The following is a 263410-nucleotide window of genomic DNA, read 5'->3' as shown; positions in this document are numbered from 1 at the left end:
AGCGCATTCAGGTGCCGACTTATGAATGCTGACAAGGTGCAGGTACCTCAACTTTTTTCATTTCAGTGTTTTTTACTTTTGTTTTCTTTTTTTTTTTCTCTTTATATTCCTAGTTTTTTGTTTTCTGGACAGGATTGCCTGAGGCAAAACCAACCAACACATCAACCGACCATTCACCATGTTGGATAATACAACAATGCTGCAAAACCTGAGAGGAACATTTATGACTGTTACACACAATTAACCTTCCTCAAGGGGTTTTTAGTTCTGTCTTAGGTCCCCCCCCCCTTTTTTTTTCCTTTTCATTTTCCTCTCTCTGTGTGCTATTCAAAATTATGGAAAACGTGTCTTTTACGGAACTAACGGGTGTCTCTAGAACACAACAAAAGGTGGAAGACAACTGGACTTTTATTTTTGATTCTTTTTTTCTTCTCATTTGCTTTTGTGGTGTTGAAGTTGGAGACTGTGAAGAGGGGTTGGTACAGAATAGTATTGTGTGGAAATGAGAATTTTGAGATCTAGATGCTAGAAATTGGCTTGCGTTTAGAGCTAGTGGCGGCGAGTTTTGGAGAACGCGTTTTGTTTGGTATGGAATTATTTCTCAGGTAACCAGTTCTGGCGGGGGTTAGGGGCCGGGGTGGGGAGTGGGGGGGGTGGGCGGGTGGTGAACTGCCATTTATCCCGAGCAATTGTTGGAAAGAGAAACGTCAAAGGGTGCCCTAATGAATTTTAACACTACAGTACATGCAAGAGCAGGATGAGTGTGTGTGTGAGGGTGAGGTAAAGTGAGAAAATGAGTCAGCGTGAGACAGTAAGAAAGTGGTGTGTGTGTGTGTGTGTGTGTGTGTGTGTGTGTGAGCTTGCTTTGCATGCTGAAATACACGGTGAGGAAGGTTCGGCCCAAGTGGCTCTCAAAATAAGTGTTTTTTTTTTTATTATTATTGTTATTTCCCTTTTTTTATTTTATTTTTTACTCTTTATTTCATGCAAGTTCTTTTCTACGTCCATGCACATACTAGTTATCTGAATTTAAGGACCTAGACTAAAACAGCAGAGACTAGACTCCCCTTCATTTCGAAAGCCTGCGCCCACGCGACGGTAGGAAGGATTTCAATGTGTGCATTTCAGCCATTTTTCCCCCCATATGACCTGTGGCTCAGAGGGACCAACTTTGAGATCGGACCTCATGGGTCCTCTCACGTGACAGGTGAATCTTCAATTAAGAGTGGCTGGAGTGCGTTTGGTTGGTAGGGAGAAAAGAAGAAACGGACATGGATTTTTTTTTTTCTTTTTAATTTTTTTTTTTTAAACCGTGGCAGGTTATGAATCTCATATTTTCCTGTATGCCACAATGTAACAGTGAATGTCCACAATGCTGCTGTTTCAACTCAAAGATGTATTTTCTGTCGTTTTTTTGTTTTTTTTCCCGTTTCTTCTGTGCATTACACATGCAAATTCTCAGTAGGACTCATTCAGAAATGCATTTCGAAACACTATGTCAAGAAAAAAAAACCTACAAGGCTTCCGAGGTGAACGAGAGCAACTCTAAACAATAAATTTAGTAGTGAGAGGAGAAAAACACAAAGGTTTAAAGAAGAAGAAGAAAAAAAAAGATTATTCATTAACCACAGACCACCTCAAACCAGAAATACCTCAGATTTTTCTATGTGTATGACTTCTGTTATATATTCTGTTAGTTGTGTTGACTTGTAGTAAGTATATTTTGATGTAAGTTGGCTTTTAAGATTAGGGAGTTTTTGGAGAAAAAAAAAAAAGTCCAAAATCTTGTAAGAAGTGCTACCAAGTTCTGTTGTATAAATAGAAGAAACATGTAAATAGCTGTAAACAGTTGTAGAATTCTGCCTATCTACAAAACCAGGGCATTATTCCTTTATTTTTTTCGTGCTGGCTATTTTTCCTTCGACTTCTCCTGTCCTCTCTGTTGCTTAAAGGGACACTAAACCTTTAGTGTTTGGATATTTATCTGCGATCTGAAGGGCAGCTTCCCCTCTTCTATACTTGCTGCCTTTATCAGTCGTGGCAAAATTGCTTTTGTGCTTTACTCTCAAAGTAAAAGTACTGCAGCTACTGTGCAGCTAAGTGCTGTTTCACTCTTAAAAGTGACTCTTGAAGTGGTTCTTATTTTGAGCCAGAGGATCCACATATGGAAGCATGATTGTAGAAAAAATATGCGTGGAGTGGAGAACCTAAAAAAAAAAAACCCTTCATATTCTCACATCTTTATTACATACAATAACATACTCCTTTATGGAACCGAAAGTGGCTCTTCTGTTATGGCATCACTCAAAAGAACCGTTTGAACGGCCTTTTATTTTTAAGAGTGTATGTTCTATATAACTGTCCTGCCAGGCGCTTCACCCAAAGCGACCATCAGATCGCTTCCTTCCAGTGTGAACATTTCAGGCTGATTCCAGTTCACATTCATGCTCATAGTGTAGGAATATGCTAGACATTTTACTGAAAGTTGTGCTGAGTTTGGTTTTGTTTCAATGACTGAAATAAAGGTTTAGTGTCCCTTCCTTCTGTGCAATTTTCTGACCTGTCCTCTCGCTCATACCCATGCTCCTGTGCAGCGGTTGCTTCTACTTCCTCTCCCAGATCAGAGCTTTAAGTTAAATTTTCTTTTTTTTTTTTTTTTTTTTTTTTGGTTGGTTGATTTGTTTCTTTCATGGTGCCATAGACTATCTCCGGGATATTCACCTCACCACATTTTGCCGTGCTAGACGACATGGCTATAATTGTGTGCTGAAGCTGCAGCCCATGATTGGAGAAAATGTTGAGAATGTGTAGAGGCCATCTTTGCACTCATGGACTTTATGCTTTATTGTGTGCCCCCCCCCCCTTCCCTGTCTTACAAGAGGTCGAACACTGAACCAGTGCAGTGTATCTCTAGCTTTGTTGTTTTAGGTGTTTGAGGGATCGTTTGGGACCACCTTTTGCGCCAATCCAAAATGTTGATTGCCAAACCAGAGATGGAAGCAGGAGGTGTGCGACTGGCCTCGTCCAGAGCAGCACCTGCATGCCCCCTCCTGCTGCGTTTAGAAAAAGCCAAGCCAAGCTGGTGGGCATGCGTGCGTAGAACTTCAGATGCTGGGAATTATTTACTCGCAGTCTGTCGGTCACAGGTGCCAACGCGTTCAGGAGCTTCATCTTTCTTCAGGTTCCTCACTAACCGCAGTGGAGGCGTGTTTGAATAGGCTCGAATAGACAGTGTAGCAAGCAATATCCACAGCAATAGCGTAGGGTCCTCTCTGAGGGGTTAGACCTTCTGGGCATTGTTCCTGATCCCCAAGCAACTTACCAAATCTTCGTCCTCGTGATCTACTGTGGGCTGCTGTTGTCCGACACCGTTTGGTGAAGATGTTCGTGGCCATTCCCAGCCCTCAGTTAACTGACCTATTTTTGTGTTTGTTTGTTTGTTTGTTTGTTTGTTTTCCCCCATATAATAATATGTAGCCAAATTCCTTGCATTTTGAATCTGCAAGAGGGTAACCAAAGTTTTGTTGTTTTACGTAATTACTGCCCACCCTCTTACCTGGATGTTAAGAGCATTTAACGATTAATTAAGTCCAATCTGTTTGGGTTATGCTTCCGTGATGTCCACTACTGACAGAATTTTGCTAAAATATGGAACCAGGTTTCCACCTCCAGGCCTTTTAGCACAGAGAACCGTGCGCAATGAATCATTTGTTCGTTTAAAAGGAGCTTTTAATTAGACTGACTAGGGTTTTTAGTTCAGCCCGACTGACTAGTGAAGCCTGGGTCGGTTGGTGTGATCAGGAAGAATATCATATATATGCAATACCACGAGTAGATTTCGAGATTTCGCAGACGCTAAGGGAATAGCAAGTGTTTCCTACGTGTTTCATCATCAAATGTGCCAAAACATGAATGAGAGAGATTTTCTCCTCCAGAATCTTTCAGCTGAATGAATTAGTGCTCCACATGAATTTCTTTAAATGTGTCTTTATCGCTTCAGAACGTCCACTGTAGGTGCTTACTGGTTCATGTCAACAAAGATGGCCTCGCAGAAAGCCCAGTGATTTCTAATATCAGGAACGTTGCAAACCTCTTGTGTTTTCAGAGGTGTTCTGATGTGCCTGTGTATTCTTGTGCTTGCTGAAGCAACCGCTGTCTCTCCCCCCCCCCCCCCCCTCTCTCTCTCTGCTTCTGTTGTGCTACTTTTTCAGAAAACTCTATATATATCTATATATAATATAAGATCTCTAAAACGTGACCAGCTGTAACTCTGGATGCAGTCTTAGATCCAGGTTTTCAGGAACCGATTACCTCAGAGCTCATGTGAATCAGTGTTGCTAGCTGGATTTAGTCGTCGACACTACAGAGAAAATGTACACTATCATAACACAAACAGGAGAACCTCTTTTGTACTGGTGTGACATGTATGAAGCTCCCCTTGACAACTCAAAAGCCTCTTTCGTCTCGAGCCTCGTGCCACTCGCTGAAAAGCAAATAAATGGTACTATACAGGGAAACTCTTGAGTGCTTCCTACATCTCCCATCCCATCTCCCTTCTGACCAGCTGTTTGAAAACCAGGTGTTGATGCGTTGGTGATTGATCACTGTTGGGTTATTTTAGGTTTTAGTCATTACTATCATTTACTGTTCAACTGCGCTTAAGGCAGGGCGGATCTGAGAGCTGGTTTTGGTGCGTTTTGTTACCTCATATTTTCCCAGATAAATGTTCAGGTCAAAGTGTAGCAGAGTTTGAAAGCCAGGATGTTGGAAAACACACTCAAGTATTTAAATCTTTCCGTCAGGGGAACGATTTTATTATTTTGTTTATGGATTAAATACATTTTTGGTTTTAGTTGCCTGCTTTATCCACAATGCAGATGAAATCTCACTCCCCTCAATAGTGCCTTTTTTTTTGGCTCAACAGACTGAGGTGGTATCGATTGACTTGACTTTTTTTTTTTATTATTATTATTTTTTTTTTTTTTGCCCAAGAGTTTGCCAGAGGCACAGCGTAGCGTCAGTTCATAAAAAAAAATAATAAGCTTGGTCCACGGTTACTGACCAGTAGTGGCTCTGTTACGCCCTTTATATCTCCAAGGCCGAAGAATTGAAGTTCAGAGTTGGCACATGGGAGATGAAAGCAGGCGTTCTCACTTGTCTTGTCAAGGGGTCATCCTTTAAGTGCTGTTTCTATATCAGAATATGTGAAATGTACATGTTGTAGGTTATGTTTCACTATTGTAGCTAAAAGTGTAGAACAGAGATGGCTTGTACTACTGATTTTAACAAATATACTAAAAATCTGTATAAGACGAAATGTATACAGAGAGTTGAGCTTGTTGCTGTAACCCCTCTTCTTGGATTGAAAAGTATGTTAAAAGTTTTATATATATTAAATGCCCTGGGAAAGTCAGATATCCATTGTATTGCCGTAATGAACTGAGGATCTTTTTTTGTTTTCTTATTTTTCTTATTTTTTTTTTTTTTTCTTTTTTTTTTTTGAATGATCATTGTAACATAGTTCTTTAATTTGCAGTGGATCATTGTTCCTTTTTACTGTGGTAATTTTAGAACTCCGTATCCAGAGTTTGGACTAGATCTGCCTAGAGGTTGGGATGTGGCTGTTTCTGCTTTTCATTGGTGCCAGAATAAACCAGTATGAATGTAGTATTTGCCCAGTGTGAAACAACTACACCCTGACTGTTAGAGAAAAAAAAAGTACTAGAAAGGATTATTTCAATTTTATCTTTTTGTATATGAAAGTAAACAATAAAATACTGACAAAACCTGCTTTGTCTGCTGATTTGTGACCCGTGGTTGTGTCTGCTTTGCTGTGCAGGGGGTGTAGGGCTTGAGTGAGAAATGGCACGCTTTGGCTTCTGCCAATTCTTTTCAACCATTTGAGCAATCTGACTAATCATGTGTTTTTAACACTGGGGTGAGGAACTGAGGGCCAGGGTTCTGCGCAGTGTGCTGCTTTCTCTGCTGACACAACGACCGAACCTAGTATTTAACTGCAGAGTTGAATCTCAGGTGTGTTCAAGCAAGGAATCCGGCCCTCCTGGACTGGAGTCCCCCACTCTAATCTCTGATTTAAATGAGTGTATCCAACATTGATCCTTAGTGAACAGTTCAGCTCTTTAAGAAAGGACTGAAGGACTGATCTGGTGGAAGATGAAAGTTTCTGCTTGTAAAAAGAAGCTGAGGCTGAGCTTTATGTAAAATGAGAAATTGTACATAGGGCAGCAGCATGCATAGTACTCTCAGCTGCAGAAGCGATGTATATCTGTAAAACATTGTTGTGTACTTTGCAGATTGCATTTCCATCATCAACTCATTTTGTAATGAGACAAAAAAACAACACATTTACATACAGTGCCATAGAAGTCATCAGATATGTCTGGATTATAAATGACACACACACAGATCGTTCCAGTCGCTGGTTTTATTGCAAATCAATATGCTCTTAACGTACATTTACAAATCGTACAAAGCACAAATTCATCATTTGTCAGCAGAAGAAATTATAATCCATTCAGACTAGTGCTGCAATACCAGCTTTACATCAGTTGGGGTGAGCCTCCACCAGCACTGCTCACTGTTCGGAAGCTTCATCCTCTCTTCTTGGCTGATTTACTCCACATTGTTCAGGGTGGTTGGATTTTTTTGTGGCCTGCAATTTTCAAACAGTGCCACCAATTCGGAGATCTGGACTTGGACATGACCTTGCCATTCACCATCCTTTACCATTCTTCTGCCATTTCTTGCTTTAGTTGATTCTGAGTATCTCCCTGTAGTTTGCACCACCAAGCCTCCTTCAATGTTAACAAGATGCCCAGTTATTAAGGAAAAACGTCCCCAAAAATATGACCATCCCTGTACTTCCTGTTGGGATGGAGTGGGTAGCGTTAGGTTTGTTCCACACACAGCATTCTGAATGTTGGCCAACAAGCTCGGTTTCTGTCTCCTTGGACTAGCAAACGTGCTGGTTTATAATATATATATATAAATACAGTCCTGGCCTCTGTCTCGCTTCCTCGCTGCTGTATGTAGAGGACTTGATATCACTGACTGGTGAACCTTTAACTCTAGTCACAGTCACTGAACTCCTGTGGCTCCTTCACAATAGTTGTTGGCCTCTTTGTGGCCTTCCTCACGAGTCCCTCTCTTGCTCTGATGCCAGGAGATGTCAGAAATGGCCTCGTTTGTCTAGGCAGGGCTAGTGATCCAGCAGTGCTCAGCAGGATATCCACACATTTCTATATCATTTTGTAGTTTTTTTTGTAGCTGTCTGGTGAATGTCTATGTCCATGCCTCTTATTTGGTATCCTGCTCTTTGATCTTTATTTTCATAGTTTTCCCTCTGAATCACAGTGTGACCAATGCACTTTAAATTAAGGGGATATATAAATAAAATAAGATTTATTTTTTATTTTTATAATTTTTAAAATATTTATAAAAATTTATAATTTTTAAAATAATTTTTATTTTTTTAAATATATTATATGATTATATATTATTTTATCATATATATATATATATATATATTTGTGTGTGTATATAATATATATATTAATTAATTTCACCCCCCCCCCCCCCAAAAAAAAAACGTACTGCTGAAATATGACTGTTTTCATGAATGACCAGCAGAGGGCGCTGAGCGGGGTTTCAGACTCATTCAGTCCCTCTTTACTGCGCTTGGATCTGTTCCTTCAGCCGGCGGCACCTCCTCCTCCTCCTGGGTCTCATGGAGGAACAGAGCTCGGAGCTGTAGAGCTGCTCTGTGGCGAGAACATGGCTTCTTCTCCTCGTCTGAAGTTGGTGAGGTTTGTGGGCGGGTTTGTGTGCGGAGTGGCTGTGAGCACTGGAGCCTGTATCGCTGCACTCCAGCTCTACCTGCCCGAGCAAGACCAGCAAGACCCCCAGACAGGTAGCTCTCTCCCCCAAACACTCACACTCACTCACACAGTCGTTAAGTTCGTGTACTCTAAACTCGTGTATCCCGTTAGTCGAGGGGCTTTGGGTTAATAATGAACCTCAGTATCCAGTAGACTGTTTATCTGCCTGTGTTTTAGCAGCTCTGCCATGTGCTCACCTCCACCCACCCGTACCTCGGCAGCTTATCAGTCTTACCGCTGACAGCCAACTAGTCCGGCAACGAGGACCGAGTTCAGCTATGAAGGAGCCTTAGGCTCAGAGCCTAGTGTAGTAGACAGCTGTTAGGAGAACCGCGTGCTGTCTCGTCTCTTCTTGTGTTATAACAGTTTAATAACACTTGAGACAACTCGAGTTTCCCCCCAGAAGAGCTCATGGTGGGCTGCCTTGCAGCTAACTTAACTTACTTCGTGGATATTTAAGGGTACTCAACAGTTACACTTCCGCCTGTACTACATACTTCATAGTCAAAACCTAGTTAGGGGTAGTCATTAGGACGCAGGTTGGGACGCAGCCGCACTGTGAGCTCTGTGCGTTTGGACTCTGCAGGAGCTGCAGCCGCTCATCTGATGGCTTTTCATGCTTTCAGAATAAAAGCTCCTATTTAATTCGTCTTGGGTCTTTAAACTGCAGATGTAGCTCAGAAACAGTGTATTCAAACAAACACCTGTCAGTTCAGACATTAAGCAAGTCCCTATGGCCCTTTTGAGGTTTTTCCAATAGTAGCTAGTGGTGCTGGGTGATATGACCTCAGATCAAAATCACGATTCATTGAACATTTTACATCGACTTGATGAGATTGATGAAAGATTTTTATAACCCATGTCGCAGACTGGACGGGACGTAGCGGGACTGCACATAGCAAAATAATCGAGATAATTAACACGGGCAAGATTAGATGATTCAAATGATCCAGAATGATGAACAGAGTCATCGTTGTGCTAAGATGCTTTCAGGAAAGCCATCCCTGTTAATAAACTAGCTCTGCCTGAGTTGAAGAGGGTGTGTCACAGATAGGGATCACCATAATGTACCGCACAAGAGGTGCTCAAAGATTGGGAACCTGACCTGTAGGTGATTTAAATGACCAGTCGATCTCCATAACATCAGCAATTAGTATAGTGGTGTAGAAGTTATTACATAATGTCATATATGACATATATATGAATATCTGATATACATGAAGTAGTTTTTCATTTGTAAATCCACAAAAATATGAAATATTGATTAAAACATAAAATAAAATGTTACTGAATGTAAATTATGATTATAACTGAATGACTACTTATTCCAACTGCAGAGTAAATGTGTGTGTGTCTGTCTTTGTGTCTTGAGAGAGTGCAGTGCTGAGCCTCATCAAGCGCTATGGCCTTCCTCTGACTGGAGCAGAGACCAGAAGCTACACCAACCATATTCTGTCCTATGATCAGAGCCGGAGAATTCCTAGATGGGTGGCAGAGCATCTGTCTAATGAAAAACTTGTTGGTAAAAACCTTTTGTTTGTTTGTTTTTTACCCAATACCTACATTTGCATTGTAGCCGTTGTCACTGGTTACACACACACACACAGCTTAATGTACAAATCCTTCTGTTAACCTCGCCAGGAAGAGCAGACCGAAAGCACTGCAAGTTCAGGCCCGATCCCAATATTCCACAGTTCTTTACTGCGCACAACGAAGACTACCTTGGCAGTGGCTGGTCTCGAGGACACATGGCACCAGCTGCGGACAATAAATTTTCAGAGGCAAGGCAACATTCGTTCTTATAAATGGTGTTAATCTTAATATTGGCCAGCAGAGACCTTTTATTTATTTATATGGACAAATGCTTTGAGGAGAGTAAAAACATAGGTAGACTTGTAGATGCGGTTGTTGACCATTTTTGGTGTGAAATATAAAAACATTTTTTAAAAGGTTCTATAAAGAACCATCTGCAAAACTTTTAGCGCCAACTTTTTTATCCATTTTAGCATCAGAATAGATCTTTGAGTTGGAGTAATTCAGCAGAACCTTTACCACTACTAAAGAACCCTTTTTTTAAAGAGTGTAGAGGAGTAATGCAGTATTATTATTAAACATTTCAGAATGCACAGTCTTATAAAAGTAGTGACTATTACTTAACATCTGTCTAACCTGTACACTTTTCAACAGCAATCAATGGCAGAAACCTTCTATCTGTCGAATATTGTCCCACAGAATTATGAAAACAATGCCGGCTTCTGGAACAGGTGAATAAATAAGACCATTAAAATGTGAATATTGCACTCTTAAAATAATGCCATAGAAGAACCACATTTGGATCCATACAAAACCATGTATGCATGGATGAGATGAGAGGTCATCAGACCTTTAACAGATCTCAGGTTCTTCTGTGGCATCGCTCAGACCATTTGACGCACCTTCATTTTGAAGAGTGTGTTTGTGCAGTCTTCTTATTACTTGCTGCCTCTTTTTTAAGACTGGAGATGTACTGCAGAGAGCTGACCGAGAAGTTCAGTGATGTGTGGGTAATCTCAGGACCGCTTACTCTGCCACACGTAGGCGAAGATGGGAAGAAAACAGTCTCATATCAGGTATGTGAACGTAGTGCACTCTTTATCATCCCTTGTTTCGTTTCTATGGTTTAAAACTCTCTACATGGGCCTTGAAAGTTAAGCTAATGAGAAAAGTAGCAGTTTAGTTTTTTTATTTCCTTCCTTTCAGTGTGTTTCATTAAGCAGCCAAACTATTCCCCAGTTTTCCCAGTATTCCCAGTCCAAAGTGTATTTGTGGTTTTCAGTCCTTATCTGTTTTATTACTTAAAAAAATACCACTCAGTTTACTATACTGCACAGTTCATCTTTGAGTATTGCACTCCAATTCCAGCAAATGGCCACTAGATGGCAGTGTTGCACTTCTTTCTGAGTAAGAGTTGCCGTACATAGCCACTCTGGATATTACTGTGTTATCATTTTCCTGTGGCAAGTTTTGTTTTACACTCATTTAACATGTAGCTGGGTGTTTATAACGAGGCCTAGGGCTCGACACGACCCTAACATAGATTCTGCACGAAGTGGATGAACCCGGATGCGGTGAACATCTTTGGCTCTTTTCTGCTAAAAACAACATACAAAGCTAAAACCATAACTTTCATATCAACCGACACCTCTTCATGTTGAAATAACACCGTCCCTGGGCTGCAGACTCTCCTGCGAGCCCTGTTGTGTGCGTAGCCAGAGCGGAGCTCCAGCTGGCCTTGCAGGGAAAGAGTTGGTTTTCCGTTAGCTCTAAATCGACACAGACAGCCGCCCCCAGGGCTAGTATGTATCACAAATTGGCAGCGACAGGAGCCATGTTACCTCGATCTGTACACACTCTAGCCCTAGGAGAGACTGTAGCTTAGATACCCCTCTCTTTGTGCATCTATGGAATGAGGTGCTTATGCCGTTGTGGCGCCTCCAGGGCATTAGGGTTCTGATGGCTTCCTCAGAATGCTGTTGATGTTTACTGTATTTGGACAGTGAACAGAGCTTCCTCTCCTTTCTGTGGCGAATGATAAACTGCACTTTTCCTTTTCAACCTCAGACATAAAAGGATCGTTTGTGACTCCACAAGTCCAGAATGTCTTTTACAGAAACTCGAGTACACAGTTTATTTTATTGGATTTCACTTTTTAAAAATCTGTCGCACTGTCAGCAGTTTACAAAATACAGAATGCACATCATCAATAAAGAAAATGACATTAAAGAGGTTATTTTGGGACGTTTCTAAACTTTGGACAATGTAAAGAACAACCTGCCTCACTTAAATTCTTTAAATTATTAAGTCCAAAACTGTTAAAATGGAGATACAAGATTTTTGTGTGACAGCTGGAAATGCCTTAATCTAAAGTGGCAAGATGGCTTCTGTCAGACTTACAATTGTCAGAAGGATTGATTTAATAATGCATACTGACTCTGAAAGTTGGTCGGGATGCAAATACTCAATTTTCACAGTATTGATGCTGTCCATAAGATGTATTAGCGATTTCTACTAGTTCTGTTAAGGTATTTGTTACTTTTTATTACAAAATATAGAGAATATACTAAAATAAGTCAGTGAAACACTGTTTTTGATAAATGTGACAAATATGCTTGTGTTTTCTAATAAGAATGTCTGTAGCCTGTATTTATTGCTAACTAGGCTAACTTTAATAGCTAGCTTAGCTATAGTACTGTACTATAGTTAGCAGTGTTGGCAGCATGTTTTGATAGGCGATATCTTTTAACAGCAATGACACCAGCGAAAGTAGTGTGTAATGTGCCATGTGCCTGGGATTGAGGAGCAGCTTTTGGTATCATATCTAATTATTTTAGCCAATATTATGCTTCAGTATATTTTTTACCAACTATATATAAGTTTCTCACCTTTAGCTTAGAATATTCCCTTTTTATTTTATATATTCCTGTTAATTCTCATGGTAAACTTCCCAACTTTAAAAATTTACGGAATTTTGCAACCCTAAACAGTACACAGAGGTCACAGTTTGGTTCACAGCATGGTTGAACCTCACGGTTGGGTACAATTTTAAAATTTGTATAGTGTAAAAATAACTAAATAATGTTCTTAAACCCCTAAAAAGTAAATAAATGAAAACTCCTCTAGCTTCTGTGTGTCATTTGCACTCGTCATGGTCAGTCACCAATAAGCCTGAGCTATACTTTCTTGCTGATGGATTACATCTTAAGGTTTCCGGGTAGAACTTCATTCAGCGTTCATCAGTTTTACCACAAAGGCTACGGTGTAATCTCTGTACTACTGCATACAACTAGCTGTAACGTCCATACCACAATGATTTGAGATGAATATACGGTACGGCTCCAAACCTATTCCTCATGGTTAATCCTCGTCTGCTCTTACACGCTTGAGGATGCTCGAATATTCTCAGCATTACTTATCACTATATAAATCCAGTGCACATGTTTAGAATTTGATAACTGCACTTGGCTCTAATTTAAACAGTCGAAAAAAATGTTTGTGTTGATAAGCCAACAGGCGTTTCTGATGCCCTGAAGTCATCGCATGAGTGTCATCTAATCTGACTGACATTGACAACAGTACCTCAGAGGAAGCGGTTGAAATCACTGGTGTGTTCTCAGCAGATGTTCAGTTTACCAGGTGCATGATCAAATAACGCTGCGAATCACCCACCTGTTTGCTGTGAGGAGACTTTATTGAACAGAGTGTTTTGTGTCTGTGAGGCTGAGACCTGCTCTGTGAAACTGGCACACATTCATGACTGAATTGTTTTCTTGCTCTTCTTTTATCGTCCATATGTGGTTCAATCAGCTGATTGGGAAGGACGATGTCGCCGTTCCCACTCATCTCTACAAAGTCATTCTTGTACGGAAAGATCCTTCATCCGAGTCGCTGGCTCTGGGTGCCTTTGTGGTTCCTAATGCCCCTATTGGCTTTGGGCACAACCTGAGGGAGTACCAGGTGAGCCTGCCTGAGCTGGAGAGAATGTCAGGCCTGACGTTCTTCCCCAAACTTAATCAAACTCAGGACCTGAAGAACCTCTGCTTGGAGGACTCCTGCGAGCTAATGGACTTCAAGCGCTTCACACTGTACATCACCGGTCGCAAGGTAGGCAGCGCCAAGACCGTGACGAAGCTGGAGAAGATAATGACGGAGCTAAAAGAAGCAGGAATCACACCGGATGATTACTTGGCTAAACTTTACATGGAGAAGAAACAGGAACTGTTGCAAAAGGAGCGACCAGAGAGCAAGTCAGGGTAGCTTCAAGCTGGACAGCTGTCTGTCTGTTTTACGATCTGAGGTCAACTGGTGTTTTTTATGTGGCTTTCTGTGTCCTGTTTAAAAGTAACATCAACAATCATGGTTTCACATCCAAATCACAACCAAAATAATGAAACTTGAAAAATACTGCTCTTAACTGGGATATGTTTATATGTTTTATGTGATAAATGTTTTTGAAAATCATTGGTCTGTATCAGTTCAGACTGGCTAATGACTTATTTTTCAGGATTGGTATGTTGGTCAGTTGTTTTCCCGGAACAAGAGATCAGAAACTGGCCACAACGGGTGTATTAAAACGGGCATTAGAGTCATTTATTACTTACTACACCCTTTTGCCTTATAGGGAAGGGCTAGCTAGGTAAGATGACCCTGTGGGTAAATTAACTGCATGGATTTTGCTATGTACTTATATTCATGAATGAAGTGTTCCTCATTTTTATCAGGCTGTGATGAAAAGAAAAAAAACATGCGGAAAGTATTAAAAAAAAATCGAAACAACAAAAATAACTTTTTAACTTATTTAAAAAAATAAATTAAAAGTTAAATCGTGGCTCTGAGTGGCTGAGCAGTCTGATGCGCTACCTTTATGGCCCATGGGTCGGAAGTTCTAAGCCTGAGCTATGCCACTTTGCCATTACACGCCGGATTCGGAGAGAGCACAATTGGCCATGCTCTCTCTGGGTGGGTAGATGGCGCTCTTTCTCCTTATCACTCTTAAAGCAATGCTGGCTGGCACAGGTGTCTGTTATCTGGTGTGGCATAGCTGGGGACCTGGTACTTTCCTCTTCGTGTCTGACTTTGCATGCATCAGAGAAGACAAGTGTTAAGTCCTTACCCTCCAAGTGTTGGGAGCATTGCCGAATGTTGGGGGGGAGTTCTAAGCGGGTGGGTTGATTAGCAATACCAAATTGGGAGAAAAATGTGACAAAATATTAAAAGGAAAAAAGTCACAGCCAGTACATCCAAGTTTTTTAAAGGGCTTTAGCGTTTTTATTATTATTTTAGCTTTGTATTTGCTGCAATTTCCTACACATTTGTAATTGCAAATGTATAAAAACGTGTTATTTATAGGCAAAGATTAGGCCTGAATTGTTGCTCTTGGTAATTTTTGCTTAAATGGGTGGGTATTGGGTGAAACGAGCCACATGTTCTGAGGTTCTTTGAGCCAGTAGTTTACCCCTTCCTGATGCACTGAATCGTGCTGCACTAGACAAACTGTCCTGAGAGAAAGTCTCTCTGGTGCTCAACACCACTTGAGAGTGATGACATGGCCTAATGGCGTGCCACAAGAATTCAGACTAAGGTAAGGCATATTCATGTAAGATTACTCAACATTCCTTCCATCAAAGGAAAAATAAGAAGTAAGGAAGAAATGTTTGTTTTTCTTACAAAGAATTTGAAATATTTGTGTTTGTCCTAATAATCAACAACATGATTATACAGTATATTTAGATGTGAGGTTAGAGATGTCATCGGTCAGCAGAAAACGCTTGATGTCAAAACTGAATTGAATAAATCTGCAAAATTCTAAAAAAAAAAAAAAAAAACACTCTAGGAAGAAATATGCTGCGTGTTTCTTTAGAGTTTGAGTAGTTTGAGCATGATGGTAAAGTAAAAACTTTAAATTTAAAGATTAGTAGAAATATCAGTATTGGCCAATACCAAAAAATAAGTATGTTATTAAATATATAAGTAAAAAAAATGAAATTGATGAGAAAGACTATTTATGAATCTTATTGATTGAATTATTTTCACAAAAAAATGATTACAAAGGAGAAATTCTCAGTTTATCCATCTATTATAGGCCTAAGCCAAGTCAGACGTTTATTTATTTATGCGTTTAGAGATCATATTTTCATATGATAGAAGACATCTTACCCCACTCTGCCCTACTGCAGGGCTAAAATGTGGCCTGTGTCACTTTTGTGTTTGACGGATTGGATTTCAGCTTAAAATCAATGGGGTCCGAGCACACAGTTGTCTTGTCTGATGAAGGGCTGTATGTAATTCAATCTCCTTATCACAGGCTTTTTACAGCAGATGAGTACACCGGTCTGACCCTAACCACAATGTACTTCCTGACAGAATGCAAATGTAATTGCATCTGATGTTTAGCTTACTCTATAGGAAATGATGGAATCCATTCAGCTTGTCAGATCACCACATGTCTCCGCTGTGTGCTTTATTGGCCGTGTTGCTTTGGTACAATGAAGTTCTCGTCCTCCTGGCAGAAATCCGTAGGTCATGGATATGCACTTGAAATCAGGTTATTGATTTTTAATCTCAAATGAGGTGCGAAGGGATGTGGGTTTGCTGCAGGTTCGGATGACCCTTTGCTCTCATCACTGTCATTGTGCCCTTCAGCAAAGCACATATTGTCTCCCTTGGCCCTTGACCTTTCCATAACGGCCTAGACTATTCAATGGCCCTGCTGTGCTCAAATAAACATTTAAATGGCCCACATGATATAAAACTAATTTCCTGACTTTTTAAAATCTGTTGGTGTAACGGAGTGGGTAACAGCATTACCTTCCCTGTGACTGACTAAGGTTCAATTCCAAGGTCAGGCCAGCCCACCACACTACCAGTACGGTTGATAAGAATCCCTGGGCAAGACTCTCAACACTACATTTGCCAACCTGTGTAACATGATTTAGATAAATGTTTGTGGACACCCCTTCTAATGAATGCATTCAGCTACTTTAAGCTGCACTATGAGGATTTTTTTGCATATAGGTCAGGAAGTTGGATGATCACTACCCTACCATATCCCAAACGTATTGGATGGAGCACCATCATTGCAGAAAACACAGTTCCACTGCTCCACAGCTCAGTGACAAGGGGCTTTTTACCACTCTTGCCCACACCTGGCATAGGATAAGGGAACCGATAGGTTCGTGTTCCTCTGCTCCAGAAAGTCTTATTGACAATTCTTCTCTACAGGCAGTTGACAAGCTGTGTGTGCATTTGCACATCGGTGTCAGCAGTGGGTGCAACATAAATGAGCTGAATGCCTTTAAGGCATGTCCACAAAGCTGATCATTGAGTGCTGTCTTTTGTATTGTACATGCTTTTGAAGAAAATAAATGTGGTGCCTGAAAGAGCAGTAATTGATTAAATATCAAAGCTTAATTATTGTAATGTGTGGTCATATCAGTCATCAGCACAAAGCTAAAACATTTACATGTAAACCTACACATTTAGCTCACAGCAGGCTAGTCCCACACATTTACACAGACGCTATAAGGAGTGTTTCAGCCTGGAGTACTTTTTGAATTAGACTAAAATACAAGACACCCAATCAAGAACAGAGCTTGTCTACATATATATTAGTCTTGCAGAAATGAATTCAGACTCTTGTTAATAGATGAACTTAAACTAATCAAATGCAGACTGTATAATCATTAACAAATAAGACGCAAACTGCCTGGAATACACTGTATTTAGAGAAGTCTGTGTCTTATACATACTGCTGGATCTTTGTTCTAGTTTGTTCATCTTCTTTCTTACCTGAAAGCACGTCTTCATTAAAAGTGTGCTCATTTTAATGCAAACAGCCTCTGGTCTGTCCAGCTTAGAAATATTTGACCTTATTTCTGAGTATGTGTGAATGTAATATGATTAGATAAAAACAACAGTGACCAGGATACATTCAATAAATTTATCAATCCTCTTAACATTTACCCCGAGCTGGAGATTGAAGCTGACATTATGACCTTTAGTCATAAACAGAATAGTATAATGGCATGCTGGAAGAAGGTGGGGGGAGTTTGAAGGGAGGTTGGCGGTGGCAGTAGTCAACATGAAGGAAATTAAACTTACCCTTCTCGTATGTCCTTTTGTTGTCTTGTTTGTGCTGGAGCTGGTTCCCTTCATTTTTATTTATTTTATTATTTTTTTGAAATAGTATAGAGGCAAATAAAGATATACAGTATTACACTGATTAAAGGGAGGACAGGATAATCTCCAGCTTTTCTCAAAGCTGTCAGAGAAAGAGGGAGCAAGAGAGAAATGCAGTTGCCATGATTACGGTGTACTATTTTCACGGTGCGCTCCCGTGACTTCTCCACTGGCTGTGCTGCCTCAGCATGTTTTACCTCTGAGACAGTGATCAAGCACTGAGCATTTTTTTTGCAAGCGAGTCACATTCAAAAGTTTTGTTTGCCACCATTGCAATTTCTGCAAGATTCTTTCTCCTATAAAAATCTTTTTAAAGACGGGATTTTTCTCTAGGACACCTATCTGTACTAAAGCAAGCCAAGGTTGAAGGAACAAAGGTAGGTCAGCATGCTAAAGGTGAAGATAGTGGTTTGTAGACACTCATTCCACATGCTGTAAATCTTATTTTATTTGATTTTATAGTTTATTATTTGATTTTCAGTAGATTAAAAGAAAAATCCAACTGTTAAACACAGCTGTACATTGTGAAATATGACTAATGAGGCCTGACCCAAAGTCCACGCTTGTGGTTTGTAGTTTTTATACAGTTTATACTAATATGATTAATTCACTTTTCATTTTTCAACAGTACGTAAATGTTCATTAAGTCCATAAGTATGTGGACATGGGTCATATTTTTGTTGACGTTCTCCTGATGTTAATGTTCTTCGTCAATATTTATTTCGTATATACACAACTGTGCTGTATTCAGTCAAAGTTACTTAAGTGTGCTTTTGTACACTGTAATACACACTACACACTAGTACACAAAGAAACAGTGTGAGCTTTGGGACTATCTGATAAACGTACATGATATTGCAGAACTGAAAGGGCGACTGCTTTTTTGGTTTGTTTGTCAGTTTTCTCCTTAGAAAAAACGTATTTGCGTTATTATGCTATTCTTTTGTATTCAGGCACACAGTATATCAGGTAATGGACACTTACATTGGAACGACAGCTTTTCAAGTGCAGAATAAAGTCCCGGACCAGCGATGTTTGCATAACTGTGACCAGGACTAGCAGGGATAGAGCAAGGTCCTGCTCTGTCCACCTGTATACATATGCTGATGCAGAACAGGTGCATGCCCAAACCCTAGCTGCAATTAGCAGCCTCTGTCTGCTGCCACCATGTCCTTGCACATTCTCAAAGCTCAAAACAACAAGCTAGGCAACCAGCCAAGGGCAACCCAATTAGGCAGTTACCTTCCACTGCTTTGGAAGTTCTGTTGTAGTCCAGTGTGTGTATATATATATATATATATATATATATATATATATATATATATATATATATATATATGCATGCTGGAGCTGCTCTGAACACTATGTAAATAATTCTGGGTGAATAGACCAATAGAAATACTCTAAACATCTTGGAATAATCTCTTATTTGACATTGACTTCCATTCAAAGGTAAGAACATTTTTGCCCTATCCTGTAAAGTCACCATTTTGGATGATGGAGATTCATGTTGTTCATTTGACATATACACACACACACACACACACACACACACACACAATAGGTATAAAAGTGAAGTGAAGAGACTTTCAGCTTAAAGTTAGAGGGTTTAACTAAAACATTGTTTTAAGTTTTAAGAAATTACAAAGATTTTAGATATCACAATCCACCATTTTTAGAGGCACACAAGTAAGTGGACAACTGATTAATAAACAGTTGTATGGCCAGATGTGATCTGTTCCCTCATTATTTCACATTCTTTCATGACAAATTAAGGAGATAAAATGTCATGAGTTGATTCCAAGTGCTGAATTTGCATTTGGTAGCATGTGTATATATATATATATCCTCTGCCAAACATGGTAAAGGTACTGTTTTGCCATGGACATGTATTACTGCCAGTGTAACTGGGTCACTAGTGTTTATTAATGAGGTGACTGCTGACAGAAGTAGCAGGATGAAGAGCTATACTTTCTGCTCAGATTCAGTCAAATGCTGCAAAACTAATAGAACAGTCCAACGACATCTAATTTCAGCCTTACACCAAACGACCTTTAGCACTTTAACTATCACAGACAAATTTCCAAAGTTGGAATGAAATCACGCGAGTTGCAGTGCGCACCCATCATCACGATGGTTTGATGTAGAGTGGTCAGAATAGCTTAACTCATTCTTTTTCTCATTTTGATATTCTAATAAAATCAACAGTGTTTATCATTACAACTCTTTAGTCTTGGCTTTTGCAAATTGTAACATCGACAGTGTGGACAAAGCAGCAAAGCAGGGTTGTGTCCACATTCTCGTTTCCCCTACTACTACTACTACTGCACACACAGGGCAGCTGTGGCCAACATCTGCTTCTGTTTCTGCTCCATTGTTCAACAGTTTCTCTTTTAAATGTGTGCCAGGAGGATGATGGGAAATCATCTCAAAAGGAATCTAGTGGTATCTAGTCTTGTAGTGTATGGTTAGCAATACTCAAATACTTATGGACCTCATTGTATATATGTGTATGTGTATTTTATACATATTTATATAAAATGCACAGTTATACAAATACCTTTGGTGTAAATAAAGCATATTACTCTTATTTAAATCAGGTGTGTTTAAGTCCAGCTTTTACTGCCAGACCACAATTCTTCTCTCAAGAATTGTGTAATTCTGTGTAACCCAAGTCACATTTATGTAAAATCCTGTACTACTAATCAGTCCATGTGTGTCTTTCACTTTCAGTGATGGTTCTGTATCTCTCAGCTTGTCCAGAAATGCATGTGTAAAATGTCCTTTTAGGGTGTCTGAAAGCTCACAGGGGAAGTCAGGAGCAAGAAATACCAGTTGTCGCATAATGCTTCCACTCTTTAACACATCTTTTCCAAGCCTAGTGACTGAATGACTGACCATTAAAGTAAAAAACTTTAATGTAAAGGTAATAGATGTGTTTTTTCTCTCATTCTCACAGAAGAAATTGTGAAACCAGTCTTACACCTTTAGATCACCACATTATTAATCCCAGAAGCCTGAGATGCTACGACTACCGTAGTAACTCAGTGTATCTACTTAAATACACTAAGATCAGTTCGGGCCTGGAATTGACATGACTCTTTATCATAGAGCTTTGTTTTGTGTGAGGTATGTAACTGGATTAATGCCGCAATTGAAGATGCAGGTTGACATTGAAATCTTGCTATTCGTTATGAAGGATGCAGTGCAGTCACACTGTCCATGGTAAGAGACTGAAGCAGTCTGAAGAGTCTGCACGTGCGACTGGAGGAACTCGACTCTAAGGTAGACATTAAGTTGCAATGTCAGACTCATCTGGTCTCTGTGGTAAAACAGGCTGACGTATTTCTGGAAGGGCTCCAGCTTTTGGTGGCTAGTTTAATGTTGGCTTGTCCGATCCTGTTGACGTGGAACAAAATCCTGTTGGCTAAAACAAAAGCCATATGAAGCGTTTTTGAACTGTGATCACCTACAATCCTTCGCTGTGACCTTTCCGAGTCTTGTCGGATGCCCTTGTTTCAAGTAAGTCCTCTGTCCGGTGCAATTTGCTCTTGCAGTAAGACATGTTAGTAAAATGCATTGGTCATGATGTTCTGCCTGTGATTGACTCTCTGTGTGCAGGCCGCTCAGGGGGGCAGTGAGAATCCCTGAGTTGTCTTCTCATGAGCTGCCTCGTTGAATTAGTCTGACTTTGCCACCCTGCAAGAAGAGATGGGGGGTGCTGAGTTTGGGCGTCTTCCGAGACAACCGTACATCCTCGAAGGACTCTGCCCTACTGTGAGTGAGAAAGAGGAAGCGCTTGTCTGATTGGCTCTTGTTGGTTGTTGTTGCTCTTGCTAAGCCTCCTCTGAGAGACTGGTGCTGCATCATTGCTTTGGATTTTGTTCAGGTCAGCGTCAGTCACGTGAGAAGGATTTACTGACAGTCGACTGTGATTCAAAACACTAGTGCGAACCTTTGTAACAAGCAACTCATGTGAATGTTGTACGATTGATTTCACAGTGTTAGTTTTTGATTGGTTGTGGGTTTCTATGTTAATGAGGTTGACAGTGTTTGTTTTTGATTGGTTGTTGATCTATGTTAATGAGGTTGACAGTGTTTGTTTTTGAATGATTGTTGATCTATGTTAATGAGGTTGACAGTGTTTGTTTTTGATTGGTTGTTGACCTCTATATTAAAGAGGTTGACAGTGTTTGTTTTTGATTGGTTGTTGACCTCTATATTAAAGAGGTTGACAGTGTTTGTTTTTGATTGGTTGTTGACCTCTATATTAAAGAGGTTGACAGTGTTTGTCTTTGATTGGTTGCTGGTGTCTAAGTTAATGAGGTTAACAGTGTTTGATTTTAAATGGTTGTTGATCTTTGTTAATAAAGTTGACAGTGTTTGTTTTTGATTGGTAACTGATATCTGATGACATGTACTGTAGTCCAGTAGTAATTTAATAATTTATTTATTGTACTGCATATGTAATCATTCCGAAATAAACGTTATAAATCTCTATAACGCCAGATGGCTATAATCTCAATTTCTGAATTATATAAATGGTTATGTAACTACAATAGAAGATGATATACATGAAAAGTTTAGATATTTGCATCAGCCAGGAATTTCTTTGTTGATGAATGTTAACTAGGTCAGCAATATTTGTTTGACTGATTGGTGGGGTCTGCATGTTAATATGATAGATTGGGCTTTTGATTGGTTGCTGGTCTTCATATGTTAATGAGGCTGGCAGTGTTTGAGGATTGGTTGCCGACTTCTCTGTGTTAATGTAGGTCAACTTATAGAGACCATTGGCTGAGATTTTAATGAATTTTGCATGTAAATATGTGAGACCCTTTTCAATGCTTCTGCAGTCACTTCTACTCTAAATTATCTAGCAAGGTTATGAGTCCAGAAAGATTAGTTTGCTTAAAAACACAGTATTTATTGAATGGTACTTGAAAAGTAACCGGATTCTGTACAACATTCGTAGCGTGAACACTGGACACTGTCCAGTCTCGTGTTTCCAGCGTTAGTGGGTGTATAGCTTCTGGGGCAGTTAATTAAATTTAGGATCATAAATGGAGCTGTTTTAAAGCTGTTTATTTGTCATATTAATTGCACGCATTGTATTTGTGGTGTAAATGTAAGTGTTCAGTTAGGGGTAGTTAAGGGTTATGTAGGAAAATCTACCATCTACCTTAGAGTTTTTTGCAACAGTTTGATGGCATTTCACAAGCCAGTGATAATATATGAAGTGAAACTGATAACTCTGAATTTTAAGGCCTTGCAGGATATTTGTCACCAAAGGTTTTGAGGTCGTAGCTCGGCGGTGGAGTTCCACACTTACAGACTGATATGAGCTGGTGAATGTTTAACACCTCAGGTTCAGTGAAGCTTTTTGCACAATGTGGTTACTTTAAGATAGACCTGGTTTTCTTGGAATATTTGTTTCTGGATCTGCTTGTCCTGGTTGCACCCACAAAGCTGTGTGATACGAATGCTACAGCAATATATTCTAAGTTTCAAGCCATTTGTATAATGGAGTTATACTGGGACTAGGCATGGTCCAGCTGCGTTTTCTTGCTACGCAAATCGTAGCATCTTGAAATAGTAGATTATACATAAAATTGATGAACTGTCACAATTTCCAGCAACAATTCTACTTTGTAAGGACATTGTGGGGAACATAGCACCTGAAAAAAAAGGTAATTGTCATAGTCATTTTTTTCATAGTTGTGTATATGCGCTTTGCTATGTAGGTTATTAAATGAAAAGGGGGGGTTGCCTCTGTGGGGAAAATTGCCGTCCCCTGCAGACTTTTCGTTTTGCTGTGTGCACAATATTTTCACAACAATTAAATTGATATATGAAGTTGTTCGCTCTGCCTGCGTAATTTGTGATGTCATGGGCATTCTCCATCTATAAAAAATGTGTGTGTGTCTGTGTGTGTGTGTTGGAGCTTCCTCTGGTTTGGCTGAATTCTGGTGAGATGTAAATGTTAAAGGGATTCCAATGTATTCATTACATGACAAACGAAACCCTCCAGCAGCAGTTTGTATTTGTCTTGGTCCTCTGTGTATGTGTGTGTGTGTTGCATGAGAAACAGACATGTATGTGTGTCTTCTTTGTGTGTAGTCTGGTGGGTCTGTGTGTATGATGGATGTGTGTGTGTGCGTGTAGGCACACAGGCGGAGAGAAACAGTAGGATTAGCCTCTAGAGAGCGGGGTCACTGCTCCCCACTGGGAGAACACACTCATCCTCTAGCACCGTCCAGGGACCTCATCAGGACTTTGCTGTCATGGCAACCCCATACAGCAAACAACACACTCCTGGGTCCACACTTATCCGTCTGCTTATGAAGAGCCAGAGAATGAGCGAGAGAGAGAGAGAGAGAGAGAGAAGGGGAGGAGGGATGAACTGAGGCAGAGAGATGGAGAGGTTAGAAAGTGGGAAAGGAGGAGGGAAGATGGTGGTAAATGAGGAGAAGATGCACTGTTTGTTTATTCCTGGTTTGGAATGGATGGACACTGGGTGGTACTGTTATTTACACTGTGCTCCACTGTAACTCTTGCTGTTTTTGAGTACCCAGTGCCCAAAGCCATTCCTGGCCATGCTTATTTATTTGCCGTTGTGTGGTCCAGTAAAATGACTTTCAGAAGTTCCTGGATCTGACCTTGAGGAGAGAGGCCTTGTATGAAGTTCCTTAGAGCAAGAATTCATGCTATTGCTTCCAGAATTCCCAGCTAACATTACAATGGAGTTGAGCGGTAGTTCACTGCAATAAACAACCTCTGGCAACGCCCTCGATGCATAACGTGCTCCCTCCGAGACTTCTTCTGAATCCGTTTCCACTAAATGGCCTCCTAGGTCCAGCACTCAAGGGAAGGGCATTGGGAACTATCCGGGCCAAAACCACATGCACACTGTTTTGAGATAAGCATCTCTGCATCTGCTTTAAGCCAGATCTTTATCTCTGAGCAGGAGCGGCATGACGCAGTGCTGATCGCTTTGTAATCTTGCCAGATCGCAACCACCGTCTGTTCTTTATGTCTCTGTAGCACACTGGTCCAACACTGCTGCTCCTGAATGTAAAGGTCAAGATCGACGGCTGATTAAACTTTGGCCTGCTGAAGTATTTGTGTCACAATTGTCATAGGCATGTTGTCCCAAGCATGTATGTGATGTTACTGGCACTGGCATAGTGAGCCTCACCAGTCTTTCTTTGTTGAGCTTTGTTAAACGTTTCTATAGCAAGTCATGTAATATTCTAGATCAGTGCCCTTAGGTGCAGCTTTTGGACACAGTCCCGATTTTGTGGACTGACTCAATTACATCTCAGCAGACAGCACACACTGTAATTGTAATTAACCGAAATTAAGTAATCCAGTAATTAAAGGTGAGTAAGAATGGATAACTGCATTTATCTTCACATAGTTGAATAATGTGAGTTTGGTACATGGAAGTGGCAAAAACTTGTATAACAGTCTTGAGTTGTTTTCTTCATGCCCCACAATTTGCATACACCCAGCCTACTAGCAAAAGTCCTGCTAGCCCTAGCTAAAGCTAGTGAAGTGGTAAAATGTGTCTGTGACTGTGAAGGGATGGTATATTTGTAGTTAGTTTTCTGAGCCATGTTGCAATGTGAACCCAGCCTCGTGACCGTTGCTTTCCTAGAAATCACAGCCTAGAAAATAGAAAATCAAGCTCAGCGAGCCAGGAACCTAAAGCCGGGTAAGGTGCAGGTAACCCTAGCTCGGGGAAAGCTTCCCTTGGAGGATTGTTCCTTGGGGAAGTACCACTTGGGGAATCGCCACTCAGGGAAATGCTGTGGGTATCCGTGCTAGGCTACATGCTAACTGGCTTTGGTATACAGTATCTTCATCTATCACCACACAGACAGAATAGCATCATAACTAATAAGAGATGAGAATAATTGCAAAAAAGGATTATAATTGTCACAGTGCTGAAAACTAAGCTATGCAATGCAAAATGGCTTCTTTGTGAGCATCTGGGGTGATGTAAGTTCATCAAATTATTCCCCAGCCCATCCTAAGAGGAAAATCAGCAATGTTTTATTATGAGGCGACATAACAGCGTTGTAAATGGGCTTGTCGATCCGAAACCCAAAGTACAAAAACACTATTAATAAATAAGATTACGAAAATTCACTAAATACCGAAAATACTCAATATATAAATAAATGCATTGTATGGCACCTTTAAACCCTTTTCACACTTACAAACAGGACAGTACAGAGACTATGCTTAAGGCTATGCGTCATTCACACATGCAGCCCATAAGTGGTATTTTATCTGGATGTACGTGTTCATACTTGCCATAAACTTCCTGGTAAACAGGCTGTGACGTCCTCGGCATTAACTGCAAGCAGATGCATCATTTCTGTTCACACATGAATCCTCCTGGTAGTTTCCTGGGTATTGTACCAGCATTTTTTCACCTTTTCCTATTTATTTACCAGGAAACGCGCTGCTAATAGCGCATGTGGGAAAGCCGTTTCTTATTTTCTTCAAATGCCAATACATAATTACGTATTTATTAAGTATTTCAATCTTCAGAGAGACAATGCTGGCCCTCAGAATGCTGTTAAATTGCTAAAATGTCTGAAAGCTCAGAAATGTGTGACCCATACAGTACAGCAGCTGATTCCGCCCGACGCCTCCTCTTGCACGTTAGCAGGATGCTTAATCACAAATCTCTGGAGGCTCCAACTGACCTGGCAAACTTACCAAGCTTCTCTAAGGAGTCAAATGAGTGCAGTGTTGACACACTCGGGCAGGAGTGTGTGTGTGTCTCGGTACAAATGCCACGCATGTATGCACACGGCTCTTCTGGGTGACTTCCTTGAGGAGACAAGTTGCGGCATCTGAGCCAGTCGTCACAGATTTACTTGTCGTTGGTCCAGAGTTTATCTGCGGTGCGACGCCATTTTCATCATATGTTACGAGCCAGACTGGTTTTGTGATTTTACCAGTTTGGGAAAGCAATGCAAATGTGACTGACGTTGCAGTGTGGAAGTGCTTTACTCTCTATAGGCTGGGTGGGCATTGTGGGCTGCACAGCATTGTTAATCATTGTTACTGTGTGCTCTGTGTTGACCAGTCACAGCTACAGGTGAATCATAACTACTAACTAAGGGAATCTTTTCAGTCGTTTTGAGGTGGTAAGTCACTCTGAGCATGTACCTATGTTATGGATGAATTGGTATATTTTTCACCTCTTTTTCCACAGAACTGCCAGCTTTTCCAGACTTGAACAGACTCCTATAGCTTAAGAAGAAATCAGCCAGTTTGCATCGTTTTCTGCATAATTGTAAAACAAGAATCTGAATGTTGCAACAAAAACATTAAGATTAAGCAATGAATTTATTCCATGTATTAACGGTACATTACCGTCGCAAAATGTCGGGTGATTCTTCATTTAGGGGACCTTTTATGTCACCAGGTAATAAATCCATGCTATGCTAAGCTATTTGGCTTCTGTGTAAGCCCAGAGGGTGATGTGAATCATCCAATCAGAGCAGAGCTCATCAGATTATTCCTGAGCTCACCATAAAAGGAAAATCAGCATGTTTTGTTATGAGGCCAAATAACAGGGTTGTAAATGGGCTTGTTAAACTGTATCTGGGCCTTTTATTTACCCCATCCAAAGCCACACACTTACCATTAATACACAGAAAACTCAGTAAATGTATATCACCAGTTATAAATTCATGTTTATAACAAATTTAACAAACTTTACAAAATAAATAGCTTAGGCATTAATTATATTATTTATTGCACCATCACAAATTCTGCACTAAAATCAGTATGATTTCCATTTTGGGTCAATGTCTAATACTTTGGCCTCATCCCCAAACTCTGCTCCAATAAAATGATTCAAAAGTAATAAATGAATAAAAAAAAAATCACAATGTGTGTTTTATTAAATGTGGGTCTTTAATGTTTTATTAATGTTTTTATTAAAGACCCAGTGTATTATTTATGTTTTTAGCTATCCAGTTGCATATTTTTAAACAATATATTACCATTCCCAACATTTCTGTCATTATCGCAACAGCCTGTGATTTCTATAAGAAACTTTTTTTTTTTTTTTAAAGGTAACACTTGTTTTTGTCATAACCATGGAGGCAAATACTGACGGGGGAGCATGCCAACCATTAGAGAAGAGTGGCATTGTATTGCCTGGAACAGAGTAAGAAATTCAATGTATTGACCATGATCAAGGAGTTGACTTATTCAGCGTTGTGACCATTTATACCATTATTGCAGTGTTTTACAGAAAAAAGGTAAATATTTTACATATTATTTATATGAACAGTATTTCAAGTGCCCTTTATAGTAGCCATTGAGTCATTTTAGGAAAAGCATGATCTAGGATCTTTTTTCTGAAAACGTGAAAACTCCCTACTGCATCATGTCATTACCAACACAAACATGGCTGTGATGGTAATGACAGGTTTTAAGTTTCAGTATCTTTTTAACAGTCTAGAAATGAAATGCAAACTAAACTTCCTAAAACAATTTTTTACTGTTTGTCTGACATATTGGTCTGCCATATTGGCTATTGAGAGCTCAAGCAAGGGAAAGGATACAAAAGTAAGTGACCATTTGGAATGACCTGGATTTCCACACTAAACCACTTTACAAATACAATATACAATATTTGAATTCTATATAAGGCTTTGCTTTAAGCATGCTAACATTATCGTGACATAATCCAAAAAATGGGCAAATTTGTAATGATTGTTAGGTTAAGATGGTAAAAAGAGCTCCAGTTAAAGAATCACTTGTATGTCAGTTAAAATCGCAATGCTAGTATTTTGTCCATATCAAGCAGTTGTATTGCTCTGAGTATTTGGCACATAAACACTAATCCATAGACTCAGTAGGTTTTAATCTATCATCATAGAGCAGCTTTTGTAACACCAGGGCCATGAGCTGGTTTGCCTTTGGGATATGTGCTCATTATTAAGCAAAGGTCTTAATTGGGGATTGTCATGTAGATTGCTCACCTTGTGCCCTTCCCAATGTTCTCTCTCTCCAATGTCATTCACTCCCAACGCACACACAATTATTTTTTAAGAGGACCAAGCCCTTTCTGTTAACCTCTCCTGCCATGAGAGATTAGACTCATAAGTTAGCTGTGTGTGTCTCTGTCCATTTCCTAATTAAAATGATAGCCATTTGACATAGAGTGAGCTGACAGGCACAGGGTGCGTCGCGAGCATTTGCGTTTAGCCTTATGTAGCTAAAGTTATGCAACACGGTGAAACAGCTTATAGCACCCTTATGGTTGCCTGGAGGTGTGCAGAACTGCACAATAGCTGTTAATTACAATTACAGTGTGCGCTGTATGCTAAGACGTAATTAATTCAGTCCACAAAACGGCGGCATCCAGTGTTTGCAGAAAAACGTGTCAAAGTGTTTCCAAAGCCTAAAGCTGTTTGTAATTGTAACGTTATCTTAAAATCTCCAAGTAAATGTTGCATTTTTAGCAAACAATTGTGTCCATTTGCGCAAAATATATGTATTTGATTTGTGATGTGTGTGCATCCCTCAGTTTGACTTACCACCAAATTGTTTTGTCTATGAATGATGTATTGTTTCTCATTTTTCATCATTTTGCTTTTTTATGTTAAATGGGATCCATCAAGCTTAATCCAACCACACAGTGAAGCAAAATGCACTATTAATGCATAATATGCATAGTAATTAATTATACTATTAATGCAATAAAAATGATTTTAAAAAGGATTGGCACACATGCTAAGTCTGAAACTTGCCCGCAGGGAGAGCTGCAGGAATGTTAGGAAAAAATGTACCATCTGATCGTATGCCACCCCATCACATTTATTGTGAATATGGCATATGTGTATATAAAAATGATATCAGTAAGAATGTTATGCCTGAGGATGAACATATCTTTGGTGTTTTTTGGTGTAGTTTAAAAAAAGTCTTTGCTCTTGATGAAAAGCTTACAAATTGCAACCTGGACATGGTTACAAATACAGCTTTAGAACATAGAATGGAAGAGCAAGAGCTGGTTAACAGTTAAACAGTTAACCTCCAGTCCTTGTTCAGTACAGTGTCATCATGCAGTCGAAACGCAGCAATAATGGAATGATATTCATGTCAAAATGATGTAAAACAATTAAACTAAATGAGTGGAGAAACATAATGAGTGTAGATGCTTCCGGACAGGTGTACTGCATGATGCAATTAAGCAATTCATAAGCTACCATGTTCTGTGGCATGTATGAAAATGCTGAGCAAGGACAGTTAACCTCCATTTAGGATCAGGAGAAAATGAACTAAGTGACTTTGATGGTTTATTGTTAGGGCATCGTTGGCAGGAGGTAAGAGTAGGACGGTCAACTTGGCTACAAAATGAAATGAATTGTTCTTCTTATTTGTTTGTCCAATTTTCAAATATATTCATATTGACAATACCTGCAGTAACTGCTATTTATACAATAGTGTGTCCATTACTGCGCACTCATATTAAACCAGCTGGTCTTAGACTGGAGGCATGAGATGGTTGTCTAAAAATATATCAGTCCTGCAAAAGCCTGTTTTACTTTAAATTGGAGTCATTTTATTGAGTCATATTTTGGTCCATTTATCATTAATTGACACAAAAAAAACCTGCTAGATTCATGCCAAAAAATAAAATAATATAACATATTATAAATATTAGCATATTTCTTTATTACCGACCCAGGCCACTGAGATTGTTCTCCTGGCCAGCACATTTGAGACTTTTAGATTTTATGAATTCAATAAAAAAGTACAGATGCAGTCTGTTGCAATGCAAAGCCAAACAGCTAGGCAGAATGCTTTCGGTGTCTCGCAAAAGCTTGTATCTGCATTTATGGTGTTTTTTTTTTATTATTATTTTTATATTTCATGAATATTTCATGATGAATAGAATAGAAATGCTCCAAAATGACTTGAAATACTTCAATGTATTTTACATTGATTTCTTTTGACAGTTACAAAGGTTTTTGTTTTATAGATACAAGGTTTTGTTTGGACAGTGAGGTTATACTTATACTTTAACTGGCAGCTTATATGTTTATAAGCATTGTCATAATTAGCATTCTGCTCTTAGTGCTCGTCTATGTTGAGTATTGGGTTGTTAGAAAAAGTCTCCCATCTGTAGCAAAGAGTAAAGCAAAGAACATGAGCCATTAAATGCATTCTTGTACATTTCCATACTTTACTAAAGCAGACAAGGGTTGTTGCTCATTTGCATTTAGAGTCAGCAGTAACTTGCTCCTCCGTGTGTTTGGTAGCCATTGTGTTTGACTAACTGGCCTGCATGTAGCTTTAAACACATTCTACATGGACATTTTCCACGTGCATTTGCTTTTAATTTTGACAGCCTTAAAAATGACGACTGCAAAGTGACACCTGCTTATTAGATGCCTCATTACAAAGACGAGTGTTCATTTGAGAGCATGTGCATGCATGGCATGCACAGAGAGAACAGTACAGGCTTGAATTTGATCCCGACACTGACTGGCTCCGTTGGCTCTGCGATGCTATGGGGGGCATTTTTCTGGCATGGTTTGGGTTCACTTTTGCCCTTAAAGAACAGGGTCACTGCAAATCAGTACACAGTTGTTCTGACTGATCACCTTCACCCTAAACATTCCTGTCCTGATGGGAGGTCTCTTCCAAGATGACAGTGCCTCCATCCACAGGGCCTGAGGGGTCACTGAAATGGTTTGATGGGTATAAAAATGGTCTTCACCATCACCAGATCTCAATCCAACTAAACAAGACTTGTTTAATCTATGCCAGGCTGCACTGAAGCTTTTCTAGCAGCTTATGGTGGCCCAACACCCAAATAAGTTATGATTAAATTTGAATGAACATGATTTTATCTATGTTGTTGTGCAACCTACTGATTCTGCTGATTTGGGTTGAGTGCACTGTTTGGTGTTAAATGAGAAATGGTGTTATAAAAGTTAAAAAGTGGTAACTTTTTACAAGCCTAGAGCCACTCCTCCCTGGTCCTATAAATACCATCTCTACCTTGTTCACGTGTCTATGACAAGTCTGCGTGATCTTCCATCACCCCGCCACCTCCTTTTTAACCCTGTCATCAATCATTCTTGGCTCCACATATTAGAGGGGGAACTGGCTTCCTACCACAAAGCAGAAGCCAGCCAAGAAATCATCCCCCCTCTTTTATGGTCTGCTCCCAAATCATCATAACCAAAAAGGCATGGTCTGAACTAGCAAAAATTATTAACTATTAAATTTGAATCACAAAAGTAATGGTACACTGACAAATACTACCCCACAATATGATGAACATTTGCTTTTTTTCATTTAGAAAATGTGTGTAATTTGACCAGGAGTGCCCAAACCTTTGCACAGGACTGTAATTAATAGAATGCAGCTGATGTGGCTCCGCTCCACTGTGAGCATTGTTACAATTTTGCATTGTGATGTATTGCCACAACGTATTCTCACACCCCTAATTACTAACATACCTTGTGTGAACTAGCTGTGCAGTGGCATTTGTACTGGAGTTAAAACCATAAATCTATGAGCAGTAATATTAGTGATATAATAAGTGATGTTCTTGCAGGTTTAAGTATTATTCTGTATGCTGTTGCTGGATCCCTCACTGTATCGCTAGATGTCGCCTAGAATCTCTTCCTTGAACACCTGAATATCAAATTCAGCTATGTGCCTAAACTACAAGGGCTCATAATTCACTCTTAGAACATCAGTCACATGCTTGTAGTATGAACTGTGAGCAGGCTGTATGTAGGTAATCATCTTGCACTCTGTGAGTAGACCTTCTGCATAGCTACCCAGATAGCATGTCTATGTGGGGCCTGTATGGGAAGGCCAGCTAGAAATTCTTGTCCATAGATTCCATGTTGGCTCCACATATGGATGTTCGCCTGGGTCCCACTAGGGTCAGCGATGGGGCTAGGAGGGGTTATACATGGGCCCCATCTGGGTTGTACACTGCACATGGGGCATAGATGGGACTCGTGTGAATTTAAGGTGAGCTGTAATGATGGGGCCCATTTGGGAAGCTCAACTGAATCCCAGTAAAACCACATGTACTGTATTTGACATAATACAGCTCCATACACAACACCTTTCATTTCAGCCAAGCAGCTGCATGATAAACAAGTCAATGATGGGCAGAATAATTCAAATGAGACGTGCTCAGAAAGACAATGAATCCTATTGTTTATTTTTACTATAGATATACATGTTCTAATTGGCAACAGTGCTTTTTTCCAAAAAACTTTTTTCCCCCCACACCTTGAACCTCTTTAGTCAGGTGTTAACGTGTCCTGATTATGAGGACTACAGCTGACAATCTCCTTTGCATTTCTTTTTTTTTTGTGTGTGTTTTTATTTCAAACTAACAATCAAAAAAGGGAGGTCACACAGTTGAGATTTACAAATGTGAAACCTGCTTGGACAAAAAAGAACATATAACTTGTCATATTGCAGCATGCACATCCTAACAGTGTAAAAAATAAATAAGTAAATAAATAAACAGGCACAAAATGATTTGAGGGTCAAAATGTCTCATCATTCTCTGGCCTCAAGGACACTCTAAAAACATCTATACAGAACTCCAAATGCTGACTCAGGCCTTGTTTTGGTCATCTCTATTGGCTAGTGGATAACATTTTTTTAAAATTTATTTTGGAAGCTTGATCGTAGATCAGTTCTTCAGTATTTCACCAGACAAACATTTTTGCACCCTTAACCATTAGCAGAAGTCTCCTAGAATTTGCTCATTGATTTTTCATAGAAAAAAAAGAAAGAAAAAAAAGCAATATAGCAAATTCTACCATTTATAAAATACACCTGCTTGAGATAACTGATATTTGTACATTTATATATATATATATATATATATATATATATATATATATATATATATATATATATATATATATATATTTATTTATTTATTTATATATGCAAAGCATACACAAAAATATGCCTTTTAGTTCCTGTTTCTGCTCTTGTATTGCACAAACTGGTATCTTTTGAAAACATACAGTAGATAGAAAAGTGTCCCTGTGCTTAATTTGCGGATGATAGAATACATATTGTGTGAAACCCCTGTCAATCAGTATTTTGGGGATCAAGGCAAACGTCTAGAATGTGGACAGAGTCGTTTGGTACATTCTATGTACATGTGCTGAGGGGGTTGTTGCAAATTCTGGTCAACATTCAAATACCACAAATACCAAATAGCCAGATACAACAGGTCCTTGTAAGCAACATGATGAAAGCCTTAAATGCCATCTGACTTCATACTGTAGACGTCAGTGTGCACACTCTTATAATTGCTGTTGGACACTGAATGCCCAGCAGATTGTGTGCCAGTGTGGATGCGAACAGAATGTCTAGGGACTTCCATACAACAAAAACAATCCCACAATTTCATTCGGGTGATTTGTTTGTGTTTAGGCTGTATTAGTGCTTAGGAAACAAAGGGTGTATAATCCAGCTGCGCTGCTGTAATTACACTGTAGGTCTTCATGCCTTTTTATTAAACGCATTACCTTGTCCAAATACTAAGGAACGGGTGTATTTGCCCTTTCTCTCCTCATCTTTCTAAAGTAATTGGACTAGACTCTTTGGTTTTGTAAGCAGGTCGAGAGAGAGATGCTAAGCGCTCAACAGAAGGGGGCCTTAGATCCCCTCTCTGAACGTCAAACCAAATCTGCTCTGCTTCCACCACATAGAACCCATCTGTAGTTATTAGATCAAGCAACTAACAGCAACGGCCTCTGCCTCATCCCCCCGACGTAGAAGCAGCACTGTATGGCATGTTGAAGAATGTACACACATACTCGCACACACACACACACGCACAAACAGACTGAGAGACTACCTTACAGGCACTCAGCAGATTGACATGCACACTTTACAGGCAAACACACAACTTTGTTTTTTTACTGTGTAATATATGGCTCCTCTCCTGTGCAAAAGTAATTTCACCAAAGGCAGCTCATCACAAGAATTCCAGTTGCTATGGTTGTTTTCCTCCTTTTAGGTTTGTGTGTGTGTTCAGATTTGAGCTGAACAAAGTGGTGGACAAATATCCAGCTATTCTGGTTGTAGTGTACAGCTCGGAGCACAGAATGTGCCTAAATCAATACCCACATTAACCCACTACAGTTTCCACCCCACAAACTTATTCTGAAGGATAGACGTGTTTCAGAGTTGTTCAGTCCAGGGTGTTTGTTGTGTCACAAATATTTATCGTAGTAGATTATAGATTTAGCGCTTATAGATTTCATTTTATTTTTTCAGGACCTTGTAGAAATGTAATGCAAGCAATCCCCAAAGGTATCTCTTTAAATTCTCAAACTGAGAGCGCTAATTTCTCTCTATGGTATCTACGGAGCTCCGCTGGTGATATCTCGCAAAAAATAAAACTGTGGCCATGACATAGTAAAAGTAGGGGTCACCGCCTAATTATCCCATTCCTATGACTTATGTGGGATGTCACCAGCTGGGCTCTGCCATGCTTGTAAAACATCTCTGGTGTTCAATGATAGGGTTAATCCAGTGTGTTCAGAATGACTCCAGATTAGGGCTGCAAGATATTGGAAACAACTGACATTGCGATATTGTATTTCATATATATATTGCGATACACAGGAATTTTCACCAGATTTCTTCAGTGATCCTGTCATTATGTTAATAATGCACTCTGTATCGAAGACTAGGGTAAAAAAGATACTGGGCAGATCTCTGGTTGATACGTCATAGAATCTGGAAAATGGGAACAGTGCAGATTTTCCTGTTGCATCAAGCAAGTTGTGCAGCCCTACTCCAGATGTCATTGGTATTTTCTCTCTATGAACATGCCGAGCTCTAGTAGTCCTCTTCAGATTCACAAGCAATTGTCCTCCTCTGATGGAACATCTCAGTACATTGTAGAAATCAGGCAATGTTGTGTTGAAATGTGTGGTACTTGCTCATAACCTTTCAACAATGAGGTTTGCTTGTATTACACATTTGAATTGGTGGAAGTGATCCAAGTTCAGACCAAAGGGACTAAAAAATATTATTGTCCACCACAATAAAAAGTGACCGCTATAAATGCTAAAATACACTATTAAAATCATCATCAAGCCTTAAACAGGTTTACTGTGCCTTTTCAACAATGAGGAATCAGTTGCAGTGGTGAAGGGAGGAAGGGGGGCGGCGGGTAAACAGGATTGAAGTTCTACCAGGCACAGTTGGGGTCTATTGCTACAAAAACAGCCCTTCAACAAACCTGCTCACCTGACCTGAAAGACATACTCGAGTGGATTCATCTCTTAATGAGTCTGAGATACAAAACAGATGTGCTGCAATGCTTTGTAGAAAGTAGAAGCTAGGGAGACAGCAAGAGGTTCCCCTTACGAGGAGAGGCAGACGTAACAGAAATGGTGTTTTCCGTTTTTCAAGACACATCTAAGTCAATATTCTGATTTTACCTAAAATTGTACCAAATTATTGCTGAACTCAGTAGGTGCAAAATAAGATCTCGCTTTTCAGCCATACAAAGAAAGTGGTCATCTCTAAACGATGCAGATTCAACATGCAAAAGAAATCAATTCACCAACTGAAAGAAATCTGCTAAACGTTGAAATGTGTGTAGCATGTGGAAAACATCGAAAACAAGCATGCACAGTCTTTTGGTAGCCGTTGATAAAGACAGATGTTGTACAGAAGACTGTTGCTGAGGCATGTCTGATTGTCTTTTACTAGTCTTGATTACACCATCCTGTAACCAGACCAGGCTATTAATAAAAGATCGCTTGTAGAATGGGAACAGAAAAAAAACAAACAAAATAAATCACAGCTACACAACTGAAATCAAATCAAATCAGTGTCAAATATTCCCCACCCATCCTCTTACTCCCCTTCTCATCGCTAGTGACACAACCTGGACAGAGGTAATTTTCATACTTAACCGTATCAAAAAAGTGTTTAAAAATATGAATATGACTAATAACATGAACAAGGCTATATACCACTATTGTCATACTCTTCTGCCTCTTCTACCTAATGCGAACGCTATGGTCAGAAGGAAATCACACCAATTTAAGTAAGACCTTTAATGAACTCAGACGGTCAGGCATACTTTGTAAATGTTGATAAAGTGTATTTCTTTCAGTCTAACATATGGTTATTACATCTGTGATATAACTGCAGGGACTGCTGCAGAATCTCGCTCATGCATATAAACTGTGAAGCAAAGTCGATGTGAGCTGTCTACGTGATTTACACTTCCCCCTTGTATATTCAAACAAAACGTGAACCACAAGAGAATTAAAAACATCAACTTGTCCTACAAAAACCTTGCAGTCCTGATGTCACGTGGGTCACTTGTGCACCAAGACTGAGTTTTGTGTGTTTGAGCTATGTTACATTCTGTAAACAAAAGAAAAAAAGAAAAGAAAAGAAAAGAAAGTCTAAAACAAAGTCTGAGAGCATTTCTTCCTTAACGTTACAGAAATGTCTCACGGTCTCTGTCAGGTTCTGGATACGTTTTGCTCAGGTCACTAATCCTGGACTCTGGAATTAGAGCTTGGAAAAGTTCACTAGTGGCTCTTGTCACACTGTCGTAAGACGGCGGCGAGGAGGTGGAGGACAGATCCTCTTCCTCAGGTCCATAATTCTCCTTCATCAGGGAGGCTATGAGTCCTTCTTTCTCTGGAGGACTTTCGTCCTCTTTGGCAGCTCCCTCCGAGTTGATCTGTCGATATATAAACGACGCGTGCTTCAACTGCCTCCGTACTAGATGCCGTCTGTAGGCCCTCTGTATAACGACAGCCGATACCTCCTCCTGCTTCCGTCGCAGCGTCGTGGTGATGGGCTCATAGGAGATTTTGGATGGATTAGCCATCATGAACTTCTCCTCCATCTGCTGCTTGAGAGCGTCCATTTCTCCTGACTCACCCAGCACACGCTTGGTGAAGGCAAACAAGATGTCCAGGCAGTGAATCTTGTCACCGCTCACCATGGGCAGGTCCATGGAAATCAGCTTGATTTTGTTGGGCTTGGCGATCCGCAGAGGCTCGGACAGCGTATCGGCGAAATCCGAGAGCTTGGCGTACTCAATGAACTGCGTGGCCTCGGGGTCAAACTTCTCCCAGACCTCATAGAACATTTCGAAATCGTCCTCGCTCAGTGGCTCAGTGCTCTCCTCTGTGGCCACGCTGAAGTTCTCCAGGATGATGGCGATGTACATATTCACCACAATGAGAAAGGAAATGATGATGTAAGTAACAAAGAAGGTGATGCCCACTGAAGGGTTCCCACAGTTGCCTCGAGCATTTGTGCCAGTGTGTGGGATGTTGGGGTCGCACTCCTCAGGAGAGTTGTTCAGAATGGGACTGAGCAGACTGTCCCAGCCAGCTGACGTCGTAATCTGGAACAGGCAAATCATGCTGTTGCCAAAGGTCTCAAAGTTGAACATGTCATCGATTCCGCTTTGTTTCTTCACATAGGCAAAGTTTGCCATGCCAAAAATGGCGTAAATGAACATGACCAGGAACAGCAGGAGACCTATATTGAACAGTGCCGGTAATGACATCATTAAGGCAAAGAGTAACGTTCTGATTCCTTTCGCTCCCCGAATGAGGCGAAGGATGCGTCCTATTCGGGCTAGTCGGATCACTCGGAAAAGTGTGGGTGACACAAAGTATTTCTCAATGATATCTGCGAGGACAATACCTGCGGAAAAAGAATGAAAGTAATCAGTATTTAAAAAAAGAATGTAATGCATGAAATATATAGACTTGTATTCACATTAACCGAAAGGCTTTTTAAATGTGTATCTATCTACAGTTATCTCTGTGGGCTGTCACTTCCCAAACATATTGCAACCAACTCAAACTGTCCAACTGTAGCCAAACACACAATCGCCTCTGTCCAGCAAGTGATGATTTACGAGGCGCTAACACAGTTAACCATCCCCGCACTGTTAAACTGTGCCTTTGCTGATTTGTGATCCTCTCTCCATAGACTAAACGTGGGTGGGGGTGTTTAGTTTGACCCACACTATTGGCCACTTGAAATATGGACAAGGAAAGCACTGGGCTACACAACCATACGTCAGCCTTCCGGTTTCCTGAGCTAACAACCGTCGGATGGCTCCAACCTCAATCACTGCCCAATCACCTGAGCTGACAGGCTTGATTGCTGCAATTACCTTCACCTTAACTGAGGCACCCCTTTTTCAGGGATGGTCACTCCATCTGCTGCTAACCCTTTGGCTTTGTTCATTCCCTCATCAGGGACATGTGGAGCATCCACTCTCGAAGCTGGCCAGGGCTTATTACTTAAGCATGGTCTGCCCCTTTCTTGTTAGATATAGTGCTGCACAATTGCATTGAAGGTAGACCTTGATAAGTCAAGCCAAGGGTATGTTGGCTTCACTGTAAATCTTCTCAGTGTGGCTAATGAAGAGGTTTTCCATCCTCCTAGGGGATTCCTTAATTCTGCAGACATTATTATTATTAATAATCAGTATGACCGAGCAACAATAATTACACTGAGGACTGTATCTTTACGTAGCTACAAGGTATCAGAATATTTTATATATTCTCATGGTGTGTTTTTTTTTTCTTTTTCCAATCTGCAATATGAAGTTGTTCATGGCAAGGTGTTGGTACGTCTGTGAGATGTAAGTAATAGCTGTAAGAACCCTGATGACCAACATCTAAATCTGGTATATTACATATTTGATAATTTGATGATTCCACCAGCTTTGGGTACACACAAAACAGGTGCAGGAAACCATCTCTTGGTTATTATAATATGGAATTTGGGGCAACTGAGTTGTTTATGCATATTTAAAGGCACAGGGACTTCAGATTAACAGCTTATTGTCTGCAACACAATAACCTTTATGTGCTCTGTTACAGTGTCCTTTATTTATTTATAATTGTCCCACCAAAATGTGCATTTCCCTGACCTGAGATTTTCTTCTAGTTTGGAGTCCAGCCTCTTTAAACAAAATAGTAAAGTGTAAGACCACCTTCATATTTATATCTTACACTCCATACCTTTTATATTTACATAAATATTTACATGTTGGTCTTTTGGTTTATTGTTCCGTTCAGTCCTCTGGCATGAGAAGTGTTTGGCACCGCCATTTTTATGGTCACTGTATGAGAGGAGTAATATGATAGGCAGGAGACATTACCAATTTATCACCCCACTCACCTATACATCCTTTTACCCTTTTGCCTTTCACATGCATGCGTGTGTCTGCATGAAAACTGAGTGTGCTCATGACTCCCGTGACATGCAGCAGCGATTGACATAGATTGTCTAATTATAATCGGGTCCTAAAGTTAGACTTGCTGTAATCAATTCAATGATATAATAGGGAATGCACTTATTTGGGAACAGTATGTTACAATTACTATATTCTTAAATACTGATCATATTTAGGCAGATGCTTAGTGTGGTGTCCAAAGTGCTGAATTAACATCCTCACACCTTTTGGTAGCATTTTTAAAAGGTGCCTTCACTGACACTTTTTGTCTATTCCAGCTTATCAGATAAATAAGGTCACAAATGTAGTAAAATAAATAAAATGCTGATGCATTAGTGCAGCAGCCATGTGCCACCTAAACATGCTTCTCTTCCAGAAAATCCTGGATTAAATATGTCCCCAAATTTCTTTCTGATGCCTCTTTAAAGTGGATATATAAGTATTAGCTGAGACCGATAATGCTATCACTGCATATTACTAAAAATATCATTCGCTCTTTTAGTTTATTTGTCTGTTTTATTTTCAGACATGAAAACACACTCAGACAATTGATTTCAGACAATGCCTACTCTTAGATTAAATCAATTCTCTATTAAAATCCTTTTTTTCTAGTATATCCCACGCCCTTGAAGGCTAGAACGGGGAGGTGAATTTAGATTGGCGTTCCAGGTAGCTACATTAAGCCGACCCCCCTAATGATAGAGTTGAGTAAGAATGAGGGTCTGCACAGGACTGAGTGGGAGTTATGTCCTAACTCCACTTAGTCTAACCTGGAATCTGTCCCAAAACATTTATATAGATTCTTAGCTGTCAGGTTGAATCATTACCAGTACATTAGTCAGTATGCTACTCCTGGGCTGACTTTCATGGAGTCTGTCATCTAGTCTTGCCTTTACAGTTGACTTACCCACAATGGAAAGAATGACCACCACAAAGTCAAAGATGTTCCAGCTGACAGTGAAGAAATAGCAGCGGAGGGCAATAAGCTTGATGATGCACTCAGTGGTGAAGATGACAATGAAGGCCAGGTTGATGTTGTGCAGGATCAACTCCATGCGAGGGGACTGTTCATCCGTCTCCACCATCATGGTGACCATGTTGAGGAGGATAAGCAGCATTATCATGATGTCGAAGGCCTGTTTTGACACTAAGTCAAAGAAGAATCCTTGCACTGGGTTCTGGATGGGAGAAAGGTTTCATCAGTGTTACAGTTCAGTCTAAAGAAAGTCGCCACATTTGCATGAACACGTGCAGATGGTCTATTGTCAATGCCTCTCGGACCGCATCTGCTAACTGATCTCGGATATTAGTATCATTCTGAAAAGGTTGCAGTAGGCTGATACTGGTACATAGACCAAAGCTGTGCACTGACAAACTGTAGCATCTGTAATACAAGTGAACACATGTTCAGCATGTCTGAATTCCTGCATAAAATGAACACAGAGGGAACAAAAACCCAACAATGTGACAGACATTTGATGTAGCTATTAAGTAATAATATTCAACATCCAATCCCACTGAGTGAAAAAGCGATTGGCCGGTTTACTTTCAATAGCTGGTTACACCCGCCCTCCCCTTAGCAGTAAGAACTGCTTATAGTTATGAGTTATGTGGTGGCTGCTCCTCCCCTGATCACAGACAGCTGCAGCTTGTTTGGGTGCCTGCAGCGTCAAGACTGGCTCTCTCTGGCGTGGGGGAGAGAGGGAAAGAATACTGGCCTCTCAGCCAAAGCATGCACAGAAGAGAGAGACTGTAAGGGAGACAAAAAAACATCCCTCATACAGTTTAGGTCCATGGTTGCATTTATGTGTGAATAACGCAATTTGCTCAGTTGCGCTGATGTTTGTTTGTGTCTCTGTGTCTCTGAACCCTCATTAGGCTTTCCTGTCAGCATGGCACGGCCCTTCCCCTGGGTGCATGACCCAACTGTGCTTCAGCTCAAGGACAGATGACCTGATATTCTCTTGAGGGGATCTCTGATACAGAGCAGAATTCAGAGTTCCCTCAATGGAAGCAAGGCATCCAGGTCCTGCAGCAGCAAACCCTCACACTACCACCACAACCATGCTTCACAGTTGGTATGAAGTTCTTTGAAAAGTAGTGTTAGGTTTTGGCCACATGTCTCTGCTCAACTTTAGATTTGTCTGCTCGGTGTTTTTCTGATGGTTGAGGCACAAAATCTGACCCTAGGCAAGAGAGGCCTGCTGTTTAGATGTTGTTCTTGAGTCCTTTGTCTTTTCCTGGAAATGTTATGCCTTGCTTTTGGAGATATTTTGGTGTTGAATAATTGATACACTGACTGTATGTGTGTCAATTTTCTTTCAGACTCTATATATCTATATATTACTACAATCCACAATACAATCAGACTAAATGTAAAACAAATGTGCAGAAATTCAGACAGGAGCAACACACTCACAGCAGTGTATTCATGATCTTTATATTCTGATCCTATGTAACTGATCAGTGCTTTAAATGGTAATACTTTAATATTGTTAATACACATAAATATATAAAATAAGTACTTTTAGGCACGTTCAGATGTATTTGTCAGGGTAAGTGTCAGGGTAACTCACCAAAGGCCTGGGAATGGGCTTCTGAGGTTTTTTTGATCCAAGCTTCTTCATGGCATTATAATACTTTTTTTGTTCTTCAGTCATGAAGATGTCCTGCCCACCTAAGTGCACAAGAACTCAACTGTTATTATTAAATTCTAGTGTTAAATCAAATGCTAGGCCAAAACGCAATCTTACAACCTTTCAACAGAACTGAAAAACACAAGGTGTTTTATACTTATCTTTCGTTTCTGTTGGTTGAAGTTGTCAATGATCACACCAATGAACAGGTTCAGGGTGAAGAATGATCCAAAGATGATGAAGATAACAAAATACAGGTACATGTACAGGTTGACCTCCTTAATTGGCTGCTCTTCCACCTGTTGCATCAGACAGTGAGTAAAAGTGTTATTTCAACTACAGATTACCTAACATTTTTATTCTACAAAACTATCATATTTGAAATAATAATAATAATAATAATAATAATAAAATTATTATATTAATAAAAAATAAATCGATGCCTCGTTGATGCTCATCTGACATTCAACCAACATTCAACTGAATATTTATTAAATGCAACTGAACTCTTAGTTTAATGTAAATTAATATCACTAATTTAATTATGATAAATTATGATCACTGAGACATAATTTATGATTGAAATTATTTGATTAATTGGAATAAAATACATTTGAATGGAAATCTAAATACTTTATGGATTGTTCAGAATTGTGAGTTCATGTGTCTACACATAACAGCAAGTTTTTCGAAGTGTAAAATTAATTTGTAGTTATCTTACTTATCCTTCTCTAGTAAAATAAAATGCTATTGCTAGCATTAGATTGCACTTTTTTGCTGATTCACAAGCAGGCTCAGACAGATTATAAATGTATTAGTTATAAATAGAAAGTTCAGAAAATAATGACACACTTACAGCTCTTGAATCCACTGCTGCATACATGATTTCCATCCAGCCTTTAAAAGTAGCCTTGGTGGAGAAACAAACACATATTTATTTTTTTGACACTTTTGACATGTACAAGTAACATAACACTTTTACCTATCACTACATACTTGTGATAGTGACAGATGGTATCGCCATATCTGTTTCCTTTTCCATTTCAAGATTCAGTAGTTTATTGCCATGTGCACAGCAGAAACAAGCAGTTACACTGTACAATGCAATTCCTCCATTACCGACAATCTTATAAATATCAGTATAAAAAGAGAGAAACAGAATAGATATAATATATATATATATATATATATATATATATATATATATATATATATATATATATATATATATATATATATATATAAGTAAAGCTAAATAAAAGAAAACACAGTAGAGCTGCATGTGCATTTGCATGTGCATCTGTATTAAGATCAAGCTTATACTGAAGAACTTCCCCACAGGATCATCCTTGCTTTCAGTGCTTCACAACTGTAAAGCTGAAATCTCTACTCTGTCTTCACTCATCTCTCAATAATGAACAGCTTAATGTCCACTGCTCAACAAATCACATGCTGACTGTTTAGCATGATAAATATGCTCCACCAGCTTCTGTGAATGGGGAGGCGAGGGGCAAATATAGACTTTATTCTAATTGATGTATTTGTTAAATTCAGGGAAAAGGAGGAAAAAATAAAATAAGGGAAGTCCTCTTTTAAAGCAAGCGAGTGCTTATCATCAAAAAAATCACTACAGATGGTCTTTTTTTGCCTTGGTTATCAGTAATTACAGGCCTTTTGTGAATGGCCCAGGACCGACTATTTCTAGATGCAAATGGAAGGTTTGTATTGAGTGAAGTCAGAAGAAGGTGATGGAAAGGAGCTAAGTGACTTGTTGCTAGGCTACCGCACCAACTAAGTTAAAATGAAGAACGAAGTGCATGCACTCTCGCTGAGAACAAAATTCTGTATAATGGCCCCAGCGGCAGCTAAAAATAAAGTTCCGCTGACTTGTTGATTGATTCGTACTCATGGACAGACAGAGGTGGGCAGCGAGAAAGTAGGAAACGGAAAGAAAGAAGAAAAAAAGAAGTTTCATACTGAGTGGTGTGTGTGTGTGTGTGGTGAGGGGAGTAAGAATGGAGCAAAAAAAAAGAAATAAATAAAGCCACACTCACCACTTGAAGCAGTGCAAGGTAGCCTGCGCCCACATTGTCGAAGTTGACTTTTACTTTGGACCAGTAGTACTGCGTGTCGTTCATAGCCAGGCACTCCGTCTTGTTGTTGATGTGTGAGTCGTTGTAGATGAAGCCCGTGCGGTTGATGCAGCGGCCGAATTTGCCAGCAAACAGGTTCACTCCCATGATGCTGAAGATGAGCCAGAAGATGAGACAGACCAGCAGGACGTTCATGATGGAGGGGATGGCCCCGATCAGAGCGTTCACCACCACCTGGTTCCCATGGATACAAACACCTATCAGAGACTTGTGACATTCACTCTGCCCATCTATCCTGGACTAGCTGTGAATTATCTCTGCTCTTTAAAATGTATATAAGCACTGTTTTTGTGCAAATCCTCACCAAAGATAACAAAATCTTGTTGTTGTTGTTATTGTTTTTTTACTGCTATTATTTATATAGTGTATATAGTGTAATTTATCTACGTTTTTGCATCTGAGTGTCTTGCTATCCCTTTTCTGCTGTGACACTGAGAATTTCCCCACTGTGGGACTAATAAAAGATTATCTTATGTTATCATATCTTAAAATCTGTCTCATTTCAATGCAAATAACCATTTCTCGCAAGTACACTCTGAAAAATATAGGTGCTACAATGGGTCTTTTGGTTCCAGAAAGAACTTTGGGCCTCATTTACCAGCAGTTCTTAAGAAGAAAGTTCTTCTTACATATACAAGTATCTTCTTACACATATGCTGTTTTTTTCAGAGATTCAGACATTCAGCAGTATTTCCTGAGCTTGTATTTACAACAACAGTGCTTCTTCAGTGTCATAGCTTAAAGAACCTTTATTTTTCAGAGTGTACTTTAAAGAAGCAATGAAAGATGAACAATAACATTTGAATGGTGATATGCACCACTAATGACTGGAGAGTGATACACTGAACAACCCATAAATAAGAATAGTTCATCACAGTGGTTCGTACAGTGGAAGATCTGAGTCATTCTGTTCTTATTTAAAGCCTTTGTGAATGAATATATAGGAGCATCTTAATAGCACTATGGGTAATACTGGCTGTTAGGTAGGTGGCATTATGGAATAACAACAGGAGACCGACAGAGCATCACCGCACAAAGTGAGCAAAGAAATCTGGCAAATATAGACCCATTTATTAGTGTCTGACAGCAACAGCGCTGGAGGCCATTCCTAGAAGAGCACTTTAATTTGCGAGGCTCGAGACATCAGACCTGTTTATATAATCACCAAAGCCTAATTTCAAATGAAGGAAACAATGAAAGCTGCTAAAAAGGCTGAGGTTGGCTTTTGAGGGCCTGATTTTAAGAGTGTCAGCGATACAAGTTTGGGCAAATTGTCAGATGAAGAAAAATGCCACAAAGGGATCTGCCACCCAGAGAATGAGACTGCACTTTCTTTACCCATGTAAAGAAAGCAGTGTGCCTCTGGCAGCAGCTGTTAAAGCACTGTGACGTCTAATCGTATTTGCCAGATTTACAGCGATGGAGGGGGAATTCCGCGCGCCGCAGCATCACTGTTACACAGCATGCAAATCTAATGCACTAGGATTCAATTTTCTCTTCGGTCTGTGGGCTGTCACAGATACACATTTCATATTGCTGATTATCAGTGATTTAAGGCTGAACACACAGAAGCTCTTGTAACTGTTGTAAATAGGTGAGAAAAATGGACAAAAAGCTAATACTGAGTACATGACTGATGCAGGAAAGAAAGAAAAGGAAGGACTCTAATATACTAAATATACTACTTTTTAAACTCACATCATATATGAACTACATATAGGCAACCATTTGCCATATTTACCATTCCTTTATATCCTGTTTAATGTCCTAATCCCAGGTTATGTTATTAAAGGATTGCCAAAACAATATTGAAAGGACAATATTAAAATGTAATACTGTGAGGAAATGAAAAGTACTTAACATTATTGCCGTATTAAAAAGCTACTAATGAAATATCTTTAAAAAGTCTGTAACACAGAGCTGATATCATTATCCCGCATATGAGAGACATCTTCATGAGCAGTGGACAATATGGAATTAAGCAATAATATAGTGACACCATAATGCAGCAATAATGAAATGTAATACTGCCAAGATGTTTCAGTTCCATCTGGAGAACTCCCTTTAATATGTGAAATTGGTAATAGTGACATTAGTCAGACAGGGGATTAAATAGATCAGGCATGGTTAGAACCTAAAAGAACAGTCAGAATTGCAGGAAAAACACATGGGCTCTCAAATGAGATTGCTGATTGTTTTGCAGTTCTGTCCGAAAGAGAATTTGTGAAATGTGTTAGTTATATCAACAGTATTAATGTGGTGAAGGAAAAATGGGATTTTAATGTAACTCTGGCAGGTATGGCTTTATCTAGGCTTAATAAAGTGAAAGCAAATTATGGGCCTTTAAAGGACTTACAAAAATAATATTACAAAAAGGAGTTTCTCTGGTTTTTCTACAAAGAAAATGCACTGAACTCTTGCCCTTCACTGAAAGTGAGAAAATAGCTTCAGATGATGAAGAAGAGGCAGATGGATACAGACAGACAGACAGACAGAGAGAGAAGAAGAGAGAGAGAGAGAGAGAGAGAGAGAGAGACTCTTACCCTCATGCCTTCAAATCTGGATAGAGCTCTTAGTGGCCTGAGAGCCCTGAGGGTCCTAAGTGATTTGATGGCAGCGAAGTCAGAGTAGCCTAGTGTGTTGGCTACGAGGCTTACTAAAGACACCTAAAAGGGGGACAGAGAGTGGAGGAGACAGAAAAGATAGAGACGCGGTGTTAGCAAGCTGACAAAACCTGCCAGGCAAAGGGCTTGAGCACTTCCTGTGAAAGTAAAAGAAGAGGCCTCCCTCGCTCAGGCCTCAATCTCGCTGTATAAGGAAAACAGGCTGGTTAAAAAACGGAAGCGGTTAAGTAATTGAATTTCATTGGGAGTGCATTATATTTGCCGTCTCCTTGTCCCATGTGTAATCGGCCCTGCAGAAAGAGTCTCAAGTGTTGAGAAGCCACAGAGACACCAAGTAGGTGTGTTTCCTCAAAAGGCCCTGGGTGAACCTGGTGGATGAAGATCTTTATTCAGTGGACTAACAATCACTTATCAGCGAAAGCCATGACTAACAGTGTGCTCAATTGGCCAGCAGTGGCATGTCTCGGTCAGAGCGGTCCTTACCCTCATGCCAGCAAAGCGAGAAACGGCCCGTAGTGGCCTCAGTGCCCGGAGGGTCCTTAGGACTCGCACGGTGCCAATTTGGTCAAAACTGAGGGCACGCGCCAACAGGCCAATCAGTGAAATCTGTGTGAATTGAATTATAGTTTATTCAGTTAATTTCAAGATGGCTGATTCTCTCTCAAACTGTATTATTCTGATAGCTAGACATTCTACTGAAAGTGTCTCTCATCCTCGTCACTATATGCAGTATATTGAGTTTTCTAAATGTACCATACAGGGAACCTCTGTTTTCACCTTCCAAGATTAAACCAAGCCATAAATATAAGGAGAGCGCTTGTGGTTTGTTGCATTGTGTTAATGAATTTTATTAAGATAAGGGCAGAGGGGCTTTGAGCCCTTAGGGAACAATCACTAAAACTGCTTAGATTACATTCATTATGATTTACGAACAGTACAGGCAGCCTGCATTGGGACTGAGGGAGTAAAACTTGGGGTTATCTCTTCACCATGGAGAGTTACTACACTGGAGAAGCATTTGGGCTCATGCATAATATTTGTGCAGACATTAAAACAGTGTTGAGAGCTATCAAACATACACGTTCTGTTCCTATATCTCAAACAGTGGTTTCAGGCTTGTAAGTACTATAGTTATATATTTGTATCTACACTTAAATTATGTATCCACGTAAGATCTACACGTTATATACATATTAATAGATACAAATAAACACAAAAACAAAAACACTGGATTTGGATCTGGTTATTTTTTATCTCTAAATGTATAAAAACATGAAATACAACACTAGCGCTTATTTTTTTAAAGATACATTTTATGAACTTCATAATTGCAAATAACTGATAACTGAAGTTCATCTTGAGATCAACATGAGGTCAACATGAATCAAAAAGCATAACACATTTGTTTTGATTCCAAGTGAAACACAGTATCAGGGAGGGTCTCTGAGCTAGAGCAGTGTTTTCCTTAATGATAAGTAGTGGAAATGGGAGATTACGTATTATACACTAGGTGGACAAAAGTATTGGGACACATGCTCATTTATTGTTTTTTCTGAAATCAAAAGGTATTACAAAATAGTTTATCTTGCTCAACTGTCCTTCCCTGTGCACCTCATTCCCAACTCCCCATCCAAAAAGTATTGGATGAAGGACCATCCTTCCCAAGAGCACAGTTCCACTGCTTCACAGCTCAATGCTGGGGGCTTTATATGCCTATAGCCCAAGCTTGCCATTAGGCATGGTGCCAATAGGATCGTGTTTATCTGCTACAGAAAGTCCTATTCTATTGGCAGTACTTCACTACAGGGACTAGACAATCTGTGTGTGCATTTGCACTTCTGTGTCAGCAATGGGTGCAACTCAGAGTAGCTGAATACATTCATTAGAAGGGATGTCCACAAATATTTGGACATATAGTGTATTACTGGTAAAGACTATTTGTCCATTATTTGAGGCGAGCAAAAGTCAGTACACTTTGACTGGAGATTATGGAAAATTAATTTATTACAAAACAAGTGTTTCAACCTTTACATTAACTAACATATTAAAAAACATCCATTTTGATTTTGGTTGTCAACATATGAACAACATGGATTAACCAGTGGTCTCCAAATCTGCTCCTGGAAAGCTGCAGACTTTGTAACCAACTACTTACTACCTTCAGAAGTCCTTGATTGTCTGAATGGGGGTTAATTATACTTGGGTCAGAGCTGAAACCTGCAAGAAGGTAGCTCTACAGGAGGAGGGTTGGAGACCACTGGTCTTAAACTGTGCTTCCTCATTGAGGGAAAGGAATTTTACTTACATCAACGATTAGAAAGTCTAGCCAGCACCAGTAGTTGGTGAAGTACTTCTTAAAGCCATAAGCGATCCATTTCAGTGTCATCTCCAAGATGAAGATGTAGGTGAAAATCTTGTCGGCGTACTCAAGCACAATTTTGACCACTTTCCTCTGTTCGATGTAAATGTCTTCAAATGCCTGTCAATAGAGGAGACGGGACAGAGGTCAGGAAGTCACTTTGTCTGCTGTATTTGAAGTGATTCTAGCATATTTGCAGTGAGGTTTCAATTTCACAAGCTAATCCTAACCTGTTTGACCGTATCACTGGCTAATATGACTGCCTCTGAAAGCTAAATATGCATGCCTGATGTCTCATGACCCTGTGTTCTTGCTAGAACTGCTCAGCAGCCCAATGTGTTCCGCGTTGATGGTCACAGACAGAGAGGCGAGGAGGAGCACACAGCTGAGCCTCCAACTCCTTCCACACACCCAAGGCTCTGCACCAACCCCCCTTGCTATTTATCATCAGTGTGGTGAAGGCTTGATCAACCATTGGCCTGGCTCTTCTCATTCCTAACGCAGGGCTGCCCACTATGAGGTTTAACATTTAAGGCATCCTTATGCTACAGTATGGTTCGGTGCCGCTAATGTGAAATCTCGTATGCACTAATGCACGGTACAGTTTATATAGGGAGTCATTAGGAAAGCCAGCACTAAGCATCTGTGGCCATTTGCCTCTCCATTGGTTTCAGCCGACTTAGCGCTTTTTGCTCTTTTTGTTTTTTTTTTTGCTTACTTTCACTTTTCACGTGTGATCATTCAACTCCAAGTCTGAAAGAGCAGCTGTTTGCTGAGGAGGTGTTGGTAAATGCCACCAAAATACCAGCCAGTCTAGTTCACACCTGGCATCCGGGCCTGCAGACAGACCAGTGACATTAGCCTCTCTTTGTGAGTCACTCAACAACAAAAGGCTCTCCTGTGCTGTTAAGAAGGTTCCATACAGTAAGAAAGTTAAAGGTTTTGAAACATTACACAGTAGCTGTGAACTTTTTCGCTCTGACATTTCTTGACTCCTTCGCCCAAGCACTCCTTAAAAGGGCCACAGTTGGTAGTGAAATGCTGAATGTCCGTGGGTTGTATAGATCAGTCGGCTCCTGGCAGCGCTCTCAACCCTCAAGCCTTTGTTTCACTCCGGAATCCACTCTCTTCCACCGTTTCCAGAATTCCTCAAATCTCCTGTGGCAAATCGATCACTTGTGGCAATGTAGAGGAAAAAGTCAGTTTGCAGCGAGGGATAAGTCAGGAGGAGATTATTCTGTAGCATCTCTGGTGGCCTGTGGCATCTGTTTAAACTGATTAATGTCAGCTGAAAGCTGTGCTTTTGTTGCCCTGCCACGGTTCTCCCATGGAGACGCCTGGTCCTGGAAGTTGACCAGCCAGCAGGCAGTCTGACACCCCTAGCCAGCTAAACACAGAGCTTGCTGAATATGCCCTTGTAAACTGTTCCAGGGTCAGCCTGATTATGCAGTTTATAGGCACTGAGATTGGGGCAATTCAGAAGGGAATAGCTTTCATTGGGCCAGCGGGAGTGCAGGATAGACCTCCCTATTTCTGCTCTCCCCTACAGACATACCAACTATGTGGCTCCAAATGTGAAGAATTATACAGTCAACAGTTTTTTCCCTGACTACTATTTGGCTGTAAACATTACAGCAGTTGAGAGATCGTATGAGGTTCAGATGCAAGGCTGAGAATAACCCTCAGAAGCTGCAGGAATAGCAGTCCATAACAAACATGGGTTCATCTTTTAGCATCGTTCATAGATCCATATAACAAAAAGACATTAATTACTACACATATAAGGCCGGTTTCCTGGACATGGATTAAGCCTCATCCTAGACTTTATTTTCCTATCAATGGAGAATCAGGATAAGCCTCAATCTCTGTCTATGCATAAGGGTTATACTTAGGTTGTGAGATTAAGGTTAATATCTGGTGCTGGGTTTCTTGTGTTGGTGGAGTTTTGTGTTGACAATGCTCACCAAAGCACCACTGCTTAGCAGGATCATGAAGATGATGAAGGTTTCAAACCAGCTGTGCTCCACTATCTGATAGCAGGTCTTCCTTAGCCGCCACCACACCCTGCCCAGCCCCTCATTAGTGTTGATATTGCAGCACTGGAAATGACGGACACACACTACCAAAAAGGAGAAAACAGCAAAGATTAGCAACCTTAAAACAATGAACACTTTGTTCAGATTGTAAAATTATGAATGTTTGATTCTAAAGAGAATTTGTATCCAGCTGCTCGGAAGATGCTTTCAGGCTCATGAAAAGGTGCACGTCTTCAGTAATTACACACTCTGACTCCGCCACTGAGACATGACTGTTACATGACATGATCCCAAGTAGCATCAATGACTTTTTAAAAGCCTTCCATCTATAACAATAGGTCGCTGCCATGAAATCACATTTGAGCCTCCCATGGGCGTCAAAGCATCTCCATTACCGGTATTCGAGCTTCTCCAAATTAACTTATTGCCTGTAAACTCAATAACGGGATTATGGTAGCAGGGTCCTCTCAACTCAATTTGTACCGACGCTCCAGTCCTTATTAGGAAGCCTTAGACATTTTAGCACCCTGGCATCATCATTTGTCAAGCAATTAACAGCAATCGAAGCAAAATTAAGAAGTCATTATAATTACAGCACAGCCTGAGAGTTGTCAAGAAGTCTGTATTTCCCAAAAAATAACATGAACATACCAAGAACACAGGCTACCCTAAGAGCATGTCTCAGCACTTATGCAACACTATTTATAAATGTCACAGACTGAGCAAAAACATTGTTTTTTCTGTTCAGACCCAAGAACTGGAGACTTGGAGAAATGCACCCATATTTTCAACATGGAGCAGACCAGTAAAGGAGCCCAATGTGGCTGTGACATTTTTGAAGTCCCTTAAACACAATGGTTTCAGTCTTCCCTTCCTCATACTACTGACTACATAACATGCATACTGCCACGGTCACTTAAACACTAGGATAAGAAATCTCCAAAATGGCATCTTTAAAGGAGGAAGAGAAAACCTTACTTTTCACTTTAAAAAATTAATCCAAGGCATTTTAAGGCATTTCTATTGGTCCATTCGTACAATTGAGTACAATGTCAATGTTGAAATGCCAATAATGCACACAGGCTTGCTCTGAATACACTCTCTCCCTCCATGTTTTGGTCGTAGTGGAGGTCATAAAAATGTTAATACATCTCTGGCCTGATATTTGTTATTTTCATGTGTGAGCTGCTTTACATGACAAATGACATGTATGATTCAGGGTGTGCTGTTAATATCAGATTTACAATTATTTCAGTAAAGTTGAAGCAGCAGAAGCAGTCGACCTCCATAACACTGCTCAGTCAATATCAGCAGATTTCATTCTCTGTTTAAAGTATCTCTCAGACAGATGCTTTAATATTCTCATTTTAATCATTATTGCTGGTAGAGAAGATCCATATTGTCTTTAGAGAACTGCAAAGCAAAGTACATGGCAGCATACTTAAATGGTCTGACTCACTCCCTCCTGATGAGATCTTCTGGGAGCTCACTCTTTCTCCCTTGCTGCCAGATGTTGGGCATTGCTCTTGCTCTTTAGTATTCAGATACAACAAAGTTTTCTCCTGAGAAAGAGTTATACGTTTGTTTGCAATGTATGTCTAAAATGTTTGTCCTAACGAATGCATTCAACTATCTTGCTGACACAGATGTGCGAATACACTCACACAGCTTGTGTAGTCCTTGCACAGTAGTGCTACCAATAGAAAAGGTCTCTCCAGAGAACATAAACATTGCTTTTTGTTTGGCTGTGTTCTCTGGAAGGATGGTGCTCCATACAGTACTTGGAATGAGTTGGGGAATTGTCAATATTGTCAAATCCTCACAGCAATGTTCCAAAATCTAGTAAAAAAAACCCAGACAGTAGAGACTCCAACAAAAGGTATCCTCGATTTCAGAAGAAACAATGAATAAGCAGGTGTCCCAATACTGTTGTCCATATAGTGTATTTTAATATATGATATTTAATTTACTTATGCAACACTATTTATAAATGTCACAGACTGAGCAAAAACATTGTTTTTTCTGTTCAGACCCAAGAACTGGAGACTTGGAGAAATGCACCCATATTTTCAACATGGAGCAGACCAGTAAAGGAGCCCAATGTGGCTGTGACATTTTTGAAGTCCCTTAAACACAATGGTTTCAGTCTTCCCTTCCTCATACTACTGACTACATAACATGCATACTGCCACGGTCACTTAAACACTAGGATAAGAAATCTCCAAAATGGCATCTTTAAAGGAGGAAGAGAAAACCTTACTTTTCACTTTAAAAAATTAATCCAAGGCATTTTAAGGCATTTCTATTGGTCCATTCATACAATTGAGTACAATGTCAATGTTGAAATGCCAATAATGCACACAGGCTTGCTCTGAATACACTCTCTTCCTCCATGTTTTGGTCGTAGTGGAGGTCGTAAAAATGTATGTTTAATATATGTTTAATTAATATATGATATTTAATTTGTCTAAAGGGAAATGATTGACATTGAACTAAAAACCATTCCAGACTATTCCAGTGTGACTTTTGTTGAAAGTGTAAAAAGCTTCAGTTACATTATACTTCTCAAAATTGCATACGCATAGTCTGCTTTATTATTATTAATACTATTAATATTACTTTTTTGTTGTTGTTTTTGACATGACAAAGATTACATGACTTAAGGTTAAAAAGTTGAATAACCAGATAAGCCCTGTTCCACTGCATTCTGCTCCCCATTGGTTTACACCACTAAAACATCCCAGTCGTTAGTGGTCTTAAAGGAAGACTATGACTGCTGATTTGCTGATTACTCAGCATGTTTGAACACACTGGATTTGATTGCTGGATCAATGGATTCTACCACACTGAATATGGACCATCAGTCATCATCAGATTAGAGGCTTGTTTTATTCCTGACAGGCATTTTCAGATCTTTGCTGACACAGGGCACTCAATTTACTGCCTCACTGCTCGTTTAAATGCCAGTTAATTGTTTAATGTTTTATATTAAAAAGGCTTTACTCAGAGATGATTGTAAACAGCATGAGGAGAAGTGTGCCACAGCCATGTCTGTGCTGATCTTTAACAACTGCTGTCTCTAGTCAGGTTTCCATTCAAATTCCAGTTTTATAATTCATGAAAATGGGTGGATGGAAAACTCACTACTGCCAGTAATGGTTCCTTCCAACTTATACAGACGTATGCAAAGGTTTGGCCACCTCTGGTCAAATTTTGTGTTGTTGCACAAAAGATGTTAGTGATTGGCAAAAAGGAGTGGTTGCATTTGGGCGTGCCAAAGGCCATAATTTGATGAATTTGCAGATGTATCGAAGCATACGGTCTTATGGTCTACCAGCAGTGGCTCAAATCCCAGTCTACCTCATAATTCTCATAATTCTTGGCCTATTGCTTGCCACTCAGCTCTATGTGTTCATGGTATGCAGTTCCCTCAAGGACTTGCTTTGATGTCTAAAAGCAGTTCTTGCCTGGAAGTGAAGCAATGTTCATTCATAAGCTGTGAAACCTGCAGGTCACTGTCCGTGAGTTTCGTTTTTCACAATTCTGGCCAGAATGTCCTGTAGACTAGGATTTGGGGCACTGCTGGTAGACTTGTATACACCTTTGACTTACATTTGACACACCTGAAAACTAAGCTACTTACACTATGGCCTTTGGCACACCCAAGTGCAATCACTGCTTTTTGCCATTCATTAGCTGTATCTGCTTTGCGACCCCATTTTCCTCACATCCAACGAGTGTCTCATTGCACTGTCCTACCTCTTCTCAATCTATAAATCCCATAAAACACCCCACAGGTATTTATAGCCCAATCATTCTAGTGCGACGCCATCTGCAGGAGTCTGAAGTTACTACCACCTGAACACGCAAGGTGATTTAACCTTAAGTTAGGGTTTTTTTTTTGTTGTTTTTTTTACAACAATTCAAATGTTTAGAACATAAATAGAACTAAAACGTGTATAGAATATTACTTTATTATTTTAATATCTCAAAATATATTTAGGTTTGTATAAATAAGTCATATGATCAGGGCTATCCAAATTATGGCATAAGAATGGCATCCTGTCCAGGGGTATTCCTGCATCCAACCCATTGATTCTGGGTTGGCTAAGGACCTAATGCAACCCTGACCAGGAAGAAGAAGATAAGGTAGATGGATGGATGGATGATTATACCCAGAATAGTTCATTTGCAGTTCATTGCACTTTTATTTGAACCAAGACAATATCTAACTATCAGCTCTGCTGGTACAAGCACTGTAAAGTCACTGCGTACTGTGTGAAGTTATCATTTTTGAGATGCTAGGTTTTGTTTAAACTGGCAATGTAACAAATAATCCAGGATGAGTCACATGTTGTTTCTAAGTCTTCAAATTTACCACTTAACATCAAAACAAACATTGTCAACCAGTGTTTCCTGCACTGTAAAAAATACTTACCATCTGGGAAGCAATTGTCTGGGTCCATGTCCTCCTCGGCCATCTCAGAGTATTCATCTTCCTCCTCCCCAGGCTTCCTCAGGTCAACTGTGCTGCCCTCTGATAGGCTGATGTCATCACTCTGAAACCCAACAGAACCAGTCAGTCCACTGACTGCTTCCGTAGCACTTCTAATAACAGCCCTTACATGACACATTTGCTGAGAGGCCAAAATACAGCAATGATGTGTAACAAGCTCTGGGTTTATTCTCTGTATTTTCTGTGGGCCAAGAAAAGAGTTGAATGGTTCAGTCTGTTCTTTGCGAAGAGTTTTGCTAATATGGGAAAATCAGATTTTATCAGTCTAGAGTACGCTTCCTAAAAACACTTTTTTATTTTTATTGCTGCACAGCCATAATTATGGCTTAAAATGGCCTATGCCTGACCTTCTGACTACAGGGCCTTTTGTTAGTACATTTCTCTGGAAACATTTGCCCCTTATTTGATACTCTGCACCAAGGTTTTGTGCTTTCTATCATTTGTTTGATGATTACATGTCCCATCATCAAAAGTTAAACAGTTAATTAACCCCATGTTGTTGTAATATTTCAGTAAACAGAAATCAGCCTTGCCTATCATAAATGCAATTATTTAAAGAGTTTCTCCAAATGTCATGATGACATTTCTAAACTAAGAATTATTGATGCCTTTAAGTGTTGATGTGGAGCATCCTTGCATTCAAGAAAGACACTATATAAACTGAATCTATTATTATTATTGTTATTATTATTATTATTATTACTATTTATAATTAATCAGCAAAGGTGTGTTTGTCAAACAATAAACAACATTTATGAAAAGAACAACACTGGCAATACTGCAATGGATTTAAAAATAAAATAAAATTGTGTAATAAAAGACTTGTACAGTAATTGTACATTAAGATTAGCAGAACATATTGTGTTTTTTCCAAGGGTTGCCCAATTGCACAAACTTTCACATACAAAAAAATAACTAATAAAACTAATATAGTGACATAAAAAAAAAAAACATATCGGCACCCCAAGATATTTGAGCTCTCAGATACCTTTTGCTAGGGTCACGGACCTTAATTAGAGTGTTATGACTACGGCTTGTTCACAGTCATCGTAAGGAGAGACCATGTGATGCAAATTTCAAGACTGCTCAAACCTTGTCCCATCAATCAGCACCCATGGGCTCCTCTAAGCAGCTGTCTAGCACTCTGAAAAGTAAAACAATGAATGCCCACAAAGCCGGAGAAGGCAATAATAGGACAGCAAAGCTTTTTCAGAGAGCTGTTTTCTTTTTCTCAGTTTGTAATATAATTAGGACATGGCAGTTAACAGAAATGGTGGTGGTCAAGTTGAGGTCTGGAAGACCTGGATATCTAAACAAGCATGATGCATTTTGAAAACAAGTACCATGGATTGATTATGTTAAAAAAGACCCCTTTGGCTACAATGAGCAAAGGTATACAAAAAGCATTCACAAGCTTTGATTCCAGCTGTTTGGAACATTATTAAGAAGAAGGAGAAAACTGCTGAGCTTAGTAATTATACAGGGAATAGCCTCCACATCTGATGACAGAAGAATTCTATCCATAGTTAAGAAAAATTTCCCATACACCTGTTCGATTAATCAGTCCTTCATTGACTGCTGTCCTTCATGAACCACAATACAGAGGCTACACTGCAAACTGCAAATGAACAATCTCTCTCTATGAACAATGTACCAACATAGCCATTGATTGATTCTGCTGAAGCTGGCTTGGTTTCAGGAAGCATGGGGAACTAAATTTGCCACATATTAAAAGACTTTGTAAGCACAACAGCTGCCTTATTTAGAAGCGCATACAGTGTTGTCATTTACACACTGCCTAGAGGCAGCACTTGTGCCTGATATTTATTTGGAATGGGGGCCGGCACGTGTTCAGGTGTGCTTTTGGGACTTGTGTGGGCCCTAATCAAGCATCAATTCTGCCCCATCGTCATACCTGTGCCTGCCTGAATGGTTGGTATTTGCATGCTAAGTGGGAACGAAAGCTGTTCAGGCTGTTGTGTGGCAGTGTGGGACTGCTGACGTGAATGTCTGATGAAATATAACACACCCCTTGCCCTCCCTCGTTTGAGAGACCCTGTGGGTGACGGTTCTGCCCCCTGGCCTCCCTGGCATAACAAAAAGCTGACACCACAACAACATGACTAGCCAGTGCTGTGCTACACACACAGGGTTTATAATAGGGATTGAATACAATCAGTACATATAATCTCATTACATGAACTAGCATTAATGGGTCATTTTCCAGACTCAGACTGTGAATAGTCTACACCACAAAAGGCTCAAAAGGTGGTGGGATAGCATTGACATTGGCTTGATCCATGAGTTAAGAACATCATGTCTTTCCTTGTCCTGAAATCTCACCATGTTGGCACAACGTTTCAGTAAAATGCATGTTAAAATTACATATTGAGCAAGAAGAACATGACATATTGAAGAACAAATCAATTTTGCCACAAATTTAGCTCATCTGTAAAGGGCTCAGTACCTCACAAGGCAGTAGCTGATGAGAGAGGATGGCATAGATTTGGGGAGAGAACAGAAAGAGAAGGAACAAAGAGAGGAGGGGACTTGGCAGTTGTGGAAATGATGTGCATCACTCCTGACATGAGGCTGCTGTGTCTCGGCTTCGCATTAAAGCAGAGGGAAATGTGGCGTGGCAGTGCCTCGGCACTGTGGAGGAGGTGAGAATAGGCCTGAATCCGCACCGACTGAGCGGGGCCGGAAATGAGGCAGGGTCACGGCAGTGCAAAATCAGAAGAATAATCCAGACCTTGTTAAATTTCAGCTCTATTATGTCTGCGGAAAACATCCATATAAACGGAGCAGAGAGCTGAGCAATATATCATTTGTTAATCTGCCATTACTGGCCTTTGCAGTTTTGATTGCAATATGTAAAGAAGCAAATCGCTGATCCCAGATGAGTTATTGTGGCTAATAAATCAATGTATTCAGTTTATGCAACCTGGCAAGACCTTTGCCAGTCTTTACCTGTGTCTGGTTAGAATTGGGTTTTAATACGATCTTAACATTGTTCTAATTTGGCTTTAGCAGTGTTGCTGTCACAAGCCTGTAACTTTTTTTTAAGTGTGTTTCATGATGAATGAGATAATATAAATTAATCTTTGATACATAATTTAACTAATCTTTGTATCATTTAGCTGTAACAGGGTTGGGGAACTGAGGTTTGTAGTCCATCACAGTATAAATCACCTAAACCTATAAAAGCTAAAGCAATTAGGTTTTGAATATAAATCAGGTGTGTTTGAGCAGGAACATCACCGAACTGTGCAGAAATCCGGCAATCCAGAACTGTATTTCCCCACCCCTGTTCTATTGTAACCATTCTAAAGATTTTGCTACCTGTGACAACAGTAAATTGTACACAATTGCAAACAGTATGATACGTGACCCACAGCATGCAGCCTTCATTTAATGCAATATGCATGCAAATGTTTCTTAGAATAACCTTGTATTTAAAAGCGCTCACCAAAGAAAATGGTCCTAACCATTAGGTCTGGCCTGAAAATAATCAATATGAGTTTTCGTTCATTACATTGTTGTTGTTCTGGATATAGTGGATTGGCATACTATAGAAGCACAATAGGTTATATGAATCACATATCACATATCTCCAATGTGCTACTATAGTGTTCTTTATCTGAAAAAACACTTACTTGTGCATACCTACACATTATGTGTATTAGCGAAGCATGTTTAATATGTTCACGGCTCATTGCAGTTCATTTGCACCATCACCAGCGCACACTATTAACAAGTGACCTACTGGATATATTTATTAAATGTACAATGTGCATATTTACTAGACATATATACCCACACACACACAAAGTATGATCAGTATGTACAGTATATTCTGTATGAATTAATATATGAATGTATATGGTAGTATATGGAAATATTTTAAGAAGACTGTATGCTCAGTATTACTGTATACACAGTAATCAGGCAATGAAGTAACCATCTCTGATCTGTGCTATCTTCATTTCTCCATTCTTCACCTTTTTGGACAAACTCCACTTTCCTGTGTAACTTTGATCAGGAATTACAAAGCTGCTTCACACCATCTCGTGATGCACTCACCTGTCCACTCAGGCCACAGGCATACTCCTCTAACAATAAACAGGGCCAACCAAGCCAACCTTTACTCCAATTACATACACACATACTGGAGGCTTTTGGGATCAGGTTTTCAAACTGGCTCACTAGACGCAGAGAGACAAATGAAAACTCTCCCATTGTGTGATTTAATGTGATTGAATTGTAATAGAACACGGTTTCAGAGTGCACTCAATAGAGTAGGAATAATACAGTGCAGAGCACATGATGATATCATTGTCCTTCGTACATAAGGGCTTTCAGGCAGTCCTTAGAGTAGGTCAGCACGGGGAAGAAGTCAATGATGCAAAGCTATCCTCATCCTTATGTGAGGGCTGTGACAGCCTGTTAGCATATAGCCTGGCCTGTACACACGTCCAAGAGCAAGCTCCAGTTTATGGTCCATTCTCTTTGGCAGGACATGCATGCGTGGAATCCCAATGCTGAGCATGGTAGAGTTGCACATTCCAACACCACTGACTACCTCAAAAGCCCTATAAATATCTTCCCAGAGGGGCTAGGGCCTGCAATGTGGCATTCGCCACTGGAACCCAGTGAAACAGGACCTTCAGACAATTGGCCAGGCTCTCTGCCATGTTGGATCAGGGCTTATAAACGCAGTATTCGGGGGGCACCCTCAGAGAGGTTTACTTCTGGGCTGCCAGGAATGGCTGAAGACAACAGAGAACAAAACATCAACCAGCGAAAAAGCCCAACACGAAATCCATCTGCTTAACTCTGATCTACCTTGACCTGGAAGAACTTTGTCAGAGAATTACTCTAGGGCCTACTCTAGGCTCATTTTCGAAGACTTCGAAAGGACTGGATGGAGCTGGGTGGCCAAGCTAAATACGTCATCGGGGCGACGGACAGACTGCAAAGTACTAAAAACATCGATAATGCAATCAAATCAAATGGTACCATCAGGTTATTTGAAACTAAAGCCCATCTTAAGAGTATCTAAACATTGCGGGCAGAATTACAGTCAGCAAATGCTGTATAGGACATATCCATTGGGCTTGTTTATGGAACATACCTCTGATCTAATTTGCTGAGACTTCTACTCATGGCGCCATGGTGCATCTAGCACAATACCACTTTACAGACTACCATGGTGGCTAATGTGGCTTCCATACTTTCATATGATTATTGCATAAGTCATAATGCAACTCAAAAGATTTGGACTTTAGTAGCATCTCCTATTGCTATGCTGGTATCACATATGTTTTTTCTTTACACAAACGTATCCCTGTTCTAATGCGTCAAAAAAATAAATAAATAAGGATGCACCAATATGGCAGATGTGAGCCAAAACCAATATTATATTATTGGTTAATATAATATAATATATCTGCCGATTCTGATGACCTTACAGAAATGTTAATAAAATATGGACATTAAGACTAAATCTATGTGCATTAGCATTGCAGAAATATAAAAAAGTTACTTGTAGTGGATTCTAAATGCAGTAAGATGAGCAAAACACAGACCTTTTAAGCACTGTAGCCCAGCAGAATCTAAATAATCTGCTTTTCTGGAGTACTAAAATTAAGATTTCTATCATAGCCAGCATCTTTTTCAGCAATGTGAGCTACAGTAGCTCTTCTCTGAGACTGGACCAAACTGGCTAGCCATCGCTTCCCATGCGCATCAGTGAGCCTTGGGCACCCATGACCCTGTCCCTAGTTCACCGGTTGTCCTTTCTTGGAGCACTTTTGTTAGGTACTGACCACTGCATACCATACCAGTAACTGCTTGATGTTTTGAAGACGTCCTTGTCAGAGTGCCTCAGATCTTTATATCTGTCCATTTGTCCTACTTCCAACACATCAACACCCCTTGTCAGGTGCCACTGTAACTAGATAATCAATACTATTCACTCCACCTGTCAGTGGTTTTAATGTTATGGCTGACTGGAGTATATTTGTCAAAATAACTTTATCCTCAAAAGTCTAAAAAGGTAACTAAACCTTGCCCAAGCCAAATAATGCTTGTCTGAGCAGAACAACAACAAAAAAATCGGATTCTAATTAAAGGTCACCCGGATATGAATTGCATGTTTTTTGTTTTTTTCTAGGAATGTTCCCTGTTATTCTTGGAAGAATTACCAGACCAAGTACACAATGTGGGCACAGACAAAAAAAAAAAAACGATGCTCAGTGTCTCAGCTGCTTTTTATGACTATGCAGACAAACAGAATCTCCAGGGCAGACTCAAACATGTTGCCATATGCTTTTCGGTCTTTTGCCTGCCCTTCTGACAACATGAGCTACAATTAGGCTCCTCTGACTCTGGGCTGAGAAGAAAGCTTGTAAAAACTGTCCGACTACATCACTCAGGTTGTACGTTACGGAGTCAAAGCAGGGACGTTGCGAGCTAGAGGCGGCCGAGGGGTAAGCGAGGGTTCAGTTAACCAGTACTATCCGGTATCACCGAAACCTCTGCTAATTGGGAAAGGAAAACTGGAAGCGCCTTTATTCATCTCTGTGTGTTGAGGGAATTCATTTGTTCTTTGTAATATTTGAGTGAGGTCTTGTAAGAAGCTTGACTGAGCAAATACTGTGGGGCATGCCTGTTTGTAAGATGTAGATGTGTCCTGACTCAGACTGTCATGATCTCTCTCTCTCACTCTCTCTCTCATCTGAGGATGTAGTAGTAACGTAGTTCAGGTGTATGAGCTCTGTCTGGCTGTCATGCTCTGACATTACAACGAGACAGTGTTTTCCCTGCCTGAGCAGTCTGAACACTAAGCCCTGTCTGCCACCTACAAAAAAAACCCTACAATGTAGGGTTGTGTTTAGTCATACTTTTCAGATTTCACTGCTATTTGGTCTGGATTTTTAGGGTAAACTTTAAAGAATTATTCTTAAAAAAATATACAAACATGATCAGAGGAATTACTGACACACTAGTGGAGACAATGCAGACAATAGCAGTTGGTGGGTGGGGTGTGTGGTTTGGGAGTTCTGTTTAAATGTAGAAAAGCACCTCATTTTATTCTTTACTGAATATTATTAGAATGTGTTCTGTAGCTGGAGCTGAATCACCACTTTCAGGTCAGTGCATTTAGATTGCACTGTAATCAGCACTGTTCTACTTGGAAACAATCGGCATTTCGGCTGCTTTTCTCAACATATGCCTTTAGTGGAGTTATTACATATCATAACTACATTTAGGGAGAAGTGCCATGTCCTGAACTCCTCCTACTCAACCCTATATATACCCTCCACTCGCACCCACCTCAACCCCGTCTCCTCCCTTCTTCTCCACGTCCACCTCAGCCACAGAGTGGACTTAGCTTCATGCCTACAAGCCTTCGGAGTTCGCCTCCCTGTTTTAGCGCTCTCGGGCATGGTCCATACTAGCGAATAGACATTTAAACAGATCAAGTGCCTGAAATGGTACAAAGTCCAGTGACCACAAATGGTACAAAGGTAAGCGGTAAACTGCTGGCTTTTAAGGGAAAATAACATTGGTTTACAACGTACAGCTAGTCTGTAGCAATGGAAGCAAATTAAACTTTAAAAATCTACAGTTTACAAACCTTTTCTCTGCATGAAAGCAGTGTTGGAACAGACTGCACTCTCTACCGCAGTATTTACACAACACTGCACGTTCAGATTGCTCTCATAATGGCTAGGAAGAGACACTTATTAAAGAAACACAGATATAATTATAACTCTTAAATGTGTATTTTTTTCCTTTATAGATATATTATATATAAAGCCAGAGTACAGTGAGTACAGTTTCCCACAACATCTAAAGCCTCTTTGAAACTGGAGAAAACCGAAGCGGTCAGGTACAGGAAGATGTCTGACGCATTCTAATACTGAGGGTCAACGGCTTGCGTGATAGGCGGCTCACATGACAACACCTTATAGCAAAGCTTCCCCCTGGACCAGGTCTCAGTTCCAAATGTGAATAGAAGACAAGGAGCTGTAGGACTGTAGAAGTGCAGTAAGCCATTGCCAATATGGCAAAACAAAAAACGCAGGCCTGGTCCTTCCAGCATTACAGTGAACTATTATCAAACAAACTGGAGGTGTCCTTAAACTTTTGACCAACACTGTACTCATAAGTATAGGTTAACAAGATTTGTTTGCAGTCTGCAAATAGCTGAGTATGAACTACAGCGTGTGTGTTTGTGTGTGCATGCATAAATGCACGCATGCTCATGTGTGTGACCTAAGTCTGCAGCACTTTCCATTCTGTCATTCCTGTCCCTAGTGAGAAGAAAGAGAGAGCGAGAGAGAGAGGGAGAGAGAGAGAGAGCTCTTGCATTGGCAGATGGATCATAGTACACATTCTGTACTGTTCTGTATGCTTGTTCCCAAAACTGCCGCAGTCTCTTTGCAGTTCGGGGATACCCAAATAACCTAAACCAGGAAGACAGAGGCACAGCAGCTTAAAGTACACAGAGTGAAAAGAAAAAAGGGCAGACAGGAAAACACAAGCAGTTAAGCATGCGTGGAGCTGGTGGTGGAGGGAGGGGGTGTGGAGGGTACAGGTGCAGTAAAAGATAAAAGAGAAGGAGGGGGGTGGAGGACAGGTAAACGAAAAGATAAAAGATGTAGAGGCAGACAGAATGAGGCAGAACAGGTGTAGAAAAAGATTAAAGTGAGAGAACAAATATCAGCTGGCTCGAAAACCTGTCTAGTCACAGGTGTGCAGGAGGAGCGCAGTCACGTGCTCCAGCTGTGGAGGTGAGCTGTGGAGGATGGCCTAGATTGGGCTCCCTGTCTCACTAAGAGTGCCTTTTCAAAAGATGAGGAAAATGCACTGCTGTTACTGCGCTTTCTTGGTAGTGTCTCTCAGTTTTGTAGCTATTTTATAAAATGGTAACTTTAGAGAGAAGGGAAGTTTATTGCCACTGTCGCACGGTAAAAAACGGCAACTTTAGAACCCTCAATGAATATAAAAAGCTTTTATTCCAGGTCATTTTGGAGCATTCCTATTGCTCCATTCATTATGAAACTGTGACACAATGAATGAACAACTGTCAGAATCAATCAACTTTTGTCAGAAAGTGAATGGAGATACATGTTTTCTTTCCTGACACTGACGATGTGCTTAACTGCAACATACATTAATGTAATAATAGTTTAAAGGCAGTGTTTCCCAACCCTAGTCCTGGAGGACCCTCTACCCCCTGCTGTGCCCCTTTTAGTGGTTTCCTTCCCAAACACATCACCTTTACCTCAAGGGCCGCTTGTTGATTAAGTAATTAGCTGGATCAGGTGTATTGGGAGCAGGGTGGGTAACGCTAAAATGTGCAGGGCAGGGGTTCCTCCAGGACCAGGTTTAGGAACCACTAGTTTCTGAACCAATTCTGAACCCTTTCTATTGATCAATTCCACATGCTCACTGTCACAGTAATGTCTACACCATGTAGTGCTCTACGCATGTGCAGGTACACAGATTTTTATCAGACTGTTGAGTCAAGTGTGCAAATGAATACATCAGTCATAATCTATAATCAATTAAGGATTATAGATTATTAGATTGGTCAGAAAACTTGTAATCACAGCCATTGTCTTTTACACAGCAGAAGATGAAACTGACTGGACTAAAATGCTTCACTACATTTAGCACTCAAAACGGCACAGTGTCAGTCACTCATCGTGTTTTTCCTGACACTGTTTGTATTCTGACATGATTATGGGTTTGCAGTCACTAAATTAAGCTTTCAAAGTAATGGACCACAGAGAAATGTCACTCACTAATGCGATCAGGCCTCAGTATCTAATTAGAGTGGGCTATTAAATAATCAATTCATTAGGCAGTGTGGAGTCCATTTTGCGCCATTATTTAGTTATTCCTCCTGCTTTCGCACCATGCATGTTGGTCATAACGCTGAAGGTGCATGTGAGCGTTCTTTATTTGGCCTGTGTGTGATTTGCATCTGAGTATCCAGTCAACCAGAGATGTATGTGCATGTGTGTGTGTGTGTGAGAGAGAGAGAGAGAGAGATCATAACTGTTAATGTGCCATCATATAAACCTGTTGGTTGGGAAGCACGTACGTACGAGTGCCGAGTTCAGTAGATCAATGATCTGTATGTCTTCATCCTATTTGGACTCCTCAGCGCTGCTCTGTGAGCAACGTGACCATTATGAAAGAGTGCGGCCCTGGCAAGGGCCGTCTGCTTACACAACTGGGTCACATGGGGGGTCTGCATGAGGGAAAACTCCAAACACACCGCCAACACACCGCTGACACCACACACAAGCCAGCACTGACAAGCTGACGTGAGGGCCAGCATGAGCCTGAGGCAGCTAGGGGCCAACGAGCCTCTGACCTGCTGATAGCTATAAGAATGGAGTGTGTACGTTAAGAGAGCTGCGGTGGGCAGCTCTAAACCAACTAGCTCCTGTGCTCAGTATGATGGCTGAGTGATAAGGTGTTGTAACTCGTCCTTGTGGGAATCACGCCATGACAAACTCTAAAATTGCCTCTATATATATATATATATATATATATATATATATATATATATATATATATTGTGTGTGTGTGTGTGTGTGTGTGTGTGCGAATGGGTAATACTTAAAAAGCATGAGTAGGAAATATTAATTGCACCACAAAAGACTCCAACATTTACATACATTTGAACAATATATTGCTGTTCCCAACATTACTGCCATTACCGCAACAGCTTATGACTTCTGTATAGGTTTTAAAAGTAACCTTGGAAGACTGGCAGGAGAGCACAAGTCAACCATGAGAGAACAGTGTAATTTAGTTGCGTATTCCTCTTGATCATCGAGTACATTCATTCAGAGCCATTACCGCACAATTATAGGGCAAAGAAGGCTAATGGTTAAATTTCGGTATGTATTTCATGTGCATCTTAAAGCAGCTGTTGAGTAGTGTTAGGAAATCTATGACCTTGTGGTTTTTTTTAGTCCTGAAAAAAAGACATTATTGTCATTCGCGCAACATAATTTGTTGTGATGATAATGAGAGGTTTTCAGTTTCATGATCATTATCTTTTTAACTGTTTAGAAAATGAGTTAAAAGAACTTGAATGCATTCACGTTAAATGCATTACTGCTTAAATCAAATGTTCACAGTATTTCAGGCATTCTGGCTGTAAGAAATCAGTAGAGAGCTCTAGACGACAGAAAAAAGTAAAGGAAGAAAAGGTCAGTGAACTCTTGGCTCACTTAGAATAGATATTAAACATTTAAAATAAAATGAAAATAAAATGATTGCTATTTGCTCATTGCTATTGCTATTTTTCAAGCGTTAAGGTGGTAAAAAGACCTTAACTGAAGAATCCCCCACATACACATACATCTATGCATAAAGGTAAAAATAATATAAAATATAAAATAAGTTTATACATAATTGCACTATTTAATTGCATTTATTTATTTATTTTGAGGAGTTAGGAGCAGTGCCTACTCGAAGCAAAATGGCTCTGGAGGATGCAAAAACAAAACAGAGGAGAAAATAGCCTTTCTGCGTGGGTGTTCGGAATTGCAATTCATGTGGAGAGAAAGCTCCAGCCTGCCTGATAGCCACTTATTAGCCTCTCTATGCTGGGGCCTCTCTGGCCAGGAGAGGAGAAAGCCCTGCACTGCCCTGGAGGTAGAGAGTGGGAGAGAAAGGGGAAGACAGAGAAAAAGAAAACGACAAGACAAACAGAGCTGGCCTAGGGTGAGATTGTGGTATCTTTGTGAGACTGTATAGCGGCAGAAGGGTGATTGTGGGCCAATCTGGATTCAAGTTTGCACCTCGGTGGTCTCACACGCTTGCCTTTAATGCACTACTAGGCAACTTGGGTGGTTTATAGCTTTCTCACAGCTGTCTGAGAGTGCTAGGAAAGGCCCCTATTGCCCTATATGCATGGATCATTTTAGTAAGGCCCCTGTAACATGAACATGACTGATTAAGAAATCATCATAACTGCAGCACTGATCTTTGAATGGTCAAGTTTTGAAGGCGATGGCACAAAGACAGACATGGGATACCTCTTTTTATTTTATTGAGCCACCTTCCCCAGCTGTCCCTATCCCTCCCCACAGCTCCTAACCAGGCCTGCTGTAATTCTTCCTTTACTGCGTAGCTGTCATTATAGCACATCCATGGAATGCACTCATAAAGTCTAAACTAAAACAAGCCCTATTCTTTCCCTTAAATGAGAATTACATATAAGTAATAGAAATCCAACAGAGATTCAGGGCTTGAATGGTAGACTAGAAAGACCCTGGTATGCAATTCAATCGTAGATTACAGGTAGATTACATGGAAAACACGTGCTCAGCTTTTGTCTTGAACAGATCATCAAGAGAGCTAACAGAGGCAACAATGAGGTCCTATCCTGTTTCATGAGCTGCGTATTGTCCATACAGCAGGTGTCCAAAAGGAAGCGCAGTCAAATCAAAGAAACCTGACCTGTTGATAATGCAGTAGTCAATAGCATGTTAGGCAAGTTGATGTCAGCAGGTCAGACTCTAGAAATGTAATTTAACCATAGAAATTGTGGTTACCGGTAGCAATAACAAAGACAGTGTCATTTAATTTGGATTGTTTATCAAAGTTTAGACTCTTAATTTTCAGTCGATACCACATTTGTGTTTATAAGGAGAACAGGAGCTTTTATTAAGATCTGAACTTGATAAAAAGTTGGTATGGGTTGTCTTGTTTTGCAGATAGAAAAACACTGTCATTTGCCACATTTTAGTTCTTCCTGGACACTGAAACAAATAGAAAATTCAGAAACATGTATAAGTGTAATAGAAAGCGTATTATTAGTGTAATACAGTGACATTGCATGTGAATAGCATTGATTACAATGCAAGATATATTAGACAGTGAGTGAACGGTTGAGTTATTGAAGATGATGTCTTAAAACAGGAGATTGAGGAGTGAACTAGTGAAAGGGCATGAGCGTCCAAGGCTCAATAATGCCTGTGGGGCGCAAAAGCTACTCTGTCTGGTCCGATCCCACAGAAGATCCTACAGATCCTACAGAAGCTACTGTAGACCCAACTGCTGGTACAGTAAAGGCTGGCTATGTCTTGTGGAATCCATGCCTCAACAATGGACCTCATGTTATGGCTGCTTGGTGTATATAATTAATTAAATGTAGTTTTGCTAGTGTGGACCACACCCTATGGAGGACATGGACATTTTGAAACGTATATCAAAATTAAGACTTCCTTGCATTTCAAGGGGTAAAGAGCAATGCAAAACTACTATAAACATAAATACAAATGTACCACAGAGTAGCACCCTTCCTAGTCTGCTGGGACTTTTGTCCAAAAGCTGTGCCCTCGCGGCATAGAGCAGGGATATGATGGAGCGGGTTCCATAATGGCAATCAAACTCAGAGCTGTATAATTAATTAAAAGCTAATGACTCTTCTTAAAATGGGCATCGCACCTCCTGGTGCTTTGCAGGTGTGATGTGGAGCCGCTCTCACCTGTGTGCTGTAGTGGATTCCCGTGTGTCAAGTGCTCTCAGCATGCACACGCCACATGATGAAGAGGTGACTAATGAATGACCCTATTTAAGGTCTGGCATTCGTCCAGCAGAGAGAGCACAAGGGTGAGATGTTTACTAAAATGCTGGGGTTAATACCTCTAGTCGTTTCACTAAGTACTTTGAGTGTCTCATTATACATGGAGTCGGAGGCTCTGATGAAATGACATCTGATAAATGAAAGTCTAGACATCGGAGCATATGTAGTCTCAGTGCCTACAGTAAGAGCAACATGTACTTTTTCCATTAGCAATGGACCAAGAAACCCTAATGTACACTGGACTCCCAAGAGAGTCTCAAACAGGAGACAAGCAAATATGAACGTCAGGTGGGGATGCACAACAAATGCTTACATCCTTTCCATCAGGGAAAAAAACAAACAACAAAAACAAAACACTTAGGCAGTACTACTGTTTAAAAGTTTTGAATCGCCTAATGTACTGTGGTGTGTTTGTGTGTGTGTGTATATATATATATATACATATATATACATAATATATATTTTTTAATATATATTAAAAAACATTATATATATATATATATATATATATATATATATATATATATATATATATGTTTTTTTAATAACGTAATAATGTTTCAAATGTTTATTAATACTTAAAATGACCAAACTTAGAACCTGTAGGTCCTTTAATGACATTTTAGGATTGTTGGACACTTGCGGTCGGCTCTTGGAGTGAACTTGCTAAGTGTTCTCCATCCGCTTTCCACTAAGCCTCCACAATTATTTTTGCGGACAGTGGAACAGCTGGTTTCTGTGTTCTGAGATCTTTTTACATCCCTTTCCCAGACTCATCTGCATCTACCACTGTCTTTCTGCAGGCTTCAGAAAGCTCTTTGAATCATGTCATAGTGCTTCCACTCATTTCAACAATTCATTAGCAAACCAAACCAAATGTCTGAGGTTTAAGTCAGACATGCTCCTCCAAAATCCCCTCGGATGATGTTCTAATTATCTACACCTAATTAGCTGGATATGCATTTCTATTAATTACATTTTACCCATTGTATTGTAAACCTTCATCTCTATATATTGAAAAAAATGAAGACCAAATGATCATGTGTTTAAAATGTTATATAATATTAAGTGATTTTTATTTGTTTGAAGTTTTGCTGATAATTATAACTTATATATGCTATAAGACAAGTATTGTGAAAGGAAATATATGAAATCATCTATTCACTATTCTGAACATCTATGCTATTACTTACTATGTGAGTACTAGCATCCAATTAGAATCATGTTATACATGTTTCTGCAACTTAGTTGGTTTTATATTACTGAAAGCAGTGATTAATTTGGCATGGTATTGTATGCAGTGAGTGCATAGTGGAGCACTGAGTATTCATCTCACCGGCTTAGTTTCAGCTTCCTCCTCCTCATCTGAACTTTCGCTTGCTTCGTCGTCGTCATCTTCCTCCTCTGGGAACTCCACGTCCGACTCGCCAGGTGCTATGGGCACGCTAATGGTCAGATTTGGGTTAGTCATGTAGCTGTCATCAGTGGTGGTGCACTTGTCTCCCGTGCGGGCGATGACCCCGGCTGTGCCGTTGCCCTCTGCGCGCTGGGCCTGCTGACTGAGCCGCTTTAGCTTCAGCATGGCTTTGGCCTCCTTGGCCTTCTGCCGCCGCCGCTTAAAGTTGCCGTTGAAGAAGTCGCAGAGGGCCCGTCGCAGCCAGCCTATGCCTCGATGAATGCGAGCGATGGCAATCTGTAGGTTATTCATCTCACCATCCTCATCTGGCGCAGAGAGATTGTCAGCGCTGAAAGAACTGAGCAGCAGAGCTAAGAAGAGGTTCAGCACCTGAGGAGACACCAGGACAAAGCACATTACACACTGAAACAGCACCAGTACAAAAGGGCTTTTTATGTATGTCTGCATGAACATGGTATACCAACACAGCACCAGTAATGTGAGATGTATAGGGCATGTCTACATAAACTTTACACACAAACACAGCACCAGTAACAATGGCTTTTAATGCACACTTGCATGAACTTTACACACCAACAGTACCACTAATAAGGATCTTTCAATGTATGTCTATATCTGGCGTAACAGATAACACCACTACCTGTCATACACCATGTGGGAGACTGGGGTTCGATTCCTGGGCTGGGTGACTTTGCTGCGCTTTACAAATAAGAGTCCTTGGGCAAGACTCCTACCACTACATTGGCCTAACTCTGTAATACGAGTAACCTTGTTGTAACCTCCTTATTTCTGCCTATAGGTAGGGCTCTAAATCTTTGACCATTTTAGTCAGATTACGATTCTTCAGGAGGAGCAAAATTTCACCATGATTTGACTCAATCATTATCGTTATTTCTACATTTCTGAATGCTTTTGTTGTGTTTTTTGTTTTCCTCCCTGCTGCTGAGTCTCGCTTCCTCCCATGGTTTCTTCCACCTGCTCTTAGGGAGTTTTCCAAGCCACTGTCATGTCTGGCTTCTCACTAGGGGCTGAGATCTGGATCCCTGCAAAGCAGCTTTTTAACAATGTCTGTTGTTAAAATCACTACAAAAATAAACTTGACTCGACTCTCAGCATTGAGTACAAAGCCCAAGCTGTGGATGGACTCAAGATAAAGTCTTTGGTCAGGGGGACTGGGTGTACTATGACAATAGGCATTTCAGGCAGGGCTCTAAGTGGTAGCAGCAGCGCTAGCATTGTTAAACAGCAGGTGGGACGAGGAGCTGGTTTTTAAATGTCACATCCAACTTTGACACTCACAGAAGGGGGTCAAAAAAGCCATGCTGAACAGACAACCATGTGTGCATAGCTGTGCACATGAGCGCGTGTCTGCTCGCATATGGAGGGGGCAGACTTTGATTAGGCAGACACAGCAACCGCATCCTCAATCGTGGAATGCCGTTGCTTTAGTAATCAAACGACAACTATGCATGCTGTTCCAATTTCCTCTGGGTAATTATGCGCAGTTATGAATGAAAGCTACCTACCAGAACCATTAAATCAAACAATGTAAGGCTGGGAATTGTGTGATAGTCCAATTACTGATATGAGAGGCTAATAGCTTGAAGACTACAGAAATCAGTCAAATCCTCAGAGTCTCTGATGTCAGACAATACATTACATCACCAACAAAGATAGAGCCCGTTCTAACATTAATCACAGCATTTATGCTTTTGTTGTTATTTGTTTTGCTCTCCAGTGCCAACCACAGAGGGGCATGGTCCCCCTTTTAGGTCTTGGTCCCTTCCAAGGTTTCTTTAAAAATTATAAGCAACTGGATTTCAATTCTAATAAGGGTAACTTTGAGCTTTGAGTGTTTCTACAAAAACCTCAGGTTTTATCCCCTTAAAGGATCAATTAAATTATAAACAGTACCCGTCTTCCTTTTTTCAAACGCAGCAAGAAACATGCATTCCACATTGCAAAAAGACCTTATTTAGGCAAATCCGCTCCTCTATTAGCAGAATCTTCCCGTGTCTTGAAGCCAGAGGCAGTGCGAAGCCCTGCGTAACAGACCATATGGCCAAACAAGCTTAATTAAAGTTCTCCTCTCGGTAGAAAGTGGGCGCAGGTGCCCTATCGGGTATCTGAGGGCTGCAGCCGTTGCCATGGCAGCGCATTGTTTCGGTCACCTGCACAAAAGGGGCTCTGTGGTCATGTGGTATCACGCAATGCTCTCATTGTCTGGCTCCTTTAGTCGCAGGTTATCGGTGCAGCCAGGGGAATGTGCTGCTGGAGGAAGAACGGCACTCGTTTTCAAACCAACCTGCATTAAAGAACCCTCCAAATCATTATACCCAACTGTCACTCTCTTTCTTCTCCGTTAAGAATAGCTCTGTCATGCTAATTCATACCACATACATGTGTGGGGAAGAAGATACGCTGAGGCGAAATATGGAGTATAATTAGGCCCCTACTGACAAAAAAAAAGAGAAGTAATGCAGTTGAATGTGAATCTGTGATCCACATGTGGACGTTATTACCATGTGAATAAACCTATTGCATTTTTGTCACATTTAACTGTTTCAGATCGTCAAGCTTATGTTGATAAAAGATAAAGAAAACGCAAGTAAACACACAAAGCAGCTTTTTTTAAAGACTACATCAACCAAATACAACCAAATTCAACTGACAATTGGTTTCAGTTTCACTAGCTGAGGCACGATTCCTGCCAGACCTGTTGAATCTAAACATCACATACACAGAACCTGCTCTGGCAATGGAAGACAGGCTAAAAGGTCTGTAAAAGCAGCACATGATGCTGCATTCTAAAGAGATTCAAATACAGAAGCAAAACAAAGTCATTGTAATCTACCAGTTTTCCTAGCTGAAAGTTACAAAGCCATTGCTGAAGCTCTAGAACTCCAGCGAACCACCCTGAGAACTATTGCCCACAAATTGAGAAAACCTGGAACATTACTGAGCATTCCCTGGAGTGGCCAGCTTGCAAACATTTGGCCAAGAGCGCATCATTGACCCATCCAAGAACCCAGATGAACATCAGAAGAACTGCAGGCCTCACTTGCCTTAGTTAAGATCAACACTCACAATTCTATAATAGGTAAAACACTGGGCAAAAATGGCATCCATGGAAGACTTGCGAGGCGCAAACCACTGCTGGACGCAAGACAGAACGTAAAGGCTCATGGACTGATGAGTCAACATGGCATTCCACCATAAGAACGTCATACCAACAGTCAAACATGGTGAGGGTACGTGTGATGGTCTGGGGCTGCTTTGCTTGTGTAGGACCCAGACTGGGTCACTTGAATGCTATTGTGATGCTCTTTGGGTATTCACTTTGGGTAACTGTGCAGTAGTAGTAGTGTGTTACTAATGAATAAGAGCATTTCGAAACATTTTGGTCACCTCCTCCAGTGCTGTCCACTAAGATAACAGCTACAGCAACTCTGCAACTTTTGGACAGTTAGGAAAAGTATCAAAAGGCCAGGAAACCTGAAAATTAAAAAAAAAAAACAGCAACAACAAAAAAAACCCTGGATATTAGCAGGTGTCCAGAGCTGCTGGCTCCTCTCTGTCACCCCCCCGCTCCCCAGAGACCCATCTGTCATGGGGGCTGCACAGTGGCTGGACTCCCCAGCACGTTGGGCCCTCTAGCCGAATGTGTTGCTGTCAGTGACAGAAGTAATTAGGAACCAGCACCCCCTATTTTCTGCCCCACTGATCAGAACTTCCAACACAGATGCTTGAAACTCACAGTGAGTGTCGGTGCTGTTTACCTGGCAGCAGGTCACTAGTGGACACACCTGCCTTCCTGACCATACCACATTTAATATACTGGAAGCAGCAGCAGTGGAAGACACTTCTGCTTTTCTTCTAGTTATTAAAATCAATTGGTGGACAGTTTTAGGAAATCTTTTTTTATTGTTATGGTAATGAATTATGTTACAATATGCTTTTTGGGGGTATCAGTCAGTCTGGTTCCACTTAGTAAGTGGAATTATTAATTAACAATAACTATGTTGTTACATATGAAAAAGCATGAAATAACAATGTAACTACTGGTGATATTACAGTAGTGAAGCTTGTGTATCACCTTCAGTTTTACCTCAATTAAATGCATCTCAATAGCAGTAACAGCGGAATTCATATAAACACAATTACCATGGGTACATGTTTACAATCACATAAAAGTCAAAATTAAAGTTGATGGCCATGTGTATTTCCACATCTGTGTCTCCATCTGTAAAATTGAATATTTCCCCAGCAGTTTAATTGTTATTGCCTGATTTATTAAGGTATAATTTTGCAGTTATTAGAGCCATATAATTTAATTTAAATTAATGTGGGACCCTCGGTACTTCTAAAACATGAAAACAGCAGGTATCAAACATATATGTATGTTACTTGTGTGTAATTTATATTTTTCATTTCTATTGTATGATTGTATGCTTTTTTACATCTGGAACTGCAGTTTTTCTAGTGTATTTTGCCTGTTCCAGCCTGTTCAGAAACATCAGAAACACTGAATATCATGAGGTGAATCATGAAATTATTTTTAAATAATCTGACATTATACATTTCCATAGTCCTTGCCCTTAGCAGGGGGCTTTCTATGAAATATCCGTTGGTCATCTTTATGATTTTACTGGAATCAGGGCTGCCAACTTTTGCAATTTTCTTGTAATTCGATTCAAGCTGGCTCAGCCCTGACTGGGCTGATCAGGGGGGTGGGAGGGTTGAATTAGTAGTGTCCATCTATCATGCGGTTGTCTGGCTGGGCAAGGAGGGGGGTCTCCTGAACTCTTCCACAAGGACACCATTGCCGGTCCAGAGTGTGTTTAATTAGTGAAACCCAGAGCAGCAGCTGTAGTCACCCCAACCAAATTCATCCTGAGGTTGTTTTGGAGTTCAGCGTGGGGTGGTTAAAATGTTTGAGAAATGGCAAGAGTGGTGCTTGAGCGTGAGATTAGAGCCAACCATGGCCAATGCGAGAGAGTTGGCAGCCCTTCTGAAACTATTGGGAAGCCACTGTCTTGACTTCTGGGAGCACAAGTACATAAAGAAATGACCCTTAATGTTTAACGGAAGTGCTTTTCACTTTGGGAATGACCCTAAATATATAATGTAGGTTCTTCCCACTTGAACACATGCAGAGTCTCCATGGGGTAGCCTGCTCTGTCAGTTACACTTCCTTTGCGGAGCACTGTTTCCAGTCCCGTGTTAAGTTCACTTAAGTATGCTGTAAAGAGTAAATTATTTGTAGGCCTCTTGCTGACTCTTCAGTTACTGATGTGCTCTTGACCAGACACCCAGAGGTCACTGTAGTCTGAGGAGGTGACACTAGGTAAAAGGTTCAATCGTAAATGACCTGCCTCACAAGATCCTCTTACTTACAGCAGGATACACAGAACCACCTAGCTGGCTGCCTTTATTTACATCCCAAACCGGTCATGCCTGCACTGGTATTCATTAGGGGTGTGAGAAAATATCAATATATTGAAGTATCATGATATTATGTGTTGTATTTCTGTATTGATTCTCAAAAACATAGTATAGATTTCTTTATGAATAGTTTACAGTGGTTCATTATGTGTTGTGTTTAAACTGGCCGCTAGATAGCACTGTTGTACTCTGTACTCAGATCCCACTGTTCTGATTGGATAAAAAGTCAGATTTTATGCAAATGTTTAGATATTGTTATAGTATTACTATAACTCCCTCTATCGTGATACGTTTTTACAACGCCAGTTTTTTTTGCCAGTACACAGCTCTAGCATTTATTCCATTACTGTCGATTCATTCGTTTTTTTCTCGAAATATTCCTCACTGATGACTTTGCTTGTGAAGCATTCCTTATGTTGCTAAAGCTAATCATTGCTTTCCCTCCTGAGGGTAAAAGTGCACACTCAAAGCAAAGTGAGAGGTGGGCCACACAACTCTGAGCTGGGTTCATATCCAAGCTGCTGTTTGCGCTGTTTGTGCTATTTTCTGTTTGTGACACCGGGTCCCAGAGGTCGCAGTAGACTAACAGTAAAGTGCTGGCAATACCGACAGCACCCTTCAGTGAAAGCCCACATTGCTAAAATGAACTAAGCGTTCTCCACTGAGACAGATGATGTGCTCTGTGCTGGTAGTACTGCGTATGCAACCTATAAAAGCAGTAGCAGAAAAGATGCAATGCCATGATTTGCCAGATGGTAGCGCTGTGCAGTAAGGAAGAAATATAATAATATAACTATTATACATTATTTGGACAAAAGTATTGGGACACCTGCTCATTGTTTTTTCTTAAATCAATGATATTAAAAAGTGTTTGTCCTGCTTTGGTTGAAAGAACTGTCTCTACTCCAGGGAAGGCTTACTTTGAGCCTTTGGGAATGTGGGAACATTGCTGTGAAGATTTGATTGCATTCAGCAGCAAGAGTCTTAGTAAGGTCAGGATGTTGGATGAATACCACCCCACATCATTCCAAACTCCTCAACTCGTCCCAGAAGTATTGGATGGAGCACCATCATTCCAGAAAACCATTGTTCCACTGCTTTACAGCTCAATGTTGGGGGGCTTTATACCCTTCTAGTCCACACCTGGCAATAGACCTGGTGCAAATAACTGCATGTCTATCTGCTCTATAGAGTCTTATTCTATTCTATTCTATTCTATTGGCATTACTTCTCTACAGGGTCTAGACTAGCTGCACATGTGTGTAAGTAATGGGTGCAACTTAATGTAGCTGAATGCATTCTTAAAAAAAACACATTTGGTTTAATTTTAACAGAGGATTTATTAGATTAACTACTGTATTGGATGTAAATACTGGTCAAATGTCCTCAATAGATATCAGAAATGGTTAAGTTTAGGCATGCTGATTGGGCAATATTTAAACAAATATTTAATCAAATATTACCACTGTATACAGCATTCCTGGGGGTGTGGTGGGGTTATATGGTGCTAATACGATCATGTATTATGATTTGATATGATAAAATATTTAAAATGAAACCAAAAGTGGTTCTTCTATGGCATTGCTCAAAGAACCCTTTTTAGCTCCTTTATTTGTAAGAGTATATGTAGGAATGTAGTTTTTTGCTCTCTGTTGTAGATGTAATTTTTTTTATAACAGCTAACAGCTTTTCGAAACAGTAAAAACAAGCCTGAACACTGTGTAACAAATCGTGACTCAAACAAACTAGTTATCCTAAAACGGCTGATTGGCAGTGCTCTCCCCTACATGTCCACAGTAATAACAGCTGATGGCCCAGAGGCTGGGCTGCTCAATAAAGCCACACAGGGAGAGTTCACAGGCAACAGTCACTAGGCTCCTCAGGACACTGGCTGACAGTGCACACTGCTAACACAGCACTATTGCATCACCCCATTACATAAGATAAAGAAAAAATGAAATCTGTGCTATTGGGTCAATAATATATAGCATACAGGATAGTGGTAATTGCAGATATACAAATATCCCCACTCCATCTGGCTACATTTTCCACTACTAAGGAAAAGGCATCCAGGGTCAATCAGATTCAACTGCAGTGTGTGCTTTCTGTTTTTCATGGTTAAAGATCTGGTGTCAGGGAGGTCATGTCCACTTTGAAGAACTGGATGTGTAGGGAATTGCAACCGATAAGCTCGTTTTAATCCGGTTGACCTAGAAGCCTGTTGGTTTCAGGGCGACCCCCCAATCAATCAGTCAGTTTATATCCCCTCTATTGAGACTAGATTGGCAGTCAGTACACAGTCATTTTAAAATGTTTATTAATGAGCAACACTTATTCAGTGTAGCAGCTGTCAAACAACCAAAGTAGATGATTGCAGAATCCTTTCCTTGGTGAAGAAAAAAAACACCTTCTCAACATCTAGACAAATGAAGAACACTTTCAAGGAGAAAGGCAGATCACTGTGAGTCTACAAATCAGGAGGCGCCTTCATGAGTCCAAGGATAACTTGAGTATGAAAAAGAAAATAACGAGTTAATGATCTGACACATACCAAATTATCTGTCAAACATGGTGGAGGCAGGTTTGGCCTGATAGAATTAGCAGGATGAATTCTGAATTCTGCATTCTTTTACCTACTGAAGTACAACTGAAGACAGAAAGACCCACAAACAAGCAGCAACTGAAGGCCTGGCAAAGCAACAAAGGAAACTCAATTGACGATGTCCATAGGTTTCACACTTCAGGTAGTTATTGACTGCAAATGTGTGCATCATGCACCAGGTTGTTCTTATGGAACCAACTGTGTACAATATATATATTATGTGTAGGCAAATTACTAATATTTAGTATTAGGAATTGTCGGCCTAAATATATGTCTGCCCTTACATCCCCTTACTTTACATGTAGTCAATCAACCAAAAGTTCCAGTTTTGTACTGGAGTTACAAGGCTGATGTCCATAGCAAACCATTAATGCTCGCACCTATAAATTAGCATCATGCAAAATGCATGCCTAAATCAACACATTCTTGCCTCAAGCCATTTTCACACTAGTCCTAAATACACAACTTCACACCCAGGGCCTATCCTGGGCTTGTTTAGTCCACAGAATTCCATACAACCCTTGATTGATTGTGCAATTTGGAACATCACTTTTCTATGGGCATTTTTGCAAAAAAGTAGGTCATAGGTTCATCCTTTTTATTGCTTTTTATCATTTTACTGGGATACAAGCACTTGAGCAGCAAAAAACAGTGCTTTCTAAAGTCATTTTACTATGCTGGAACAACTGTTAACAGCCATATGAAAGTACTGGGAGTGGATAGCCTCTACAAGCACAGCACACCAGAGTCCGCTTGAAGCAAACCTCAGACCACCGATTTCAGGAGGACCAGAGATCTCTAGAACGGAAAACAGAAAAAACAGCTTTCACACTTGACCAAACGTACCAAACTCAGATCAAGTACTCCCACGTCCGGGAAAAAATGCTAGTGAAGAAAAAAAAAAACGCCCTTAAAGGACATTTCCTTTTTATCCAAACCATTCTTTTTAAAATCTGGGAATAGTCATTCTCCTCTTCCGACAACAATGAGCTGCGAGGAGTGCCCTATTTCCGGCAAAGCCAAGGCCCTTATGGGGAATAAATCATGGCCTGGCCACCAGAGTGGCATTTCAATATGTGTGATGGTTTCCCTCCTCCCATCACCTTTTTTTATCCACTGGCCTTGGACCCAGCAGCGACGTGAGACAGACATCAGTGGGTTTGCCTTCACTCCTTTGGTTCATCAGGATAAAAAAAGTGTGACATATTTCATTCATTTCAACTGGAAAAAATTGCTCCAATTTGATTCCACCTGAGCCCACCCCATTTACCTGATTGTGCCAGTTAGCTGCTTGATTTAATGCAGCTTTCGCACTCGTTGAGTTACACATAACCTAAAGAGATCTAGGAGGCACACAGTATTACAATGCAGCTCTAGCAATGGTAAAGCGAGCTAGGTAAGGACAGGAATGCACAGCGAATCAGACGGAGAAGAATATCCCCTGTGATTATGGCGTCTATATGTGAATGATAGCCCTAATAGCCTCAGAATAGGGATTAAAGCGGAGTGAAACTGGTGCAGCGCAGCCGCATGTGGTGGGCTGGCTGATTTGAGAGGCGTGTGGAGGCGGGGGTGGAGGCCGAACCGCTGTAGCAGTGGCCAGATGGGAAGGTCACTTGGGGATGGAGAACCAAACAGACAAATTAGGTATGTTCAAAGCGCCGGGGGGGGGCGTGACGAAGCAGAGCGGGCCTGAACAAGTGAGACATTATTTAGCCAGAGTCATTTCCTCAGAGACCCCATCTTTCTCTCTCTCTCTCTCTCTCTCTCTCTCTCTCTCTCTGAGTCTCCTGAGCTGAATCATCTTGTATGAAGTAAACTGGCTCGAACAGGTTTGAACAGGTATGAATGCGGCCTGAATTGATGCGAGTGGCTCCAGAGCATTTTGCACGGTCTATGATCTATTATTTTTATTTATTTATTTATTTTTCTTTTTTAGATTTGGCAGACACAATGTGCGGCATGCAAAGACATGACCAACAACATATACATTAAATCTTTTGTGCAAATTAGAACTGGCATGAATTTTAATTTCAGAACTGCAATCAAATTGATTCATTAAATAAATATATATGGGGAAACCAAATCCAAATGACAGAAGACTAAGCTCACCTCACATTTATCTGTGCTGGGGAACATTTTATGATTAATGTTATAGTGTTTGGAAGCATACCAAGGAGGATCTCTAACAATGTTTGGTGATAGTGGCTATGAAGCTCTGGCTAAAGCCACCATTCTTACTGTTATTCTAGTATGCATGTAAATGCATTGAATGTAACCCCTTAATGTAACAGCCTATGGCGCTTATAGAGTCCTGGAGGGCCTAAAAAATGTTATTACAAACTTCTATTAGCAAAGAATAGCCCCACCAGTTTGCACAGAAGTCCATGTAGTTACTGAGTAATATACCTTAGTGTGTAATAAACCTTTCTGCATTAAGGGGTCGAAGGTACCACAGAATACATGTATTGAGTATTTAAAGTTGTTATCTAATATATAAATATTAAGTGACTTTGGTTAGGGTAGAAAAATGCTCAGATGTGGTTTTACTGATTTCCTTTCACGCTGGACTCTTAGAAGAAAAAAAAAAAAGATGAGCCCTGCTTTTATTATACTTACATCACTGCGATGTCAGTACTAGCCTAGGCTAGTATGTTACAATAATTCTTTGTACTTAACAGATGCAGTCTACTTTGGGGCCTCTTGGTGTGTGTTTAGCTAGCTAAAATTGTAGAATTTGTCTTCTTGCAATGGTCTTCTAGGGTTAGCTTTTAGTCTAGCTCTAACACCTGCTCTCTTTCTCTTTCCATGGCCTGGCTATCACGTGCAGCTCTCTATCTGCAAACCTGGTCAGTTAGGGTTAGCTTTCAACCTTTACAGTTGTGCTTCCTTTATTTTCCTGAAGTAACTGCTACGTTTAGCCTTGACTGGCTTTCAGTAGTAATTTGGGTGCTGGGTGAGAAAAATAAGCCAAGACTGTTGCGTAACAGTTTTGAGGTTTTCGAGCCCACTACAGTTTTACTAACATGTGTTTTGCTTTTGAAAGACAACACAACAGTGTTTGTGGTTGATGGTATGTCACTTCCATATACAGAACTTTCATCATTTTATTCTCTTTGACCGTTCATATTCATATCACATTAAAAGCTAAGCAGAGTTATTGATCTGACCCTTTAGACTTAAAGTAGCTGCAAGTTCACATCCTAGCTGAAGGGAACCTACTTGTGTAGTGGTGGCCTATCATTATTATAATAACTGCTTACGTTTTTTAGCTCCAGGGACAGATTGGGGTGGGGTGATGGTGTAAGTGGAACTGAGATAATGTGTAGCCTTATTTGAAGAGACCTTCTAAGCACATCAGTAACCCTTTCTGTATTCTGGTTCTGAATGATAATATTCTTAACTGACAGAGCTCATGTACAAAAGTCCTGTAGTGTGATGTACAGTATACAGTATAGTATAAACTTATTTTTTATGTTTTATTTACATAATATGCAAGTTTTGCATTTACATAAGTGATTTGATTTGTGTCTTAAAAGTTTCTTTCTTCAAACTATATTCATGGCAATCATATTCCATAATGAACTGACCCTGCAATCTTTTGTATACGACTTCAAAAGTGAGTCACTGAAATAGCGTTTCTTTTCTTCCCAGTGTTAATCTTGAAGTGAATAACCTGCCACCTTCTATATGCCAACAGTTATTAAGAGCAATTCTGAAGAAAGACAGAGTACATAAAAGAAAGACAGTCAGACGCTGATGACGAGGGTGTGTTGTTGCAGGTGTCTTCAGCATGAAATGTGCCATGAAGCTGCCCTGACTGAGTAATTAGCTTTGCATATCGTCACTGTCATACCCAAACTCTCAAACTCCATTTCGTCTTCTTATTATTGTTTTTATACTTATTTTAATGTGTGAACATTTCATAGTGAATGGACCAACAGACTTGATCCAAAATGATTTGGTATGGGGGTTGGCACTAGTGTCACAGTATCACATACTGCACACTAATTTAAATTAAAAGCAACATGATGAAGCAATTTTGCTTAAAACACCAGCTTCAATTCATGATGACAGTACACAGATTTTTAATAGGGAGAATGCCGTCTCTGTCATTGACACTTGGGGCCTGGAAAGCTGCTACTGCACTACGTAACATGCAGCGCTTTACGGGACACGTCACACCCCAACAACTAGTCTTCATCTAGCTATAAGAAGCTAGCTCAGGATTCCCTGTATAGAAAACCATGGCAAAGGTTGTGAAAAGACCAAGGAAGATGATGTTGCAAGTAAAAAAAAGAGAGAGTGATTAAACAAGAGATCGGACAAGAGTCTATTTTGGACACAATCTAACTAAACTAACTTTTATTGGAGAATACTGAGCAGGGGGCATCATGGTTTGGCACTGTTTTGCAGCCTCTGGGACAACTAGCAATAATTAAGGGAACATTGAATTCATAGGTGTATCAAAACATTTACCAGGAGAATGTAAGGGCAGGTGTCTGTGTGGTGTGCAACAAGCATAAGTGAAATGTACTGGAATGGCCTTAACTAGAGATGGAAAAATCAATCAGATATAGCAATCAGCCTATTTTCAGCCAAGGTATGTGATCGGTGATCAGCTAATGTGTCTCAAATTTAGCCAACCAAATCATATTTGTGAGTTAAGGATTGCAGAAGCTCAGCTTGAGGCTCCTTTATCACAGGACGCAGCAGTTACTTGTTCAGCAGCTAGATGGAACTTTGGAGCTTGCAGACGGCTGCAGAAGCCCATTGGAGACAGTGTTGTACTCCGCTCAACTGTCTCCAACTTCCAGACTTCAAGACACCACTAACCGGATACCCCTCTCAAGAGTACATCACTCAACTCAATACAGTGAGAGCTAGCAAACCCCACTAACAACACAACACAGCCAGCAAACAGTGCAGACCACACCTAACCACCACCAAAAGTACAGCAGCAACAGTCGGAATACTAAAGTAATCACATCCAAAGTAATGGAGCTTTTAGCTCTAGATAAGCAGATCTTTTCAGTTGTGTTTCCACTCTGAGCTCCACAGTATAGTTCTGCATGGATATGTACACTCACAGACTCTTTGACAGTGTTTTAAATATGTCTGATTCCAAAAAGTAAAGTACATTTTGTCTTAAGAGACACTGCAAAGGACATTTACAGGGAGGAATCTTCTATAATTTTTCAGGGCTTCAGGGCACATCTACAGGTTGTTCAATTCAAGGATTCACTTACTTTTTCTACCCTGCACTGTGGGGACCATGTTTCAGTGGGAATCCAGGTAATTACAGCAGGTTTACATACTTGTCCTTGCAACTACACATTCTCTTTTAAAGCTAATCAAGCACTAGCCTGTTTATTCCAGTATGAAGCTGATCCTAAATCAGTATGAAAGGCCAGCTCCCACCAACACTCTGTAAACTCGGTACAAGTGCTGGAGCACTGCTTTAGCACTATGTGGCATGCTAAGATGCTAAACCCCCTGCTGTGTGGATGGCTTACCCTTGGGTGAGCAGCACAGTGTAATTATAAGTGATTAACCTGTGGGAGAGGCACCCCGGCATGTTCCACATCTTCCCAGCAGCTGGCCTGCCAAAGCTTTCACATTCAGATCAAACTGGAGAAGAAGAATAACTTTAACCCCACCCGTCACCCTGTACCCAACCACATTCAGGATCCCCAGTGAGCTTGCGGATCAATGGTGTTGCAATTTCAATTATCACATGAAGGTTACCAGCTGATCCTTGCAAGCTCACAACATGATGCTGCAATTGATCTGCACTACATTTTCATCTGTGTAAGCACTACCTCCTTAAAAGGGTTCTGCAAGGGTTCTTAAGGAAAGGCAAAGACTCTATATGGGACCATGTCAACCATGTTTAACCTGCTTAAATGGCTCTTTGCCTGGTTAAAATGTTATTCACATGGAAGAAAAATATCTTTATGATGGTTTCAAAAATGGTTGCACTGTTGTTGCATGTAAAATAACCATTTGACAGCACTATACTGAACCCTTTTTGCTTAGGGTGTAATGTAGCTCTGTGTCAGTGATATTTAATTTACATATTTACCATAATCTTACAAATGAAAAGAGATCCTACGAATTAAAATGAAAAAGGTCTCCGCACAGAGCTTCAGTAAACAGCTTTGGTAAGCTCTAAAGGGGCCATATTTTTGTTTTGCTTAAGGTCCAATTCTAACATTACATTTTCTTACTGTGCGTTTAATCATGTTTATGAATATGTAAAAAACAAACTCTTTCCTGATTGGCTGCTCTCTATTGCCCAAATTTAAAACTTATTTGGGATCTTTAAAGGTAGGTGATTCAATGGCACAGCTCTCCCTGGCTGACAGTCCCAGAGAGCACACCTAGCCTCGCTGTCTCAGGGTGGGTAGGTGTGGGTATGGAGACCCTCCCTCTCTCCCCTCATTGGAGGAGAATTATACTTTGCATGCTCCTTAAAGCATGTTCAGCTGTCCAGTGACACACATTAGGGGCAGTTTGAGAAGATGCAGTGGTTCCCTTCATGTGACTCCCTTCATGCTAGCCTTCACCCTCCTAGCACTGGTAGCTTAATGTGAGAGGGGGAGTCTTAGCTAGTGAGTGGGAATGGGTAATGACTGCGACTGGGGTAGAAATTGGGGTAAAGGGGACTCAAAGACTCCTCATAACGTCAGTGTGAACAGGCAGCGCTAAACTGCTAATAGCTCAATATGGTGGATATAAATTTGAATGTGTTGAACGATCTTTAATAACATCACAAAAACAGTACATTCAAATCTACACTCTTAAAAATAGAGCTGCCACAGAAGAACCACGTTTGGTTCCGTAAAGTACCATATTTGTAATAGACTATGAAGAACCTATAAATTAGAAATAAATGTAATTTCTCTGTAATGTAAATGTTTGCCTCAATTTGTACATTTTATACATGTTTATTTAATTCCCTTACCAGTTCATTACTGTTTTAAATGATTTTTGCAGCTGATTTTGCAGAACTGCATAAAAAGACTGATGAAGGTTCTGTCTTCAAAACTTCAGCAATACTTTCACTTTTCCCGTCAAACTTTTTATTTAATAAAAAAGGCAAAAATGCTATTCTGTGATCTGGGCCCTTTAATGCAAAACAACCATAATGAACTTACAGTGATAACCCTTGCACATATCCACACATTCATTTTTAGGAAATGCTGTAAGGCTTGTGCTCTATTTTGATATTCAGCGTTACATCATTACCCAAATTGGACGATGCTAAATCTACAGCAGTGTAGCCTACGTAAACACTCTCTCCCCCTGGCGTTGATGAGCTTGGTATCGCTCATGCACGTTTATTGCATTAGGCACACTTGTGGCTCCATGCCAACACTTGAGCATGGGATGACTCAGCCAAAATGCCCCAGGCATCTGTGTCCACAGACGGGAAAGAGAGGTATTCAGCCCTGCGTCCCGTACTGATGCGTACTGTGTGTGTGTGTGTGTGTGTATGTGTGTGTTGTAGGGAATAGGCTTCATGCATATCTCTGGGCTGTGTGTACTCCTCCCCAAAATGAGATCTGTCATGCAGGCATTAGTGCATGCACAGCCTTTAGCTTAGCTCTTTCACTGTGAGTGACACTGATGTTAAGGCATGCCTGTTCCGCTTCAGGTTTGTGTACTCATCATGCATTTGCGTCCCAACCCGCCCGCCTCATTTTTAAATCTAATTTATGGAGAGAAAAGTACAGAGATTTGTTTAAACAGCATTAAAGCCAATAAATAAAACATGATTTGCTTTAAGGGGGATAAAACAGTCGCAGGCAGTCTGATTCAGATGCCCTTCTATCACACGATGATGATGTGGAACAAAAATCTGACAAAATGGAAACAATGGGCATCAGTGTGTATGTGTGTTCAAAGGCGCACCTATACAGACATAATTCATATATATTTATATATGTTTATATATAATATATTATATTTTATATATTTAAACATAGAGAAACCTGATCTTCATTTTAACAGAAATAATTGAAGAAAAATGGAGGAAATAATTTGTTAATTTATTACTAATTAAAATGCCCAAAATTCTAAATAGGTGTAGCACATTAGCTGCAGATAATTAGAACATCATTAGATGGGATTTTTGAGGAGCCTGTCTTATTTAAACCTCAGACATTTAGTTTGCGCCTGATTGTTGAAAAGAATGGTATCACCATGGTAAGACCCTCAAAGCCTTCTGAGACCTTCAGAAGGTTGTAGATGCAGATGAGTCTGGGGATTTAAAACGGTTAGAAATCAGCCGATCCACTGTCCGCTAAATAAAAACATCTGCTGACCTGGCCAGATCAGGCCGTTCTAGCAAGCAGAGCCCAAGAGGAGACCATGAAGAAGTCTCCAACAACCCTAAAATGTCATTATGGGACCAGACTGAGACTGCACAAGCTTGATTTTCATGGGAGGCTTGCGAGAGGAAAAAAGTTGCTCCTAGTCTTTGTCTAGGCATCCTCTGGCAAACTTTAGTCTTGCCCTGCTGAACATATGTTTAAATATGTTAAGAAGAACAATGGCTTTCATGGGGTCTTCTGAATTTTTCACAACAGTGCTAATTACAAGTTATGACACAATCTCTCTCTCTCTCTCTCTCTCTCTCTCTCTCTCTCTCTCTCTTACTCTCTCTCTCTTACTCTCTCTCTCTCTCTCTCTCTGGCTTTGTCTCTCTGGTTGCTTCAGATGTAAGCATACTCTATTAAAACTACACCCTGAGCGATGTATTTGCATTAAAAAAACAAGTTGCACAGATGCTTTTTAGAAAATATTCATTGTGCCTTTAAGAAAAACAAAGAACTAACGCATGCTGTTTCTTCGCGAGAGGCTCCTGCCTTGGCTTTGGACGGCTTGGCAGCCCTCCTCGTCTTTAAGCCTTTACATTATCAACACATTTGTGCTTTCACTGACTGAGCAAAATGAATTATGTTTATCAAAGTGGCGATACCCGACAGAGGCTGAGACACTACACAGCCTGCCATCATGGCACTAAGCGCAATAAAACTGGGCACTGAACCATAAAGTCTTCCAGTCCACTTGAGGCCTTTATAATGAAATAATGCACTCCAGAAAACATTAAGTGCCCATGATAGCTAATGATGCCATTTAGCTGGAACACAGGAGGAGACCATTGATAGGAAGGCATGCTCTTGGAGCAGGCCTCCAGACAGGCAGCAGAATTATGGCTGAAGACTCTCAAGCGAACTCTTGCTCAAACACATCACAATGGCGTTTCAGCCTCGGGTTTTGCAAGATTCATATCATATTAAAGAAACAGGCAAGAAAATACTGTTTACATAACCTTCATCACCAATTACAAATATCATAGCTGTCATACATGTACAGCCATTTTTAGCTTTTGAACATAAGGTAAATCTGGGAGTTGTTCTGGACCAATAGAAATGCTCTAATGTGACATGGAATAAAATCTATTTTGGAGATTCAAGTTTTTTGGGACATTTAACAACCAGAAAAATAAAAAAAACTTTCTATAAAAAGCTCTATAAAAACTGGAGCTGTGTCCAATGCACTATCCCCACCATGTAAAATCCACTAATGTAGGGAACAGAATTTGACAATGTGGTTTTCAGACACCACTACAAAAATGGCTGAACCCCAACGTAGTGCACCATACAGTCAATAGGGCAGTCAATAGACACAGCTTAATTCTTAAAAAAGGCTGTGGACTGCTGCCAGCCAGAAAGCGTTATCACAAACTACATACAAAGAATTTACCAAAGAATAACTTCACCAATTTGTACAATCAGTAACTACAGTCCCCTACCTTATTGCCTTTCAGTGTTTAGGGATTAAATGCAGTTCCCTAAAAAAAGTTCTCAAATATTCTCTTAAGAAAGTCGCAGTTATTTTCCTACTTAGACATTTTACTTTACTACATTTTACTTATCGTAAATAACATGAGATACATTAGTGACTCGAGTTGAATAAATGTAGAGAATGGCACAATGGAGACCAAACTTTCCTCCAAGCGCTGGCTACCTGGTAAAACTGCATCAGGGACAGTTCGAAAAAAGACGGTGGAGACGTGCTAGTCCTCACCCTCCTATTGATAGGAGGAGTTCATGTATACATGGAATGGGTAATTGGCTGGCCAAGTGGGTAGTACTTGATACTATTAAAAATAAATAAAAGTCATCATGTTTCTTACATAGAAACTAAGAATACATTAAGAATAGTCTCCACTTTTAATCTGGTTAAATTAGACATTCATTCTAATAATTTAACCGTTAAGATTTTAGAGGCTTGCCTTCTGAATGCTTACAGGCAAAGACAAGTGTGAGGCCATCAAAAGGTTAAAAAAAAAAGACTTTGAAGAAAAACTTATGAAAATTGTTCAAAGTTTTGCAGAATAATTATTTCTCTTAACTTTTATCTCAAGCATGACCTTAAAACACACACACACACATCACAAAAGATCTAGTAGGAATTTATTTATTAAGACCCTTCGTGAATATGCCCCCAGATTTGCATTTGAAAACTCAATTTGCATCTGACTTGTCAGTGAACTGTAGTGTTCAGTTCACTGACGAGACAGTTCAAACCTTAGGCTATGACTTTAGCCAGCCAATCGCTGCACTGGGCCTGAGCTACACTTTGGTGTATGACATGGTAATGCAGTCAGCTGCCATCACTCTGATGCCGTTTTACATTTTGTGTCTCACTGCAGCTCCCTCTCTCTCTCTCTCTCTCTCTCTCTCTTTCTCTTTTTCTAAATAAAATCTCTACAACATGTGTGCACTCACTTAAAGCTCTATAAATAAGCAATCAGAGGGAGCAGTCTGACACTGCCTTGGTGTCAGTTCATTAGAGCTTGGTCTGTAAGGCAGCATGTGGGTGACTTTCCCTTCCACAAATGTAGGGGTGGCCAAAATGACTGTTTATGGCCATATTAACATGATAAAGTGAGGTCATGAAGTCCTTTCCTGAGTACTTTATGGGTATTGTCAGTAGTTCTAAACCACTGGCTAGTGGCATGCTTGAGATTTAGACCAGTATACAACAACCATTGGTGTCCCACTGTGACATTAAATCCTCTTTTAAAACCACATAGCAACAGAGAGCTGATTGGCTGTTAAGCCCACTATCATATCTGTTATGTTTTTTGTTATGTAAGCTGTTTCTGCTGTTTTATTATATTTTAATCTCTGTTTGTTAATTAATGTAAATATTTTAAGACAACATTCATCCATCAGATGACTACAGTAATTGCAATACTATGTTTTTGACAATGGTCTCATTTTTATTCACGATGTTTTTAATTACAAGATTCAATCACATACTTTTTTCCTTTATTAAAAGCTCTACAAATCAATACAGCCATCTATCTTGACCTGCCCTCCCCCGGACACTGTGGCCTCATGTCTCTTTCAGTGCTCTAAACAGCTTTTTCACATCTCGCTCCTCTCCACCTCTGTTTACAAGCATAAGAATCACAAGCATGCTTGACTAACAGTAGCACTTTTCCAGGTCTAAGATTGTAGGCTTTCACTTATGTATAAAAAAAGGAGGCCCGCAGGTAAGTGTCCACCCAGGGGGATGCATTTGAACACAGCCCTTAACCTGTAATGCAGCCCTGTGATCTCATAGTGTAGGTAGCTCCGGTGTTGGCCGTCTCGCATGCCTTCACTGGAGATGAGAGTCTAACACAAACCCAGCAAGCTCCACAGACCACAAGCTATAAATAGAACATTATCTATGCAACACACCATAAGCAGCTGACCGGTGTTATCAGACTGTACCTTTGTGAGACAACAGGTGGTGGATGTGTCAGTCAGCTGGTGAGGGAGGGAGGGGGTATGCGGCCCACAGTGGCTATAGGTATAAACATGAAACTTAATTGTCTAATCCTTAAGGTTAAGCGTAAGTGCTGTTGTTCCGGACAGAATTACAGCACACAGTGAGGTCCAAAAGTCTGAGGTCACATTGAATTATTATTATTATTATTATTTTATTTAAACCTGAAAATAAACAAAGTTGTAGAATATCGAAATGAAACTAGTACTAATAAACGTTGTACTTAGAAAAATGAATACTAGAGAACTACACTTGTATTTACTTAAAATATTACACTAATAACATAATTTATAATAAAAATTGTATTCAACTAAATTGTTGTGATCCCAAAAAAGTACTTCTTATTTGTATTATTATTATTATTATTATTATTATACACTGACCCTTAAAGGAATGAGTATTTTTGTAAAACAAAATATGTACAGTCTTTAAAACATTTATTCTATTTAAAACAATGTATTAATGGAAATATTATTTTTATTATTGATTCATCTGCAGATTATTTTCTCCATGAATTGACTTGATTGTTTGGTATTTAAACTTTGAAAATACAAGAAATTGATGGGATTATTTTTGCATGTTGAAGTTGGTTGGATATACAGCAGGATAATGATCATAAACACCTTAAAACCACAATGAACTTCCTCCAGAGACACAAGCCAAAGATTTTGCCATGGCCCTCACAGTCCAAAACCTGAACATCAATGTGGACAGACCTCAAAAGAGCCGTAGAGAGACTAAGAAGTTTATAGAACTAAAAGCTTTTTGCAAGGAAGAATGGGTAGAAATCCCTCAAATAAGAACTGAAAAAAACAAGCAGCTACAAAAAGCAATTACAAGCTGCAATATTTGCCAAAGCACTGACCATGCAGGGAGCCCAAACCTTTGCTGTAAAACTGTAAAAGATGGAAATAAAAAAAGTAATCTTCCTTAACCATTCACAGTAACACAACCAGGTCTGTCCAAACTTTTGCATGCCACTGCGTATGGCCAATTCTCTGAATGCCTGATCTGTCCAAAGCTCTAGTTAATGTTAACCTGACTGTGTTTGTAGCACTGGTTGACTCCACGGGTTAAACTGCCCACAGCAAGCATGTATAATCTTACCATGAGGGCACACAGACTCCACTGCTGTCCTTTTTTTTTAAATAGTTGTGCCCTGTATGAGAGATCAGTAGTGACCTAGCATGTCCAGGGAGAGAGTCGCAACGTGTGATGCTTAATCCCTAATGGAATGCTAGCTTAACCCCTGACTTGTGACCCTGCAGACAGTCCCACTCTCCCAGAACAAACTGCCGACCACCTGTGGCCTAGACATATGGATGTAACATGTGCTCTTTGAGTGCAGGCTGTATGACCTTTCTTTCTGTCTTCTGACTAGGGAGGGATCTAAAGGAAGTACGTAGCCAATAAACCATGGGCAGCTGTGGTCTAAAACTTCGAGAAGCAGGTTTTGGACAGAAAAGCCTGAGGTGCTGAGGTGGCTGCCCATCACTCCAGGTGTGTGCGCTGGCACAACCCCTGTTCACTGCCATGGATAGGTTCAAAGTGGAGGTTGGATACTATTGTACAGCTGAAAAGGGTTTTTCTAATTCTAAACTTCATGCATTTTTATATGAGTAATGTTGCTGTCCTGCTAAGTTTGCAGTTCTTCACTTTTTGACATGACATGATTTTCTTTTCCTCGTGTCAAATTTCATGAGGAATGGGCAAAATTAAATGCTCCAAAATAATAATAATAACTTGGAAAAAAACCTTTTACACTGCCGTCCATTTAGAGGTTAACCTTTTGGGGTCTATAAGCATTTTTTATATACCTTTTATATTTGCCTTCAAAGGCACTTGCATATGAGATAATCCTCACATGTTTTATATCAAAATGTTCAGAACAGTCTCAGCTCTCTCTGCAATGAGCCCAGCGCGGGCTCTGTTCGAACCATATTTCTGAAACACAAAGAAACATTGAATGACATGCCGGCACGTTCGTAGACTCCAGAGGGTTAAAAAGGTTTTATCCTTCTCCTGTAAAGTTGCCACACCGTTAAAGGTAGAGGTTCCTTGAGGAACTTTTGGAGGTTCTTCAGTTTGAGGAACTTTCACAAAAAGGTTTTTAGAAGAAAAAGGTTCCTTGAACATTCTTAATAGCACTCCTAAAGGCTAGAACCCCTAAAGGTCCCTCAAGGAACTTATACTTTTTACAGTGCAGTGTTGAGAATCAATGTAAACATCTGTAGATGTTTCATCAATACGAGGCTAAAGTGCATTTAAATAAAGTGAGACCCTAGTCATTGCTACAATTACTAATAATAAAAAGCTCAGCCGTTATAAATGGACCTCCCAAATCAATATTACAGCAAGGAAGGAAGCTTTTTATTGGGCCTCATAAAAAAATGTATATTAATGTGGAAAGTGGAAGACACTACAGTTTCTTACTGTAAGAGAGAGCCACAGGACAATTTTAAATATGTATGATCGCCATAAAACTCAGCAGCCAGTCAATGGCAATTCATTAAGAAGCTCAGTTATTATTATTGCTATTATTATTTATTCATTTTTCACTTTCATTTAATCCAGTTTAGTCCAGTAATCATGAGAGTGTTTTTGTTCCTTCAGGAAGGATGACAAACATAAAAAAGGGTTGGCTCTGAGGAAGGGTTAGCTCATGTTCCAGAAGACAAGGTATTGAACATTTAAAGGCTGGAGGAATGAACAATGCTGAGGGATGCCACTTGACAGCGGTAAGGTGTTAACTGCCAGCAGGCCTACTGCGGAATTAGCACTTAGTGGCATACTAAAGAGGCCTCTGCAGCCAGCAACCAATAGCAGTCCATGATTACAGCACAGACACCACACATTCCCTGTAACATACACTCACACACACACAAATACAGACAGCTGAGTCGGGGGTCACATCTCACAGAACCCAAGCATCTGTGACATATGTTATTGGGGAGCGTCTGCGGCACCTGAGACAGGTCAGGGTTCATCAGAGGTTCCAACCTGATGTTCATTGATTGGGGGTGACAGAATGCTGATGTTTCTTAGAAGGATCAAATGGTTTTGAGAGGTCTCAAAAGTTTCATGTATCCTCTTTCTCTTTTCTCTATCTGTGATGTGTTCAAAAACCTTATTACCCCTCATTTTCTGCCCCTGACATTGTTTGGCACGGGTCTGCACGCTTATGGCCTGTGTCTGAAAATGAAGGTAGCGGCCTCAATGCTTAGCTGCAGTGCTATCACATGAATCAGTGAGCCTTAAAAGTCAGTGTAAACAAGAACTCAAATCACACCAAATCACAAAGACAACAATAGATCCTAAAATTGCCAAGGCATTAACAGGTCTAGAAATTGACCACTAGCTGTGTTAGCGTTAGCTGCTAACATTTATTTTGGATTTTTTGGACCTCAATGCTCTGCTGCCATGCTGTCTCAAAAGATAAAGTGTAATGGAAAAGGTCTATGTAACCCCATCGCAAAAGACAACACTAGGTCCTGATACTGACAAGGCGTCAACCACATTAGATACTATTGTTTAGCTGCATTAACGTTAGCATTTTTTCACCCACCAAAATTATTTTAAGATGGCTAGGGTTCTGAACTTCGATTCAGACATGACTGGGTGCCTTCCTGCCTCAGAATACAGTGTAAGTGGGCAGCATTTGTTATATTTTAGACAGCCATGGAGTCTCCACTTCACCCCTAAAAGATTTAATGGGCATCTGGGAAGCCACCCATCTGATAATGGCACTTTCACCTCTCCAGTTACAGAGCCCTGCTTTAAATAATCATGATTATTCACGCAGGTGCATCGACCCAAAGCGTATCCACGCCCATCTGGAGTGATGACTGCAAGCCCACATGCAAACACACAAACACACACATACATGTATGCATAGACACAATCACATGCACCCTTCACATGCATCTGACATGCAGCCCTGTGTGTTGGGATCAGTGGGGTGCTCTGTGGGACACACAGCTATACACTGTGGAACCAGTAGGATTTGTATGCCCACTTAAAAACACACAGTGATATACAGCACATGTATCAGGGGGTTAATACCACTATATGTAAAAACTCACAAGTAAAGAAACACTGCACACAAAATCCAGCTCTGAACAGCCGTGGATATAAAACTCATGTGTGGGCAGCTCAGTGGCTTTAGAAAAGCAACAACAACTGCTGGAAATGCATCTACCCTTCAACTTAGAAAAACAAAATGTTGGCTGTTGCCAGACTGGTTGTTTGGAGCGTCAAGGGGTGACAGTATTTTTTTTAGGATATTGATTTCCATCATAATATAAAAAAATCGAAGTTTTCAGGAAACTGCTCTCTCTCCTCCACTAACGCAGCAGTGGGATATTCGTGGGTGCATGCTTGCATGGTCCTTAATGGATCCTTGTGAGTTAATGTTACTGTTAATGTTAAACACCATTTACAGAGACCCTTAGATGGCATGGTGGTTGTTTTTAATTAAGGTACAAGATAATATACTGGGGCCACAAAATAGGTTTCTAGTAGCCACAAGATAATTTATTGTAGCCACAAGATAATATACTGAGGCCACAAAATAGGTTTCTAATGGCCGATAAGATAATATATTAAGGCCATGAGTTAACATATTATTTTGTTTCCTTAATATATTTTCTCTTATTTAGTGGCCTCAATATATTATTTAGTGGCCTTAATATATTACATTGTTGCCTCAGCATTATCTCATGGCCTCAAAATATACCTTCATTTGCATACTCAATATAATAAGCTTGTGACCTCATTATATTATCTCATGACCACCTATATAGTATCTTGTGGCCCCAATATATTATTTTATGGCCTCAACAATTTTTTATTGTTTTGTATATAAAATGTATTATTTTGTGGTGCTGTAACTATTTCAGTCTTCTTGGTTGCACTACATTGTCTCTAATCATTACCGATATACCAAATAAAAGATTCAGGGCCACATTTGAAGTGAGATTATACAAGAAGAGCAACATTAATGGGTGTGTGGGGTTGTATGTAGCCAGCTGTAAATATTCAAGCAAGCTTAGTGTTCTTAGTGCCTCAGCAAACTAGCGAGCTGCAGAGTTCAGGTGTGTAAGGCGTGCTCTGGGCTCAGGTAACACACCCACTGTGATTAGAGGAGGTGATTAGAAAGTAAGTGGACGCAGGCAGTTGCTTACACCAGGATCAAGTACACCTGAACTACAATGACCCACATGCACTGCTCTCAGGTTACCGTGGCTCACACTAGAAGCCCAGGCCTTAAGCTTTTCGCAGGGTTGCTGGGATGTGGGCGGTGGCGTAATGCCTTTGTGTTTATGTGCGCGCTACACTCCGTGGATTTTGAGGAATGCTAGCCCCTCCGTCGCTCCTCATTCTCTTTCTTCCTCTGCTCCAAGTGGAAACAACGCTCTCGTTTTAGGTATCCGGGGGGCAGTCACACCTGTTATCCACATCATGTGGCAGACAGGCACATGGACTGGAGCCTGTCAGTGTTTATATTACAAAGCCAACAATAAAGAAAATAAATGAATTCATTAATAACTAACCTGATCCTGTATGATCAATGGTTCAATCAACCTTTATTTGCACTCGGAAGTACATTGAGGGTGACCCTCATTTTCAGTGGAGCTATCCATGTAGCAAAAAGAAGTAAATGAGTCGAAGTAAGATTTTAAACAACTGAATAAAATGATCAAATAGAGAAACTAAAATAAACAGAGGCAATATAATAATAATGTGTTGTGACTGCAGGGATGATGCTATAAGTAAATGACATGTAGATGATAAGTGAACAGCTTGTTCGGCTCAGCAGCTTATGGATCAACAGCTACAGCTGAAGACAGTTGGATCTGAAGTTAACGAACACAACCTTACTTTTACATGCTTTTGTAAATGAGAAACTGCTGCTATTATTAACCAGAGCAGGCAGAGCACAGAACACACATTGCAGGCATGCTGCAGACAGCCAGTTCAACTTCCTTCACTTCACTTTAACCTTTGCTTCAGTTCAAGTATGCGACAGATGAAAGCCGTAATTATGATGAACGTTATTTTTTCTGTTCTTGCAGACATGACTGACATATGATGACAACTTTGTGTCAATTCTGCAAATAAGCCACATTTAAAGATGTTACATCTCCCTATGAGTTCACCATAACCAGGCCATGACAGCAGGACAGAAAGAGAGAGAGAGAAAGAGAGAGAGAAACGGGAGGAGGGAAGAAAAGATGCATTAAACAAGTACGTAAGCAAAGGATGCTGTTCACTGGAGGCAGCCCCACTGAGAAAGATAATATTAGCTGATGCATGGGGCTGGGTAATTGGTGCTGGTTGCACTTGCTCAATTAGGCAGCGAAAGACGTAAGCAGATACACCAAGCTTTGCAACAACTCGGCCTAGTGATGGAGAAGATGCATCAAGGGACAGGCAAAGTTAATCAGGAATATAAGTTGATAAAAATTCTGGGTTAAGTTAGTAATTCCAACTGGGCTACCATGGCCTAGATGTAAACCAACATATTAAAGAACATTTTTTTTTAATATGTGCATATGCATTTAAGACACACATATGCATGCCACGTGTGCACCTGTACAAGCAGAATATTGTATCATGCAAAAACCTTATCTCTCCAAAATCAAGTTTACAGGAGGAAAATACCTTCTTAACTCAATCAATGTAAAATATACTATTCCAAGTAATTTTTTAGCATTTCTATTGGTGAATTTATCATGACAATTTGGCTCAATGTTAAAAAGTGAAAAATATCCATTAAACTACCTCTTAAACTGGTCTATTATTCCATTATTAACATCAACACTTATTATTCACTATGTATTCTTTATTCTTTATAGTTATTGAGCAACCACTATGAAACTAGTATGTTAAATATACAAATTAGGAAACCAGAACTTTGCTAGATGCTTATTGTTGGCTAAAAAAAAAGAAAGAAAGAAATGTTGCTAGAGAAATCACTAACACTTGATGGAAAGTATAACGAAGTTAGATACACCTTAACATTTAATAATAAAACAACAATAACAATAAGATTTTTTAACTACCTTAGCTTGAGTATGTAATGGACAAACAGCTGAGATCCAACAAACTTCTTAGATCCCTACAAACATGAATTTGACCATTATCTTAACCTCACTTTATCTTTTAGCTAAGGTCCTTTATCACTGATAAACAAACAAAAAGTATTAGCAAGACCAACAAAATCCATCCATTCATATTCCTATGAATTTCTTCCTAGTCAGGGTCAGGATGGATCCAGAGCCTACCTGGAATCCTTTGGCACAAGGCAAGAATACCTCCTGGACATGGCGCCAGTCCGCACACTAGCTAACAGAATGGAAGCAGTTATTCCATCTATAATTCATCCTGACCAAACTGGATTCATTAAGGGTAGACAGTCATCTAGTAACATGGACAGGCTATTCAACCTAATGCAATACCCGTCCCATCATAAATTAGAAACAGCTATATCATCGTTTGATGAAGTTAAAGCAACACTGTGTAGCTTTTGACCTTCAAATAGCAGCTTCAAAATCATGTTGCCATTGCAACTCTGTGCTTGGTACACCGCTAAGTGGCAGAAAAACACTTGCGAGAACTGTGTAATGCTGCGCAACAATGCTGTTCAAGATTTCTCAACTTGCCCAGAAAATAGTAGCTCAAAAAATGTGAATGACTCTTTCTGACTGTATGGGGAGCCCAGGAGCCAGAAATGGCAATTTCTACTTTAACTGGAAGTTTCTATTTACCATATTACCACAAAAAAGGGATTCAGAAGAAAATGATCAATTAAAATAAGATCCTATAGACATCTACAGCAAAAGTCTGCACTAATAAGTACACATTTAAAATGTCTGCATACTGTTTAGCATACCTAAACACACCTACATGCCTCTTAAACAAGTAGGAACAACAATCCAGCCAGCCAGCCAGCCAGCCAGCCAGCTAGCCAGCGCTTTTAATATATAAAAAATAAAAGCTAGCAGGCACCTAATTGTCAGAAAGCTCTTTAGTAAGAGGCCCCCCGAGAAGGGCTTCTCCACTTGTTTCCATTACAGACCGGGCCTTGCCAAAGTCTTTATCCACTGGACACATGGAAGCAATGTCTGATGAGAAAGAGCGAGAAGGGCGAATGAGTGCATTGGAAGGAGGGAGGACAGGAGGAAGACTGAGAAAAAGCAATAGTGACAGACAGAGAATTAGAACAGTGAAGAACCCCAGAGAGAGAGAGAGAGAGGCAGGGAGAGAGACAGAGCGAGATGGATAGTGAAAATAGGAGCTGTGTGGCAAGAGTAATCTGCTGGAGGGATCCTGCAAGGTTCAAGCTCTTAGCTATGCTTGTTGACAGCGGGGAACACGGGTCGACTGTGTTTGCACGGGCCAAACAGAGCCAAGCTGACCCAAGGGAGACACAATCCATCTACAAGTCTGTCTACAAAATTGCAGCTCTAAAACACTTATCTGAAATGACTGTACCGCTGTCAAACCCTAGCATTACAAAGCTTACGCTTTCAGTGTCCTGAACGTGTGCTGCAGAGATTATCTGATTGGCCACCAAGTCCACCAGTATGCACAATACAGCACAGCGGTAACGGCCATCCACTCAAACATAGCGAAACCTCATTATTGTGATGAAATGTAAAAAATAAATAAATACATAAAAGCCAAGAGACTTACCACCAGATTCCCGATCACCATGACCAGCATGAAGACCAGGATGCAGAGCGGCTGACCAGCCACCTCCATACAATCCCACATGGTCTCGATCCATTCGCCACACAGCACCCGGAACACAATGAGGAAAGAGTGGAAAAAGTCTTTCATGTGCCACCGTGGCAGTATACAATCCTTGGAGATCTTGCACACACACAGCTCATAATTCTTCCCGAACAGCTGCATGCCCACCACAGCGAAGATGAAGACGATGATGGCCAGCACCAGAGTGAGGTTTCCTAAGGCACCTACAGAGTTCCCAATGATCTTTATCAGAGTGTTCAGGGTGGGCCACGACTTGGCCAGCTTGAAGACTCTCAGCTGTGGGAGAAAAAGATGATTTGGGCAAAACTGTAAAAGAACTACTAATTGTACTACTGACACGATATAGTAGGGGTGTCACTATCGATTCAGGCGACTAATCAAGTAATTCTGTTTCTTGCTAAACAAAACAGTGGGCTTATAAGATATACTATATGGACAAAGGTATTGGGACACCAACATATTATACTTACAGGAGCTTTTATGACATCCCATTTTTAAGGCATTTATAGACATTGCTATGGAGTTGGTCCCCCTCTAACTGCACCTCTGGAACTCAGTTATTGAGTCAGCAACAGCAACTTTTAAAACCTCTGCTCTGTAACTTTACTACATGGTCTGTTGAGGTTCATAAACGCTTCCACTGACGTTTCATTAAAGCTAAGATAACCTGTGTAGCCTGTTTGCCTGCTAGTTTACTGCTGACCACAACAAAATCCTGTATTAATTGACATTTTTGCTACTTTTAATAATGTTTTGGTTAAGAACGTTTCGTTCCCTAATTGCTCCTACCAGCACAGTGAGCACATTGAACTAATTTCACATGGTGAAACCTAAACACTTACAGTAGACCCACAAAAAGAAACACACCAATCACTTTTTCTTTTTGAAATTCCTTCCCACAACATGCTGCCCACCTTACATAATTACATAAGACATAAGTCATTACATAACATACTTCCTCAAAAATGAGTCATAGCAATTACCGTGCTTAAAACCATTTGAAGTAACCTAATCATTCGGGTTTTATGGTATAGGTGTGCCAGGTTAATAGAAGGATTTGCCTTTCTGTACTCTGACCATAAAACAAAGCCATTAAAGGAAAGAGCTTACCAATCTGAAAGACCGCAGGACTGACAGGCCTTCGACGTTGGAAAGGCCGAGCTCCATTAAGCTGAGGCAAACAATGAAGCTGTCGAAGATGTTCCAACCTTGCTGGAAGTAATAGTACGGGTCCAGTGCGATGATCTTGAGGACCATCTCTGCTGTGAAGATTCCTGTGAAGACCTGGAGGTGTGGCAGAGAAAGATGCAGGGCTTCCTCAAACTGATTTGACGGGTCTCAAGCTTTACACGTTAGATTTGGGTTTACACTGTACTGTGGCTATTTTTAGAACTAGGTATGGGTTTACATTCACATATTTAATTAAACACCATTCAAACAGCCGACTGCATTACTGCCTTTTTAAGACTTCAAGTGCAGCTCAGCCTGAACCACCATCCTTAGAAGGACTTTTTTCAGTCCTGGCACTGAAGTGGTGGAACGAACTTCCCTTTGGTGTCAAACACCGACTGAAGACCCATCTCTTTCAAGGGTACTTAAATCAGCACTTATCTTGCACTTATTAAGGCTTTTACGATTGTACTCATGTGATTGGTTTGACATTCAGGCATGATGTAGTACGTTGAGTATTGTCCATCTAGGTATCCACACTGACTTTTGTATTTAGCACTATTTAGCTTAAGAAATCTTATGGATTCTAGCTTATACAAACTAGCTGGATAAGAGTGTCTGCTAAATGCCGTAAATGTCGATTTGTCGACTCATCTATGTGCATTTCAGCCAATCTATTAGTTCTACAAATGACTAAATGCTGATGGATACAGTTCCTTTTACAAAAGGCCACAACTGACTAGTCTTTTGTAGCCATGCATGACAGGAACATTGGACACCGCTAGGATGGGCTGGTGCGTTAGTGAAAGGCGCAACGTCTGTGACAGGTCTGCTGTTTGTTTAGCTAGTGTTTTTTTTTTTTTGTTCGAAGAGTGTGTCGTTCTGCTTGTTGTTGCTCAGGGACAAGCTCATGGATGTGACACGGGATACGTGACACAGGCAGTGGGGGAGGCTGGGAGCTTCACAGCTGGAGCTGGGCCTTTTAAAGCTGGTTAGCCCTGTCACTGTCCAGAGCCCTGTGAAGCTTCGCAGGCTTGGATATTATATCATCTCTGTGCATGCTCGGCTGCTTGTTTCTACCGTGCCTCACATCTTGTAATCACCTCTTTAATCTGAACATTAACATGGAGATCTGGCAAAGAAGGGGTCGCTTCCAACTTCTTTGAAGTCAGTGTCTTTTTTTCCCTTCTCAATCCTTACAGCACAAGTTACCATCCTCTCTCGCTCTCTATAATGACTCATTTCACTCTCAGCAAGGACAGGGCGTTAATAGACACCATGGGCACACCATATTCTGGTTTCATCAAGGGCAAGGAGTTCAAACAGATGCCGCATTCATGCAATATTTTTGACAAGATGTTGGTGCAGACCATATTCGCACTATACCATATTACCATGTCTCCACTGGAGCATATCTGCATACCTACCTTCCCATCATCCATGGCACCTATCCTGTTTTGAAAGGCACAAACATCATTGATGCTTACTCCACCTGAAACCTATAGCAGCTCTGTGCTGAAGTAAGCGAGATGCACGAGCACACAGATTTACTGTGACTGGGATTGGAACACTGTCCTCCATCGCCTCGAGTGGACCACTGTCAACACTCACCTTTGAACAAAAAGGAGCTGCAGTCTCATTTCCATCTCCACAGAGTAATTAGCTCAGCATACTGCTCATTAGCCTTGATAGGCTGCTGCCAGATGCTATTATAACACTGCACTGAAAGGAAGGGGACGTCCTGATTATTTGGAGGTTTCTGACTGAATTTTCATCCTACTATAAGACATTCCAGAGGACAGCCTAGCATCTATCATATAAACCTGTGATGTGATGTGATGGACTCACTTTGACAAAGTAAAGCACTAGGCAGGTCCACACTGTATATACGGCAGAGTGAGAGAGAGAGAGAGGAAGCTAGCTGTGCATTATATGTCCAAATGTTTGTGGACACCCCTTCTAATGAAAGCGTTTGGCTAATTTAAGTTGCACCCATTCCTGAGGCAGATGTGCAATTGCACACACACACAGAGCTTGTCTATTCCCCATGGTATAGAAGTACTGCCAATAGAATAGGACTCTCTGGAGAAGATAAACATGAATGTGTTGGCACCATGCCCAATGCCAGCTGTGGACTAGAGGAGTTAAAAGCCCCCGGACATTGAGCTGTGGAGCAGTAAAACTGTGTTCTGTGGATGGATGGTGCTTCATCCAAAACATCTTGAATGAGTTGGAGTGTTGGGAATAAGATGGAAGTGGTGATCATCCAGCATCCTGACCTCCCTAACACTCTCATTGCTGAATGCAATCAAATCCTCAAAGCATCTCTTCAAAATCTAGTAGTAAGTCTTCCCTGGACAGTAGAGACAGTTCCTTCAACAAAAGCAGCATAAATGTTTATAAATGTTTTTTTTTTTTTTTAAGATTATAATGTTTCTGTAAGAAACAATGAATGAGCATGTGTCCCAATACTTTTATCCAAATAGTGTATGTACAACAGTTTAATAAAAGTGCAGCAAAATTAATGGAAAAGATTCTAAAATAATGTAATTTTATTCCATCTAAAAAAATTTGAAGCAATAATTAGACTATGAACACACACTTCTCTCACATCTGACCCTGTGGGCTGAAACAGTGTTATTCTGTTAATAAATACAGTTCTATCAACAAATGTATGAGGCTTGTGCTTCTATCTAACCACTTCATCTGCTGTAGTTGTAATTGCTCTACCAATATGTATGCCTAGTTTTTGAAGGTGGGGGAAAACTGCCAGCTTGCTAGTATGTCCCATGTCCTTGAAGACTTAAATAGGAAGGTGAACCCAGAGAGCTCGGCACACTAACTGCACTATGTAACTTTGGTGAAGAAGGCACGACAACGCTCGCAAAAGCTCACAAGAGCTCACAAGAACTTTTGAAAAATTGCAAAATCCTGTAATATAACTGTACTGTCTCCGCCCACATGCTTCTTTCACTTTAAGTGAGTGTTCTGTATCTGAGTCCAGAAATGTGTGTGTAAAGCCTGTCCTTTAGGGGCAGCTTAAAGCACAGGTGCAAGAAATACCAATTCTTGCTTAATGCTGCTTTAAACATTAGTAAAACGCATGATATATGTATATACGTGTGATAAATGAGCATGTAATAGCTCCACCCAATTTCTGCACCATACTTTCTTAAATGCATTTTTCCACACGACACATAAACTGCTTGTTGAGACCTGTGCACCAGATGCAATAATACAAAAACTTAATATAATGAACAAAATGTAATACAAAATAATATAATTAACCATTTCAGAGTTTAAAATACTAGTTTTTCACTAAACAAAATTAGGCTACGCCCATACATTTTGCAAGACTTGTCCTCAATTCGGGATCTAAATAAATGTTTGATTTCATGTCTGCTTTTATAGATGCCACACATTCTGTTTTGGTGGATTTTTACAGCTTTGAACACGTCTCTAAAAGTCCCACCTCCTCACCACCACAACTGGTCTATGTGTACCTGCATCTACATGCAACCACTAATCAAACTGCCCCTAGAGAGAGAAAGCAGGATATTATTTAACGAAATCAGCACACTGTGATTAGCCGCAGGCTAAAACTGGGCTAAACAGAAGATAAAACCACAAAATCCTCATAATCAAATATCTAATCCAATATTTTATCTTTCTACTCATTTGAGCTTTAAGACATTTTTTTTTTTATGAAATAAAATAAAAAGTGTATTTGTCCATATAGTTAATTAAAGCAACACTGTGGAAAAATGGCATTTCTTGCTCCTGGGCTCCCCCTACAGTCAAGAAGTGTAATTTGTGCTTTGAGTCACAACTAACGAACACATTTTACTGTACAAGCTGACAAATACAGAATCACTAAAAGTGAAAGGTAGAGAAATTACAGAAGGGCTTCCGATGAATTTGACTCGAGTTACGCAGCATTACGCAGTTCTCACCAGCGTTGAGAACCACACCCTAACCACAGCACGGCCTGTGTGTTACAAGTGTTCATTTTTTTAAGAACCAAAATATGGGCAGTCTATTAGATTCAATTACATCTACAAAATCTTCAACCATCCATGACTTGTAAACAAGTATCAGCATGGCGTGTTTTCCATCCCAGTTATAAGTAATCTCTGACTTCAGATCCTGAGACATAACCAAAGGAAGGTTCCTCCGGTCTCAGAGGCTGATAGAACATGAGGGTCTGCTGAAGTGCACACCACAACACACACGATTCATCCTAAGACTGACTCAAGGTTGCCTGCAAGTCTTTTCTTTTCCCAACCCTACTCATTCAAGTGCTTTACGGTACAAGCACACAACAAAGGAGGCCACCTCAGCTATGTTCTGTGCTTCTGAGTCTTCAGAGAAACATAGGTGGGTGTTATGCCTTGCTCTACACACTCAAGTCTGAGTGAGGATGGTCCGAGTGTGGAGGGTTAAGCAGTGGCAGTAGAGGAGAGGAGATGCTCTGTGACATTTTCTCTGTGGGACGCAGTGCACTGCCAACCATGGGGCATCACCACAGCTGTCTACAATAGTCAACATAGTCTACTCGGGCGGGTTAGACATGAGGGTTTTGAGTAGAGTTCAGAATACCCTGCAAATGGGCAAAAGTAGTGTGATGGACAATGCACAGAGGCACCAAACATTTACTCTTGAAAATGTAACATTTTTGAAAATGTCTTGTTCTCTTGAAAATTGTTAAATTATGAGGTAAAAGTGGGTTTTAATCTGTTTAAATTATGAGGAAAAAATTATTACAATTTTATAAAAAATTAGAAAAAAAATATATAAGTGGGTTTTAATCTGTTTAGATTGTGAGCAAAAAGTGGGGTTTAATCTGTTTAAATTATGAGAAAAAATATATAAAAATTTTATTAAAAATTATGAAAAGTTTATAAAAATTAATAAAAGTGGTTTTAATCTGTTTAAATTGTGAGCAAAAAGTGGGTTTTAATCTGTTGGAATTGTGAGAAAAAGTGGGTTTTAATCTGTTTGAATTATGAGAAAAAAGTGGGTTTTAATCTTTTTAAATTATGAGCAAAACGTGGATTTTAATCAGTTCAGATTGTGGGCAAAAAAGTGTCTGAAAGCAGATTTACGCTGTTCAGAAATGCAGACTTGAATCAGTTAAGCAAATACATTTAACAAATTACATAACTAGGCATGTCATTAATTGTAATTAATCATGTAATGCATGCTTGCATTTGAACAGTATTGAAAAATGCCAGTAATAACTTTGTACTTCTAAAAGTGAAATCTTCCTATTGTAGAGCAGCCATCAATCCTGCACACCAGTCGACAGCGTGACACAGCCCGGCATTCAAAGTGTCGTTGCCTGCAGGTAATTGACAGTACTGTGCTTGTACAAAGCAGTCATGGACAGCACTGCCTTTCCACTGGTGCTGAGATGGAGGTGAGACAGAGTCGATAATAGCATCAGTCATGCAAAAACGACAACTACGACCAGTGTGGGAGGAGGCATATATTTTCACGGGCGGGCTCTGTCACCCAATATGTTCCCTCGACCCCACCGCTGAGGCGAGCCGCGCCACATCTACACCTCGATAAACACCAGGCAGCGTGTTCAAATGCCGGGGCTGGCCGAGTGGAGAGAGACATATTGATTTGAGCACCGCTGTCCTGGCATAACTCTCCAAGACATAATACAGGCCGACCACTCGCAACATACACTGGTGTGCAGCCTGAGTGCAATGCTTAGAACATGCTGACACCAATGTATGTTGTTTCCTAGGCATTGCATAATGTGTCATACATGCACGTGTGACCCAACTTAACTCCAACAGCCATTTTTCAACACAAGGTCTTACGTATACACTATGATACTAATGCCACCATCTACTGTAATTGCATTCTGCTGAAGTATATGGGTCACAAGCTATGCAGCAAATTCCGGGCTTAGTGTAAAGACGTAGCTATGCCTGCTGTTATACCGAGTATTTTTCGCCAATAACCTGACCCTTCTTCATTGTTGTCCTAATTATTCTGATTGGTAAGGAGCGTGAGCTAACATCTAAGGAACATTTTTCTCTTGTACATCAATGGGATCCTTCAGATTTGCAAGGTTGCTTTACAGTCGTAATGCTGATATTGCTAGAGCTAATGCTGCTGATGTCAGATGTCAGTGAGCTACACCTAAATAAGGTGGGCTATAGCGGCTTTGTGGTTTGTCATCCTTCTTCAAGGATGACCACAAGAGTATTAAAAGAGGTGAAAACCACTTTCAGTCTGGTGAAGTTGAGCAGTTTGTCAAAGCAAGCTAAGAAGGGAAAGCTCTGTTGTGTTTCAGTGAGTATTAAATGAAGAACCTACATTATGTCCCTGCTGAACAGTTCAACACCAGCTTCTGCTGGTAACTGGTTTCAGATGATCTAAGCTGATCCTGGCTTTCTAGGCCAGGATATATGAAGAGAACCAGTTAGTTTTTCTTATATAGTCATGTAGTACTATATACTATTCTTGTCTCTTATGCCCAGTAAAAGGGCCATCTAGTGTTATTTAAGTAGCTTTAATGCCATTAGCCATTATACATATACACTTGTATAGTACAAGAAGACTATATGAGAATAACTAAATGGTTAACATCATATCTCAGCTTAAAAAGCCATGATCAGCCATGCCAAGACTCTCCCGGAGACAGAAAGAGACTTGCCCAACAGTGGCAATTTAGAGGACATGGGCATCAAACCCAAAACCCTGTAAGCAATAAAGCAGTGCTCTAACCACAGAGTCACCTTTGCCCTAATAGGGAGCAACGGAGTAATGGGTTAATCACTGACAGATCTTAGGTTTTATTACGGTATGAATATGTTTGATCAAAAGTAAGATGTTTGAAAGCCTTTCTGAACTTCTCTCAACTGACCCTTCCTTCTAGATGCTACCCTCTAATAAAAAATGCCTTGCAACATGCTCTTGCAGGCACTTTGTCTTCAGTAATGACCAGCAGACTTCAGAAGTGCTGTTTTTGCATGTTGCGAGCTGGGTGTAATGAGCAAGCTGCTGAAGAAGTGGGAATGCCCCCTTAAAGTGACAAGTGGGGAGACAGGCAGAGGCTGAAAAATATGTTTTTGCGACCAAAGCTTCCAAACTTTTTCTGTCTAACAAAACAGCTTACCAGGATACTGTTCTGACTCACCAAAGAAGGCACGTGATAGTCCCTGTCCCTGCAGTTCATGCTAACGAGCTAACCATCTCCCACTCACCAGGTTGCCCACAGTCAGCATTTTGTTGAACTCGTCTGTCATGGGGTAATGCTCCAGGGCCATGAAGAGCGTGTTGAGCACGATGCAGATGGTAATAGCCAGGTCCAAAAAGGGATCCATCACCATGAACTTGACCCACTCTTTCAGCTTCAGCCAGCTAGGGTTGCACGTCCATACCAAGTACTTGTGGGCAAAGACGTACCAGCAGGGATGACACTTCTGCTGGGCTTCCTCCAACTCTGTGTACATGTGAAAAAAATGGTTTGATGGAATAAAGCATATGTAGTATGTCAGTTCTGTGGAGCATGAGGTAGTAGGTAGTACTTCAGCAACAGGGCTTGTTCCAAAACTGTAAAATACATCAAAGATTTTGGCACAGTTGACACAGAGCTGTGTTCTGTCCTACTTTGCCAACAAATGCCCTCCCTGGGAATGTTTGGCAATAAAGATCAGGGACGTTTAACAGTCATGCAGAACGGAGACTAGACATGACGAGGCTAATTCTTAAAGGAGATCACCTTCAACAATGTTCTAGCATAATTTTACAATACTTCCATCTAAACTAATGTGATATTTAGGTGAAAGGAAAAACTTAGAATTTGGTTTTCTAACCCCAACAAACTGGCACAAAATGTGTGAAGAAGTGAACCGGGATGGGCTATGCTGGGCTGAGGGGGAGGGACTGCGGCAGAAGCATCCGTTTCTAATGAGGAATATGATCAAGACGGACAGCAGGTCCATTTCCTTGACTTGGGAGGACTAATGTGCGAGCTAACTCCTCAGATGTGTTTATGGTAGTGTCACTCTCCACTGGGAGTGCAGCCACCCAGTCAGACCTCATTTCATCCACTCCAAGGGAAATTTACCAACCAACAGACCTCCTGTGAACACAGTGGTCGTCTCAGCTTCACTTGGGACACGAACACATATGAACACATATGACCTGACTTTTCTAAGCGTAGATTAGACTAAGTATATGCTGCAATATACATATTTTATAATGTTTACATTTACATGAAATATTTATATTTACTGCTTAATTTTCTTCCATGTACATACTGTATCTCTGCTGTCCAATGAAAAACATGCCTGTACGTTTTAAGTTTTCTCCATTGTTTAAACCCTGTAGCTGCTCTGTACACTATGGACCAATAGAGAGGCTCTAAATTACTTGTAATAAACTTTTATTTTCAATTTTATATTGACCCCCATTCAAAGCTAATTTAATCTATATTTTAGAGACTTGTTTTTCATTGGACAGCACTAATATACAGTATGTACCTCAGTACATCAGTACTTTATCTTTCACTGCCCATCCTTTTACTTGCAGTTAACTTAGCATGTGGTCAATATTTCTTTATTTATGTGTCCCATTTTATGTTTTATTGGATTTATGATTTTCATGTTTGACTCCAGGGCTTGGCACCAGGGTTTGACAAATAAAGATTCTGATTCTGGTGCAAGAGCAAAGAGAGAAGAGCAGCATAATAACTGGATGATGGATGTAAGAAAGACTTACACAGTAATATAAAATAATTGTCTTAATAATCACATCATCACCATCGTCAATTGGTAATATTGGTCAGGTGACAAACTCAAACCATGTTAATTACCCATAGTACTATACTTGGCTTCATGGGCTCTTGCCATGTCAGCTTTTGTATCTGTGATAATGAGGATTGGCATTTTCTTATGCTAGCAGGTCTAAAATAGGCCCACTCTGTGGTGAAATCCATTTTGTTAGCAACTTTTCCGCTGACCAATTCAAAATTTGAGACCACAGGTTTTATGAAGTAGACATATTCTAAATGATTTCTATACATTTCCAAAATAGAAATAGCTTCTTAAAGTCTTGGATCATGGATTTGGAAATTAAATTCAGCTCCATTATATTTACAGTGCATGCACACTGAGTCTTGACTATAATAACCTTGGCTTTTAAGTGGCTAATTTTAGATGTAAACCATTAACATTGCATTGTTTACCCAAAACAGGGGTAATTACATGATTTCTGTGTGATCTTAGTATAACCTTCAGAATCACACTAAAATCTGTTCTGTTTTGAAAGTGTAGAATCCTCAAAGTGACAGAACATTAGTCATTTAATACCTGTTGTCTAATAATATGAGACAGGGAACGTTCCTCCAGCTCCTCTACATCAGCGGGAAGTAGGTGGACAGGCACTTTCCCTGATGTAAAAGGTTTTTAAAAATACTGTGGCGAGGGGCTGCGTGTGGGTCGCCATTGAGAAGGTAAGCAACGGAAGAAATATAGAGATTGTATGAGTGCTAATTCTCTCTGACCATATAAGCATATCTCAGTTATGTAATCATATTTTATGGAGGGGTGGGGGTTAAAGAGAATAAAAATGAAAGGTGTATAATGTTTCTTCCCTCTATTTTTTCTTAATATGAAAGTGAGTAAATCTATCACATATTTAAAGAAAAAAGGAAACAAAGAGTCTACAAATCCTACAAGTCTACAAGTCCCCGATAACTGGTGTAAGTGTTACTTTCAGTACTGTCTATATCATTTACCCGTGGTGGATTTGACAGATAGTCAATAGTTAGCATAGTCCGCAAAGTGGCATTATTTGCTGGGGAGAAATGGCCCAGAGAATTACTTCTTGTGAGGTCCTGATGATGTTCCAAGCAGACTGTTTCATGATTATCTGGGTTTAAGGAGGATAACACCTCTCTCTTGAAAACAACAGAGAGTGAATGCTCAGGGGACTACCTTAACACAGAGCAGATGGAGATGCCCTTCTGTCCTTACATGCTCTATGCTCAGAAAAGCATGGCACATGAAACTGTGTATAATTAAGATTGCGTTGCAGTGCAAAAATGTCTGCGATCAACATTGTTTCAGTGCTATGTACAGTGTATGTAAAAAATGTGGAGTAAAACAATCTTTGTATGCTAAATAAGTCATTATATAGACTTGACAATGCAGTGCTTTAAAATCTAGAAAGGCAGCCAAAATTATGATGGTGCAGTATTCAGCATTTAAGTAAATTAACTTAATCTTCTTAAACTAAATTCTGACGTAAGGCTGTGTTTGTGAAGTGTGTCCTCATTAGGAAATATTACTGGGGCTAGTTCTGAGGAGTGAACTTTCCACTCAGTGTATCTTACCCTCCATGGCGTCAGTGAGGTAGCTAGCAGCGCTTAGCGCCCTGTCTCGGCCCTCCTGGGGCAGCTGGGGGAGGAGCATGCTGCTCAGTTCGTTCAGCGAGTTAGTTCCCTGTAGAAGGCAAAGGGGATTGTGGTCATGTGAATGGCACAGTACAGAAACAACAAAAAGCTGCCAATGTCACCTGACTGTTCTTTCTTCAACAGCAGTGCATGGATCAATTATCAAGCATCCTTATCACACCATTTAAGTAGATTTGGGCTTTAAAAAATGGATTACGTTACAAACTTACACTCATTTACAGATTTTTCTTTTAAACATACACTACTACATACACTTCTACTACATTTTCCTCTCCATGGCCTGTGCCAGCCAGCATCACACTGAAGTGATGTGGGGAGAGAGAGCCATGTACCCACTCAGAGAAAGCAAGGCCAATTGTGCTCTCTCAGGCTCCGACCGCTGATGGCAGCACCACTCTGAGCCTTTCATTCTTTCATTTTAAGGCAAATAATTTTTAACAGTATAAGACAGAATAACTGATAACAGCATATTAGGAGTGTCAACATGATTTGATTTTCAGTTACTTGATTAAACTATTATTAATCTTCTCAATGATTGTATTTGAGTGCATATTGTAATAATATAGACATGGTATTAAATAGCTAGTATAATGTAATGTTAATATGTAAAGGACAACTTTTAATATTCAGCAACAGAACAAAGAAAACAAACTACATTTAACTAAATGAAGAATGAAAGTTAGAATATGAATTCAATTAAACTCAGAAAATAACTCAGAAAATATGTTTCAGATGTTTCTTAAAAGTGTGCACCAAGCCTGAGTCTTACAAAATATTCCACAGTTTAGAAAAATTCTAACAGCAGAGGTTTGTGTGCTGGAATATAGACAGACTGTACACAAAGCAAACAAGACCTTGTTTCTCTGCTTCTTTCTGAATTTCGCTACCAACACAGCTGCTTAGCCATCAAAGTCTTGCTTTTCAAAAGGGATGAGCATGTGTAACTGCATCAGTACAGCTATGAACATTCTTCCTGATTACATTTTCTATTTTACAAAGAGAATAGAAAAGACTTGTTGGTTTTTCATTAATTCTAGTTGCTCTTTTTCCAATAAATATCTGAAAATCCATACATACTTTAACTCAATGTTGGCCTTTTTTTAAATTCCCTGAATTGTCAAAATAATAGATAGATTACAATGATTCGGGCACCCCTGGTCAGAATTGCTGTTACTGTTATTAGTTCAGTAAGTAGAATGTGATCTGATATCCAAAAGGCAAGTTACAAGAAACATTTGTTCCAACATTTTAGGCAAAATTGATGTATTCATTTTGTTCTGTACAATTTTTAAAGTAGAAAGGAGCACCATTTAAAGGAGCACCACAAGAGATTTGAGATCAACTTGATAGAGCTATGGCTTGTTCACAATCCATGTGGAAATCAGATAACTTTTTACTTGCTTGACTATTCACAGTAACAAACATTTTAACCAAGGGTTTCCAAAATCTCTGCATGCCACTGTCTAAAATTGACAGGAAGAGCCCTACTAGTCAATTGAAGCAGGAAATCCATAAACACTGTCATTGTAAAATGTGTAAAATACCTCTGTATTGTTTTATTTATGGCAGTAGCCCTGCAATAACACAGCCAGGGTATTTTATTGAGTATGAAAACTTTAGTCTCAATTGCACGGGGCCTTGTCTTAAGCGAATAAATATTTTACCCCCCACCACCCCACCCCAGGTAATCAAAGTTATGACGCAAAGTCCCTTTTTTCTCATTATTTATAGCTGTAGCCCTGCAATAACACAGTGGGTGTCTTTCATTGAGAATTAGAGCTTCAGTCTCAATTGCGTGAGGCCTTGTCTTAGGCAACGACCCTCTGATTTTTTAAATAAGCATTTGACCCCCTCAGGTAATCAAAGGTATGACGCAAAGTCACTTTGTCACTGCCCATGAGAACACCCACACACGCTGTTTTGGCAAGAGGGAAACACCAGTGGTCCTTTCTCCTGTGCATGTGTGTGTGTGTGTAAGAGAGAAAAAGACAATGTGTGTGCATGATTGTGTGCGACGAGACGCCACAACTATTCAACTGTTGCTACGTTACCATGGCTGCATTGCCAAGACAACAGTGTGTCCTCCCCTCTTCCCCCTCACTCATTTCTGTCAGATAAGGATGAGGTTGTCAGGTCTCTGGTGAGTGCCTGATTAACCCTTGAGCCTTTTGAGACTTTCTCTTTAGAGCAGGAATAACACCCTGTGTGTTTATGCTTTTGCCTCACTGAGAAGCCTACGGACATGTTAAATTACATATTTAAACATATCCACGCTTATTCTTTCTCTCTGGCACCAGACTGGGCAACATATTAACAATTTTATCCAGCCACCATATATATATCCCCTGATCTGAATGAATAAACATACTTATCATATAACCTCATTCATACAGAGACACATCTTATTATCTCACTCTGTTTACATGATTCACATGTGATGGTTGCATAAACTAATTGCTAATAAGCCATGCATTTGTGTAAGCTGCAAAAGAAATGCGTCTTTGGATATGAATGCACCACTGGGCAATGCATCCAGGGAGACTTTCTAAAGCCTATGATTAAGCTCTGTGTCATTGAGTGCATTGACCAAACTGGTTCACAGAAGAAAGCTCTTGTTTCTTGGGAGGAACCCATCCTGCTCTCTACTCAACCATTTACGCTGAGGGTGTCTCCGAGTTCAGAGTTTGTTTGTTCAATGCATGTAATACTGCTTATTTACACAGATAAAAGCCCCTCCATTAAACCAATAACGGGCTGCTCAGTTCTTTTATCAGAGGGGGGTCTGGTCTACTACTGCAAATGGGAGGACCTAAACCCCAGGCCAAACAGCATTGTCCAAACTCACAAAAGGTATTAGCAGAGTATGCTTGCTTGTGTGCAGAGTATGCTAGGCCACGGTTGCCAGCAAATTTGGGATGCAGAGACAGTACGCACCTAGGCCTACAATACTCAAGTGGGAAAAAATAGATCTACTTACACTTTCTTCTTTGACTTTCTCCATGGTGCACGTGGGTAATGGGAGAGGGCTCAGAGGTCCAGGGCCTGAGATGCCGTTCTGATCCATGGCCACAAACAGCTTGCCATTGATATTGAGGCTGGGGAAGAAGACCTGGGAGCCATGACTGCCTGTGCTTTGCGCACTAGTCCGTCGCCTGTGCCAAGGAAGGACGAGAGAGCCAGCCCGACTATCCGAATCTCCGTAAATGCTAAACTCGTCATCAGCATCCGCCTCCGAATCCTTGTTCCGCGGCCGGAAGTTGAAGATACTGACCTGGCTTCCTCGTCTAGTCCGCGAAGACAGGGTGCGCACCAGCAGAGCATGTGTTTGCTGTGGGGAAAAAAATATCCAGAATGATCTGTGTGTTTATAATTAAGCTGAAAGACAATTATATATTTATGAAGAATTATGCGCATATTTTTGGAATTTAGTTTAGTATTTATTCCTATGAAACTAGCAGAGTATGCTTGCTTTGATTCAGCCACTTAAATCCATCAAACGCATCAGTGTAGATGTATATTAAATATCATATTTCAGCTATACCTTTACTCCCTCTATGGTATCTAGCTTTGGTGTTTTTTCGCCGCCATCGTTCTCTGCCTCCTCTGAAAGAGGCCTCAGGCTTTTCTTCCTGCCCTTGTGCTCTTTGTCGTCTTGCAGAGCCGAGGGAGACAGGTCAGGAACCAACACTGACTCAGTCTCCTGAGCTTTCTGAGCTGCCTGTAGGACACAGGGTGAAAAGAGGTGAATCATTGTCAGTTTGTATCAAAATTTAGAATACAAAGGTGTATGAACACAAACGCAAGAAACCCAATGTGCAGGAGGAGCACAGCACTTGTCTGAATATATGATCTGCACAAAAAAAGCAAAGACTGTGTTTCCAGCCACCTAAGATGAATCCCTGCATATTTTCCCACTCATCAGTAGTAGTAATATGTAATCAGTTTTTACACAATGTGTGCTGTGAGGAAAAATGGAATGGTTGTAGAATCATATTAAGTCCCTCAAACAGGCCTGTTATCAAACATCACCATCCACATCGACAGTTAAACACAAAGCATGAAATGGACACACATACTTGCTGCTCTTTCTTTAGCTGTTCCATAGCAAGCTGGAACTCTTTTTCCTTCTGCCATGCCTCAGCAATGGTGGCCTGGTTCTGCTCTTCATAGGCCATGGCCACAACCGCCAGGATCAGATTCACCAGATAGAAGGAGCCCAGGAAGATCACCACCACGAAGAATACCATGTATGTCTTCCCCGCAGACCGCAGAGTCTGGCAATGCAAAAAAAGCAGTATGTGGAGATGAAAAGGCCAGACCAAGTTTGATAGTAGATGAAAGTCTTAGCCAGACCGCAAACAGTCCGACATCGCATCTAGCTAATTTCTCGAGAGGTGTGGTAGGCATTCTGAACTCAGATCAGAACTGTGAATCAACACTGATATTTCATGCTAAATACATTTCCTAAACTTTTTTTTTTTTTTTACATTAAAACCTTAATAACCTTTTCTATAGCATGTGGCCAGATATGATTACCTAAGTGATAATAAAATAACTACCAACCTTTAGTTATATAACATGCCACATTTTTGGATCTGATGAAAGGTACTAAGAACCCATAAATTCTGTTCTCCCCAAATATCACTTTTCAGAGATTAATCCAATCCAGAATCTTCAATTCCCTACACAGAGTGATGCTAACCTGATGGTAGAGGTTTTCCCAATAGTCCTGCGTCATCAGCCTGAAGAGTGAGAGAAAGGCCCAGCCGAAGGTGTCAAAGCTAGTGTAGCCATAGTTTGGGTTGCGTCCTGTCTTCATGCATTCAAAGCCATCTGGACATTTCCTGAGGAAAAGGAAGACACGAGCATCCATCTTCAAAGCTGAATTTCACTGAGCTGAGTTAACCCTTTTAAGTCATCGTTATCACAGTGATAAAAGTGTGTTATGGTTTAATTATTTCTCACTCGTTGCTCTTCAAACTATGCAGAGAAATTCAGTGAAAACGCAGATTCCAAGCTTTCCATTAATATCACATTTGGGTTGTAAGCAGAAGACGGACTGTTTTATTCGGAATTCATCATGTATTAAATCATGTAATCGTGGAACCTTTTTACAGGGCTCACAAACACAACATCCCTTTCCCCCACCATGCAATACGTAATATGTCCGTAGGGTGCCCTGACATAAAGATCAAAGGTGAACCACCTCTCACACCTCAAGCTGTCACGGGTCACCTGATGAAGCGATGAACTGTCAGCATGGATGGGTTGAGAGGCCAGTGGCGCCTCGCAGGCCTGTGCCCATTCCTGTTCCCAACGCTCAGCTCCCACCTCCCCCATTTCATAGCAGCCTTGCTCTCCTCGTGGCAGTGGCGTCTGGTGCCAGGCCGCAAAGAGTGTGAGGGTGTGTGGCGATGGGCAATATCGCTCGCAGACACCTCTCTGTGGAGGACGTGCTAATGGATGGGCCCCACTTCAGCTCGAGTTGAAAAAGGGGGCCTTGTACCCCACAGCACTGATATCGCCCCTTGTTTCCCCTTCTCGCACAATGGACAAAGCGAGCGTGTGCTATCAGAGCAACACTCCTCTGATTGGGACTATTTACAGTATGACAATCTGCCCTTTATGCAAAAGGCTGATTACTATTACGTCTCTGTACTTTTCACATGTAATTATGTAATTAAATTAGAAATTGTATTTGCATCCTGTAGCATCATGTTTAAGCCTGTGGTTCCCTCCATTCCATTAGTTTTTCTTACTGCAAAATGTCTTTTATTAAAACTCAAATGAAAAAATTGCTCTTCCACACACAAATATGGTGGAACTGAAAGTTTAGAATTTGCACTTCCAATTTCCCTGAGCTTCGGGTGAGAAGAAACAAACACTGAATTTTATCATGGTTTTGTCATCAACACCAATGCTTGTGACTTCTAAGAGCTACATACTATGTTTTTTAATAGTCCCATTAAAATTGTCCTAGGCCTAGCTTATTTTTCCAGGAAATGGGCCAGGACTCATTTTACTAGTGAGTTTGAACTGCAATATAAGAACCTGATGCGCTGGAATATCCCCCCATTCATGCCATGAGATTGTACCAATACCTGGCATACCACCATTGTTTGCATTAGTAGGTTATCGACAGCACTGGCATCAATAATGCACCGGACAAACAGTTATCTCAATCAATGATGTTCTGAGATACAACAGAATGGCATCCTAATGCCATTGTCATTTAGGAGTGATACGAACCCCCACCATGAAGTCACTTGGAGAATCTGTCAAAGAAAGTGCTCTCACTCAGCGGAATGGCAGCTGGGACCATATCACTGAAGCACAAGGCATTCTAGCATAGGCTATTTTGGGAGCCAGTGAGTACCTCTGTCCTGGTAGGGTCCAGAGAATGAGAAGGAGGTAAAGACAGAGCCAGGGTGATGGACTCTGGGAATTTGTGTTCAGTGCGGCTGCATGTAAGCCAATACACTCTCGCTCCCTATTGTTTCCGAATGGCTGCCCTTTTTCAATGCCTTTTATGTCAGAAGTCTGTGTTCATATGTGCCAAGATGTGCTACAGATCACTTCCGATGGATTGTTGCCATAGAGCTCAGGATGCTTTGGGGTGGGATCAAATGACCACGCTGATCGACATGACTGACAGGAGCCTGATTATAATTAGTATGAACCACACTGGCAACTTACAATGGAAAGAGGGTTCAAATTGCAATTAATAGTCACCATTTACTGTCAAAGGACAGATTCTCCAAGTGTCTCCATGCTGGGGTTCATATCACTCCTAAATGACAATGCCATGCTGTGTTTCAAACATCATCAGCAGAGATTATAGACGTGAAAGGACAAAGCAGTTGCTCTAGTGAGGTAGTAAACTAATCAGTGCCATCATGCACTCTGTCTCAAAGTGTATTAGCTATCAAGCAGTGTATCCTTCATTTTTGTATTGCAGGAAGAAACAGTGTCCTGTTAATAACCAGATACACTGGAACCGCCAGAAAATATGAGTCTGCGACACTTAGTGGCTGTAGACTGACATTTTTGGCAGGAGAGGAGGAGCCTTCAAAGACCTGAGGTCCCAATACCCATTACTTCATCCCCCCTCGTCTTTGTACCCCATCTCCTCAACGCTTCATTATTCCACCCCATCTCCTTAATGCCCCATTACTTTACCCCAACTCTTCAACACCCAATTACCCAACCTACTTCCTCAATGCCCCATTACTCCACCCCATCTCCTGACTGCCTCATTACTCCACCCCATTTCCTCAATGCCCCATTACTCTACCCCATCTCCTCAATGCCCCATTACTCTACCCCATCTCCTCAATGCCCCATTACTCTACCCCAACTCTTCAACACCCAGTTACCCACCCCACTCCCTCAATGCCCCATTACTCCACCCCATCTCCTCAATGCCCCATTACTCTACCCCATATCTTCAACACCGCATTACCCCACCTCACTCCTCAATGCCTCATGACCCCATCCCATTTCCTCAATGCCCCATTACAATCTACCCCATCTCTTCAACACTGCATTACACCACCCCATCTCCTCAATGCCCCATCACCCCACCACATCTACTCATTGCCTCATTACTCCACCCCATTTCCTCAATGCCCCATTACTTTACCCCATCTCCTCAAAGCCTCATTACACCACTCCATCTCCTCGATGCCCCATTTCTACACCCTTATCTCTTCAATGTCCCATTACTCCAATCAATCTTCGTCTGTTTGGCTAAACACACATGGAGAAAGCCTCTAAGTTCCCTTTATCACAGTGGGCAAAAAACAGGAATACTGCCGAAAAACTTCAGAAATGTGGTAAACATTGGACACTAAAGGTGATGTTTTGGAATTCCTACTGATGCTTTGTCAGGTGTAGTACACTATGCCCCCCCCCCCAAAAAAAAAGGGACTGTCATTAGTCGGGAATCATATATTTGCCTTCTGAGATGTTTCGGCTTTCTTTCCGATTCAAACCTCAGTAAATACAGTAGCTGGAGCCTAACAGGCAAGGTAGAGAGGTGTCATCTCCCCATAACTGATGAGCTTCCATAGTTGGCAAAAGGCCATGGATAACAGGGAGAACAGAGACTGACCTCGCAGCCGCACTGTTGGGTCAGAGAAAAAGAACATTGGCAGAGCCTACAGCAGCCCTGTCCACCCTAAAACAACAGACGGAGTGAGCCAGGGGGGAACGGGGAGGAACGTGGCAAGCAGGCTTCAAAGCCTGGTGATTGTGCCCCTCTGGCCTGCTAAGCACTGAGCTCAGATTTCCATCAAGGTCCACAAGGTGACCAAACACACGCCACCTTCCCTCACACAGATTAGATCATGCCGAATGGAGGTAGAGCAAGCAAAAATAAAAGAAGTGAAGTGATCTGAGATTGGTGTGTACAGTAATAAATAACAATATCATGCCATCATGATTAAACAAGCTACGTGTTAGAATAACAAGAGCCCCATTTTACTGCTATTTTCAAGGTAATACTTAACACACATACTAGAATTTGCATAGTTGTTTTAGCCTTGGCTAGGAAATGCTTTAACTAATTAACAATTAAACAGTTGGTCTGAGATAAAAAGATGGATAGTTGAGTGCTGCTGAGCTATTTAGAGTCAGATCTGAACTGGCTTACAATCAAAACCTTGATCTGTCCACTTGGGTGACCTATAACTATCACTAGGGTCATATTTAGAGGTTTCAAAATACAACCTAATCACAGTTTATAAATAGACCGGCTTGCTTTAATGAACATACCCTAACACCATGTAATTACTTGTGTACTCCACTTGGACAGATGGGCATATTTTTAAATAGATATGTTTGGCATACAAAGAAAATGACCGTGTTCTTTGGCCAGCATGAGTCAACAACATTGAGTAGAAGACACAAGGGTCAGTTTTATGAAGCTGACATTTTTTGTCCTTGAAAATAAGTGAAATAAGTGTGGTACTGCTTTTACAGGTCCCTCAGGCACATTATTAGAATATATCTGGAGCATGTAATGTAAAAAAAAAAACACCCTGACAACTTGACAGAGGTAATCTGCTGCTAAGCAGTAATTAGAGGACTAAGAAAATAAGAATACTTGGGATTGGTCAGTTGAACTACCTCACATGCTTGGGAAGGATGCAAACAACTCCATGATTTTGACTGATCACAATACAATTATAGCACAACAGGAACAACATTCTCATTTTATTAAGTAGGCCTGTGATCAATAACTAGCCAAAAAACAAAAACAAAAACATAATTAACTGGTAACAAGTAGATCCATTCTGGAACAGTTAAAAAAATATATATTTTCATGTTAGTTTCTAAGAAAATAATGTGCACTTCCATTTTACGTTTTCATTTCGTAAACCATTTTGGAACCGTTTAATATATAAATTCGTTTATATAGAGCATTGCTGAGTTCCACTCTTCTGGACACAGAACTGAGTCAATCTTCTTATCGTTGGCCAAAGCAGATTGATACGTCCTTTGTTTCAGGCGGGCTATGAGCAGATGTTACAATCAACATTTACAGGCCTTGCCTTAATTTACAACAACGGACCATTAGGCAGCAAGGCCGTCAAGGCTGTAACCCAATAACTCAAGGAGAATGTCATGCACTTTCCATTATATGTTCAATTTCTATTCCCATTCCCACTGGCAGGAAAAAAGGGGGAAAAAAATCCTGCTTTGGAATTTGAAATATCACATTATTGATTAGTGGCTGCTTTTAAGATAATGTTTTAACAATTTGCAACTGGGCCAAAAAGTGTGGAAGGCCAGCGCACACACAGTAATAAAAAGCACATACAACAATTACTGTCTACTTCTCATCGAACAGCACTTAAGATCCAGGGGAGCGGACATACTTAGAGCGAAACCCTAGAAGCCTCCGAGAGCTGATGATTCCTTCTATGCCATCAACACAGTATTCTCTCTCCAACACTGTTTTATTCAATTTATTTATTTTATTTTTATTCAACTCCCTGATGGCAATTACATGCACTTGTAAATGTCAGTTGACAGAGGAAAAGAGTGTTCTTGGCCTGCATTAGGATTTTTGCGCTGCTAGATATTTAGCCTCTAATGTATAGCAAAAAAGAGGTAAGGTTAAAGGCTAGAGAGGAAGGTATAAAAATAAGAAATATTCAGGTAATGCTGAGGCAATCTGGAAGTTTGATAGAGGCATTAAAGGCCTGTTCTTCTGGTGAGTGCAACATAGGGGGCGAAGCTGCCAGTACATTATCACACGGCAGTAATACAGGGTCCTAAAAGCATAGTAGCATTAAGATCATCTTAACCATTAGAGAGAGTGTTCAAAGTAATATTTGCTTGTCCATCTTGCGGTGATCTTTGGGTTACAGTGCTTTTGGGAAGTCAAGCCCAGGTCAATGTAGGCTATTAATTGCGTGAACTTTCTTTTGAGCCAGGGCAATAAAAGCTATTAAAATGTAAGTCATAATGGGTTTCTTAAAGGGCAGCAGTCTCAGAGATAAAACACAGGATCAGGCAATCAATTCTAGATTTTTTTTTTCAAATTACTTGCATTAACAACATGAACGACAGCAACAATTATTCTTCTTATTCTTATTATTGTTATTCTTAATGTTGTTATTATTATTATTATTATTATTAGTTTCATAATAATCAGCAACAACATAATAACAACAATAACAAATAACAACAACATTCCATGGATATATTTGGGTTTTAAGAATGTATGGCTAAGCTGCATAAACATGTTTGACTATATCGCTGCTATCCAATTAAAAACATATATGTAAGCAACTATTTTGAAGATACATGTTTTTCATTGGGCAGCAATGATGTGTTGACTGTTAAGTTGGACTACAGCAACGGAAACACTCTCCATAGATGTGAAAGAATTATGTATTTATCCAGGTCCTTAATATTTAAATACATTTTAAAAATATGCAAACTCTATTCCCCATAACAACAAATAATATGAATTCTGAAACAAGTAAATATGAAATTAATGAAAAGTGAAAATTAGTAACAAAACTGGGAATTTCCTGGTATTTTTCTTATGACATTTTTCCTATGAAACCAATCTTACCCACTTAAAATTAAAACATGATTGGTTGATATACATTTTGTTTAAATAGCTGATTACCCAACTCGCTCATTACTACTCTCCCTCCTTTCATGTGTAATGCTCCCAACATTGGCCTCCTCTGATACATGTGTAAACTGCCGGTCACTCAGAGAAAAGCACCAGATAACAGGCTCCGGTGTATCGGCTTGCAGGTGCCCATGCTGGCCAGCATCACACTGAAGTGATGTGGAAAGACAGCGAACCATCCAATCCACCCAACCAATTGTGCTCTTTCAGACTCCGGCTTCTGATGGCAGTGACTGGCTGATTCTTAATTTTGCTGGAGGTTAATTATGCATTATGCCTTCAGTCCAGCTATAGAAGTTTTAACCAATGGAAAAAAAATATTAGGCTTCCTCTGAATGGTTTCTCACCGTTTCCCACTCCTATTCTAAGTTAATGTTGACTTTTAACATAAGACATTACCATATCTTCATGGTAGATTTATATAATGTGGTTTACTTGTGTTTCTATTTATGTATTTGTGTTGTAGTCGACATCTACACAGCCCCATTTCACATTAAACTACTCTGAATGTTTTTCAGCTCAAGAACTTTATTCATAACTCAACCAATGAGTTTGTTCAATTTGGAAAAAATGGTATATAAATGTAGATGACCTTTTTCACTCTGACTGTGATTTTGCTGATTCCCTTTTAAACAAAAATTATCATGATTTTTTGGCACTCATTGTCAAACTATTTTCTTTCACCAGTGCGTGTGCACAAAAACAAATGAAGTAGACCCCAAATAATTCAGAACAGAACTCTGTAGCGGACATTCTGATACTAATGGCAGAGAAGTGAGAAGTGTTATAGTAGCCTACAGTAGACTGAGGATAGGAAAACTGTCAGCTCTGTAATAACGATTTCCAAAGCACACAGACAGAGCAGAGAAAGAGCTTCTGTAGGCTTTAGTTAGGTATCAATACAATGGAACATTTTTGAAACATAGTACAGTATGTCTTTAAATAACTTCTACAGAGCAACAAAGCTAAAATACCATCAGGCTATTCTTTTATATAACTTTTCATGAAGAATCCTTACAGGACGTGGGTAGAACCTTTTGTAGTTCAGTGCCTACACAGTAAACACAATTCAGAAATATATGGTTTGAGGTATATCACACCAGTAAATATTTCTCCACCAAGTTATTAATAAAAACAGGTCTACTGATTTGAAATAAAATATCGGAATCTCCTCAGTGAGTGAGACAATAAAAGAGTATGGCAGTGGCCAGGCCACTTAAACACTTGCACCTGGAGCCAATTTTCTTGTTTCATCAATAAAAACAATGAGAAAAGAAGACCAAACCAAGGGTTGTCAAGTACATCTTATTACTTCTGAAAGAACAACTGGAAAGCCTTATTTAGTGGATGACTGGTTGCTGTTCCAGTGCTGAGGAGAGCTGTTCAAGGCCACTGACTCACGCATACACATGAACTGGTGCTGAGTCAGGCCTTCAAAGCCGCCTAGCTGTGTTTGCTTTAGTCACGCTCTGACAGGAACCCAATCTAGCGCCTTACACTGCCGTCAAGCTAATCTTAGACCCCCACTGGCCTGCTCAACTGCTGTACATTCACAAACCCAATTAGGCCACAGACTAGCAACAGTCAGGTCATCATGTTATCATCTCATTATAGGCATCTTCTTCTGCCTCTTTTATGTCTTAGCATTACCTCTTTTTCCAAATTGTGAATGGAGAAGCTAATATGTATATATAATATATTTGTTTTTAAACATGCATTTTAAATAGTAAGACTCTTTCTTTCCTTCTTTCTTTCTTTTTTTCTTTCCTTCTGTATTGTGATTTCCATGGGATTTCCATGGGAAACACATATTCAGTTAGGGCCTCTGAGATAGTGGAACGGATTGATGATAAGTGGTAAGTTGGTGGTAGTGGGAGGTGAAACAGATTTTTCTGATTAATATATATAATATAATTATTTCCACGTCTACTGTCAGACAGCAATGTAAACAGACGACGGCCAAAGGTCATTTCACTTTAATGGAAAACAAGAATTTTGTTATTTAAATGATATGATATTACATGATGAACTGGGCTTATTAAAACCTTAATAAGGGGGGAAATAATCTTGCAATCATAATTATGACCCAATAGCCCCTCGAAACAACTGCTTATGCAACAGCAAATTCCATTTCACTTACCCAGCATCACTTGAGTTTCCGCATATCAAAGCGTCCTTAGCTCCTTCCACTTTGTAGAAGTTGTCTAGGGGTGAGAGAATGAAGAAACAGGTTACCAACATTGAATCATCTAAAATGTCTTTGAACTAGCAAAATATGATCCCGAATATGATTACTTTTAGACACAGATTTGCGTGATCTGTCTTTTCTTGAGCACTCTTAGTAGCGGCTTTTCCATCTACCAAGTATGGACACATTTTGAAAAGGTGTCAAATAAATAAATAAACAAATAAACAGAAAAGATTAACACAAAAGGATTTTTTATGCTAGGAGGAGGTGGAAAAGTGATGGAAAGGGTTTCTTTTTAATAAATGATGATGTATAAGCCACATGATTTTCTTAGCTGTTGGCTCTGGTGGCCAGTTAATGGAAACAACTGGCCCTACGGATGGTCCAGTCATGACACATTGCTTTTCAAAGGTTGGTTTCGACATTCTGCCATGCAGACTCCAAAGCTTGTCTGAAAAATGGCTCTGCACTCTGCTCTCCTAGAAATGTCTGATGCATTTGCACCTCCAGATGTTTTGTCGACATTGTCTGGGTGGTACAGAGATTTCAGTTTTTGGTAGGTGGGCCACTGTTCGTCCTGCTTGACACAGCCATAATGCTGTACAGCCAATTGCTGTAAAGATGTTTCTGCTAATAGCAAAGACCAAATGTTTCTTCCTATCTTAAATATCGCCCTTTTTGCTTGCTTCAATGCTGCTCCTAATCACGGTAGTCTACGTCATTTAAAGTTGCACAACTGTAGTGGACGGAAGCATTTTTTTTTATTTTTAAATTTCCTAATTATTTACAATAACATTTACAAAATGTAAAATTACTGTCTTTAGCAACTGATGCAGTGATGTAACTCAACCATCATTAAACTGACTCATGGCCATGTCTCTGTCTCTTCTGAAGAGAGTGACTGGGAGATTACATGTATAATGGCCCTGGCATGAGAACCAGTTCCCCTTTTGCCAGGTCCTCCATTTTATCTTTTCCAGGTTTCACACTATCCCCCCTTTCTTCCAGTCTCTCTTTCCACCACTCCAGGCCTGGAGTGCTTTTAGATGATGGAGCCCGGAAGGGGGAACTGCAGATCACGTTTGGCAGGCAACCCCAGCCTCAGCCTCCAGCTGTCAACATTCCTGGTTTCAGCAACATGGCCTTAAATGTGTCTCTTGTGTGGCCTGGACTCACACACAAGCCAACAAGCCACTGTGCGGCGGTGCTTATCAGATTGCACAATGTTCCTGCTGCCTGAGAGCTGCCTGATCAGGTGCTATTGTTTTAGACAATAAGACTGTTAGCCCACATGGGGGAGAAGCCAGGTTTCCAGTGTTTTCACAAATGCAGCACTAAAACTAAAGCAGTGGTATATACGCACGTACACAAGCATACAGAACACAAACACATCTTCAATGGCAGAATAATACCATTACATTTTTGTCATTTTTGACTATACTGGAATGTTGACTGTCACAATATTAGAACATTAAACATACATTGAAAGTCAAGCATGTTTTTTTGCTTCTAGATTTGTGGTGATTTTTGTGGGGGGTTAATGGGGGTTTTGTTTTAATTACATAATTAAACTATGAAAAACAACAAACAACAGGATGTAGATGTCAGTCGAATGACATCCATTATATGAACAGGAAAGAATATAAAGTGGGAAGGTGGGCATTTTACACTACAGGAGCTTCTTCCCTCAAAGTTACCCTATTTATCATTGTTGTCAGGAAAAAGAATACCTTTTATTTTTTTGGCATTATGTGAATCTGGCAGTTGTTTTTACTCTGCATCAAAAAATCATGGACCAATCGAAATGCTCCAAAATGACTTTTTCTTCTTGCTTTATTGTAGATATAAGATTTTTTAAATGACAGTTACAACTTCTACATGTACTTTATAACTTGTAACCTGTACTATGCACTTTGTAACACAATAAATACTTTTCCTTTCAAGTTTTTTGTTTGTTTGTTTGTTTTCTCTTTTCAACCATCATGTGTTTCATTCCTCTTCCTGAGGTACAGGAAAGAAAGAGCTTGAGTGGATCTCATTTTTCTATCGATCAAAACCTGCACAATTAGTGGACTTAAAGAAACCGAGGGTGTGTCTATCAATTTTTCATGCATGATATTTGTCTCCAAGAAGTACCATCTAAATTGCATCGAGAATCATATAGGTTACTGGAAGACACTTTAGTCATTATCATGGCATGACAAGGCACATCAGGAGAAATATCCATCTATTTAAGTCTGTGTCCTACATCTGCGTACTGCAGGTCACGTTATTGAGTGCCAGCACTGCCCTAATTGCTATTCTAATGAAATGAGACCAACCAAAAATAATATTAAATCTTGTCTTAAATAGACGTCTGCTCACCTAACAGCACTGTCATTCCACGACAAAGCGCTGATCAACAGGCCTAATATCTCACTCCTAACTTACAACTCAAAATATGTGTTCATCCTCATAGAATCAGACGCAAAAAGAACGTCCATCTAGGCAAGGTCATGTTTGCACAAAAAGATTCTACTGAAAAAAAAAAAACTTCTTCTCCAAATCCACATCCACTAACGGTGTGGCCACAATGCTAGCCATTTTAACACACTACTCAAACACACTACTGCATCAGGCAGCTGCTTGGATCACTAAATACCAAACTTTATCATGAAGCTGAAGTAGAAGTAGTGTAAGGAGCCTCTTTCCCCAGACGAATAGGAGGACCTATTGTTCTGCCACTGATACACAAATACCTGAAGTGTTTGTTACAGGTTTTTCAGGGGGAAGGGATTTGGACCAGCTGAATTTATCACAATGACTACAGGAAAACAAAATACTATCCCAAACGACACTTTTCCGTCAGAAATTTGGAAGTAGGAATGAGGGACATATTATATATTATTTACATGATACCGAGGTGATTAATGCATCTACATGTTCTATGACGTCCTATCAATGCCTCAGTTGTCACAGGAATAAAACACATATCTTATAGACAAAAGATATGGCAAAAAAAGACTAATTAGAATAATCTAAACTAGATAAGTGACAAGATAATACCCACTTTTGCATTCCTCAGCAGTCTTTAGATCTGTGAATTAAATTCCCATACATGAATTTCCTGGAGTTCTCAAGACACACTGCACATTGAGCGATAAGATATACTCACTTCTCTCTCCTACTATCTCCAACCATAACTGTCTAATAACTATGAACATTTCTACTGTATGATGTTTGATGAATTTACCACCTTTGTCCATTTTCATAATTATTGCACAGTGCTCTGTTTATACAGGGGTATACAGTACATTGTACATCATTTCCTCAGTCCTTTAGTTTCTTAGTCTAAAACTTTTATGTTTTATATCCTTTATGTTTAAATATATGTTTTAAATATTATAACTGAATACTAAGCCTGAGATTTGATAAACACACATGGGTGTTTTTCGTAAGCACGTATAACATTTAATACTCTGAATAATTTCCATCCTTTATTTTAAATAAACTGGAATAGTTTTGTACTGCATTGTTTTGTATTGCACAGAAACACTGTGATTAGGCTTTTAATTTGTATTTAATCTAATAAACATTCGAAGCCTTCCCAGTTTCCTAGACCCAGATGAAGTGACCTTGAGTAAAACGACTTCGAATATTGAATGACCATTACGACTGTGATTTAGTCCAAGACTAGACTTAATCAATGCCAAGGAAACAGGTTCATATATTTAACCAACTGGCAGATGGATGCCAATTGTTTCAGGGTGCTCCCAGGTCTGTGTTACCTTCTGGCTTTCTCCTTTTAGTTAGGCTGTCATAGTCAGCTCTGCTGGACTCGCTGGCCACACTCTCAAAATGTTCACATTCTCTGTACTTCATAAATCCAAACAGAAGTAATTCAATCCCTTTACCTTTTTAGTAAATGACTGCACACCTGTCTGGCCTGACACCAATAGAAGTTTGACTGTTGGTCTCGCCTGTTTCCTGCCACAGACCAGCTTCCCACCCTCCAGCTACTGCTACCTGCCCCAAACTAGTTGCCCAACCCCCATTACTGACTACATTGAAGTTTACATGAACTTACATGATCTTATAGTTCCTACTATTTATATTAATATTACCATTAACAATCATTATTACTTTCATTATTTCTACTATGTACAACTGAGAATGACAACAGTCTTTTTTTTAAATTTACATTTAAGGCATTTAGCAGATGCTCTTATCCAGAGCGACTTACAAAAGTGCTTTGCTATTTACCCAAGAAAAACCTCAGCTAGTTTGAATAGGCTAAGAATTGAAAGATACCTCTAAGTTTAGACACTACAAAACACAAGTCAGTAAGCAGGCCACACGCCCAAGTATTCTCGGAAGAGGAGGGTCTTCAGTCTGCATTTGAAGACAGCGAGCAACTCTGTTCGGACACCCAGGGGAAGCTCCTTCCACCACTTTGGTGCAGGACAGAAAAAAACCTGGACACTTGTCTTCTGTGGATTTTGAGGGATGGCAGGTCAAGCAGAGCCGTACTTAAAGTTCAGAGGGCTCTTGGTGCGGATCAGCTTTTGACCATTGCCATCAAGACAGAACAAATCACGATCATGATTGGAATGGTCGAATTCTCCATCTTAGGTGGTGGTACGGTAACTTTTCGCCTGTAGCTTACTGTAGTTAGTTTCCTGTATAACTGTGTATAATAACCATATTATTATTATAATTATTAAACCAATTTCAGTTGCCTAATAATTACTATGTAGTATTATCTATTATTACTTGTAATTCTCTCCATCAGTCTGGTGTCAACTCAGAACTATAACAAATAATCTCAATTGATATTGTGATAATTCAGCAAATCGCCACCACCACCGCCACCATCATGAGCTGCCATTGACAAGTCAGAACAGCATCTGGGTTTTTATTTGGGAGATATGTCCCGATGAACTACAACCAATACGCAGCTCAACAGTGTCTCAAATGTTCGCAAACACGTAACAAACATGTAACCAACTGGGTCTTGCCCGACAACACTGTGGGTGTTCAACAACACATACCTTCATCCGTGACGAACTCCTGCACTGACAACCAGGTTTTATTATTGCAGTAGAAAGAGCTGTTGCTGTAGATAGAGGGCACGGTGTTGTTGATGCAGTGGGCCGGACTGCGCACGCATTTCTGACGCAGGTTGCCCATAAAGAGCTGCAGGCCGATGAGAGCGAACACACTCAGACAGAACACAGTCAGGATCATGACATCTGCCAGCTTCTTTACCGACTGAATCAGGGCACCCACAATGGTCTTCAGGCCTAAATAAGAAACACAAAACAGTCAAAATGGGAATGTCTAAACCACATGCAATTCATTGTGAGTTTAAAGCAAGTAAGAAATGAGGACTGAAAGGCAGTTACTAAAGGAACTGTAGTAAATACGAATTGTTGATTGTGTTAGCTGTAGTTATAGTATCAATCGATTTTTCAGTATTTTCAGTATGTATTTATACTACAGTTCTGTCCAGTTACTGACACTGTTATATAGCATATACTACATCACAGTGCCTAACTAAAATAGATGCAAATATAACTTTTCTTCATGCCCACCACCTGTGAACTGAATTCCACAACAATGCAAACCACTGGCAAGATACAACAATAACACAAACGCTACTGTCTAACACAAAACAACATATAACACACACCACACACCAAAGAAAGGCTAACACATAATATTTCTGTGTTTACTGACAATTACACAGATTTTAATCATTGACAACAGACGCTAAGGGAAATTCACAGTGGAATCGTCAAACCAAATATTTCGAAGGTTTTCTGGCCTGTCCACATGCTTAAAACTATCCCAAATCAAATTATTGTAATAAATTGTAATTAATGTAGAATGTTTTTACTTATATTTTCTTCGCAATGCAACTGAATGATTGCTTGAAGGGCAGCTTGAAGTTTGACTTCCCTCATTTGCTTGTGTGCGTCTGCTGTCAATGCTTGGGGCTTACCATGCAAGTCACTCTAAAGCTATCCATGCCTGTGTTAGGTGTTAAGCACTAAGGTCTAATGAGACTTTTGGAGTGAGTCAACTGAGCCTGCAAGCTGGAGGCCAAGCTGTAACCTGAAACATCTGCCTTAATCTAATTTCACTTGTCTGTGTTCACTGTGCTGTTCAACATGTTGGCACTTGGAAGTCCTTTGTTTGACACTTTTGTGTCTAATGTCATGTGAAATCTGAAAATGACACATAGCTTTTTTTATGGCTCATCATTCAAAGTTGCCATCTTTCTAGTTGCCTACAGAAATCTTTTGCTGCTAGGATAGTTCCAATTTCTGCTGGGAAACGAGCACTTCATCAGCGCTTGCTCCCAGGCCACCAATCAGGCCACCTACTGAAACTCACCTCCCGTGACATATTGTGCACGCTACTTTGCGTTTTCCAACTCAAAAGTCTCATTGCCTACACACAGCATTCCCGTCTTTCCAAAAGAGTCCCACAAATTGGAAGGAACAGAAATGTCTGGTAGGCTTTAAGGCACTCGGGCAACACGGCAGGCCTTAGTGGTTAACGCCCATCTCACCTGGGATGACCGAGATAGTTTTCAGTGCTCGTAGGACTCTGAACGTCCGTAACGCTGAGACATTGCCCAGGTCCACAAACTCAGTAACATATCTGCAATAAGCGAAAATTGAAGCGCACACAATGACAACAGCACCAACAACAGGCAAACAACACAAGTAGGGGGCAAGGGTGGGGTGGTTGTTGTTGGCATATATATGCATGAGATGTTTGGAGAAGACAATGTTGAGGGTGTTTTGCGCTGGACTACACAATGAACGACACTGAAGCCTGGTGTTTTTATTTTTTTGTTCCCTAGAACGCAGGAACAGTGACCCCTTACCTGGAATTACGGAAATAGTTTTCAAAGCTCGGAGGACTCTGAACGTTCGAAGTGCTTGCAGATTGCCTACTTTAATAAATTCGGTTAGAAACCTGGAGGATCAAATTACAATTATTTGAAAAAGGGAAAAAGAGGAAGATGAACAAACCACCTGAGAAAGAAACAAGAGTTAAATGGGTGGTGAGAAAGAAAATAAAACACTGTCAATTTCTGTATTTAATCTGATCATCACCAAAGGTTACGAATGCGAGCGACATCACCGGGCCGCTTTGATTTCGGAGGCAGGATCAAGTCATCTGGACCCGGCTGCTTCAGTCCCATATCAAGTTGCATTTCTTCTGACCATTACACTGATTGAATTACTGTAAGAGGGGGGTCAGCTGGGGGTGGCGGGGCTGGCGGGGAGGTGGGGGCTAGATGGAGCCACTGGTAATATCACATGTGGAGCCAACAGATGAGACAGTGACAAGGCCTGGGTGGTGTTAGAATATGATTATGTGTGCACGTATCAGCAGTCAAGCACACGAGGGCGGCTATTCTGTTTCCATAGGAACCTGGATTGGCGAGGGGTAGCATCTATCGTTTATCACTGCTCGTATCTGTTTCGCAGTCATCAGTCTGGATTTAATAAAGCCAGGAATGGCGGCCAGCGGTCCTGTCAACGTCCCGACACCACCGTGACTTATTGGCTACAGTAGGTCCTGAGAATCTATCTGGTGCTGCAGAGGCATCCAGTTCAAGGACAACTGCCCCGTTCAGGGAAGAGAAATAAAGCTGTAAAGGCCAACGAGAAATAAGCACTTCATCACTGGCCACACCCAGGCCACAAGCGGGCCACAGTCAGACAGCCTTAATGCCTGTATGGGTTGATGATCATGTAATACAGAGATGAAGACACTGCTCGAGTGTTTCCAATGTTGGTTTTACTGGGATGCTCCAGGATCGCTCCTCGCCTGAGCTGCATACAAGTGTAAAAAGAAACTGTTCTTGGCTTGTATGATGTATGTTATTAGGAAATAACTCATGTCAATGTTGCATTGTATGGATGTTTATACAAAAAAAACTAAATTTAAATATTTATTTATTTGTTTACAACAAAAAGTGGTTCTTCAACAGCTGTGCTTTGGGAGTGCACATGTTCTGAATTTCCCATTTGTGAGGTGCAGTTTTCCATTAACTCTTTCTTAATCAGTGGCTTTTTAGTACTTTATTATACAGATTGTTTAAAGTATAAATTTAGGAAATGGAAATGCAAGTAGCACTTGATATTATAATAATTTCCCATTTATCTAATTACACCCAGAAATGTAATAAAATTGCACAATTGTTCCAAAATTATTATTGAGAATTATTGAGAAAAATGACAATATAAAGTGTTAACATGCACCTTATTACAGCGTTTGTCTCTCTGTAGTGGGATTGTTTACTTTTTCTATAAAAGTTTAATATATTGGTTCACGTGTGCTGATTCACACAGCTGCTGATGTATTAGAAAAAAAAAACTAATGTCTACAAGTGAATGAATAGAATTAAACAAAACAAAGCATTTCCCAAACAAAGCCACTTAAAAATTAATCCAAACTAGGGCTGTGCATTATATATTGTCTCAGGTTCACCATCGCAATGTGCACATGTGCAATAGTTACATTGCAGGACATGCAACGTCAGGTTCAGTACAATTAACTCAAACACGTTGCACTACAACTTTTTAATGGCTTGATCCAAAAGCGAAATCCGCACTGGATTATTTTCCATGATATAGCTAGCAGAGGCAGATGATACCTGCCCAATATCATTTATTTTCCAATGCATTATCCAATTAATTTTAACCATTTTAATATCACTTTTAATATTTATGTATATTGCAGAACAAAGTTTAAACTGTAATGTCATTTTTCCAATATCGTGCAGATCTGATCCAAATAGAGGATTAAAGGATATGTGAACAATGTCTTGAGCTCAGAAGTAATATTTTTTTGTGTTTATTTCTGTTTACATTTTGCAAATTGTAACTACAGGTAATGTGAGTTCACTAGTTGTTTCAATCTCAGCCACATCCTGCACATACACTTGAAATGGAATAAACGTCAGAAATGCAGACAAAATACAGAGGAACATGGCACTGAAACGAAGACAACGGCCATTAACTTGGCTGGAAATGGAGATGAAGGTTGTCAAAACACATTTAAATCTACTAGGATCATGGCAGCTACGTGTGTGTAAGGTGTCAGGGTTATGCACAGGATGAATGATAATCATTTCAATTTAGAAAACATTTTTATAACAACACATACTGTACGTAAATATATTTGCTGAATCCTCACGTGTCCCAATTAGTTCATTTAATCATATCTAATAGAAAATACGGAACTCCACTATACCTATTGTTATTTCTGATGTTTCATTTAACCAATGCAACCAATTCCAGTGACTTGCACTAATGCTATGAGTGGGTATAGTTTTAGCAATTAATCCAGGGAGGAGGGGTGGTGGATGGATAAAAGGGGTCACAAAGGTCGCCTGAAACAATCAAGGGTTAGGGGTAGATGTACTTACGCCATAACAATCACACTGAAATCCAGCCAGTTCCATGGATCCCTCAGGAAGGTGAATGGTCCGATGCAGAATCCCCTTGCCAGAATTTTTATCAATGACTCAAAAGTGTAAATCCCAGTGAAGGTATACCTGGGCAGAGGGGGTGGGGCAGAGAAAGGGGTGGACAAATAAACCCAGACAATTCAGAATTACTGTCTCAGAAACGGCAGAGAGGTCAGACCTCCGCTGTTTTTAAAACATGGACTGACACACTGTTCAAGAACAGAGTGTAAAAGGAGAGGAAGAAATGGACATAAGGCAGACATGGAGCTGTGCTGGGGGGTCTGGAGGTTAGTGTGTGTGTGTTTCTTCAAAAAAGCCAGTTTAGGTCATTTTTAACTTTTGCTGGGTTTTGTTTAACATTAGCTATACACCGAGCAGCCATAACATTAGTACCTAATATTGAGTAGGTCCCACAAAACTCCACAAAACCTTTGAAAGCATCCTGTGGATCCAGCACCAAGACATTAGCAGCAGATCCTTTGAGGCCTTCATAGATCGCATCAAGGAGCTTGTCACCGGTGGTCCTTTCTTGGTGCACTTCTGGTATGCACTGACCAATACATACCAGAAAGACCCACAAGACCTGCCTGATGTTTTGGAGATTGGGTTCTAACCCAGTCATCTAGCCATCATGACCAGGCCCTTGTCAGAGTGGTTCAGATTTTTATGCTTGGCCATTTTTCAGCATTTTTAACACATCACCTTCAAGAACTGGCTGTTCACTTGCTGCCGGATATATCACTTGACAGATGCCACTAGAGATGAGGATAATCAATGTGTTTCACTGCACCTGTTTATAGCTGATTGGTGTATATTATTTTCCCTTTCTAACAGAATATCTAACACATACTGCTCAGTAATGACAAACTATTCAATTCAAATGAAATCTTTATTATTGTTTATGCTTCTTCTCAGATTGCTGTAGATATTCTGGCATCTTAGTTACAGCCTGTAAAGAGAAGAGTAATAAAGTTAGAACACAGACATTTACAGACTTAAATCTTATCCAAAGTAACATAACAAACACCAGTAATGATATAAAGTCTAGTCTCACCAAGTTTGTTTGGTTGGCAAAGTTAGCTAAGTTACGCTGGTAGGCTAATGTTAGCCACTTAATACTTAATTATCAGCTATAGGTCGACAAATATCATAAAATGGGCTACAACTATCACTGACCCTTCGGTAAAACAGTGGAAATAAAAATTATGATTTCATAGCAAGCTACCATAAGCTAATCACATCAGGCACACAGCTCAGAAAAATACAGATTATAATACTGTTTAACTTGAAAAATTAAATAAAAACATACGTAGTAAAAGATCTATATTTTATGGAAGTCTACTTACCAAGTCCTGTCAGTCTTGTCTCAGAGCTGCTGCCTGAAGAAAAGCTGTCTGACTGATTCTGTTCTAGTCAGCTTCCTCCGGTGCTGTTAATTATGCTAGCTGATTCCTACCTTTTGGCTTGGTTGTTACTGTGATTGTTAATCCATTCTTAAAAAATGTTTTACTTTTATATTTAACTTTTTTATAGTGGAGAATTTCATATTTAAACCGAAAGGGTTACTGAGGCTTTTTGGTTACTGAGGCTTTTTGGTTACTGAGGCTAACGATAGAATTAGGTTTAGGCAGTTTAAAAAATCTTATTTCATTTAGATACATATATATCATTTCAGTCAGGCAAAAGAAACTGTATCTCCATTTTTGCAGATTTTCACTTTTTGACATAATTTGAATCTGGTAGTTGTCTTTTGCATTGTGTAAAATATAATATAAATATTGACAATGATTTAAGGATTGGACCAATAGAAATGCTCCAAAATGATCTTGAATAAAATAATTTGAATCTGTATTATATAAATAATTTGAATTTGAATCTGTAAAGTTCACACTGACTGCCATTGAAAATTAAGAACGTTTTTTTCTTCTCCTGTAAAGTTGACATTTTGGAGATACAAGGGTTTTGCGTGGCAGTAACGAAATACAGTTGTGCTAGAGTGCTCCCATACAGTCAACACAAACAAGAATGTCATTGCAATATTTGCATTTCAATGATTTCTTTAAACTGTTCTTCTTCTGGAGCAGAATCAGTGTACATAGATTTTCACATAGAAGTAAAAAAACAAGAATGTGGTGCACACGTTTGAATTCTTTAAGAGTTTTCTGAAATCAACACAGGGTCAAATGCATATATCCAGGGCTGCTCCTGACTATTAAAGCCAATGTGACAAAGTGACAAAGTGGCAACATCTCCCAACAACCTGTACTTATGTAAATCTGATGATCTTGGAATCTGAAATTGTTCAGAAAAGTCTACGGGAGGTAGGCTAAACGTCGTAGTGTAAATGTACAATCATCCTTCTCAGTGTAGATTTGACTGTCCTATTGTACTGTGTTAATTGTTATAATGAGTGCTGTCCAACAAACCATTTTTTATGTGTGCACATAGAATCTACCAGCTGTAGCCAATCATGATCACTAACAGGAAGTGAAGAGGCCCTGGCCTCAGGAAGTTAAAAGACACTTTGAAACTTTCAGCACCACTGAATTAGTAATGTAAGTGGGTGTATGTAAACTTTTGACCCTGTATTTAATTCTAACCCAGTGCTGATTTTAGAAAATCTTGTGCTCCAATTTTTTGTATATTTCTATTAAAATGTGTTGTAACCCATACTGTACCAGAAAAAGAGCTGTTCAAAGAAAGCCCTATATTGCCATGACATTCACATCAATGATGAGTGTATGTAAACAAGTGTGTGTGTGTGTGTGTGAGTGTGTGTGTGAGCCAACAAGACATGGGAAGCACATGTACAGTGCAGTGGCAGCCCCTGAGGCATGAATGGCAAGCTCTTCTGACAGTTGCTGCTTGATGAGTTGGCAATCATCAAGACGAGAATGGGCATTAAAATCCAGCACATCACTTTGACCATCAAAAAAAGAGACAATTTAACGGAGTGGATGGTGACGGAGATGAAGGATGCGGCATTCTGAAGAGTAGCAGTCATATTTCTGGCCCTCTCTCTCTCTCTCTCTCTCTCTCTCTCTCTCTCTCTCTGTCTGCCTTACTCTCTTTCTCTGTCTCTGCCTTGCTTTCTGTCTCTGTGTCACTGTTCTCTCTCTCTTTCTCTCTCTCTCTCTCTCTCTCTCTCTCTCTCTCTCTCTCTCTCTCATCTTTTTGTCGTGAAATCTGCTCCGTTAACATCATACCTCTCAACACACTGAAGTTTAAATAATGATACAAGTCTAAGACATCTGTTAGAAAAGTCCAGCCGGTTCCTATTTTCACATCATTAGTGTCAAAATAATTATCAGCAAATATTCTCTTTTAATGATAATTCCCTTCCTCATCACCCAAAATGATTCATGTTTACTTGACGATCCAAAATCCAGGACCACTTGGATTTATTGGTCTGGTTTACAACATTATGCTACTATGACTGACTGATCTTCTGCCTAGTGTTTCAAGGTGCTGAGAGGTACAACCTTTAACTCGGGTAACACAAGTGTAGCCATTGTCAGGGTTTCATTGCATGCTACATGCTAATGAACACCTATTCATAGAGGCAATCTAAAGCCTGATCTGGAAATGCTGGGTGACGGTGCACAAAGTCCATATAAGGCCAGTGCAGTGGTCTTCATTAAAGGTGAATGGTTTGGCACAAGCCTCGCTTCCCCGTAACTTGCAGAGCAGGGCAGGTCTCAGAATACAGAAAACTACATCGGCTACATGGTGGATAAACATGGGATAAATCCACTCTATCTGTTCTGATGCATGTACACCATGTGCTGACTGCTGGTGGCGAACTAGGGCCTTACTGATGCTGGAAATGATGGACAGACATACTGAGAGACAGACAGGCAGAGCCATAGACAGGCTGACAGAGCAATGACTGTGGCAGCAACACTTAGACAAGGAGACAGATGGACAGGCAAACAGACTGACATTGAGGCAGGTAGATAGAATGATAAAGACTAGCACAAAGAAATAGAACCAATCATAAAACTAGATAGATAGATAGATAGATAGATAGATAGATAGATAGATAGATAGATATACAAACAGAAAGATAGATAGATATACAAACAGAAAGATAGATAGATAGATAGATAGATAGATAGATAGATAGATAGACAAACAGACAGATAGATCGATCGAGCGATAGATCGATAGATAGATAGATAGACAAACATACAGATAGATAGATAGATAGATAGATATACAAACAGAAAGATAGATAGATATACAAACAGAAAGATAGATAGATAGATAGATAGATAGATAGATAGATATACAAACAGACAGACAGACAGATAGATAGATAGATAGATAGATAGATAGATAGATAGATAGATAGATAGATAGATAGATAGATATACAAACAGAAAGATAGATAGATATACAAACAGAAAGATAGATAGATAGATAGATAGATAGATAGATAGATAGATAGATATACAAACAGACAGACAGACAGACAGATAGATAGATAGATAGATAGATAGATAGATAGATAGATAGATAGACAAACAGACAGATAGATTGATCGAGCGATAGATCGATAGATAGATAGATAGACAAACATACAGATAGATAGATAGATAGATAGATAGATACAGATAGATAGATAGATAGATAGATAGATAGATAGATATAGATAGATAGATAGATAGATAGATAGATAGATAGATAGGATTTAACCCATGTTCTTCTGAAAAAGTTGTTTAAGCCAAATTCAGCTGAAGTCTGACATTTCACTGGGCTTTCTTTTTTTCCCAAGAATTAACCCCTTTAATGAAAATTTAGAAAGGAAGAACGGTATATGACAACCATACCATGATTTCATTCCGATGTAGCATAGCAGAGGTGCAATTAGCAAAGTCATGGGCTTGACACAGTCATATTATTAACTTACTTGCTAATTGAGGTTGGCAAGGCAACAAACACCTGGCAAAGCTTTACATCAGGACAAACAGGGCACAGTTCAGAGGTCAATACAGTCAAAGAGGGTTATGAGAAAGAAAAGAAAGAGGTACAGAGGAATTGACAGAGCCCCTTGTTGTCCACAGAGGCTTGGATGCACGAACAGAAGAAAAGTAGATACTTACTCGACATACTTGGCCCACTGCGCTGGTTCAGACATGGCCATGAAGCAACAGTTGGTCAAAATAGTGCACATTATGAACAGACTGAATAATGTATCATAGTTAAGGAAAATGTGTGTACACTGGAATACTAATACATGCAATATAAGTCCATGAGTAACTGAACAGTAACAGTTAACACTGGAACACTGGAAGTAAAACAACAGTTATACAGTATGAAAAGAAAGCTTTCAAGGGAGGGCATTTACATCTAGATTGGGTGAACCATATGGGAACCACAGAACCATATATAATCACACTGTTAGGATGCAAAAGTGCATGAGTGAATTTAGCAATAACAACCTTAAATGACCTGGTAGACCACAGCAGTGAATGATGAAAGAATAATTTCAATTACAAAGAGAAACTGCTGAACCCTATTCAGGATGTAGGCATAGACGTGTCAAAAACTGCATAAAGAGAAGAATAGACTGACACGACCTCAGAGAGTTTGCCATGAGAAGCAAACAACTATTAAGCCTCAAGCCTTACAGTTTGCTAAAAATATGTGCATAAAAAGGCTGTAGAGTTCTGGGACAAGGTCTTATGGGTGGAACAGAGAAAGATTAACCTGTAAAAAAGTGGTGGAAAGATGAAAGTGTGGGGGGAAAAAATGACTACTGATTATTTAAAGCATACCGCCTTAACTGTAAGACATGGTAGCACTGGCGTATTTATTACCTGATAATATTATCAGACTACATGCCTCAAAATCAACATACATTTGATAATATTATAATAGATTGGTTTGGTTACACCGGCCCTAAACATTACAAGGCCTAGAAAAGTGAGCCCTGTTGAGTGGCGCAGTCATATAAACATCAAGAAATCGACAGTTCAATCCTCAATGGTGCCACAGCCATCTGTGGCCAGGAGTTCCAGAGAGCACACTTGGACTCACTCTCTCTGGGTGGCTAGGATGACCCTCCTTCTCCACCATCACTCAACTTGACGCTAGCCAGTGCAAGTGTCTGTTGGATGAGGTAATAGAACTGGCAGTTAGTGTTCGGCTGTTCAATCAGCAGCGGTCTGGAAAGATGTTGTTGGCTGGTTTCATGAGGAACTACATGCTAGCCTTCCCTCTTCTGGTGGCATCATTTGATAGGGGTCCGAATCATTGGGTGGGACCTGGAAATTGGGATAACATGCCTAGCTTTGATCACTGACAGGGAGTTCTATAAAAGACCCCTGAGGGGTGCAAGGGGCAGGTTAGTGATCTTCTTTTCTTTTTTTAAATTGTGGTGGAACGGACTGTTGCTAAAAAGCCCTCTAAAAATGATCCCCTTAAATGGAAATTCAATGAAAAAGGGATGCAACATTCTTAAGTTCAGGCTCAGGCTCACTTCAATTCAAATTCGATATGCTGGACTGCACAGCTACAAAAACAAACTACAATATACTGTGCATTTTTGTGTGTATCTCATCATACTTAGTTATTTCTCAAATCCTAACAAATGTTACAGTAAGCAACCCAAAATGTGTTTCTCAGATTCTACATAAGACTAATTCAGGTGGTAGACAATTCCCTGACAGGCTTTGATTACAGGTTTATGGGTCTTGTAATGTGGGGGTCTAAAAATCAAATTGTTCACAGCAACCAGTTGACAGTAATTGACATCTGCTCGTTCTGCTAAATGACGCTGAAAATTATAATTCAGCCACTGGGGCGTGGGCCTATCCTGCGCCTGTAAATACAGTCTTAGCATGTGGTCCTCCTACATTGTTTTATTTTCATCATTTTCTTTTGGACGGGGCAATTTGAAAGCTCTGCTTATGAGTGTAATCTAGGGCTCATTATGTGTCTGCTCAATCCGTGACAACAGGGAATTTTCAAGGCGTTTTCTTCCAACCTCTCACCAGCGCACTGAAAAAATGTATACTTAAATGATGAATAAATTATTATTTTAAGCACAATTTAATATGATCACCATCCAAATGTCTTTCTCTCTTTATCCTGTAGGCATAATCTCAGAGTAAAACATTCAGCTATGCAGAAAAGCATGGGAATTTGTTGACATTGTTGAAATGCCTACATTGACAGTATTGACACTCACTGCCAGTTTAACTACAAGAAAGCTTTGTGTGCTATCTTGTATGCAGTCAGTTCTCTATGACAGAGAAACATTAGTGATTGTGAAGGTTGCGATGTCAGCACCCTCACCCTGAGTTCTCACTGAGGCCTGTGCCTGCTCTCATGTTACGCCAGCCTCTACCCTGCACTCCTCACCGTGAATCATAACCATGAGAACAGCGGAGCGGCTAGACAAAGGCACCCTAAGCATCTGCTCGAATTCGTAATGGGAAAAGTACATTTCAGCCTCACAGCCAAATAAAAGCTGCCAAAATGCTGTTAAGGCTCCATTTTGAAGAGTCAGCTTAGTCAATTACCCCCTAAATCTGCTTCAGGGCAAAACGTCCAGTGCTTCCAAATGCACTGTAACGTTAACGGCCCGAGCCCTTTGAATTTTCCAGAATGGCCTGTCAAGTCTCGGACATGCTGGAGAGCATGTGTTGTCAGCAGCTTGTCTTAAGGTTATTTCTCCCCTCTGATAGGCTGCTTATGTTGCCTGGCGCAGACACGCGAATCGCATTTCTCACATTTTTCTAATGAGTGCAATCACTTCAGTGCGGAGCGGCGGAGCTGCGTTCTGCCTTCTCCGCGAGGCTGCACGTTATGAATGTGCTCTTGTGGTACTGGCTAATCAAACATGTTTCCTGGCGCCCACTCCCCCGGGTAATCTGCTATTAGCGCAGGCGTGTGGCGTCTGTGCCGTCGCCTGGAAGTGAGTGCTTTTCACCACTCAGCTGCCACACACACTCATGTAGTCTTGCCCTTCTCTTTTGTATCATACCTCTGAAATCTGAGATACAGTTGAAATCCCGCATCTGCGTAACAGTGGGCGTCACTACGGGCCGCGCAGCTCGCCCCGTTGCCCTAAAAGGGAATTTGATGACAGGGTCGGGTGGGTGCACGGACGCGACGCCTCCAGAGAGACTGTTTTCACCTGCTTATCGGCCCGACAAGAGCAAAGTGTCCACAAGCCTAATATTTCACAACACCCTGAACCATGGCTAACTGCACTCGCTGATATTTTTAGCAGCCGCTGGCAAAAGAAGGGTGTGGGGATGGCATTGAGGGCCTTTGGAGGTTTGATTGCTCCATAGCTGGGAATCAAGCCATCCAAACTTGGCATTGTTCACACAAAGGAGCACCCATACATAGCATAAGTCCTTGAATGTCAGAGTCTGAGTCGTCTGGTGAGAATGCAAGAGCAAGCTCACTCGCCCCTAGACTTATGGACTTCCTGTTGAGTGATGACCAAGCCCATGTTACCTTCCTATTTTTGGAATTATATCTGAACCTGTCCCGGGTGCATCGGTAATTAATACATTCTCTACATTCTCTGCAGATTCTGATTGGAGCGTTCGCCATAAAAAACTGAAATGTCTTAATGAAGGGATTGTGGGATTGTTAATGTTGACAAATATTGCTTTGGTTAATCTGAACCCTTATTTTACACAGCTTCAATACGAAACTAAATATTACAACATCGCTGTCATGGTAAAACCTTGTATCTCCATTTTTGCCATTTTATCCCTTTTTGAATAAATTGAATCTTGCAGTAGTTCTTTAAATTGTGTGAAACATTCAGAATAAATGGAAATGGTCCAAAGAAATGCTATATAATAGAAATAGAATAGAAATGCTCAAAAATGATCAAAATCATTTTATGCTGGCTTCCATTGAAAGTTAAGCAGGGATTTTCCAGCTCCTGTAAAGTTGCTGTTTTGAAGATACAAGGTTTTGCATGTACAAAACATCATCAGGTACCGTATTACAACATCGACCTATGCAGTTAGCCAGAGTGGCTCACACATTAACTTTAGAAGCTTATCTTTAGGTAACACTTACACAGTACAGATTCTGTAAATTGCAGCAGAAGTGTCTCAAGCAATCAATACAGTTTAACCCCCCCCCCTCGCCCTTTGGTGGGACAGCAGAAAGGATATGAGTGTACTAAAATCTTTATCGATGCTCTTCTAATAGGATGAAAAGGGCTAAAAATATAGAGTGCAGATGTGGCACTAAATCGGAAGATGGCCTTCCCTTTGTTTAGTACTATAAAAGTCTGTTGGAGAGAAAGGAGAGAGGGAGGACAAGCAACAGGTTAGAACAAGGGTGGCAAAACACAAGCTTTACATTTCACAAGACAGTCAAACTGTAAATGCAGGGTTTCACATATAGTCACATTTTCTGTAAAGCACAGTAAAGCAAACCACAAACACACACATAACCCTGTTCTAATATATCTAATGTGAAGTTTACATAATAATTATGTTATATTGCAATTGAATCCAGTGTAATATGAGCCAAAGTGCTTTAAATCCGTACCTTCATAACTGAAAGGCACTGCTATTTGACCTGTATGTACATTTTCTATGACAGGCATGACAGGTACAGTATATCCTTCAGAGTTCATTCAAGTTCTCATGAAACCATGATAATAAATCCGTAATCACCCTAAATCTTTTGGGGTTGTAGGCCCACCGTTCGGCTTACCTACTAGAACTACATAGCTGTCCCAGAGTAGAGACCACATTCATTTATATTTAGTCTTAATTTGAAAAGCTGAATTTGAAGTCTATTGAAACGACAATACAAGGCCCCCGAAATACACAATGCACACTCAAGCCTCTGTCTGAAAAGAAGCCTTTTCCTCCAGTCCAATCTGTCCAATTTCAAAAGATGACAAAGAGCAAAACAAAAGAGGTAAAAAAAGACCTCACAAATGAATTACTGCAGGGCTCAATGGGAGGATATGTGCTATCAAGGGACGCTGTTTGTCACCATGGGTGACAGGACCAGGGAGGCTCTCTATCCTCACGCTACGCAAACAGCCCTGCTCGGTTGCTGAGGATTCATGGCTTCCTTACCAGGCTGGATTTATACCATCTCACAGTCGCATAAATAATGCGAGTAGTCAACACATGAAGAATAATTGCGACCAGGCAACATCAGGGTCAGCGAATTTTCCTGCTGCAGCGGTGGCAAGATGTAGCGACAGATCTCTCTTTTTCTCTCTCACTCTCCCTCTCGCTCCCTTTTTTTTTTTTTTTTTTTTGGTTCCCAAGCAATGTCTTTGTTAGGCAGCATGTTTGTTGCCTTTCTCAGCATTCTGGCCCCATGCCCTTTGTAACCTTTGTAAACACAGTGATTTGTGGCTCACATTGCATATCTTTATGTAACATTTGGGTCACGCCTGCTCCTGTTTATTCTCTACCTCCCTCAGATATCCTGTGGGAGATCATCTGCAACTCAAGCAGAGTGTGTGCATCTGAGCAGATTTGGGGGAATAACAAAGGGAAGAGGGCAAAAAGATAAAGTAGACCCTAGCTGTGTGGAGTTAGGCCATTTGTGTTGGTGCATGAGGTTTTCTTTTACAAATGATCTAGCACCAGATTCTGCAACTTCTATATGAGCAACCACCATCAGTGCCATCCTGTAGGGGTGGGCAATATGAGAATACTGATTGACTGTCATAACAACTTTTAATCGTGTGAAAAAACGAGGACACCCCATTAAACATATTTTTAAAAATGTAAACATCTGGACATTCGATCTTCATTTGAACAACACTGAAAGGATTGGAGGATATATACAACTTATAATCTGTAAAATGAAATGAATAGAAATGTGATTTTATTGTGAGGATAAAGTTGTGACACCCCCACATCTACTACTACCTAAAATCACTACAGTTTGAATCAGCTGCAGATGAATTTTGGGGGAGCCTTAGTTATTTAAACTGCATTTAAATTTAATGAAGGTTTTGGCAGACAGTGAAACTCTTCCCAGACTCATCTGCATCTACAAACTTTCTTTCTGATGGTCTCAGAAAGCTCTTTGGATCTGACCATTGTAATAACACCCACTTTACCAATCAACAACAAACCAAACTACATGTCTGAGCTTCAAATAAGACAGGCTCCTCCAAACTCCCCTCTAATGACGTTCTAATCCTCTGCAGCTCATGTGGTACACCTCATTCTAATTTTAGATATCTGGAGTAGTAATAAATGTTGGGGTGTCCCAATCTTACAAAAAATGTGAAAAGACATTTCCTCAGTTGTTTGTGTTGAATTACAATACCACCATCTCTTAATATTGACATTAAAATGAAGATCAAATATGTTGAAATATGTTTTAATGGGATATCCTCATTTTTCCGCATGACAACACGTTAGTAGTATGTCTCATAAGAAGACTTAGATTTAAAGCCTGTAAACAAGCAGTGTACGACTACGACTGACTGCAAAGATGTCACTGTAACAAATGGCTGATTAACCCCTTAACACTCCAAGGCTTATTACACACTCAGTAACTACAAGGCCATCTGTACACTGGAATTCTTTGGTAATAACACTTTTGGCCTGCCGACAGGCCATAGGCTCTTTAAGGGTGTTAAATGCCAGAAAATTGTCTTATTTCTGTATTTATTGTATATGTATTGTTTCATTTTTCCCCTAGATCCTTCTTAAACAGCTTAATTTTTGCAAATGCTGAATTGCTGAAAATATCTTGATTCATACTGGGTATTAGGAATCATCTTCAATACTGTGATATTAAGTTTTAGCATATTACCCACTCTTACTGTCCTGTTGGATGAATAAAGGACTGTGCCGCCTTTCATCTGCTATAGCTAACCTTTCTCCTGGTCTCAGTCTCAGATAACTGATTTAATCCCCCATACCGTGGCCTTGTCAGTGTCAACAAGAACACTTATTAAACTGACAAATGTGACTTGTGCCGGCGCGTGGACTTTACGCGTGCAGGGCACGTGGGAAACAGCGTCTGTTGATAACACCATGAAGAGGTCTATTACGGGCAAAGTCACTGACACATTCAACAAACACTGCAGTCGTACACAACAGCACGGCATCTTTTTAAGAGGTAGCTGTTAGACTTAAAAAAAAAAGCTAAATATTTCACATATGAATTATAATCTGAAAACGACAAGGTGAATCAGAAGGATAGGGTAGGAGAAGGAGAGGCTTTCTGAGTACAGGATTTTACCTTAGGGTCTATTCAGTGGTCTGCACCTTTAGCTTTAGCCCTTACAGCAGCTCAGCATGACTGTAAATACGGCACATTTTCCCAACATTCAAGAAATACATTGAAAAAAAGTTATCCTCACAGCAAAAAAAATTAGCTGAAATCCATGAAAATGGAGATTTGCAGGGTTGGCCTGGGAGGAAGTGTGTATGAGACACCAGCAAGCACAGCAGTGGTAGCATTAGTGCCCATCATCAGCTCAGTGACTCATCCCTTTCACCAGTTATTTCCTATTTTCCAGTCTTCTCTGAATCAGCTCGAATAAATCAACTACACCCTGAATGCTGGACAACTTCAAAGTGTGGGCTGACAGTTACCTCTCATTAAATAATATTTGTGTTTGTTGTGGATGTTTTTCGTTTAATTGCTGCTAATGAATACACAGCTGGGTCAATGGTCTAAACCAATTTGTGCTTCCAATAAAGTTCCTGGAAAAATTAATTAGGCCTGAAAGCATACAGCAAAACACAGGTTTTACATACGTGTACCTATATACCAACACTCGCTGAGCACTTTATTAGGAACCTACTCATCCAATTAACTGATCAGCCAATCCTCTGTAAGTAGTGCAATGCATACCATCATGCAGATACAGGCCAGCAGCCTTAGATATCGTTTACATCAACCATTAGAATGGGGGAAAATGTAATCTCAATGATTTTGAGCATGGCATGACTGCTGGTGACAAACAAGCTGGTTCGAATATTTCCAGAACTGCTGAGATTTTCAGCATAACAGTCTCTACATTTTGTGTAGAATGGTGGAATAAAGAAAACACATCCATTGAGAGGCCTTGTTGATGAGAGAGGTCAATGAAAACTATCCCTTATGGTTTGGGGCCAAGAACAGACAGCTGAGGCTACAGTGGGCACAGGACGGCCAAAACTGGACAGTTAAAGACTGATGAATCTCAATTTCTGCTGAGGCACACAGATGGTTGGGTCAGGATTCGGCACCAACACCATGAATCCATGGACTCAACGTGCCTTGTGTCAATAGTCCAGGCTGGTTGAGGTGGCGTAATGGTGTGTGGAATGTATTCTTGGCTCACTTTGGGCTTGTTAATACCAATCAGTCATCACTTGAATACCACAGCCTATTTAAGTAGTGTTGCTGACCATGTTTATCCTTTCATGACCATGGTTTGCTCATGTTTTAATGGCTTGAACATGACAGTGGCCTTCGGTGGCCTTCCTAGTCACCGGATCTGAATCTAAAACATCAGGAGATTGACAGCAAGAAAGTGCCCAGAATCTCCAAGGGATGTTTCCAACATCTTGTGGATTTAAATCATTTAAGAGAGCAAAAGGAGGTCTTATCAAATGTGTTTATAGTGTTTCTAATAAAGTGCTCAGTAAGTTCAAATGCAGCCCCTTGCAAAATGATTGAACCCCCTTAACTCTTTTTTTTTAATGTAATAAGAAACGTGTGATTTGTTAAGTGTTTAGTGAAGAAAGTGTCAAAAGCACCTTTTGGTGGCACACTGTAAGTGTGTATGGAATGAAAGCACCCACCCTCTGGTTTTGGAAATAGAATGGGTCGATATCCTCCAGTGGCACCCCCACCAGTCCTGATGGAATGTCTCCGAAAATGCGGGGCAGCTGCTTGCCTGCCTCCAGGTCAGCGCGGGACTTGGGCAGCTCCACGTCGCCCAGGTCCTCCTGGTACTCCCTTGCATTCCGGGCCTGCTCTTCGGCGATCCGCTGCTCGATGCCAGCCAGAGATTCACGAGTGAACCGGTGGAAGCTGTCGGGACCCGGTGGAAACAGCATGGCTGCCATCTTTTCATCCTGAGCCTCCTGTCTTAATGTTTACTTCACAGCTGAGGAAGAAAGGGGAGAAACATAGTCAAAATCAAGAAGAGCTACCTTCTCTGTTACTGGAAGAGATGTTCTGATAAATTGCGTAAATTTGAGAAGTGTTTTTAAATCCTTGTTAAAAACTAGCTGCTAACTACTAGCTATAATATCATGTATCTTTATAGCTGTAAAATTATTATTATTATTATTATTATTATTATTATACCACCCCAATCCTGTACTGTACAGTGGAACAACAGACTTGTTCAGAACCACAGGGCAACGCACTGGGCCAGTGTTTACCAGACCACACAGAACAAGTGACCATGTGATGGGCTATGTGTAATGAAAGTAAACAAGAGGGTGCCGTCTTATGTAGCCACATGCTAAATAATCTTTCATTGAGGGTAGAAACAGAGAAATCAGTTGTACCCAACAGCTACAGTTCAGGCCATAAACATTTCAGTAGCTTGCATTTGGCAGGCAAATATAGCTTGTGATCACCCTGCTAATGTTAATCTAACTAGTTAGCTAGCTATATTTAATAGCATTAACTAATTGTTGCTAGGTTTTAGGGTTATTTCTATGTTCCTTGGTCACGCTGAACTCAGCCCAACAAGTATGGCTTTAGTGTTACCTCAGCGCCCATGCAGTACAATACTAAATTACAGTAGCCTATAACATGTATGCAACAGTGCAAACCTAGTCCCAAAGCTCTAACCGTGACAGAATATATACAGACAAACAGATTGGAGAGATTTAGATCACTGGCCTGCTTTCGAGGACTTAAAGATCTAAGGACTAATGTTTTAAAAAGTAGAAAAAACTGTCTGCACCTCCCAGCACTGTATGCAAATAATCTGAAGCCTCATTCCAAATAACGTCAAGATTGCTCATGTTGTTTAGAAAGTGTGATTGTGAATTGAGCAATATTCGCTGTGTGGTATTTTTCAGCATAAAAAAAAAACACACACACACACATCTGTGAGTGTCTTCATACAGACCAGGCCATCTGCTATGTCTTTCAGTGGAATAATAGGATGAGTGGTTGTTTTTCATCTTCTTGTATGCAATGCTGAGGTGTCCATGACTGGGACAGGCAAAGATCCTCTGAGCAATCAGATTACAATAGGATTAAGCTACGAAACACTACAAGAGACTACACTGAAAAAGCTAAATGCCTCCTTTTTAAGTGAAGTGATCTTAACTCCCTCACTGCGCTGGGCTACCGGATCAGTAATCTCAATTCTGTGTTTAAATTATGGAAACGATCTGTCATAACAAAAATGTGGACCATTTCTATTGGCCCATTTACCATTAGGTAATTTTTTTTAATGAAATGTATTCAAATATAAAGCTGGTTCAAATGCTGATCCGTCAGCAGCCAGAGAGAGCACAACTGGCTCACTCAGTGGTGGGTTAATGGCACTTGCTTCCCACATCACTCCTAGTGTGATGTTGGTTAGCACTGGTGTCTGTTAGCTGTCGTATCTGAGCTGGGGAGCTATGATTTCCTCAGAGAGCGTTGGCTACCTAGAAATGCTGCAGCAGCGGCAGTTCGTAAAGAGGTGGTAGCTGGCATGACATGTGTCAGCGGTGGTAGTCTTCTCCCTCCTAGAGTTGGCATTGCTAGTAATGGAGGGGGTTCACATGAACGAGACTGGGTTATTAATCTTCCAAATTTGAATAAATTATTAAAACTAAATAAATAAATGATTTAATTGTTGTCCAATAGCATGCAATTAAATGTCCAATAAATAATATAAGTAAAAAATGTAATTATATTTTTAATCATTATTGATTACTTGATTACTAGAAGTTCAAGAACAAGGAAAAGCAGTCACGTCTGTCTTATTTCACACCTTTAAAGCAAGGTGCCTTAATGATTTTTTCCCCAGTTCCGTAGCACACTCCATAGGTTAAATGAGTCCGCACTGAAGTCAGAACCTTCCTTTGGCCTGAGCAGAGAGCATAATCCCACTCTTTATTTCCGTACCATTTCAGCCTTTCACAGCTTGAGAGCCCCGCTGGACTGAACAAAAAACCCAAACATGGGCGAATTGTTTTCCTCGCCTTGCAGCAGCATTTGTGACTGCTGGATTTCCTTTGAGAGGGGTAAAAACTGCAGCTTTCAGACACCCCCCCCACCCCCATTTAAGCCTGGCTGACCATATCATGCAGAATACCTCCGGTTTTGTCAGAGTTGCTGTCAGCACATAAGGACTCACATGAGTATGCTGATGAAACCAGAATGAATACTCATTAATCATTATGTACTAGAGGTGGGAATCTATCAAAGCACAAACAGTCAACATGTTGGCGAGTACAGTTTCAGCCTTTATGTAGAAATACTTTATGTAGAAAGTGCCTTACGTAAGAGAGCACACAATCCAGACACTGTCACCCTTAACTGCTTGTTAACACCGCAGCATAGATGAAAGCATGAGCACCAAAACTGCAGATGTTGGCTAGACTATTTAGAGCAGAAACACACATCATGTGGGGTTGTCAACCTGTCCAATTACCTCAATGCAGTATTTCAAAGCAAGGATCTATCCACTACTAACAAGGAAGCAGAGAAACCTAGATTATTAGTTCTTGATTTCATTTTTGGACCTGATTAAACTGTTGCTATGTGTTCCCACATAGTAATGCAGCACATAATGGAAGATTAACAGTAAAATTACTGTTTAAGTAAATAAGATCTAACATATTTCCTTTTTTACTGGGTTAAAGTTGTGATTTCTAGGCGTTTTTGTTAACCAATACTGAGTTTTCTTGTACTAAACTAAACTAAAAATTGTAAGATAGTTAATAATCTGTTATGTAGACTTTCAGAAAGGTAATTTAGGTAATTAGCTAAGAATGACCAACATATGTAGTTAATTGTCTTTGATGCATATTCTAAAACTGCTTCATACTGTAAACTACTATATACTGTAAACTAAAACTGTATATATAACTACTGCTATACTATATGGACAAAAGTATTGGGACTGATGTTGGACAAGAGGACCTGGTTTGCAATCTTCCTTCTAGTTTACTCCAGAGATGTTTTGTGATAAGGTTGAGGTCATGGCTCTGTGTGGGACAGTCAAGTTCGTTCACACCAAACTCACCCTACCATGCCTTTATGGACCTTGCTTTGTGCACTGGGGAACTGGGTGCTGCTGGAGCAGAAAAGGCCCTCCCTACAAAGTTGAAAGCATACAATGGCCAAAGCGTCTTGTTATGCTGAAGCTGAAGATTTCCCTTTACTAGAACTAAGGGGCCTATAGGCCAACCCCTAAAAAACGACCCCATAGCATTATCCCTCCGCAGCCAAACTTTACAGTTGGCACAGTGCAGTCAGGCAAGTAATGTACTCCTGGCATTCACCAAACCCAGACTGCCTGATAGAGAAGCGGGATTTGTTAACCCACAGAACACGTTTCTACAGAACACTGCTTCAGGGCCAGTGGCGCTGTGCTTTTCACCACTTTATCCAACGTCTGGCGTACATCTTATCTAAACTCACTTTTGTTAAAAAGCAAGCATCAATATATAGTCGTGGCATAAAAAACTAAAATGAACTAGAAAATAGTGCTTTACAGTTTCATAGTAACTATGAAGGATCTTGTGTCTTGCAGCATATTATCAAAAGCACAGTAAACTAAAACCACTTATACATATCGTTGGAATTTTTTGTACCTTCACAACCCCCTCCACCCCAAGCTGCGAGTCTCTATAATTAAGATATTTCAATCCACTAGCAAAGGCCCTGACTCCAATGGATTGTGTTAGTAGAAGATTGTATGTGTGGCTAAGCACAGTCTGCCCCACTTCAGAACAAATTCACAGGCAAATTCACTGACCTGTTAACACCATACATCTTCCACTCACAGTGAAAGGGCTTGTAGTGAATGCTTTCCTTTCGTATTAGCCTCACTCATGAACACAGCAGCAGCCATAGTGTTGCAAAACACACCCTAACACAAAACAAAGTTATGTAATGAGCAGTGACTGAAGAAGAAACACAATGCCTGGACCTCCAGGACCGCCATTCCTCTAACATTTAGAACATCTAACATCCGACATTCAGTTCTGGCAGCATAATCGGCCATTCTTTCAGTATAGCTAGTACACTGTCTCTGTAGCATTTGTGAACCCTTTAGAATTTCCTGTATGCATGCTAACATCTGGGCTGAAATATGCTCTAAAAAAGATCTTTATTTTAAGACTACAAACAAGAAAAAGAGAACCCATCATTAAATATTTTTGTTAGCAAATGTATGTACATCTTCAGAAATGGCTTTGTAACCTTTTCCAGCCTGGTGAGCTTTGATAACTGTTTTTGTGAGGTCCTCGGGAATCTTCTTTGCTGGAAGTATGGCACACTTCCATAAACCTGTGTGGTGAAAATCAGACTTAATAGTGAAGACCTCAGATTTGTGTTCTTAAAACATCCCTTACAGAAAAACGTTTTCGCATGTCAAACAAATGTGTTTTGTGATACCACATTTTCACGTGTGGAACAATATGTGACGTTTTTGTTAGGAAGAAAGTCAAATCTCATTGCCAACTCCTTGATTGAAACTCCTGACTCTAAATACTCCTTTAAATGAACTCATTGTCCGAGAACTTCACATATTTTTTTATCTAATTTTGGGGATTAGATGAAGATCTGATTGCATTTCAGGTCAAACCTTATGCAGGAATACAACTAACTGTAAAAGGTTCATAAACTTTCTATGACCACTGTATAATATATTGCTCTACTGTCATAGTTAATAATAGTACAGTTTACAAAACTGCTTTAAAAATACCAGTATCTCCCCCTCAGTATCTCCCACTGCACGCCTGCTAGCTGCTGTTTCTCTCTTAAACACATAACATACGTCTCCATCACAGCATCCTATCCTCCCCAGTCTTTTTCCCGTTCTTGTTCTGAAGACAACAATCCCTAACCCAGCCTGAGTTTCTGTTTTTACGCCCGCATTTTACCATCTTATCCCTGCAGTTTTTTTAGTTTTGAAAATTAAACAGTGCTTGAGACAATGCATTTCAGTTAATTTCAGATAATAACCATCCAACACGAATAAAAACACACTCTATGGTTTTTTAATCAACCAACTGGATGTCTAGCTTTTCAATGACCTTGACTATCAAAGGCCAGCCAGCTACCAGCAAAATCTGCTGTCCAATGAAAAACATCTCCATTGTTAGTATTCTCTGTAGATTGTGTAAATAGCCATTTTAAACTGTGCCCTTTTACTTGGACTAAACTCTTATTTTACATTGACTTTCATTCAAAGTTAAGAACATTTTTACCTTCTGTAAAGTTTGAAGATAGTGATGAAAATGGCTGGATTTTTTCAGCAGGGAAGGAATGACAAAACACTATTTAATAGGAAAGACAAGAAAAACATACTTGTGGGGCCCCTTGTAACTGTGGAGCCCTAAGTACCTGCTTTTATCACTTATAGCAGGAAACAGTCCTGATTGGGATTATACACCTCCCTATATACTGTGATGCTAAAAAACCTTGTGATATATGAAAATCACATCCTTCATGTGCTTAAAGATCAGGATTAAAGCCTGCATCATACATTATAAAAAAATTAGCACTCCCAAATCAGATCTGGCACAATATTAAAAATCATTTGCGCGCTCCGAGTGGCTAAGCGGTCAACTGGCCCGAGGGTCGCGAGTTCGAGTTCTAATACAAAGCCATACCGCATTGCCATCTGAAGACGGAGTCTGGCAGAGCACAAATGTCCGGCACTACCCGCCAATGTCACATCAGTGGCTGGCTTTGCATGTATCGGAGGACACGTGTTAAGTCCTTACCCTCCTAGTGTCAGGAGCATTGCTAGTGTTAGGAGGAGTTACGAACTCTACATCTAGACATATGCTATCTCTCCAAAAATAGTGTTGCATGTAGAGGAGCCCACAGCATATGGGTCACAGTGCAGTGAACATGTTAAACGGACACGTGTCTCCCTCCCCGAGCACTGGAGAAAAGGCATCTACGATGGACAGAACAAAAGATGAAGAGCACTGTTTGGTTCGGGTGGGGGCTGCAGGGTTAACTCAGGACAGTTTATTTTCCCTCTCTGTCTCTCTCTCTCCCTCTGTCTCTCTTTCCTCTACTCCATTTCTCTCTCTCTCTCTCTGACTCTCTCCCTTTCTCCCTCTGTCCCTCTTTCCCCTACACCACCTCACTCTCTTTCTCTCTCTCCCTGCCACTGTCCCTCTGTCTCTTTCATCAACTCCATCTCTCTTCTTTTTCTTTCCCTTCCTCTCTCTGTCTCTCTTTCCCACACTCCATCTCTCTCCCCTCTATTCCTCTTTCCCTCTCACCGTCTGCCTCTAATCCTCCACTCTCCCTTCTCTCTCTCTCTCTCTCTCTCTCTCTCTCCTTCGCTCTCTCTTACATCCTCTCCCTCTCTCACACTTTTCTTTTTTTTGAGGGGCGTGTGTCTGCTGATGTGGATGAAGCGGAGCAGCTTGTCACTGAGAGCGCGGCTCCGTGTTCTAATCGGCCAGACCGTTTCAGGGCAGAGAGCCGAGCGTATGGCCTTTCTTTCCACTTTTTTTGCTTCTCGCAGACTCGCCGCACAACAAAACAAAAGCACATCTCCAGCCAAGTCGGCTGATGTGGTGGGATACAGCGCGGCTCTGATGAGCAAGGAGGAGGCGGAAGGTCAGGGGGGGGAGGAAGGCGGGTGCTGGGTGACATAACCGAGTGCCACCAGCATCTCTGAAGGCAAAAGTGTAATATATAGGCCGTGTTTTGCCCTGCGTGGACATTCACATTTAGATTCACCCTCAGCCTCACAGTTCACTCAGCAGACTTCTGTAGAGGGAAGAAGCCAGTACCTTCTATAGAGCTGGACTCTGTTCAGTCTTAAGCTGTGGAAACTACCGGTAGTTTGACCGTCTGGGCTGTGTTTGTAGCTGGTTGACGTTTTTTTTTTTGTTTTTTTTTTGTACACTCTCAAAACTAAAGGTGCTATGGATGGTTCTGGTTCTGAGATGTGAAGAACCTTTTAATTCATAAGAACCTTTAAATCAGGGGATGGTTCTTAAAATTCTTCACACTCACAGATACGTCTTTTAAACATGGTTCACCCTTATTCTGTAAGAGTGTAGTTGTAAAATAAAGTATACACAACCCCCCCCCACACACACACACACACACACACACTAAGGTTCATCATAGACTGTAGCAGCTATCTCAGGGGGAACTATACAACACTGGATGGAACCAACTGTAACCTAAATCAGATGAAACGATGCTCCACTAACTAGCGTCTCTACTGTTACTGTTACTCTGGGCTTGGAACACTGCTAACTGCACTGTTACTTTGGTAAAGCGGGCAGGACAACACTCACAAGAACTGCAACACTGTGTAACCCAAGTCACATTTGTGTAAAATACTGTACTACTACTGTACCACAACACATGCTCTTTTACGTTGAGTGCAGGTTCTGTGAAAACAAGCGTCCAGACTTTTTTCTGTCCTGGCACCGAAGTGGTGGAACGAACTGCCCCTGGGTGTCCGAACAGCAGAGTCGCTCGCTGTCCTCAAACACAGACTGAAGACCCACCTCTTCCGAGAGTACTTGGGCGAATAATAGGTGAGAGTACTATGGTTTTCATATTTACTTGTGTTTAGTAGTGTCTAAACTTTTCTAAACTAAAGGTCTATTCAAACTAGCTATTGTAAGTCGCTCTGGATAACAGCGTCTGCTAAATGCCCTATAAATGTAAATGCACTGTAAATGTAAATGTCACCAGATTACGAGCTGTCATTTAATAGAGTAATACAATAACTGGCTTTGGAGGAGGAACATGCCTGAAACTCAGAATTCTCTCACTATCAGGGATCCACTAAAATATTAGTGAAACCAACCATATGTCAAACCAACCATAAAAAACTAAACTTCACTGTCACTAAAAGTGCCCCTTTAGAAGGACATACATGGACATACCTCATCATTGCCTACAATATAATAATTCAGAACAAGCCACACTGTCACTACAACACTGAGGAGTCTGTTCATTTGCAAGCCCATTGCTGGCAGGGTGAGAAGAAACAATCACTTTTCCGTCTCTTTGCCAGCAATTTGTCAATTATGACATATTATATTAAAACAAATGCTTATTTTCTTGGTGTTTTAACTGAATCTGTTAAAATAAGATTTTACTGGATATGTCAAAATAATGACTTAATTTCTCAATATTTTAAGTGGACAAGTCATAATAATGGCTCAATTTCTCAATATTTTGCCTCAATGTGTCAAAATAATGCCTTAATTTATCAATATTTTACTGGACAAGTCATAAAATAGCTTAATCTTTTAATATTGGAACTAAATATGTCAAAAATAATGGCTTAATTTCATATTAATTAGTCATTAAATCTCAAATGTAAGTATGTTCTTAAAATAAATCAAGAGGAAACAGACCACACACAAAGGCCCTTTCCACATACTTTTCATTTCATTCACTTTAATGCTGATTTCTACACTTATAGATGGATAAGTATGGGCATCAGTAGATATGCACATAAAAGATATCGAATATCAACACTAGCCCACAAACCCTAATATTGGTGCACTAATGGGCATGAAAGCAATCATAATGGATTTACTAGCTATCCATTATGATTAAATTCACGCCAATTAAAAGGAAATGAAAATGAAATTATCTCCACCTAATATCGCTCTGACACTGAGTACTGCTGTCCCTCACGTCCCGGTCCAGTCCAGCCTGTGGGTTTCACATGCCTGTGCAGTGGCGTTTGCTGTCATTAGCGGCTGGTGGCTGTGCTTGCAGCCTGTGGACGTTCAGAGAGAGAGGGCAGGGTGACGCTGGCCTTATCGCTGCACTTGACACTGAGAAGTTGCAGAGCCTGAGCAAAAATGTCACCACCAGTGGGGCCGTATCACGAATGACATCAGAAATCATCTAAATCAAAGGGCAATTTAAAAAAAACATGGACATCTAAAGTGTCACACAAACATTTGAGAGAATGTCCACCATAAGTGAAACCATGAGTGAATAACAAGCCAAAATTAGCACATCTTGATAAAATCCCTTCAAACTTCAAGAGAACATCATATGCTTTCCTTTGTGCCTGGGTTATGATTATAATGCTTATACTGATTATAATGATCATTACATGACAACAATGATTATCATTAACAACTCACCATTGCCAAATCTCAACAGCAATATGAACTAAAATAACATAAAGGAAGTTCATGCATGTGTTCAGCATCTCCAGGCTATGTTCTCCAGGCAATTCCCTCTTCTCCGGTTTTCCTGCAAAATCCCTCAGGAAGCTCCAGTACGTACAAACTGTACCAACCGTGTTCTCACTCAAGCTTCATTACACCATCACAGCCCTCCTGTTCTTATCAAACTATATTAGCTACAATCTACTCTCCCTGCTCATGCACGTACTGTCTTCCGAACTCTTACACTTACCCACACAGCCCCCGCTTACCTCTGTGACTGTGACAAGTCGTCTGTGCACCCCCAGCTGCACCCTGAAGCCGCTCATACACCCAGCCTCTTAGCAAATGCTAAACCATGGGTAAGAGAGGCTCTTTTAGGGCTCCTCGGTTGTCGGATGCCCTGTCACTAGCTACAAGAAACATCCCAAAGCAGGACTTTTAAGGAGCCACTTCATACTGAACGTTCTGAAACAGTGTCTACTGACCTTTGATTTTCCACTACCTCCTTCATCTATTCACACTCAGTTAGTACTGACATTGTTTTGTACTGTGTCTGCTCTTCGACAATCTCTTCTGCTGCTATTTTTGTCAAGGTTCCAAGCACTAAGCGTTGCAATTGTCACTTGTTTTACTGCAATTATTGATATTTTTATTATTGCATTACATTTATGGCATTAGCATAGTGTTAGGAGTCTTGCCAAAGGACTCTGGAGCCTGTAGAGTCTGTTACACACTACGATATACCAATCACACTACTGTTATCACTGTCATCTGATGCTTTTAATTATTAGTATTATTATTATTAGCATCCATTCATTCATCTTTTCATCTTCTTCCTAAACATGGCCGCAGTGCACTCACCTTTAAAAATAAAGGTGCTTTCAATGATGCCATACAAGATCCATTTATGGTTCCATGAAGAACCATTTAAAAGTTAGAAGTGGATATAAAGGTTCTGAACCAGTTTAAAGGTTCTTTACACTCACATTTCTGTTACAGAAGTGTACAGTTCTTTACAGAGTGTGGGTGCGAAGCCCATCTGGAATCATTGGGTTCAAGGCAGGAACGCCTTCCGGACATGGCACCAGCTCTCCACAGGGTACCACACACAGGCCAGCCCATCACTGGGTACCACACACACACATTTTAATTAAGCATGGCCAATTCACCTACTTTGTGTGTATGTCTAACTCACATGGATATGTGGAGAACATGTCAAACAGACCAGAGCGAGGATCAAACCTACAAACCCAGTCCACTAGAATTTATTATTATTATTATTATTATTATTATTAATAATAATAATATTATTATTATTATTACATACAAATAAAAAGTGTAGAAATTCTGTAAATGTACTGCTATTTCCTGTTTTGCAAATAATTCTCCTAAAGATTCCAGATTGTTGCTATAAGTATGATGAGAATTAAGAAAGGTTTCTGTTTGGCCACGTCTCGTCTTTGTGAGCACCTTCATCAGCTTCTCCTAATGCTTCTACTGCATCTTCTGCCTGCAATGAAGCTGCCTACTCCTCTGGGAAATTACCGATAAACTCTTCATACGTGGTCTTAGAGTATTACCAGCAAGCAGTGTGCATGTTGGCCCCAGCCCAAAAATGTACTGGGATTCGTCCATTGCAAAGACTCGGAGGTCCCGTGCTACAGACCTCTAGGTGGTTAATATGAACGGATCTCATTTAGAAAGCCATCTTAAAAACAATCTACATATATTGCTGTGGCCTTTTGCATGGATGCCCAATTGATATAATTAAGACAGGAAGTGTATATCTTGCTGAATGTCATTGGTGCTCCACTGGCGCTCTGCCCAGTTATTTCGTTGATGAAGACGCTGCATTGCTGACATATGGCGTATGTATCCTTGGGGTCATGTATAACTTGGTGTACTGCTCACATGTGTAGGCTGCCTCACGCTGCCCCGGGGAGCTCGCAGTGGAAATGTGACAGCAGCTCTGGGAGGGAATACTGGCCTTGTTGATTGTTGTTACGGCTGTTGAGAGTGACGGAAATGATACTGTGTCTAACTCTCCAACAAATCATCTAATATCATTTAACGTACACAGAGGAGTCCATGGGCACGCAACTGCTAAGTCGTTTCTTCTTACGCAGGGTGTCATTCGAGTGTTGGAGGCCTCTGCAAACGGATGAAGTCATCAAAGTTATGTTTAAGAAAGGATCAGTGGCGCCATCACAAAACACATGCCTTTATTTCCACCAGTTTATTGGCGAGGACTTAAATCCTGACTGGGTTGCGGCCTAGCTTTAATCTAGAACATGTCTGTTTGAGGGTTGACTGGTACTCAATTCCTCAGTTGCTCAGACAGTGTGTTTTTAATTAATGAGTGACCAGCGTGACTGAACGCTAGCTCCTGTGTGATGGATGGTGCACAGCCACAACTTAGTCGGGTTCCTCAGTGAGCTCCATGTGCGCAGATTGGAATTAAACAAATGAGCAAATAAAATGATTAGAACCAGGAGCCAGACTGAAAAGCCAGTTTCAAACAACTGTGCAGGGCATGAAACTCCATATTTAAATGTAGTATACTTTTATAGTATTAAATATATTTACATTAAAATGCATAGCGAAGCACATACAAAATAGGCTGGAGTAAAGTACAAACAGGTCAATCTGAAACAATGTTTTATGACACATTTTTCTGTAAATAATTTAATTATATACACATTTAATTATAGGAAATAATGTGATGCAACTGCAGAGTGTGAACCTGCTGCTTGTCCGAGAGGTAAGCCTCTTTTAATTCCTAAAGAAACAGCTGTGTGCTATGGCTCAGAGGTGTTTTCCTCCTTGTCCTTCTTTTCGTTTCCATCTCTTTTGGAATAGACTCTTCATGCGAGCTCTAGGGTCAGCAGTGCAATTTTGCTAATGACTGATAAAGAAGCAGTAGCGCTGTGTCCAGAACCAGGTTAATGCAGGGGTTCCTAATTCTGGTCCTGGGGACTCCGCACTAAACACATTTTGTGCTGTTCCCTCATTTAACACACCTGATTCAATCCATTAACTCATTACAAAGCACCTCACAAGTAGAGAAAACTACCATACACTGTAACACAGTGGCTGCACTGCAGAAAAAAGCACCAAGAGCCACACTTTAAAACTATAAAACAGGGCTTCCGATATTATAATGCATCGGCCATTGAGCTAACCTCGCTTTTTCACACACCACACTTGCCATTTCTAAGGATTTTTTTAATGAAGCCCCTCTAAAACAACCTCAGGATAAATCTGACTACTGCTAGAAGTGTCCTACAGCTGCTGCTCTGGATTACACTGATTGACTGAATTATTTATACAAATGAAGATCTGATCAGACTGGCTAATACTCAGCATTGAGAGACTCAGACCAATCAGGGGGGAAATAACCTGATTGGGGGCATCCCTAATTATAATAACTTGATTTGTATAGTGGTTATGCAGTAACATACATCTGAGTACGGCAAAGGTTTGGTGTTAATTCACTGTTTTCATTTGGTAATATTTGATATGGAATTTAAGTAGTTGTTTATAAAGACTGTGACCGTAAGTGACTGTATTCCTACAGTTCTCTCAGTGAGCGACTGATATAGCAAATGAAATGTCCACGTGCTTTAAACACTGCTGTGTAATGGCAAACCTGTATTGAGTGCTATTAAAAATTATGAGTTTAATCCTTTTACTTTTTTAAGCACTGCCTGTAAATCAATACAACAGAATAATTTTGTTGTTCTTTTATTAAAACAAACATTCATTCAGTGCTATTTGTATTTCCACTTCTACACAGAACCAAAAAAATAGGATTCCCACAACTGACTTTGTGAACCACTGACAAAGTGCAGTGCAAACTAAATTAAGCTTCTTAGTGATGCCTGTATCCAATGCTATCTGACGGCACAGTGTACTATCTGATTGGTTGCGGTGACTTCTAACGCCAGGGAAAACATTTAGAGTGATAGCCCGACACTCTAATATTCATGCATCAGATTTGGAACACACCTGTGCAGCGATGTGATCTGCCAGAGGGAAAGCTCAAACTGACGGATGCCACCTGGATTGTGTGGTGAGTGCAAGTGAGGCATTGCAAAGTGAAAGGTGATAGCTGTAAAGGTGAATGGCAACCAAGTACAGGGCTTCCCCTTGTGAAGTCGCACAGCTTGTGAGCTCATTTCACTGAGTGACCTTCACTGAATACAGTGTGATCAAATCCAACAGGAATCGCTTTAGGATTCAGGGTCACCCCATATAAATCACGGTGATAATGGTGTATCAGAGTAGCTGGCATTGGTCTGGCTATTCAGTTCTGTACTTCATTTCTTTGCTGGAAGAAATGATTACAGGAGGTCATTGAAAGATCCTGGCGGTTCTGTAATGGTGTCTTATGGTCCTTATGGTCTGTAATGACATTTTGTGTTTTTCTGACAGGTTGCCATCAGGAAAACACCATTAGTATCCTGTACGTTTGTCAGTGACTCCTGATGCACTTTATTTTTTTCTGAAGGAATCTAAAGGTGTTCTAAAGAAAACTAGTAGTCAAATGGGCGAACTATTAGGAAAAGAAAATTGATTACCAGAGTTATCAATGGGAAATAAATTGTGCTTTAAATCTACAGGATTCAAATGAAATGTGCTGCTAGGCTCATCACAGCAATGAATTATCATATGAATAATTTTGTTTAATAAGTTAATTGTTTTTGCTCATTTTATGCAATTAATAAAGTACAAGTCTAAAGTAGGCAAATGTGGCTGATTCTTGCATTATCTTTATTAACTAATGCTGATATGAAATGATATACTTCTCTGTTGCATGTCACACACACTTGCACTGAATCAGGTGTAGAGTCAAGCAAATCTTCAGTTTTCTTTCCAAAAAATGTGCAATAATAAGTCAAATCACTTGTTCCACAAGCATGCTAACAACATTAGGTACATAACTACAGATATCTAACCTCACATAACACTAGCTAGATAACTAAGTTTGGCTTTTGATATTTTCTCTAAACCCGACATTTTACAATGTCAATTGCAGGAGTCTCAGTTGTCTGAATTACAACATGTCTTAATTTACATTGAATTACCTCGAGTCATTGCATCTAATTCATGTTCCGCTTCTACAGTGAACCTCAAAAACTGTTGTCCCCTTTATTCACAAACAACTCCAGCATAACCAAAACAGAGCCAATTATTAAAAGCCCAAAACTGTTAAACAACAGCTGACTCATTATATTATATTTACACCGCCAAAATGTACGTACACACATCACAGGAGCAAAACGACCTTCCAAGCTAAACACAACGACTTCTTTGGGTGAATATGGAAGTAAGGATAGAAAGGGTAAAAGTTATCACTAGGCCGATTAGAGAGGGAGTACCTTGAGAGATGTACCTTGAGAAGACACCAGAGAGAACAACAGGTGGAGGGCCAGAGGACAGTAACAGTATTCGGTTAGACTTTACAGGCTGGAATTAACTAAAATAAATAAATAAATAAATAAATAAATAAATAAATAAAAGCTACGCTATGCGACAATGTAAACCAGACAACAGAAACGCAGCTTACCATTTATTTCTTTACTAGCCCTCCCTTAAACGTTTTATTCTGAGTAAAAATAACAGGGTTGTAAATGGGCATGTACAATCTGCATCTGAGTTTTTCACCCCAACCAAAGCTACATACTTACAATTTATACGACATAAAATATACTATATACTTTTCTTAGCAGTTTTAATGGAAGCTTTTAAATTCCTTACTGAATTTTTTTGTTTTTTCCGGCATTTAGATTGGGTTGTACAAGATCCCCTGCCGTACCACCCCCACAAACACACTGTTCAGCCAGGATTTTTTTTTTCTTTTTCTTTTTTTTGAGTGTAGCACACCAATTTGGTGAAGACACCAGTCGACTGGCGAAGCCACAGGTCAGGCTTCATAGATTGATTAGAGGCAATCAGTAGACCTGCTAACTAAATCTTAGACTGAGGTCTTGAGTCAAAATGAAGATGAGAAACATGTATTGGAGTGTGTGCAAATGGTCTGGCGGTGTTTCGGTCATGACGATCACTGACAACCAATAAAAGAGGAGTGTCTGATTATTGATGGATAAAAGAAACAACAGACAATGACATGCCAAATCATGCGGATCGTCTGAGGCACACAAAATGGATGCCTGCTGGAGAGACCTTAGTCATTTCCATTTCATTTGGAAGTGACTAATCATAACAATAATCCTTAAGCCACACTTCTGCTTCAGACTTCCATGGTGATCCGACTGGAACATGCGCTAAAACTTGGGCTGAAGGAGGCGGCTGTTGGAGCTAAGAAGTCACTTGAGTCTGATTTCAGTGGGTGTATTGATTTCAGCGAGGCTGAAAGAACAGTGCGTTTTTCCTCGCCATTAGTACATCGCTAGCATGCTAACCGAGAGAATAAGGAGAGCGTTCCGCTGGCCTACGCTGTGATTACAGCAGCCCACTGAACTTTGTGTCAATCAAGAACTCCACACTCGCTCACCTTCCAGGGGAACTGCAAGCCTGCATGTGAGGGGAAGCAATTAGTGATTAATATGCTGATTAGGATTTAAACGCTGGCTGCTACAGAATGGCAGAGCCGTTGCCATGGCGCTGGAGGTGGGCGTAACATGTCATCATCTCCCTGATAGCTTTGACATCTGTGTTTCAGCAGCCACTTCAGGTGGGTCTTACAGCGAGCTGCCACGCTCGAAATCTTTGGGGTGGTGTTCGGTGTCACCTTAAGCAGCGATTACACTGATTGCAGAGTTTTACAGAGGCTCTCAGTGATTTGAAATGGACGGATAACAGAGGCCCACCTAGACCCATGGAGCACGTTTGATTTGTAGTGGTGCTGAATATAATAACTAGAACTAATATTAATAACTATATTTGCTTGGTTTCATGTTGCTGTATGTACTTGGGGGGGGGGTTAACTGTACTCACTGTAAGGTTGTGTAACTGTGGTGACATTTCCGGAAATCAGTGGGCCATGTCCTTTTCACACTATATGACCCGTCACTATGCTACACCATCATGTGTGAGTCAAAGTAATCCAACCAAAGCTAACGTTTTCAAATCGAATCAAATCCCTTTTATTGTCACATTACATTTACATATGTGCGAATGTGCGCAAAACTCTCTGCTTAGTCCCTCATTGCCCCTCACTTACAGGTTATTACATTGCATACACATAGTATACATATTTTCATTATATTCATAATATTTTCATCCACTACCATCACTACATATACGCGTTTGTAAATTTCTAATAAAATGTAAATTTTGTTTTTTTATGTTGATTGTATTAGTCTATTCAGAAAGGTCTTATTATTGCATTTTCATATTTAAATGTCAATATAATTATACAAGGAGAATTATTATTATTATTATTATTATTATTATTAATGTAATTAAATTACATTTTATTTATATGGCCCTTTTTACAGCAAATGTTGTCACAAAGCAGCTTTACAGAGATCCCGGTCCGAGTCTTTTTTGAACAAGCTAGTGGCAACAGTGGCAAGGGAAAACTTGGTTCAAGAGGAAGAAACCTTGAGAGGAACCAAGACTCAAAAGGGGAACCCATCCTCTTCAGGTTGACACTGGATAATAATAAAAATCCAAACTGGAATAATGACAACAATAAAACTGAAGTGAATTATTATTATTATTATTATTATTATTATTATTAAGAATATTATTTTTTAATACATAAAAGTAAAGAAGAAAATTATACAATATTTTATGGAATACCCTATAGTAAACATGTTATATGTATTGTCTTATTACAAAACATGTTAATAACTATACAGTGGTAGTTGGTAATAAAAAAAATAAATAAATATTATTATTGTCATTAGTAATACTACATTTATTTAAGTAGTATGTCCCATGAGTTGTCTAGACTGAGCATATATTCTCTCTTTTTCAGCTCATGCTTCTAATGAGATGTTCTTATTTTAATATAAGGATGTGCTGCTCATCCAATTAATAGTGCTTGAAAGACAGCTGGTGAGTTTAGATTACTGATCATCTGGCTCTACAGTAATCATTAGCTTAATCATGTATCATTAGCTTGAAAAGTTGAGGTTGACTGCACTTTCACAGACTTTCCCAAGAGGAGGTGTGAGTTAATATGTCTTTGTACTAGTGCTGGGTGATATGACCTCAAGTCAATATCACAATTATTTAGATATTTTACCTCGATAATGATAAATGAACAATTATTTTAATGAATGGTGGGCTGAAGTTGCTCAGTTGGCCCTGTGTTTCAGTTCTCAGAGTCACTGAATGGGCAAGACTATGTCAATTAGAGGTTCTGAATGACAGTTTTGATTACGTTTCGATTAATTGCCCAGCCCTAGCCCCAATACTGTGTACATTTTGCTTGTCCAGGGCATTGGGGCAGCGGTGGGGTGCAGAAATTTGCCATGAACACAGAAGGTAGAGACGCAGTTTTTTCAACCATGCTCCTCCTCTTAACTACTCCTCTTATTTATAACAACCTAACATGACACAGGTCCTCATCAGCCTTTACAATTTGTCTCTTTTGAGTACGGTGTGGGCCACCAGTGCTCACCTCTGCTGCATTACTGGAGTTCTTCTGAGGCTGTGTCAGCTCGCCACTGCTCAGATGTCACTTTCAAAGTAGGAGACTAAAGCTTAGCCCATCTGCCATTAGGGTCACACCTCAATGTGTGTGTGTGTGTGTTTACATGAGGGGTAGGTCTGTTTTTTCAACCTGTCTCATGCAATGCCGGCCTAAGCCTTGCCCCAAACTGGCCACATGGCGAACCCTGCAATGGGCAGCGCAAACCTGTGGTATTATTAGAGGCATCGTTAGGATGGGGCTAAAGGCAAACACACGCAAATACACACACACACACACACACACACATAGTACTGCTGCGTCGGCTAGAAAACACTCGTCACAGTTGCTAAGGCCGCTTGGCTTTGAGGTGTCATCTGTCATTTGGACCGAGGCTTATTCAGGACTTTAATGTCTAGTCCATTGTCTACCCTTTGCCCTCTAGCAGTTTCTATACAACCTCTTGCTCTTGCTTGGTTGTAAGGCATTATGCTCTTTAACAGGGTAGACTAAGACGAAGCATGAAAAGCACCAAGCTGAAACAAATATGCCTAAACTAGCTACAGTGCATTACCACAGACGAATAAGCACATAGTGTATGGAGCTATGTTCCACTATATTCACTGCATTTACATCAGTGGCCGACCCTGTTATCAACTGCTCTTCTTCACAAGCACACCAACTGTAACTGGGATTTATTCAGGGTATTGTGAATCTCAACATTCTGACAGATTTGGCTAAAATCGGTCAACTCCATCTCAGATTTGCTGTATGTTGCTGTTTATAGCACTGTGTTTCAAACTGCCTCAGTCTGTTACTTCATGCATGTGAAGTTTCCACGTGAGATAAGATCCGAATTAGACTCAGAATCACTGTTATGAACAAGCTCTTATAACAAGCTCCCATAGGTGGGTAATTACTATACTGGATACAGTCGTGTGAAAAAATTAGGACCTATCCTATGAAACATGTTGTCTTTTGTAACATATTTCAACTCATGGAAATTTGCTCTTCGTTTGAACAATATGAAGGGATGGAGGTCATATAAATAAACAAATAAAAAAAACTGATGACATTTCTTTTCAAATCATTTGCAAAATGGAATTGATGGCAATGCATTATTCTCGCTGCCTACAATTGGAATCAGGAGAATTATGGAGGAGCCAGTCTTATTTATACATCAATTCATTTGTTTTTACCATGGTGAGATCCAAAGAGCGCTCTGAGCAATCAGAAATCAGCTGTTCCACTGTCCGCAAAATGATTTACCAGCGAAAAACATTTAACACAACTGCTGACAGGGCAAGGTCAGGCTATCCTAGCAAGTTGAGCCCAAGAGCATCCTCTCTTGGGCTAAAAAAGCCTCCAACAATCCTAAAATGTCATCACAGGACCTACAGATAGATCCTGCTAAAACCTCAACCAGTACAGCATCTACCAATCAGATTGAGACTGCAGAAAATTGATTTTAACGGGAGGTGTGCAAGGAGGAAACCCCTGCTTTAAGAATAGGGAATAACATTTTCCAGAGAAGGCCTAGACAAAGAGCAGCTCTGTGCTTTAAACAGATGGACATTGGAGCTTAACCTTGACCTCTGCATATCGTTAAAATGAAGATCAAATGCCTATATGTTTAAATATAAATATAAATGTTCATTTTTTTTAACTCTACATATGCACTCATAAAAAGCTTCTTTAACAAAGGAAATAAAAGTTAGATTACTGACAACTCAAAGTGCCATTTCAATGATTCAGTTCTTTTTTCGTGATTCAAGAATTCTTTGCTATGATGGAAGACCTTTGGTAAATGCTTAAAATGACATACTAGAAAATAAAATACTATTGTTACAAAGAACCACTTTTGCTTTAGAGTCTACAGTACAGCACTTTTTACAATACTGACAAGCAGAAAATGCTCCAACTGAACTTCTCCCTGCAGAGATCTGTGAAAAACAGAAAGCTAAAGAGTAAAAGATGTGTAATAAAGGTAAAGGGAGGGCACACTGAACACTGATGGTATATTTAGCTGCGTCATTTTAGATATATGTATGTTTCAGCTTTTTCTTAAAGGCCAATGTAACGACATTATACAAATGTGTGGACGATCTGTGAAATTTGAACATTACTGTACAGCACAGTGATTTATGTTTAATTAATTATGGCTTCAAAACTGCATTATTATTAAAGTTGCTATGTAAATATACAGGGTGGCACTGTATAGCAGTAAACAGCTATAATACAGTGGTATAATGGTGCAAGTGACTGTAAATATTTACTGTTATTTACTGTTAACATGATAGCCAGTAGCCAGTAATTCCCTGTATATTTTACTGTAAAATAAGCAGAACATAAAACCAAATGTTGAGTAATATTAGAAGTCAAAGCTCCTCCAATGTTGTTACGGTTGTTTGTGTTTACTGCTTTCCTGTAAACATTAGCATCGTATGAGAGATCTCATCATCCTCATCGCCTCCTGCAGCTTGTTGGGAAACAGACACAGGTACTTAATCAGGGCACAACTGGTTCTGCTTTCAGGATATTTACTGTATTGTACCGTACCACACTGCCCAGCGGAAAAGCGCTATAAACCACTCAGGACAGATAAGATAAGAGCATCACTCTTCGCTGTTTAGTTGGCGGTTTGGGTACTGATACACAGGGTACACAGATCATATTTCTTTCAAGGAGCATTTCCAAAGGGAGTGTGACTTTAAATCCCACTCTGTTTCACTGACTGCAAATGGGAGGCCGCAAACAATTACTCTCTCAGCAGTTGGCATTATGCTGTAGGTTGCCTTTGCAGTGGAGGAGACAATCGTGACAGTGATGTAGGATGTGATTATCACATCCAGAGATGGCTTTCTAGAACTGCACCACCACAGACTGGGAGACGGAGTGGAGTTTGAGATGAAAAATATATTTAATTTGTCAATTAGAAGAAAATGTAGCATGCCTTCATTCAGCTCGGCTCTCTCGTGCATGCCGTTCACATGAGAGAAGTCTCACACGCTACATGATGCTGAATACTAAATTAGTATTTAGAAAGGCTTATTTTTACAGTAAAGTGTGTTATTCAGTAACTACAGGGACGTATGTACAAACTGGGGGGACTGGTCTTTAGTAATAGAAGTTAGTAATAACACTTTTGGCCCGGCGGCAGACTTTTGTAAAAGGGCATATTGGAAGTCAAAGCTCCTCCAATGTTGTTACGGTTGTTTGTGTTTACTGTTTTCCTGTAAACATTAGCATCGTATGAGAGATCTCGCAGACTTTAGGCTGTTTAAGGGGTTAATGATCACTATTCGGAATCAGGGTGAACATGACTAGACAGTGAGGGTCTCATCTTTTTGCCATTGTCAGAAGAGGTAAACATCCTCACAATCAGCCTATTGTACTGTAGTATGGGTCAGGCATAAACGTTCTGCTGCAGTGTTATAAGCCACTGAGTATTTAAGTAGTTTTGTAACTTTTAACTTTTTTACCAGTTGTAATGATGATACTGAATCATCATGTCAACACTTTTACTTAAGTATGAATTTAAGCTATTCTACCAAGATACAGAACATCCTCTGTCTAACACCTGTTAGATCAATATCATCATCAGCATAAAATCATCTACAAACTGTAGAGTTTATATCATAGGATAATGAGAGACAAAGTCACTGGAGAGCAAAGCTCAGAGTACAGGTTGCACAGCCAAATGGGAAATAAACCGATGGGAGGAAATTTATACATAGTCATTGTCATAAATTTACATTAATGTACTTGTATTCGAACTGAATGGTAACAGCATGAGTGGAACAGGTCATTAGTGGGACTGATGCAGGGGGAGTTTTTCCTTTTTGGAAGCGGGATGATAAGCAGGATGATAAGCAGGATGAGTAAAGTGTTGGGGGGATCTCAGCAGGATCATTTACTGTTGTTATAGATGGGGCACATCCGTAAATAATGTTAGTTGTGTAGTATGGTACCTAAATAAAATATAAGATGTCTATAATTTTTGTTCAATGCAAAAATTGTATTGCCTGAAGCATGTGGTACTAACACCATGACACTGTAACGAGGCCTACAGGTGCAACATGCAGCAGATTTTTGGTTCAAGAATAAAAACAGTTACTATTTTGTAATTTTCATTTTATTTTTTGTTGCAATTTTAGCATATGATTAACGTGAGGCAGGTAAATATGCTGTATTTGAATGCTGCTGCTAAACCTATACCACTAACTGTATAGCACTACAAATGCTTTTGCCACTTAATTACATTTAATTTAATTACAATTACATATAGTCTTGATTTATGTTTATTAAATATGCAACTAATTTGCTAAATTAAAATGGCAGCTTGGCTCATTAAAGAGTGAATAATATCTTAATAAATTTGGTTTCCTGTATTTTGGGTTAACAAAAGCTCTAAAGCTCTATTCGAGCATAATTCATTTTACATGGGGAGGTGGGGTAATGTAATTACGCCAGGTCAGTAATTTTTATGGTTATATTGATTATTAACCCAGTGCAAATTGACATGTGTATACATATTACTTTTAGGAATGTTATAGGAACATAACATACAGATATTCGGTCATAGGAGTTTTTCGCAGTATGGAGGCACTTGAGGAGGCATTGAGTTTCGTTGTATATGGCACAGATATATTGGGTTGTTTAAGTCTGTGGAAAATCTCAGATCAAATTTAGAAGATGAGTCTAAGCACTCAGCGTGACGCTTCTGGCAGGTTTGGGCAAGTCATTGTGTGGCGCAGCCTACAGCCTACATATGTGTTATGAACGTGTAGCTGCTAATTTTCAACAAATTTCATTAAAAGTGTGGTATAAGATTATCGTCAGGTTAATTTGGTGGTGACAGCAGTGTGTAAATCGAGTAGCCACTCCCATCTCAGTCATTTATGCAAGATTCTGTGTGAATCGGTCATACATTTTACAGTTTTATTCCGTCTTATTAGGGCTTAATACTAAGCAATAGGTCAAGAAATAGGTTATATTTAATGGATTAGTTCATAACTCATAAACTCATGATTGGTGCAAAACAGTTTGCCATGTAGCAAAAACAAAGTGCAGGAAAGTAATCCACTGATATTCACTCACACATGCTGAACAGTCGGCTGATTTATTTCTGTTTCAGCAAATCTGTGTTGTGATTTTATGGCGTAAATACTGGGCAATGATGCCAGCTAAGTCCAGACGTGCTCCATTGGAATGCTGTTGCTCTGGACGTTTCGTCTAAAGTGCTTGTCCGATCGTGCATGTGTTTAGCTTACTCATCAGCCAGCATGTTCATTCAGCCTGCAGTGAGGGAGCTTTGGATAAAAAACAAATAAATAATGGCTAAGGTCTTTGTTGCAAATATAAATCAGGGAACAAAATGCACTCTGGGCTAAATCGGCTGTGAAATAAAGTGATCTGAATAAAAAAATCATGATCGGCGCACCCCTAGTAGTACAGCATTTCCACAAATTTGGCCCCAAAAGTGCATGCGGGGCAGTGACAGCTGTTAGCCGTTATTATGGCTGTTATTAAGCCGTACTCCACTGATTTTAGGGACATGCAAATTAAAAGGGGACGCGCACTGTTCGAGCCTTAGAGATGGGCGAAGGGGCCTGGAAAGGGTCCCATTTTCGCTCCGTTTCCACCTCCTCATAGAGGCCTGGGGTTCAGCAATTTACGAGAGTGCTCTTCTTTAAGCTTGGCTTGTGTGCTCCCTCTCTCATCAAGCTCCCACACCGCACTGGCACACATTTTAATTTCACTTCAAAGAGGTCACACTAGTTTGGGTTGTTCTGTCTGTCTCTTTTAATAGCCCATGCGGGGTTACTTTTCACTTCGCTCCTTTTATCAAGACCACCAAAGCAGCACAGTCTCCGAAGATCAGGATTTCCCTTTTTATGCCCTGAACATCAACAAGACAGGATTACATTAAAAGTGTGTTGCTGGGTGGTTCTGAACAATGGGCATGGCAACAGAGACATCGCTTCAGGGCAAAAAGTGTAGATTACTGAGCTAATAAAACAATGCCCAATCACGCCATTGTTGCAGCAGTGCTGACAGTGAACTGCTATGCTAAGTCATAAAGCTACGACTATCCCTTCCTTTTCTGGAATTCTACTAACCCAAAAAAATGTTAAGCATAGAAACCATTTGGAAGCAATATCTCATTTTTGTGACAGATATCGGTAGATCACACATTCACACACATACACACTCAGACAGTACCACTGCAGAGTAAAAGAGAGTGAGTCATTATATTAAAATGCCAGTCATATGAAGAAAAAAATATCCTAGCAGCCAATGAGTCACAACTACTGAATATTATAACAGAGCGCCAGCTTTGTCCAACACAATGGTCAGTGCTAAAACATGCCTTTTATCAGCACTCCCATTTCTAATCATAGAGTCATCATAAAATTATATCCTAGACATTCTGTACTTTCCAAGCAGGACTGGTTTTTATTATTGCTCACATAGCTTCCTAAATGGCTCTTGGATGTACAGTTCTGGGAAAACCCTTTAGAATGTTTAGATCACTTGGAGGTTCTTTAAGCCTTAGAAATGCTCAGCACACCACCTCTCACATGTACAGACATCTATAGACTGGTTCTATCAATAGAACTAAAAGTGGTCTTTATAAGGCACTGTTTCAAATAACCATTTCTTTACAGACTAAGTAAAAACAGGACACGGACGTTTTTTTTTTTTTTATCCACATAGTTAAACAGGTTGAAAAAGAACGTTCTGTAGATCACCTTCTCAAAGTCGTTTGTGTATTCGTACAGTAATCGGATCAAGATATGCTTTAAAGGCTGTGTTTTTGTGCCATAAATGTACTTTTTGCTTGTAAGTGTTTTCTGATTACACACAATTCACTCCTATATTATTTTAATCTCGCTCTTTGAGCCTCTACCATTGTTTTGAAGCATGCAAACAACTCACAGGGAGAGCTAGCCAGGCTAAAGTACAGCCTCCTCAACATGCCTCCCAGGGTAACAGTGAGAAAAGGTCATAAATCCCCAACAGAAATTCAGAAAAGTCACAGATTCATCAAAGATGTACTATAGCTGGCATGTAAATTACATATATTCTTTTAAGTGACTTACAAATAGCCCCTCCATCTGTAACAAACAGCTCCACCTAAGAAGCATGTTAACACAGCATTTGCCCTCACTGTGCTTACTGCTGGACTGTTCATAAACAGTTAGTGCTGAAAACCAAGTTCACACCTTCATTTGTATATTGCATATCACTGCTCTCCAATAAAAACTCCATGGTTTGAACCCTGTAGCTGCTCTGTACACTGTGTGAATAATTCTGGATGGACGGACCAATATAAATGCTTTAAATTACTTATAGGAGTATACTCTTATTTTACATTGATCATTTATGTCAATATTTTATATTTAAAGTTAAGAGCATTTTTGCCTTCTCTTGTATATCACCATTTCGGAGATACATGGTTTTCTTTGGACTGCAAAAATATATTTTCGGTTGCTAGTAAAAAAAATCTTTCCTGTTCAAAGTTATTTAGCAAAAGCCAAAAGTGTGTCCCATATTCATCACTAAATTCATATAAAAATATATAGATTGTAAAATAAAAGCTACAATCTCTTCAGCTACCTAACCGCACACTGTGCTAAGAGGACACAACACTACACAGTTACACAATGTGCAGCTACCTAACCACACACTGTGCTTAGAGGACACAACACTACACAGTTACACAATGTGCAGCTACCTAACCGCACACTGTGCTAAGAGGACACAACACTACACAGTTGCACACTGTGCTAAGAGGACACAACACTACACAGTTGCACACTGTGCTAAGAGGACACAACACTACACAGTTGCACACTGTGCAGCTACCTAACCGCACACTGTGCTAAGAGGACACAACACTACACAGTTACACACTGTGCTAAGAGGACACAACACTACACAGTTGCACACTGTGCAGCTACCTAACCGCACACTGTGCTAAGAGGACACAACACTACACAGTTACACACTGTGCTAAGAGGACACAACACTACACAGTTGCACACTGTGCAGCTACCTAACCGCACACTGTGCTAAGAGGACACAACACTACACAGTTGCACACTGTGCAGCTACCTAACCGCACACTGTGCTAAGAGTACACAACACTACACAGTTACACAATGTGCTAAGAGGACACAACACTATCCAGTGTGCGGTTAGGTAGCTGCACACTGTGCTGCTACCCAACCGCACACTGCACACTGTGCTAACCGCACACACCTAGCCTCACACCGCACACTGTGCTAAGAGGACAGTGTACAGCTACCTAACCGCACACTGTGCTAAAAGGACACAACACTATCCAGTGTTTACTCTACCTTTCTCTCTTCTCTCTTCTCCCTGTCTTTATTTCCCCCTACCTCTTTCTGGGTGCGTAAAGACAGAAAGACTGGGTTCACTGCCCACTAAGTTTTGTAAGTGCGATTTCATGAAATTAATGATTTAATGATTAATGATGAAGGATTTAATACAATTCTGAAGAAGGCGCAATAGTAATTTTACAGAAGTGGGCCATATATGTAGCGGAGACACTAGTATCCAGTAAGATTTTGATAATTGCAAGAAATTATAAAGTCACATACATATAACTCAAAATACGACTTCATAAATGCAATCTTTGGCATCTTTAAATCTGCTAGGAGTCTCTGACGCAGTGTTAAAATGGAAGTTTGTGAATGAAGCAGCCGTGTTTGTTAGGCTGAAGAGACTCGCAGGGCTGGCATATCCTCAGGACATTATCTTCATGTAATGTGATAGAGAAAAATACAATTCACTTATGAGGCTATTTGTTATGGTCTTCATTAAATGATAGCCCTGTGAATCACAGTAATGGCCTGGACACTATCCTCAGGCTTCGGGTTTGGAAACTCTCCATCGTACACTGCTTTGTCCTTTTTATTTTTACAGCGTTATTCAATCCTGGCTTTTAACACATCTTAAAGTGCTCATCATCTTTTTTTTTATTAGAGTGCTTTAAGGAAAGTTCACTCTCCAGTTTGTAAAGTTTTAACTTTTTAGATTTTACTTCCATAAAAGAACTACAACTATTTCCCTAAGGATTCTTTTAATTGCTGTTTTTTTTAAGTAAATAAATATTTTACTTTTAAATTTTTTGCTTAATGAGATGTGTGTGTGTGTGTGTGTGTGTGAAGAACCTTTAAAAAGATCCACATACTGTAAAGATTTTATAATAACCCATTCTGAGCTCCAGTTTTCAAAAGCATAAAAACCACCAACACTCGTCCCATTCCAGCGACTGAACTTCACTAAAGCGAGAGGGTTGAGAGGCTGACAAAGGCGGTCCGGCACGCGACTCAACAAAACACCTCACCATCAATCCTTTTTTTCCAGGCTTTGGTCTGAGATGGCACAATCTTAATGACTCTAATAGACCTTGCATTGATTTGCTCCACTCGTGGCCTCGCTAGAGTGTGGGTGGGGGGGGTGCATTGTGCTCCTGCGACCCACTTAGATTCATCTTGTTTGAGCTGTCCCCTCAGCGCTGTGGCACAGGGACAGCACGCCTCTTTAATTACACTCATTGCTTGGGTAAAGCGCGTTTCTCACCGTCATACAGCACACCCTCGCTGCCTCTGCCCCCTCTGCCTGCCTCCTCCAGCATACCTGCTTTGTTTGCAGTTTGTCTGAAAACATGTAAAAAGGCCTTGCCTACTAATTACACTGTATAGTGCAATGTTAAAAGATTGCAAAAGAACTGAGCAGCACAGAGACAGCGCAGAAACACACAGACCGTTCTGTCTGTTTAGGCAGTGAAATTAACCTCTTAGATTCCCAGGCTAATAACAACCTACAGCTCATTAGCCATTATTCAGTATACCTACAGGGAAGCAATCGAACAATTCGAAGGTAAAAGGAGGACAACAAGGGAAGCCTCAATCTGCTGCCATGTCCTTAATGATGTCTTTGTATCTCTTCAACACAAATCGTCTGAGAGATACACACACACACACACACTCAGAAATGTTCAGTGTCAGAATGTGGGGTCATACACATATGTATATATATCAATGCTGTCCAATGAAAAGAACACTTATCTCCAAAAGGGCAAAAATGATCTTACCTTTGAATGGAAGTCAATGTAAAATAAGTTTATTCCAAGATATTTTGAGCATTTCTATTGCTCCATTCATCCAGAATTGTTCACACAGTGTACAGAACAGCTCCAGGGTTCAAACCATTGAGAAAACTAAATGGAGATACATGGATTTATTGGACAGCAGCTATATACAGTGCTGCTGTGCTAAATGCTAATTATTTAAAAGCATTTATCTGGACAGTAAGTGTGTTTCAGGATGTAAAACCATCAAAAAAATAAAAAATAAAGGTAAAACAGTAGTTGAAAGGACCTATATTATGAAAGTATGAAAGCAGTGGGTTAAAAATACAGTAGCTGTGTCTGAAACTGTGCCCTATTCACTATTCCCTACATGTGTAAATCCAGATCACTGTATAGAGCACACATTATAAAGATCAGAATTCCACAAGATAGTAAATGATTTCGGACATGTTGTTGTGTGTGTGAGCTCGCCAGTGCTTTGGAACGATTTGTTACTTCTGACATTGTAGGTTGGCCCGGTTTTCCTCTGGGTTTCCCAGCCAAGTCAGGATGTAAATAGGAACACACACACACATGCACACAAACAAACATCTGTATGGTACTACTTTCTGTTCTGTAGCAATGTCTGGCAACCTCAACCTGTAATTTTCAGATTTGGAAAGCAGCACGATAAAGCGCTATTGGATTGCAACTCTGCTACAAGTGCGATGCCCGTGATTCCCTTTGAGTGTTAGCCAGCAAAGGGTGCAACGGATGCCAAAATCAATCCCTGTGTGTGTAATTCATAATGCTCTCCAATAATAGCACAGCTTCCAATACAATGAAAGTGATGACCCAATTTATCGGGTTCGAATTTGTGCGTAGTGTGTTGAGGTGCTGCCAAAGTTCTGGCTCTTACATAACCTCTGAAGCAGTGCTTCGAATCTTAGCTGTTTCCCAGAAAGTAAACTTTTTAAATTGTCCTTTTTAAAGCTCTGTAAGCTGACTGTTGGTCCGTAGACACAAATGCTTTTAAAGGAAACCCTGGATGAAGAAATGGACGTCCGAGAACGTACCATTAAAATGTGCTGTACAGAGCAAACAGTCCTTTCTTTATCATTAAAATAGACTGAATCTCTAATAGTAGGCTGCCTTTCTCATTCTCTCTCTCTCTCTCTCTCTCTCTCTCATGCACTTTGAGAAACCGTGAGTGAGGTACAGGAAGCTAAATATCTTATTTATCCCAAACACACCATCCTTGTTTGATGTTTTTTTTTTGTTTGATTGTTCTTTTAACATATATATTTTTATTAATAATCAAATGATTTCCATTCAGTTTACCATATTTTAATAAATCAACACTATAATAAATGATTTACACTACTGTATTGTTTCCTTTAAGGATAGATATTCACCCTAAAAATCTGTGAGTCCGCTGCTCTCTTAGCACATTTGCAACATATGCGTTACGGGGTTGATAAGGAGCATGCGGAGGCGGGGCTTATTGAGGCTTTTTGGATTCTTATGTCAACAAAACAACCAATAGAAACATTAGCATTCGTAAGGCTATGTAATCTGGTATGCAATCATGGGAAATTCCTTACTATTTCATCATCAGGTGAGGTGATTATGGTTTACGGATACAGCAGAACTGAATGTTCAGCCATTTGGGGACGTACTAGCCAGGTTTCATAGCAACAAAAGAGTAATTTAATGACATTGGTCAAACATATCCATTGTTTTAAGAAAATGTGTCAAAAGAATGAAAAAAAAGTTATGCAGAATTTACTCAAACTTTAAAGAATAGAAATTGTTGGTTTTAAACTGATAAATTTACAGATGCAATAAATGAGGCAACTGCGCAGTATCATGGCTCATAAAGGCCAAGTTGCTAATCTAATGCAATGCATACAGACCTGACCTGAGTGTGCATTGTATACCAAACCATACCAGTGCTGACAATCCTGCTGGATGTGGCATCTAGCAATTTAGATGGAATACAGTATATAGATAAAACAGGCCCGCATAGAAAATACGAGCAAGACATTATCAAATGCCCACACAGTCTATCCACAGTCTGTCACACGTCTGGAGCTGAGCAACACAGCCGATGTATCAGTGTGTGGGCACACACAATAACTACAGGAGATCATGTTTCTCACTTGAAGCAGAAAGACTTGATACTCCAAACTGTAATAGTTCTCGTACTTTCACCCTGTACAAGCGACCGACACGCTCACAATTGAAAAGGCTTTCAGCTTCGTGGTGCACCGTTACCTTTATCTTTGCTCAGCTCCACACAACAGGCTGCATGCTAGACGCATTCAATCACACATTTAAAGGTTCAAGGACAGTTTATAAGCACCATTGAGAATACCTTTGGCAGAGATAAATATGCCCGGCTTGCTGGTGACACCTGAAGCTGTCCACTTTTCCTCTCCAAGATGATGATTCTGCTGCTCTGTTTAGATAACAGTCAACTGAAGTCTTTGTGGTAATTTAGGAGAAACTGTAAGCTCACAGCACGCAAGGCTTACGCTTCAGAGGAACAATCAAGGCATGTCCATATGAGCATGATGATTGCAGACCACAAAATTGCTATCTTCTAACATCTCAATCAAAAATCACTGCAACAGGCAAGACAGTCTGAGGTGCTCTCAGGTTTCTAAAGGGTTCTTGACCTGGATGTCCAGTACTGTGCAAAAGTCACCCTTCATTTCTTTAATGTTCAGTCTAAACACACACTTAACTAATGTAAGTACCGTATTTCTGGTGTGACTGTATTTAGGATAATCCACCTGCATAAGAAAGAGGAAAGTCAAAGGGAAATAATTAGGAAAACTTCCAAAACTAGAGTTCAGAAAAGTACCAAACAATACAAAGTCAACTGGCATGCAAGACCTGGTACAGGCCTCTGGTAAAGAACCATTGTAGTATTTGGAGGTTCCTTAAATAATTTTTGCACACCTTATTTATAAACACTCTTCCTTAAAGAACCATGCACTTAAATGTTCTCTGGGTACCTTTAAGTGGTTCTTCTATGGTGTCGCACCAACAAACCTTTTTAGCATTATATATAGGCAACCATATTTAGGCCACAACAATGATCTTGGTTACTACAATTCTATGTTCTTGTACAAGTTCTGGAGGGAAACATCAAGTTCTACCATACCTATACATTTAAAATTCTCAACTGGGATGTTATTCATGTGAGCTTTACCGTCAAAAAAGAGCTTTGGCAGCAACGTACTGGAACAACCTGATCAATAGAGCAAGATAAAGGAGGGCCTGAGACTAGTATTCCTCGCTCCCCTGGGGCTCCATTCAAAGTCCAGATTAGTGGATGGCCATTCGCTAATGTTGCCTCTTAGCTTCTGTGTGCGTTGATCAAAACAGGCCAGTAACTAAAGTTAAAGTGGGGTACGAATCCCTAGACACCACAGGTCACCTCAGGTTAAGGAGAGAGAGACATGAAGGTCAGCCATCATTTGTCATTTTCAGTGCATGCACAGACAAATGTCATGCACCCTTTGGCTGGGTGTAGGAACACGGTTCTCCTTGAAGGACTGAAAAAGGGGCCTTTTCAAGAGATCATTATTTTAGCCTGCCCTTGGAGCCAGTGGTCAATACAATGACAGCAGAAGCATGACAAGTGTTTTTTACTGCGGCGAAATCACTTTGTTTACGGCACTGATAATCTGCAACTGCAACCAACTAATCTGTACATCACTGAGAACTGGACAAAAACAGGGCTATAGAGTCAATATGGTGGGAGCAGAAAGTACCTTCACAGTAGTGCTGTAGAGCCTTATTTGTTACAATTGTAATTGCTGATATCCATTCAGTTACTTATTGGCATGTAGTTTATTCAGTTATACTGTATTAACCCCTTAACGCAGCAAGGGGTAATGAATGGTAATAGATGTATGTCTGCGAGCCATAGGCTTTTTAAGGGTTTCAATAAAAGAGTTTGGTGTAATCTGTAAACCAGTGATGTAATTGATCACAAAACTCACAGATAAGATTGGATCATGGTCTTTGGGTCACAGATCGGATCATTTTTCGGATCAGCAAATAAGAACAAATAGAAGACAAATGAGAGACAGTAATTTCAGCTTTCAGTTTAAAAGTATTTTGTGTTTTTGTCCAGGTAATAGTGGAGTCTGTGTTTCTGAGGTTGACTTACTTAAAGATCCATTTAGATCCATTTAGATCTAGATGTTTAAATACAGATTCAGACAAGCAGTGTGCTCTGTGTGTGCTAAACACAATGCAGTCCAAAAGTCTGCATATCCCTGTTCAATTTACAGTGTAAATAATTTCTCTCTTCAGGGAACAAACTTCGGCACTCAATACTGTTGAATTACGTTATTTTAATGTATTGCAAAAAAACAAAAACATTAGATGCCTGTGCAAATGTAAATATGGTAAATATGTTTTCCCCATATAATAAATTCAGATAATACATAGGAATTGTGATGATATTAATAATAAAGTGTCATTTGCATTAGACTGTAGTATCAGGAACACATCTGGGCTATGTACTGCCCTCTTAAATCTGGGCATGTGTAAGGTCTGTAGAACAGACAGAAAACGTACACTCAAAAGGCAAGACGTGTAACTTACATGGGAAATTAAAAAATTCAAGCAAATATGAAGAAGGATTCCACACAGGGGGAAAAATGGTCTCCAATTGCCTCGGGAGAAGATTACTGGGGCAGTGACATAAGGGCAGTTGTCACAAATAAATTATGAGTGACAAAACAAATAATGATTTCAAGGTGACCCCCCCTCCACCCTTCCGCACACTGTCACAGCCACACACATGTACACACTGTCGAAAATCAGCTCCAAATTACACGCAAGTCTTGTCCGTCTTAAATTGCTAAATTGACAAACCGGCCACTTTGCAGTAATTTAGCCGTTTAAAAACATGAGTTAAAACACAGTTAAATATTATTAAAGGACTTCTGAACAAAACTTGGTCTTCCATCTGATCTGTCGGTACTCGTCACATAATACCATTCACATTTTCACACAGTGACATTGTCGTGCTGAAAATGTTTGGAGAAGCAGCTCCAGCCTTGCTACTGCAATCTAGTAGCTGACAGCTAAAGGGATCCCTTCTGTCAATAAATCAGCTATTGATCGCTATGATTTACGATGTTATTTCTATTAATTACATGAATATGAAGTCTTTGGTTTTCTAGCAAGATTGTATACATGAACACATGAGAGTAAAAAACATGCAGATGATATATATATATATATATATATATATATATATATATATATATATTAAAAATCCAGGATGAAATATTATTCATAGCCTGTCCTATGTAATCTCACATAATCTCTCTCTCTCTCTCTCTCTGCCTCAGGAAGAAGAGAGACATGAGTTATAAAAGATATCATCTGCACTTTATAGCCTTTACAATATTCCCTGCAGATGATTTAATTCTAATAGAGAAGACTGTGAATCACTCTCTCTGCGTGTTAGTCTGAGGTTATTAGTGGGCCACAGTGAAGAAGCTCAGCACACATCGACATACATGCTCAGATGTTGCTTAGTCACTGGAAAGTCATACTAAGTAACATACAACACAGGTCCTGCGGCTATGTCACTCTCTGCGAATCGCCACTGATGTGAACGGCAGCTGTGGTTAAATGTTAGATGTTACAAATAATAGTAATGTAAACAATAATGGACAGACACAATATTTAGAAACAATAACAACAACAATAACAGCACGGCTAATAATAATAATAGACATAATAATAATAAAATAATTAAAAATAAAAATAAAATGTTCAGCCGATGCTGTTCTTTTATTTATTACTTGCATTTTATTTACTTTATTTAAATGTATGTGTTATTTCCACACGTGTACTGTAATGATGGCCAAAGGTAAATAAACTGCAAGTTCAGCCCTTTTTTTGGTGTGTTGTTAAAATATCATTTCTTATCATGTTTGAATCCTTCTGTCATTTGTTACTCGACCAGTCTGTCTCTCTATCCTCGCTGCTCCCGGGAAGGTCTTTAAATGTCCATTATGTGGCGACGCTGTGGTCTAAAAGCAGCTCTTTCCACACTACTGTGGACGCCAGCCTTGCAATGTCTTGGATTTCAGGACCTTGGACAGGAGCGCACCCCCACAACACCTCCACCTCCTCTCCTCCTCCTCCCCCCCCTGTCTCTCTCTCTCTCTCTCTCTCTCTCTCTTTTCTCTCTCCGATCTTCTTCTAGTCGTCCTCTCCTCTGTTGTCTCTACCCGCTCGTCTCGTCCCTCTCTCCTCTCTCTCCTTCACACACCTGTTGGGATTTGTTGGATTTGCGCAAAAACTCGTCCAAACTCCTTCTAGCGCCATAAAAACGACACCACCCTCGCGCCACAGAAGAAATACGAGCGCAGGTGGCTCACACAAACACAGCAAGACCTGCTGAAGTTTAGAACCCCAGACCCCCGCCCTCCCACCCCCTCACCCCTCAACCTCCGCACGCGCTCCGTGCACCCCCTGTAGCTACTTCTGCAAACATCTCGGTCACCTGTGGAGAGCAGCCCGGGGGGTGAACATGACGAGCCAGAGGAGACGGACGTCTAAAGGCACCCTCTCTACAGCACTGCGCTGTCCGCTGAGTCTCGTTACGGATCTGGGGTGGGTGTTTTTTTTTTTTTTTTTAACGTTTTTTAACGTTTTGCCAAAAAGCTGTTTTGGAAACGACACAGGAACAGTTTGAGCTTCGAGTCTCGTCCCCACCAGCTGATGAAGCTCATGTACAGAAACGTGCTCAATAGATCTCAACTTCGCGTTCAGATCTCCCAGTCCACCTTAAACGGCGCAGCTGCTCCGCTCAGGCGCTGAGCTTTAAGGTGGACTGGGAGATCATTAATGAGAGGAGTAACTACAGCACGGTTTAAAGCAGCGCTGGAAAACACACTGGAGAAGGTTCCAGATCTGAGAGAGAGACGGAGAGAGAGAGAGGGGGGTGACCGAGATTGGGGTACTTACGTGTGAAACTTCTTGTTACATCCAAAGAGAGCCTTATTTGCCAGAGACCTCAGACATTTCCACCGAGCGGCAGAAAAAAGCCAAAGTAGCTTAAGAGCAAGTGAGCTCTTCTTGGGAAATTCATTCCGTCCAAGTCAACGAGGTGCCGAGTTGGTGCGAAGTTTCAAGCTTCAGTTTCAAGCGCATCCAAGCCAAGAAAGTAAATAAAAGAAAACAAATAAACAAACAAACAAGACAAGGCGAACCTTTAAAAATCCCCTACTAGCACGGCAGACCTCTGGAGAGGCTACCTTGGCTTCAGTTGTCCCATTGGTCCTCTGTTTGTAAATCCCAAATTATAAAGACTCCGGCACATTAACAAGTTATGACTGCGGTCTAAAAACCGAGGAGGAGCACAGCCTGTCTTCGCCGAAAATACCCAAAGCGCTCGTCTTTAGGCTACAGCTGCTAATTTAGTCCAAAGGAGCAAAAAAAAAAACAGAGTCGGTCTGTTACGGGCGCCTATGAGCAGATTGAACGTTTGCCAGTCCTCCTGCCAACCGTCTCCCAAAATGCGAGCAAAACCATTCGCGTTATTTTTCACACCCGTATTCAGGCACGGCCCGCCCCCTCCGCGCTGCGATTGCACAACACGCTTGTAAATATGAACTACTAGCCAATCAAACTGCAGCAAAGGGGATTCTCATAGCCAATCGCAGCGCACGTGGCGGGCGCTGTGCAATACGGGTGGAGAATAAAATAACGCTGCCGTGGTAACGTCATTTTCGACTCTTGCTAGCTTAGCTGTTTTTATCCTGTAAAAGTTCCTTCAGAAATTAACACGTCTGTAGTTTTGTAGAGTTTAGATAGTGCTAGAAAAAATGCCCATAAAATAATAAAGCTGGGGAAATTGCACTTACTGTGATCTAGGGCGCGTTTTTATTCGATCTCGGGCGTTTTGGGATCCCGTTAACTTAATCTAGCTAAGGTCAAATGAGCATGTGCTGTGTTTGCAGTCTGCAGTTAGCCTTAAGGCTAATTTCTGATTCTCCTCATGTTTTATAGCTTACTAGACAGGGCTGAGGCGTTGAATATGCAGATATTTTATTAAAATAAATCGGTTTGAGGCAACTTTAGTCATTTATTAGAGATCTTAGCTAGCTGCGGTTATCAGATCGTTGCTGGTCGTTGGTAGCTATAGCTAGATAAGCGTGTAAGGGGAAACTGAGGGACAGGGTTGGTTAAGGTCTCATTTCTAAATAAACTTAAATTAATACAGCTTAAATGTGACCAGTTCCTTTATAAATACGTATACAATATAGCTATATGGTGTCTCAGAAAGTTGTCTCGAAACGGACTTTTTCGCGACTCCAGCAGAAAATAGTCTACCACTGATTTCCAGCCTGGCTGTAAACTGTGTGAAACATGAACCTGCAACCCCCTCTGTCGACCGAGTAGCGCCTGGCGTGCAGGAGCTCCCCCCGAAGCTGCCTCTTAGAGAGTGTAGCTGTGTTGTGCTCCGGTTTAGCGCCGAGCCTCGGCTGTATGAGATGTGCTGAGACTTGCAAAGCTATTAAAATGAGACATGCTTCAGGACTGCGTTGAGGACCAAGGAATCAGGGCGTCGGTGTCCAAACCTGAAGATCTACTACCCTGCAGAATTTAGGTCCGACCCAGATCCCACACACCAGGCCCACCTAATTAAGCTCTTCAGGAGACAGGAGAGGAACGTCATGTTTTTTTTTTCTAGTTGTGTTAGACCAGGGAAGGAACCACGTTATGTAGGGCAGAAGATCTTTAGGAGGAAAGCTGGCTTTATTTAAATTAACCAGAAATGACAACAGGGGCTTCACAGCCCTGTTACCACAGTGTCACTGCCTTGCATGCTGTGGTGTTGACCCCTGCACCAACACACCCAGTTCACCTCAGCCAGGGCTTCATAATAAATATCAGAGGTGATATAGTGCCAACTGATCTTCTCTCTAATTGCATATTTACCACAGATGAACAACCGGTGAATGTTCAACCTGTGCACAATGTAGTATTTTACACTGAAAAATAAAAATGCATTTCATAAATCGTTTCATTCGTTTACAGAACAAAGTTACCCAACATGCAAACCACGGAAACTAAGCGCCCCATTAGTTACTCAAACTACTCAAGCTATCTAATCAGTAATGAGATCCAGCTAAATGAACACAGCCAGGCTTCTGGGGCAGTGGTGGCTCAGCGGTTAGAGCGCCCCACAGGGTTGTGGGTTTGATTCCCGGGCTCGGCAAGCTGCCACTGTTGGGCCCTTGAGCAAGGCCCTTTACCCTCTCTGCTCCCCGGGCGCTGGAGTTGGCTGCCCACCGCTCTGGGTGTGTGTGTGTACTCACTGCCCCTAACACGTGTGCGTGAGTGTGTGTTCACTACCAGATGGGTTAAATGCGGAGGACACATTTCGCTGTACACTGTACAGTGACAAATACGTGCACCTTTTCAATGTGAAACTCTCTCACGCTGACCATTATGATCCCCACAAACACACAGAGCAGAACGAGGTCATGATCACAATAAAATCCAAAAGACAAGATGTTAAAATCCATCAGTCTGGACACCATACAAACATTTAAACATGGTGGTGGTAGTGAGACAGTGTGGGGAATGTTTCGCCGCCTCAGGATCTGCAGGATACATCCTGCAATTATTGAAGGAACCGGTGAGTTCTGTTCTGAATTCAGAAAATTCTGAAGCATATGGATATGCAGCCAGACAATCATCCAAAACAGAAAAGCAAATATTCCCCTGAATGGTGCACAGACTGCAGTTTTCTTGGCCCTTTTTTTCTTTCTTGTGTGTGTGTGTGTGTGTGTGTGTGTGTGTGTGTGTGTGTTTGTTGTTTTTTTAGCTATTGTAGATTAAACACAGATCATTTGAAGCTTGAAAGACTTATTTCATCAAGATTAAAAATCCTCAACTCCAGCTGAAAAGATCCCTCAATGGAAAAATACAATGTGCAATACCCCCCCCCCCCACCACACACACACACACACACACATTTACAGCATTTAGCTGACACTCTTATCCAGAGCGACTTACAAGGTTACTTGTATCACAGCAGTGGGCCAACGTAGTGTTAAGAGTCTTGCCAAAGGACTCTTATTGATGTAGCACAGCATAGTCACCCAGACCGGGATTCGAACCTCAGTCTCCCATATGGTGTGGTCACTCACCGGCAGGTAGCAGTGTTATCTGTTGCGCCACACCAACCACACATGCAACTAAGAGTCATTTGCAATTACCTGTAAATAATCTGTAAATAATATTGTTATTGCTTTTTACTTCTATTATTTATATTGTGTATATGTTGGTAGTTTAGCTACATTTTTGCATCTGAGTGTCTTGCTATCCCTTTTCTGCTGTGACACTGAGCATTTCCCCACTGTGAGAGTAATAAAGGATTATCTTATCTTATCTTAAAGCTTCCCTCATAATGTGTCATTTTTAATGAGGCCAGGCTGGGGACAGATGTACTCAAGTCGCTAATGCTGCTAATGTTTACATGGCCGCAGTAAAGGAATTAAACCTGCTGTGTTTTTCTTTTATTGATCTCGCCACTGAGCTCAGTGCAGCCACAGGCAGCACACAGCAGTAGACGTGCAGGGTCGCACAAATGTTTTGAACTTCTGCGTGACGTGTGTTGGGCAAGACAAACTAGCCTTTCGTCCATGTTGGAGGGACTTCCAGACATGCCCTCCTGTTGGCTGTGCTGAAGCCAGTGAAGATATTTGAGGACTGCTGAAGACTGGCGAGCGCACTGTTATCCGGTGCAGGCGGATGACACAGTAGCTGCGTTCCAAAGCCGAGGCTGCATCAGGGTTAGGGAAACTGTCCTATGAATAACACAAATGGAGCAGTCTAACCAGGCTGCGTGGTGATATCACCGGAAAGGTCCCGCCTCTTGCATAAGCGCACAACTTATGTCCTGTTTCATTTCTTCATGGAAATCATTAAAACATAAGCAACGGAGGCATCGGTTTTCACAATTTTCCTTTTTTGGTGTGTGCGGATAACTCAGGGTCGGGAAGGATGCATCGGTTGCGTTCTCCAAAATTGCCCCCCTAACATAATCTGTATATTGTATAAAGGGTCAAGTATACAAACAGCCTTCTATGACGTAGCGGCCGAGAAATGCAGCCTACCTCGGCTGCAGCCTAGGCCTGGGAATACAGCTAGTGACTGTAGTAGGTCTACAGGGAGCCACAGAGTGTGTGTTTGTCTGTGTTTGTGCTGCTGGCGCCCTCGAGTGGTGCACAAGTGTAAATGTGACACAGTACAGCATCGAATATATGACGCCGAAACTAAATAAATGCCTTGGCCTGACCTAGTGAAAGTCCTAACTTGAAGCCAGGAGGGATGCTGTGGCAGGACCCAGAACAAGCAGGTCTTACTTAAAAACCTACCAGTATGTCTGAAATAAGGCAGTTACCACTGCTACTTTATATAATAACAGAATATTACATAATAACAGTTTTCATCAACAATTCTGGATTCCTGGGATTAACAACCAGAATATTCGATTCATCCTCATAAGTAGTTAATCAAGGGCTGTGGACTGCTGATAACCCCTTCATCTCAGATGCTGGACATGTAATAGAGTTCCTCTGCCTTTCCCAGTCAGAGAACCACCTCAGGACCTCTGGAACATGTTGCACAAGTATATATATATATATATATATATATATATATATATATATATTGTTGATATGTGATATATAAAGTAATGTATACAATGCATTATATATATATATATATATATATATATATATATATATATATATCACATATCAACAACATTTAATGTATATAATACATTATCACATATCAACAACAATTTGGTTAGCACTAACTAGCTACCACCAGGGCAAGAGTGGTCAGTGACATGTTATTTATATACATTATATATTTTACATATACAGCTCTGGATAAAAAATCAATTTGCAGACTATAAATGTCACACAACAGCAATGTGAAAGACGGTGGAGAGTGGAGAGCCTGCCAAGACATGAAAGCTGTGATTTTTTAGTCATGGTTATTTCACCATAGTGATTTCTAAATGCTCTCAAAGTTCAAATATTAGTGCTGTGTTGTTTACATTTGAATAATAACTTTTTTGCATTATAATGAAAATAATAATTTCTTTGCATTATTTGAGCAGTTGTCATTTCTTGTAAATAGATGTATATTATACTGTATATCTTTATATTCAGTATAAGTATACGTTTTTTCTCTTCTTGTATAGTTGTAAGTTTTTGTCATCACTGATGATATGTAAAAACATCAGTAGCGTCATATTCTTAAAAACTACTATTTAAATATTTTCCCATATTTAGTACAATGATGTTTATTCAAAATGTGCTGCTTTAATTAACCAGACTAATCAGATTGTTTATAATGACATGCAGTTAATTAGTGTTGGGACTGACAATATTACAAAAGCATATTGTGTATCATGATAACAAAATTTATCATGATATGATAAAACATCATCATAGTGCCAACCCCTATTTGTGGCTGGAATCAGTCTCTGGCTGCAGTCTCAAATGTCTTTAGTGTTTAGGACAAACAAGGTCCTACAAGGTACAAGGATTGTCTTTTACACTTAAATTGGTCAGTGAGGGCTCTAGGATTAGTCAGCAATACTGCAGGAGTTTAAACTGTCTCTCTGTGTTTGCATGGGCATCACTGTAGATTTCATAAAGCATATTTTGGGCCTTTTTAACAAATGAAATTATACAAATCATTAACTAGGTTAATGTTAATGCTAATTAAAACAAACTAGGTTACCAAAATACTGTATGCTCAGAACTGAATGCAGGCTGCATGAAAACACGAACCCCTGCAGTTCTTCAAACAGTCCTAATTATGTTGCTCTGAATGTTTTTATTCATTGTTCTTTTTGCCTTGGAGCTGAATGTACAAACCGTGAGATGCAAAGCCATTCGAATTTCAGGATTGAGCTTCATGACAAAGTGCTACTGAGATACTGCAAACCCCCGCTGTTACAGGCCTACCACTGATTTCTAGAACGTTCAGGAGCAACACTCCCAACACAAGGATGTTTGCAGAGAGACGACACACTCCTGCCATTAATGAAACTCTTGTTCATGTTTTTATTGTTGAATCAGTTTGAAGTTCTGCACACTTTGTAAAGAGTCACGAGATCTGTAAGGATCTGTGTGTTATTCAGTACAGGCTCTGTCCAAGGCTACATTCTAATAATACTGGGCTGAAAACACCACAAACCACATTATTTGGCAACCCAAAGAGTACATATTAAACAGAACACATGCAGAGTTAATGTAACTCAGCTGGTTGGGTTCAGTCATTTCATCATACTGTACTGGGTTATTACAATGACCCAAATCTGGGTTCTTGTTCTTTATACAGTGCTGGTTTACGTTTTACCATGGATTTACCATGGATTCAGACCAGTCAACAAAACCAACAACAAAAACAACAACAATAATAATAATAATAATAATAACAATATCAACCATGTTAAATATCATAGACAATATTATCACTGTCTCCCACTGTGCAGCTTTTCATTTTTTGACATTGTTTGAATCTGGCAATTCATTGGGTCAAAAAAAAATAATGATGAATGGACCAATAAAAACACTCCAAAATGGCTTGAGTAAAAACTTTTTACAATAACTTCCATTGAAAGTTTAAAATTGTTTCATGTTTTTACATAATATCGCTGCTTAGCAACTGTACATCTAACACTTCAAACAGCTTAGCAACCACCTATTTTTTTTGTACATTACAAACGTTTAGAACAATATACAGATGATTCTGAAATAAAACACATTTTTGATTAATTTTTAAATAAATAATAACTGAAACAGAGCAGTCACAATGACATTAAATTAATGTGTGTGAGGTCAAATTGAGTGTATGTGGGGTAAAAGTGTGTATGAGGATTAGGATCTCTATCACAGTGAGAAACTCGTGTATTTGTGTGTAAATTATTTGCAGTATTGTATTATAATTAATAGAGGGAGACTTAAGAGTGAAGTGTTCCGTAAGACAAGACAAGTTCACAGTGAAACCAAATCCCTGTGACATCCAGAAAGTGTGAAATATATAATACAGCTAAAGTTAAAGTTAGCTGTGATAATTTAATTGCCCCCTGGTCCGACTCCAACAGGGTAAATACATGTGAAATAAGTGAGTATATAAAGTTTAGCTGTGATAAATTAATTGCCCCCTGGTCCGACTCCAACAGGGTAAGTACATGTGAAATAAGTGACTATATAAAGTTTAGCTGTGATAAATTAATTGCCCCCTGGTCCGACTCCAACAGGGTAAATACATGTGAAATAAGTGAGTATATAAAGTTTAGCTGTGATAAATTAATTGCCCCCTGGTCCGACTCCAACAGGGTAAATACATGTGAAATAAGTGAGTATATAAAGTTTAGCTGTGATAAATTAATTGCCCCCTAGTCCGACTCCAACAGGGTAAATACATGTGAAATAAGTGAGTATATAAAGTTTAGCTGTGATAAATTAATTGCCCCCTAGTCCGACTCCAACAGGGTAAATACATGTGAAATAAGTGACTATATAAAGTTTAGCTGTGATAAATTAATTGCCCCCTGGTCCGACTCCAACAGGGTAAATACATGTGAAATAAGTGAGTATATAAAGTTTAGCTGTGATAAATTAATTGCCCCCTAGTCCGACTCCAACAGGGTAAATACATGTGAAATAAGTGAGTATATAAAGTTTAGCTGTGATAAATTAATTGCCCCCTGGTCCGACTCCAACAGGGTAAATACATGTGAAATAAGTGAGTATATAAAGTTTAGCTGTGATAAATTAATTGCCCCCTGGTCCGACTCGTGCCCGCTCTTTTTTCGCTGCACGGACGTGACGTCACGCTGTCAACATGTAAGATGGCGACCCATCACAGGCAGAACGCAGCGGGGCGGAGGAAAGTGCAGGTACATTTACACCCTCACGCCTCTCGCTCACACACGGGCCGCCGGCGGGGTAGGTTCGACCCCCTTTATGCGGCGTGTTTGGATGCACTTCGTGTGTGTTATACAGTCACTGTGTGAGTGTGTGTGGAGAGAGAGAGAGAGAGAGAGAGGAGGGCTGAGCTGAGCTGAGCTGAGCCGCTGCACAGGCTTGTGGCTAGCTGGCCGAGCTAACGGGCTAGCACATATATACTGCCGCTCCGCGCTCTGATTTCTCTCCTGTACAGCGGCCGACCTCTCGGTGCTGATGTGTAGGAGTGATACGTGGGTGGCTGGCTGGCACTGTTGTCGCAGTGGTGTCGGTGTGTCGCTGTGTCGTGAGCTGTGTGTTTGACTCGGGTGGGCTCTGCTGGTGAGCCGCTCGCTCGCTCGCTCGCTCGCTCGCTCGCTCTCGCTCCACGCCCCCACCCACCCCGCTTAGTCTCGGGCTGCTCTCCCGGTTCTTCACTCCACCGGCTTCGTGTCTCGCCTCATGGGCTGTTGACTCTCTGTACAGAAGGGGTTTCTCAGTCTGAGCGGCGGTGCAGGGTACTGAGGGTGTAGGTGTGCTGAGGAGGGTCTGAACCGGACGGGTCTCCTTCCTCATGTTGGTCTGTAAAGGCAGGGAACCTCTGAGAGGAGCGCTGAGCACGGGCTCAGTAACTCGTTTAGCTGAAGAAAGGCCTTAAAGACACCTCAGGCCAAAGACGAGGAGGACTGGCAGATTTTTATTATTGGAGGAAAAACTGGTGATAAATGACTGCATTCCAGCTGAAGCTGGATGATGGAGCTTCTGTCAGACCTACAGTGTTATAACATGTCCCGATAAAGCTGTTCATCTGTCGTGTCCCTGTTTGTTTTGACCCTGCAGACTTCGGTGTTGTAGGTGTGCTAGGTCACATCTCTGAAGAACATCAGGTCCTGTGTTCGAGAGGTGGCTGGCGTCTAGTCTGTTCCACATGGTGTGAACCCAAACTCTGGGGGCGGTGGTGGCTCATCGGTTAGAGCACCGGGCTATTGAGGACATGGGTTGTGGGTTCGAAACCCACTGTTGGGCCGTTGAGCAAAGGATTAGTGAATTGAGGTAGTCCTCTCGCGGTGTGTTTTCCCACTCCGCAGCTGCAATACTTCTGGGATTGACTGTAGATCAGTGTCTGTGCGGTTTACTCAGGTAAAGAAGTTGTTTTTAAGGACATGGATTCAAATGTATTTGGTGGGCCGAGTTAGAATCGGGATGGCTTCTGCCCATGGACCTTATGTTCAACACCCCGGAGTTAAACCGTATAACGTGAAAACAGGGACTTGTTAGACTCCCTGTCTGGACAAGCATAAGGATCTGAGCCTGAGCCCTGACCTGACAAGGTCCGAAGTGTGATGGCTAGATAACTGGGTCAGAGCATCTCCAAAAAAAGGACAGGAGAGGGCAATTGATAGGGTCTTGGTCACTTAAGGCTCGTTAATGTGATCCATGGAGACCCACCTCACAACTTCCAGGACTTCCAGGTTTCGCTGTAGTCTCTTGGTTGTGGATACCGCAAGACGCCTTCAGAGACCTTGTTGAGTCCATGCCTTAACGAGTCAGAGCTGTTTTGGTAGCATGAGGAGGACCTACGCAATATTAGATGGGTGATTTTAATGTTAATCAGGCTGAACAGTGCATATTACTGTAAACATAATACACTAAAAAGTATTGGGCAAAAGTATTGGGACACCTGCTCATTCATGGTTTCATCTGAAGTCAATAGTATTAAAACAAGAGTTTATCCTGCTTTTGTCTAAATAACTGTCTACTGTCCAGGCAGAAGGCTGCTTCTAGATTTTTGAGCATTGCTGTGAGTATTTGATTGCATTCAGCATTCAGTCACCAGAGCATTAGTGATATCATGTTGGAGGATGATCACCAGCTCCCCCCAACTCTTCCCATAAGGATTGGATGAAGCATCGTCATTCCAGAAAACACATTTCCACTGCTTCACAGCTCAATGCTGGAGGGCTTTAATCCCCTCTAGCCTATGCCTGCCATTAGGCATGGTGCCAATAGGTTAATGTTTATGTGCTCCAGAGCGTCATATTATTGCCAGTACTTCTCCACTAGGGTAGACAAGCTGTGTGTGCGCATTTGCCCCTCTGTCTCAGCAATGGGTGCAGCGTAAAGTAGCGGAATGCATTCATTAGAAGAGGTGTCCACAAACATTTGGACATATAATGCACCTTTCCATGTTAACGTTAGCTACATAATAGATGAACATTAGTTTTAAGTGTTTCTCTGGATAGGATCTAAAGAATGCATGGTGCTTCATTACTATCTTGGAATATGGGCGTATTATGGCAGGAACAGCGATGACCTCATAGGGTGTACCTTTACCTGTTTTTTAAAAAAAAAGGAGAGGTTGACTCAGACCACATGAAGCTATTTTTTTTTAACTTTGCTTCAGGGTCTGTATTTTGTGCTTGCCATACCAGCGTTGGCTTGTTAATGCATTGCCCTTGGACTTAAGTGACTCAGCTAACAGCATTGACAGTCATAGATTCCAGGTTTGTGAAGTGTAGGAAGTACGTTTGGACTGAGACTGTAATGTCTGTCTATTCCTGCTGGTTTCAGCTAGGAGCCGCAGTACCCAGTTGTCCAGTGATCTTAATTTGTCCAGCGTATGTTTGCAAAACTGTTTACCTGGACACACAGTATAAATGGATGTTTCTGTTATTGTGGGGTTGTTGTTTGGTCTTTTTGGACTGACCTGTGCTGGCTTTTTGTGTGTTGAATGGAACTGAACAGAATGAGAGTTATCAGCTATTGAAGTGAACATGGTAATAGGAAAAGTACGGGTGCCCCTCCCTTTTTTTTTTAATACTGGACAGTTGTATTTTTTTCACAATCAGATTGGCCAATAGCCAAATTAATAAACCTTTCCTAAACCCCAAAGCTCTCACTGTGTGGTCTGAACGAAACCACTTGCCCTTACATTTGCAGGACTAATAACATTATTTGCTCTGGCATTTTAAATTCCTAAACAGAAAAATAGTTGCTTATTTAAGTTACTTTGAATCAAAAAATGATCAGCACTGACCGTAAGAGGAGAGTGCAGCATAGTTCACCACCCTCACAATCATGCATTTACTGATTGTTTGTTTGGAGCAAATACTGGCAGATTCCAATCTTGGCTGATTCCGATTGTGCATCCCTAATAATGATAAGTGCAGATGCTGCAGGGTTTTTCAAGCTCAGCAGTGCCGACACTTTGATATAGTGCTCAAAATGATTGGAGGAGCTTTTTGGGCCGAACCAGGTGGGACATAGTGACATATTAGGAGTGCACGATCAATGGATTGGCCCATCTGTAACCTGTACCTTTTATGGTGTAAATAAAAGCCAGCCAAGTAAATGCACTGCAAACTTGCATGACTAACTCTTATGATCAGGAATCATAACTCTCCTATCAGTGCATTCCTTCCTTGGGATATTGAGCAAGTATTTGCCTTTAATAATTGTCATAATAAATGAATGGCTAATAAAAAATGTAATTGTCAACAAAAAAAATAAATACATAAACCCTATTGCCCTGGAACCTATATATTTAAGATCTCCCTTTGTCCATGCGATCCAGGTGTCGTACGTGATCAGAGATGAAGTGGAGAAGTACAACCGCAATGGAGTTAATGCACTGCAGCTGGACCCAGCCCTTAACAGGCTCTTTACAGCTGGTCGAGACTCCATCATTAGGATATGGAGTGTCAACCAGCATAAGGTATCAGTCACTCACTCAATGAATCTGTCATTCATTCTGCAGCTCTGCTATTCCTACAGAAAATAGACAAATAATGTTAGACATATGGAATGAAAAAGTAAAGGCGATACAATGACCATGGAAGATTTTTTTTGGATGGAAGTTCATCAAAATAAAACCATTAGTCCTGCTTTACACTACTTTTTACGGGTCTGTTCTTGCGGCCATCCATGATTCCTCATTAGAATCACACCTTAAACAACACGGTGGTCTGAAGATATCTGACACTATATACAGTCATGCCCGAAAGTATTCATACCCCTGGCAAAGTTTGACTTAAATTTACTTTTATTTAACCAGAAGTTATATTTTTGCCTTGAAACGACACAGGCATCTCCCAGGAGATAACACGATGATGTACAAGAGGCATCATTGTGGGAAAAAGTATTTCTCAGCTTTTATACACATTTGAACAAAAAGTGGCATGTCCAAAATTATTCATACCTTTTGAAAACTGTCACAGTATATGGGAAAATCCAAAGTTCTATACCATTCCAAATAGTCCAAGCTGTTTTAAAGCATCCTAATTACCCTGATTCATTGGGAACAGCTGTTTTAATCAACTCAACAGGAGAAAAACAGCAGCTCTCTGCAGTTGGTTTGTGGACAGTCATGGCTAAGACAAAGGAGCTCACTAAGGACCTGCGGCTGTGCATTGTGGCCGCTCACAAGTCAGGAAAGGGCTATAAAGCCATATCAAAATGTTTTCAAAAAGTTCCAGTGGCTACAGTGCAAAGTATTATTAAAAAATACAAGAAGTTCCGCACTGTGGAAAATCTCGGTGGTCGGAAGCCAAAAGTGACACCTGTGCTGGCCAGGAGAATAGTGAGAGAGGTGAAGAAAAATCCAAGGATCACCACCAAGGCCATCCTGGTGAATCTGGACTCTGCTGGTGGCGACATCTCAAGGCAGACAGTTCAACGGACACTGCACACTGCTGGGTTCCATGGACGCAGGCCAAGGAGGACACCACTTCTCCAGAAAAGGCACACAAAAGCCCGCTTGACCTTTGCAAATGCTCATCTGGACAAAAAAGAAGACTTCTGGTGTTCTGTTTTATGGTCAGATGAAACAAAAATTGAATTGTTTGGCCACAATGATGTGTGCACCATTTGGCGTAAAAAAGGAGAAGCCTTCAACCCTAAAAACACCATCCCCACTGTCAAACATGGTGGTGGGAACCTAATGTTTTGGGGGTGTTTTTCAGCCAATGGACCAGGGAACTTGATCGCAGTAAATGGCACCATGAAAAAAGAGCAATACATCAAGATTCTCAACAACAACATCAGGCAGTCTGCAGAGAAACTTGGCCTTGGGAACCGGTGGACATTTCAGCACGACAACGACCCAAAACACACAGCCAAAGTGGTGAAGAAATGGTTAGCAGACAAAAACATTAATGTTTTGCAGTGGCCCAGCCAGAGTCCTGACTTGAATCCAATTGAGAATCTGTGGAGGGAGCTAAAGATCAGGGTGATGGCAAGGAGACCCTTGAACCTCAAAGAGTTGGAGCTCATCACTAAAGATGAATGGGCAAAAATACCAGTGGAGACATGCAAAAAGCTGGTCAGCAATTACAGGAAGCGTTTGATTGCTGTAATAGCCAATAAAGGCTTTTCTATTAATTATTGAGAAGGGTATGAATAATTTTGGACATGCCACTTTTTGTTCAAATGTGTATAAAAGCTGAGAAATATTTTTTCCCACAATGATGCCTCTTGTACATCATCGTGTTATCTCCTGGGAGATGCCTGTGTCATTTCCAGGCAAAAATATAATTTCTGGTTAAATAAAAGTAAATTTAAGTCAAACTTTGACAGGGGTATGAATACTTTTGGGCATGACTGTGTGTATATGACTTAATTAACATATATTACTAGTAACCGTTATGATGTGGTAGCAGATTCAATCTTTGTTTATGACTTCTCATCACTTGCTTCATGCACAAAGCTATCAGTGTACAAAGATGATTCACAAACTTGCCAACAAACCTTACAGCTGTGCATGTGTTTTGCAGCAGGACCCATACATAGCATCAATGGAACATCACACAGACTGGGTCAATGACATCGTCCTCTGCTGCAATGGAAAAACATGTGAGTATGACTTCAGAGCCGTCTGGTGTATTTATGGCACGGTGTGAGTAAGGGCTGCCCAATACACAATTTCAGCATCGTCCTCACAATGTGCGCATGCGCAATAGGCACATCACATGATATGCAGTGTCCCGTAAGGCAAATCTGATTAGACACGCCATGCTTTTTGATGATTGATACATATGGAAAGTTAAACAGTGTGTGTTATTGATGTCGTTACACATTGATGTTGGGAAAATCTGAAAATTCCTGTATTTTTTTTAATGTATTTATTTATTTATTTTTTCTTTCCAATATTGTGCAGCCCTAGGCTGTGTAGGCCTGGGTGGTGACATCCAACAGCTTGATATGTGACCTTGCTGCAGTGAGTGGAGAAAATTTAAATAATCATAACTAGTCATATTATATTTTATCTCCCACTCCGACCACCTGTCTTTGTCACAGTTGGAACAAAACAATATTTTTTCTTCATGTCGACCTTATATCTTATAATAAGCCAGTCCAGTTGTTTAGGGTCATGAAAGAAAGTGCAGACCGAAGTTCATAAAATAAGTGTATGTCTTTAAAAGGAAAACAAATACTAGTGTACGAGACATTGTCTTGACTTTGTTTAGTAGGTCATATTTTATATGTGCAAAACATGTCAATGTATGTAACTATTGTATGCAATACTGTTTCATTTACAGTGGACACATTTTTAACCTCACACACATAGAGCCCTCCATTTCCAAAAACTACAGAGTTTTTGTTTGAATTGCCACAATGTTCCTAAATTCTCTTTCACTTGAGGTAGAAAGAGATGGCTGACAGAAAACCGAGATGCTACCTTTCTTAGCAATTCACAAACCGTGAAGATCTGACTACAGAACACCTTATAAACTCTGCTGACGCTCTGCTTATCCTGCAGTGATATCCGCTTCATCAGACACCACAGTGAAGGTCTGGAATGCACATAAGGGATTTTGTATGTCGACATTGCGAACACACAAGGTAATAGCTGTGAGACTGTTTCACACTGGATTTTGCACCTAGCGTATGCTATCATTGAAATTGTACTATAAGTTTTAATAATTGAATTAGGTTCGAATTTCTTGTGCTTGAGGAAACACTGAATACACATTTTGAAAGTGTCATTTTGTGGTGATTTCTTGTAGGATTACGTTAAAGCCTTAGCATATGCTAAAGACAAAGAGCTGGTGGCCTCTGCAGGTCTGGACAGACAGATCTTCTTGTGGGATGTGAACACACTGACTGCTCTGACTGCCTCCAATAATACGGTCACTAGTAAGTATTGTCTGCCCATGAATCTCCACTTCAGAGGTTTGATAAAATGTATGCGCACCTCCCCTGAAATGTAACTAGGCATTGTGGCAATCCAGGCCGTGTCTACTTTCCTCCTTTGTTGCCATTTTTAAATTCAGTGGGATGAACATGGATCATGGATTGTGTGTACTGAGTGCACTGATGTGAGATTAGAGGTTTCAGGTAATGAACCAAATCATCAAATCTACATGCTTTTCTTTATCCAATGTTTTTCAGTGGCCAGACAGGCATAGAAAATTGACCCTCCTTTTGCCTCAGTGGGAGGAATGGCCGTACGGATTGACTCCTCCGACGTCTTGTGTTTCTTTCAATGCAGAAATCTGCTAAGTTTCAGCTGCCGTCGTTTGTAGTACGCCAAGAAAGTCGCAACAGCGTAGGCCACTTGCATAGGCTGTAGCATAGGCTTTGCATTGAACACAGAAGCAGAAGTCAGCCTTAAAGGTGTATCCGTTTCTTCCTTTTGTCCTACAGCATCCTCTCTTAGTGGGAACAAAGACTCAATCTACAGTCTGGCTATGAATCAGATGGGGACAGTAATAGTGTCAGGGTCCACTGAGAAGGTTTGCTACTTTATTTTTAGAAATAGTTTTTATTTTGTGTGGCCTTTACTGTATTGGATTGAGTGTTTTTTTTTTTTTTTTTTTTTTTTGGATGCCTCAGGTTTTAAGGGTGTGGGACCCACGTACCTGTGCCAAGCTTATGAAGCTGAAAGGACACACAGACAATGTCAAATCCTTGCTGCTCCACAGAGACGGTACCCAGGTGAAACATGCTGGTTCATTGCTTAATTAGAGTGTGTGTAGACATGGGGATACACTGCTGAATAGGTTGAACAGCTTCAAGATGCAATTATCAGAAACGACATTTTCAAGGTTCATGTATTCCTTGAAGAGTCTTTTTGTTAAAGACCTATTTAACTACGGAGGATCAGATCTGCTGAAATAAGAAATAATTCTATAATAAATATAGTGAAATTATTTGGATACAAACAAAAATGAAGATAAATAATTTAAATAATAAATAAATGACCAAATCAATTGATAATTTAGCAATTGCTTTGTTGAGTAAAATGGTTAAAAAAATTGCAGTAAATACATTAAGTAACAATCTATTAATGTGGAAAATAAAGCATTAATAAATAAATGTTTTATTTCTACATTTATATATTTCTACATGTATTTATTACAAAGTCGAAATACATGTTAATGTATGTATTTACTACATTCCTTAATTTACATGTATAAATTTTTTCCATTTGGCAGTTCTAGGCCTTCATATTTAATGGCATCGTGCCATCTTAGTGCTCTCTCTTAATAGTGCCCTTCCTCCGTTCAGTGTCTGTCGGGCAGTTCAGATGGGACCATTCGGCTGTGGTCGCTCGGTCAGCAGAGGTGCATAGCCACGTACCGTGTCCATGACGAAGGCGTGTGGGCTCTTCAAGTTAACGAAGCCTTTACACATGTCTATTCTGGAGGCCGGGATCGTAAAATTTACTGCACAGACCTACGCAGTCCAGACATACGTGTACTTATTTGTGAAGAGAAGGCCCCCGTCCTCAAGGTGAGTAAGAGATGTAAGCCAATCGCAATGGGAATTTACCAGTTTGTGAGTTTCCTCTCTTTGCTGTCTGTTTATGATGACCCACATCTACAGAATCATCACACATCAGTATTGTTTACTGCTGTTCTAATATGCAGTCTTCCAGTTCTTCTGAGCTCCTTGCCTTTAAGTTACAGATCACAGTGAAAGAGAAAGCCAGTTAGTGAAGCAGTAGAAAACATCTGTGTTGCGGAAACTGATTAGAGAGGAGTTTGAAGAACCCGCCTGGGTAAAAAGAAAGTAAAATTGCTGAATGTATGTTTGGCCTTGGACAGATGGAGCTGGACAGGTCAGCGGACCCACCATCAGCCATCTGGGTCTCCACCACGAAGTCCACCGTTAACAAATGGGTGAGCACAGCTGCTTTCCACCGTGACGCGAGCGGAGCAGCCACCTGCCCCAGCTGTTCCCTGACGTATCATAGTCAGCTAAGCTTTAATGATTCTTTTGCCTTTTCTTTTACTCTTTATCATCCTACTGATTCAAATGTTGGCACTGCTACCTAATGTTCTATGATTGACCGTCTTTAGTAGCTGTAGTAGGCTGTCTAATCATCCGGCACTAAGTACCTATAGTAATAGTGTGCAGTTCCACTTTTAGGTCAGTATTGATTCTAGCAGAAGCAAGCCTGCAGGCATGTAATAGTGTGTTCTGTTTCAAGAATTCACATTCTCTCCCACCCAGTTGACAATCTTTAAACTTGCCAAAATTCTTTCCATTCCATTACCCTTCAGTCTCTAAAGGGCATCCACAATTTCCGAACATCTGGCGATTACGACAATGACTGCAGCACTCCTCTGACACCGCTGTGCACACAACCAGACCAAGTCATTAAAGGTAAGCATTTTACCAATAGACGCTGCCTTTTAGTGATTAATGATTAAATACAGATGCTAGGTCTACTTAGGAGAGTCTTAGTGTTTGAATTTATACAGATGAATGTATATTGAAATAATTAGGATCACATTTGTCCAAGCTGTTGACCTCTTTTTTTTTGAGGATTTTTGAAAGGCGACTGTACACCCATTCAGTGTGGACGACTTATTGATTCCTTTAACACACCTCATTTTACAGCAGGGGAACTTAATTAAGAGGTGCACCCCTGCTTTTAGTTTAGCATTTTTCATTTGTTTGCCAATTTTTCCCTTAATCTCTGTTTGGTCCTGTCAATTAACCTATGCATTCATAACTTCCCTTTTCCAACACTAGGAGGTTAAGGTCCTTAAAGGACTTATCTCCTCCCTTATATGTAAAACCAGCCAGCCCCTTTTTTCGAACTACCTCCAAAGGGCATGGCTGGGCAGCCAACATGCTCTGAGGAAAGCACAGGGTCCCCAGCCTTGCCACACCAGCTAACACACGCCTGTGTCAGCCAACATCGCTTAAAAGTGATGAGAGGATCATTAGTGCCATCTACCTGCCCGGAGAGAGCATGGCCAGTTTTGCTCTGTCAGGCTCCGGACGCTGATGGCAAAGTAACTTGGATTGCCATTGGTAGTGCATTAGACCTTTGACATCAGTGGAATTTTTAGGGTGTGTTTATACTTGTAGATCAGTTTCCTTGGTTCTGACCAAGCAAGAGAATAATATACTGTTACATTTTGGTCCTGAACGTATGATACTTGTATGACCGGAGGCTGCAAGAAGAGCTCTGCACAAGGTGGGTGTGTTCATGGGCCCTACATGATCAGTGGTACTGTGTACACTGTATAGTGTGTGTGGTTTGGGACACAGCCCTACTAAACTAAAGCATCAGATAGAAGAAGTTAAAGCATAGAAATGTGGGCAGGTTTGCATTGAGGCTCACCCGTGATGAGGCGTGCAGATGCATATGGCATGACGTTGTTGAAGTGGGCGGACAGAGTTGATAATAGATTTTGCAGGCAGAATTGACCCCCCTGCCTTTGCACAACTCTAGCTGCAAGAACGCCTATGACCTATGGTTCATATCGAAAATGCACCAGAATTTGTTTTGAAACGGGCCCAGGCTCACCTGCTCAGGAGGTGTCAGTTCGAGAGGCAGCATTCACATTTACATAAACACCTTTTGCTAATCTTTGATTAATTGTGGTTAATGTGTCTTACACCAGACTGCTATGTTTAATTTAAATGTTGCTATATTTTTTGCACTCTGACATTGCTTTTATGTATTCTCTAGGTGGAGCCAGTATAATTCAGTGCCACATTCTGAATGACAAGAGGCACATACTTACTAAAGACACCAACAACAACATAGCATACTGGGATGTGCTCAAGGTTCGAACTCTCTTCTTATCCCTTTTTCTCCCGTGTCACTTTTGCAAACACTAATTGTCAAGAGGTGTGAATACTCATCAGTACCTTTTGCACAGGCATGTAAAGTCGAAGATTTGGGAAAGGTGGAGTTTGATGAGGAGACCAAGAAACGGTTTAAGATGGTTTATGTGCCTAACTGGTTCTCAGTGGATCTAAAAACAGGGGTGAGTCAAAAAACATACTTTTTACATCTAATAATTGTATGGTTTTTGATTTTTGCTAAATAGTTCATTTAAAGGAGGCTGTTTTTACTTTTAATTCTAAATTTATTATAGTTCCCTGCAAACGTTGAAAGACAGCTGTGAAGAGTAGAAAACCAAGAACACTTTAATTCAGGGCTTATAAGATGTATTTTTCATTTACTTTTTTTTTTTTTGGGGGGGGGGGGGTGTTGATTTTTGTGTGTGTGTGTGTGTATATAAATGACAACTGCTCTTGTTAACTGTCTCAGGAGAGGAGGCGAGATAAGGTAAAAGAAGTCAAGTTAGTGTGTCCTCTACATCATACTGTTTTACATTAGCTCAGGGAGATAATGCTAGTGCTAATACTAACTAGACGTGCCGAATCAGACCCATTACCACAGCAATAAGTCAACCATCGCCAGTTAGACATTCAGTCTGTGTTCTGTAGCAAGTGACACCAATAACCAATGAAATGACATGTAATCTAGTACCTCAACACACAGCTACCGTAATTATTTATTATATAATTGTTTTATATAAGTACATTTCCTGAAATGACAGTTGTTTGATTCTTCATAAGAATTTCAGTCCTGCGTTGTACTGACTGGAAGGGAGAGGGAGGGAGGGAGGGAGGGAGGGAGGGAGAGAGAGACAACAGAGATTAGCTCTCTTAGCCTTAACATGATTCTTAGCATTAACATGATTCCTTCACAAGTTAGTTAGTGGGTGGAGCTACTCAGACTGGGGCCAGTATAAATGACACGACTTCTGAGCCAAGTCTAAACAGAGTATTGAATGCCCTGCATTACGCGTAATTTAGAGTAAGAGACTGACTAGGCTGTCTTATTTCACACTGTGTGGGTTGGTAGGCACTCCAGCTATGCGCACAAGCACTGAAAATGTGTGATTTTTTTATATGTTTAACATGTTTTGATTTTTTGTAAATCTTTCCTTTGTCAGATGTTGACTATTACTCTTGATGAGAGTGACTGCTTTGCCGCCTGGGTCTCTGCCAAGGATGCTGGATTCACCAGTCCTGATGGATCAGACCCAAAGTGTGAGTACAGAAACATCTGTGAATAGCAAATTGGGAAGTACAGAAGTCAAACATGTGTGCACGTGTAATCAGTCATTAGCCATCCACCTGTTTCTACCTGTATGTTCCTGGCCAGTGAACTGCAGTGCTGCAGGTGTGCCATGCCATTGCTGACCTTGACTTCTGACTCCTAATGATGTCTCAATATGGATATGAATGTCAGGATTCATGTCCTGTTTTGGACAGGACAGAAAAATGTTTATTTTAAAACCATGCTGTGTGTGTGGGTAGCAAAAGCCAACATAAAGTGTGCTATAATGCCACCACAAACAGCCATAACAACTTCAATGCTCCTGGATCTGGATCTTTACTAAAGGGATGCACCACAGTTCTGCATGACCGTCACAGTCACTGAATGTGTGCTTTCTTACACAATCCTTAATGCAGTATACTGAGGTTTCCCCATTAGATCTGAATGCAGATGTTTTTTAGTTGAACCCTTGGTCATGCCTGCCATCTATGTCCCAATACTTAAACATCTTTCAAAACCATTAGAATCGTTGTTCAAAATTACAGTTTTTGCCACATGCCAGAGTGCTTTAATTGTTAATTGGAAAAATGTATTGTGCAGTACACCTGTCTGGAAACATCTGTATTCGTTATGTATCTCTACTCATTTCTTCAGATTTTTCCTTTAATTTCTCACATATTTGTTCATGACCCACTTGAAAATGGGCTGTGAAAACAATTTAATCTCAGGAGGACAATATCGCAACCATTTAACTGTGCTGCTCGTTCTGCTGAATTGAGACTTAATACTCCCATATCAAATCTGCCTTGTGGTGTTTCTCAATGAGCCTATGAAGTAATAATGTGCTTATTTTTAAATAAGGTATATTAAGGTCACAAATTAGTGTAGTCAAGCCATGAGAGTAAATAGAGGTCATAAAATGTATTGATCTGTAGTAAAATTTATAAACTGTATAGACAGAAGTATTGGGACACACTTCTTAATCATTTAATTCAGGGGTTGCATTCAGTCCCATTGCCATAGGCGTCTAAAATCAAGCACCTACTCATACAGAATGGGTGGTTCTAAAGAAATCACTGAATTTCAGCGTGGTACTGCAATGGGAGCCACTGTTTTTGTAAAATTTCTCCCCTCCTAGATATTGCACTATCAACCATGGGTATTATTATGACAAAGTGGAAGCATTTATGAACTACAGCAACTCAGCCATGAAGTAGCAGACCACATGTTACAGAGTGGGGTCGAAGAGTGCTGAGGAGCTTAGTGCATAAAAGTCATCAATGCTCTGCTGGACGAGCAGCTGCGTTCAAGCCTTACATCACCAAGCTCTATGAGAAAAGTGTCTGAGATGATGATAAGATACTAATGGTGTAATGCTTCAGCACACCAAGACATTTTGAACAAGACATATGCTCCCAACTATGTGGCCCCAGTGCACAAAGCAAGGTCCCCATAAAGGTACGCTTGGGTGAGTTTAGTGTGGAAAAACTAGACTGGCCCGCACAGAGCCCTGACTTCAACCCTATCGAACATGGACTCCGTATTAAAGCTTATGGATTTAGAATGAGATGTCATAAAAGCTCCCATACATGTAATGTGTAGGTGTCCCAATACTTTTGTCCATGTAGTGTATTCCTATTTTATTCTTGCCACTTGGAATTCTATTCAGTAGCAACTAGCCTAGCATTTTCAAAACACCAGAAAGTTAGTTAAAGTGTTAGCATGATTTTGCACACCAGCTTAAGCTTGTTTTGGCTGTTGTAGTGAATCTCGGTGGACTGCTGCTGCAAGCGCTGCTGGAGTATTGGCCCAGGACACACAGCAGCCCCATGGATGAGGAAACGGAAATGAACCATGGTAAGTTGTAACTGCTGAGGCTGCTGCATGACCTGATCTTTTTTTGATAACTTGTAGCATGCCTGTGGATTATGTTTCCTCATAGAGTATCATTTTAGTGTATTTGTGTCTTTTGTCTTAGTGAATGGGGAGCATGAGAGTAGGATACAGAAAGGAAACGGTTATTTCCAAGTGCCACCGCATACTCCTGTCATTTTTGGTGAAGCAGGAGGAAGGACACTTTTCAGGTGTGTTCTTCTCCTATTATAGCATGTTGTATTTAATGCATCATCTGTTTGTTTTTTGATTACTCTATTAGTAAGAGTGTGTGAAATCTCATTACTGTGGTATTTGAACACAGATTTTGGAACTTTATATGTGTTGCAAATAAAGAATATGATAAATTAGTCATACTTCTTTTATTTTCCGCAGCAAAAACATGGTATTAAAATTTGACTGCATCACTTTTCCATAAAGAAAGTTGAGCCCTGAAATGAGAGAATACCATTTTTAATCCTCTTGATTGATTAGTAATCCTTTTTCTGTTAACATGCTTTTAAGTTTTTATTTATGCTTCCTTTTTTTTATACATATTCCATTATATTATGTCAATTTAAGTTGTTATGAGCTACACAATTATTAATAATTTAAAAAATCAATTTGTTTTCGGTGCAGGTTATTGTGTCGAGACTCTGGAGGCGAGACTGAGTCTATGCTGCTTAATGAGACTGTACCACAGTGGGTTATAGACATCACAGTGGATGTGAGTGCTGAGAGCCCTCCAGTCCTAAATGCTATTTAAGACCATTCCAGACTGAAAGTTAAATTAATATAAGTTGGTGATGTAGTTATAATTGATGGTGTGTGGGTGTGTGTGACATCAAATATCTGATTAAATCGAAGTCTTTATTTTGCTTTATTTTCTGCTTTTTACACAGAAAAACATGCCCAAATTCAACAAAATCCCCTTCTACCTCCAGCCTCACTCCTCATCTGGTGCCAAGACATTAAAGAAGTAGGTTACTGTTTCAACCAGCACATATTCTTTTACAAAAATGTAATATCTTGGTAATTATCTTGATTAACCTTTTAAAAGTCTAGGAGGAGGACTTTAAAAAGCTTATTGCTTCACCTGTTGCAGCATCTATTATCCACAGATAATTCTATGCTCTACATGGAGAGCTCTACAAAGAAGCCCTGCTTCCTGTACAACGTTGGTTTGTGGTGTCGTTTGTGTTTAGGGACCGCCTATCAGCTAGTGACATGCTCCAGGTGAGGAAGGTGATGGAACACGTTTATGAGAAGATTATAAACCTGGACAGCGAGTCCCAGACAGGTGGCTCAGCTGGAGAGAAACCGAGCGAGCCGAAGGAGGAGGAGGACATGGCTGTCCTGGCAGAGGAGAAGATCGAGCTACTCTGTCAAGACCAGGTAAGCCCGTTGTCACCTTTACAGTTTGAGGTCCATTAAAAAAAAAACTTCCAGCTTAATTTTTTGTGCCTGTTCTAGACAAATTAACAAATGTGACTTTAATGGAAACCTTAAAAGACTGTGGCAAGTTTCCCTTTAAATAAAAAAAAAAAAAAAACAGCTTTGAAATGTTATGATGCTCCACTGAAGTGTACTACGGAGAATGGCATCTTAGTCACTGTGTAGAATTAGTGGATTGGGCAGGAAAAAACTCATGAGAACTGTGTAACGTACGTAACCAATTTTATCTTATTTGTGTAATAAGATCCTGTAATATTACTCCACTTCGACAGACCTTAGGGGTGCCTTAAAGTGCAAATTAGGCTTATTGCGTGTAGGGGGAGCACAGGAGCAAGAAATACCCATTCTTGCATAATGATGCTTTAAAATATTTTGGGTAACTATGCTTCAGTTAGTAACGGAGTTTTAACTGACATATGGGTAAAAAAAACACCCTTAAAACTGTTCCCTGGGACACTGACCACTGTTCCCCAAGTTAACATATCCTCAACACCTTCTACACTTCGTTTCAGTGCTCTAACTGAAAGCAGAGGCTGACCAGAACTGAAGTTCCTTCTCCGTTCATCAGTTTGCGCACTGTCTGTTCACGCGTAATCTGCGTAACTTTAAAAATAAACTTTTTCTTATCTGAATTTAACCAGGATTTGCAATCTCATCCAGGAACTTTTTTTTTTTGGCTTTCTGTGGACTACACTATTTTCACCCTGATTCTTAGTCTGGCCGAGTCTGTGCTGGTTGGCTCTGTTCTGCTGAATTTTCCTCAGGCAGCATTGCCAGTTGGAGAGAGAATCTGAGAGACTCCAGATCATGTTTCAGACCAGTCAGAGCATATCAAACCTGTTTGTTTTTTTTTTTTCTCTGTGTAATCTAGTGTATACTAGAAAGAGATTCAGTTTGAGCGAGTCCTGTCAATGGCCGGTGACAGTCGACCACGAAAAGTGCAATTTATAGCCCGGTTCCAATTAGAATTTTATTTTTCACCTTAAATGATCCAGCAGCTACATTCTGGTGCTAGCACATGTTCGATACTGCAGAACCATTTAAGGTGAAACAGAAATTCTTACATCTGCACACATGCCTCATACGTAGGGTAGCCTCCAATGTGTTCACCTCTAACTCCCTCTGATCTGTAGACCTTGTACAGACCTTGTCTTCTTACCCAAATTTTACACACTTCTTTCACATGCAGATGGTGGAGCGAATCTGCATCTCTTATGACGGTTCGGTTCAGCAACAGGGTGTGGTTGTGTAGTGGATAATCCCAAGTCATTTAGTGTGTGATGGCCATGTCTTCATTCGCCATAGAGATCAGCACAAATCTGCAAAAAGAGACCCAATATTTTTATAATCTGCTTGGACTTCAAACGTCCTGTAGTGTATTTAAGGTTTTAGGTCTGTATTATGTTTCTTCCAATGGGTTTGGTTGTTGTCTTAATTCAGCCAATGAATGAGCTAATCCAGGTAAAGACATTGTAACAGTCATCCGATTTGCTACAAATAACCATTTTTTGTTTTTTTGTTTGTTTTCCTCTAAAAGGTTCTGGATCCCAACATGGACCTGCGAACAGTGAAGCATTTCATTTGGAAGAGTGGCGGTGACCTGACACTTCATTACAGGCAGAAATCCACGTGAGGGAACCAGTGTAGCTCCTACCTAAATCTGTCCACATTTCCCATTGCGAACACCTTCATGAACCTCCAAACTCATGCACCCAGTGGTTCTGTGTGTTACGTTTTATGGAGTCACACAAAAGTACACCTGCACCACAGGTTCTCTGACCCCATCAGGTTCTCCACAGTCTATAAATCTCCTCAACATAGAGCTCGCTGGATCAGCCAGGGTTTTTGCGACACTTGAGTGGGAAGCTAGAATGAGGAGAACTGTGGATAAGGGCATCTGCTGTGAATGGCCAACTGACAAGAAAGAGAAAGTATGGTGTGAATATTTGTTTTTTCTTCTTATTATTATTATTTAATATGCCATTTGTTTCATGTGTAATTAAAGTTTTTATTAACTTTTTTGTGCACAGTGTACGTTTGTCTTGGTACACACAATGTCGGAGAAGTGACAGCTTTCACAATTATTATTATTATTATTATTTTTTTTTTTTTTGCTCCCCCCCTTGTACATTCCAAAGGTGTTTGTTACCAGTAACAGCTTAATCCCTCTTGTAGCATGTAGGGAGAAAAGAAGGTAAATCAAAAGGAATGGTTCATGGATATCTCTGCCTGATTTAAAACTAAGTATTCTGCTGAATGTAAAGGAGTGCTGCTTTTACTAACTCCCATGTCCTTTCAGTTTGGAAGGAGACAGATGCACTGAGGTTTTTGGTGAAGCTTCCTAACTTGCCCCAAAAAGTAATGCATCTCTCTCACTAATGCTGTGCTGTATTCATTATTGCCACCATTTTGTACATAGATTGTAATTATTTTGTAGGCAGTTTTACCTAAGTTGTTCCCTTGATGATCAGGGTGTTTTTATTTACTTTTTTAAGCAATTCTGTTCTCTTCAAAAAGGTGCTTTTTCATGTGAAATACGATAAACATGACAAAACGGGTCGAATGGATGGATTCAGTACTTGGGGAGAGTGAAGGCTCTGTAGAGATGGGCATTTCGCTTGTGATGCAGTTGCTGCTAGCAGCCCACCCACCCACAAGAGGGCAGAAAATTACTGGTAACTGGTTGCCGGAGACATTAAAAAAAAAAAACAGGTAAGGATATATTGATAAGGGATATCACTGGATGGTGAAACTCAGTTCATTTTTTATTTATGCAAAACAAGTTGTGCTTTGCAGACTGTGTCGATCATAACTGAGGTTTGCACAGTGTTGTAGAAATGTATTCTATATTTGGTTTTAGTCCAAGATAATAAATAAAAGGAATAAATGACTAAACAAATGTGCTTTGAGACCTTTTGTTCTACTATCCAGAAGAGTTAAAATATCTAGTTCACGACTGTGTAAACTATTTTGGTCTTGCTTGTGTTAAAGGTAATGATCATGCATTTATTTATGTATAATTATATACAGTTGCAGGGTTCTTAGGGTGACATACTCTCTCATGGGCATGGATATTATAGCAGTATTGGGCTTTGGGCTTGGGAACGGCAGACCCCCAGTCCATCAGTTTAAACTATTTTGCGTGGCTAGAGGTTAAAAGATGTAGACACTTGAAAAGGTGAGGCCCCAAACTGCCTCAAACCAGTTTCCTTAGCTATGGGGAAACTGGTTAACATGGTCAGGAGCAACCTAAGAACCACCCAGGCCTACCAAAAACTGGAACCTGCTGGAACACCAGTGTCAACATCTGCACTCAAGCTAATTACAAAAACATGGACAAAGAGGCTGCTGGCCAAGAAAGAAGCTCCTGGTCAAAAATCAACTCCTTCTATTTGTGGTGTGGGCAATATATTAAAAGAAAAGCATGGGCATGTTTCCTGGAGGAATGTTTTGTTAACCAACTGTTAAGCACGGTGGAGGTAGCATCACACTCGAGGGCTGTTTTTCTGCAGTGAAATGCAATAGTGAAATATTTTGGACTACCTCTGAATTCTTCAGCATAACCTCACCATCCGCTAGACGCTTGAAGCTTGAGACACAGCTGGGTTTTCCAGCTGGAGAATGACCCAAAACATAGCAGAGGTGGTTCTGGAGTGGACAAAGAAGGCCAAAATGACTTCAATTCTATCAAAAATAAGGCCTCACCCAGGAAACAAGTTGAATTATGGACGAGTGGTCAGATATCTACCCAGAAGCTTGTTCATGGCTACCAAGAGCAAGACTTTTCTAATAGATACTGGAAGTGCTAGGTGTGCTGTCTGTGTTTTCACCTTGAATTCAGAGAACAATCCCAGAAATTCTAAGCTTGTCCAAGTTTATGTACGCTTATTTTGTCCCACTTCAAAGAAGTCATTGCATGCATGTTCTTGTAAAAGCCGCTGTACTTTCTTTCCTTCCTCTGTGGCTTGATGTTATGCAGTATCACCCGAGGTGTTTAGTATGAAGACTGTAACCCCATAAGGCAGGGGTGGTCAACGAGGGCTATAGTCCAGCACAGCTTGCTGAGTTCCCTGCTCCATCAGCCTTACTAAACCTGGCTTGTTAACAGGTGAGTTGAATCAGGTGTGCTTGAGCAGGAAAAGCACAAAACCCCCGCCAGAAGGCACAGACAAAGATAAAGACTCTGCTGCCATCTTGCTGATTTAACCCAACAACCCACATCATTCTTTTTTATTAATATCTGTGGATGATGTGTTTTGGTTATTTATTATTACACTGAGAGTGTCCTGGGCTGTGGACCAATGTTGCTAAGGTACAGTAGGTTAGAAAGCAGTGTGTGACCCTCTGAGACACACTCATTTAAAGCTAATTTCAACTATATGTCACCAAAACTACATTTCCCATCAGTCCACGCTTTAAATATCGCAAATGTAAAAATAAAATAAATAAAAATAAAAAATAATTAAATAAATGCCAAAATTGAAAGCGAGTAGTAAATAATGGATCTGCTCAATTTTTGGCCCCTTTTGACGAGTTTAGTGCTATTTTATTTATTTATTTATTTATTTATTTTACAGTAAATAAGCCCTAGCTGGGCATGCGATGATCGATATCGTTGAATGTAGACTCACTAATGTTAGTGCTAATTATTAATGATTAATTAATAATGTAGAGTCACTAATCTTAGTGCTACATTTGCTAAAGTCTTAATGATAACTGGTTGAGCTTCTCGACACAATGAAAATACCTGTAGAAAACCGGAGCTTGGTGGTGTCTCCAGGTGAAGTGCGGTAAGGGCGGAGATGGAGCCGTTAGCAGGCGCTGCAGGTGCGGTCCTGTGTTGCGTAGCAACCGAGGACGCTGGAGTTTTATACACGGCACTGAATCTGTGCGTTTACTGAAAACTAGCTGCTCACTTCAGACTCACTGGACCCAGATATCGCCACAGGACCTCTGCTCGCTCTGCCCACTTGCTGAAGACTAAGAAGTCATGGCAGAAACACACCCGACCTGTTTAGTAAGTTTCAGCGGTTGTTTCTTATAGTCTCACTCCTGGCGGCTAATGCTAACATAGTTTGGTGTAAATTAGCTAGAGCTAGCTGGCTGGCTTTAACTAGCCCGGCAAGCTAACGTTAGTCTACCGAGTTACAGAAGTTACCGTTTATTTAATAAATCATTAAAACAATTATTCCCACAATTTATTAAACTGTTTCTTAATTTAATAAATCATCCCACCCTTTAATAAAGCATTCCCTTTATTTAATAAATTATTCTTTGTATTTAATAAATCATTCCCTCTATTTAATAAATTATTCTTTGTATTTAATAAATTATTCCCTTTATTTAATAAATTATTCTTTGTATTTAATAAATTATTCCCTCTATTTAATAAATTATTCTTTGTATTTAATAAATCATTCCCTCTATTTAATAAATTATTCTTCATATTTAATAAATTATTCCCTCTATTTAATAAATTATTCTTTATATTTAATAAATGATTCCCTCTGTTTAATAAATTGTTCCCCCATTTAATAAATCATTCCCTCTATTTAATACATTTTTCTTTGTATTTAATAAATCATTCCCTCTATTTAATAAATTATTCTTTGTATTTAATAAATTATTCCCTCTATTTAATAAATTATTCTTTGTATTTAATAAATCATTCCCTCTATTTAATAAATTATTCTTCATATTTAATAAATTATTCCCTCTATTTAATAAATTATTCTTTATATTTAATAAATGATTCCCTCTGTTTAATAAATTGTTCCCCCATTTAATAAATCATTCCCTCTATTTAATACATTTTTCTTTGTATTTAATAAATCATTCCCTCTATTTAATAAATTATTCCCTCTATTTAATAATTTTTTCTTTGTATTTAATAAATCGTTTATACTTTAATACTTTAGAGGGTCCGTAGTGATTTAATTTCTTCTTTCAGGCTTCTATTATATATTTCCTGCGAGAGCGATTCTATAGGCAGGCCATAAACAGCGCAGTGGGCTTTCTGAAAACCTACCCCAACGACGCTGTGATTCTCTTCTTCAAAGCGTTTGGAGCTTTGAATGAAGGTAAGCTAAAGAGGTCAGAATGAAAGATGTTAGATGGTTATGGAGGTGGTGGTGGTGGAGGCTGATACAGCTCTTCTTTATTTTAAAGGACGCACTCAAGAGGCCATAAGGGAGCTTCACCAGCTGAGAGACAAGTCTCAGACCTCCTTGTGCTCAGTGATGGCTCTCCTCTGTGCACACAGGCAAAGTGAGACTCCTGGTAAGCTGTAATTGTCAGACTAACTTGTAGGCTGTTCCATTGCTGGACAAATGTTATTATTGTGAATTGTCACTGTAGCAATGAAAAGAGATTGTACAGAGGGGGATTTAGGCAGTGGTCAGTCATTCAGTGCAATAAATAGGACACTCTGGCAGAGCTGCACATGAGCCCAAGGTCAACATGCCTAATGCCAAGCATTCTGAAGTGGTTGCCTGTAGTTGGTGTGGCGCAACAGGTAACACCACTACCTGTCAGTGAACTATTATGCCATGTGGAAGGTGGGGGTTCGATTCCCGTGCTGCGCTAAAAGTATTATGGCAAGGCTCGTAACACTATATTGGCCCACCTCTGTAATACTAGTAACCTTGTAAGTCACCCTGAATAAGATTAGGTTTGTAATCCAAAACTAATGATCCAACATCAGTGCCTGACCTCACCAGGGGATAGATTTTTAGAAGAATCAGTTAGTCAAACAGGTGACTGGAAACTGTTGACCATATACTGTATTGTCATGTGCAAATTTACTTTCTTCTCACTCTAAGATCGAGAGGCTGTATCTGATCTGGAGGCCTGTCTGAAGACGTCCAGGAGGTCAGCCGAAGACACGGCTCTGTACTTCGCAGCTCTGCTTTACTGGATTCTGGGTCGAAATGAGAAGGCCAGAGATTATGTAGAAAGGATGCTAAAGCTGTCCACTACCTCCTCGCAGGTTTACAGTGATCAGTTTGTCTCATGAATGAATTGAACTAATTAGATGTTAACTGAGAGTCTCTGATGCCATTGTTTAATAATGTAAATTTTAATGATTAAAATGATAAAATTATTTTTTTGTTAATGGTTTTGATTTAATAAACATATAAACATTAAGAAAATTTGCATGTGTTGATAGGGGCTTATTCTAAAGGGCTGGATTTTCCTGAGCTCTGAGAATGATGCTCAACGGTCTCAGGCCATCCGGTACTTTGACAGTGGCTTACGTGACTCCAAGAATGTGTTTGCAATGATGGGAAAGGTACTGAGATTCTAATTATACATAATGTCACACCTATGGAGAGATTTACCCTAGTATTTACCCTAATAAGGGTGAGTGGTTTGTATTCACAGTATACCTTATTAAGTTAAATAATACTTACTCATATATATTTCATGCTGATGTGCTCATAGGCCGAGTTCTTCATGTTGAGACAGAATGAGTCGTGTGCTCTAGACATGGTCAGTCAGATCATCGCCTCCCATCCTGACTTCATTCCAGCTCTCGTTCTCAAAATGAACATGTTCATGTCTTTCCATGACTGGGAACAGACAGCTGAGGTGGCTGAGAGGTGGGTCTGGTGTTGTTTTGGCTGATTTATTCTTCAGGTGTTGTGACCCCCCCTCCCCATTTCTTGAAGATTCACTGCGATTGAAGTATTTTCTTCATTGAGTCAGTATGTTTGCTTAAATCATACAGAATCCTCGAGACAGATGCACATAACTTGAAAGCCCTTCAGATGATGACTATAATCTCGGCAGCAAAGGACGGCGATATGAGGAAGGTAATTATGCAGTGGTTCATGAATAATGGAAAGCGCCTTTTGATGATTATTTGGAACAGCGGCAATCAGAATAGCAGTTAACTGGAGCACTAGGCTAAATCTGTTACATACAAAAGCTTGTTTAGCTGTAATGGCTGTTGTGTGTAATTTATCTGGAAGGGCTGGTTTAAGCGTAGACTTTGCCTCTGATCTTCAGATCCAACAGCATCATTGTCAGTCTTTACTGTGTTGGTGTTGCAGGTGACAGAGTATCTTCAGCTTCTTCTGAGTGCACTTGAAGTCACAGAGCCCAGTGCTTTCAGTCTGCATGTGGATTTCACATTGCCGATCAGTAGACTGGTATGATGACACACATACACACCTAAATCAAGGTTAATTGTCAGCATTTGTATGCTACACGACACAGTAGGATGTGATTTCTTTAATTGTGTTGTACTCTACACCTGTCTGGAAGCATCTGCACTTGTTATGATACTCCACTTTCTCCAATTTTTCCTTGGTCCTCCAATTCTTTGTCAGGACTCCACCTTTGGTTGCCATAGAGTGCATTTATTTTAGTAGTATTTTAAGTTCCTTGATGCATAAATTCTATGTATGTATAGTGTAAGACTTTTGTAAGGGTTAAAATGCTCGGATCTTATTAAAAACCCTGTTATTGTGCCTTGGAATGAAACACATTGATATTACTCTTCTCTTATTGCCTACTTTTCGGCACCGCAACAGCTGCATAGCTTAGCATAGCATAAAATAGCTTTGAAAAACATTATAATTATTTGTTAAAGTTATTCCTGAATCTTACACGATAGTGCACTCCGGTTGTGCTAACCCCCTGCGAATTCCCCAAATGTGAGAATCTCGACTGCATCATTTCTGGTAGTGGGGGACTGCGTTCGCGCTCTCCCCTGGTTTTTGGGGCAGTGGTGGCTCAGCGGTAAGCGCGCTGGGCCATCGATAACAGGGTTGTGGGTTCGATTCCTGGGCTTGGCAAGCCTTGAGCAAGGCCCTTTTCCCCCCTCTGCTCCCCGGGCGCTGGAGTTGGCGGAGGACACTGTACAGTGACAAATATGTGCACCTTGACCTTTTTTTACCTTTACTTAGCCAGCTAAAGAGTTTGTATTAGGCATTTAGCCTAGCGTTTTCCCGGGGTTTGGCTTTCTCATGTAGTGCTTTTGAGTTCTGTGTGGGATACTTGTTTGCTTCCTCGGCTTTAGCTTCCTTTCTCACTGTGTTTTGATTTACCTGAAATCCTGGCACAAAAAGCTGCAGTTACTGCAGAACTGTGTAGCAATCCGGTTTCTGATGACTAGCAGAGTCTGTTGGTGATGTGCTGCTTGTCTCAGAAACCTCAAGTCTTTAAATGTCATCAACATCATATTCCCCCCGATGCTTGGTGAATGAGCCAAGACTCTTACGCACCGGTTGTGAGGATGGAATTGGTGTGTCATTCGGTCATCCTAATGACCTGCTCTGGAAATTAAGAAAGTTTTTTTTTGCCTCTTCTCTGAAGTGACTTCAATGTGTTACCTTAAAAATAACATTCCAATTCCAGTGTGGACACAACAGAGAGGTTGTGCAGATGCTGACGACGTTTGTGCAGAGGGCTGTGTCCAGAGCTCCAGACAACTCTGCCATGGACTGTGAGCTTGGCTACCTCCTCACTCTGCAGTGCAAATATAAAGAGGCCTACAAGTGGTACACAAAGGCTTTGAATATAGACCAAGGGAGCATGGCTGCATCAGTAGGTAAATGAACCAGATTTGTGTTTTAAACCATTGATTTGTGTTATATTATAAGAGTATATTTCACAACGCTTATTCTCATCATTATGAATGAATAACCACACCTAAGGCAACATTGTCTTCTATGTTGTGTTATCACCTGATTCTCACTATTGATCTGATGTGTTTGTGTAGGTATGATCCAGTGTCAGCTGATGGATGGACATGTGGAGAAAGCAGCCCAGCAGCTGGACTTCTTCAGTGAAGTGCAGCAGTCACTGGGACGGTCAGCGGTGTGTCTAATACAGTCTTTTGTTTTGTCTTGTATATCCCTGCAAGCCTGTCCTCCTCGCTTCCTACATGCTTCATCCATAAAGTACATATGTGATCACATATGTGTGAATTCACTGAATTCTCTGAATATGTGACATCTTATGTATTTACTCAGTAAAACACTAATATTGGAATAAATACAAATAACATAAATACAGTGGTTTTACATCACTGTGTTCACTTAAACATCTCCAAAGCTCTCTTCATGGGAGTCTAGTATTATTTATAGTTATCGTCCAAAACCTGGTTCGGTGAATCAGTGCTTAATGATGTCAAATAAGGTGAGCTGGTAATAGAATTAAATGTATTCAGGCTCTGGAATCAAGCTTTGTTCTTCAGACTAGCTCACAAGATCTCAAATGCTTTTTTCAAATGAGAATTTATTGTAATTTTATACAGAATTTATATTTACTTGCATCTGTTCTGATGTAAGATGGTGATGGTGTATATATATATATCTACAGCCAATCAAAACAGAGCTCATTTGCATACACCAAGAAAGTCTAATTAGTTTAATATTGTGGACAGTTTAAAGGGAGGTTGGAAAGTGACATTTTTGGTTCACAAATGCATACAGATGTCATAATGACAGGGAGAAACTAGAGTACTCATATAAGACATGCTGAGCTCTTTACATTATGTGTACCCCATAATCCACCCCAAACCAGTGGATCTTCAGTTAGTTAATTTAATGAAGATTATAATGAAAATCAGTGAATGTGTAGGTTGTAATTGTGTAGTGCTATAGTTACAATATTGGTAGAATAAAGCTCCCACATGTTGCGTCAGCATTGCAGTACTGCAGCATGTTTTGTTCTGTGGTAGTTCACTATGCTTATTGTTGCTATCACACAAAAACATTGCCTCTCCATTTTTGCCATTTTTCACTTTTCGACATTTGAACATATATTTAATATTCCGTTCAAGGTTTATGATGAATGGGCCAATAGAAATGCTCCAAAATGACTGATAATTTTACATGGACTTCTACTGAAAGTCAAAGTTTTTCTCTTGTAAAGTTATGTGTGACAGCAGTGTAGTAATAGGCAACGTCTTGTTCTCACATGGCAGGAAGTGAGCCTTTTGCAGGCCATTTTGGCTCAGAAGAAGGGAGCTGCGGAGGAGAGTGTAGTGGGGCTGCTGAAGGAGGCCACAGAGCTTCATCTGCAGGCCCTCCGTGGGCTTCCCCATGGTGTAGACTACCTGCAAAGACTCAATCTCAACTTCCTCCTCCAGGTCGTTAACATGCACCTAGCCAACAGTCAGGTACTTGTCCTTACTGAAGAACAATAAAACCTTTTTTTCTGAACTTTAAGGGCTTGACTGATTAATAAATTGAGGTTAACACCAATCAATGAAAGTATGCATAAAGTATGACAAGACCCTCCATTCTTACAAGGCACTGATGTTCTGGAGTTAAAAGGTTTATTGGTTGGAGCTTCATCCCTTCAGAAAACACAGTCCCACAGATCAGTGCTTGGTGCCTTAGACCCCTCTATAGCTGATGCTTGACATTAACCATGGTGATCTTAGGCTCATGTGTGGCTGCCCAAAAGTGTCCCTTTAAATTGGCAGGGTTTTTGTGGATATTGTACAAGCTTTAAAGATTATTGTAATGTCTGTATCTTAAAGTAACCAAGTTTACTAATAGAATCTGATGTCTGCAGACTTTCAAACACAAAGTTTAATATAGAGTTTTAATGTAGAGTTTTACATAGAGTTTAATATCTTGAGACTCTACGTTCTCATATGGGGACATTACATTTCTGCCTCTCTGCACCATGATACTTTATTTTTAAAGTATTTATTACTTTATAACTTTGACCCTTTGGCCTGATTTGAGGTCAGACATTCACTAATGACTTCCTGTTTAAAGACTAAGTTAAGTTTTTATACTTGTTAGGTCCTACTAATCCCAAATAGGAAAAATAAAAAATGCACACCAAGTAAAAGTCTGGGTCTCAGGAGGTTAATTGGTTAAAACAGATGTTAACCTTTTATTTCTTTGAACTTTTTCCCAAATTTTATAGGATATTCCACATGATGCTGGTCAGCCCCAACCGTTTGGACTGAAACACTCCAGTATGATTCTAGAGGCTGTTATTAAAGCTGCTCCTGGTGTGTTAACAACATGTTACAACATGGCACATGTCAAGTTCCTTACCGGTATGTGTTGCTAGATACTAACTATATGACTTTAAGTTATAGTATGTCTCAGTCTAAATGTAGTTTCTGCAGTTTCTGTTGTTGACTGTGGTGATATATTAAATGAGCTGTTTTAACAATTGCATTTTAAAAGGTGATCAGGCTGCTGCTCAACACTTTCTGAACCTGTGTATGGAGAAAGAACCCACCATGCCTGAGATCCACCTCCTGCAGGCTAAACTTCACATCCATGCTAAAGACTACAGAAAGTGTCTGAGCTGTTTGGAGTCTGGTGTCAGTCATAATTTTGAAGTAAGTCAAAGTAGAGGGAGCACTACAGTTGAGTTCCCCATCAAAGACATTTTTACTATTCAGTGCCCTTCAGCATTATGTCATTGGGGCATAATATGTACTTGCAATTTCATTATTCATTTAAAGCCGCAGTATATAAAAAATTAAATTAATGCATAAAAGAAAAACAAATCCTAAGTATGTGGGTCAGTGTGAGTGTTTTGTTTTCAGTTACGACAGATGCCTCAGTATAACTTAATCAAAGGCAGAGCTCTGAAGGGGACTGGAGAGCTGACAAAGGCCATCCAGTGCCTGCGCATGGTGATGACCATGGCAGGGGTCAGGAGGGTCACTGAGGGACGTGAAACCTCACTTTCACTCAGTGAGCGAGTTTCCGTGTTTCTGGAGCTTGCAGATGCCTTGCGGCTGAACGGAGAACAGGTATAAAGTGCTGATGTGGACCTTTTTTGATATGGTTTTGATTTGGAAGTGACCTTTATGTGACATTCTGTATTTTCCTATTTTCTGCCTGGGCAGCATGAGGCTGCTATAGTCATGCAGGATGCAATATGGCAGTTCAAAGAGACCCCTGAAGAAATGCGGGTTATGGTGGCCAACGTAGACTTAGCCTTAGCTAAAGACGATGTTGACACAGCTCTTAACGTACTGCGGACCATAACACCCGGCAAGTCCTGCTACATACAGGGGAAGGAGAAGATGGCTAACATTTACCTGGAGAGAATGAGAAACAGGAAACTCTACATACAATGTTACAGGTAAGTGCATATGACATAAATTATTGCACACATTTTTTTTTTATGTAAACCGTGTTTGTAAAGGCATGCTGTATGTTCGGGTAATGAGCCCCTTAACATGGAAAGACTTATTACACACTAAGGCGTATTACTCAGTAACTACAAAGACTTCTGTCCAAACTGGTGGAGCTATTCTTCAGTAATAGAACTTTGTAATAACACTTTCGGCCTGCTGGCAGGCTGTTTAAGGGGTTAAAGACATATTCATGACAATGTGTTGTTATCATGCAAAAACCTTGCATATCTAAAAATTTTAACTTTTCAGAAGAAGAAAAAACTATTTAGCCTTTAATGTAAGTCAGTGTAAAAATGCTTTATTACAGGTCATTTTGAAGCAGTTTTATTGGTCCGGTTATCATGAAATTCTGACACAATATAACAAATAACTGCCAGGATCACTTCATGTAAAAAAGTGAAAATCTGCAATAATTCTGTTCACTGTTCACATTGCCTTAAAAAAAAAAAGCAATTTGTTTGTTCATTTCTTAATTAGATAATTATTTTAGACTTGATTGGATTGTTCTAAAGCTTTTTAATGTCTCAGGGAAATATGCCAGCAGCTACCTGGACCTCACTCTAATATGTTGCTGGCTGATGCTTTCATGAAAATACAAGAGGTACTTATAGATTTTAATACAGTAAGTTTGTTTTATCGGCCCAATGAGTTTTGCATTACACTTTTTAATGTTCTTATCAGATGGCATTTCTTTCCTCTTAGCCTGAAAAAGCTGTTGAGGTATATCATGAAATTGTAAAAATGGCACCCAAGGATACTACATTTGTCAAGAAAATCTGCCAAGCCCTGGTGAGAACGTACCAATATGACAAGGCAAGTACATTTAGCAGTCAGTAGAAAGTTCAAAACTTTGCAGCAACCAGTTAAACCTAATAAATATAAGTATATAATATAAGTAATAAATGTACTTACGATATTAAATATTGTATGTTAGAACAACTGCAATATATAAATAAATTTAATTTGAGTTAACCTAAAAGTTTGACTGAAGGTAGATAATCTTGCATTTTTAAATAATATTTAAATCTATCATTCTTTTTCAATTGACTGTTATTAATCTATTATTTACACTGACAGTATAAACCTGTTGTAATGCAAGAGGGAACACAGTACTAATTCAGCACATAGTCACACATTTAGGCGTACAGAAAATGGTAACTTGCTCTCATAATCTACAAAACTGAGGCCAGGCAGTCAACCAAATACAAATGTACACCCAATGGTAGCCTGAGGGGAATGACTACATACATATGGTGACTTAAGGGTGGGGGCACCCAGTATGCAAATAATTGGTGCCAGGAGCCAATAGGAAAGATTAGACTTTTACTCATCAATATTGCACTGCCCAAACATAAGGCACACTCAGTTCACTCAGTCAATAAAACTCAATTGAATTAATTCACCTTATTCCCCATATGAGAAAAACTTGTATCTCAGCTGTTCTTTTTTAAATTAGTTTGTCTTAATCAGCTTAAGTGACCTCACATGTCTGTAGTATTTAGGTTCATTAATTTAATTATTTCATTAAAAAGTGCAGTTAGGTTTCACAGTGTGGAAGGTGCTTGTCTTTTACAGCATTAGACTGTTATTTTTCAGGCTGTTAACTACTATGAGACTGCCCTCAGCACCAGCATGCAGGACTCTGTGTGCCTCGAATTGGCTGAACTCCTGTTTAAACTCCAGCGTTTTGAAAGAGCTCAACAAATCCTAGAGAAGGCCTTGGAGCATGAAGACAGTAAATCATACTTATTTTTTTATGAATTCATTTTAACGTTCATCCTTTTGTGTTACCTGTGAATATTTTACATGATATATTTATATTTACATTTTACGTATTCATTTTTTTATTTTCTTCAATAATAATGTTTAATTCTAAAACTGAACAAAACTGACAAAAAACAAAAAATCATATTGTATATAACATATTGGGAAAAAATAAAACCTTAATAAATTCCACATTTTGTCTTACTTCAGCAGATGATGCAGATGAACAGTAATTGTGCAAAACAAATGATAAAAAGGGGTGCATACTTTTGCACACAATTATATGTTGTTGCTTGAGTTTTCTTTGCTTATAAATAATAATGTTGCAAGTTCGACAGTGCATTTCACAATGCAGTGTGCATCCCAGTGCATTTATCTTACTGCTGGCACTGTGTAGGAATACTGTACATTGTTAATAGGTCCTTCCAAATGACTGCACAGCCTCTGCAGATTTGATCTTGTTGCTTTCTTAGGTACCAGTCTGACCACAATGATGAATGATGTAAAACTTTTAAGAATGCTGGTGAAAGTGATGCGTGCCAACAATGAACCATGTCTGGAAATGTTACAAAAGGTATGTTTTCTATGTAGTTTCACAGTTCCCCTGTTACACCTCATAACGAAGCTTTTTTGCTTGTCTGCATGAAAACAGAAGGAACCAGGAAAAGCTGTCACACCAAGCACAATTAAAAGCTTCATGTGTGAGTAATTTACCAGTGTTAAATCAAGACTGTAAGTGTTAAATTAAACAATAAACAGTGGTGGTTTAACAGTGGAATACATATATATTGGGATCAGATGTTTACATACACTCATCGTGGACATCAACATCATGGCAATATTTGTTAGGCATACATTTTTAATAGAAAACAAGCAAGTTTTCAGTTTTTTTAGAGGAGAGGTTCTGAAACCATCACCCACATACATACACCCACTTAGATTATTAAGCAGTGGTGCTGAAATGTCTAAATATCTGTTAGGCCCAGGCCTCTTAACTTCCTGTTAGTGATCAAGATTGACCCCAGTTGGTAGCGTTTTTGTGTCCATATAAAATGTTTTGTTCAACAGCACTCATTGGATTGACCAACACACAGTACAATGGGAAATGTAGATTCTGCTTGGCTCTGCAACTGTGTTTGACAGTGTATTATCCCGACCCCAGTAGAAATTAAGTGCAACTGGGTTTAACTATCTGCTGTCTTGCCTCAGCTGACATTAAGATTTGAATTGTTTCTGCAACTTGTCTTTCCTAGCTTGAAGTCTTTCCTTTATCATCATGTTGTAATCTAAAAGCACTTAGATCACAACAACCGCCAAGTCAAGCCATTTTTAATATTTTATCAGCTCATTATAAAAAATCTATAACGAGCTGATGTTCCATTAAGGAAATGTTAAGCTCTCTTATTAATTCTCCCTTATATTTCCACCCATCCTCAGGTCTACGAACTCCAGCAGAGGATTGAAAGACGTTTGTCATTTGAGCAGCCTGAGAAGAGTGATGAGCAGAGGAGAGTGACAGCAGGTGTTTGCTGTGAGCAGGCTCAAGAATACCACCACAGCAAAGACCTAGAGAAGGCCGAGCAGTACTACTCAGAGGCCCTGAGCTACTGCCCAGACGACACAGAGGTTAGCATACTAGGAATCGTCTGATGCCTATTATCTTTTGAAAGTAATTAATGAATGAAAGAAACTGTTCATAAAATCTTGTGGAGAATAAACAGTTATCCCCCCCCTCACTGCAGATTCACCTTCAGATTGCTCAGCTGTACTATGAGCACCACAAACTGGATTATTGTAAAGACCGATGTCTTAAGATACTGGAGCATGACAAACATCATACTGCAACCTCCATGGTACTGTCTATATGTGTGATTTTGAGTCATGTTTTCAAGGTTTAGCCTAATGTTGGACTCAGTTCTGTGTTGTATTGTAAACAGTGATGTCACTTCACACCTTTAGTTGTTAGGTGACGTGTTATTTCGGAAAAACCAAAAAGAGGAAGCCATCAGCCTGTACACAGACATCATACACCAAAATCCAGGTACTGTTTTTGAAAACAAGTGTGTTCTACCTCCTAGCGTTCTCCTCCTAGTGCAGTGTGAAAACCCTACACCCTCTTAGAAAGAACAATTGGAAAAATGAGACATGATCTTTCTATACAAACAAATGTAACACACACTGCTGAAATTCTGCACATTATTGTAATCGTTGATGCATTTTCACCCACACAGCTGTAGTCTGCCAGTTTCAAACATGGCAACATGACAAACACGTGCAATTTTAAAAATAAAAAGAATTTGGTGCACAGTTTTTTTTTTTTTAGGGGGGGGGGTGTTGAAATCATCACAGGGTCAAAATTATACATACATGTATATGTATGTTTGGAGAAGTAAATGTAAGGCATTCAACCCCAGAAACACTGTACCAACTGTTAAGCATGGTGGTGACATTATGTTCTATGGCTGTTTTACTGGTACATTGCATTGAGTGTCTCAACAAGCAAATAAAGCAGGCTTGCCCTATTAAACATATGTGGAGGAAACAAACACATCTCTACCAATTCTGCCAAGGACAGGGTCCAAAGGAATCTGGTGAAGGTGCAACTACTATTATATCTACTGTATGAAAAAATTCTACACTGTGTTGTTTTCACAACCACTCCCACTTGCACTATATTGTTTTGCTATAAACACCTGCATATCACATTAATGAGCTAAAATATAATGCTAGTTTGTCACAGTTCTAATTTTGACACAACTGTCTCTGAAACAGGCAACTTTCATGCTCTGGCTAGGCTTCTCCACACACTATGCTGGGTGGGGAGACTGCAGGATGTTTTGCCCTTCTTTGTGAAATGCGAATCCCACTCTCCAACTGCAGTTAAAGAACCAGGTTACAACTACTGCAAAGGCCTCTACTTCTGGTCAGTCTCAGTCAACACACTCACTGTGCTTTGGTTGTTAGTTGTCAACTGTGAGTCTCTGTTACACTGCACGAGAGAAAACCTCTCTGCATTCACAGCAGTTTCATTTTTCATCAGTTCCTCTTTACATACATGTGACTGATGAGTACTAATTTCCCTGTAAGGAGAATAGTATTAGCCATAACATTGTGTGTTTATTATAAACTGGTGGGATTGTCATTTTCATTCATTTTGTGGGGCTCTATTATTATTATTATATCTGTCAGAGCCTAACAGGACAAGTCTGTCCCCCGGGCAGTTTGTATTTAATCATACAATTAAATCATGGCAGAACAAGCGATAAAACAAAGGTGTGGATAAACTGTGGAACCAAATAAAATGATTTTTATTCCATGCTGGTGAAAAAGGTTATTTGCTTGTCTTCCATACAATACCAATTTAATTACAGTTTGTGTCAGATGACTTATTTCAGCCATATTTTGTGTGTGTCAGGCATGCGTACCGCGTGAAGGAGGCACTGAAACACCTGAGCCAGGCCAGAGGGGATCCAGAGTGGGGGGAAGAGGCTGTGGAACTGATGGTGCATATCTGTCTTAACCCAGACAGGGAAACATTTGGAGGAGAGGTGTTTAAGAATCCAGAGCAGGACCAAAAGTAAGCCTGACTCAGCACCACTGAACAGTGAATACTCATTAATCATCTGTGTGAAACCTAGGATTCATCATGTACATAGAGTTCATACATGGATAGGTCTGCCTCTGAAATCTGATTGGTTAAGTTGTGTATGAAGCACTCTAGATACACAAGAGATGTGTTTTTACAAATGACTAAACTTTTTAAAAACACTATGCTGTTAATCTTTATTTGTTATTTTTTTTGCTTGGAAACTGTTGCTTCTGTTTGCCAGCTCCACTCCGCCAGTTTCCATTGATCGGGGTGAGTTAATTGGAGTAAACATGGCTCAAGATTTGCTGAAGGCCTTCCGGCCGCGCTCCAAAGCTGGCCAAGACAAAGCCAGGATCCTTTATAACCTCTGCCTGGTCTGCAGCAAGGAGCCGGAGCAGGTGGAGAAGGCTGTGCTTGTCATGTCTGACATGGCAGGAAAGAATGTGAGTCTGGTGTCTTACATGAAATCTGTTTTGTGGGAAATATTAATAGAATCATAGATTCTATTATAGACATCTATCATAGACATCCAAAGGTATGTATATGAGTTACAGTGAGGGATCATAGGACAATGTACATTTACTGTAAAAAATAAAAGCATAATGCATTCAGAGTAATCAAACAGTAAACTGGAGCATAAACTCCCAGCCAGAGAAATCATGTGTCATCATATGTCATCTGATATTATACAGAAATTAATGACATTCAACACTGATAAGTGAAACTAGTTCAAAGTGAAAGCAACTCTCATACAATCTCCATCAAGATGGCTAGCAATGCTAATGCTACAATAAGCAGTGGTAAGCTAATGACAATTAATAACAATTAATGCTAATGTTTCAAAGCTAGTCAAATTGTGGGGCCTCATTCATGAAACCTTTATAAAACATGATCAAGCTGCCAGTAAATAAGAGTAAAAAGGAACTTCCTGAAAATGTTTCACCAGACTCACGATTGCTGTGTAAACACCAGCTTTATTAGTAGACTGGGTGTATGTTAATGAATACCTATGGTTCGGGCTTTGGGAGCGTGTGCATGTTCCTTTACAGTCACCATACCATTACCATAATCTGTGCCCATGAATTACAAATGACCACCATATAAGGAAGTCTTTGTAATGAGAAGTTACAGCAAAAAGCCAAAAATCTTAACATCTCTAAAAAAAAAAAAGGAAGATGAAAACAACTATTCTTAGAGGAAATCGATATTTTGTTGACTGAGGTACTTTTATTTTTATTCTGTATATTTGCTGCTTACTGTAGGGCAAGTTGATATAACAAGGCATTAGACAGATTATGCCATCTGAAGTTTGATAGTTTGATAATCAAATAGTTTGATTTCATTTTCGTCTCAGAAAGTTATTATGAATGTGTAAAGTCCACCAGAGGAGCTCTGGTATGTGCTCTCGAAGACCAAATACGGCACACAGCAGCAGTCAAAGTAGCAGGATCTGGTGGACTCCCTTCTGAAAGCTAGCTCTAAAATGCTGCATAAATACAAAGCATGGACCTCAATAGTCTAAAGCGACTACGGCCTCTAAAACCTCTAAAGACCTCTGAAGGTCATACACTTTCTCTCTGCTATATCCAACAGAAGCGCAAGATCAGTCACTTTCACTGGTGGCTATTGCAGAGCATAGACTCTTTTATAGAAGCAACAGAAGCAGTTGCTCTGTACAGGAGACTGAAAGTTGCTCCGAAGAACACAGAGTTTACTTTGCTTGTTTTATTTTGATTTATTATTATTTTTATATTAAGTATTATTAATTATTTAATTGTTACTCTTAATACTTGAATTGGTGTATTTTGGTTAGTGCCTTTTGAACGTGGTCAGGCGCAGGTGTAAATGTTTGTCTTATTTAGGAACACTTTAATGAATGCAGGCATTTACCAATGAGGTGTTTACACACTATTTACACTCACATTCGCTCTGTTCGTGTTTTTATGAATGAGGCAACTGTGTGCAACTTTATGCATAACATATACATTTTAATCTACTCTTGGGGGCTTCCTGAGCCAAAGGACTTTAGAAATTCCAGTCTGCTACTTACATTTTGTAAGGGAAGCTTGCCTTTTTATCACACGCTGAGAGCTGATTCAGTTACTAAGCTAGCGCTATAGCCCTGTCTCATTTAGTTTGTCTTAGCATAAAATATCAATGTGCAGAACTTTGAACAAACAAGTTCTGGCCTGCTCTTTTGCTGTAGGTGTTTTTGGAGACCTCATTGTTGGTAGCAGCTCAAGGTCTTCTACAGCTAAAACAGTATCCTAGAGCCAGGAACTTTCTGAAGAGGATCAGCAAGGCGCAGTGGACCCATGCCATCGCTGAGGACTTTGAGAAAAGCTGCCTGCTCCTCGCTGACATGTACATCAAAATGGGAAGATACACAAATGCAGAGAAGCTTTTGAATGACTGCATTCAACACAACATGGTAAGATCTGCTGATGAACAAATGAAACACCTGGCTATGTTGCCTCACTCTTGGTACACTCTTGGCACATGATCCTGTGCATTTCTAAAGTTCAGTTTAGAAAGTTGGATAATCACCACCCCACTGTCCCCAACTCCCCAACTTTCCAGAGAGCACAGTTCCACTACTCCACAGCTCAATGCTGGGGGGCTTTATAACCCTCTAGCCCATGCCTGACATTAGGCATGGTGCCAACAGGTTCATGTTTATCTTCTCCAGAGAGTCCTATTCTGTTTGCAGTGCTTCTCTACAAGGTCTAGGCAAGCTGTGTGTGTGTGGATTTGCACATCTGTGTCAGCAATGGGTGCAACGTAAAGTAGCCTTTATGAGTGCATTAAAACATTTGGTGTGTCCACAAACATGTGGTGTTGCTTATCAAGTTTATTCTCATTATCAGAATCAGAATCTCTTTATTTTGCCAAGTATGTTACACATACAAGGAATTTTACTTGGTGTGAGCAACACAAGTATGGCATGTAACAAGCAAACAAACTGTTAACACGTATTAAACTGAGAGAGAAAAATACACTAAACAATGAATAGAATAAAGAATAAGTTAAAAGGTATTAAAGTAATAAAAAACAGCTTTTATGTACAGATATAATTATATACAGCTGTGCAAATAATCCTAGTGCAAATGTTATGCTTGTTATGTAATAGTACTGCGTTACAGTGAAGTCCAGTTAGGTTAATTGAGATTTAGAAGCTCAGTTCAGTTATAGATTAGGTTTATAGACTAGGGTGTGAGGTGTCCACTGAGGTTTAGGAGCGCTTCCGCTCTGCTAGCGCGCCGTGTTGTGCTGGTTTTAATGGTTCATTATGTGAATTGCTAACCGAGCCAACCTTCAGTTGTTGTAGTCTATTTAAGACATGGCAGTAAAGCTATGGTAGTTATGGTAGAGGCATTATTTCATATAGCTCGTATTAGGCCATTCTGTCATTCTGTGTAATACAATGCAGTATCTGCTTCTGTGTTTTTCATTGTGCTTATTCAGTCATGCAGCAGGGCATATGAGTACAAGGGCTTCATGATGGAGAATGATCAGAGATATAAGGACGCTGCTGAGCTGTACGAGCTGGCCTGGAAATATAGCCACTGCGTGGACCCTGCTGTTGGTGGGGAGTCATTCACCTTCTGACAGGAACATGGCATTTGCTTGACTGTTGATTTTAGCATGCTAATGCTGTCGATCTTACATGATTATATTCTACACTTTCCTTATTTATTTCTGTTTAGATTCATTTCGCTCTGCTTTTATGAACAACGTGTAAAGTCTAACTTTACTATAATTCACAGGATATCGGCTTGCCTTCAATTACCTTAAGAGCAAGAATTACACGCAAGCAATTGATGTGTGCCATCAGGTTTGCAAGCTATTTTTTCAGAGCAGATTTGCCTAGTTACAGAAAGAAACCATTGTGAATTTGTTAACATTTTTTTTAGATATTATTTTTTTTTATTTAGATTAAGTTTAATATGTACAAAACTGTCATATAATGTTTAGTAATTTAGTAATCTATATATTTAAAATAAAAGTTTGTTTAAATCTTTGTTTAAAAAGGGGTTTTGGGGGAAGTTGCTGTTTAAAAATCTAATTTTTAAGTACTGTTAACACAGCCTTCAGGCTTCAGTACTCAAAGAATGAAATAATACAGCCATGCACAATGTGATTCAACCTGTGCATTTAACCCGTAGTGGAATTTAATTGCATCGTATTGTATTGGTTGGAGCACCATCATTCCAGAGAACACAGCTCAATGCTGGGGGAGCTTTATACCCCTCTTGCCCATGTCTAGCATTAGGCATAGTGCCAATAGGTTAAGGTTTATCTGCCCCAGAAAGTCCTATTGGCATAACTTATCTCCAGGGTCTAGACAAGCTGTGTGTGTATATTTGCAGATCTGTGTCAGCAATGGGTGCAACTTAAAGCAGACATAGTGTGCATTTATTAGAAGGGTGTCCACAAACATTTGTTCATATAGTGGTTTCGTTATTTTCGTAGGTATTAAAAACCATCTTATGAAGACATTGTTTCCTTTTTTGGTTAGGTTCTGCTGGAAAATCCTGATTACCCTCAGATTCGAGATGAAATTCTGGACCGTGCGCTGCGCTCTCTGAGACCATGAGCATGAAGGATCTTCTTTTGTAATACAGTAACATTTAGGGTACACTTTAGCTTCTCCTGATTTCAGCTAAGTGAACTACATAATCCAAACTACATAAAATGTGCATATTTTAGATGTTACGTTTAGACAGTGTTAATATTGTATTTTAGTTTTAGTAATAGCTGTGTAGATTATATAGTGTTTAATGTTTTTTTCAAATCAACATGTGTTCTGTCTGTGACAGCAGTGGCATTTAAACTGGGCATCTGTGGGTTCTGGATTAAAACATGTATAAATACTTAATGTAATAAAGTTAGTGGTGGTAATCTATAATAAAAAAGTTGAATAAACAATACTCTGTGATTAATTATGATTAATCATAAGGTAAAATGTAAGTTAGAACGTCCTTGATACCTAAAAACAGGCTAGAGGAATCTGTATGTTTTTCTTATAATATCTCAGTGTAGTTTTGAGAACTTTTGACTAAGCTCATATACTTTAATAGAGGAAATGCTTCTTAAGAGATAAATGGATGATCAGTCATTTAGCTGGAGAGGGAGATAATGTAAGAGAATGAGAGTTAATAATGAGATTTAATCCATATTTCTGCATAAATAAAGTGTAATCCACCCTCAGTTTTTACATTGCTACATAAAACTGCCAGTGCGTCACTAGGATCTGTAAAGAGGGGCCTATGGAAGGAAGTAGGGGCCAAACTTGGTAAAATTATTAATTTGCGTTAAAAAGGGTTAATGCGTGAGAATTTTCCGGATTAATTATGTGCGTTAATGCGTTATCGTTGACAGCACTACATAAAATAGGATAGGCATTTGTTTGTGTGTATAAAATGTCACCCATGCCTGGTGCAGCTTATAAAACGATAATAAAAGAAACCTGTTTGTTTAAGTTAAGTGGCCTAGTGTACATTTCTAATCTACAACTGGCATAAATGTTCTGGGAATACGCTTATAATAAGCTTAGCTGTTTTGGGGTTTTGTAGTAATGCCAAGGATAAGTCTTTGAAGAACATCTTGAATCACCTGCTCAAATCCCACAGCCTTGAACCTGCAAGTGCGTTTGTCCAAGATAAAGCATTAACACGGTCACAGTACGGACACAGTGTGTCAAAATCTTTCACACACCGTGTAAACAGCCACCAAACCTGTTGTTTCCCTAACCATATGCGATGATAAGGTGAAATTGGAACTGTGCCAGACAGCATCTGGTCAACTCTCCTCCATTGCCCACTCTCAGCTCCCAGACTATATATAATGCAAGGGGACTCCTGAAGGAACATAGTATCCTGATCCAAGATGCTGCAGCTTGTGGGTCTCTTGTCCTGTCTTGGTAAGGCATACAAGGCATGCGTTCAGTTTTTTAATGGTTTTCATGTGGAGGATGCTTCTTGTCTGTGTCATAATTCTATATCTGATTTGAACATTGAGCATTTGAATATATCACTGTAAATTCAGCTTTTTGTCTGAAAGAATGAACTGCTTTCTGGGTTGTAGGGCTCATCCATGCCACTGCTCTACCTGATCTCACGGTGAGCAATGAGAGATACACTGGAAGGGTTGTAGGTGGGAGCAACGCTCAACCAAACATGTGGAGATGGCAGGTAAGCCCAGCACTGGACCAGGTACATATTGTAATATTACAGCGAGGACCATAAGTATTTGGACAGTGGCACAGTTGTTGTAATTTTGCCCCTGAACACCAACTCAAAACAGGTTAGTATGTTAATATTTTTGCATGCTAACATGTCAAACTCAAAGTGAATATTATATACCTTAGTAGTGTGTAGTGTGAATTGATTTCTTGTTATTTTATAACAAATTAAGGAGATATAAGGTCTGGAGATGAATCCAAGTGTTGAAGTTGCATTTGGCAGCTATTCTTGGGAATTCTCAATGTGAGATCCAAAGAGGCGTTGATGCTAGTGAAGGAGGCCATCATTAGACTGCTAAAAAAGCCAGTTTAGTTCTGGAAAAGGTGTTTTGGTCTGAGGAAACCAAATGTAACTTTAGAATGGTGAAGGAAAGCAAGGGTTTATGAAGCATTCGACTCACCAACTGTCAAACATTTATGGCATGGGCATGTATGGCTGACAGTGATACTAGGTTAGTGGTGTTTATTGATAATATGACTGCTGATAGAAGTAGCAGGATTAATTCTAATGAAACAGTTGTTGTGTAATTTAGTAGTGTTTAGTAGTGTGCCCCCCAATTTTTCAACATCTGTGGTGTCTGATCTAACTATATTAAATGAACATTTGCACATGAATATGAACTGTACTGTGTGCCTAGTGTTCAGCTGTGTCCTTTGTCCTCCAGGCCTCACTGCAGCATGACAGCTGGAATACTGGCAGATATGCCCACATTTGTGGCGGGACCCTTCTTAGCCCAATCTACGTCATGACTGCTGCCCACTGTATTCTCGAGTAAGACCTACTCTCTTCCACATAATATTTAGAGAGTTTCTAATGTGCCTGTGTGTGTGTGTGTGTGTGTGTGTGTGTGTGTGTGTGTGTGTGTGTGAGAGTATAATACGCATCATGTTTGTTCATTAAAACACTGAACATCTGTTAACTGTGAATTCCAACATAATATGGCACAGAAAACAGCAGAAGAACTGTAGAAGTCAAAACAGAGGTGTAAAAAGTAGCAGTTTGACAGAATGTAAATTCAGGTAGTTGTTCTTTACATGCTGTAAAATGTTATGATGAATGGGCCAATAGAAATGCTCCAAAATTAAAAAAAAACTGAAAAACTTTTCCACTGACTTCCATTGAAAGTTAAGGTTTATTTTCTCCGGTAAAGCTGCCATTTTGGAGATACATGGTTTTCTCATTCCCTTTCTCTTTTAGTTTGGAGGTGAAGTACTATCGTGTGGTTTTGGGGGAGTACAATCTTTATAAGTATGAAGGCACTGAGCAGGCCCGTGCTGTGACCAAGATCATCTTGCATCCTGGCTGGACTGAAGACCTTGCAAATGGGTGCTTCTGCTTTACTAATATCATTCTATGTATTTGTAAATGTAAGAAGCAGGTAAGATGCTTATTGGATGTATGTCATGTATGGATTTCAGAAATGACATTGCCTTGCTGAGGTTGGCCTCTCCAGTCACTGGAAATGGTTACACTGCTCTTGCGGAGCTTCCATACCCTGGCCAGATTTTGCCCAATGGTTTTACCTGCTACATCACTGGATGGGGACTTTTGGCCAGTGAGTATGAACAGCTCTATCATACCAACATTGTGATGTGTTCTCCAAACAGTGTCGTTGAAGATAACTGCATCAGTTCAATTGAATTATCTAAATATTTATTTTCAAACCTGTGTTTTTTATATTGACCTCAAGTTAAATGTATTTGTTCTGTGATTGGGCCATGAGTGCGTTTCTGATGTCACGTCCCTACTACTTGGCTTTCAGCTGGTGGTAGTACCCCAGACATCCTGCAGGAGGCGCCCATCCCTGTGGTTGAGCACTCTGTGTGTGCTACTCCTGAGTGGTGGAGCACTGCAGTCAAGAAAACCATGGTGTGTGCTGGAGGAGATGGCAAAACATCTGGCTGCCAGGTACAGAGCTTTCCTAGACATGCATGGAAAATTTTTGATAGACTATGTAAACATATCATTCCATACAAATCAAACATGGAAAACTAAGCTGGATTTGTCACTTTCCTGATGTTACAACTTCTAGTTACACAGGCCAGCTGCTCAGCCTGTAGCCGCTCCTCGATGGCCTTTTAAGCAACATTGTTATCACTTTATCTCAGCACCTTAAAAAAGATTCTGAACACTTAGAAGCAGTGAATGTTTATTTGATACGCTGCTCTTTAACATTCAGTTTCGGGATAAATCTGTCTGACTGTACTCTACTGATGGTGTCCTGTTCTTGTGGGTTTTAGGGAGACTCAGGTGGCCCTCTGAACTGCTTCACTGATGGTGCTTGGAGAGTGCATGGTGTGGTTAGCTTTGGTCCTGCTGCAAACTGCAACATGTATAGCAAACCAACTGTCTTCACTCGTGTGTCCTCCTTCATGGACTGGCTGTACTCAGTAAGTTCTCTTCATTTCTCTTGAAAAATCGTTGAATTTACCACTAATATATTTACTCTTACTATAGATTTCCACCAGTAGAATGGAAATCAACAGGGATTTTTTAAAATTAATATATTATCAAATAAAATTTATACAGTACAACTGTATATCTTTTGTTGATTAAAAACATTAGAAAATGCGCTGATGCCATTGTGCTCAGTTCAGTTCTAAAACTAAAGCTTGAAAAAAAACCCTCATTTTTAAACTGATATTTAACTGATGGCCAAACTGGCAAAAAAGTGTTTGGTAATGCAACAGCAGAGGCCCTGGTAGCATATTGCTTAAGAAGGTAACCAGTAGAGCATTCCTCCTACTAGGTGCTGAAATATTCCTACATTCAAAGTTCTGTTTTGGCACTTCCCTATTTGATACGTCAAATGTGGAGAATCATCTTCATATCAAAATTCTGTCATTGCATGTTGAGAGTTTACTGCAAAATGCCAATGTTTCCCTCATCTATTATTTTTCTCTTTCTTTTATAGGAAATGGTTTGAATGCCCAGAAATGTTTTAAATAAAACACTCAGAAACATGTAAATAAGAGTGTGATTCTTCTACACTTTTCAAAATAAAGGTACTAAAATGGGTTCTTTTAGCAGTGCCTCAGAAGGACCACTTTCTCTGATGTCTCTGATATCTTAACATCCTTTTAGCTGACGTTATTCTAAAGAGAGGCGATTGTGAGTGTGAGGAAACATTATCCTGTGGTGAAGTCAGAGCGCTGTGTCTCACCTTGTTGATTGTGGAGTCTGGAATTAATTGTCCTAGTGGATTAGTTAATTAATTAGTGCAAAGAAACCATGCAGCTAGCAATGTAAACAATAATGGATATTAGCCAATATTTCTAGCTATGTACCAGTAAAGACACAGAGACACACGTCATACTTTTTTTGTTAGATTTTTTAGAATATATGGCTGATTTAAGTTATTAGAATAGGTGCTTTTTTCAGTTCATGGGAAAATTGGACTACTAGCAGCCTGGTAATAGCAAACTGTGTTAATTAGAAACCTTAAACCTTGTTGATTAGCTAAGAAAAACATTTCCTAATCGTATACAGAAGTAACCAGGTGATCTAATATGAGCTTACAGGTGTTTTTATGAAGTAGCTTATCAACATATTTCATCTCTACTTTTGTTTTGTTGGCTGATGTTAGCTAGCTAATGTCATGGTGTTCCAGTCAGTTCTAGTTTTTTCAATATATATATATATATATATATATATATATATATATATATATATATATATATATATATATATACATATATATACTTTGTCTGTTTAATATACATTACTTAGTTATGCCAATGAGAGTTATGATGTTGAATTGATCGAGTTCTTGTTAGTCAGCTTACACAGTAACACAGTAGCTTGTTCAGTTAAATAAGATTTAACACATATGAGGAGTTGTGCACACGTGACTGACAACAAGTATTGAACCTATAGACAGAAAGAATGTTTAAATATGTCTAATATTATACTGCTCTGACAATATGTATAATTTACAGTATTACAGTAGTTACAGAGTTATGTAAAAGGATATCTGTAGTTGTGCAACATGCACTCGCAGAACTTTATATAAATTAAGAAGTGCTACCGTAATCAGATACTTTAGTTGGATAGGGTTTTTTTTTTTATGAGAAGCCAACATCACTTAACATTAACATTATACATTACACATACATTTACTTTTAGAGTGCTAACGTGCTTTAGATCTGACCAAGAATTGGACATTTTAAAATTATACTAAAGTGAATCATTAAGAGATGGGCAGTGTTCAGGAATGCTTCAGTTTATCTTGTATTGTACACATTTGAAACAAATGGGGAACAAGTGGGGAAACTGGACCATTTTACAAAGAACTGCCTTGATATCGCACAGTCAGGGGCGCAGAAGAGTGTGTGGCTTGGTGACTTCCTTTGGCTTTTCTCAATAAACCAGTGTCCTGTCCGCATGTAGAGAAAGGTCAGATGTAGATCTAAGCTGATAGCACTGGGTTACATGTTGTTTTTTAAACACTGGATTTGATTGAAATCTGTTTTAAATAGAGTGACCCTTTGAAATAGGATCAGTGTTACTGTCCTGTTTACATACTCATCTGTCCCTGTCCGTGAAGGTCATCTTTCAGCCAGTAGTCCTTCTGCTGCTTTCAGAATTGCTGTTATCAGTTCTGAGCAATTTAATCAAATTATTAAATAATACATATAAATATAAATAATTAGTAATAGTAAAATAATTTGTAATTAGAATGTTTAAATCTTAGTGTAGATTTTATGGAAATGAACTTCAAATCAGTTCTCTTACACTGAAGCCCTGGATAGAAATGTCACTAAGACATATTTGATAGCAGGAACATATATGTACATGAGTTTCGTTCCAAGTGCAGTGCGGTATTACACATTAATAGACAGATTATGAAGCCAGTGGTATTATGCCCATTTATGCATGTTTTGCAAGTGATGCCTTTAATGTATGTGTTCACTGAATCAGACTCATTAAAGATGGTTTAATGGTATATAATTTTAAAGAAATAAACAACAGGAAAAGTTTGCAGTGCAAATCTCGCAGCATGAAGCTGAAATTTCACCTTAAAACAGCGCTGCAGGTACACTCTGCCTCCTGTAGATTCCACCATTTAAGGTGGAATGGAAAATTCTAGTAAGAAGCTGGAGAATAACTTCAGCCTCGTTGGAGCTGCCGTGTTCATTTACATAAATCACCACATTCTGAATTTAAAGGCAGAAATGTTCAACTATGGTAATGTGACAAGATGGTTAAACTTTCAGAAACACACAGACAAAACAATATTTTCATGTTTTGTTTTTTTTGCAAATAACAAGGAGAAGACATCACAGGCTGTATGTTCACCAGCAGAGAACATGGCTTTTTTATAAAACAGCTTGACATTTGGCTAATTTCTTGGCTTTTTGGCAGCTGTCCAGCTAACAAGATAGCACCCATTCCACCAGTAGAGAACTTTTTTATCAAAACAGCTTTTTTTTGTCATACTGTTTACTACTGAGGGCTCATTTATGGGTCATTGTAAATTCATCACAACAACTTAAGATAATAGTTAGAAGAGAATCATGATGAAAATGAGCAGACGGGCTTAAATAATGTTGGATAATGTAGCACTGAAATTCTTGATGTGTGTAAAGCTCACATCAACTCATTTTACTGTAAAACAAAAACGAAAAAATTGCTCATGACATTTAATGCATTTCTGAAATCATGATTTTATATAGACGTAACATGCCCCACTCTGTATCAGATGTTTACATTGTAACTACACAAGTTGATATTGACTCTCTTTATCCATAGGCAGATGTGAGGAGTTCATTTGGGGAGTAGATTAGTGGAACGATGGTGAAAGAAACAAGTCAACGTGTGAAGCAAAGGGAGAGAGATAGAGACACACACACTAAGAGAGTAAGAGAGTGAGAGAGAGAGAGAGAGAGAGAGAGAGGGGGGTTGTGACAGAGGAAGTGATGGTGTCATGATCGCTTGGGTACCTGTATCATAACGGATTATGAGGACAGACCAAAGTCTGAACGCGAGTGAGTGGAACATACACTGAAGAAGTGGATCTAAAGGTAAGAGTTTTTTTAATGTTCCACAGGAGTGTGGCCCCCCATTAGACTTTGACTCCTGGATGAATGCTTACACCCATTAAAAACGGATCAACGTCTTCAGAGGATGCGGATGAACACAGTGGACACTTCACTCAGCGTCTGACTTATCTATGGTTTTCTTGCTCTCCTCAGATGTCAATCTCACACAGCTCTTCTTCCTCTCTCGCCTTCTCCTCACACAATCACACCTCCTCCTCTATGGTCAACACCTTGGCCCTAACCCCTGACTCCACCACGTCGTCACCCAGTTCTCTGGCTGGACACATGCCTCAGATGGACGGTGGGCCATACGGTCAGTCGATGGGTGGTCAGCCCAGGACCACTGACAGCAGGGGCGGGGAGCCGATGATGAGTCTGGCATACTTGCCCTATTCAAGCTGCTTGACTTCAACACCCTCAGAGAGACCAGCGCAGCACGGCCACATTGTGCAACAGGTATGAAAGAAATTATAGAAAGTTCTACAAATATTAATGCAGTAAAAGTAATGTGAATTTCTTAATTTCACAAAGTGGGTGATACATGTATACATTTCCAAGTAATTGTGATTGACATTTTTACAAAAGTAACAAAGAAAAACTTTTTTTACTTTTTGTTTTTTACTTTTTAAAAGCCTTATATATATATATGTGAAAGGCTTTTGATCGCAATTAACAAAGTTTTTCTTTAATCACTATAACATATAGGGGAAAACATAAAATGCATCATGAAAAAAAGTTATAAATTTTATTTTTATTAATTTTACGAATATTACATTTATTTTTCAATGTGTTCAATTTAGCAAATAAAAAAAGAATTTTTTTTTTCTGTTAACTTTATTATTTTGAGAAAATCAACAAAACATTATTACATACATACAACATATACATACATAAAACAAATATATATAATACATCTAATACTACTAATATACTTCTAATACTTTTAAAGCATTTTAAAAGTAGTAATTAAACAGTACCTGTGTGCTATTCATTGACTATTTGACTGTGCCTCTGTAGAGAATTTGTACTTATTTTCATTTAGAAAATCATATGTCATTTGACCAGGGGACTCCAAACGTTGGCATCATGCATTTTCTGACGCATAATCAGTATAAAAATAAAGCTTTATTTATAAAAGTGTCAAGTTGTAGTTTTACTGGATAATGGCAATCATTTTGCCATCGCAATACACAGTAAATCAGTCTTTCATGAGAAAAAAATAAAATCATCACAAAGAGTGTTTTTTGTAAAACTCTGGCCTCCCTAAAGTTTGCAGTAGCTCATACTTAATTTGTTGTCCCAAGCGCTATTACATCTCTCCAAACCTTCTACTAACACTTATTCAATATGGGCTTCTCTAACCGACTGTCTAAAGAAAAAAATAAAATGATCGGTGCTGACAAGACGGAAAGGCTTAAAAAAAAAACATTTCCAGCTTACTTTTCCTGTGTTAAATCAACACTGTGAGTGGTAACACTAAATGTAACATCTAAGATGGTTCGATGTAACACTGTAAGCAATAATTTGACACCAGGAAATGTGCTGTGTATATTTTATGAAAACAACACCCATGTAAAAATTTGCTGTGTACATTTTAAGAAAACAACACGCATGGGGCAGATCTGTCATGATTTGAGGTTGTGTTGTCACCAGTGGCATTGGCAATACTGCACAGGTGGAAGAAGGGGAGAATGGATTCCACAAAATACCAGCAACCTGGACGCAAAATTAAAACCATCTGTTAAAATGCTGAAGCCGAAATAAGGGTTCTACAACAGTACTTCTGTAACACACCTCAAAACCATAGTGGAGTACCTGAAAAGACACTAACAATAGGTCAGATATTTGTCAATAGACTTTAAACAAGAAACAGTGCATGCAAGATGACCCAGAAATAATATCCCAGAACTAGAGGTCCACCAAGAAGGTGTGGGGAAATAATATAGCTGCCTCAGAATCTGCTAACACTTACTGTGTTTTATGTTTGATTAGCTATAGAGTCTGTGTGTGCTACCTCTCAAAATGTGTCAATTGGTGTTCAAGAGTGGTCAATTCTTCTTTGTTAAACTAAGGTTCTTCAGTTCTAAGGTTCACCTATTGTTCTGAAGACCTCTATTTAGCACCATTTGTTTTAAGAATGCAGGCAGAGCGGGTCTGTCTGGCCTTCCAAAGAGTAGGTGATTTACGTGAAATCTGGTAGCCATGTTTGTATTCACACAGTCGTATTGTGTTCTCTCTGTTTCCCCTGTGAACTCGGTCATGTGCTCAAGGAATTCTCCCAGTTCCTTCTCCCTCCTCCTCCATCCACACTCCGTCAGCCAGGCCAGAAGAGGAGCCTGAGCAAGGACAGTGTGGAGTACCGTCTGCGGCGGGAACGCAACAACATTGCCGTGAGGAAGAGTCGTGATAAGGCCCGCCGCCGCATCCTGCTCACCCAGCAAAGGGCGCTTCAACTGGAGGAGGAAAACCACAGGCTACAGCTGACCATTGAACAACTTAGCCACGAAGTGGACACACTCAGGCACTACCTGTCACAGCGCCACCTGCAGAGCAAAGTGGACGATATAGGAGTTGGAGAGAACTGTTGAGTGACTTTAAGGACTGCATGTACCAGTGTATGTACTGCACTTTTAAGAATAAAGGTGCCAAAGGGGTTCTCTGGAGTGGTCTAGAACAGGGGCTAGAGGGGGCCAAAGCGCAATATGCAATCACTACAATAAGAATAAGAATTTATTACTTTTTATATATAAAAAATGTGTTTGTTTTCTCATTGGCTGAGGAGAAGTGGTTTGTATTCTAGTTTGCCAAATCAAACATCCTCATAGACTAACTTTTACCTACAGATGACACTTTATGCAGCCCTGCTATAGCAGAACCAGTTTTGGTGACTAGGTGGCTCCTTAAAATGTAGAAACCACTCGATTTAAAGGATGTTCAAGCTTATAGTAGACACTTCTTTTGCTCTACAAAGAGGTTTTTCTTATATTTTTTCTAATAATGTTCCCATGAAAACCCTTTTTGGCACCTTTGTTTTAAAGAATGTGCTTGTACCTCAAGATACTGGATGGAAAAGTCGCCTTCAACTGCAAAGTAACATCAGTTCACACATGGATGCAACAGTCAGCATATCCGTACATTTTACACAAACTTATTTAGCACGGACCTATATGTAATATATAGTTATAAGTGGCATGTGAAACAATATGGAAAAAAAATCTGCAAAATTCAGCTCCTCAGTGGAAAACAAGCCTAAAGATGATAGAGATGATTAGAGCCAGAAAATATCAGATATCACTGATGGCCATCAAGATATCATTTTCCAACCCACTCGTTAGTACTGCTTCCTTATCACATGTAATGCTCCCAACACTGGGAGGATGAGGACGGACATATGCCTCCTTTGACACATGCGCAACCAGCCAACATGTTGGCTAGCAGATGCCCATATTGGCCAGCATCACACTGAAGAGATATGGGGAGAGAGAAAGACATCCACCCAAGGCCAATTGTGCTCTCTCTGGCTCCGGCTGCGGATGGCAGCAATCCTCGTGTTGTAGTAGCACTTAGTCCACAGGACCACCCAGAGCCCTATTTCACCAAATCTGCCACAATTACTTCAGGGCACCTTTACCAAATGAAGGAGGCGCATTATGGGACTGTCAATAATATATGTTCATCACTTCATCAATATATCTGTCAGTGTTCTGAGGTCAGTGTTCAGACCAACAAATACGAACAACCAGTGACTTTATTCCTGTAAAGCCATGTATCATCATGGCAATATTTGTTTCTTTGTCCCTGTCACATACATTAATGAATGGGAATGTTTTTTGTTTCTGAAAAGCTTTGAGTTTGTCCCAGTATACATTCTTGTCCAGCATATCCAAGGAGAATACATTAAACCTTTAGCCTCAATCCCTTACTCTCATGACTACAGTACATAGATGTTGTTTCATAATAGTTACTAAACTGAACTCTTAACGTAAATAACGGAATAATAAGCCTACAATTTAGTTTGTTACACAAGCATTCTGGGAAATTTGTATTTCTTTAATAAAGTAAAATAAAAAGAAATAAATACTTGCTATTATTTTTATTTTACCATTTCATAAAAAAATGTTTCACAATGCTGCAATACATAATAATAAATTGTTAATAAATAAATAAGTAAATTGCTACATATATAAATAAAATATTTGCTTGTGATAGATAGAAGTTCATTTTATATATTTTAGCCACTGCATGACAGGTAAATTATTTAAAAAGCTCTTTACATGATTTAACCCCTTTATTTCTAAATAAATGCATCGTATTTTATTCTGGTTTTAACCACTTCAAAATTTTATATTATATTATATAGTTTATATTTTATTATATAGCCTTTTTGAATGAAATAAATACATAAGACATACATGTAAAATATGTTAGATCTCCACTGTATATATAATTGAATTAGTAGCCTATTGAATAACTATAAAATTATACATATTAAAATTCTAGATATGTATATCATTACATATGTATATAGTTATGGATATGGCTTGTTTAACATATAACAAGCTTGAAATGGATTCTTGCATATGTTTAAATGTTCTAAAAGTTCAGAAAGGACTGGCTTGACATAAATCACTTATCTTAATGACAAAAATCATTACCCTATCGCCAACCATCAACCCTCCCCCCCTCCATTAATGCTAACTGACACAATGAAACTGCGATTTTTGAGTGGGGAAGAGCAGGGGCCCAGCTTTGGCGGGACGAGAGAGATTTCATCACTGTGTGGGACAGAGGGCTGGAGATAGCATCAAAATGCAGGGCTTTAAGAGCCTTCCTGTGGCTGCCACTGCAGAGAGAGGGCACACTGATAGCGAGTGGGAAGTGGACACACTTGCTTTTATTGCCTATACAGTGTTATCAGCCTCAGTCATCTGTTCCCACACCTTGGCATTCACTTTTGTCTCTCAAAACATACACAAACATGCACGCAAACATGCATGCAATAAAACCAAAGCGTGCCCACTTCCCACTTTCTGTAACTACGGTGACTGCCTGCTCAGTGTCCCTTGTTCACAGTTACATTGTGGCCAAAGAATATAGTAGTTACTAATGATTCAGAGTAGATACTGAATATAGTAGTTACTAATGATTCAGAGTAGATACTGAATATAGTAGTTACTAATGATTCAGAGTAGATACTGAATATAGTAGTTAATGATGATTCAGAGTAGATACTGAATATAGTAGTTACTAATGATTCAGAGTAGATACTGAATATAGTAGTTAATGATGATTCAGAGTAGATACTGAATATAGTAGTTGATAATGATTCAGAGTAGATACTGAATATAGTAGTTGATAATGATTCAGAGTAGATACTGAATATAATAGATAATAATGATTCAGAGTAGATACTGAATATAGTAGTTGATAATGATTCAGAGTAGATACTGAATATAATAGATAATAATGATTCAGAGTAGATACTGAATATAGTAGTTCCTAATGATTCAGAGTAGATACTGAATATAGTAGTTAATGATGATTCAGAGTAGATACTGAATATAGTAGTTAATGATGATTCAGAGTAGATACTGAATATAGTAGTTCCTAATGATTCAGAGTAGATACTGAATATAGTAGTTACTAATGATTCAGAGTAGATACTGAATATAGTAGTTCCTAATGATTCAGAGTAGATACTGAATATAGTAGTTCCTAATGATTCAGAGTAGATACTGAATATAGTAGTTAATGATGATTCAGAGTAGATACTGAATATAGTAGTTAATGATGATTCAGAGTAGATACTGAATATAGTAGTTGATAATGATTCAGAGTAGATACTGAATATAGTAGTTGATAATGATTCAGAGTAGATACTGAATATAGTAGTTGATAATGATTCAGAGTAGATACTGAATATAATAGATAATAATGATTCAGAGTAGATACTGAATATAGTAGTTGATAATGATTCAGAGTAGATACTGAATATAGTAGTTGATAATGATTCAGAGTAGATACTGAATATAGTAGTTCCTAATGATTCAGAGTAGATACTGAATATAGTAGTTAATGATGATTCAGAGTAGATACTGAATATAGTAGTTAATGATGATTCAGAGTAGATACTGAATATAGTAGTTAATGATGATTCAGAGTAGATACTGAATATAGTAGTTAATGATGATTCAGAGTAGATACTGAATATAGTAGTTACTAATGATTCAGAGTAGATACTGAATATAGTAGTTCCTAATGATTCAGAGTAGATACTGAATATAGTAGTTGATAATGATTCAGAGTAGATACTGAATATAGTAGTTGATAATGATTCAGAGTAGATACTGAATATAATAGATAATAATGATTCAGAGTAGATACTGAATATAGTAGTTACTAATGATTCAGAGTAGATACTGAATATAGTAGTTACTAATGATTCAGAGTAGATACTGAATATAGTAGTTACTAATGATTCAGAGTAGATACTGAATATAGTAGTTACTAATGATTCAGAGTAGATACTGAATATAGTAGTTACTAATGATTCAGAGCAGATACTGAATATAGTAGTTGATAATGATTCAGAGTAGATACTGAATATAATAGATAATAATGATTCAGAGTAGATACTGAATATAGTAGTTCCTAATGATTCAGAGTAGATACTGAATATAATAGATAATAATGATTCAGAGCAGATACTGAATATAGTAGTTGATAATGATTCAGAGTAGATACTGAATATAGTAGTTCCTAATGATTCAGAGTAGATACTGAATATAGTAGTTACTAATGATTCAGAGCAGATACTGAATATAGTAGTTGATAATGATTCAGAGTAGATACTGAATATAATAGATAATAATGATTCAGAGTAGATACTAAATATAGTAGTTACTAATGATTCAGAGTAGATACTGAATATAGTAGTTACTAATGATTCAGAGTAGATACTGAATATAGTAGTTACTAATGATTCAGAGTAGATACTGAATATAGTAGTTACTAATGATTCAGAGTAGATACTGAATATAGTAGTTACTAATGATTCAGAGTAGATACTGAATATAGTAGTTACTAATGATTCAGAAAAAGATCCATATTCTATAGTCACCTTTTGACAAATGGATTTGTCAGTCTTTTACCTTGCATCAAAATTTCAGGATATATAATTGACATCCATTTGCATGTTTTGTCCTTTACCTGTAAATGTACCATTTTGGAAATCTTTACCCTTATGCTTTTGAGTCATTTATTAATAACTTGAAAATATAAAATAATCTACAGGGGGCTTTCCAAATAAAGTGAGCCCAGAAATAAACAGAGAATACCAGACCTTGAACCTACAATTATTCCTGTATACATGGTGAAATAACTCTGTACTCAAATGTTTGTGTGTTGTAACGTTGCTGTGAGTCTCTATGGGGAAATATGTGGTTCCAAGCCTGAAACATGGCCACAGGATTAGGAAAGATACTGTTTCAGCTCAGTCCATGTTGCCCAACATCCAGTGACCAATGATTTGCAATTATCAAAAACCCAATAAATTTTGAAGGAACTTGATTGTTCTGATAAAGCGAAAGGTCATCATGTACTCCATATTCCATTCAACCTTCTCAAAGGGACTTTGACGATACTTTCACTTACAGATATATAATCGGTATATATGTTTAACACACTGTGAACAAATGATCACTAAGCTGATTTTGGGTGGGTCACAAATCAAAACTTTATATGAATTGTGTTTCTTTTTTTACACCATTTTAAAAACACTTTAGATACTGTTTATATTATGCAAACATTACCATGGTCCAGTATTTATTAAAATCCAATATATAGATCTAACTTAGCAAAAGTTAAAAAAAATTGAGAAGTACTAAACCCAGCGTCTGTATGTAATCAAACATCTGTGGGAAATCAAAAGCAGACAAGATATCGGCAAATGTTAATTTAGTTATTTTGTCTTTCACAACATTAAAAATAAAAAGAATCATAAGTAACCTGTGCAAAAGTTTGGGCACCTTCCAGAGTCAGTCCTAAAAAGTGCAACAAGTAAAAGGCCTTTAGTTCTGAGATATTGGTTTGTTAGTTTTCTTTAGTCCTCCAGATCTCATTTTGACTTCTAGGGTTCCACTGAACTTGTCTTTCTTCATACAGCCTTCCTCTGCCTTGTGGGCATGGATTACTTTCATTATCAAATTTTTTTTACAGTTGCTTACAGGAGGCAATAGTTCTTGCGTGTTAGCACAAGAATGAAAGAATCTGAAGAGAATCTGAAGAGAATTTATAAAGTTTGGAAATTTGATTCAGTTCAAACTGGGGTCTCAGATCTCAGGTCCAATTTGTTAATCAAGGTCTGACGCCCTGTCAAAATAATATGAGCCTTTTTGATGACCAAAATGTTAGATTTTTAGTTATGAGAATAACTGTACATTAGGGTTTACTGAAAATCGTGTGCTTGATATTGATGCTTGATTAGCTACGGAGTCTGTTTACTACTTTTCACGCCAAAAACTGACCTTATTGAAATTACGTTTATTCGTCTTTTTGAGCAAAATCTGTAAGAATGGATGTTATCATGACCATATACACTATATCATGTCATAAGTATTGGGACACCTGCTTATTCATTGTTTTTTCTGAAATCAAAGGTATTAAAAAATAATGTACTCTGTGTTTGTTGGAGTAAAACTGGCCAAGTAAAGCATGTCTGTGAGGATCTGATTGCATTCAAAGACAAGAGTGTTAGTCAGTTGAGGATGTTGGAAGATCACCACCCACCTCATCCCCAACTCCCAACTCATCCCACAAGGATTGGCTGGAGCGCCACCATCAATCCAGAGAACACAGTTCCACGCCTGGCACTAGGCATGATGTCAATAGGTTCATGTTTATCTGCTGCAGAGAGTCCTATTCTAATGCCAGTACAGGGAGTAGACAAGCTGTGTGCATTTGCACTTAATGTAGAACTAGTCCTGTTAATAAAAGTATAAAAATGACATGTAATAAAAATGTTCATCCAGGCTTTACCTGCACAAAGCTTAATTACTTTAGACTATCCAGACCAATTTGATTTAGCATGACATTGTTGATTTAGCCCCTCATACTCGGATCTGGTCGAATGAGTAAAACACACCGTAGCAGTAACATGGCGCTGCGTTAACTGATGTGCTGCAGCGCCGCCTGGTGGCCGCGGTGTGGAGCTGCACTTCTCTCTTGGGGGAAAACATTATCTGACGGATGTCTCCGATGTTTGCCGAGTCCGGCTGCTTTTCCCGGAGCCTGTTCCGCTGCAGTTTTCCGCCCTCTTTTCGTCCCGGAGAAACCGGCTAGTCCACGACCGCCCCTTTAAGACGGCAGCGTGTCGTTTGTTTAATGCTGCTGTTTTATGTCGGCAGACAGCCTGGAGTGTGGAGTCTGCGCTGGACAGCAGCAGCAGCAGCAGGAGCAGCAGGAGCAGGAGCCTTTCAGCCCCCCAGCCTTTGTTCGGATGGAGGCCAGCTCTTCACCATCGTCTTTCCCCTCAGCTCTACTTCACTGATCTACCGGTGAACACAACCGCTGCCCTTCTGCTGGATTCGCGTGTTATTTACGGGACACAGCTGTCCGGAGGGGCTTCATGAAGAGCAGGACCCCGAGAGTGGACCGGTGTCAGACGCAGTGAGTGGGCTCAGGGAGAGGGAAGGCGCAGTAACGTTATATCCGAGGACCCCCCTCCCAAATCCACCCAGCCTGGCGCTTTTCACAGCGCTGCTCAGCAACACACACACGGTGCCAGTGGTAGCGCTGTCAACACACACACACACACACACACACACACACACAGACAGACTGCTTTTAACCAGCTCAGACTAAGCAAGTCCTGTCTGGGTCTCTTTCTGCAGCAGGAGCGTGTCTTTAAAGGGGGGCAGCAGTGTTTACAGTTTTGAGCTAGCGAGCGGTCTCTGTGTTAGCGAGTGCGAGCGCGCGAGCGTGCGGGCGTGTGCGCGTGTGTCAGGGAGAGCTACGTCATCGGGTCTGGTCGGTGGCGTTGAGCTCTGTGCAGTGTGCGCCGCTAAATCCGCTCTCCGTGCCGCTGGGCGGTCAGGACTCTGCTGTAGTGCTCTCTGACCGCTGCGGAGTGGACTGACTCTCTCTGCTCCACTCAGACAGCACTTTCCCCCTCTCTAATGTCTCTTATGTAACGCTGGAGTTCAGACACACCGCCGCTAGGTTGTACTAATCTCCACCCCAGCACTTCCGCACCACGCAGCCGGTCCACCTCTCCTAACCCTCACAGTACACGGTTCTCCGGATCCGAGCCGCATCTCCAGTTCCCCGTTTTGTGGAAAACTGAGGAATCTACGGAGCCCCCGAAAGTGCCAAGGTAGGATAATAATATTTAGAGACTTAACATGCTCCCTCAGTTTAGTAAATCAGCAGCTAATACAGTTATCAGTCTGTTCTCTCAGGTTAATGAATCGTCCCCTCAGTTTAACCCTCTGCCTCAGTTTAATACATTGTACATAAATAAATATGAATATAAAGGACGATCATTCATTAAAAAATCCATTCTCTCAGGTTAATACATCGATCCCTCAGCTTAGAAGAACGTTTATTAAATATATAAAATTGAGTGACTGATTTATTAAATGTATTATTAAATATTAAGTCTCTAAATACTGTTTTTCTACGTCATTAATAGTAAATAGTTGCTGTTTTAAATATTTAGTAAAAATCCATATAACTTGTCTATTTATGTAACATATTATGGAGACAATAAAAAACATGAAATAAGCATTTATGTTATATACATATGTATATAATACATATAATTATATATACATATATATAAATAATATATGTTGCTGCACTTACAGAAAAGAAGAAGGCATAACTTAATATACACAAACGCAAGAAAATCACATAAGAATTAAAGTTATGAATTTTTAAGGAGAAAGCCACAATAAATAAGTATTTGTATGAAAAAAAAAAAAAAAAAAAAAAAAATATATATATATATATATATATATATATATATATATTTATGTAATCTTTTTGTGTGCAGTTTTTCATACACTCATCATGGACATGACTGCCACTGCAATATTGTTCTTTCAGTGATTTCTTTGGACTTCTTTTTCTTAAGCAGAATGACTTTACAACACACATCTTTACCAGAGCATTTGGTTAAATGTCCCTTAGAAAGTTGCAGCTTGACACAACACTTTTGGTAACCATCAACAAGCTTCTGGCAGAATTCTAGTTAAAGATTTGCCCACTCGGCTTGGCACTATTGGTAGAGTTCAGTTACATTAGCTGGTTTGCTGACACTGTCTACATATTTCTGATAAGGCTGAGGTCAGATCTTTGGGAAGGCCCAAAGCTTAATCTTAGCCTGCTTTATTAATTTCACAACCACCTTTGTTGTGTGTTTTAAGTCACTGTTCTGTTGAAACTCTCAGTTGTGTTCAGGTTACAGCCGTCTAGTTGATGGTTTGAGATTATGCTAAAGAATTTGTCCTCCTAAAGAGGTTGTCCTCCTTCAACATTATTAGATTTCACCTTGCACAATGTGCTAATTTTGCTGCCAGTAAAACAGCCCCAGGACATGATGCAACCACCACCATGCTTAACATTTAATACAGTGTTCACCTTTTCTCCTCCAAACAACTCAATCTTTGTCTCATCTGATCATCTGAACATTTTATTTTGACTGTATAGTCAGCTAGAATCTCAGTCAGACTTGAAGGTGTCAGGCATTCTTTCGTGGAAGTCAGCCTCTTAGTTCCAGGCCTTTAAACAGTGACACCAGTGTTTTTTTAGCAGCTTCCAGTTCATGACAGACATGTGCTTTGGTGGGACTTGGGTTATTTCTGACCATCTAAAACAATTTCCTCTCACGTAAAGGGTGACCGTTTGCATCTCCTTCCAGACCCAAGCAAAGTGGCTACACCTCCCAATACCTTGTACTTACAGCAAGTCAAAAGACATATTTTGACCCTTTATGTATAATTCTGACACTGTGATTATATATTGCCATTGTAGTCTGGTCTATGATGCGTTTGGAAAATTATTCCAAACTTTTGAAAAGTAGTATTCAGGTGTTTGTAACTTTCATTTATAGGTTACTGCAGCTACGCCTGAGATGAGCGCCTACAGCAGGGAGGTGCTGGCATTCACATAATCTGGCGCTGCTTGACAGGAGCTAAGTAGAGGCTTACAGTCCCTAGGTGAGTACATTTCACTGTAAACTCTTAATAAAAAGATCCAACCACCGCCTGTACAGTTCTATGCTAACATTAGGATAAACAATACCAAAAAAGGTAATGTGTAAATATTCAGTATTTCTATTTGTAAATTTGTATAATTGTTTGTATTACTGGGAGGGACTGAGCCTGAGCTTGAAATGGGCATGATGGAAATACTAAGTGCTGCAGGACAGTGGTACATCAGGAAGCAAATGAATCAGGGCTTCATTAACTATTTGACCGTTAGTAGATTCATCAAGTATTTCAGGGATTCCCAACCTTTAGTAACTTGGAGCCAAAACAACCAACAACAGAAGCTTTCATGGCCCATGAGAAGATTTAACCATTAAAATGGAAAACAATCTTGAGTTGTGGATTCTCACCGGATTACAGATTTACTTAGGAAATTCAAAAGCAAGTTACTGAATAAAATGTTGACATTATTCATAACCATTTACTTATTTACTTATTCTGTGAGAAGCTTTTGGCGTTGGATTTTTTTTCTAAGTACACATAGGACATAGTGGTTGCATGCAGGTTGTTCAAAGGGGTGTCCAAACAAAACTGGGTTGACGGTTCGATATTCTCAGAGGCTAACTCCAGCATGTTTTTGGCTTGCAAATCATTAGGTTCACACAATGTAACTGCATTTAGTACTCTAATTAATACATTACACTTCTTATTAATAAAAAAGATATAGCTCTGAAAGTTTACATTTTAACAACTGAATTATGGTGTAAAAATGTAAAGGTTTGACTTACTGATATAGCCATACTGTAATTACACGTAACATCAGTGAGTATCATGCTCTTATTTTCATTATTTTCACAAACTATTTTCTGTTGTTTCTCTTAAAGGGTGGGCGGAGGAAGAGGAGGAGGGAGAGACCCAAAGTCTTTCTTTCTCTCCCTCTATCTCTCTTTTTCTCTGCCTGTTTCCAGAACTGCGACGTTTCACCCATAACCATGACATCACCCCCGTCGCCTCTCTCGTCCCCTTGCCCCTGTCCTCCACCCCCTCCGTCGCTCCCCTCTTCTCCTACTCCATCCTCTCCTGCCCCCTCCACGCTCCCCCTGCCCCCTTCTCTGCCCCCTACGGGCGAGGTGATGGTGCTGGCTCTGGGGCGGAAAAAACAGAGGCTCCTCATCGCACTCTCCATCTTACCCAACCTCTTCCTGGCCTTTCTACTCTCCTCTGACCCTCTGCTGACCCTGGCATCCCCCCATCACTGCCACCTGCCAGGCAACACCCCCACACCTGAAATGCTCAACGCCTCCTTGCCCTGGGAGAAGGGCGAGAGGGAGGGGGAACGTGGGCGACTTTCACTGTGCAAGCAGTACCTGTTCGTCAACGGCACCCGCTCTGATATCGTGGCCTGTGAAGCTGGGTGGGACTACAACGTCACAGAAGGCCTGAGGAATAACATCGTCACTGAGGTAGACCAACCAGTTGCTTTCTTTTTAGGAAACTCATTACTGTCATAACAATACCTTGCATCTTTCAAATACTAACTATACAAGTAATATAGTGGTATTACATTTACATTTACATTTATGGCATTTAGCAGACGCTCTTATCCAGAGCGACTTACAAAGTGCTTTGCTATTTACCCAAGAAAAGCCTTAGCTAGTTAGAATAGACCAATAAATCAAAGGATACCTCTAAGCCTAGACATTACTGAACACAATACAATAAGGTGACCATAGTACTCTAATCGTCCAAGTACTCTCGGAAGAGGTGGGTCTTCAGTCTGCGTTTGAAGACAGCGAGCGACTCGGCCGTTCGGACACCCAGGGGAAGCTCGTTCCACCACTTTGGTGCCAGGACAGAAAAAAGCCTGGACGCTTGTCTTCCGCGGATTTTGAGGGATTGCGGGTCGAGCCGAGCCGTACTTGAAGCTCGAAGGGCTCTAGGTGCGGATCGGCTTTTGACCATGGCATTAGTGAGACAATCATAACTAGGAGGTTAAGCAATAGTTTAATTTGAAGGTGCTGAAGGTGGTTGAAGATGTCACTGTATACAGTAAATAAACTGTAAATTTAATTTTAAAATCTTAAAACTCAGTAATTACTATGCTGCAACAAACATGCAAGGAGCATGTGGAAGTTATGTAGGGGTGGAAATCCCTACAGGCCCCACAGTACCATATTACCATGATACTTGAGCTATGATTCTATTCTATTTAAAAACCTCCCCTGCGGTCCATTTATGTTTGTTTGGGATTATGTACCAAACTATTTTACACAACAATTACAACTTCTCTTTATTCATTAGAACCAAAAATAAAGTTCTGTGTGCTTTAACAGTGCTGAAGTGTATAATGCAGATCATATATAAGGTCTGATATTTATGTTAAACTGCAACAAAACAGCAACTTTGGCCAGATTGCTGTGGCCAAATGATTGCAAAGCCACAGACTAGTCAGAGTGCCCATGCTAACCCCTGCCCACCATCAGAAGCACCTACAGTGGACCTTGGACCATTGTTCTCCAAAAGATCAGGCAGCTCTTGTGAGGTTTTTCGGGTATGCAGTGGTCAGTACTTACCAAAAATGGTCCAAGAAAAAGACAACCAGTGAACTGGCGACAGGGTCAAGGGTACCTAAGGCTCATTGATTGCAATCCATGAAGGCCCCACCTCACAACTTACAAGACTTAAAGGATCTGTTAACGACTTTGTGCCAGATAGCACAGGACACCTTCAGCGCTCTTGTGGAGTCCATGCCTCGAAAGGTCAGATCGGACACAAAGGGGACCTGATCAGTATTCTGCTGGTGTAACCTTAACCTCTCGACACTCTGACATACTGATATACTGATTGATGTCAGTAGTTGGGCCATCATATGCTAGTACTGATGTAAAACCCAAATGATAGCAAGGTATTTCTGTATTGATCTTTCTCCCATCCTCATTATATACTTATTACAGTGAGGAACAGAAAGGGCCCCAAACACACACCCTAAGAGTTTAGGGCAGGTTTAGTTTTAGGATCGGTATTAGTGCTACTTATGAGTGTCTTTTCTTCCATTTTAGTTCTGATTATTCCTATTTCTGTTTAGCCAAGTTGCACCTTTAGGACCAGATGATAAATATTAATGTCTTATGCGCTACTGGTAGGACATTTTGTTGCCCTGTTGTTTGCTTTTGCTCCAAGGTTGCTCAATTTGTGCAAATCTATGGCTCAAATGCATGCAATAAATCATTTGAGGCACATAGTTCTGCTTCCATAATATCCTTTGTCCGTCCTGGAGGGATACAGGAGGGACGCAGGATGGCAAGCAGTGTTCCTATATTAATTAGGTTTTGCAATTATTTCTTACAAGAGGCTCACTTTTCTTGTTGTCCCCCAAGTCACCGAGGCATAACATGCATTTTACCCTTGGCCTCAGTCTCAGGGCCTTCCCTAATGCCACTGTATTAGAAACTGACTTTATGCCTCATTTTTTAAGGATTACATTGTGCTCTAATCTGTTCCCCAGTCCTTTGCTCATACTTGGCATAGTGCGGGTCTCATATTAGTCCGAAAAGCCAAGCCTAGTAAAATAAACATCACACATGGCCATGCTCTGTGAGTGTGAGTGAGATTTAGCCCAGTTGAGTACACAAACAGCTCAACTGGAGTACAGAGCGTGTAAGCGTGCATTCATGTGTGCCATGAAAAGATTGTTGTCCCTTGCTGGCGTTCACTGCCGTGGTCACCAACATGTGCTGTACCGTAAACATCCCCTTGGTGTTTATGTTCCTGCTGTATTGCTATATCTACTGTACTCTCAACTCAAAAAATGAGTACAGTGATTACATGAGCTGGTTATACGTCACTTAGCAACCACTGTTGGTATTATGGCAGTTAAACAGCCCATAGGAGGCCTGCAGAAATGCTTGGCTGTGTGTCTGCACCGCGTCAGACAGCACTGAACATGGAACCGGTTTGTGTGGACCAGGTTATTTTTTCACTACATTAGTGTTACCCCGTTTATATGCATACCTGACTTATGCTGTACAGCATTGTTTAGTCACTTCAGGGAGTGGAGCAGGGCAAGGGCTGCATTCTTATCATGATATCTGAACGCACTGTATCTATTTTAGAACCTGTGTGGTCGGTTTCCACATGCTTTGCATTTTTACTAGGCCCCTTTCTGCTAGTTCTTCTAGTCTCCCTAGTTGAATAGATGAGGAGTTACAGCTTTCTAAGTGTAGCTTTAAGTTTTGAATGTCATTGTAATTAGAGGTGCACAGATGGCGGATTACAATTTCAGATGTTACCAAATTATTTCTTAATACTTAAATTATTTCACTAATACTGTTAAATATGTAACATAAATATATGTATATATACTTAATAAAAATAGTTTGTTTTAATATTTTTAAGATAGATTAAGAACAGAAATTTGAGGCCTGAAAAAGACTTTCTGTATATTTTCTCTAAAACATAGAACAAATAAACAGTATTTTTAGTAAAATCTTTAAAAAAAAATAAAGGTGCCACAAATGGCTCTTTAAACGATGCCATAAAAGAACTACAGTTTGTTTCATGAAGAAACATTTTTGTAAAAGAAATGTAAAAAAAAAAAGGAATTAACCTTTACATTAAGTGAAGGTTTTTGAAACTTTAAAAAGGTCGTCACACACACACATTGCTTTTACAAACATGTAATTCTTTTATGGCTTTTCTCAAAGACCTTTATTTTTATGCTGTAGACATTTAAAACAGGTCCTGTTCTTTTGACACTGCTCCTCGCCTCACTTCCTGTCTGCTTGGCTGTCTGCTCCTGTCTTGGCAGTGGGATCTGGTGTGTACTCAGTACTGGCTGGTCCCAGTGGAGGAAGTCTGCTTCATACTGGGCATCCTCACTGGCTGCCTGGGCCTTGGATATGCTGCTGACCGGTGAGTTGTAACTTTAGCAGAGGGAGCACACAGACCACAAATACACAGACACAATACAAATATGACAGTCTTCTACACTGTTGCTTATCATTGCTGTCATGCAAAAACCTTGTATCTCCATTCTTGCAGTTTTTTACTTTTTGTATGGATTATAATATGTATTATAAAATTACCTGTCTGTGAAAATGTCATAGTACTAGAATTGTCCGTTTTCTGGACATTAATTAAGGCTTGTCATGGCTTAACTTACAGTTTTAATGGTGAATAACCACAGGAAATTCTTTTACTATAGGTTAAACTACTAGAGGTAGTGCAGGTTCTAGTTTGTCTAATTGTCTTTATTGGTTTGTTCCCTCTTCAGATTGGGAAGGCTGAAGACACTGCTCACCTCTCTTACTCTCTCAGTGATTTTCGGGACCCTGGTGTGTGTCTCTCCCTCACCACCCATCTTCATAGCCATGCGCTTCTGTCTGGCTGCCGCCAGTGCAGGAGTCTACCTCATCCTATATATCACACGTAAGTTGATATATTTTACTTCACATTCATGAGCACTGGATGTTATCTGATTCACTTGTCTTTGGCATGGTGGAAAAAACATAAACAAAGGTAAGCTGTTTCCCTGTTGACTGTTGACACATCCTTTTATGAGAAAAGAGCAAAGACATCACTTTGAAAATAAGCATTGAACCAGAAAGACAGACATTTGCCTTTTCCCATGTAACACGTAAACTGAGGTGAAATTAGACCATTTTCAACAAATGCCTTTTCAACAGTGCTCTGGTGAAACACCTAGTATCTCTGACATGGTAACTTTATAAGAGAAGAAAAACATCAGCCTGAAATCATTTTTACTATGTTACTATGTTACTTTACTAAGTTAGTTCATGTATCTGGCCACATTAAGTTCACTTCATTACTTAATAACATTTAAAATACAAAGTTCTTGTTTTTATGTAAAATGTCTGGCTTTCTCTAAAGTGCATTCTGAGTTTTGGTAAGGACGTGACACGTCTCCTCCCATAAATGTGCCTGCCACCGCCTCTTATTAAACTGCCGCCAATGCGGCATTGCCAGGCAGCCGACACAGTCAGTTGTGCTTTCTCAGGCTCCAGCTGCTGATGGCAAAACGGCATGAATCGGGATTCAAACTTGCGACCCCCGAGCTTTAGTGGAAGTGCATTAGACTGCTGAGCCACTCTGAGCCCATTTTATTGAATCTTGATATATATTATCTTGAATGTTTAAAGAATGCTGACCAATGATAGGATTCATTATAAACAGTGTAATTAATCAGGTTTAATTGGTTGGTGTGCAGTGTGCAGTGTGAATAAAAATCACACAGTATGGGATAGTATTTGGATAGCAGTTTTTAAATCTGGTGCTACGAGTGCTTTTTTGCCTGTGTGTCAAAATAATGTGATAAATATTATGAGTTGTGAAAATGTCTTTAAATATTGCTGTATGATGTGTTTACCATATCGCCCACCCCTAGGACTGACAAAGTTTCACACCTCACCACCTCCCCATGCCCCCCTCTTTCTCTTGTTCATCAGTTCATCAGAAATACAGAATATATACAGATTAATTTACGCTATGTACACTATACATACTCTATACATACACACCCTATACATTTTCCATACATACTCTATACATGCTTAATACACACATTGTACATACTCCATACACTATATATACTCCATACATGCACTAAACATGCTCTTTACACACTTTATACATACTCTATACAAATCTATACGTACAATTTACATACTCCATACGTACACTATACATACTCTATGCATACACTATATATACTCCATACATACACTAAACTTGCTCTATGCATACTCTATGCATACACTTTATATACTCCATACATACACTATACAGATTCTATACATACTATATATATACTTTATACATACTCTATATGTACTTTATACATACCTTATACATGCACTGTACATTATTGATCAGTTTAAATGAACAGGTTTAATGTGTAATCTGTGAAATGTTTGCATTACTATTTACATATAGACATTGGATAAGCTGTGAATCCAAGTGTAGTTTGATTGGGGTCTTTGGTGGGTGCACTGGTGACAGTGATGATATATATGATATATATTTCCTCTTGTAGCTGTGCTGATGGTGATCATTTCCTCTCTTTTTATTGTAAACAAAAGGTTTGGAACTGTGTGATCCTTCACTGCGACTGCTGGTCACAATGTTGGCGGGACTCACAACAGTTGCTGGGGAGCTGTTACTGCTGGGTGTAGCTGTGGGATGCCATTCGTGGAGGGGCCTTTTAGGAACTGGAGCTGCTCCTCTGTCTCTTTTCCTGTGCTATGGGTGAGAAACTGTTGGAAAATGTAACTGTTGAAAAATGTACTTTGACATTTGCGTTTGACTGGGTCAGCTTTATGAACAAGGTTATACTGGCGGCTATTCACTGTACTGTCACTGCATGAAACAGTTTAGGCGACGAATATAAACTGACTGCATCTTGAGAACCATTAAACCATATTGATCCGGAATTCCCTAAGAAACATGAAGACATTAGCTCCTGTCAGTGTCCATTAGCCCTTGTCTATAACTCTCCATCGCCTCAGTTTCCATAGATACCAGACTTCTCTGCCAGCTCTAATGTGTGCACATGCTACTTTTGAGTCACTTATCTTCGCTTATCTCGTTCCACTTTACAGTTTGTCAGTATCGTGTCTGTTTGCATGTCCTTAGTATTCCAGGAGTGTTTCCAGAGTCTCCACGCTGGCTCTTGCTCTCAGAGAGGACGAGTGACATGAACTCTTTCAGTGAACGCAGTGAACGACAAAGGGAAGACGATGGCTTCACAGGTCAGTTCAGAAACGTATCTCATGACATTCAACTATAGTTTACAGTCACTTGTAGAAAAGTGCAGAGACATAAACATCTTAGGAGTATTTCATGAGTCCTAAGTTAATCTTTTACACTACATGGACAAAAGTTTTGGGGCATCTAATCATTCCTTGTTTCTTCCTAAATCAAGGGTATTAAAAAAGGGTGTATTCTGCTTTTGTTGAAGCAACTGTCTCTTTGGAGCATAGTCAGGATGTTGGATGAGCACCATCTCACCTCATCTCTAGCTCCCCAGCTCATCCCAAAATAACTGGATGTAACACCATCATTCCAGAAAACACAGTTCCACTGCTCCACAGCTTAATGCTGGGTATTTTTACACCCCTCTAGCTCATGCCTGGCATTAGGCATGGTACCAATAGGTTGATGTTTATCTGCTCCAGAGTCGTATTTTATTGGCAATACTTTTCTACAGAGACAAGCTGCTAAGCAAGCTGTTTGTGTGCATTTGTACATCTGTCTATTAGAAGGGGGGCGGTTATAGTGGTACATGTGTACATGTGTTTACATGTGACCCATCACTCATCATGTTGTGTCTGTAGAGCTGGAGTCAGAGCCCCCACCCTCTGGTCGCCCCCACTTGTCCTTCCCAGAGCTACTGCACAGCAGAAACATCTGGAAAAACATGTGTGTGCTGGGCTTCACCTCGTAAGTCACAAATACAAACCTACTCTGTGATTTATGCTTTACTGTAATTTTGGAGCATTTCTATTGGCCCATTCACCATGAAATTCTGATACATTTTAAAGAACAACTACCAGATTCACATTATGTCAAAATGTGAAGATCCAGATTACTAAAGGTTTAACTTGTAAATTAGTATTATTTTTATTATTATTATACATTTTTTAATAGACTGAAATATTGTACGGATTATTTTTTTAATTACCTAATATCATCTTTTGTAATTTTTAGTTCCAATCATGTCTGGAAATATGAAGAGCTGCATTTAATGAAAATTGCCCATAAATAAAGTCATTATTGTAATTCAGACTAGGTAAATTTAGAGTGGACTAAATTAGTCTTTTCTCTATTTCTTCCGTCTTCCTCCTCACACCCTCAGGTTCATCTCTCATGGCATTAGTCACTGCTACAGCTCATTCAGGGGTGATGTCAGAGGCACAACTCCCAGTTTCTATTGGACATACCTGCTGTCCATTTGCGCTGGAGGAGGAGCCTGGCTGTTGCTCTGGGCGACAGTGGACAGGTGCGGCCGGCGTGGAATCCTCCTGCTGGCCATGACCATGACGGGACTGGCATCCCTCATCTTGCTTGGGCTAATGGAGTGTAAGTTCTGTAATGCTACCCAACAGTGTTAGTGTGATGTTTGGTTTGAAAGCAAATATAAAACGTTTATCAATATGATTCACTTCATGAAATCTGAGAACTGAATTTGAGATGCCTTTATTGAAGCTCTGTTGTAAGGACACCATATCGCCATCATGTGGCCAAGCAGTGGTATCACACACGCACAACAGCAAAACCAGAAACCTAGAAAACACACAAACACATGCATACACATGTTTTCCTGCTTTCGCAGATTAAAAGTCTGTAATTACTACAAAGTACTGTTTTATGTAGCCTGTATAGAGACCTGTAGTTATAGAGGTGTTACACAAGTCCTGAGCACTTAGCTCTTTCAGTAAACAGATCTATTGTAAACAAATTACAAGCCTAAATTATCCTTAAAAACCTGCCCAGCAGAAACTAAAATAATCATTTTAGATAATAAATGGAATAAGCTCTTGATTATGTCTTGTCAGTTGTGAATATTCATACTGACCTTTTGAAAACAGTATTGTAACAACTTTTTCTTAACGGTCAGGATGTGAACTTAAGCTGCCAAAGCCGCATCTGTCTGTCCATAGGTTGCCAGATATTCAACACCACAATCAACATTCACTTATAATACCATTGGTTTTCATTTTCGACTATCTGAGATTGAAGTATCAAATGTTTTGATTTAGAAAGTGCCTCAAAAATAATTCATCCCTCTAATTCATAATTTCCAGACTGCATTTTTACAGTACAACACAGAATTCAGGTTGCTGTAGCAACCCTGCAGCCTAGGATCCTTCTGTTTTCCCACTGTTTAAAGCAGTTTCACTGCATTATCCTCACTGTATTATCAGACTTCTATAGTGTATGACCCACTGCCCCACATATTTGGTGCCTATGTATATGTATGTACTAATATAATTTGTGTCTCTGTGCAGATCTGAGCGAGTCAGCCATTACAGTGTTCTCTGTGATGGGCCTGTTCTCCTCGCAGGCTGCAGCATCTCTCTGTATCCTCTTCACTGCTGAAATCATGCCCACCATCATCAGGTAACATTTGAGCCCCTTTATATGAATGTGAAAGTGTGACTGAAGCGCTGCTTTCACTGTGCTCCAGACATGCATTACACAGTTCATTTCCAGTGTCCATAATAGCAGAGTAATAACTGAGTTTACACCCAGAGATGATTTTTTTTTTCAAAACCATTACCAATAAGGAAAAGGATTAGGGATAAAATTTATGCAGTTTCTGGGTGCCAGACAAGGCCTTCGAAGCATAGAGGAAAGGATGTGTGCTGATTTTCTGAATGGGTCGGTCACAAGCTGTCATTTAAATTAGATGTAGAATGTAAATGTAAAGAATGTAAAAAAAAAAAAGCATCGCTGGTTGCAGAAATGTAAGGAGTGTTTGGTACATTGAAATAATGTCTGCTGTGTTGACTTCTGGAGAAATTATAGTAAAAACATAAGTAATGTGTGTTTTAAGTCATAATCCTATTTTGTAATAAAAAAAACAAAAAGTGACATTATGTTTGGCTTTATCAGGTCATTGATTACACCCGATGTGTCCTCTTTTTTTAATACACTTAATATTGAAGAAAAAAAAAACCAAATTTAAAAATGACATGAAAAAAGCAGACAGTGTGTTAGTATTGTAACAGCGACCAGGAACAGGAGGGGAGGTGATTTGGATTATTATTTATTGAGCAGGAAAACAATTTGGATTATTGAGTTGTGGTATACTGACCCCAGGTGGATACTTTAGGAAAGGATTTAGTGCATCAAGAAATATGATTTGTTCTGATTTGATTCAATTTGATAATTTCGGTCAGATTCAGAACAAATTTTTAAAAATACACTCAATACATAAATGTTACTGGAGCTGCTGATTACACAGTACTGCAGTACAACCGATAAACCAATACACCAGACTTTTTTAGATTTGAAAATCTGGCCAAAACATGAGAGGTCTACATACTTTAATCAATAATTTTATATCACGAATTCAATTCAAGTGTGTCAAAGGCTTTTTTTACAGGGTGGCCACATTGCCAGTTGCAGAAGCTGAAAAAGCTCAAAATTTGCGTTTAGTTATAGACTAAAGAGAAGCTATAAATAATACATCTAAAAGTCTTCTGGCAACTTGTATTACTATATTATTATTAATCTTTTTATTATTATTATTATTATTATTATTATTATATTATTATTATAAAATTTTCTTACTGCCCAGGACAGTAGGACAGTCTTTTAATTAATAGTAGCCAGTTTTAACGAATGCATTCTAACATTTCAAAGCTGATGCAGTTGAATTGCCCTTTTCAGATCTATTGATTCTTATGTTCCTCCTCTGTAAAACTTCTGCTCATACTTGACTGTACACTGGTGTCCTTTGCAGAGGGAGCGGTGTAGGTGCTATCCTGGCTCTGGGCTGCGTGGGTCGCCTCAGCTCTCCTCTGATGGATCTGCGCAACCACTACGGCTACTTCCTGCACCACGTGGTCTACTCTTCCCTGGCCCTGCTGGCTGTCCTGTCGATCCTGCTGCTCCCTGAGAGCAAACGAAAGCCCCTGCCACAAACACTGGCTGACGGCGAGCAGTACCGGCGCCCCCCGCTGGGCAGGAGGAGGAGGGACAATGTTCCTTTGCTTGCCACACCCAACCCAGAGACCTAGCTGACCCTGGGGAGCACATGCACTTGTTCACCTCAGCCCATTCCCTCCTGACTGTCACCATGTCCATGCGGGAGAGGAAGCCAGGGGGCCTGTAGGAACGCACTGTCAAGCCCTCCTAACCTTCCATCTCGTAATCATTCCTAACACGCGTAAATGGAGTTACGGCAAGTCGCGTCCACCCAGGCTCCTGTGGAAGTGTGAGGGGTGAGAGACTGAATGGCGTAGAGAGAGCGACCTGCGCTCAGTGACACGTAGTATGGCAGGGCTCACAGCTACTCCAGTTAGTGCCAATCCCATTTACCATGAAACGGGGAGTAATTCTCCACACAGCCACAGTCAGGGACCACATCCCAGTCCGCGTGACCCATGTAGCATACAGTGACACACCCACTAAAAGCATTGACCAGGTTACACTTACACTTCACAGAGGCAAGGGCTCAATACATCACGGTCGTTTTGTAAATATCCTAACTGTACTCTCTCTCTAAACTAAAGTAGGTTTAAGTTCTCTAAGGAAGATTGGGAAGATAGTCTTTACCCACTTCAGTACTGTAAAACGTGTCGCTGCTGGCCCAGAGGTACAGTAGAGGAGGACGCAGGTAACGAATGTCCCTTACTGCGAGTACTTCAGTTATTTATGAATGGATAGTTTATAACGGCATAATGGTTCTGATTTATCAGTGCTGGACTTTGGCATGTCGGATATTTCTACATACAGATATTTCTAGTCTGTTCCTTTAAAACTTTCTTTTCTACTCATTTCTGAATTAGAAGAAACTGAATTCAACTGTAACTGACCCTCACACTCGCAAATGTTCCAGGGCTTGAGTCAGTATTACTGAGTGTGCAGGGTAAGGAGTGTGGAGCACTAGTTACAGCTAGGATGTTGGCTTTGTCAGGGCTTTTTTTAAGTTGTATAATCAGGTTTGTATTTGGCCTTTTGCTAAGTTCTCTGGAGTCTTGTTCTGAGCACAAGAGAGAAAAAGGGCCAGGAAACTGAAGAAATAAGTAATGTAGCCTTCTCCTGTAACCAGTTCTCTGTCAGTTTGTCTTAGCTTATTTTAAAATTGCACTTAATAATTCTTTATTGGTAGTAATAACACTATGACTGCTGATTATTATAACGGATGATACAAGCATACTGGGCAATAGTAATGAGACTTCATCACTGATTGCTTTAGATTATTTATCAAGTCATGGAAATGGTGTAATTATGTATAACTCTTTAACAAAACTGAATTGAAAATAAAAATGTAAAAAAAAAACCCACACTGGTTCTGTTTCTGTATGAACTATTTAATCTACAGGTTTTTGTCCATTAGCCTCATAATACTAAAAATGTTCTCCAAGTGTATTAAACTAAAGGCCGTTCAGTTCACACCAGTGCATTTCACACCTACACAGGGGAGCTGTAAGGGGTCATACAGCATGAGGCCCGGACTTTTGCTTGGTGTGCATTTTTAATTTCTCCTATTTGAGATTAGTAGGACCTAAAAAGTATAAAAACTAAACTTAGTGTTTGTACAGGAAGTGGTGGGTTGCATAGGTTTATAACGGGTGAAAAAAATTGTCCTGACTAAAAAAAGGCTTGATTTTTTTTCTAAAATTAATGATCTTAAGGAT

The 263410-nt window shown here is 39.9% G+C and overlaps 7 protein-coding genes across 9 annotated transcripts; 6 read left to right on the top strand and 1 right to left on the bottom strand.

Annotated features, from left to right (window-relative positions):
* The first annotated feature begins 7718 nt into the window (after positions 1-7718).
* Positions 7719-16812, top strand: LOC140555608 (nuclease EXOG, mitochondrial-like). The gene is made up of 6 exons (XM_072678885.1): positions 7719-7930; positions 9271-9420; positions 9540-9679; positions 10086-10162; positions 10393-10507; positions 13242-16812. The coding sequence occupies exons 1-6, from the start codon at positions 7795-7797 to the stop codon at positions 13689-13691; spliced, it is 1068 nt and encodes a 355-aa protein (XP_072534986.1). The 5' UTR covers positions 7719-7794; the 3' UTR covers positions 13692-16812.
* A 16737-nt stretch (positions 16813-33549) lies between these two features.
* Positions 33550-183906, bottom strand: scn5lab (sodium channel, voltage gated, type V-like, alpha b). Its single transcript, XM_072679988.1, has 27 exons — positions 183382-183906; positions 148148-148455; positions 143532-143649; positions 139484-139574; positions 134337-134465; positions 131460-131551; positions 129934-130185; positions 124856-124919; positions 116263-116404; positions 115637-115834; positions 115102-115278; positions 114538-114888; positions 111480-111588; positions 108346-108584; positions 101060-101233; positions 99869-100225; positions 71191-71640; positions 56150-56270; positions 51640-51794; positions 49622-49795; positions 47236-47358; positions 44594-44866; positions 43396-43449; positions 42697-42838; positions 42480-42580; positions 40811-41081; positions 33550-38354 (listed from the first exon to the last, which is right to left on the bottom strand). The coding sequence occupies exons 2-27, from the start codon at positions 148412-148414 to the stop codon at positions 37126-37128; spliced, it is 5853 nt and encodes a 1950-aa protein (XP_072536089.1). The 5' UTR covers positions 148415-148455; positions 183382-183906; the 3' UTR covers positions 33550-37125.
* A 7393-nt stretch (positions 183907-191299) lies between these two features.
* Positions 191300-209063, top strand: wdr48a (WD repeat domain 48a). 2 transcript variants are annotated; one of them, XM_072679987.1, is made up of 19 exons: positions 191300-191356; positions 194977-195117; positions 197174-197252; positions 198160-198242; positions 198407-198536; positions 199047-199135; positions 199236-199337; positions 199911-200135; positions 200450-200524; positions 200909-201011; positions 202333-202430; positions 202526-202633; positions 203612-203708; positions 205483-205575; positions 205697-205802; positions 206230-206317; positions 206493-206569; positions 206796-206985; positions 208583-209063. In XM_072679987.1, the coding sequence occupies exons 1-19, from the start codon at positions 191309-191311 to the stop codon at positions 208676-208678; spliced, it is 2028 nt and encodes a 675-aa protein (XP_072536088.1). In that variant the 5' UTR covers positions 191300-191308; the 3' UTR covers positions 208679-209063. The 2 variants fall into 2 exon arrangements, with proteins under 2 accessions (XP_072536088.1, XP_072536087.1); XM_072679986.1 differs by having other exon boundaries at positions 191308-191356; positions 197177-197252.
* Positions 209064-211978: 2915 nt separating this feature from the next.
* On the top strand, positions 211979-230274 carry ttc21a (tetratricopeptide repeat domain 21A). The gene is made up of 29 exons (XM_072678884.1): positions 211979-212062; positions 212996-213125; positions 213214-213324; positions 213867-214033; positions 214214-214336; positions 214489-214646; positions 214775-214859; positions 215100-215198; positions 216409-216601; positions 216773-216870; positions 217982-218176; positions 218941-219076; positions 219210-219367; positions 219578-219787; positions 219884-220122; positions 220706-220778; positions 220880-220990; positions 221774-221912; positions 222415-222515; positions 223379-223567; positions 223684-223794; positions 223901-223982; positions 224714-224864; positions 225357-225518; positions 225772-225973; positions 227737-227961; positions 228996-229116; positions 229298-229365; positions 230050-230274. The coding sequence occupies exons 1-29, from the start codon at positions 212036-212038 to the stop codon at positions 230125-230127; spliced, it is 3942 nt and encodes a 1313-aa protein (XP_072534985.1). The 5' UTR covers positions 211979-212035; the 3' UTR covers positions 230128-230274.
* A 1142-nt stretch (positions 230275-231416) lies between these two features.
* LOC140555606 (elastase-1-like) lies at positions 231417-234747 on the top strand. Its single transcript, XM_072678883.1, has 8 exons — positions 231417-231453; positions 231618-231724; positions 232440-232546; positions 232973-233101; positions 233194-233330; positions 233538-233683; positions 234016-234165; positions 234690-234747. The coding sequence occupies exons 1-8, from the start codon at positions 231420-231422 to the stop codon at positions 234699-234701; spliced, it is 822 nt and encodes a 273-aa protein (XP_072534984.1). The 5' UTR covers positions 231417-231419; the 3' UTR covers positions 234702-234747.
* Positions 234748-237652: 2905 nt separating this feature from the next.
* Positions 237653-241731, top strand: cebp1 (CCAAT/enhancer binding protein (C/EBP) 1). The gene is made up of 2 exons (XM_072678882.1): positions 237653-238272; positions 240087-241731. Exons 1-2 carry the CDS (start codon positions 237862-237864, stop codon positions 240402-240404), a joined length of 729 nt encoding a protein of 242 aa, XP_072534983.1. The 5' UTR covers positions 237653-237861; the 3' UTR covers positions 240405-241731.
* Positions 241732-247063: 5332 nt separating this feature from the next.
* On the top strand, positions 247064-263044 carry slc22a17 (solute carrier family 22 member 17). 2 transcript variants are annotated; one of them, XM_072679985.1, is made up of 11 exons: positions 247064-247482; positions 249929-250034; positions 250910-251488; positions 254833-254936; positions 255298-255452; positions 257123-257288; positions 257676-257791; positions 258377-258482; positions 258898-259121; positions 260051-260162; positions 261511-263044. In XM_072679985.1, exons 3-11 carry the CDS (start codon positions 251018-251020, stop codon positions 261785-261787), a joined length of 1731 nt encoding a protein of 576 aa, XP_072536086.1. In that variant the 5' UTR covers positions 247064-247482; positions 249929-250034; positions 250910-251017; the 3' UTR covers positions 261788-263044. The 2 variants fall into 2 exon arrangements, with proteins under 2 accessions (XP_072536086.1, XP_072536085.1); XM_072679984.1 differs by having other exon boundaries at positions 247064-248188.
* The last annotated feature ends 366 nt before the right edge of the window (positions 263045-263410 follow it).

Source organism: Salminus brasiliensis, chromosome 5 (genome assembly GCF_030463535.1).
Source record: "Salminus brasiliensis chromosome 5, fSalBra1.hap2, whole genome shotgun sequence".
Taxonomy (NCBI): domain Eukaryota; kingdom Metazoa; phylum Chordata; class Actinopteri; order Characiformes; family Bryconidae; genus Salminus; species Salminus brasiliensis.
This window is presented reverse-complemented; position numbering and strand designations above follow the sequence as displayed.

Bases quoted from the DNA above. Each gene is read 5' to 3' on its own strand.
- LOC140555608 (XM_072678885.1), top strand. From the start codon at position 7,795: ATGGCTTCTTCTCCTCGTCTGAAGTTGGTGAGGTTTGTGGGCGGGTTT. The intron at 7,931-9,270 runs GTAGCTCTCTCC...TTGTGTCTTGAG, and splicing joins CCAGCAAGACCCCCAGACAG to AGAGTGCAGTGCTGAGCCTC. The intron at 9,680-10,085 runs GCAAGGCAACAT...ACTTTTCAACAG, and splicing joins CGGACAATAAATTTTCAGAG to CAATCAATGGCAGAAACCTT.
- scn5lab (XM_072679988.1), bottom strand. From the start codon at position 148,414: ATGGCAGCCATGCTGTTTCCACCGGGTCCCGACAGCTTCCACCGGTTC. The intron at 100,226-101,059 runs GTAAGCTCTTTC...TTTCTCCCACAG, and splicing joins TCCTGCGGTCTTTCAGATTG to CTGAGAGTCTTCAAGCTGGC. The intron at 51,795-56,149 runs GTAAGTATTTTT...CCTTTTTGGTAG, and splicing joins AGACAATTGCTTCCCAGATG to TGTGTGTCCGTCATTTCCAG.
- wdr48a (XM_072679987.1), top strand. From the start codon at position 191,309: ATGGCGACCCATCACAGGCAGAACGCAGCGGGGCGGAGGAAAGTGCAG. The intron at 195,118-197,173 runs GTATCAGTCACT...TGTGTTTTGCAG, and splicing joins GGAGTGTCAACCAGCATAAG to CAGGACCCATACATAGCATC. The intron at 206,986-208,582 runs GTAAGCCCGTTG...TTCCTCTAAAAG, and splicing joins AGCTACTCTGTCAAGACCAG to GTTCTGGATCCCAACATGGA.
- ttc21a (XM_072678884.1), top strand. From the start codon at position 212,036: ATGGCAGAAACACACCCGACCTGTTTA. The intron at 220,991-221,773 runs GCAAGTACATTT...GTTATTTTTCAG, and splicing joins GAACGTACCAATATGACAAG to GCTGTTAACTACTATGAGAC. The intron at 225,519-225,771 runs GTAAGCCTGACT...TCTGTTTGCCAG, and splicing joins AATCCAGAGCAGGACCAAAA to CTCCACTCCGCCAGTTTCCA.
- LOC140555606 (XM_072678883.1), top strand. From the start codon at position 231,420: ATGCTGCAGCTTGTGGGTCTCTTGTCCTGTCTTG. The intron at 231,725-232,439 runs GTAAGCCCAGCA...TTTGTCCTCCAG, and splicing joins CAAACATGTGGAGATGGCAG to GCCTCACTGCAGCATGACAG. The intron at 233,684-234,015 runs GTACAGAGCTTT...TGTGGGTTTTAG, and splicing joins GCAAAACATCTGGCTGCCAG to GGAGACTCAGGTGGCCCTCT.
- cebp1 (XM_072678882.1), top strand. From the start codon at position 237,862: ATGCTTACACCCATTAAAAACGGATCAACGTCTTCAGAGGATGCGGAT. The intron at 238,273-240,086 runs GTATGAAAGAAA...CATGTGCTCAAG, and splicing joins ACGGCCACATTGTGCAACAG to GAATTCTCCCAGTTCCTTCT.
- slc22a17 (XM_072679985.1), top strand. From the start codon at position 251,018: ATGACATCACCCCCGTCGCCTCTCTCGTCCCCTTGCCCCTGTCCTCCA. The intron at 254,937-255,297 runs GTGAGTTGTAAC...TTCCCTCTTCAG, and splicing joins CTTGGATATGCTGCTGACCG to ATTGGGAAGGCTGAAGACAC. The intron at 255,453-257,122 runs GTAAGTTGATAT...TGTAAACAAAAG, and splicing joins CCTCATCCTATATATCACAC to GTTTGGAACTGTGTGATCCT.